Source organism: Ovis canadensis, chromosome 6, assembly GCF_042477335.2.
Source record: "Ovis canadensis isolate MfBH-ARS-UI-01 breed Bighorn chromosome 6, ARS-UI_OviCan_v2, whole genome shotgun sequence".
Classification (NCBI taxonomy): Eukaryota; Metazoa; Chordata; class Mammalia; order Artiodactyla; family Bovidae; genus Ovis; species Ovis canadensis.
In genome coordinates, this window is record NC_091250.1 from 31594050 (window position 1) to 31831192 (window position 237143).

The 237143-nt window shown below is 41.8% G+C and overlaps 5 protein-coding genes across 12 annotated transcripts; 3 read left to right on the forward strand and 2 right to left on the reverse strand.

Moving 5' to 3' along the window:
- Positions 1-374: 374 nt before the first annotated feature.
- Positions 375-79730, reverse strand: GAR1 (GAR1 ribonucleoprotein). 6 transcript variants are annotated; one of them, XM_069593533.1, is made up of 8 exons: positions 79543-79730; positions 54942-55045; positions 7248-7458; positions 5628-5782; positions 5107-5166; positions 4748-4886; positions 1055-1120; positions 375-696 (listed from the first exon to the last, which is right to left on the reverse strand). In XM_069593533.1, the coding sequence occupies exons 3-8, from the start codon at positions 7444-7446 to the stop codon at positions 683-685; spliced, it is 633 nt and encodes a 210-aa protein (XP_069449634.1). In that variant the 5' UTR covers positions 7447-7458; positions 54942-55045; positions 79543-79730; the 3' UTR covers positions 375-682. The 6 variants fall into 6 exon arrangements, with proteins under 6 accessions (XP_069449634.1, XP_069449630.1, XP_069449632.1 ...); XM_069593529.1 differs by lacking the exons at positions 54942-55045; positions 79543-79730 and adding an exon at positions 7776-8102; XM_069593531.1 differs by lacking the exons at positions 54942-55045; positions 79543-79730 and adding an exon at positions 7772-8085 and having other exon boundaries at positions 7248-7454.
- Positions 22882-67064, forward strand: CFI (complement factor I). The gene is made up of 15 exons (XM_069593528.1): positions 22882-23532; positions 31452-31499; positions 37576-37635; positions 40503-40782; positions 42613-42766; positions 45610-45773; positions 46604-46717; positions 46859-46969; positions 52761-52784; positions 55416-55451; positions 57276-57379; positions 57552-57655; positions 61118-61395; positions 64402-64506; positions 66648-67064. The coding sequence occupies exons 1-15, from the start codon at positions 23476-23478 to the stop codon at positions 66863-66865; spliced, it is 1857 nt and encodes a 618-aa protein (XP_069449629.1). The 5' UTR covers positions 22882-23475; the 3' UTR covers positions 66866-67064.
- On the forward strand, positions 79633-92902 carry PLA2G12A (phospholipase A2 group XIIA). Of its 2 annotated transcripts, XR_011257646.1 has the most exons (5): positions 79640-80063; positions 86119-86195; positions 87361-87526; positions 89779-90219; positions 91810-92902. XR_011257646.1 is itself a non-coding variant. In XM_069593536.1 (4 exons), exons 1-4 carry the CDS (start codon positions 79868-79870, stop codon positions 89895-89897), a joined length of 558 nt encoding a protein of 185 aa, XP_069449637.1. In that variant the 5' UTR covers positions 79633-79867; the 3' UTR covers positions 89898-92902. The 2 variants fall into 2 exon arrangements, 1 of the variants encoding a protein (XP_069449637.1); XM_069593536.1 differs by having other exon boundaries at positions 79633-80063; positions 89779-92902.
- A 5695-nt stretch (positions 92903-98597) lies between these two features.
- Positions 98598-118857, forward strand: CASP6 (caspase 6). The gene is made up of 7 exons (XM_069593540.1): positions 98598-99091; positions 110777-110819; positions 111353-111499; positions 111914-111990; positions 114013-114188; positions 117432-117591; positions 118295-118857. The coding sequence occupies exons 1-7, from the start codon at positions 99034-99036 to the stop codon at positions 118531-118533; spliced, it is 900 nt and encodes a 299-aa protein (XP_069449641.1). The 5' UTR covers positions 98598-99033; the 3' UTR covers positions 118534-118857.
- A 3638-nt stretch (positions 118858-122495) lies between these two features.
- MCUB (mitochondrial calcium uniporter dominant negative subunit beta) lies at positions 122496-223225 on the reverse strand. Of its 2 annotated transcripts, XM_069593538.1 has the most exons (8): positions 222439-223225; positions 137660-137735; positions 136967-137137; positions 133002-133106; positions 127266-127426; positions 124757-124960; positions 124107-124223; positions 122496-122709 (listed from the first exon to the last, which is right to left on the reverse strand). In XM_069593538.1, the coding sequence occupies exons 1-8, from the start codon at positions 222532-222534 to the stop codon at positions 122632-122634; spliced, it is 1008 nt and encodes a 335-aa protein (XP_069449639.1). In that variant the 5' UTR covers positions 222535-223225; the 3' UTR covers positions 122496-122631. The 2 variants fall into 2 exon arrangements, with proteins under 2 accessions (XP_069449639.1, XP_069449640.1); XM_069593539.1 differs by lacking the exon at positions 133002-133106 and having other exon boundaries at positions 222439-222872.
- Positions 223226-237143: the final 13918 nt, after the last annotated feature.

Genomic DNA, 237143 nt, shown 5'->3' on the forward strand with positions numbered 1-237143 from the left:
AATGAAAAAGTTAAATATTTCTTCAGAAATGTCTTGAATTTCTAGTTCTCAACCTGAACAGAGTTCTTCCAACTTTAATAGATTCATAATTAACACTAAAATTTTCTAATCATTTGTAAGTTAAAATTAAAGAAGTTGTTTTACTTTGTGTCCTAACACACAAAAGGGAAAAAATGTGATAAAGGGTGCTGATGTTCTCATTTACAAAAGGCGAACATTTTAAAGGGAGTGTTAATTTATAAATAATGTGAAATACTGCTCTATTAGCTCTGTTTTTCTTTAAAGCTCAGTTAGATATGTAAACATCCTCTTTTTCTATCTTAAATCTAGTGGGCTGTCCCTTTAAACTCTGGTTTAATAAACACAGCTCTGAATTACTTAAAGAAATAAAACACTTTATTTACAAAATTCAAATATGCTCCAATTAAAAGCTGTCCCTTTATTAAACACCCACAAAGTTCCAAACATTGTACAAAATGTTAAAACACTTATTCATACTCTTTTGAAGCAAAGTTGCCTGTTCTGCCGCACTCATTTTTGCGTGACGTTGACATTTTAGCTCCACTGTCCTAAAAAGACCAGTTCTTCAAAATTTGCTCAAGAAACAAGTTTCTGATCCACTGAAGTAGATTATGAGGTTAATGCAGAAGTCAACTGGTGAAGTTTCTGTCAACTGTTACACTTAATGTCCTCTTCCTAATTAAGAGAAAATGAAAATATTAAAAATATAGAAAAGTGAACTTTAAGTAACACTATTAGCCAAAACTCAAGTTTAAAATCAACATTAATTCTGGTAAAGTTAACAAACATACTTTACCAAATTTAACTATTATTTATATTACCACCTTTTTGCTTTTCAAATTAATAATATAGCAAAGTAAAGCAGAAGCAGATGAAAAAATTCAAAGGTAAAAGTGATATAAAATGAAACTGTATAGGCTAAAAAAAGGAATACCATGGTGTTCTACATACTTGCTGGCAAAAAGAAATAAAAGTTAGGAGACAGTACTATTTCCAGAAATTCAGTTATTTCAAGTTTTTTTCCCCCACTCACCTCTGAAACCACCACCCCCTCTTCCTCCTCTGAAACCTCCTCCTCCTCTTCCACCTCTAAAACCACCTAAAAATAAAGGAAATATTCATTAAACAACTGTAATCTGTCATATTTTGATAAGCCTATAAACATCAATATATTTCTTACAATTATAAAGAACAGCATTAGGTTGTTACAAAAGTCACTGCAGTTTCAGACCCTGAATTTTAAATTATAACTAGGCTCAAGCACTTCCTAATTAATCAAAATAGGAACCATTACAACCAACACGCTTTTTCCAAGAGAAATAAGTTTGTTTATTCCTGTAACATAAAAACCCATGCTATGGGATTCAACGAACTCTTGGAGAGCATTTTCTGTATCCTGCTGGTTGTGGAAGATTCTTCCCTGCAAAAAGTAGTCAAGATGCTTGAAGAAGTTGTAGTCATTTGCCAAGAGATCAGATGAATAAGGCGAGAGGTCAGGTGAATTCAGCAATTGAGGCAAAACTTCACAGTCCAGTTTGTTCAAGTTTTGAAGTGCTAGCTGTTCGACATTAGGTCAAGTGTCACGGAAAAGAATAGGGCCCATTCTATTGATCTGGCTGCAGGCACTGCAGTTTTCGGTGCATCTCATCAATTTGCTGAGGATACTTCTCAGATGTAATGGTTTCACCAGGATTCAGAAAGCTGTGGTGGATCAGAAGACTGGCAGCAGACCACCAAATGGTGACCATGACCCTTTTTTTGGTGCAAGTTTGGCTTAGGGGAAGTATTTTAGAGCCTCTTCTCAATCCAACCACTGAGCTGGTCATCACTGGCATCATATAAAATCCACTTTTTGTTGCACGTCACAATTCAATCAAGAAATGCCTCACTGTTGTTACACAGAATAAGAGAGGATGACACACTGAAATGATTTTTTTTTTATTTGCAGTCAGCTCATGAGGCACCCTCTTGCCAAGCTTTTTCACCTTTCCAATTTGCTTCAAATGTCAAACCACCAAAGAACGGTCAATAAGTTCTTAGGCAACTTCTCGTGTAGTTTTAAGAGGATCGGCTTTAATGTGGCTCTCAATGGCTCGGAGTCACTTTCCAGCGGCCAGCCTCTGCACTCCTCATCAAGGCTCTCCTTTCCTTTGCAAAACTTCTTGAACCACCACTGCAATGTACATTTGTTAGTTACTGGGCCAAATGAGATCTTGATGTTCCAAGTTATCTCCACTGCTTTATGACCCATTTTTGAACTCAAGAAAACTGCTAGATTTTGCTTTTTATCTAACATCATTTCCATAGTCTAAAATACATATAAAATAAACAGCAAGTAATATGTCATTGTTGTTGTTCAATCACTACATCGTGTCTGACTCTTTCTGACCCCATGAACTGCATGCAGCACGCCAGGCTTCCCTGTCCTTCACCATCATGTTGATTTTGCTCAAACAGTCCACTGAATCAGTGATGCTATCCAACCATTTCATCCTCTGTGGCCCTTTCTCCTCCTGCCTTCAATCATTCCCAGCATCAGGGTCTTTTCCAGTGAGCCGGCTCTTCACATCAGGGGCCAAAATACTGGACCTTCAACTTCAGCACCAGTCCTTCCAATGAATATTCTGGACTGATTTCCTTTAGAATTGACTGATCTGATCTCTTTGCAGTTCAAGACACCCTCAAGTCTTCTCCAGCACCGCAATTTGAAAGCACCAGTTCTTTGACACTCAGCTTTCTTTATTGTCCAACTCTCACATTCATACACGACTAATGGAAAAACCATAGCTTTGACTAGACGGACTTTTGTCGGCAAAGTAACGTCTCTGCTTTTTAAAACGCTGTCTAGGTTTGTCACAGCTTTCCTTCCATGGAGCAAGCATCTTTTAATTTTGTGGCTGCAATCACCGCCTGCAGTGATTTTGGAGCCCAAGAAAATGAAATCTGACACTGTTTCCACATTTTCCCCACCTATTTGTCATGAAGTAATAGGACCAGATGCCATGATCTTTGTATTTTTACTGTTAATGTCATTAGCAAAAAATATAAAGCAAGAAATGTACATTAAAATGAGGTATAATATAATCATATTTATTTAAGAATGTATTCTAATATCAAAGGGCAAAATTCAACAATGCAAAATTGCAATTATTTCTGCACCAAGCTAACATATATTCACATATTTTATCTCGCAGAACTTTTTAAAAGATAAAAATGGAGAAACAGTAGTAGTTTCTCAATCCAGTGGAAAGAAAAAATCCTAGGTTACAACTTTCTAAACAAGTTTTGTTTTAATACATTAGAAAAGCTTGTTAAAGTTCAATTTAGCCCTATTGTTAAATGTATTTGTACCTCAACTTTTGCTTATGGGATACACTTTTTAAACTGCACTAAGGCTTCTTAATTCTAAGAACAAAAAGTAGCAAACATGGGTGGTTTGGTTCTGGGAGTACTACCATGCCTGCTAAATTGCTTCAGTCTCGTCCAACTCTGTGACCCGATAGACTGTAGCCCACCAGGCCCCTGTCTATCGGATTCTCCAGGCAAGAATACTGGAATGGGTTGGCATGCCCTACTCCAAGGAATCTTCCCAACCCAGGGATCGAACTCTTGTCCCTTACGTCTCCTATATTGGCAGGTAGATTCTTTACCACTAGCGCCACCTGGGAAGTACCATGGATACAACATTTAAGGTTAACTGAGCTGGAAACAGACACACTGATGTTCATATGCTGACAAGCTTTGAAATTTTAAAATTTTAAATTATTTTCTTCTATTATCCAATACATTTGGCTTCCTACTACAGTCCCTACTTTTACTTATTTTGGGGGACAGTTTTGTAAAAGAATGATGAAACATAAAAAGAGAAATTATAAAGAAACAAGCACATATATCTAAAATACAATGTAAAGATTAAGATTTCAAGAAAATAGAGTTGTGAATTTTTTAAACTATTTTATATAAGACTGAATATAGAATGGGAATGAGGGGATCTCCACTCAAATTTTCAAAGGGATACTTCCAAAGAAATAAATATATACATATCTCTTAAGAGATTATCTCCAAGTTATCTGGATCCCAAAAAGGCACATTTACAGAGTGAAACGTTCATTAAATTGAGAGGCAAAAGTGAAAATGAAATTCTCTTTTCTGATACAGTAACCCACTTGGCAGCTCCTCTTCCTTACCACTTTGACTCTGTCCATCATCCTGTCACCCACCTAGCACATCATTCCCAGATGCTGCATCCCAGCTTATCCCCAGCCTTACTTATCACCTGGCTGCCTACACAATAAATGTACCAAAGCTGTGGGGAAATACATAATATCAACATACTGAAATCAAAGCAATGAATTTATTGGTAATAATAGTCTTTGACATGACATCAGAAGACACTGGTTTTATTTCTGAGCCGCCAATTGTTTGATTAGGACAAATTAACATTTCTAAGTTTCCATTTCCTCATTCATAAAAATAAAGATATCACCCACCTTCATAAAGTTTTGCTAAATACTAATTAAAAAATTAAAATTCAATTAAGATAATCCTATATGTTATAGAAACTAAGCATTATTACTATGGTAAACTGCCAAGATTTGAAAGAGCCTAACTAAAAGAAATAAATAACCATAAGAGAGGTTGATTTATATTCAAAATTAAATTGTACTCTTTAAATAGGCTGTGACTTTGAAATCTCATTAGAAGTTTTCCTCCATGGGGAACTTACCACCTCTACCACCTCTGCCACCTCTGCCTCTTCCTCCTCCTTGACCTCCCCTGCCACCACCTCTCGGAGGTCCCTTTTCACCAGGAGGTCGAGGTAGAAACCTCTGCAACGGCAGCAGCTTATATGGGTCTATATAAAACTGGAAGTAAAATAGAAACAATTAGTGTGAGGAGCTGGGGGGTAATACAATATAATAATTAAGAACCGACACACTAAACTCAAAACTGCCTGGGTCAAATCCCAACCCTCTAACTTCACTAGTGATACACTGAGGAAGTCTCAAGTGCTTTTAAGTAAAACTGTCCTAAGGTAGGTCATTCATTTATAAAACCAAGGATCTAGGTGTTAGCTCGACTCACCTTCTGTAATTTTTTAAAGGAAGATGCTTTCATGTTCTCTGATAATTTAACTGAAAAATACTATTAATTTTATTAAGGAATAAGCAATTATAATAAAAGATAATCTTCTGAATTCACATGTCATTTTTAAAATAACAAGGTTAGAATATACAGAAATATTCACGAAAAGTAAGAAATGAGTTTCCAAACAGAAGTGAAGTTTTTGTTTTAAAACTTCCAGGTCCACCATACTATTGCAGTAGCATCATCATTATCGAAGCAAAGTAACTCAAATGGCACTGATCCAAATGATAATCATTTCTAAAAGCTTTCAAAAAGGAAGGCACACTTAAGAGGCCTATCTTTTCAATTTACGTGGAAATATATTCCCCTATCTTGATTCTCCTTTATGGTCCAATCTTAGCAATACTGCATCCACTTCGGTGAAGCACCAAGTTCAGTTTAATCAATACTTATCTCCAGAAAAAAACAAATCATGACCTTTCAACAGGATTGCTACATCTTCCAATTAAAAAGGATACAAAATCTCTAAGCTGTCCAAATATTTCATCCACTTTTCCAATTTGTTCTTTGTTTTCTAAATAAACTGGAGCATTGAAATAAGGTACTTTATTTTCATCTGTGGTACATTTACACACTATGTCATCTTCACAAGGGTGCAGGAACTCTCCTAATACTAAAATAGGACATAAAATTGTTAAAATATAAAACAGTTTCAAATGATATTGACCAACCTCTTCTAGAAGCTTTCCTCTTGGCTGCCTGGGATTTCACCAGCAAAAAAGCCTTCCTGGTTTAGTACCAACTCCACAAAATACTAGCTATGTGAGTAATACTAGATTACTAGACCCTGGGGTAAGGGTCTCACCTTTTCTATTCTTCAGTGTCTTCATCTTTAATATAGGGCTAACAACAAAACCCTCGGCTAACACCTAGTACTGTGAGGATTAAGCACAACAATGTGTCAAGTGCTTAGAAAGTGCCTGGCATATTGAGACCACTCAACCTGTAAGTCATTTTGTTATAGTTACTATTATTATTTGATTAAATGCTATGCTTCATTCTATTGTCTCTTCTTCCTTCTCCCCATCCATAACTCTAAGATAGTCTGTTGTTCTCCTGCCTTTCCCCCCCCCCCCTTCCCCTTTTAAAACTTCCCACTACCACCTTTTCACTGACTCTTCAATCCTTACCAAGAAAGTCTGGAATTTCATATAACTACCTTTATATCTAACTTATATCCACCCCAAACTAAAATACTCACCATATTCCTATAAAACTAACTCTCAATTCCCATCACCCAAGTTCAAAATCAAGAATCTTTTATTTCTAGTATTAGTCAAGTTCTAAGTTTGTTTCCACTGAGATTTCTCTCCCATCTAACCCTTCCTTTTTTCTTCACTTTCGCAATGCTCTCAATGTGTCATGCATGGACTGTTACGGGACAGGACGTTTGATTCTAGCCACTGACCTCTACACCATTTTGCATACGATCCAACTTTCTCTTCATATATTAGGCTCTATTTATCCTGTCTCTTCTTTAATGCAGGCTTCTACTGTCAAATTTCTGTCTCACTTTCTAAAACTTCCACCCTATCTCTTTGATAATTACCCCAAAACTGCTCTAATTAGGTCTTTATTATTTTTTTTACTCCTCTCTGCAGTTTCCCTTCTCAGCAAGTTGTGGGGTTTGTTTTTTTTTTAAACTCACTTCACTTACTTAAGAGTGGCAATTAAGAGTCAGGAAACTTGGCTTTGTATCTCAAATATATCCCTTACTGATCACTCATCACTATGACCCTAGCAAATAAACTTAACTCTGAATCAGTTTTCTTATCTGTAAAATGGGAACAGTACGGGTAAGGACATAACATACCTATTTATATCTCCCTTTCAGCCAAAACGCTAGTTCTATATCCATGATGCATTTTAGCTGTCCTTCAGCTTTCTTACTTTCTACAGCACGATTTGAAGGCAGCTTACCGCCTCTCCGTAGGCCTGATTCCACAACTAAGAACCAACCCCCTGAGAAAGACAGCTGCTGCATCTGCCTTTCAGCACCAGACTCCTAGTCAAACTTACTAATAACACAGACCTACAACCTCCGCCCCCAAGCAGGCCAAGCTCTGAAGCCTACATACAAACTACTTGTTCTGGAGGTCCTTGGTCTTGGCCTTTGTTAAAGCCTCCGCGGCCGCCCCCTCGTCCGAATCCTCCTCTGCCGCCGCCGCCTCTGAAATTACCGCCGCCTCCACCTCGGAAGTGGTTGTTGCTGCCGCCGCCGCGACCGAAGCCGCCACCTCGATTAAATCCTCCGCGACCTCCGCCCCGAAAAGACATGTTCGCTCCTACCTGGTAAGAAAAACAGTGCGTGCCGTTCAGTCACTGGGGCCTCTGGGCCTCAATCAGAAACCATAAACGCGGATAACGATGATAACAGCAACTCTGCCACTTCAACCGTGGCCATAGGGCCAGCGACTCGCGCGAAACGTGAGTGTGACCTGCCGACAGCCCTGTGAGCGCCGACCGACCACTCACGAGCCCCGTCGCCCCGGGTGACTACCTCCTCCCCCAGCAGGCAGGAAGGGCCTCAGCCGCATTCCCTCCCTCCCTCCGCGGGGTTCCACGTCCAACATTCTCAGACTGCCTGGCCTCCTCCCGCTACTCACCGGCGCCACGTGCACCTCAGGCCCGGGTGCTCACACCCACTCGCCCGGTACTTCCGCCTCACACGAGCCTCTTCGGCCACCGTACCGGGACAAAACTGAAGAGGGGAGGGAATCACCTAGAAACTCGAATAACTGGTTTAGAAAAAAAAGCCAGGCACCTGCGGAAGCAGGTAGGCTGTCGCCTGTCCGAAAGAGCCTTCAATGCTAGAAGAGTATCAGTAATATCTCAACATCAACCGTTACTTTACGACAATCAGCTTCACTTGCCTACTGCCAGCAGAGGAAGTGACATACAATATCAGCGTCCTTTGAAGCATGACGTTGCAGGAAGTTCCGCTCTGCGGCGTTGCCCTTGGAGATAACTGGCGTCAGGGCCCGCCCCTCTCCCCGCGGCCCGGCAAGTTCCGGTTGAGAGCTGAGTGGAGGTGTGTACTGTGTTGTTAGACTGCGCTGCGGTCATCTTGTTCGACAGTTGGTTGCGGCTCCACCAGTTGTCTATTGAGGAGATTTGAGCCGCGCTCTGCCCGGAAGGTGGATCTGTCCGCATCCGAACCCAGTGAAAGGGCTTGTCGGAGTTCTTTCGAGTCGTTTGTTTCTTCCGGATCCTTTGAAGTACGCACGATTGTGGGCAGTACTGTGTCCGTCGTTTTATCCTATGGTTTCGCTAAGTTCAGTTCAGTTCATTCGCTCAGTCATGTCCGACTCTGCGACTCCATGGACTGTGCAGCGCGCCAGACCTCCCTGTCCATCACCAACTCCTGTAGTTTACTCAAACTCATGTCCATTGAATGGATGATGTCAACCAAACATCTCATCCTCTGTCGTCCCCTTCTCCCGCCTTCAATCTTTCCCAGCATCAGGGTCTTTCAGATGAGTCACCTCTTCACATCAGGTGGCCAAAGTATTGGAGTATCAGCTTCAGTATCAGTCCTTCCAATGAATATTCGGGACTGATTTCCTTTAGGATGGATTGGTTGGATCTCCTTGCACTCCAAGGGACTCTCAAGAGTCTTCTCCAACACCGCAGTTCAAAAGCATCAATTCTTCAGCGCTCAGCTTTCTTGATAGTCCAACTCTCACATCCATACATGACCACCGGAAAAACTATAGCCTTGACTAGACGGACCTTTGTCAATGTTTCTACTTTTTAATATGCTTTGTTGGTCATAACTTTTCTTCCAAGGAGTAAGCATCTTTTAATTTCATGGCTGTAATCACCATCTGCAGTGATTTTGGAGCCCCCCAAAATAAAGTCTTGTCACTGTTTCCATTGTTTTCCCATCTATTTGCCATGAAGTAATGGGACCAGATACCATGATCTTAGTTTTCTGAATCTTGGGTTTTAAGCCAACTTTTTCACTCTCCTCTTTCACTTTCATCAAGAGGCTCTTTAGTTCTTTGCTTTCTGCCATAAGTGTAGTGCCATCTGCATATCTGAAATTATTGATGTTTCTCCTTGTGCTTCATCCAGCCCAGCGTTTCTCATGATGTACTCTGCATGTAAGTTAAATAAGCAGGGTGACAATATACAGCCTTGATGTACTCCTTTCCCAATTTGGAACCAGTCTGTTGTTCCATGTCCAGTTCTAACTGTTGCTTCCTGACCTGCATACAGATTTCTTAGGAGACAGGTCAGGTAGTCTGGTATTCCCATCTCTCGAAGAATATCCACAGTTTGTTGTGATCCACACAGTGAAAGGCTTTGGCATCATCAATAAAGCAGAAGTAGATGTTTTTCTGGAACTCTCTTGCTTTTTTGATGATACAATGGATGTTGGCAATTTGGTTTCACTAAAGCAAGGGGGGAAAAAAGTTTGTGTGTGTGCTCTTAAAGGAACTGTTGTCTGAAGGAAAGCCAGACCATATTTTTATCTTTTGTGCCATATAGTTTGTTCCTCTGCAAGTACATTTTGAGCGCAGACAGGAGGCAATGGCGACCCACTCCAATACTCTTGCCTGGAAAATCCCATGGGTGGAGGAGCCTGATAGGCTGCAGACCATGGGGTCGCTAAGAGTCGACACGACTGAGCGACTTCACTTTCACTCTTCACTTTCATGCATTGGAGAAGGAAATGGCAACCCACTCCAGTGTTCTTGCCTGGAGAATCCCAGGGACGGAGGAGCTTGGTGAGCTGCCGTCTATGGGATCACATAGAGTTGGACACAACTGAAGTGACTTAGCAGCAGCAGCAGCAGCAGCAGGACAGTCTCTACTAAAAGCCTTTCTCCACTCCTGCTTTTAAGTCCTGGATATTTGACTTCAGCTTCCACTAAAACTTATCTCCCAAAGAAGGCTAGCGACCCTCCATTTGCTAAATTTGAATTATCTTTTTTCACTTGGATCTTCTGAGGCCTTACCTTGATGTTTACCTTTTTGAAAGAAGGTAGGGATTGGTATCTTTTTTTAGGGAGTTCTTTACATTGGAAGAACTTTGTAGACTTTAACTATGGATATTAGAAATCACAATATGTCACCTACACTAAAGTACAAGCTTCTTGAGAAAGCACCTAGCAATCATCAGATTAGATAAATGTACTTTAAATTCTATGCATCATACAGAGGCAGAATTATTCATAACAGCCCTACTCTATTTTGCTCTGTTTACATTCAGTGTTTTATCTCCAGTTCAGTTCAGTTCAGTCACTCAGTAGTGTCCGACTCTTTGCGACCCCATGGACTGCAGCACGCCAGGCTTCCCTGTCCATCACCAACTCCTGGAGCTTGCTCAGACTCATGAGATGCCATTCAACCATCTCATCCATCTCATCCTCTGTCATTCCCTTCTCTTCCTGCCTTCACTCTTTCCCAGCATCAGGGTCTTTTTCAAGGAGTCAGTTCTTTGAATCAGGTGACCAAACTATTGGAGTTTCAGCTTCAGCATCAATCCTTCCAATGAATATTCGGGACAGATTTCCTTTAGGATGGACTGGTTGGATCTCCTTGCAGTCCAAGGGACTCTCAACAGTCTTGGTGTCTGTTATCTCCAACTCAATGTGTTGAAACCATTGAACTCCTATGGAACCTTCAAGATTACATGATACCCCTTTATTTTCCATGTAAGAAACTGACAGAAGGGCAGAAACTTCCCCAACTAATTAGAGGGACAAAGTGAAACCATGGATTCTCACACCCCCTCAATCCTTTGCTGTATCACTACCTCTAGGCTCCCTCCTTCCTCTTTTCAAGTTTTTCATCATTCCAATTCCCTGTTTGTCTTCATGGTAGCATCATACTCTTGGTTTCTGAATCTTTGGACTCCAACATCTGAGCACTCTCCTGTCATGATCCCCACCCAACCTCGGTGGTAGTCTCTTTATTCAAAGCTATCTATTTCTATTCACTCCATCTAAAGTAGATTTGTACTGTAAATACAGGCCTCCTGTTGCCGCTACCACAGTCTCCTCTGTTATTTCTATCTTAAATCACCAATATAATCTACAACAACTCAAAAGTCAAGAAATAATTGCAGTGAACTACAACATCCTCACATTCTGAGCATCTTTGGTGTCTTGAAATAAATGCCTCCACCCTTTTCCTCCTTCCATCTGTAATGCATGTGATGACATACTGAGCTTAATAAGAGTTTCCTCATACCATAGCCATCTTCATGACCCCAAACAGTTTCCCATTTCCTTTAGTAACAACTCTAAAGTAAAATTTCTCCATTGACTAGGCCTTCTGTATAATTAATTTTGTTTCCCTCCAGTGCTCTACACCATTTTTCTGCCCCATCAGACCAGCATCATTGCCTTGCTTCTCTTTCTCTGCCACTGGCAATCACCTCCTTCTTGGAAGAGCTCCATTTCCCATCCATTAGAACAGCCTTTTTCTAGCCTTTGTACTCTGAAAGAATGATTGAATTAATTTTTATGTCTCAGAAAACCCTGCATAAAAATTTTATATACCCAGGTGACACAATGATGAAGAATCTGCCTACCAATGCAGGAGACACAAGAGGTGTGGGTTCAACCCCTGGGTTGGGAAGATCCCCTAGAGAAGTAAATGACAACCCACTCCAGTATTCTTGTCTGGTCTGGGAAATCCCATGGACAGAGGATCCTGGCAGGCCAGACTCCATCGGGTCACAAAGAGTTGGACAAAACTGAGCACACAGCACAAGTCTCCATCCCAGTGCATTAACATGATCAGCAGCTTATAGACATGTAGACATAAGAATCCAATAATAATTATCAATGCTCTTTTTTCCAACTATAGTAAAATATGCATAAACTGTACCACATTAATCATTTTGAAGTGCATAGTTAACATGGTTCACACTGTGCAACTCAGTGCTGTTTAAAGAACGGTATTTTTCTATGAATCTGTTTATTTTTGTCCAAGACTAAAACTTATTGGCCTACTCTGTGTCATTTCCTCCTCCTTACAAAGGATCTCAATTTTTTAAAAAAATTTTTTTATCAAATTAAAGTTACTGTATTAGAAGTTTTGGACACAGCAATCAGAGCAGAAAAAGAAATAAAAGGAATCCAAATTGGAAAAGAAGAACTAAAACTCTCACTGTTTGTAGATGACATGATCCTCTACATAGAAAACCCTAAAGACTCCACCAGAAAAGTACTAGAGCTAATCAATGAATATAGTAAAGTTTCAGGATATAAAATCAACACACAGAAATTCCTTGCATTCCTATACACTAATAATGAGAAAGTAGAAAAAGAAATTAAGGAAACAATCCCATTCACCATTGCAACGAAAAGAATAAAATACTTAGGAATATACCTACCTAAAGAAACTAAAGACCTATATATAGAGAATTATAAAACACTGATGAAAGAAATCAAAGAGGACACTAATAGATGGAGAAATATACCATGTTCATGGATTGGAAGAATTAATATAGTGAAAATGAGTATACTACCCAAAGCAATCTACAGATTCAATGTAATCCCTATCAAGCTACCAGCAGTATTTTTCACAGAGCTAGAACAAAAAATTTCACAGTTTGTATGGAAATACAGAAAACCTCAAATAGCCAAAGCAATCTTGAGAAAGAAGAATGGAACTGGAGGAATCAAGCTACCTGACTTCAGGCTCTACTACAAAGCCATAGTCATCAAGACAGTATGGTACTAGCACAAAGACAGAAATATAGATCAATGGAACAAAATAGAAAGCCCAGAGATAAATCCACACACCTATGGACACCTTATCTTCGACAAAGGAGGCAAGAATATACAATGGATTAAAGACAATCTCTTTAACAAGTGGTGCTGGGAAAACTGGTCAACCACTTGTAAAACAATGAAACTAAAACACTTTCTAACACCATACACAAAAATAAACTCAAGATTAAAGATCTAAACATAACACCAGAAACTATAAAACTCCTAGAGGAGAACATAGGCAAAACACTCTCTGACAAAAATCACAGCAGGATCCTATATGATCCACCTCCCAGAATACTGGAAATAAAAGCAAAAATAAACAAATGGGACCTAATTAAACTTAAAAGCTTCTGCACAACAAAGGAAACTATAACCAAGGTGAAGACAGCCTTCTGAATGGGAGAAAATAATAGCAAATGAAGCAACTGACAAAAAACTAATCTCAAAAATATACAAGCAACTTATGCAGCTCAAGTTCAGAAAAATAAATGACCCAATCAAAAAATGGGCCAAAGAACTAAATAGACATTTCTCCAAAGAAGACATACAGATGGCTAACAAACACATGAAAAGATGCTCAACATCACTCATTATCAGAGAAATGCAAATCAAAACCACAATGAGGTACCATTTCACGCCACTCAGAATGGCAGCAATCCAAAAGTCCACAAGCAATAAATGCTGGAGAGGGTATGGAGAAAAGGGAACCCTCTTACACTGTTGGTGGGAATGCAAACTGGTACAGCCACTATGGAGAACAGTGTGGAGATTCCTTAAAAAACTGGAAGTAGAACTGACTTATGACCCAGCAATCCCACTGCTGAGCATACACACCGAGGAAACCAGAATTGAAAGAGACACGTGTACCCCAATGTTCATCACAGCACTGTTTATAATAGCTAGGACATGGAAACTACCTAGATGTCCATCAGCAGATGAATGGATAAGAAAGCTGTGGTACATATACACAATGGAGTACTACTCAGCCATTAAAAAGAATACATTTGAATCAGTTCTAATGAGGTGGATGAAACTGAAGTCGATTATACAGAGTGAAGTAAGCCGGAAAGAAAAACAGCAATACAGTATACTAACACATATATATGGAATTTAGAAAGATGGTAATGATAACCCTCTATGCGAGACAGCAAAAGAGACACAGATGTATAGAACGGACTTTTGGACTCTGTGGGAGAGGGAGAGGGTGGGATGATTTGGGAGAATGGCATTGAAACATGTATACTATCAGGTAAGAAACGAATCACCAGTCTATGTTCAATACAGGATACAGGATGCTTGGGGCTGGTGCACCGGGATGATCCAGAGAGATGATATGGGATGGGAGGTGGGAGGTGGGAGGGGGGTTCAGGATTGGGAAATCATGTACACCCGTGGCAGATTTATGTCAATGTATGGCAAAACCAATACAGTATTGTAAAGCAAAATAAAGTAAAAATAAAAATTTTTTAAAAGAAGAAGAAAGTAAAAAACAAAAACAAAGGGAGATGGGAGGGAAGTCTGGGAGGGAGGGAACATGGGTGTATCTATAGCTGATTCTTATTGATGTATGACAGAAAACCACAAAATTATGTAAATCAATTATCCTTCAATTAAAAAATTAAAAAAATAAAGTTACTGTATAATATTAATGTTATCATTGTACAGTAGTTATCCATAATTTTTAAGTTTAATACTTGATTTATAGTTATTTTTAAATAGGATATCAATTCTCATGCAAATTGAGTAGGAGAGGAAACTTCAGTTATTTAATTTAGCAGAGTGCAAGTTGATTTTAATAAATATTAATCTTTTTATAGGCCTGCTGCTGCTGCTGCTAAGTCACTTCAGTCGTGTCTGACTCTGTGCGACCCCATAGACGGCAGCCCACCAGGTTCCCCCGTCCCTGAGATTCCCCAGGCAAGAACACTGGAGTGGTTGCCATTGCCTTCTCCAATGCATGAAAGTGAAAAGTGAAAGTGAAGTCGCTCAGTCATGTCCGACTCTTCGCCGCCCCATGGACTGCAGCCCACCAGGCTCCTCCACCCATGGGATTTTCCAGGCAAGAGTACTGGAGTGGGGTGCCATTGCCTTCATGTATGTAAAAGTTATTTAATGCATAAATTGTTTCATCTTTGGCATGTGAGAGTACTTTCAAGTTTGGTCCTATGTCTTACCAGTCACTAGCTTCTGATGGCTTCCTCACTCTCTGACACTGGATGTCTCTGTCTGACATACACTTTTCCTGCCTTACCCCTTTCTTTAAGAAGCCCAAAGAACACAATCTGGCACTAAGGGGTGGTCCTTGCTTCTGAATTATCATGAATTCTGTGTCTTATCATTGGACAGAGACAGAAGGTACATATTTTTAGAAAGAAAAAAAAAAAAGGTTGAACTGCTATGTCCAATTTAAATGTGAAATTCTCCTACCCTGAAATTAAGACATTTAACATAAATATTTTATTTACTTGAGCCTATATACATATTTATGTGTGTGTGCAGAAAACGTTGTCAAGTAAGTGTTAATGTTGTTATTAACAGACTGCTGAATCCTATTTAAGATTTTGTATCAGTTGATTGGTATTTTGTTTAGGATTTTTGCAGCTATAGTGATAAATGAGATTGGTCTTTCTTTTTCTGTTTATTGTGCTGTACATACTGGCTGTCTTAATTCTGACTACAGAGGACTGTGTGGATGACTGTGTAGAAGAAGGTGGGGTGGAATGTGAGGTCTCGGGAGTTACCTATAGCTGACTTTTTCAAGTGCAGAGAGTCCCTGAACACCAGGAAGTTGTGTGTACCAGGAATGGTTCTCTGCTTCTCCCGCCCCAGTGCTTACTCCAGGGACACTCGGTTAGAATATGCGCCACAGAGAATCTTTGTAGGCTTTATCCTGGAGGAAATGTTGAGGTGAGTTTCCGAAGAATGGGGTACTGGCTCAACTGTTTTGCTCTTTATTTAATTGATCACCTATCTATCACTTCTCTTGGATTCCACCATCTCTACTTTGTGGTCTCCCTTATTCTGGATACAGTTGTCACCCACATCAGTTCAGTTCAGTTCAGTCGCTCAGTTGTGTCCAACTCTTTGCAACCCCATGAACTGCAGCACCCTCGTCTCCCTGTCCATCACCAACTCCTGGAGTCCACCCAAACTCATGTCCATTGAGTCAGTGATGCCATCCAACCATCTCATCCTCTGTCTTCCCCTTCTCTTCCTGCCTTCAGTCTTTCCCAGCATCAGGGTCTTTTCAAATGAGTCAGCTCTTCGCATCAGGTGGCCAAAGTATTGGAGTTTCAGCTTCAACATCAGCCCCTCCAATGAACACCCAGGACTGATCTCCTTTAGGGTGGAGTGGTTGGATCTCCTTGCAGTCCAAAGGACTCCCAAGAGTCTTCTCCAACACCACACTTCAAAAGCGTCAATTCTTTGGCACTCAGCTTTTTTTACAGTCCAACTCTCACATCCATACATGACCACTGGAAAAACCATAGCCTTGACTAGATGGACCTTCATTGGCAAAGTAATGTCTCTGCTTTTTAATATGCTGTCTAGGTTGGTCACAACTTTCCTTCCAAGGAGCGAGCGTCTTTTAATTTCATGGCTGCAGTCACCATCAGCAATGATTTTGGAGCTACATCAGTTTGCAGTTAATCTCTTCCTCTCAACTGTATGTCTTCTAGTAAATCCTCACTGTGTCCTCTTGATGGATTCCCTTTTCATTTTTCAGTGGTGTAATGGAATTATTTTTATATTTATTTTCACTGAGCTGTTGGGAGGTAAGCGATATAAACTATAGAGAATGTCAGTCATTGTGAGCTATTTATTGCATTTTCTCTTTGTTAACTGCTGACAAATAGGAAATTCATTTTCTTACCTTGACTTCATATCCAGTTGTTCTAACAAACTTTGACTTTAGATCTAATAATTTTCAATTAATTTTATCTAAGTAGACAATCATTTCAACTACAAATAATGGCAATTTTGTCTCTTTCATGCCAATATTTATAAATTTTTCATATTTATTGCCTCTAATTATAACAACAGTATTGAAATATAGCATCCTTGATTTTATTCCAGACTCTGAGTTTGGCTCCAGTGTTTCACTAGTGTATGTTGTTGGTTTCTACATTTTATCAGGTTAATGATATTTGTTCTTTTCCTAGATTACTCACTTTTTAAAAATTAAAAATTGGTGTTAAACTCATATCATATACCTTTTCCATATCTTGTGGTATAATAATACAGATTCTCTCATTTAATCTATTATTTTAATTAAAGATTTTAGTATACTGAATTACACTCAGGAGAAATAACAACCTCAGATAGGCAGATAATACCATCCTACTGCAAGGAGATCCGACCAGTCCATTCTGACGAAGATCAACCCTGGAATTTCTTTGGAAGGAATGATGCTAAAGCTGAAACTCCAGTATTTTGGCCACCTCATGCGAAGAGTTGAATCATTGGAAAAGACTCTGATGCTGGGAGGGATTGGGGGCAGGAAGAGAAGGGGACGACAGAGGATGAGATGGCTGGATGGCATCACTGGCTCAATGGACATGAGTCTGAGTGAACTCCGGGAGTTGGTGATGGATGGGGAGGCCTGGCATGCTGCGATTCATGGGATTGCAAAGAGTCGTACATGACTGAGCAACTGAACTGAACTGAATGGCAAAAAGCAAAGATAAACTAAAGAGCCTCTTGATGAAGGTAAAAGAGAGTGAAAAAACTGGCTTAAAACTCAACATTCAAAAAATGAAGATCATGGTATTTGATCCCATGACTTCATGGCAAATAGATGGGGAAGAAATGGAAACAGTGGCAGATTTTATTTCCTTGCTCTCCAAAATCACTGCAGATGGTGACCACAGCCATGAAATTTAAAAATTCATGCTCCTTGGAAGAAAAGCTATGACAAACCTAGATAACATATTAAAAAGACAGAGATATCATTTTGCCAACAAAGGCCCATATAATCAAACCTATGATTTTTCCAGTAGTCATGTATGGATATGAGAGTTGGACCATAAAGAAGGCTGAGCACCAAGAATTGATGCTTTTGAACTGTGGTGCTGTAGAAGACTCTTGAGAGTCCTGTGAACTGCAAGGAGATCAAACCAGTCAATCCTAAAGGAAATCAGACCTAAATATTCATTGGAAGGACTGATGCTGAAGCTGAGGCTCCAATAATTTGGCCACCTGAATCAAAAAGCCAACTCATTGGAAAAGACCTTGGGGCTGGGAAAGATTGAAGGCAGGAGGAAAAGGGGGGCAACAGAGGATTAAATGGTTGGATGGCATCACTGACTCAATGGACATGAGTTTGAGCAAACTCCAGGAGATACTGAAGGATATGAAATCCTGGCATGCTGCAGTTCATAGGGTTGCAAAGAATCTGACCCGACACAGTAACTGAACAACAACACTAATAGATATCCTAATGTTGAACACCCCCATATTTCTGAAATGGTCCACACTTGGTCATGATATCTTACTCTTTTGCTATATTGTGGTTTATGGTATATGGTTTGCTAACATTTTATTTAGGATCATTGCATGTATATTAATAATTAAGATTAGCTTATAGATTTCTTTCAAAGGCTTATCTTACCCAGTTTTGGATAAGTATGTCAGAGTATTGCTAGTAAGTCAGAGAGCTTTTTATCTTTTTTCATGTTCTGAAAAAGTTTAAATAACAGGAGAATGACTTTTCTTAAAAAAGTTGGTAAAACTTAGTATCTTTGGGAGTTTAAAATCTTTAATATTTCCATTTCATCTTAGCTATTAATTTATTTGAATTTTCTATCTCATCCCAAGTCAATTCTGATAATTCTATTTTCCTTGACTTTTTTTTTTTTTTTGGATCTTCAGATTATTTGATAAATTGCACATGATTTTATCACTTAAATTTCTAAGTGACAAGGCACCAAGCCAATACTGGCTAACTTTAGTAAAAGAAAATTCAGTAAAAAATAACAGGATGTTCGCAAGTACTGACAGGTGGCTAAGAAACTAGGCTTAAGAATTAAAGATACTTAATAAGGCCTAAAGGAATCCAAGGACGCTTATCTGTAGCTGAAACAGTCTGACCAGTATGCTGCTTCTTCTGCTGCAATAAATAATTCACAACTGTTTCTTTTGTTCTCTTATCACTTAACTCAAGACCCAAACACCAGAGAGGTAGAGACTCTTTGATCAGTCCCTGGGCTATAAAAAGGAATGGAAGGAGGCTGGATATGGATTTCTCAACTTCCATTTGGAAAGCAGGTGCCTGGAATTACTCTCCTACCAAAAACAACTCATAATAGAAGAATGATAATTCCACACAGAAAATTGGGGCCCTATTATGAAGCACAACGGATGTTGGCAGCCCCCTAGAAATGACCACTTCAATAGCTAAATTTTCCTCTGAAATTGTCTTACTCTTTTTAAAAATTATTTCTCTTAATGACTCATGTTACTTATCAAGTCTGCTAGTTTTTTACTTTCTGGTTTATTTACTATTGTTTATGTCTTTATTTGGAGAAGGCAATGGCACCCCACTCCAGTACTCTTGCCTGGAAAATCCCATGGATGGAGGAGCCTGGTGGGCTGCCGTCTATGGGGTCACACAAAGTCAGACATGACTGAAGTGACGCAGCAGCAGCAGCAGCAGCAGCAGCAGCATGTCTTTATTAGTTCCTTTGTACCATTTTGATTCTTTTTCATTATTTTTTAAATAGTATCCTGAGTTATATGCTTAGTTCACTTTTCAGTACTTATTTGTTATAAAATGTTTGATATAATTTGGATATATAAATGTCTTTTTATTTTCTTCTATTCTTTCTAAGACTAGAAATTCCACCCCTGCTAGGGTTTAATATTTGTTTCAATCAAATTTCTTTTAGCGATAAGAGCCTTGATTCTAGTTTCAACAATATTATAAAGTATATCAATAAGAATGTTTTCAGGAAAACTGAAACCACTGTAAGTATTTTAAGCAGAAAAGAATATCAGAAACAGTTTGCATTCACATGGGATGAACAACAGTATACATTTATAATTTTCTCATAAGTCTTATCTTCCATCTTCTGCCATAAGAAAGTCTGAAGAGATCTGGGTATCATTGAGATTTCTTATAGAACATTAAATTGTTTTATTACACAGATGGCATTACCTTAATCAGAGCAGATAAGCAAGAGGTGGCCAGCGTGCTGAATGCCTTGATAAGACATACATGTTCCAGAGAGCAGGTGACAAGTGGCACATGAGTAAAATTATGAGAAAACAGAGCTCAGATTTCTTCCAAGACATCTTATGTAAAGTAAAAGACAAATTATTTTGTCTTGTATTTCATTTCACAAAGAAGGAAGCATAAAATTTAGTCAGTCTTTTTGGAGATATTCCTTTTGGGGAATATTTGATTTGGGGGCAAATATTTCACACTGAAGAAGAACGCTTTGGTTCCCAGAGCAGGAAAGAGTTCTGCAGTAATCCAGAAGACCCTGTGGTATTGGAGGTATCACAGGTGGGAAAAAACATTACAGAGTGTTTGAGGAAGACCCAGTGGAAGCACAGCACCCTCAAGCTCTGCAGCAAGGCCATGCCATCTGCAGCAGAGAATTATATTCTTTTTGAGAAACAACCTATGCACTACTGAACACTGGCAAATGTGAAATGACTGATATGTCGCTGTGTGAGAAATACACACTACGAGCTGGGTCCTAGCAGACCCTGAAGTACAAGGTTGAACAGGCCTAGCAAAAACATGAGATGAACCTGTCACATCTAGAACAAACAGCACAGAGAAGCAAAGGGAACAAGCAAGGTACTTGAGCAGGTGGCCCAGATTTCTCTCTTTTCCCCCAAATCCAAGCTTGTACCCGTGTCCCTCAGCTCACACCTGTGACTCTATGGGAACCCTGGTATGAGCAGCTGAAGGAGAAGAGAAACGTTTGAGTTTGCTTCACAGATGGGTTGGCTCTGTACGTAGGTACAACCTGAAAGTGGCAGCTGAACAACAGCCATGCTTGGTAAGTGTCTGAAAGACAGTGGTGGAAGAAAGTCCTCCCAGTGGGCAGAGCTTCAGCCTGTACACATGGCTGTCCACTTTGTGTGGGAAAAAAAGAGGCCTAAGGTTAGGCTATATATGGAATCACAGGCAGTAGTAATTGCCTGATGGTCTTTTTCCCTATAATGAAAGATATTCAAAGATTAAGAACAAGAAGGTCTGAGTAGAAACTTGTGGACATACCTACAGGAGTGGGAATGAAGTATAAAAATCTTTGTAATGCATGTTAACACCAGCAGAGAACATCCACTAGAGAAAAGTAATCAATAATCAACAAAATGACTCAGCTAATTGATATCCACCAATCTCAGTCATCAACCACCTCAGTACTAGCACAGCAGGCACAAGGATAAAATGGCTATGGTGCCAGAGATGGCCAGTAACAGCACAGGCCCTGAAGGTTTCTTGGGCTACTGCCATCAACAAATGTCCAATCTGACAGCCACAGAGACCAATGCTGAGCCCCCAAGATGGCACAGCTCATCAAGGATACCAGCTAGCCACTCGGTGGTAAATTGCTCATTCAGTTGTTTCACTCTTAAAAAGGCCAGAGATACATCCTCACAGGAATAGACAGAAATAAACATAGAGTCAGTTACCTTTCCTACCTGCAGGGCCACATGGTCATGAGTCAAAGGATTACAGAGTACTTAATCCTCCAACAAGGGATCCCATGTAATCTCCTGCTAGATAGGGGAACCCACTTTATAGCAAAGGAGATGTGAGCTTGGAGCTCTGGCCATGCAATTCACTGGTCATACCATATAACTGCACCGCTGTGAAGCTGACAGCCTTATGGAGCATTGGCGTAGCCTGCTGAAGGCCGAACTGAGGTGCCACTTAAGACAACACTCTGAGGACTGGGTGCTGTCCTCCAAGAAGCAGTATATGCATTGACTTGAAGGACTGTCATGCCGCGCTGTGTCTGCAACAGAGAGAAGACACAGGTCTGCGACCCAAGAAGCAGAAGCAGGAATGGCCACACTTGCCATCACTTCTGACGACCAACGGAGGCCGTGTGCTTCCTGTCCCCACACTTTGCACTCTGAGGTCTGTTTCTCAAAGGAAACACACTGTTGCCCTGGGGCACAACAAGAATCCCAGTGAACTGTATGCTCTGCCTTCTGCCTGGCGCACACTGAGCTGCCTGGAGAGAGGAGGAGTCACCATCTTGACAGGAGTAACCTATCACTTCAGAGGAAGGAAGTCTGCTGTTACACAGCCAGGGTAGGGAGAAATGTGTGGGGAACCATATGAGCTACTCAGGTATCTCTTGCGACAATAAAGGGGTAGGAAGAGCAGCCATGGTCTGAGAAGGGAATGGTATTCAGGGGCTCAGGCCACTCCGGGAAAAGGTTGAGGGTCATGCTACCAGGTAAGCCACTGAGGCCAGCAGAGGGGGAGACTCAGGGTGAAGGGAATCTAGAATGGACAGGAAGGAGGCAGAGGCTGAGGATAACTGCAGCCCCAAGATCAACCGCAAGGGCAGGGGCTACAGTTCCTTCCCCCACCCCGACCCCCAGCAACTTCCCTCTCCTAAATTATCTCTCAGGAAGAGAGGCCCACTGCAATTTTGACGGAGCCACCCTTGAAACATACATGGAAAGTAGACCTCAAAGGTGCAAATGGTAGACTCTGAAAGACCAGGAGATGAGTTTCCCGGATCCTCCTTTCAAGGAAGGTCTGGCTGTCTGGCTGTGAAGAGTGGTCAGCGGACACTTCTTTCTGACAGCAACTGAAGACCTGCCTCACCCAAGGGCGTGCATTTCCTGGGCAAATATCACCGGGTCACGTCACTGAGCAAGGCAGGCAGGACCCAGCCATTTCTGCATGACCCAGGGCCCCTGTGACTGGCCACTGTCACTCCAGAGCCCCCCCAAGCTGGCCGAGGCTTTGTTGAACCCACATTGCAGTCTGCTTTCTCTTTCTGTTCATTCCTGCTTCTCTTCCCTTCCTTTTCCAGGAGCTGATTCCTGACAAGCATCCCCCGCCCCAAACTCTGTCTCACATCTGCTTCAGGAGAATCAAACTGTGACAGCATTTCTGCTGAGAGAAAAAGAATTTATCACAGGACAACCCATGACTGATAAAGGAACCATTTTGGTGAGGATTTTTAGTGTTCAGCATAGCATTCAATACGATGGACTTTTTACTCCTTACCATTTCCTAGTCTTCGTCCTTAAGGAAAAATATGATTCTGTTTTTACCAAAGCATAAGAAATTTCTTTCAGTGGTTTCTGCCTACTGTAGCAAACAGAGTAAGGCATTGTTCAGTATCAAGGTGGGGCATCAGTTTTCTCTGCGGGAAACAGTCCCTCAGCTATTTGCTGAGGTCTTTTTTGGTTTCATTTACGGTAAAACTCTGGATTTTTGCCAAATTCTCCACAAGTTCAAAAGTACAAAGCTCTTTAGGAGGCCTGCTCTTTTTAAATATTTTTTCAGAGGTTAAAAATTAAATTTCAAAAGAATACCTGGGGTGCAGAGGCGTCCACAGTAGAGACACAGACCCTGATTGTCTCCAACATGAAGCTTGGTCATGTCATTCTCTTACTTTTGTGCTTCTACTTAAGTTTTTGTGAGGTAAGCAATTCAATATTTATGTAAACTTTTAAGTAGATATTTCAAATATTGTAAAAATACAGAAAAAAGTCTCAAAGATATTATTTTGACTTGAAGATTACATAGTTCACTTGCCAACGATGACAGTATTTAGTCAGTAACCAAGATTTTATGTTATATCTTGATGAAAGAGCTTGAAGAAATTGCTTTTTTCATATGCTATTATCTGTGCATAGAGATTGGACTGAATGAAAATTTTACTAATACAGCTATGATTTTTAGTAATTATTAAATCAGTAAACATTTATCAAGCCCTATCTATGTGCAAGGTATAGAGATGGGCAAGACTGATCCTTCCTTCAATAGCCTTTTGTACAGTTGTAGAAAGATGATACAAATATACCAATGAGGAAATAATAAGCATAATTTGAAAAATATTTGAAACCATGAGAAGGAACTGTTATAAGACATATATTTAATTGCCCCAAAATGGCACAAATATCATCATCTGCCAAGGGAATTTAATGAGAGGAAAAATCCCTTCCTGCTCGGAGATTGGGAAGGGTTTATGGGCCAAATGGGATTTGAGCTAGACCTATAATTCTGAATAAGATCTGATCAGTGGAGAGAAAGAGGAAGTGATTTTCAGCCTGAAAAACAGCAAGTGGTATGGCCAGAAAGACAGCAAAACACTGGGCTCCTCTCCATGAGTAAACGCACTTGATCAGAGTAGAGACTTTGTAGGCCACTCAAGGAGTTAAAGCCAAAACAACAGATTGTAGCCAGTCTGGAAGGTAGCCTGTTAAGGTTAGAAATGTTTAAGACATTTTAGAGACTTGCTGATGATTGCCTACTTTTGTGATCAAAGAGTTTTGAAACAATTCCAAAAATTGTTTTGTTTTAAAGTCTGTTTATAGCAGCAAATGTTTAAAGAGAACTACCTAAGATATCAGAATTAAATACTTAAGTTTCTTATAAGTTCTAAACTATATATGCAATGTTTATAGTATAAACCAAATGGAAATAAAGTAAGTGCTATTGATTAAAATAGATTAAATTATTGTACATCCAGAAATAACTATCACATTAAAATGGTGTTTTATATTTATTGAAATAAAAAAATGCCTCACTGAAATCTTATTTTTGTTAAGAAAAATACATATACACATAAATACACAAATATATTAATAAATGCTTATATAAATGGCAGTTTTAAAGGTCATGAGGGGTGTATATTAAACAGATAACAGTTAGTATCTCTAAGTAATGGGATTACTCATGATTTTTATGTTTTATATGTTTATGAATTTTCAGAGTTCAAAAATTTTGTCTTATTCATTTGTCATTTTTCTTTTTTAAATACCAGGTAAATGTGTGTTGCATTATAACAAGAAAAATTTGTTTTCAGAAAAAAGGATATTTCAGCCATATTTTGGGTTCTTGGAACAAAAACAGAACAAAAAAGAAAACTGAAAATAGTTTTCACTTACACAAAGGAAAAGAGCCTCTTTCTTTTACTGAACAATCATCCAATCATAAAACTGTCTTCATTCCTTTAAGAAACAGCATTTTGAAACCACAACTTCATAAAATACTATTATTATTTCCTTATAAAAGGAAATGGAATGATTTTTTATGCCACCTGCTGAGAAATAATCATTTTTAAATGGAGCTTACCATAGAGATAGGGGCTTCCCTGGTGGCTCAGCAGTAAAGAATCCACCTGCCAATGCAGGAGACCTGGGTTCTTCCCTGGGTTGGGAAGATCCCCTGGAAAAGGCAATGGCAACCCACTCCAGTATTCTTGCCTGGAGAATCCCATGGACAGAGGAGCCTGGTGGGCTACAGTCCATGGGGTCGCAAAGAGTCAGACCTGATTTGGTGGCTGAAGAGCAACAACCACAGAGACAACATAAATATGTTCTAAGTTTTAAAATGTATCTACATTTTCAACATGAAATAAAATATGTACAGCTGGGAGAAACTTGTATTTTAAAAGCTGGGAGCAGATTTCCTTCTAGGGGATAAAAAGCCCCACTCCCTTTTTATATCAAAATATTTCAATGGACTGATTTGAAAGTGGATTATGTCAATGATGGGGTGGGCTGGCAATGAAGTTGTTCTGAACAGTGAGATGAGAATCCTGGTTTTACTGAACCTACTCAAAGAGGTAAGGGGATTTAGGAAAGGGTGGGAAAGAAACTCAGAGTGGCTGCTGTGTCAATAACAAAGGGGTATTAAGGAACAGGGATCTTGGTCCTCGGAATTCTCCAGGCAAAAATTCTGGAGTACGTAGCCATTCCCTTAGCCATAGGATCTTCCCAACCTAAGGATCAAACCATCTCCTGCATTGCAGGCAGTTTCTTTACCATCAGAGCCACCAGGGAAGTCCCAGTAATGGAATAGGGAAGCCAAATATTTTAGTCAATATGGTTAAACACTGTGATATACTTGACTGTGACATAATCCCTCACCAAAACCTTTAATTTTTTTTAAACCCTAAAAGCATATTATAAACTTTGGTTTATATGGGTAGTATTTTGGAAGGAAAGAACTGGGGTGATGGTCAACAGAGTGATGAGATCTGGAAAGAGAATATGCACAGGAGCAATACGCAGTGCAGAGAGTGATGTCAGCTAGCAAGGCAGAGTAGGCAAATCCAAACACTTGTCCCTCCACCAAAAAAACTAGAAAAGTCAAGCAGACGTTCAAAACCAACTTTGTCAGAACTCCAGTTATCAAAGTCCTACAGTACCCAAGTGAATGCTGCATGAAGGAAAAAGGCAACTTAAAAGTGGTAGGAAAACTGCAGTATTTCTACTTGCCCTTACCCCACCCAGATACCAACTCAGTGGCAGTCTTGAAGGTAGCAATCTAGATTCCCAGTGTGGAACTCTAGTTCCCAGTTCTAAATGGAGCAGAGCAGATTTTATTTAAAAAGAAATTGTGTTTGTCTGTTCTAACCTATTCAGGGGCTACTTAAAGACTGAAACAAAAAATTTGTCTCTGTTTCATCTAACTTGGAACTCAGTGGAAAGGCAGCAGGCATTCCTCAAAAACATTATCAGTTCAGTTCAGTTCAGTTCAATCACTCAGTCATGTCCAACTCTTTGCAACCCCATGAATCACAGCACGCCAGGCCTCCCTGTCCATCACCAACTCCCAGAGTTCACTCAGACTCATATCCATTGAGTCAGTGATGCCATCCAGCCATCTCATCCTCGGTCGTCCCCTTCTCCTCCTGCCCCCAATCCTTCCCAGCATCAAAGTCTTTTCCAATGAGTCAACTCTTCTCATGAGGTGGCTGAAGTACTGGAGTTTCAGCTTTAGCATCATTCCTTCCAAAGAACACCCAGGGCTGATCTCCTTCAGAATGGACTGGTTGGATCTCCTTGCAGTCCAAGGGACTCTAAAGAGTCTTCTCCAACTGCACAGTTCAGTTCTTCGGCGCTCAGCCTTCTTCACAGTCCAACTCTCACATCCATACATGACCACAGGAAAAACCATAGCCTTGACTAGACGGACCTTAGTCGGCAAAGTAATGTCTCTGCTTTTGAATATGCTAAGGCAAGCAAATAAACAATCTACCGCCACCTGAGACAAAAGACAGCAGTTGAGGCCTACAATAGAGTGAGGAAGCTTGGAAGGAAAAGTTAGAGTTTCAGCTGAAAATTAGGGCATTCAAAAGCCCCTGTGTATCCTGGGGAATTTAGAAAGCAATACACATGCCCAGGGCAAGATGAAGTCCAGAAAACACCTAAGAAGACCCTAAGCCTACAGCTCCAGGGTCAGTGCAAATGTGAAGTAAAAGCTAAGACAGAATTGTAAACACTCTGGTTAAGTACTGAGCCCTGAAGTGGCCCAGCACAGAGCCAATTTGCAAACTCAGAAGAGGTTTTTTTGTTGTTCTCAATTTCAAGGATTCCTTATTCTTTTCTTTCTTTCTTTCTTTTATTTCCTTCTTCCTTCCTTTCTCTTTTTTCCCCTCCCTGTCCCTTTCCCTTTCTCTTCCTCTCTTTCTGGTTCCTTATGGTGAAGGAAATCTTTGTCTAAATCCTAGCTAAATGCAAGGTAAAGGAACCAAGACTTCAGAAACCACACATGACAAAAAAAAAAAAAAAAACCTTTCTAAAAACAGTTTTGAAAAATTAGTAAATAGCTATAGTCTATAGGAATCAAGGAAAGCAAACCCTGAGAAGAAAGAATTTGATTTCAAGAATTACAACATTATAATATTCAAAATATTCAGTCTCCAACAAAGAATATGAAGCATGCAATGAAACGAAAATATGGCCCATTCACAGAAGAAATTATTTCTGAGGAAGAACAGACTTTGAACTCACCAGACAAAGACTTTAAGTTAAACATCTTAAATAGATTCAAATAGCCAAAACAAGCAAGGAGGATGTAGGAACATATAGAGAATACCCATGAAAAGATAGAAATTATAAAAGGAATTAGACTGAAAAGTATCACAAAGAATTCACCAGAGGGTTTTAATAGCAGATTTGAGCAGACAGAGGAGTAAGTGAAGCTGAAGATTGGTCAATTAAATTATCTGAGGAGCAGAAAGAAAAAAGAATAAAAAGAGAAACCATCAGTATATACACAATTGGAATCTCAGACGGAGAAGAGAGAGTCAGAGAATATTTGAAGAAGTAGTAACCAAACACTTCTTAAATTTGATAAAAGACAATGAATCTAGAATGTCCCTGGTGATCCAGCGGCTAAGAATCCGCCTGCCAATGCAGGGGACACGGGTTCCATCCCTGGTCTGGGAGGATTCCACATGCCGTGGGGCAGCTAAGCCTGTGCACCATGACTGCTGGGCGCATGCACTCTGGAGCCTGTGCTTCGCAACATGCAAAGTTACCGCAGTGGAAGCACCACAACTAGGGAGGAGGCTCCACCTGCAGCGCCGAGAGAGGGCCTGTATGCAGCAGTGAAGGCCAGGGCGGCCACAAATGAGTTCATTTAAAAAAAGGAAAGAAAGGCGTTCAACCTCAGTCACTGGGGGGGAAGTTCAGATAAAACTATTCTCTGATGACATTTTTGTATACCTAATTGGCAAAGATAAAAATGTTTAATGTTTTCTGTTCTGTGGTCAAGAAGATGGAAAATAGGCCCTTTCATATACTGATGACCCCTGGAGAAGGGATAGGCTACCCACTCCAATATTCTGTATAATCCATGGGGTTGGAGAAATATCAATAACCACACATATGCACATAACACCACCCTTATGACAGAAAGCGAAGAAGAACTAAAGAGCCTCTTGATGAAAGTGAAAGAGGAGAGTGAAAACGTTGCTTAAAACTCAACATTCAGAAAGCTAGGATCATGGCATCCAGTCCCATCACTTCATGGTAAGTAGATGGGGAAACAATGAAAACAGTGACAGACTTTATTTTCTTGGGCTCCAAAATCACTGCAGATGGTGACTGCAGCCATGAAATTAAAAGACACTTGCTCCTTGGAAGAAAAGCTATGACCAACCTAGATAGTATAATAGAAAGCAGAGACATGACTTTGCTGACAAAGGTCCATCTAGTCAAAGCTGTGGTTTTTCCAGTAGTCATATATGGATGTGAGAGTTGGACTGTGAAGAAAGCTGAGCGCTGAAGAATTGATGCTTTTGAACTGTGTGTTGGAGAAGACTCCTGAGAGTCCCTTGGACTGCAAGGAAATCAAACCAATCAATCCTAAAAGAAATCAGTCCTGAATATTTGTTAGAAAGACTGATGCTGAAGCTGAAACTGTTTCAACAAACCTGAAACTCAAATACTTGGTCACTTGATGCAAAGAGATGACTCATTGGAAAAGATCCTTTTGCTGGAAAAGACTGAAGGCAGGAGGAGAAGGGGACATCAGAGGATGAGATGATTGGATGTCATCACCAACTCGATGTACATGAGTTTGAGCAATCTCCGGAAGTTGGTGAGGACAGGGAAGCCTCACCTGCTGCAGTTCATGAGGTTGCAAAGAGTTGGACATGACTGAGCGACTGAACTGAACTGATACGTTGTTGTTAAGAGTTCAAATTTGAGCAACTTCTAGAGAGAGAAGGGCTTCTCAGTGGCTCATTGGTAAAGAATCCACCTGCCAATGCAGGAGACCCAGGTTCATTCCTGGGTGGAAAAGATCTCCTGTGGTAGGAAATGACAACTCACTCCAGTATTCTTGCCTGGAAAATTTCATGAACAGAGGAGCTTGGCAGGCTACAGTCCATGGGGTCATAAGAGTTTGCAACTGAGCATGCACACTGCTGCTGCTGCTGCTGCTGCTAAGTTGCTTCAATCGTGTCCACACTAGAGTGAGAAATTAGCCAATGTCTTTCAAAACTACAACTGCTAATTTCTTTGATTCAGCGATGTTACTCCCAGGTAAGTACTGACAAACGTACTTAGCGTACAGGGGAAATGATGTGTATTATATGAGGAGATTTATCACAGCACTGTTTATAATAACAGAACATTGGAAACAATCTAAATGTCCTTTGTTGGCTACTGGTTGTAAATTATACTGCTGTTGGGGGTGCAGAATTAGAGAGTAAAGTATGGGTTCACATATACAGTGATGATCTCTGGAAAGGTTCACTAGGAACTATTAAGTGGTTGACTTTGGGGTAGTGCTTGCGTGTGTTGAATGGATAACAGAAGGAGAGAAATATAATTTTTACAGGCACCCTTTTGAGCATGTTTGTAATATTTCTATGCATTTTCTATTTTAAAAAATATCAATTAAAAATGAAAAAAAATTTTCATCCATTTTACATTCATTATAAAAAAACAAAACCAAGAAACTACACCATTGTTTTGTCTCATTTTGCACTCTCTGAGGCAAAAGTGATGGAAATAACCCTGAAATAAAATTGGAGGAAAAAATTGCTGGTGAAGACCACGATGAGAAGGAACTGAGGCCATATAGGGCCTAAAACTCTTTCAAAGGAAATGTTTCTGATATGATTGTTAACTTTCAGGATATGAACACTTTATTCACTTCTGGAAGAAAGACAAAAGTTTATATTGCTTACTCTTTTTGAAACTTTTCCATCTCATTCCTCAGTGTTTTCCAGGGAAATCATGATTGTACCTGTTGGCCATCATGATGCAATCATCACAAAATCTAAGTGGCATATATCTTGATTTAGTTTAGAGGTTAAAGCGTCTCCCTGCAATGTGGGAGACCTGCGTTCGATCCCTGGGTCGGGAAGATCCCCTGGAGAAGGAAATGGCAGCCCACTCCAGTATTCTTGCCTGGAGAATCCCATGGACGGAGGAGCTTGGTGGTCTACAGTCCACGGGTCGCAAAGAGTCGGACATGACTGAGCGACTTCACTTCACTTCACTTCCTACAGGTTAGCTGGAGATCGTCTCATCTAAGCTGGGCTCAGCTGGAGTGATTCTTCATTGCTGGCCTGATCGTCTTCTTCCCATAGCTGTGGCAGAGAAGCAGAAGGACAAACCCAGTTGCAAAAGTACACTCCAGGCATCTCTTATGTCACATATGCTGACTTCCTGTTGTCCAAAGCAAGTCACTGGCCAGGCTCAGAATCCAGAAGTAGGAAAATATACCTCCCCTCTCCGGAGGAAGAGATAACAGCAAAGGACAGGATGAAAAGTCGTAGAACTGGGGCCATAAGCAGTCTACCTCAGTCAGCATCACAGGAGCGTTTGTATAGGCTCTTGAGTGTTTATTTGTGCCGTCCCATGTATTTTGCACTTGCTGTTTGCAACAGCTCTGTGAGGATATTATTTTTATTTTCCACATTCCACAGAAGAAGAAACAACCATAAAGGTAAAGTCATTTACCAAAAATCACACAACTAGTTAGCAGTAGAAGGGAAATTTTCGACTTTTTTACAGCAAACAGTAGGAGGGAAAATGGTGGACTTTTGCTCTATTTGGTCATAATTGATCATTTTTTTCTTTTGTTTATAGGATAATTTTAGAAAACAAGGACAGTCAAAGGCAGTGAAGAAATCACAGGTAAAGCTATATGGCTGTATACCAGGGTGGGATAGTAGATTGTTGTTTTTTTTTTTCTTGTTTGTTGTCTAATAACCAACCATCCATCTAAAATGGCTTCAACTTTCACCATGCTTCACTGCCAAGGGTGCAAGATCAATCCCTGGTCGAGGAACTAAGATCCCACAATCCATGTGCCATGGCTAACAAAACGGCTAACCTGTACTCCTGCCTAGAATAAAAAGATAAAGTTCACAACAGGATAATTATTACAGCATCACAAATACCAAAGAAATGATCCCTCCTAAAAAAAAAAAAAAGAAACAGCAGCTAAGGGAATTGAGTCATGGTTTAGAGATAACTAAGCTATAGTAGTAATCACTAAAAATTTTTGTGCATGTGCCCCCAGTATATGTGAATATATTTATTTATAAATAATATATACTCTACTATATAAATATACTTTAAAAAAGAAAATTTTAAAAACAAGTATTTTAATAATAATCTTACTGCTAATCTTTAATGAAGTAATACCATCAAATACACTATTTTTAAATTTTTTCATTTGATTTTAATATCATATTAGTTGGAAAAGATATCTTACAAAGAGCTGCTGCTGCTGCTGCTAAGTCAACATACACAATAAACACAGGGAAAATTTCAATAATGATGTTTGATGGAAACCTGTATTTCAATTAGTCTCTTTAATATTATTGATTGGGGGAGGGTTGGCTTCTTTTCATATCTGATTAGCTTTCTATTGTCTTGAACCCCATGGTGTGGCTAATGAATAGCTTCTACTGTAGCTGAAAGTGTAGACTCTGCTATTTTTTTGTTTATTGATGTTGTATTTTGGCATTATTGTCAATCTGGTGTCATTTCACTACATGAATCTGTAAATCACTTGTCCATCTGCAAAGATTATTTCAGCTAAAACTAGATGATATAATCTATAATGTCCCACAATCAAGCACATGAATATGATTCTCCATCCTAAACCAGAAACCTTCTCTTGACCCCATGTTGTTGTTTAGTCACTCAGTCATGTCCGGCTCTTTGCAACCCCATGGACTGCAGCACGCCAGACTTCCCTAACCTTCACCATCTCCTGGAGCTTGCTCAAACTCACGTCCATTGAGTTGATGATGCCATCCAACCATCTCATCCTCTGTGGTCCCCTTCTCTTCCTGCCTTCAATCTTTCCCAGCATCAAGGTCTTTTCCAATGAGTCAGCTCTTCACATCAGGTGGTCAAAATATTGGAGCTTCAGCTTCAACATCAGTCCTTCCAATGAATATTTGGGACTGATTTCCTTTAGGATTGACTGGTTTGATCTCCTTGCAGTCGAAGGGACTCTCAAGAGTCTTCTCCAACACCACAGTTCAAAATCAACAATTCTTCGATGCTCAGCCTTCCAACTCTCACATCCATGCATGACTACTGGAAAAACTATAGCTTTGACGAGACGGACTTTTGTTGGCATAGTAATGTCTCTACTTTTTAATATGCTGTCTAGATTTATCATAGGTTTTCTTCCAAGGAGCATGTCTCCTTTAATTTCATTGTTGCAGTTACCATCTGCAGTGATTTTGGAGCCCAAGAAAATAGTCTGTTACTGTTTCCATTGTTTCCCCATCTATTTGCCATAAAGTGATGGGATCAGATGCCATGATCTTAGTTTTCTGAATGTTGACTTTTAAGCCAGCTTTTTCACTCTCCTCGTTTACCTTCATCAAGAGACTCTTTAGTTCCTCTTCACTTTCTGCCATAGGGTGGTGTCATCTGCATATCTGAGGTTATTGATATTTCTCCTGGTGATCTTGATTCCAGCTTGTGCTTCATCCAGACTGGCATTTCACATGATGTACTCTGCATATAAGTTAAATAAGCAAGGTGACAATATACAGCCTTGACATACTCCTTTCCCAATTTTGAACTGGTCCGTTGTTCCATGTCCAGTTCTAACTGTTGCTACTTGACCTGCACACAGGTTTCACAGGAGTCAGGTAAGGTGGTCTGGTGTTCCCACCTCTTTAAGAATTTTCCAGTTTGCTGTGATCCACAGAGTCAAAGGCATCAGTGTAGTCAATAATGCCCTCCAATTATTACCCCATTTCTCTGTGCTTCTTGACATCTAATCTTCAGAAAAGTTGCTATACTTAATTTCTCTTTCTATTATTTCTTGGGGCTTCCCAACTCAGTCTGGCTTGCGTTCCCACATTCCACCAAAATAACCTTTGTCAAGATCCCTATCTTACTGGAGGAGTATCACACAACTGCTAATCATCCCTTCCTTCTCTCTGCCTCTGTGCCACCATTTTCTGTTTATTTGTCTTTTACTTCACTGGCCACCTCTTCTTATCTCCTTTACCAATTCTTCATTATCTGCCTACCCTCTCAACATCATTTGCTCACATCCTCCAGTGGATAAGCCAAAGTCTTTTCAGTAGCCAACAAGGTCCTATGTGATCAATCACACATCCTTCCAATTCTCTGGCCTCATCTCCTCCTGTTCTCCCTTTGGCCATTCACAGCCCTCCAGCCACACCAGCGTCCTGGTCCAAAATCACATCACATATACTTCTACCCCTCAACTTTTGCTCTGGCTGTTTCCTCTGACTATGACACTTCACCCCTAGATATCTGCATGGCTTACGCACTCACCTTCAGGCATCTGCTCCAAGGTAAACTTTTCCTCAAAGTCTTCCCTGACAACCCTATATGCAAAAATAGCAATCCTTCCCCTCACTCTCCACAATCTCTCTCTCTCTCTCTTACTGTGTCTTTGTATTTATCACCTTATGTCATACTACATATTTATTCTTTTTTTAAAAAAAAAAATTTATTTATTTGTCTGCACTGGGTCTTATTTGGAATCTTTAATTGTGACATGTGGGATGTCACGCATGTCCTGGGATTGAACCTGGGCCCCCTGCATTGGAAACACAAAGTCTTAGCCACTGGATCACCAGGGAAGTCCCTATGTTTATTCTTTATTTACTTTTGCACTTGTGTCCCCAGGACCCAGAACAGTGCCCAGCATATAGTAGGCTCTCAATAAATAGTGACTGAATATGCTGTGAAGAGCCAATCCATATTCAAATATTAGAAAAGGTTCATTTCTGTCTTTCTACTTTTTCAATAAAACATACAAAGTTATTTTACCCTCTGGATTATCTTCACATCCCCAGGGTTTATGTAATCCACTTTGAAAATTATGGCACAATAGGAGTGGCTCTCCACCCTTGGGGAGTATAAGAATCTTTATGGAGCTTCTTTACAGTACAGATTCCAAGATCTTCCCTCAGAAATTCTGATTCAGGAGGTCTACTGCTTGGGTCCAAGAATCTGCATTTGCAAGATTATACACCTCATGAGTGATGCAGACAGTCCCAGGCTACAACTGGGAGTACTTTTCATGTATTTGGCACTCTTCTTTTTCAGCCTTTAATTCCAGGCTCAATAAAAATAGGGAAAAGGCTTCTTTAGCATACTCTATAAGCTCACACATAGCTTACACACAGATAGATTCAGTTTGTCCCAATCTCCCTAGACAAGTGGTTCTCAAGGTTTTGGATTATAAAGACTATATATAGGTGGCTATCTGTATCAGTCAGTTTTGGCTACACTGCAATAAGAACCAATCCCCAAATTTTAGTGGCTTGACATAAGAAAAGTTAATTTTTTCTCGTGCAAAGACTGTGGGTCTGGGTAACTCTCCAGTGAACACGTCCTCCATGTGTTGGCCCAATCTTCTGAGCTGGTTTGATTCTATGGTGCCTCTGAAACACATGTTCCCCTGATCACCATAGCAGAGCAGAAGTAAGTAGCATTGTTGAGCACTGGAAATTAAATGTTTCTACCTGAAACCAATACATGTTACTTCAGCTCACATTTCTGTGGACAAAGCAAGTCACCAGCACATCCAGCCACAAGAAGGAAATGCAATCTCACCATTTGCTTGGAAGTAAGAGTTACATAAGATTTTAGTAAATAGTATTACGTTTACCACAAAAACAAATCCTAAGAAAATACTTAGATCCACCACTCTACATTTCACCATCAACTATAGGCAGAATAGTAGCTGTAATTTTAGTATCCATTATTGTAGGAAGGAAGTTACACAATCAATATAACTTCAGTGATGATTTAAATAATTTTGCTTCTTATTATTTTTAACAGCTTCTGCACACATTGGAAAGATAAATACACATGAATGTATGAGGAATAGTTTATATTCTGTCTACAGCAAACACTGGTGTAAAAATGCATGGACAAACCCCTTTAATAATGTCTTCTAAGATCATCAGCCTGCTCTAGACGTTGAGGATCCTGAACAACTGAGACTTGCCCAGTCCCTTTAGAGCTAAAACTTTTTGCCATCAGATTTTACACAGTGAATAAGAAAGCCTTACTTTTACTGTTTTCTGCCATCACAATAATTTTCTAACTTCCCTTTGATTATTGCCATTGTCAGCAGCCACAGTGTTGGTATTTGCCATTACCATCAACCTTAAATTTTAAATGGTAATATTATCATAAAATTGATTCCACTTACAATAAGAAATTATAGAAATAGAAAACTGCTTAATTTCAAAGGCAATCTTCTTCCCCAGGCTCTGGTTACACCTTCTCCCATCCCATCCTCAACCTTATTCTAACAATTTTGCTCTTTCTCTCTTAAAGCTTCCATCTTTCCCATTCCGTTGGATTACTGACCTTACCCTTTACTCATGATGAAATCTCACCTAACAACAAAAATCTCTCTTTACTGTGTCCCTTTATGATACTCTCTTTCCATTTTTTTTCCCTTCAAAGCCTAACCTTAATGTTTTCGATACTGAAAGCTTGATGACCTTCTTTTTCATTTAGCTGTTTTTTACTAAATTAATTCTATATGCAATTACAAAGGCAAATAATACCACATGGCTTAAAATCATGGTGATATTAAAATATTTAATAACTTATTTAACAATTGGTTGGGCTTAGATGGACTTCCCTGGTGGCTCAGATGGTAAAGAATCTGCCTGCAATGCAGGAGACCCAGGTTCAATCCCTGGGTCAGGAAGATCCTCTGGAGAAAGGAATAACAACCCACTCCAGTATTCTTGCCTGGAGAATCCCATGGACAGAGGAGCCTGGAGGGCTACAGTCCTTGGGGTCACAAAGGGTCAGACACAACCGAGCGACTAACACAGACACACATAATGTAAAACATCTCTATCACACACACCTCCTCACCCTTGATTCTCTCTAACTAGAGACAACTTTCAAATATTTATTGTTTCTTCTGCTGTTTTATGAGATTCTTGAAAACATATTCATACAGCCATTCTTTTAACTAATCCTTTGGTTCTTTTAGCCACTCCATCTTCTTCAGAAGTAGTAGGTGCCTCAGTTGCTAAGCTTTTCTGGGGTTCTCCGGGGGTTAATTTGCTTTATTCTTATGGACTTCCCTCATTAGGTTTGGGTTTCATTTCTCTGTCGTTTGCTAAACCTATTACCACCTGCCCATCTGCTTTCCGGCTTCCAACCTTTCAGTAATATCCCAAGTCTATAATCCTCTTCCCCATTCTCCTTGGCCTTATTGATTATGCCTTTTTAAAAAATTCTATTACTCTCGTTTTAATGAAACTTGGAGAGGAGGCAGAAGTTTCTGTAAAGTCTGTGTTCAGTCTCCCATGTCCGAGTACAGGACCAATCAACAGAGTTAACCCATGCTTCTGTTTCCATTTGTTCACTGCCCATTCTGGCCTCAGCTCACCAAGGTCTGGTTTCTGCCTCTGACATTCAGTTAAAACTTCTGCCTCAAGGATCCCAGTCACCTTTGTTCATCAAATTCAGCTGCCTTTTTTTCAGCTTCCTCTTCTGAAGCTCTCTGCAAAATTAGACGCATGAGCAACATCTCTCTGGCTGAAAAGCAAAATATCTTCTGCTTATTCCACATCTTCAGCTGCTAAAGAGTAAAATTCTCCTCAGTGTTCTTTGTGTGTGGTTTTTGTTTTGTTTTGTTTTGGTTTGGTTTGGTTTGTTTTTTTGGGGGTCTTCTTGGTTGTTTGTGTGTTTTGTTTTTCACCATCCATTCAATGCGTTCCAGGCTCACCATGCCCCTGAAGCAAGTCTGAGCAAGGAGACAGAAGCTTCATCTGAAGTGAAGGTCAGAGTCTATATAATTACTTGCTGTTATATTGTTGTAGCCACGCGTTCCGGGGAAACAAACTCACTCAGAAGGACAATGCAGATAAGTGGAGTGCATTTTACCACACCGGCAGGCCCAAGGCAGAGTCTCCCCTTAGCCAAAGGCCCCGACCAGTTTTTGTGAAAACCTTATATACCCTGAGTGTATGTGCCCAAACCCAAAGATACAATTAAAGTTAACCCGTAATTCATATGCCTTAAGCCTAGGTAGTTAAGAGTGGACAATTATCAATAGGCCTGTGGTCATACTCCAATAAGCATAATAGAATTTATGATTCTATTCAGTTACACAGATAATTAGGGTATTCTTTTAGAGAGTCTAGCTACAAGCCCTGGGGCTCTTCCATGGGGTGGGGGATGGGTGCGGGGGTGGGGGTGGGGGGAGCGGGTCTGGTTTTCCAGTTGGTATGTGGCTTCCATAGATACTGGGCATAAATAACTCAAAGTCCACAGTCCAGCCCAAGATTGAGTCCTGCTTTCAAGATGGAGCCTATTCTGTCTGTTTCCTCTTTCAATATGTGACTCTTCATGGGACCAAGTGTCTTTTAATTTTTTGTTTTTACTCTAAAAATGACTGAAAAGTCGATGACACTTGTCCAAGTTTCAGTCTAAAACTCAGGGGAAAATGACACCTCAGAAAAGGATAAATTTGGGAAAAAAAATAAAATTTTTCACCCAATTAAAATATTGATTTTTCAATAAAAAAGTGATTCTCCCTAAAAGGGTGACTGTCCTAGCTGTCACGGCACTTAACTTTTATCAGTGGAAGGTACAGGAGCTAAATAATTACAAAGTTCAACTCTAATACGTGCTACCAAAAAAGGCACATGGAACCATGGAAAGCATTAAGTACAGATTTTATTCTAGACCAGTGTATCAAAATTGGTGTATTTAATGATAAATTCGTCAAATTTCCTGGTTACTTGATAAGGTTTACTAAAAATCACATCAGATAGAATGACTTTCACAGCTTTTGCAAAGTTTTATGTGGTCTTTAAGTGACTGATTTTTTTTCTTCATCACAGCCCTTAAAGATTGTTTAACTTGTTTCTGCCCACTGAGCAAGAGTAGGGGTTGGGGAGGGGTGGGGACTCTTATGGCCCAAGGCTGGGGAGACCAGATAAAAGGATGCCCATCCTTCAAAGGGATACCTGGAGCACACACAGAGAGAGAGCATTAACGTTCCACAACTGACTTTTGACCCAACTGAACTATTTCCAGCCTTCAGTGTATTTCCTCTGGGTTCCTGCAGGTCTTTTTTCTTTTCTTTTTTTCTTTCTTTTTTTTTTTTTTAGCAGCACTGATCACATGTGGGATCTTAGTTTCCCAACCAGGGATGGAACAGGGGCCCCTGCAATGGAAGTGTGGAGTCTTAACCACTGGACTGCCAGAGAATTCCCCCACAGGTCTAATTGGCCTCCTGCCTAGCTGTCTGCTCTGACCTCCAGAAAGATCTTCCTCCAGTGCAAATATAAGGAAATTCAAAAAAAAGTCTCCCAGGGGCTCCCTCAGGACCTGCTGCCTTATCCCCTACCACCCTCTTACTCTATCCCTCAGCCTGAAATGTGCTGTTTTTACTGTCAGGGGTTCACAGTTCTGCTTGAAGTGTGTACCCACTCCACCCTGCCAGTAGACTCCTCCTGAGCGCTCTCAGAACTCAATCCAGACATCAGCTCTTCTTGGAGATGTTCCCAAGCCTCCTGGTCAGGCCAAGGACCCAGAACACAGTCCTGATGGCATCTTTGGCCCATGTCTACTAGGGAGCTTGAGCATGTCTACCCTGACTCAGGTCTACCAGAGATGGGCTTGCCTGTCTCTCATCTGGTTGGGATACTCCTTAGCCAGGGTTTCCTAACCAATGGCCATCCCAGCTGAAGCACACACAAACCTAGAGCCCATCAGGTGGGACCGCTCATGATGTGCACCACCCTTCCTGTGTTTTGCTGGCACCAACCCTCTGCTAACACCTGACTTTCCTCCCTTTGCTTAGTTGCTCCATGAGGCCTTTTAAAATGCACCTGGAGGGACTTCCCTGGTGGTTCAGAGGTTAAGATTCTGCGTTTCCACTGCAAGGGTCGAGAGTCTAATCCCTAGTTGGGAAACTAAGATCCCTGATGCCCCATGGAGTGGCCAAAAAAAAAAAAAAAAAAACCAACCAGCCCCTGGAAAGATGTAGTCTCTCCCACTCTGGATCTCCAAGAGTACTGCCTCCTGTTTGTATGACTGTTACATCACTTACCCTAGTTATTATGTTTCATCTAGATGTCAAACCCTTGAAAGACAGAGCCAATGTCACGTTCATTTTACCAGGATTTTGCACAAAGTAGGAGTTTGGCAAATGGCTTTGCATTTATTAGTAGAATTAATCAATTTCATCCATCAGTTCATTCCATGAGACTACAATCAGCACCAAATTTGCTACTCCTTAAGGTGACTGGTGAGATACATTGATTTCTTCAAAGGCAGAATTTTATGTTGGCTTTTGAATAATTACAGCTCCCACCGATTTCATGCCTAGTACTTGCCAACTATTATACACATCTTATTTCTAAACCTGGCAATAACCTTGCAAAATAGAAGATAATATCCCCATTTTACAGATGAGGAAGCTCATGTTTCATGAGGGTAGGTAACTTGCTCAAGACCATTTTAACTGTTAGAGCCCAAGTTGGGACTAGAAGCCTGGGTTGTTTGAGTCTAAAAACCACAAGACCACATCACCCTCATCTATGCTGTGGAGTAGGTGAGTCTGTTTTATTTCTTTCCTTCAGGTTTTCATTTTTAAAAAGATTGTTGCTAAGTTAATGTTTATTTTGTGCTTTATAGCTCACTTCAACATCAGACACATCTCAAAAAGATTTCGTGGATAAAAAGTGCTTAACTGAAAAACACACACATCTCTCCTGCAATAAAGTCTTCTGCCAACCATGGCAGAGATGCATCGATAGGACCTGTCTTTGTAAACTTCCTTATCAGTGCCCGAAGAATGGTACCAGGGTGTGTTCAACTAATGGGAAAAGCTACTCAACTTACTGTCAGCAGAAGAGTTTTGAATGTGTTCGTCCTGAGGCAAAGTTTTTAAAAAGTGGAGCATGCACAGGTGAAGGTAGGAAAAGCCTAGATTATTATATTAAGAAGAAAATTGTCTACTATATTTTCTATTAGAAAATACTTTTCCTTTGGAATGTTATAATGACAACACAAAATTCTTCTCTAGACCCTCAGTAGTAGTTGGGGTGATAATAAAGAAATTAGGAATCATCAGAACACAGCCACCCGTCGAATCTAGAGCATGTGACCCTGAGGCTGGTCCTTCCCACTCCCAGCGCCTATGCCACTCTCTGCTGCCCAGCCCGTCAGAACCATCCCTACTCTCACTTCTACGTGGCTTAAGGGATTGTTCCCAGAGCTGTTGAGTTGCTTTAGAACCCAGGGGGAAATGCTTTACATGAGATTGGGACTGAAATAGAACCTCTTTGGACCCCCAACCCCAGTCATTTCTTCCAGTTTCCATCCCACCAACCCCTACCCCTCTCCCTAGCCCCAGCCTCATCAGCTCTGATCCGAGGTTTAACTCAGGCCACCGCTGGCCAAGGACATACTCCACCCTAGCAAATGACACATCAGATCGGAGAGCTTGTCAAGACTTCATCCAGGTGCCTAACGTAGCGAGGAGGCTGGGACCCTGATACGTGAATTAGTGGAGTGATTAAGATCAAAAGACTCTTGGGCTGCCCTGGTGGCTCAGTGGTAAAGAATCAGCCTGCCAGTGCAGGAGACATGGGTTCAATCCCTGGTCCAGGAAGATCCCACATTCCTTGGAGCAACTAAGCCCCTGCACCACAATTACCAAGCCTGCGCTCTAGAGCCCAGGAGCCACAACTACTGAAGCCCATGCTCCTTAGAGCCTGTGTACCTCGGCAAGAGAAGCCCCCGCAATGAGAAGCCCGCGTGGGGCAATGAAGACCCAGCGCAACCAAAAATAAATAAGAAGACTGAGGGTCTCACTGTCAGTCAGATTTAGTTGCAAGCCCCTCCAAGCACCCCCTGCACTATTGACAAGCTGTGCAGCCTCTCTGGACGGCAGTTTCCGCATCTGTAAAATGTAGCAGCAGTTCCTAACCCACAAGATTCTTGGGAAACTTAAACCATGTACATAAAGCTCTGTGAAGAGTGAACAAGAAGCGCTCACGAAATCTGAACTATGACAGCAAGTTTCAAGCTTGTCGTCTTTGGATATAAATTATCACAGACATTTCATGAATTTACAGAAGAATGCTTGAAACATTCTTTTTAAAGATACCATGATGTGCACCAGAACTCACTAGCCTAAATATTTTTGTGTTGCTGAGTTAAGATGCTGAGGTACTGTGGACAGGAGGAAGGAAGATCCCTGAGTCCAGCTCTCTTACCTGTTGGAGAGGAGGAAAGCAATAGTGGAGATTATTCTGCCAGTGTCAGACTTCCGTTCTCTTCAGGCATGCAGTGCCTTAAGTATGTGAGAATACGTAAATCCTTCTTACATATTCTTTACTTGTTTGGCTTACTTTTAAGAGCACGGCTTTTGTAGTCAGATCAATATAGCAAGTACAGATTCCTGGCTTCACACCTTGAGCAAGCAACTTAATCTCATATATAAAACTGGATAAATGCAGGTTCCTGGTGTGTAAAAATGGAAATAAATATCACCCTCATTTTCATAAAATTGACATGAGGATTTTATGATTTTTTTTTTACAACTGGGTAGTTCAGCCACTGATACATGATAAACTCATAAAATAATTGTTTACCATTATTTGTTAACATCTTCATAGTTTTCAAAGTTAATTAAAAATTATGCATTTTATTTCTTTAGAGGCTTTTAATCAAGAGGAGAAAAAATGAATGCCTGACTATTGCTAATTCCTTAAAAAATTTTTCTTTTTTTAAATTTTAGGGCAATTTAGTGTTTCCTTGTCAAATGGAAAACAAGATTCAGAAGGACTTGTTGCAGTACAACTTGCAGACCAAGATAGAAAAATGTTTGTGTGTGGAGACAGCTGGAGCATTACTCAGGCCAACGTGGCCTGCCTTGACCTTGGATTTCAACTGTGAGTGCTTGCTCACTGAATTTTCCCAGGGCTGATTTTATTCTTCCAACTCTTCGTCTTTTGATTACCCTGTCTTTCCATGCCTCAACTTCCTCAAATATAACCTGAGAATACTAACTACCTGCCTCACAGTGTAGCCATGAGGATGAAACGTGTTTATGCTTGACTAGTACTTAGAACACTGCTGAGCACAGACTGTAGGTTTGCTCAGGTCTCTGGATGCAAATCCTTTGCTGATCCGTAGAGGTGCCTACTCTACATTTGCATCCGTGCAGGTGCATGCATAACTCTCTATTCATCTATGATTATGTCCATTCTTTCAGACCTAACGTTGTTTGTATACTCTTTCTTTCTCATTTTTTCTCATCAACCTTGCAAAGATTTGTCCATTGGATTAATGTCTTTCGCCTTTATATTTGTAAATTTTCTTTTGTTTCTTTGTTTTCATTCATGTTTGCTGTTATCTTTGGCTCGCTCTCTCTCTGCTTTTCCCTATTGTACTTTTTCTAATTCTGTGAGTTAAATCCTTAGCTTGTCAGCTTTCAGTTTTTCTTACTTTCTAATATAAGCATTTAAGGTACAAATTTCCCTCTAGTTAATGCTTCATCTGCATGCCTTTACAAGTGAGTATTCTATTTATTGTTCAGTTCAAAATATTTCTAATTTTCAGTATAATTCCCCCTTGATTCAAACATAATTTAGAAGTTTCTTTTTTTACTTTCCTAATGAATATATTAGTTTGTTTTTGGTTAACTTTTTGTTATAAATTTCCTATTTAATTGTATTGTGGAGAGAGAATTTCTCCACATGAGGACAATTGTTTAAATATTTTTTTGAGACTTCCTTTGTACTGAGTATATTTCAAATGCTTCATATGCAGGGTTCTACCTAATAGATGTGTTAGAATAAAAATTTTTATTCCATTAGAATAAAAAAACATGTCAATGGCTTTATTCAAGTATTTTCCCATTTATTTATTTCTAAGTTTTCAAGGTCTTTATCTTTTGAGTGTGTCCCTTATAAACAGCATATCTCTCTCTTTTTTTAAAAATACAATATGATGATAGCTGAAGAGTTTAGTCCATTTACATTATTGTGATTATTTACTTGTTGATTACCCTGTCTTATTTGGGGCTTACTATTTACCCTTTTCATATCCTCTTGTTTCTTCCTTTTAAAAATTCTGTTGAGTTAATAAAGCTATTGTTTTCTTAATCTTTTTCTTCCTCTACTTGGTTTGAAAATTATATACACACTATTTCTATTCCATTAATGATTATCTTCACGCTTATACCATGAATCCTTAAATTATGAAGTTCTTGCCCTCTTCAGAAATAATACAAAGAATGTCGTTTCCATGTCAACTGTTCAGTATCTTGTTCCACCTTATTTGTGTATATTCCTGAAGTTAATTGCTACCATCACGTAATAAGCGGTTATCAGTACTGTTGTTCAGTCCGCAGTTATTCAGATGGACTTCATGTTTGCCAACTTCTTGGTTTGCTGTTGCTTCTTGCACCTCACTTCTGCATTTTTCATTCAATTTTCTTCCTCCCAAACCACATCTGCTAGTAGTTCATTAGTGAGAGTCTCTTATCGTTAAATTGAGTCATGAGATAGTTCTTATTTATGACACTTTGTGACCTACAACCTATGAGTCAACCTAATGGCAAACTCTCTCACTCTTTGACCTCCCAGTATTTTGCTCTTATCATACTTTGTATAAGCTCATGAACAGACTTCTCTGATTTAGCCAGTGGGTATTTCCTTTAATTCCTTAAGACTCATTGAGGGCATCTATCTAGTACTTTCAGATAGTCATAATTTGAGAGATTGCTCAGCTTATTCACCTGTCAGACTGCCCCAAATGACTTCCATTTGTTCTCACATTTCGACTCAGTTTGGCACAGTTTCATGACTACTATATCTTCATTATGGATCTTTGTTCCCTTTAATTGCTCTCTTTTTCCCTCTCATTGTAATTTATCGGACATTTACATTGCCATTACTGCTTAATTTTTTGCTTACATTTGCCTCCTGCATCTTTGCTGAACCTTTTATTTTTAACCCATTTCCCCCATTAACTTCTAGAGAAAAGCAGAGAGCAGTTGAATATTCTGGAAGCTCACTGTAACCCACCATCTCTAGGACACTGGGTCATTGAGGTAGCCTCTTAGCTACACAAATTCTGAACAAACTGAGAAGTCCAAGCAACAGCATATAGATGTCAAATACCACTTAACACTGTCAAGACTGAATTGAGGCCATAGCTTAGCATAAAAGTAGAGAATTAAGCCAACTGTTAGAATTAAACTAACTCAACCTCTCTGATCCCAGGTAACCATGGGGCCAACCAGGTAAGACTCAGCATGGGGCAGGGGGAGAATGGAAGAGCAGGGTTGACCTGGCCTGCTTTTTATTACCAAGATTTCCTGATCAAATTAATCGTCTCCCTTTTCTGGAGAAAAGAGGAGTTAACCGGTAGAGAGGCCAAGGATGATACATCTCAGGTTGGAAAGAAATCAGGAATGTTTGATCAAAGAGGCATTTCTTCTTAACAAGAAACAGAGGAGGAGAAACCAATACTTTTGGTTGCTTGTCATATTTTGAACTTTTCCAGTCAGTTTAAATTGATTGTTTCTGTTTATCTTTACAAAACTCAGTGAGGGAGTTATATTCCTTGTTACTGGGGAAGATATGGAAGCTCAGAGAATGTAAGCATCTTGCCTAACCTATCACCCATACATAGAAAATAATAGAAAATTAGTCCCTCACCTCCAGTAGAATTATAAACACAAAGCACTAATTATTCTACTTCAACGTTTCATTTGTTTGATTTGCAGAGGGGCTCTTGATACTCATAGAAGAGATCCTGATCTAAATTCCGCGGAATGTCTGCATGTGCGCTGTCGAGGATTAGAGACCAGTTTGGCTGAATGTACTTTCACTAAAGGAGTACACAGTTCGGAGGGGTTGGGTGCCATGGTGTGTTACACAGAGGAGGCAGGTTAGTGGAGTGCTTGCCCAATATTTTCCCTTCCTTAGAAATTGTTTATTTCACACCAAGTCTGTAGTAAACAAACAAATTACAGATATCCTGTTGCCAGTCACACACAATGACAAAATCACATTTTGGGTTTTAGAGCCCAAATCGGTGCTTTTCCCCTATTGTACCTTTTTCCCATTCAAATACCCTTCTATCCTTTACTTTCTACATGGGAAGTAAAGTTGTTTGATTCCCCTTTGATTCTTTGAACATATGGATTAAAATTGATGAAGCAAACACAAGTAAATATTAGAAGAAACTCAGCATCTCATTTGAGGAGTCCAGCTGATTACATATTCCTTTAAAATGGTTAAATCACTGCCGCTTTTCTCCTTCATCCTGACGTTGGAATATTTTAGCTATATATGTAGTGTTAAAGATCATATCCTTTTTGGTGCTAAAAAAAAAAAAAAAAAGAGCCATCAAAATGTAAATGGCACTACCCAAGTCAGCCTCGGGGTGGGGCTGGGTCAGCATGAAAGGAGTGGGTGAGCACCAGGGTTTGCCAGTGTCAGCAAGGGCTCCGGATTCCCGGGTCCCCTCCCCCAGTCTCAGGAGAAGCCTCCACAGTAAATGCTGGCTTACAGAGATTAGCAAAGGACCTCCTTAAACCAGCTTTGGCGTTTATTTTCCCTGTTAATATATTATGGTAATGCTACCACTTGTGCATTTTATATCACTTTTTATCAGTGCCTGACTTTATCTTCATGCCCCCATTATTCCAAACATGTGGTAAAGATGTCATCCACAACTTCATAAATAAATTTCACACAGACAATTCTACTTTACAGCTCCTCCAAAAAAGGACTCCTTTCAATGTGTGAATGGGAAACGCATTCCTCAGAAGAAGGCCTGTGATGGTGTCAATGATTGTGTAGACAACAGTGATGAGCTGTGCTGTAAAGGTAGAAATGACCCCAGCCTTTAAACTCCCAAGTGCTTTCTTCTAAGAAAACAGAAGCAACTTTCCCACTGACTTAAGATCCCAACTTATTGCATTTTAAGAATGAAAAAAACCCTCCCCTCTTCTATTTGTGTTTGCACAGACTGCCGAGGTGAAGGTTTTCTCTGTAAATCGGGTGTTTGTATTCCAAAGCAGTATAAGTGCAATGGTGAGCTGGACTGTATCACGGGAGAAGATGAAGTTGGTTGTGAAGGTAATTTAAAGTTTTGTGGTTATGTTTTATTATTATTCTTTGACCCAGGGCTTTTAGCAGACTTTGTAATTATTGCCTAGATCCAATTTGTCAATAGGGCCTGTAAAATGGCAATTTCTTTTTCTAAAGTTTTTACTGAAGTATAGTCAACTTACAATATTGTGTTAGTTTTAGGTGTGGGCTTCCCTGGTAGCTCCAGTGATAAAGAATTGAAACTGCAATGTTTGATCCCTGGGTTGGGAAGATCCACTGGAGAAGGGAACAGCTACCCACTCCAGTATTCTGGCCTGGAGAATTCCATGGACAGAGGAGCCTGGCAGGCTATAATCTATGGGGTCGCAAAGAACTGGACATGACTGAGGGACTAACACTTCACTTCACTTCATAGTGATATCCTATATATATATGTTCTCTTCCAGATTCTTTTCCCTTAGAGGTTATTACAATATATTGAATATATTTCCCTGTGCTATACAGTAGATCTTTGTTGGTTATCCATTGTGTGTTGGGGTGTGTGTGTCTGTGTCTGTGTTTATTAATCCCAAACTCCTAATTTATCCTTCTTCTCTTCTTTTAAAAAATGGCAATTTCTAATTCAACATTCCTTCTGCATTTATTAACTGGAATCTTGTAGAGAAGAACTATTTTGTTTCCATGAAATGCAGTTCATTATTGAAAGGCAAAGTGTTATTTAATTCCTTCCTTTTGCTTACTAAATTTCAAAGCAGTGAGCAGGTGCTCTTTGTTTTTTAGTGCTCATTGGAAAACCTCCAAAGGTGGGGAATATTTACTAGGTACCTAATGCATGCTGGGTCACAAAGAGTTGGACATGACTGAGCGGCTGAACTGAACTGAACTGAACTGAACTGAAACCTCCAAAGGTGGGGAATATTTACTAGGTACCTAATGCATCCATGGGGTCACAAAGAGTTGGACATGACTGAGCGACTGAACTGAACTGAACTGAACTGAACTGAAACCTCCAAAGGTGGGGAATATTTACTAGGTACCTAATGCATCCATGGGGTTGCAAAGAGTTGGACATGACTGAGCGACTGAACTGAACTGAACCTAATGTATCCCACCCAGACTGACTTCATGCTCCCATTTAGGCATTCTGGAGGAAAAATCTTCCTAAGTTAATATATTTATTCATCTACTCAATGGATATTTATTGAGCTCTTACTGTGTGTGCTGGATCCTATTCTAAGACACTGGGGTAACCACTATGAGTAACATTTCAAAATACCTGCACCTTCATAGATCTTATATTTTAGTGTAGGAAGAGAAACAATAAAGAAAAATAAGTAAAAATATCTAGTAAAATAATAAGTACTTAAAAAAAAAAGCAGGAAAGGAAGATATAAAAGGGGGATAAATTCTGGAAGTGTAGATAAGGTGGCTTGGGAAGGCTCGCTCACTTTTGTTTTTAGGTAAAGAACTGAAGGAAATGATGATCCAGCCAGCAGAAGTCTGTGGAAGAGTGTTCTAGGCAGAGGCAACAAGCAATGTGGCTCTGCTAAGATAGGAGCATTCCAGTATGTTTGAGGGACAGTCAGCAAGGAGGCTCATGTGGCAGGAGTTCCACCTGTGCATAGTGAGAGATTAGAGACAAGCAGGAGGGGACTTCCCTGGGGGTCCAGTGGCGAAGACTCCACGGTCCCAATGCAAGTGTCCCAGGTTCAATTCCTGGCCAGGGAACTAGACCCCACATGCCCCAGCTAAGAGTTCACATGCCACAACTAAAAGTTCCCTTGTGCTGCAACTGAGACTCAGGGCAGCCAAATACATAAATTAAAAAAAAAAAAAAAAAAAAAAAACAGGCAATAGGAGAGGTTGGAGAGGTGCTTGGTTGGGGTGATCAGGGCAGATCTAGGGACGTCTGTTAAGGAATGAAATGGGCACTCTAAGCAGAGGAACAGCATGATCTGAGTTACATTTTTGAATCAAGATTACTCTGGTTGCTGCGTGGGGAATAGGCTGCATAAGGGTGAGGGGAGAAGCAGGGAAACCCGTGATGAAGCTACTGAGTAATCCAGGGAAGATGACAGTGACTAGGATAACCTGGCAGGAATGGGAATGATGAGAAGCAGTCAGATTCTGGATATATTTTGAAACTAGAGCCAGAATGATTTGCTTATAGATTGGATGGGGGTGTGAGGACAAATGAGCAGTCAAGGATGACTCCGGGGATTTTGACCTGAGAACGGAAAAGATGGAGCTCCTTTCCTCAAAGACAGGGAAGGCTGCTGGAGGAGTGTGTGCGGGTCCTTGCATCCACCTTACTTACATGGAGCGAATCTGGTGGTGTGCTGGTAAACGTTTAACAGCGGGCTTTGAAGAGGGAGAGGGACTCCCTAATTTGTAGCTTTTGCTAATTTCTGTGGTGTATATTATTCCCACCATGGATGATTTTAAGCCATTGACGTGATGTCACAAAACACAAGCTGGGAAGTGACACAACAGCCTCTTGTGTAGTGGTTGTGTCTGTGTCAGGACACCACTGCCTTACTGTTAATGGTTTATTGTAGTGTTTTGTACTTGCCTTTCCTTCCCTTTTCAACAGTACATGCCTTTAAAACAGAGGCTATTTTTACATTCCACATGCCCCCGGTAAAGTGCCTTCTTTAAAGTGCATAGGAACCTGGATGTTAGGTCCGTGAATCAGGGCAAATTGGAAGTGGTCAAACAGGAGATGACAAGAGTGAACATTGACATTCTAGGAATCAGCGAACTAAGATGGACTGGAATGGGTGAATTTAACTCAGATGACCATGATATCTACTACTGTGGGCAGGAATCCCTTAGAAGAAATGGAGTAGCCATCATGGTCAACAAAAGAATCTAAAATGCAGTACCTGGATGCAATTTCAAAAACGACAGAATGATCTCTGTTCGTTTCCAAGGCAAACAATTCAATATCACGGTAATCCAAGTCTATGCCCCAACCAGTAATGCTGAAGAAGCTGAAGTTGAACAGTTCTATGAAGACCTATAAGACCTTCTAGAATAATACCCCCAAAAGATGTCCTTTTCATTCTAGGGGACTGGAATGCAAAAGTAGGAAGTCAAGAAACACCTGGAGTAACAGGCAAATTTGGCCTTGGAGTACAGAACGAAGCAGGGCAAAGGCTAATAGAGTTCTGCCAAGAGAACACACTGGTTATGGCAAACACCCTCTTCCAACAACACAAAAGAAGACTCTACACATGGACATCACCAGATGGTTGACACCGAAATCAGATTGATTATATTCTTTGCAGCCAAAGATGGAGAAGCTCTATACAGTCAACAAAAACAAGACTGGGAGCTGACTGTGGCTTGGATCATGAACTCCTTATTGCCAAATTCAGACTGAAACTGAAGAAAGTGGAGAAAACCACTAGACCATTCAGGTATGACCTAAATCAAATCCCTTATGACTATACAGTGGAAGTGAGAAATAGATTTAAGGGACTAGATCTGATAGACAGAGTGCCCAATGAACTATGGATGGAGGTTCGTGACATTGTACAGGAGACAGGAATCAAGACCATCCCCAAGAAAAAGAAATTCAAAAAAGCAAAATGGCTGTCTGAGGAGGCCTTACAAATAGCTGAGAAAAGAAGGGAAGGGAAAAGCAAAGGAGAAAAGGAAAGATACACCCATTTGAATGCAGAGTTCCAAAGAATAGCAAGGAGAGATAAGAAAGCCTTCCTCAGTGATCAATCAAAGAAATAGAGGGAAACAGCAGAATGGGAAAGACTAGAGATCTCTTCAAGAAAATTAGAGATACCAAGGGAACATTTCATGCAAAGATGGGCTCGATAAAGGACAGAAATGGTATGGACCTAGCAGAAGCAGAAGATATTAAGAAGAGGTGGCAAGAATACACAGAAAAACTGTACAAAAAAGATCTTCACGACCCAGATAATGACGATGGTGTGATCACTCACCTAGAGCCAGACATCCTGGAATGTGAAGTCAAGTGAGCCTTGGAAAGCATCACTATGAACAAAGCTAGTGGAGGTGATGGAATTCCAGTTGAGCTATTTCAAATCCTGGAAGCTGACGCTGTGAAAGTGCTGCACTCAATATGCCAGCAAATTTGGAAAACTCAGCAGTGGCCACAGGACTGGAAAAAGTCAGTTTTCATTCCAATCCCAAAGAAAGGCAATGCCAAAGAATGCTCAAGTTCAGTTCAGTTCAGTCGCTCAGTCGTGTCTGACTCTTTGCGACCCCATGAACCACAACACGCCAGGCCTCCCTGTCCATCACCAACTCCTGGAGTCCACCCTAACCCATATCCATCGACTCAATAATGCCATACAACCATCTCATCCTCTGTTGTCCCCTTCTCCTCATGCCCTCAATCTTTCCCAGCATCAGGATCTTTTCAAATAAGTCAGCTCTTCGCATTAGGTGGATGAGTTTCCAGCTTCAACATCAGTCCTTCCAATGAACACCCAGGACTGATCTCCTTTAGGATGGACTGGTTGGATCTCCTTGAAGTCCAAGGGACTCTCAAGAGTCTACTCCAACACCACAGTTCAAAAGCATCAATTCTTCAGCACTCAGCTTTCCTCACAGTCCAACTCTCACATCCATACATGACCACTGGAAAAACCATAGCCTTGACTAGACGGACCTTAGTCAGCAAAGCAATGTCTCTGCTTTTGAATATGCTGTCTAGGTTGGTCATAACTTTTCTTCCAAGGAGTAAGTGTCTTTTAATAATCATGGCTGTAGTCACCATCTGCAGTGCTTTTGAAGCCCAGAAAAATAAAGTCAGCCACTGTTTCCCCTGTTTCCCCATCTATCTGCCATGAAGTGATGGGACCAGATGCCATGATCTTAGTTTTCTGAATGTTGAGCTTTAAGCCAACTTTTTCATTCTCTTCTTTCACTTTCGTCAAGAGGCTTTTGAGTTCCTCTTTACTTTCTGCCATGAGGGTGGTGTCATCTGCATATCTGAGGTTATTGATATTTCTCCTGGCAATCTTGATTCCAGCTTGTACTTCTTCCAGCCCAGCCTTTCTCATGATGTGCTCTGCATATAAGTTAAATAAGCAGGGTGACAATATACAGCCTTGACGTACTCCTTTTCCTATTTGGAACCAGTCTGTTGTTCCATGTCCAGTTCTAACTGTTGTTTCCTGATCTGCATACAGGTTCCTCAAAGGCAGGTCAGGTGGTCTGGTATTCCCATCTCTCTCAGAATTTTCCACAGTTTCTTGTGATCCACGTAGTCAAAGGCTTTGGCATAGTCAATAAAGCAGAGATAGATGTTTTTCTGGAACTCTCTTGCTTTTTCCATGATCTAGTGGATGTTGGCAATTTGATCTCTGGTTCCTCTGCCTTTTCTAAAACCAGCTTGAACATCTGGAATGCTCAAACTACCACAAAATTGCACTCATCTCACATGCTAGTAAAGTAATGCTTAAAATTGTCCAAGCCAGTCTTCAGCAATATGTGAACTGTGAACTTCCAGACAATTTTTTGTCTAACTATATAATAGTTATAGTTAGGTATGTATTCAAATATATCTAACACATGAATCTCTTTTAAACTCAAGTGAAAATGATTTCCTTGCTGTGGTAAAGTTGGTGTGTGTTTAAATATAAGAGGAAACATTTGTTAGGCACTATTAAAAATCAAAGTATTTGCTACAAAAAGTGTCATACTGTGGGCCCCTTTTATCTTTTTATAAATGTTAAGTTGTTATTCTATACTGAAAATTGATGATTAGTGTACATTTAATTCAAGTGAAAATGATCTCTTTGCTACAGTGAGTTTTTTCTTTTGTTTTTAGGAACTGGACATCCTGAAATTAAAGGTAAATATACTTTTATCATAGAAAATTTATATTATAGAATTGAAAAGAAGAATAAAGAGTCCTAGCTTGAAATGGTGTGTATTTTTTTTTTCATGTAAAAATGATGCTTTCCTGTGGTAAATTTTTTTTTCATGCCCTTTACTTGTAGCTCAAAGTAAAAAATTTATTAAAGTCTTGGGATGTTGCAGAATTGAAACAAAACACAAGCACAGCTTTTATGTTATACTGTTATATTTGAAGGTAACCATTAACCGAGGATGATATATATGACCAGTTTCACCATTTGCTTCGACACAGAGGCCTTGTTCCTCAGTGGGGTAAACTCCTTCTCACACTCCCCGCTCCCAGCCTGCCAAGCGCCTTCTCTGCACATTGCACCTCTGCCAAATAGCCTTCTCTTCCTTTCCTTTCTCCTCAAAACCAAGGCAACTGCTAAAGAAAGTCACTAGAGGAAAGAAAACATCTTTTCACCTTAGATATTTTTTTATTTACTTTTGTAACAGACATCCCCAAATCTTCCAGCTCTTTAGAGTCATCCTTTTCTTCGTTATTCATCTAAAATGACCGCCAGAAGCTTTTGGTCCTCCTCAGGGTTTCTCAGGATTCCTGAGTGACTTTTATATAGTCAAGATCACCCCTGTTCTAAATGGCTAATTTCCACTGTTTCTTTGTATTCCCTCCTTCTTGTCATTTTGCCCTCCAAGGCTGCTGCTGTCCTTTTTGTTTCATTTTGGTATTTGTTTGTTTCCTCTTCTTAATTCCTTTCCCCCTTCCCTCCCTCTTGCCCTTCCTCCCTTTCTAGTTTCAGACTTCAGGTGCAAAGTGATGAGTTAGTGACACTCCTCAGCCCAGTGACAACTCGCCAGAGATGACCAGCACACAGTCATCACTGGTTCAGGCAAGGCCCCTCTCTTGCTTCACCGATTCTCCATTACTCCAGTACCTTAGACTCGCTCATTCCCCATAGCAACCACTGTAATGTGATTTAACATGTGTGTCTTTTTGTTCGTGTACATTCTTATCCAGTGTCAGTTGTTATCTTGTGAGGGTACATTTATAATTCACAGGGTATGGTGTTGTGTATCCTCTATTTCCTTTTTATCTTTTCACAAAGCATTGCATTTTTAAGACCCGTCAATGTTGTGATGTTTCTGTCTAATCTGTTGCTTCTAATTGCCACACAATAAAACACTACGTGGTGTTCACCTTTCACAAGTTACTCTCTACCTGCTCAGTACTGGACTCTCAGCCCACACTCACATGCAGTGACGAATATCCTCTCCTTAAGGATGTGTGGGAGATTGCTCTGAGGCATCGAGCTGGGCCAGAAATTGTTAGAGTCATTTGACAAACTGGTGCCTACATGTTCTGTGGCAAAGCTGCTCACCTCCACCAATACCACCTGCCGAGGGCTCGCCTCCACTCCACTAACATTTAGCACTATCCAGCTTTCTAATTTTCCTGGTCTAATACTCTCAAGTGATAGGGCATTGTTTGTTTATTTGAACTTTTGTCATAACCAATGATTCTGGGTTTCTTTTCACATGCATACTAGCCTTTTGAGTTTCCTCTTCCTTTTCGTCTTTCCTTTTGCCAATTTCCATCTTTTGCCTCATTTCATATTGGGGCCGCAGTCTTCTTTCTTCTAGCATTCTAGATATTAATCCATTTTCAGTTTTAGACATGTAAATACCTTCTTCCATTCTGTCACCCACCTATTAACTTTGGCCATAGTGAGCTTTGTTGAGTAGAAGTCTTTAATCTTTATTTTTATTTTATTTTTTTAGAAGTCTTTAATCTTTAAATTTTAAAATCTTTATTTAATCAAAGTCATTGATTGTTTTTCTTATGATCTGTGCTTTGGAGCTTTCTGCTCGTCTTGTAATATCCAGTATATCTCAGCTCTACTGGACTTTGCCCATCGCCCTTTGTTGAGCATTTGATATGAAGTCTTCTCTTTGGTTTATGTTACTGCTTTTGTGAAAGCTCTGAGCAGAAAATAACCTAGGTGTGTAGTGTAACAGATACATGTAAGTCTTCCCTTCCCAAAAATGCGGGAAATACAGTAATAATGCACCAGACTGCTGCAGCAAAGTAACATGGCCTCTCTGCACAGCAACCTCATCCAAGACAGAGCAACCCTTTGTGGGAATTCACCTTTAGATGCTCAGGTCGAAGAAACCATGATTCTGTTCACAATTGAAATGTTTCAGGACAGCAGAGTGAAGATGCAATCATCCTGTATAACTTCAAGCCGAAGTCTAAGAAAGAAAAAGAAGAGCAAATCTGTTCTTGTTTCTGTTTAACTTCTGACTTCTGCATCCCAGATGACTAATAATAACCCTGCTGGATACTGAAACTGATGAATTATTGCATGACCCCTGTTAAGAGATACCTTATTATATACAAAATGCAAAGACCCTTTTTAATGTCAGCTCAGGACTCTTGGTCACTGTCTTGAGCCTTCACAATTACCTACCTACAGAAAGGAAATAAGATGATTTCATGTTGTCCTTTTTAAAGGTAGGACAGAGTTTAGACAGAAAATTATTATCAAAGTTTAAATGATTTTAATGATTTAATTTTTACTATAAACATAACTTAAACATTAGAACTTTTGTTTGATTATAGAAGCAGCAGAAGTGTTGACTGCTGATATGGATGCAGGTAAGGTAACATTATTCTTTTTCACTAGTGCTTCACTGGTCAAATTTGCATTTTAATGTCATGCGCATGTATGTGAGTATATATGCATATATGCAATATAATTGATTCAAGTTCTCATTTCCTTTGATTTCAATTTAAATAGAAAAACCATTACTACTTTTCTTATCATTTTTAAGAAAAACAAGCTTAAATGCTTCTTGAGAACTACTTTTAAAATAGGTTAATATATATGGCTTATTTTGAAATGGAAAAAACAGTCTAGTTTTACATACAGCTTTTCTGTTTGCTATGAGCTTTGTCAGATCAGTTTTGTCAAAGCCAACCAGATTTGTGACCCAGGACATACATTTTAAGTACAAAAATAATAGATTCTTCTGCAATATTTTAAGCCATGATAACGGGAAATCTGTGAAGAGCTGTTTTTTGGCCAAGTCTACACTGAGAGCCAAATTTAAACAAAGTAGTAAGTTCCTGGGAAGACAGTAACTGATAGGAATTTTTGATTCAAACTGACATGTTAATTCCTGACTTAGTTATTTGTTAGCTGTGTGACCTTAGGTTAGTAACAAGCTCAAATACAAATTGGGAGTGAAATATCTCCCTAATTTAGGAGGATTGAAAACTGAAGCTCATGTAAGACTCCCTTCTGATTGCCAGGCCCCAGAGTTCATCAGCAATTTTTAAAAAATCAGGCAATGAGTGGAAGATTTAGATCTCAAAGCTGCAGATATCAGTCAGAGGGATTTCCAACAAAGGCCCTTTATTTTCTACTCAGGGTAATAAATTAATTTTCAAGTTCAATCCAAGCTGACTTGACAGTCCTCAATAGATGGGGGTCTCCCTTCTGAAAGGTACAAGCAGAAATTTAAAATTTATCATCACATTCTTCCCTTAACCCAGTTCTTAGGCTGGATGGGACTCCCCCAAAATCTTTTATCCACATCCGTTCACAACTTCTCTCCCTTCAAAGTAATTGACAGTGATATTAATTTTCCTTTCTCATTTGGGACTAAGAATCAAGTTTACAAAAATTTTCATGACATGATAAAATAGAGCAAGATAATAAGAAGAGCATCTTATACTTTTACTTTCTTCCTTTGTCATGAATTCCCTTGCAAATTCATGTCTTAAGCCTGACTCTAGCATGCCTCCCAGTGACAAGTGTGCCATGTCTGAGTGCTCACTGAGAAAGGAAACACCATCACATGTTAAGTGGCTAAAAACACAGCCCCCTCCCAGCCCACTGATCCTGGATTGTCCAGGGGTTCCTGGCATGTTACCTGTCATTGTTAATATGATGAATAAGTGATACAAACTATATACAAAGTATTTAGTATGGGATTTGACACATAGAAAGAACTCAACATTAACATCATTAATGTTAATATTAATATCACTGAAGAGTCCCACATAAACAGTCTCTGGAAAGTAAGAACTAAGAAAGCAGACTGCGGAGTTCTGCTTGTGAGCCTCATCCAGAGGTGTCACCCATCTTGAGCTGTCACAGTAGTAATGTCTGGGCGCGTGGCTTCTCTTATCTGCCAGAGGCTGGTCAGTGTGTAACCCCTCAGGCAAACTCCTTCGGCCACGAGTCCACCTTTAGGTAGAACTTCAGAGAATCAAGCCAATTTTAAGCTTAATTTTTAATATGAAGCCAGAATTTTTAAGCAAGGTGAATAGCATCCAAAATAACTTACTAATGAATCTGGGCTGCTTCATATTAGTTGTCACTCTGCTGTTTTTGCGGCATAGATAATCAAGAAGTTTGCCCAGAAGGTAATGGTTTCAAAAATCATAATGATACAATCTCTTCTTTTCTTAAAGAAAGAAAATTTATAAAGTCATTTTTGCCTAAACTATCCTGCGGAGTTAAAAACAACATGCACATTCGAAGGAAACGAGTCGTAGGAGGCAAGCCAGCAAAAATGGTAAACCGGCACAAAAAGTTATAATGTCATTTCCCTGGAGCTGCCCAAGTTTGGGGGAAAAAAAAAAGTGAGGGGGAGGGATGGTAATTATTAGAGAGTAAGAACCTTGCGATGGAAATCTTCAAGCCACCTGTCTGGCAGGATGGCAGTGACCACATGAATGTCTTTACAGGGAGACTTCCCATGGCAGATTGCAATCAAGGAAAGCGACAAAATCCACTGTGGAGGAACTTATATCGGTGGCTGTTGGATTCTGACTGCTGCACATTGTGTCAGGTAAAAAAACAAAAAACAAACCCTCTCCAGTAGATTCCTGATTTCTGAAACAATGAAATTAGGTCATAGAGGTTGTGATAAAGTCAAATGATAAATAAAAATCTATGTAAGAAAAATCACTAAGTTCCACTCTGTTGTCTGCTAAACACCCTCTCTGATGTTCACAATCTGGAGTCCAGAGGCCAGTTCCTCAGAACCCAGTATGTTCCCCACAGACCAAGTTGTTGACCTCAGCTGGCAAGGGCAGATCGAGCCTGTAGGGACCGAGTTGTTTCACTTGGCTCATTTGCATGGGTCAAGGACAGAGTTCAGAATTCTGACTTCAGTTCTGACCTTTAGAATGAATGAAACACCATGTATGGAGTACCTCTTACAGACCCGATACTGTGCCCAGAGCTTTCATAGATGTTATTTTTGTTTTAACATTCTTAACATTCTCAAGAGGCAAATATTATTCCTCCCATTTTCTAGATAGACAGACTGGAACTAGAAGTTGCATAACTTGGCTGAAACAGCACTACAGGTCTGCAGCAGTGCTTGCGTGTATGCTAAGTTGCTTCAGTCCTGTCCAGCTCTCTTCAACACCATAACTGTAGCTACCTGACTGTAGCCCACCAGGCTCCTCCGACCATGGGGTTCTCCAGGCAAGAATACTGGAGTGGGTTACCATTTCCTACTCTATGGGATCTTCCTGGCTCAGGGATCCAACCCGTGGGTCTTGTTTCTCCTGCGTTGGCAGGCAGATTCTTCTCCACAGCACCACCTGGGAAGCCCAGTCTGTAGCAGAGCCAGGGTAAAACCAAGGTCAGCATACATGACAGTAACTTGGATGAAGGCCTGTTTAGAAAATCTGCAGGTGACCCAAACTTTAGAGGGATAGGAAATCTGTTGAATGACACCCATAAAAATCCTCATGGATTGGAGCAAAGCACCAAATCTTGTTTCTTCCTTCTGAACGACCCTTTTCCCTTCGCTTCTGTAACACAACACTTCTGGTTTTCTACCCACCTCTCTGGCCACACCTTCTTGGCCTTCTTTGCAGCTTCCTCTTCCAGTGACTGAGCATTATGGCTCAAGTGAAATACTGAAGTTCCTCGATGTGTATCCTGGCTTCCTCTTCTCTTCTTACTTCTTCTTTCTAAAGTTATCTGCACTTTAAAATACCGCCGTATGCTGACACAGTGATAGCTCCAGTCTAGACTTCTCCAACCCGGACCCTACAGTACACTATCTTGGCTGTACAGAAGTATTAGTACATCAAATTCAAAATGTCTAAGACTGAGCTCCAAGACTTCCCTAGTGATCCAGTGGCTAAGACTCTGTACTTCCAATGCAGGGGGACCAGTTTGATCCCCGGTCGGGGAACTAAGATCCCACCTGCCCCACACTGTGGCCAAGAAATTAAATATAAAAAATAAGACTGAACTCATGATTTGCTCCTTCCCCCAAATATTGTCCTGACCTACAGTTCCCTATCTCAGCAGATGGCAACACCATTCATCCAGCTATACAAGGCAGAAATCTAGAAATGATCGCATTTCATTCCCTCAACCCTACCACACAGCTCAGCTATATATCACCAACTCCAGATGTCATTTAAAATCTTTTTTTAAATTTTTAATTGGAGGATAATTGCTTCACAATGTTATGTTGGTTTCTGCCGTACATCAACATGAGTCAACTGTAGGAACACAAACGTCCCCTCCCTCTCAAGCTTCCCTCCCACCCCATCCCACCCTTCTAGGTGGTCACAGGGCACCGGGACGAGTTCCTTGCACTATATTGCAGCTCCCCACTGGCTCCCTCTTTCACACATGCTAGCGTATATATTTCAATGCTACTCTTTTAATTCATCCCACCCTCTCCTTCCCTCATTGTGTCTGTGAGTCTGTTCTCTATGTCTGAGTCTCCATTCCTGCCCTGCAGATAAGTTCATCAATACCATTTTTCTAGATTCCATATATATGTGTTCATATACGATATTTGTTTTTCTCTTTCTGACTTACTTCACTCTGTATAACAGGCTCTAGGTTCGTCCACCTCACTAGAACTGACTCAAATGTGTTTCTTTTTATGGCTAAGTAACATTCCATTGTATATATGTACTACAATTTCTTCCAGATGGCGTTTTTAATTGCCAGTTATTTAATCCTCAAAGTTTCTTCTTATCTCCACTATTACCATGCTCCTACCTCTCTCCTGGATTATACCATCTGCTTCCTAATTGGCTTACCCACATTCACTCGGCACACTAAATATTTATTAAGTAAATGGAATGGATGAACAGTTAACCTTTGAACAATATTCAGGACCTCTGATCCTGAAATATAACCAAATTAATATGAAGCAAAGCATTCTTAGAACACTGAGTGTAAATAAAAATATCCTAAACACCTCATTAGCTCCTAGGACACCACTGTTTAACAGTAAGGTGTTTCCCTGAGAAAGTGATGTAAGCTGTGCTGTGCTTAGCTGTTCCGTCATGTCTGACTCTTTGAGACCCCATGGACTGTGGCCCACCAGGCTCCTCTGTCCATAGGGATTCTCTGGGCAAGAATACTACAGTGGCCATGCCCTCCTCTGGGGCTCTTCCCAACCCAGGAATCAAACCCTGGTCTCCCGTATTGTAGGTGGATTCTTTACTGTCTGAGCCACCAGGGAACCCCAAGAATACTGCAGTGTGCAGCCTATCCGTTCTCCAGGCGAACTTCCCGACAGGAATCGAACCAGGGTCTCCAGTGTAGCAGGCAGATTCTTTACCAACTGAGCTACCTGGGAAGCCCAAGAAAGTGATAGTAGATGCCAAATTTGCTGGAAACCACAGATGAAAATTGGTAAGAAAATGGAGTGAGGCATGAGGACAGGCAATATTTAACCCATTCACCATTTCAACCAAAGTTTGAAACAGCTACTGTGTTCCAGATACGATACTCAACACAGGTATCTGTCTGTAGATGAATAAGACCCAGTAAAGGTTCTTGAGCAAATAATACAACGCAAAGTTAGGATGAAGTCAGTTTTAAAGGTTACAATGATGATTCCCAAGTCTTCACCCCGGGAACCTCTGGGACCCTGTGCTCTGACTCCCAACTTCCTCAAGCACATTCCTGGCTAGATGCTCTCTGGTTTCTGCTTAAATACCCTCAATACCCACACTCTTACTTCAGAGGCAGCCAACTCATTCTACTGTTGGCATCTCTGCTAAGTAGTGAGACCTTTATGTCCCTAATATTTAGCAGGTAGATGAACTATTCCTTTCTACATTTATCCACTGACTTTAATTCTGTCCTAAGAAAATTTCATTGCAATGCTTCATGGCAGCAAGGATTATAAAAATCTGGGAAAATGAAAAAACTCCTTAAAAGGGGAGAATTTAAAGATGAAGCATCAGAAGTCCAATTTATACTTGCTTCCCCCCTCGCCCCAACTCAATATATTTTCCGCCTTTCCTATCTGTTACAGAATCAGCAGAATGCATCGTTACCAATTATGGACATCATTTACAGACTGGATAAGACCTGGCTTTCAGACAGTTGTTCACTCGGTGAATCGAATTATTATCCATGAAAACTACAATGGAACTACCTACCAAAATGACATAGCTTTGATTGAAATGAAAAAACGCCCAAGTGAAAAACAGTGTGTGTTGAGTAACTCCGTCCCTGCCTGTGTCCCCTGGTCTCCGTACCTATTTCAACCTAATGATAAGTGCATCATTTCAGGCTGGGGTCGAGAAAAAGGTATGTTTTAGTTTGTTCATCAGAATGCAGGGGTTGAGAAATGAATAGGAAGAGAAATGCATAGGAGCTAATCTCCCAGGGTTCAGAGAGAAATAGTGCATAAAATCCAGAAAAGTGAGTGTCCAGCCAGGGCCACCTCACAGGCAGAGGACCTGTGTGGAGGCCCAGCACCCCAAGCTGGGGTGTGTGCTTGCTGTACTACTCTGCTGTCACCATCATGAAATTCTCAGTCATTTTTGCAGTGGCCTCACCTCACATTTTTTAATTTTTAAAATTAAATTTAATTTGGCTCTGTGAATTATGTAACTGATCCTGACCCAGAGTTTCAAGGATACCTATACTCTGCAATATTGAAACATCCATTGAGGGGTAACCATTCACCAAGAAAAAAAGCAGAGTGACAGGGGGATACATAGCATGGACTTTTGGGATTGGTTGGAATGATATGAATGAAAGACAAAATGTTTTTCAAAGGTATAGTCACAGTATGTGCCGAGTCAGTGATCCCACAGCCTTCCCCTCTCTCCTCTGCTCTCCCCCGTTCTCCATGCCTCACACCCCAACATCCCACAAAGAGAAAGATAACATAAAGAATTTATCCTTTGAGCTTCTAAGATGACTTGAGGTGAACATTCATATGAATAAGAGATGTACTTTGCTTAGGGGCAATTATTAGAAGAGACTTCCCTGGTGGCTCAGAAAGTAAAGCATCTGCCTACAATGCAGGAGACCTGGGTTCGGTCCCTGGGTCGGGAAGATCCTCTGGAGACAGAAATGGCAACCCACTCCAGTACTCTTGCTTGGAAAATCCCACAGATGGAAGAGCCTGGTAGGCTACAGTCTGTGGGGTCGCAAAGAGTTGGACACGACTGAGGGACTTCACCTTATTAGAAAGACCTCCTAAATTAGAGACAGATTAGAATTAATTTAAACAGTACTTGTCCCCTCATCTTGAAGTCAGCCTAGAAATATAGCTTCCTTTCGATCTCTTAAACTTTCTTTGTCAATAGCTTCACTGCATTTGCCTAACAGATTCCTATTGCAACACACGCTTTATAACTGCCATATTGAGAAGTATCAAGTGAAAGTTACTCAGTTGTGTTCGACTCTTTCTGACCGCACGGACTACTCAGTCCATGGAATTCTCCAGGCCAGAATACTGGAGTGGGTAGCCGTTCCCTTCTCCAGGGGATCTTCCCAACCCAGGGATTGAACCCAGGTCTCCCACATTGCGGGCAGATTTTTTACCAGCTGGGCCCATGAGAAAAGTATAAAATATGCATACAAATGAACCTGAACTTGTAGTATGTTTGAATACCCAAGACTTACAAAACGCTGAAATTTTATTAGTAATTAATTTATCCAGAGAGTATTATGTTCTTTTATTTGTTCTTTTTAAAAATACCAACACTTTATTTTATTTTGGCTAAACTGCATGACTTACCAGATCTTAGTGTCCCGAACAGGGGTTGAATCTGGGCCCTCAGCAGTGAGAGTCCAGACTCCTCTGTCCATGGGATTTCCCAGGCAAGAATACTGGAATGGGTTGCCATTTCCTTCTCCAGAAGATCTTCCAAACCCGGGGTTCAAACCCAGGTCTCCTGCACTACAGGTAGATTCTTTACCACTGAACCACCAGGGAGGCCCAGCCAAATAAATAAATAAAAAGAAATATTAAAAAGTAAAAAAAAAGACTAATGTGAAGTATGACTTCAAGGAGAAAAAAGAAACTCTTTCCTGATTTGCCATATTTGTTGGAGGAATGTGTTAGAAAGCATTCGTTTCTTCCTCTGTTTCCCAGAAGAGAATATTAGCCTGTAACACCCTGGGTGGGATCTGTGGGGGTGTCCTTTCAGGGTAAACCAGAGGTCTCTGTCCCCAGGTAGAGACAGAGATTTGTAGATTAATTGAGGAGCCAAGTCATTTGGCATAAAATGTTTATTGTATAATGGAATTACTGAGTTCATGCATTAATTACATAAATATTTATTACGTAAATACTTGGTACTAGCATGAGGCTAGGTGCAGCAGTGGATGAATCAGGCCCAGCCCCTGCCCTCCTGGAGCACATACAGATTGCTGTAGGGTGGGAAAAAGGAAGAGGGGAGATGGGACAAAAATTCACTCCTTCTACCTGAGGTATATGAACCTGTGTTCTTAGGTCTTTCTCATCTTCCCTGGACTGTCAATCAGCAACAGCTCCTGGTCCTTCTCTTTCCTTGGACCAAGTGCAAGTCCCAAATCTGTGACTTAAAGGGAAATCCTAAATCCTCTTTCAGTCACTTTCAAATCATTTAGGAGATGGAGTTCCTCACAGACACAAAAACTCGTAGATACCAATTGCTTCATGTATATTGTCATTTTAAGTTTTTGTATTTAAAAGTTGTTTTCACTCTAACAAGGACTTTCAAGCAAATAAGGGACTATAAGAAGACTGGAACTATTTATGTGAGAAGACCCTGATCACAGATTTCTAGCCACCCTCCACCCCCACCCCACCTCACCACTAGACTCGGTGATCAGAAGGAGTCTATCCCATTCATTTCACAGTGTACTGTGTCTTAGTCTCTCAGCCATGTCCAACTCTTTGTGACCCCACGGACCATATAGCCCTCCAAACTCCTCTGTCCATGGGATTCTCCAGGCAAGAATACTGGAGTGGGTTGCCATTTCCTTCTCCAGGGAATCTTCCCAACTCAGGGATTGAACCCTGGTCTCCTGCACTGCAGGCAGATTCTCTACTGACGGAGCCACCAGGGAGGCCCATCTCACAGTACTCAGGCCAAATATTCAATAAGGCTTCTTGACTCTTTTTAGAAAGACAATTATAGAAATGGGATACGAGCAGTGTATGACTAAATTTGCTAGTGAGTTCTCCTCAAAAGTTTACATATGTATTAAAGTATATACATTCTTATATGTTCCTAGTGGTTTACTAAATTATGAAATACTTAGATTCCTCATTTGTAACTTCTAAATGCCTCTTTGTTTTTTTACTTTGTTTAGGTAACCAAAAAGTATATTCACTTAAGTGGGGTGAAGTTCATATAATAAACAACTGCTCAGCATTCTACCCAGGTCGCTACTTTGAAAAAGAAATGGAGTGTGCAGGTAAGCACAAAGCGGCTTCTGGGAGATGTCTCCATGGTCCCAACCAAACACCTTTGTCCTCCCCACTGAGTCACCGCCTTGTTCTGAGCCTCCAAGCTTTCCCTTTGGCCTCTGGATGTAAAGATCCCCTGGAGAAGGAAATGGCAACTCAGTCCAGCATTCTTGCCTGGAAAATTCCTTGGACAGAGGAGCCTGGCAGGCTACAGTCCATGGGGTCTCCAAGAGTCGGACACCGCTTAGCAACTAAACCACCACTGGCTGTTGCATTATCAGCCCCTTTCCCTTAGCTAAAGTTCCCGCAATCTAATACCCAGAGGAAAAATCTTCCTTAAGCCATTATACAGCAGTCTAACAAGGTGATTAAGAGCACAGACTCTGGAACTAGACTGCCTGGGTTTACATTCCAGTTCTTACCAATTACTACTTTGTGACCTTGAGCAAGTTTCCTCACCTGCAACATTGGTGATCTTAAGAGATGAGAAAAGTGATATGCAGAGCAGTTAAGCAAGTTGCCCCAAGTCTTACAGGGGCTTCCCAGGTGGCTCAGTGGTAAAGAATCCACCTGCAATGCAGGAGGCACGGGAGATGCGCGTTTGATCCCTGGGTCAGGAAGGTCCCCTAGAGAAGGAAATGACAACCTATTCCAGGATCCTTGCTTGGGAAATCCCAAGCACAGAGAAGCCTGGCGGGCTACAGTCTGTGGGAGGGGTCACAAAGAGTCAGACACAACTTAGCGACTAAACAACACCACAACAAAGTCTTACAGACAAGCAATGGTATATTCAGGATCGAAGCCTAGACTTCTAAGCAAAAATCCAAAGGATCTCATTTCAGATGCTTTCAGTTGGAAGTCAGCTCTCCCCTCTTAGAAATCCCTTTGGCTTCTCAGGACCCCTGCCCCTCCCTCCTTCAGTATCACAGGGATGCTACTGCCACCACCTAACATAACTACATCAGTTCCTCTTCTGGTGGCGACCTGAAGGCAGGGTGCCAGCCAGGGCAGGGCATTTAGGACACTTTATTGAAATCACTTACAAACAGTGGGTTATAGAAAAAGGCAGAGTTATTGACATCCTGTAACTTCCTGGATGTGTGTGTGTGCTCAGTCACATCCAACTCTTTGTGACATTTTGGACCATAGCCTGCCAGGCTCCGCTGTCCATGGAATTCTCCAGACAGGAATACTGGAGTTGGTTGCCATGCCCTCCTCCAGCGGAATCTTCCCAACCCAGGAATCAAGCCTGAGTCTCCTGCACTGCAAGCAGATTCTTTATTGCTGAGCCATCAGGGAAGCCCCAACTTCTTGGATACAGCGATTTAAAATCTTGGAAAGTCACAAGAGTGAGAAGAAAGTAAACAGACTATTCCCTGTGCCTCCCCCCACCCCACCATCTTAAAATGGAGCTAAGGATTTCAGAGTACGAAAGGGGAGAACAGCACACAATCTACCCAGGCACGACTGCACAGTTAAGAGGCTAAGCTCTGAAGTCTGGCTACCTGGGTTCAAGTTCAGGCTCTGCCACTTATTAGCTGTCTGACCCTAGACAGGTTCACTAATGTCTCTGGGCCCTTATCTCATCTTAAAATAGGTATAGTAATGATCTTTCCCTCATAGGGTTGTGATGAGGATTAAAACAGTGAACAATTAATAAATATTAAGCACTCAGTGAGTACTAGGTACTCCTATTATTTTTCCACTCAGCTGTTGATGCTACTGTGAGATTGCCATCTCATTGTGAAATATGCTTCCGTAAAGTAGAGGAAGGAGGAGAGTACTTGCTAAACTTGGAGAATGAGTATTAATAAAAGACACAGTATTTTCCAACCTGCATTTCCACAACTCTTTGGGCCTGCTCTGTAAGGGAGCCCATTGTTATTGCCTGTTAGGAAAGTGTAGGAAAGTCAGTGTTTGGACTTTGCTGGAGGTCCAAGTATTAAGACTGCATGCTTCCAATGCAGGGGGTGGGAGTTCAATCCCTGGTCAGGGAACTAAGATCCCACATGCCACACAGCACGCTCAAAAAATACAAACAAAAACCTTGAAAAAAATAAAAAGAAAGCCCGTTTCAGTACAGGCACGGGCGGAAGAACAGCCTTGACAATGGAAGTAAATGTGGGATTTTGTCCCTTGTCTTCCTCAGGTACAGATGACGGTTCTATTGATGCCTGTAAAGGGGACTCTGGAGGCCCCTTAGTCTGCCAGGATGTCAACAACGTGACTTACGTTTGGGGTATTGTGAGTTGGGGTGAAAACTGTGGAAAATCAGGGTTCCCAGGTGTTTACACCAAAGTGGCCAATTATTTTGACTGGATTAGTCATCATGTAGGAAGGTCTCTTATTTCTCAGCACAATGTATAAAACTATGACCTCTCTCTTCTCGCTACTCTTTTTCTCTCAGGAGCTCCATTTTAATTGAAATGATACTGAATAATTAGTACTTCTTCAAGGAAAAGAATAGAGGCAGTTTGATGGGACATTTTTTAAAGGTCTCTACAAAGTTTATGCCATTTTGGAATTTTGCTGTATAATTCTCAAATAAATATTTCAGTCAAGCATACATATTTTATTTTATTTATAAGAGACCTGGATAATCTGTTCATTCAGGAGTGCTGTATGTGTGGGTTTTTTTTAAGATTTATGTATTTATCTTTTGACTGTGGGTCTTTGTTGCTACACGTTTGCTTTCTCTAGTTGCCACGAGTGGGGGCTGCTCTTCATTGTGGTGCCTGGCTTCTCGTCACGGTAGCTTCTCATCCTGTTGTGGAGCACACGCTCTAGGCGCAAGGGCTCAGTAGTTGCAGCGCTGTGGGCTCAGCAGTTGCCACCCACAGGCTTAGTTGCTCTGAAGCATGTGGGATCTGCCTGGACTAGGGATTGAACCAATGTCCCTTGCATTGCAAGGAGGATTCTTAACCCCTGGACACCAGGGAAGCCTGGGAGTGCTGTATTGACTGTACTAAGGTTTAGCAAGTGGAAGGACATTGGATTCCCATAAGCCCGGTTTAAACCCCAACTCTACCACCTGCTCATGGCTTGGCCCTGGGCAACTTACTATCTTTTTTGTGCCTCATTTCCCACTTTTAAAAAGGAAACTGGAATTTTGAGAAAATGAAGCTACATATTACAGTAAAACCATTGCCATAATACTTGTCACAGGAAAATAATGGACCTCACAGCTCTTGTCCCATTTTTCTGGTTAAGTATTCAAAGTTCCTGAAAACTTAGTTCCTTATTTTACAAGGCCTCCTTAAATCCCACCATAGTCCAGCACCACACAAACCCGTATCTCCAGCCCTGACCTTTCCTAGAAGTCCAGACTGTGCATCTCACTGAGCACTTAACATGTCTCCTGGATGCCTGATAGCATTTTCAAAGAAAGGCCAACCCCAAACTCTACCCCTATTCTTCAACCTGTTCTTCCCACCTCAGCAAATCCCCTATGGCCTCAATGTACACTGGGCATGCAGTTGCTCTCCATCACATGAGCCTCCTTTAATCTCACCATAGCACTTGTCATCACCCAACACATTCTGTTTTCACTTGTCTACCCTACTCCAAAACACCCACCACCCCACAGCCCCCACTACACTGCAAGACACAGGAGACTTTGTCTTCTTCTTATCAACATCCCTAGCACTTTGTTCATAAACAGTGCTCGCTGCTTTTACTTTTTTTTTTTTTTTTAAGGGCAGCTATCAACATCCTTCTTGGGTGGCCCCAGAGGGCATGGCTTAGTTTCACTGAGTTAGACAAGGCTGTGGTCCCAGTGTGATTAGATTGACTAGTTTTCTGTGATTATGGTTTCAGTGTGTCTGCCGTCTGCTGCCCTCTTGCAACACCTACCGTCTTACTTGGGTTTCTCTTACCTTGGACGTGGGGTATCTCTTCACGGCTGCTCCAGCAAAGCGCAGCTGCTGTTCCTTACCTTGGACAAGGGGTATCTCCTCACCGCCACCCCTCTTGACCTTGAACGTGAAATAGCTCCTTTAGGCCCTCCTGCGCCTGTGCAGCCACTGCTCCTTAGACGTGGGGTTGCTCCTCCTGGCCGCTGCCCCTGGCCTTGGGCGGGGGATAGCTCCTCCCAGCCATTCCCCAGACCTCGAACGCAGGGTAGCTCCTCTCGGCTGCTCCTGCGCTGTCACAGCCTGGCACTTTCGGTCGCCGCCCCTGACCTCGGACGCGGGGTAGCTCCTCCTGGCCACCGCCCCTGACCAAGATAATCACGATGGAGTGATCACCCACCTAGAGCCAGACATCCTGGAATGTGAAGTCAAGTGGGCCTTAGAAAGCATCACTAAGAACAAAGCTAGTGGAGGTGATGGAATTCCAGTTGAGCTATTTCAAATCCTGAAAGATGATGCTATGAAACTGCTGTACTCAATATGCCAGCAAATTTGGAAAGCTCAGCAGTGGCCACAGGACTGGAAAAGGTCAGTTTTCATTCCAATCCCAAAGAAAGGCAATTGCGAAGAATGCTCAAATTACCACACAATTGCACTCATCTCACACGCTGGTAAAGTAATGCTCAAAATTCTCCAAGCCAGGCTTTAGCAATACATGAACTGTGAACTTCCTGATGTTCAAGCTGGTTTTAGAAAAGGCAGAGGAACCAGAGATCAAATTGCCAACATCTGCTGGATCATCGAAAAAGCAAGAGAGTTCCAGAAAAAACATCTATTTTTGCTTTATTGACTATGCCAAAGCCTTTGACTATGTGGATCACAACAAACGTGGAAAATTCTGAAAGTGATGGGAGTACCAGACCACCTGACCTGCCTCTTGAGAAACCTATATGCAGGTCAGGAAGCAACAGTTAGAACTGGACATGGAACAGCAGACTGGTTCCAAATAGGAAAAGGAGTATGTCAAGGCTGTATATTGTCACCCTGCTTATTTAACTTCTATGCAGAGTACATCATGAGAAACGCTGGGCTGGAAGAAGCACAAGCTGGAATCCAAGATTGCCGGGAGAAATATCAATATCCTCAGATATGCAGATGACACCACCTTTATGGCAGAAAGTGAAGAGGAACTAAAAAGCCTCTTGATGAAAGTGAAAGTGGAGAGTGAAAAAGTTGGCTTAAAGCTCAACATTCAGAAAACTAAGATCATGGCATCTGGTCCCATCACTTCATGGGAAATGGATGGGCAAACAGTGGAAACCATGTCAGACTTTATTTTTGGGGGCTCCAAAATCACTGCAGATGGTGACTGCAGCCATGAAATTAAAAGACGCTTACTCCTTGGAAGAAAAGTTATGACCAACTTAGATAGCATATTCAAAAGCAGAGACATTACTTTGCCTGCTAAGGTCCGTCTAGTCAAGGCTATGGTTTTTCCAGTGGTCATGTATGGATGTGAGAGTTGGACTGTGAAGAAGGCTGAGCGCCTAAGAATTGATGCTTTTGAACTGTGGTGTTGGAGAAGACTCTTGAGAGTCCCTTGGACTGCAAGGAGATCCAACCAGTCCATTCTGAAGGAGATCAGCCCTGGGATTTCTTTGGAAGGAATGATGCTAAAGCTGAAACTCCAGTACTTTGGCCACCTCATGCGAAGAGTTGACTCATTGGAAAAGACTCTGATGCTGGGAGGGATTGGGGGCAGGAGGAGAAGGGGACGACCGAGGATGAGATGGCTGGATGGCATCACTGACTCGATGGACGTGAGTCTGAATGAACTCCGGGAGATGCTGATGAACAGGGAGGCCTGGCGTGCTGCGATTCATGGAGTCACAGAGTCGGACATGACTGAGCGACTGAACTGAACTGACTGAACTGATCAACATCCTAAAGACAGAGGTTTATTTTTTCACATAAATATTACCTTTAGAACCTGAGAGCTAGAACCAGTTCTGGATAGATTCCAGTTGTATTAATAATATGAATGTCCATTTCTACATTTATTCCAAAATCATTTATTGCCCAGATTTTTCTTCCTTTTAAAAATTTTAGTAAAATAAACATAAAGGTTGTTTCTTTGCTTTTACCATTTTAACCTGTGCAGTTCAGTGGCATTAAGCATATTCACATTTTTTATGCAGCCATCTCCAGGAATCTTCTGTCTTCCCAAACTGAAACTGCCCCGTGAAGCAGTAATTCCTGCTTCCCTCCCACGCTGCCCATTTTTAAATTTCTTTTGTCATTGCATGCAAGAGAGCATCTGGTTACTTACACCTGTGAAAGAAAGGCCCCCAAAGCAGTGATTACCTAAAAATTGTTTATGATTTTGCTCCTGCATCCGGGAATTGACTGGACTGGCTAGGTAGCTCCTCCATCCTCTCATACAGCTGCCATCACACGGGGCTGGGACAAGGATACTCTCGAAGCCTTCTTCACTCATGGCTGGTGTCTGGTGGCTGGGCTGGGAGACTCAGCAGCTGGGGTTCTCAGGCATCTCTCTGTATGTGGTCTTTCCACATGAGCTCTCAACCAGGTGACTTGGGGTCACCAGACTTCTTACATAGCAGTTGACAAGTGTCTCAAGAGAACCTTCAGAACCTGCACTGGCTTTCTACACCTAGCCTGGAAAGCTTAGCTTAGCTTAGCTTCCATCACAAAGACCGGACCAGGTCAAGGGGAAGAAACATAACTCATTTCTTGACAGGAGGGGTGTCAAAGAATTTGTGGCGTGTTTTAAAACCACCATTTTGTGGATTAGAAGGTGAAGCCCTCACGCACATACCATTCCATATATCAGTCAATAGTGCATATCCCAACAGGAAGAGGCTACTTTGCATTTCCGGCAGGAAGGGACACCAGTACTTTACTACCACCAGCAGAAGGAAGAAAGATTTTCTCCCTGTCTGACAACAGCTCAGCCAACTTGAAGCACATGCCCTTTTAGCAGGTATCTGTTTATGAGCAAAAAGAGAAGAGTACTAAGGGCTACAGGCTGGGAAACTCCACATATGGGCACCCTCAGCTGACCCAGGAAGGAGCAGCACCGTGGCAACTCGAGGGACTAGTCTGAACAGCGACCGGAGACCGCACAGAAGAGTGGACCCTAGTGGGGCATGGAGAGGAGCAGCTTCTCCATAGTGACCCCATGTGGTAGAGACTGGGAACAGCAGGAGTGGGACGACCTGATTTGAGGGCTCTCCCAGCTTGGAGGTTCTTGCCTGGAGAATCCCAGGGACCGGGGTGCCTGGTGGGCTGCCGTCTATGCGGTCGCACAGAGTCGGACACAACTGAAGCGACTTAGCAGCAGCAGGAGCAGCAGCCAGTTTGGAGGTTTGTGTGAGGGCTCCTGGTTGCACACCACAGAAGCCAATTCAGTTCAGTTCAGTTCAGTCACTCAGTCGTGTCCGACTCTTTGCGACCCCATGAATTGCAGCACTCCAGGCCTCCCTGTTCATCACCAACTCCCGGAGTTCATTCAGACTCACATCCATCGAGTCCGTGATGCCATCCAGCCATCTCATCCTCTGTCGACCCCTTCTCCTCCTGCCCCCAGTCCCTCCCAGCATCAGAGTCTTTTCCAATGAGTCAACTCTTCACATGAGGTGGCCAAAGTACTGGAGTTTCAGCTTTAGCATCATCCCTTCCAAAGAAATCCCAGGGCTGATCTCCTTCAGAATGGACTGGTTGGATCTCCTTGCAGTCCAAGGGACTCGCAAGAGTCTTCTCCACCACCACAGTTCAAAAGCATCAATTCTTAGGTGCTCAGCCTTCTTCACAGTCCAAGTCTCACATCCATACATGACTACTGGAAAAACCATAGCCTTGACTAGTCCACAGAAGCCAACAGTATTGCTTAAATGAAAAAAAAGAAAAAGATTTATTCAAATACATTGCGCAGTTCACAGAGTCTCCAAAAAAGCCAGAAAGTTGATTCCCACTGCCACTAGCTTGCGTCCCCCGCTCTATGCCTAATCCTACTGCAGAGGCTGGGTGCTGGACACTACTGATTGACCCTTTGCCATTACTGCTTCTGTGAGTTAGCGTGATCTTCCCTGAAGGTGGTCAACAAACAGAGGTCACTAGATGTGGAACTCTGCTATCACCACATTTAACCCGAGGAGCCTGGAGGGCTGCCGTCTATGGGGTCGCACAGAGGACACGACTGCAGTGACTTAGCAGCAGCAGAACTCACCAGCTTATAAGGCAGATGGGAAAATAAATTACAAAGCTGCACTTGACTGGTACAATGGTAAGAAACCTCATCGGAGAATCATAAATCAGCTTTAAGAGTCCAAGAAGACTTCCCCAGAGATGAGCTTAATCTGAATTATGGAAGAACTTTCCAGGCAGATACGAACACAAAAGCCCTGTGACTTGAGGAACCAAACTCAACACCAACGGGATGGAGAGCAGTTCAGCATGACTGGAGCCCAGGGTGCAGCTGAGGAGCTAGAGATGAAGAAAAGGTCACATCAGGGAGGGCCTTGTGTCAGAGTTGGCACCAATGAAAGACTTAGGAAAGTTCATGCTGGATGCATCATGAAAGATTTTTGGAGGGAGTGAGAAGAGGTAGGGAAGAGAGTTAAGAAATAATTGGAATCCAAATGAAAAATGATTAATGGAGAAACCAAAGCAGGGCCCCTATAAAGAGAATGGAACTAATTCTAGATATGTTAAGGAGCAAAACAGATGATATCTGGGGACACATGACATATGGCACTAGGGAGAGGGATAGGAGTCTAGGGTAATTCCCAGGTCTTCTCTTGGATAATGAGGTGATCAGTGTTGACACTGACTGCAGAAATAAAGGGAAGAGAGGAATGGAAGTAGGTTTGGTCAGGAATATTTTGCTGTCTATGGGAGTCTGGCAAAGATAAATAGTAGGAAAATATAAAGTAGGAAATAAAAAATTCGAAGTCAATCAGAGGTTTGAAAGTAGTCAGAAACCCAACTGAGCGAAATCACACACCTGAATTTATCCTGATGGTCTAAAACCTGCAATTTCACTTAAGTGGATTTCTTTCCATCTTCTCCGGTGCTTCGTCTTTGTGTGCCAAGTAATCTTACATTCTAGCCACAAAGGTCACTTGAAAATCTCTCTCCCTGATTACTATGGTCTGAAAATCTGTGCTCCACTGTGAAAATTAATAAAGGGAAACCTCACTAAAATGCAGTTGGGTGATCAGAAAGGGAAGCTCTCACGCATATGCCCTCTATATATCAATCAATGGCACAGATCCCAACAGGAAGAAACTACTTTGTGTTTCCAGCAGGAAGTGACACTACTTTACTGCCACCAGCAAAAGGAAAAAAGATTTTCTTCTTGTCTGGTAACAGCTCAGCCAATGAGAGAGTGTCACAAATTGGCCAGTGAAAAGCCAGTATACATCAAGCTCAGAGTTTTCTCCAATGGCCTTTTCATTTAAAACAGGCCCCTCCCAACTTTCCAATATCCTCTATAAAAGACTTTCCTTTCCTTTGTTTGCACGTAGACTTCGATGTGGTTCAGGACAATTGCATGTCTTGAATTGTAATTCTTTGCTGCTCCAGAATAAACCTGTTTTACTGGGAAAATAACTGGCTGTTTTATTGTTTTACATTGACCCTCCATACTTATATTTTGAAATTCTAATACCCAGTGTGATGGTATCAGTTCAGTTCAGTTCAGTTGCTCACTCATTTCTGACTCTTTGCGACTGCATGAACCACAGCACGCCAGGCCTCCCTGTCCATCACCAATTCCCAGAGTCTACCCAAACTCATCTCCATTGAGTCGGTGATGCCATCCAACCATCTCATCCTCTGTTGTCCCCTTCTCCTCATGCCCTCAATCTTTCCCAGCATCAGGGTCTTTTCAAATGAGTCAGTTCCTCGCATCAGGTGGCCAAAGTATTGGAGTTTCAGCTTTAGCATCAGTACTTCCAATGAACACTCAGGACTGATCTCCTTTAGGATGGACTGGTTGGATCTCCTTGCAGTCCAAGGGACTCTCAGTCCAAGGAACACTACAGTTCAAAAGCATCAATTCTTCAGTGCTCAGCTTTCTTTATAGTCCAACTCTCACATCCATACTGGAAAAACTACTGGAAAAACTACTGGAAAAACCATAGCCTTGACTAGACGGACCTTTGTTGACAAAGTAATGTCTCTGCTTTTGAATATGCTATCTAGTTTGGTCATAACTTTCCTTCCAAGGAGTAAACGTCTTTTAATTTCCTGGCTGCAGTCACCATCTGTAGTGATTTTGGAGCCCAGAAAAATAAAGTCAGCCACTGTTTCCACTGTTTTCCCATCTGTTTGCCATGAAGTGATGGGACTGGATGCCATGATCTTCGTTTTCTGAATGTTGAGCTTTAAGCCAACTTTTTCACTCTCCTCTTTCACTTTCATCAAGAGCTCTTTAGTTCTTCTTCACTTTCTGCCATAAGGGTGGTGTCATCTGCATCTCTGAGGTTATTGACATTTCTCCTGGCAATCTTGATTCTGGCTTGTGCTTCCTCCAGCCCAGAGTTTCTCATTATGTACTCTGCATATAAGGTAAATAGTGGTATCAGGATGTGGGATCTTTCAGAGGTGTCTAGGTCATGAGGTTGGAACCCTCTCGAATGAGATTAATATCCTTATAAAAGAGACCCCAGAGGTCCCATACCTCTTCCACCATTTGAGGACATGGTGGAAAGTCAGCAGTCCATAACCCTGAAAAGGACTTTCTCCAGAACCCCACCATTCTGGCACCCTGATCTTGAACTTCCAGCCTCCACAACTATGAGAAATAAACTATTGTTGTTTGTAAGTCACCCAGTCTATGGTATTTTGGTACAGAAGCCCAAAGTTCTGATGGTAGACCTCTCCAAGCAAAGTGCCGTTACCTTCAACATATTAATATTATGTAAGCAGACCTTGTTCACAGATCTGATGCAGCCATTTCTTGTCCTTCACTTCGTTTCCAGCTTGAAAACTATCAAACCATTAATTTTTTTAAGGCAGAGTCTAGAACCTAGCACTTGAAAGAGAAAGTGTTAGTCGCTGTCGTGTCCAATTCTTTGCAACCCCATTGACTATAGCCCTCCAGGCTCCTCTGTCCATGGAATTCTCCAGGCAAGAGTACTGCAGTGGGTTGCCATTCCTTTCTCCAGGGGATCTTCCTGACCGAGGGATCAAACCCAGGTCTTTCGCATTGCGGGCAGATTCTTTACCATCTAAGCCATCAGGGAAGCCCCACCTAGCACTTATTCCCCCTTAATTTCAGCCTCTTTTAGACACTAACCTTCCAGCCTTTGCATTGGGTCAAAATTGATGTTTATAGCTGGAATTTTTTCACTACATGGCATTTATTTTTATCATGATAACACTGCTGAGGCCATTTAATGAGACACTGGGAAAGACTAAAAACAGAAACTTCCCATGATTATCAGCATTTTGTTAATTTCATTTCACACAAGACAAAGGATTACATACTATTCTAGTTTCCAAGCATTCTGAGTTAATATGTTACATTAAACCCAATACATTTTGCATTCTTACTTCATTAATACCATCATGTACCATGATGTCCATGTCCAGTGAAGAGACCATAAGGGGTTTTTAGAAGATCTGATTGATCTTACTTATAATTGTACTGGGAAGCTCTCTATAAAAAATGATGTAGTTGCAGCTGCCCAGAAGTTCCCATTCCAAGGCATTTAATCATTCAGACAAGAATCAGCACAAAAATAGAATATTTTATATTTTCAGAATTAGCTTTGATAGTTTCACCATAATTAGTTTCCCTAGTTCCTCTTCCTATTTTTTCTTCCTTGGACTACAACTGTGTTTTGACCCTAGTACCCCACAGAGGTGCTTATAAAATTCACCAATAACTTCCATGTTATTAAATCCCATGATCAGTATTCTGTCTTCATCTTCCTCCACGCCAGTTGAATGGATGCCTCTGTCTCTTTTAGATACACTGGATTGTAGCACTCTCCTGCTGCACTTGGCTGTTTCTTCCAGGTCTCTTCTACTGATTCTTAGTTACTTGATCTCCAGCATCTTAGGCCCTGTTCTGCTTCTCTTTATGTATTTACTTTTTAGAGGATCTCATCTAGTTCCATGGCTTTAAAAGCCACTTCTATGCTGACATTTTCCAAATTTACTTCCAGCTCCTACCCCATTCTGAACTGTGAATTCAGAATACTCTTCTCAAACATGGTATGTCTGAAAATAATTTTCTAATTTTTCCCTGAAATCTTTACTTCTAGGATCCTCCCCATTTTAGTTAGTAAGAACTCTCTATCCTTCCAATTGTTTAAGTCAAAACTTTATTGTCATCCTTGAGTTTTCTCTTTCCCTTTTTACTATAGTCACTCCATCAATAAATCCTATTGGCTCTACCATCAAATTATGTCTAGAATGTGACCACTTTTCATACTTCCACTTCTTCCTCTTTGGGCCAAGCCATAATAATATCTTACCTAGTTTATTATGTCTTAACTGGCTTCCTGGCTTCAGCTCCTGCCCAATCCACAAGCAAAGTGTATATAGATAAAACTAGCCATTTGCTAGCAGGAAACAGCTGGAAGCCATGGGTTTGCAACCAATAGTATATGTCACAATAAATACAGGCTTTCCTGATTAGATGAAAGTGTCCTGTAAAGGAGGCTCTTTTCAAACATTCTAAGCTAACTAGGGGGTCACAATGAGTCGGACACAACTGAGCGACTGAACTGAACTGAAGCTAACTAGTTAGAAGAAAAGATGGAGGTGGGTCATCTAGGAGTTATATGATATTATCAATCAGGCCTGGCTTCATGAGCAAGCATCCTGTGCATTTGCACAAGACCCTGGACTCAGAAGGGTTTCAGACTATATCTCCCATTAACACCCTGAAATTCTTAATAATTTTTGAACAAGGAGACCTGGATTTTCACTTTGTGCTGAGCCCTGTATGATCAGCCCTGATTATGTGGCTGATCGGGTGATCAATGCTGTACCGTGGTATCTGACAGCAGGAATTGAGAGGAAAAAGCAAATCTTGGAATCACTACAGCAGAACAAGTATCTAATGACTGACTATGAAGAGAAAGTGAAAATAAAACTTAAAATCTTATTTTCTGAGAAGATGGCAGCGATTTCCATGAAGAACATACTATAAAAGATCTGTTAGAGAAAAAAAGAGATCTCTATCAGCCAGAGGAAATGGAGTTTCAGGATTTAACCCCTAAGGAAAGCTGAGACAAAGAGGACAAAATCTGAATTTGCAGAGCTGGGACTATATTTGTTGTTGTTTAGTTGCCAAGTCGTGTCTTTTGCAACCTCATGGACTGTAGCCCACCAGGTTTCTCTGTCCATGGGATTTCCCAGGCAAGAATACCTTGCCATTTCCTTCTCCAAGGGATCTTCCCAACCCAGGGAACGAACCCATGTCTCCTGCATTCCTAGGTGAATTCTTTACCGCTGAGCACCCTGGGAAACCTGAGGCTGCATTTAGAGTATAAGAAATTAGGTAAGATTACCAGGAATACATATACAGAAAAGGTATAAAGGAGAGACTTGGGGCATCTATAACAGGGCTTTGTTATATTTTGTCTTTTCTTTTTGAAGACTTATTCCTATACCACCAAGTTTCTCTGAAAGAACCAAGCCTGGTCAAGGGAGCCAGGTGGGACCTCAGAGGTACTGTAGGACAACACCCACACTTTAGAGATGAGAAACCCAAAGCTTCAGAAAGCAGACCAAAAAAGAACTCTGTGTTTCCTTTTCCCAGCTCTTGAAATCAGTGCTGTCCAAAAATTAATTTAAAAAAAAATCTTTGACATCTTGTACGGCAGAAAGAGGTCTTGGGTATTTGCTGGCGGTCCGGTGGTTAGGACTCTGCTCTCATTCCGCAACTGGTGTGAAAGAGGCCTTGATTTGACTGGATCCTATCACATGACTTCTCTGTAGGCACTTCAACTCCCCTACTGTAAAAAGGTTAATACCCCTCAAGCACGTTTCTCCTCTTCCTCCACTGTGGTTCGAGTTGATCACAGCCCTGAGGTTCCTGGCTGACCGAGCATCTGAAGGCAGACTTAAGCCTGGCTGCTCCCAGTAACCTAGCCTTGGGGTAGGCTCACAGATCAGCCGGGGAGGGACGCCCTTTTCTGGTTCTAATTTGTCCAAAGGCTGTATTCCTGAAAAGTGTTGAGTGTAAGACAGCGAGTCTGTAAAGTGCCTGGCACAGAGTAAGCTCTAAATATAGACACATACAATTCTTATGAACTCTGCATTGCACATTTATTATAAACTCATGAAGCTTAACAAACACAAAACGCCAAGCTAGAATTATTGGTGTAATTCTTATAAAGGTCACATCCATTCTCAACACTTGCAGTATTACCCTGGATCTTATTGTAAAATTCTTGGAAATTGCCAGGATACTAAAATAACTAGGTATTTATAGCTCTGCTAAAAACTACTGCAATTGTTATTTCAGGATGCTGCACTGCGCTGGGATTAAAAATACAGGGAAACGTCACTGGAGCCATGAAGCTACACCATATCTTCAGTAGGAAAATTGTGGGTTTTTGTTTTTAATGCTTTCAAGTTTATAGCATGGCTTCTTCCCTATTACGGAAGAAAACTCGTGGTTTTTATTGTCAAACCATTTTCTTCTAAAATTTCTCAACCAGCATCTACATTGTCAGCCAGGCACCCCAGGGCCTGGGTTAACATGTTCCAGTCCCCACCCCCGAACTGCGGCCACCGCAGTCCAAGAAGACCGGTGAGGGCCCAAGACCCGGAGACTACCAATCTGAACTCTCATCCCATGTATCACACAGAATCACGGTTTCAAACCCCAGATTCAGCTGGTTCCCTCGCAACGCTCTCTGCAAGGGCCTACTGGGGCTTGTTTCTCCGACGCTGTCTACACCCTGACTAGCTTGTCGCTCGGCTCGGGATGGCTGGGCCGCACACCCCCAAGTCAGAGGAGGTCACGGGGGTTCACCACCTCGCTACACCCTTCAATTACCCGAAGAGCTTTCAAAATATAACAATGCCCACTGACTCCGGGATGAACTTAATCAGCCTGTCTGGGATATGGGGCCCGGCATGGTATTTAGTTAGTACAACCGACCCCTAAGGTAGTACTAACGAGCACCAGGTGGTACCGCCTACCTGGCCACTCGGGAGAACCTCGCCAGCTGGGAGGCAGCCGGGGTCACTCGCCTTCCCACCTGCCCCGCGCCCCTGACGCACCACGCTCCGCGCAGGCGCACAGCGCAGCGGCCGGCCCGGGTCCGCGCGTGCGCCTCGCCCGGCGTCTCCGCCGCGGCACGGTCTCCGGGCCGGAGAGCTCATTGCGCGCGGCGAGCCCCGCCTCCCAGCCGGGCGCGGGGCGTGGGCATGGAGCCCGCCCCTGCCTAGCCCCGGACCCGCGCCGCTGCCTGGGGCGCGCCGACGTCTCCGTGGGGTGGGCCGGGCGCGGCCTGGCGCTGCGCGGATGGCCCTGCTCGCCGTCCTCCTGGTCCTCTTCTTGACCGCCGCTGGGAGGTGCCAGGAGCAAGCCCAGACCACCGACTGGAGGGCCACCCTGAAGACCATCCGGAACGGCGTTCACAAGATTGACATGTACCTGAACGCCGCCCTGGACCTGCTGGGAGGCGAGGACGGGCTCTGCCAGTATAAGTGCAGTGACGGTGAGGGGGACCCCAGGCCCTGCGGGGCCCATGCGTTCGGGGCTATTGGGAGGACTGGGGTCGTGGAGGTGTGAGATGTCCGGCGAACCTTGTCGGTGACTTTCTGGCCCTGGATTAGAAAAACGTAAGCACTGCTAGGATCTTGCCGTTCTTGTGATTGAGCAACCTGCTGATAAATTCACACCATTGCTTTTAGAATGTGAGAGGTCGCCTGAGAGTACTCGGCATTCTGTTTCATTGCATCTGAATTACGTTTTTGTTTTTTTTGTTGTTTTTTGTTTTTTTTTGCAATTGCCTGATGACAATTGCCTAAGAACTTAGTGACATACACTTCATGGGGATGGAGTGAACCAGACTGATTTTAGAGCCTTTAAATTAGCTGACTATGCAAAACATAGGGAGAATTTTCAAGTCATGCTGTTTTATGATAACTTTTTCAAGAATTGGTTTAAGTTTTAAAGCTACAGAAAATAAATTGCGACCTTTGTACAGGCTTTGGTGTACTTTATTGTTGAGAAAGAGTTCCAATTGACTCTTCTAGAACGATTCTATCAATACTTGATGGGAATTTTCTTTAGATGTCAGTGACCTGCTTTCTCATTGTTGGTTGCTATTAATATTATTCTTTTGATTTTTTCATATTTTTAAACTCGAATTCTGTTTGAATCTGAGAACTTGTTTGGTGTCATTGTTGGTGATAACTTGGTATTTCAGGCAGAGATCTTTCTTTTGAAGCCCTTGACTTTTTTGAATGCCTAAATGCTATAATTGTTCAGATGAGGTACTTGGGCTCCTTTTTTGAAATTCAGAATGCTAAGAGTAATTGGGAGACCATGTTTCCCATATAAGTGGACAAGTGTGGGGCCTAGTTAATTTCATGTTTGGTAGCTTAAAGTAAAAGGCAACTGGGTGACTTTAGTGGTAAAACTGAACTATACATAGGTGAATTTAAAGGGACTCTGTCATGTGAAAGCATGATGTAACATGCAGTCATAATTTCTGCTTTTCTGTTAATGGAGGTAAAGAATGAATTGTATGTTGTATGCTATGCACTGCTAAATATCATTCCTTCTTAAATGTATGCCTGAATGCTACTACCAGTATTCAATCAGGAAAGGTGTTTTTGTCCTTTTAGAGCTTGTTAGGAGGAGTAAGAGAGTAGCTTGAAGATTAAATGGTTGCTTTTCTGGAGACAGACGTCACCGTTTTACTTAGTCATCCCCGTTCATTAAACAAATATTTGAGTGCCTGGTTTATGTCAGGTGTGCTACCAACTGGAGATTTGGCAGTGAACAAAACCGACAGAAAAATGAGGGGAAGATGTGAAATAAAGCTGACAGAATCCGTGTCCATGGCATTAAATTCTGGTGCAGAGAGACAGTAAACTAAAGACTAAGTAAAATGAGCCAGGTCTGCAGTGTGTGGAGGTCTGAAGTGTGCCAGCACTTCCAGAATAGTGCAGCAAGGAGCCAGCGGTGGTGGTGCTGGGAGGCGGTTCGTTTACTCTTTTAAACAGGTTCAGGGACGGCCTCACTGATGAGATACTACTTTAGAAGAAGTCTGAAATGGTGAAGGTGACACTGTGATGAGCTAGGGAAAGAACAGTCCAGGCAGAGGGGACAACAAGCGTAAAGCACCAGAATTGAAGGGCCGGGCAAGGATGCCTCTGTAGGTTTTGGCCTGAGCCAAAGGAAGGCTGTAGCTGCCATTTACTGAGAGAGGAAAAGTTGGAAGGATCAGTCTTCATAAATTGATTATGAGCCAAGGGTTCTAGAGTTTATTACGTTTAAAATGTCTCTGAAGTTAAATGCATGCTGTTCTTTTTATTTTAACTTGTTGTATATTGGAGTATAGCTGATTAACAATGTTGCTGTAGATTCAGATGGACAGTAAAGGGACTCAGCCATACATGTACATGTATCCATTCTCCCCCAAACTCCCCTCCCATCCTGGCTGCCACATAACATTGAGCAGAGTTCCCTATGCTGTACAGTAGGACCTTGTTGGTTAGACATTTTAAACATAGCAGTGTGTATATGACCATCCCAAACTCCCTAACTATTCCTTCACCCTGCCCTTTCCCCCAGCAACCATATATAGTTCTCTAAGTCTGTGGATCTGTTTCTGTTTTGTAAATAAGTTCATCTGTATAATTTCTTTCTAGATTTCACGTATAAGGGGTGTCTAATTCTTCTTATCTGTCTGACTTCACTCAGTGTGACGATCTCTAGGATCCACGGATACTATTCTTATTAAAAATATTGTTTTAATCTTCCCTTTTACTTAAACCTCTTCCACATCCTCAATAAATTTACTGTTTAGAGCCAAGTTTCCAGCATAAAAAACACAAATGAACTTGAGAATTTAGGAAATGGTATGTTTCAGTGAAAATCTTTTTGTGTCTTAGTAAGTACTGTCTGCTCAGGACTCATAGGCTCCAAATCACCAAATTAATAATTCTGACTTGATGAAAATTGTTCTTTAATTGCTGTTACTCAAGAAGTCTCCCTGGAACAGTGTTTCAACCTTTCCTATATTTTGAAATGTGAGTGATCTTATCAGAACCAAATAGAAACAGACAAATCTCAAAACTAGAGGAGCATGGTAATTAAGGGATATAACAATAAAAGACATGGCAACCCACTCCAGGATTCTTGCCTGGAGAGTCCCGTGGATGGAGGAGCCTGGAGGGCTGCTGTCCATGGGGTAGCACAGAGTTGGACACGACTGAAGCTACTTAGCATGCATGCATGCATTGGAGAAGGAAATGGCAACCCACTCCAGTATTCTTGCCTGGAGGGTCCCAGGGACAGAGGAGCCTGGTGGGCTGCCATCTGTGGGGTCGCACAGAGTCGGACACGACTGAAGTCACATAGCAGCAGCAGCAATAAAGAAGTCAAGGGAGCCTTTAAAACAAAACAAAAAAAGACTTAATGGCAGAAGAGGTGTTGAATTAAAAGGCACAGATTTGTTGCATTCATTTATCTTTGCTCTGTGGAAAGAACTCTGAGGAGTGAGTTCTAGTACATAAATAGATTGGCCAGGAGCAGTGATGGCATTTCTCTGTTAATTGCAACAAAGGTGTAGTATACGTGCACAGATACTGCTTGGGGTAATGTGCAAGTTCTCTTCTCATTCCTTGCTTTTCTCAGTGAAGAAGGAATAGAAGTAATCTGCTGAGTGAGAAGGTGGGAATGAAAATATTGGTTATTGTTGTTTAGTTGGTCAGTGATGTCTGATTTCTTTTTCAACCCCATGGACTGTAGGCCACCAGGCTCCTCTGTCCATAGGATTTTCCTAGGAAGAATACTGCGGTGGGTTGCCATTTCCCCAGGAAGTACTGGAGGTTGAAGAAAATAGGAGGGTGAGTGTACTAGGGGGGAAAAGTGGCATTAGGGCTTTTTGGAGATTAATAATCAGAAATTTAAATTCTCAAGTGTTTGAGAAAACAGGTTGGAGTTCTGTACTGTGCTTCCTACAAAAGGCAGTAGTAAGCTTTCTGAGACCCAACAGCCTTCCCCTTAAGCCTCGCATCTGTTTCAGTGTCTTTCAGGTGAAAGGCATTGGTCTGTTATTAAACCAAATTAAGAAAAATATGTAGAAAAGAACTATCATTGTCTTAGTCCAGATGGATCTTTAGATTTCAACTGCCCATACAGATGATAAAATGTAAAGCATCAAGATCAGAGCAGTTGTTGAGTTAAAAAATGAGATCAGTGAATAGTAGTTGTGTGTAGTTGTGTGAAGTGGGTTTGATTTGTTTTTAAAACTCTTATTCGTAGCCCATTTTCCCGTTAGCTTTCTGTACAAAAATGCTGAGAAATTATCATTTGTAATTTCTGCTTATGTATTTTAGGAGACAGTGACCGCAGTGCATTATGGATTTGGGTTTGACTCATGTTGTTTCCTCTGCTGTTGAGTTTTTACTTGCACTGTGTATTAGTCAGCTCAGGTTGATATAATGAAATACCACAGACTGGGTGATGTAAACAACAGGAGATTATTTCTTACAGTTCTGAAGGCTAAAAAGTCCGAGATAAGGGTTGAGCCAACCCTTCTCTATGGTGAGGAGAGGTCTTGGCTTGCAGACCTCGGCCTTCTTGCATGGTGGGGGTGGGGAGTGCAAGGAAAGCAAGTTCTCTGGGCCTCTTCTTAAAAGGGTACCAATCCCATCGTGAGGCCCCTACCCTTGTGACCTCGTCTAAACATAATTACCTCCCAAAGTACCTGTCACCAAATGCATTGGTAGTTAGGGCTGCAGCATATAAATTTGGGTGCGGGGAAACACAGTTTAATTCATGGCACTTAGTAAGAACTGGCACCCAGTAGAAATGCTAAGTACTTTTAATGTTCAGCAGCTTATAATACCATTTATAACAACATTTAAATAGTATTAATACAGTTGTAATCTTGGTATCCATATCAAATTAACCTTTTTTTCTTTTTCTTCAACTCTTTTATTTAAAAATTTTTACATTTTATATTTGAGTATAGTTGCTTTACAGTGTTGTGTTAGGTATATAGCAGAGCTATTTAGTTATTGTCATTGTTCAGTCACTAAGTTGTGTCTGGCTCTTGGCGACCCCATGAACTGCAGTATGAGGCTTCTTTGTCCATCACTGTCTCCCTGAGTTTCCTCGAACTCACGTGCATTGAGTCAGTGATGCCATCCAGCCATTTCATCCTCTGTTGTCCCCTTCTCCTCTCGCCCTCAGTTTTTCCCAGCATCAGGGTCTTTTCCAGTGAGTCAGCTCTTTGCATCAGGTGACCAAAGTATTGAAGCTTCAGCTTCAGCACCAGTCCTTCCAATGAATATTCAGGGTTGATTTCCTTTAGGATTGACTGGTTGGATCTCCTTGCAGATCCAAGTCTCAAGAATTCTCTAGCATCACAGTTTGAAAGTGTCAGTTCTTCGGTGCTCAGCCTTCTTTATGGTCCAGCTCTCACATTCCATGTTTGGTTATATAGGTTCATATATCTATTCTTTTTCAGATTCTTTTCCCATATAGATTATTGCACAGTATTGAGTGGAGTTCCCTGTGTTGTTCCATAGGTGTGGGTTGATTATTTTACGAATAGTAGTATGTGTATGTTGATCCCAACCACCTAGTGTATCCCTCCTCCCACACCTTTTCCATTTGTATAAGTTTGTTTTCTAAGTCTGTAAGTATTTCTGTTTTGTGAATAGATTGATTTGTACCATTCTTTTAGATTTCAGATATAAGTGATATGTCTTTCTCTGTCTTACTTCATTTAGTATGGTAGTCTCTAGGGCCATCCATGTGGCTGCAAATGGCATTATTTCATCCTTTTTTATGGCTGAGGAATATGCCATTGTATTTACGCACCATATCTTTATCCATTCATCTGTTGATAGACATTCAGGTTGTTTCTCAATGGTAAAGAATCGGCCTGCAATTTAGGAGATGCCAGTTCTGTCCCTGGGTTGGGAAGATACCCTGGAGGAGGAACTGGCAACCCACTCCAGTATTCTTGCCTGGGAAATTCCATGGACAGGGGAGCCTGACAGACTACAGTCTATAGGGTCACAAAGAGTCCCAGACGACTGAGCAGCTAACACACACACAGTAGTTATGGAGGTTTGTGTGCAATGGAACAGTGAACAGTGACTGAGGTTGCTAAGATACAGTGCTGTCCCTGTAGATTTTAACCTAAAAATATAAGCATTAGAACGTGCAGGAAAATAGGTTGGATTTATGTGTCATACATATGGACCCAGTCTGGCCTGTAAGCTCTGAGATAGAAGTCCAGAATAAGGATTTATTTGTGCGTATGATGTAGAATTACAAATAAACTGTGAGAACACTTTATGAACTGCCATCTATGTGTACATCTATACATTTGTACATATTTTGCTTGAAAAGTAAAAATAATTTGGTAGACAAATCAGCATTTTTAATGCTCATCCAATTTAACACATATTCACTTATGTCAGCATCAAACAGTAAATATTTCCAAGCCTAGTCCAGCATATTGTAAACTGTGTATTTTCTAACATTTGAAAATTAATTTTTATAATATTTGTATTTTATAGGATCTAAGCCTTTCCCGCGTTATGGATATAAACCCTCCCCACCGAATGGATGTGGCTCCCCACTGTTTGGTGTTCATGTAAATATTATTTTTTATTTGTAAGTTTTTATGATTGGTAGTCTTTGTAATACTTGATAAACCATCAGTGTGTTCTCAGGTTCAGAAATAAATTTGTTTGTTACAATAGTGATCTTTTATAACTATAACACAATAAGTTCTAATGAAACTAAATAATGTAAAAGTCATTTTTTTTCTAATCCTGTAGATGTTAATACCATTTAAATATTTCCTTTATGTCACAAATATGATTGAAAAGTTTGGAGTGTAGAAGTAACACTACTTAGGATGAAAAAGTATAGGAAAGCATAGTATTGTATGTGTTGAAACTAGACTGAGTGGAATAGCTGTGTGTTTGTTATAAAGGAGGCTGAATCTGAACGAATATTGTGGGAAGAAAATGTTTTATGAAAGTGATTCCTGGACACAAAGGTTTTGCATATAAAATTATTTAAAATAGTTGAAGATAACTGTGAATTCAAAGGAATAATAATATCTTTAGGGAATTGGTGAACACTTAAAGACTAAACATAAAAACAAAAAAAAATTCAGTTGTAGGAGCTTAGACATTGTCAGTGACATTTCATAAAAAGGACATTGTATTGAGAATCTGCCTGCAATGCAGAAGACCCAGGTTCCATCTCTGGGTCAGAAGATCCCCTGGAGGAGTGCATGGCTACCCACTCCAGTATTCTTGCCTGGAGACTCTCATGGACAGTGGAGCCTGACAGGCTACAGTCCATGGGGTCGCAGAGTCGGATACAACTGAGTGAGTAACACTAACATTGTATTGAGGGAGGAGGCACAAAATACTTTGGAATGGCCAAAAATCATACTTGTGTAGCCCCTGCAAAAATCTTCTAAAGTTCTTATCTTTATCTTTTTGTTTTTAAAACTATGTTTTATGTCTTGGAAATTGTGTTTGCTATCAGCAGATGACTGCAAATACTCTAAGATGGCAAAATAGGGAGCTTTGGGGCACGGTTTCGAGGGAGAGGACGCAGTAACGTGGGGGGTGCAAGTGAGAGTAATGGAGAGAGATTTAACCTGAAAAACATTTGGAGGCAGAAACAAATTTTGAAAATTAGCTGTACAACAGTCTTTGATTTCTAAGTCTCTTTGAATGTACTACTTCAGAGAAAGGTTGAATTTCATCAGCAATGATCCATCCAAATATCGCTTTCAGCTTAACATCGGCATCCCTTCCCTGACAAAGTGCTGCAACCAACATGACCGGTGCTATGAGACCTGCGGCAAAAGCAAAAACGACTGTGACGAGGCGTTTCAGTCTTGCCTGTCGAAGATTTGCAGAGATGTGCAGAAAACACTGGGGCTGGCTCAGCACGTGCAGGGTAAGGCTGATTTCATGCGATGGGGGTGAGTGTGTGTTAGTATCAGATTTGCTGACAGAAATCTCTCACTCTGTATTACCTTATCTGTTGTGACATAGTCCTGTCAATTTCCTGAGATGATTTTGTCATCTAAAATGATTTACAGTCACAGAAGCAAAAAGTGGTAGGAAACCTTGGGAGGAGGGTGTGTGAGGCAGAGAAGAATTCATCCAAGATCTTGTGCCCTATAGTATAGTCCTAATTATCCAGAGCCTGAAGTTTGAAACTCTGGATCCAGTGAAGATTCCAGTATGGCACAGTGGATTTGGAGTAGGAAGTTCTGAAGATTTGCATCTTAACTCTGTCTCTGTGTTGGGAAGGTCCTCAAAACCCACCCCCAGGCTCAGTGATTTGCTAAGTGGATTCACGGGGCTCAGCATGTAGTCCTGTTCATGGTGATGGTTATTGCAGAGTCAGCAAAGATGACTGGGTGTTTCAGTATCCTCATTTATAAAATGAAAATGATAATACCCATCTTGAGTTGTCATAAGGGTAAAATGAGCTATTTGTAGAAATCCACATTGCTGTACAAATACCAGTAGTTAACAAGATTTTTTTTTTCCACTGACAAGCCAAAGAATATACCATACACTGAAATAACAAGAGGAAGGGCAATAAGAAGAGGCAGGAAAGGAAATTGCCATTTTTAAGCACTTTCCATAAGATACCGTGCTAGATACTTGAGACATGGTTTCATTGATGTTCACAGAAACCCAAAGTACTAGTTGGCATTATGCCCCTTTCTAAAGGAAAGAAACTGAGGTTCAGAAAGAAGTAACTTGTCCCAAGTTACATACATCTGTCTACTCCAGTATTCCCCAAGTCTCAGAGGTGTCTTGGATTTTGAAATCCTATTATTAGTAATAACTAGGAAGTAATAAGAAGGAGGAAATCTCTGTTCGAAGTGAAGCTTGAACTCACTCTCTCTGAATCCCTTTAAATGCTTTTGGCTAAGGTAAACTAGTTGTCCAGCTGAAGCACAGATACATGCCATTTCTGCTTTCTGACCAAAGGTTATACTAATGTTAAATGATGAAACCAGTTTCCTTGCAATCTCCTATTTAATAATCATAACCTTTACACTTCTGCAGTTAGTTATATTCCTGAATGGAATACAGTCTTTTGGAAACTTTGAAAATACCAAGAATTTGTAATGAAAAGTTTCTTTCTTAACCTGAATGTTGGAAACTAGAAGTATTTGAATAACTAAAAATCACTCTGTGCCATGTCTCTGTAAGTATATTAAGGTAATCGTGGACTTCCCAGGTGGTGCGGTGGATAAGAGTCCGCCTGCCAATGCTGGGGACACAGGTTCGGGCCCTGGTCTGGGAAGATCCCACATGCCACAGCTAGCGCCTGTGCTCTAGAGCCCGCGAGCCACAGCTACTGAATACCGCTTGCCCTAGAGCCCATTCTGGGCTCCGGGAGAAGTCACTGCAGCGAGAAAGCCCATGCAGCGCCACAAAGCACAGCCCCCACTCCTTGAGGCTCAGGAAAGCCGGTGCGCAAAAACGAAGACCCAGCGCAGCCAAGACAGGTTTTTTTTTTTAATGTTAAAAAATAGATCATCTTACCTGGGTGTTCTAGGTTTCTTAGAATAAGAAAAGTTAAATCTATTGTCTTTTCTTACAGTCTTTCAAAAAATTAAGAATTCCCACCAGAGGAAAAACACCTTCGATTCCTGTGTTTCCCCTCCCTAGCCACATTTGGATATTGGTCAGAGAGTGAGATTGAGGTCTATTTACTTTAAGCATCTTAAATGTGTGACCATTAAAAGCTATTGGCTTATAATTGAGTGTTTTGAGGTGTCTGCATTTTTAACCTTCATTTTTTTCTGCACCTAAAAGTCGCTCCTTAAAGTGCAAACTGAAAAGTGTTATCAGGCTTCTCTGTTAAGGGTATTTTTCAGATACAAGGGAAATTAACAGTGATGAGCTGATCAGTGCTACTGAGAGAGATTCATTGTCTCGTACAAAAAGTTGACTTGAATAGTTGCATGCAAAGAAAACATACAGGTGAAGAGGCTGAAGTGAAAAGTCTTTGTATGTATGTCTATGTGACTAGTTTGCGAGAGCTTGGGAAGACGTTCACCTAAATAGGTTTAAGTGTCCACCAAGGCTGTGCCTGGCACTGGGCTGAAACATGTAATATATGTGAAGAGCGAGTGATGCTTCGCAGCTGCCCAACAGTGACGGCACTTTCTTACTTTGCAGCCTGTGAAACCACCGTGGAACTCTTGTTTGACAGCGTTATACACTTAGGCTGTAAGCCGTACTTGGACAGCCAACGAGCCGCGTGTAGGTGTCGCTACGAAGAGAAAACCGATCTTTGAAGAAGATGCTGCCAAGTGGTGACGACAGATGAGCTCAGAAGAAGATAACCTTTGACAAAGAGCTAACGTTTTTACAGCCTAAAGTTGCCTTATTTTCATGAAAGGATTATTTTAAGACCTTACTTTGACATTAAAACTTCAAACTAAAGAAACCAATGCAGGTTATCTTCCCAGACGTTGCTGCCTTAGTGTGCCGCATTGTCTTGACCGGTCACAGAAAGCGGTGCATGTTAAGGGGAGAATTTTTTAAAGAAAGAGTATGACTCGATTTTCACAACTGTATTTACCAAAAAATAAGGTCAAACGTGAAATTCATGATAAGGTATGTTCAACATTATCTTATTTGGAAATATGGTGAAGTCTTCACTTAGAAGTATGTTTGTTTTCCGTAAACTTTAAAATATACACATATGCCCAGGAGCTGACTCTTATTTTTGCTCTTTTAATTAACACATACTGTACAGTTTTTCCATAACCCACTGAAACACAATGAATAAGCCACATTTCTATGACTGATGGGACTAGTCACAAGGACAAGGGTATGTCTGTTTCTCTTGTAAAACTGGAACCATCTGCTGGGACCTCTTAGGAAGCAAAACTAGCATATCTAGGTATTAATGTAATGTGCCTATAAGATGACATGAACAAAATTCAGAAGCGTAGCCATTCCCATTTTATGAACCACTCATGGCAAATGCCATATGTTGCTATAACCTTTGCCTATTGGAGAAAAGATAGATTCAGTAAGACAGAATGACGAGTTGTTTAACACACATCAGAGCAATATAATCTATTATGCTTTGGTATTTACTCCTTAGTACTTGGTCTTCATAATAGATTTGGGGATATTTTAAAAAGACCATAAACCTTTTACTAATAGCGGCCTTAACAAAATTGTTCTTGATATTGTTCAGTTTTTTTTTTTTAAGTCTTTAACTGTGGAATCAAAAGAGATGGGAAAACAAGATAGAAAAAACTGTCTTTTATAGAGCTCAGTTTATGCTGAAAATTATTAACGCATATTTAAGAGCAAATTCCAGAACTTTAGCTGCCTCTGAAAATCTCTTCAGCCCCTTGGAAAGCTCAGCTGTGTCCCTCTAACATTTTTTGCTTACCACTGGCTGTTGACTTTCCCTAGCCCGAGCTGTGTATGTCTTCTGGGTAACCTATGGCCAAAGTTATTAAGATAAACCACTTGGAAAGTCAGAGAAAGATAATACCAGGGGATATGGTTCTTTTTAAATCATTGAGAACTAAAATATGTTTTGGAAAAAGACCACATTTCCTAACTTGGAATATATGTCATTGCTAAGAACTTGATAGCTTCCCCAACTGAGATGATGGCTCTCTTCTGCTAACAGATGTCCTCAGTTAAACAAAGCAAGTGTGTCCCTCAGGGCTAAGTAAGCAAACTAGACTCCAGTCAGCAATATTTGACCAGGTAGCTTTAAACTTACAATAGATTCATGGATTTTCTTGGCAACCTTGGTTTTCTCAAGAGGACAAAGTCAGAATGTCTTTGTAAAATATTTAATTCATTATCATAAATGTACAGATATCAGTAGAAGCAGCTTTTATGTTCAGATTTTTAAAAACTTGTCTAGGAATTATTTTAGATTTACCAAAAAGTTGCCAAGATAGTATAGAGGCTTCTCATATACACTTTATCCCTAATGTTAACTAAGGAGCCAACATTGATTGGTTCTATTAATGCAACTCTAGACTTTATTTTGGAGAAGGAAATGGCAACCCACTCCAGTGTTCTTGCCTGGAGAATCCCAGGGATGGGGGAGCCTGGTGGGCTGCCGTCTATGGGGTCGCACAGAGTCAGACATGACTAAAGCAACTTAGCAGCAGCAGACTTTATTTGACTTGCACTAGTTTTTCCACTAATGGCATTTTTCTTTTCCAGGATCCACTCTAGGATACCATGCTGCAGTTAGTCATCATGTCTAATTAGCCTCTAGTCCGTGATGGTTCCTCTGTCTTTCCTTGTTTTTCATAACCTTGACAGTTTTGAGAAGTACCAGTCAGGTATCCTGTAGAATGTCCCTCAATTTGGGTTAGTCTTTCCTTGTGTTTGGACTAGGGTTATAGATTTTTACGAAGAAAACCAAGAGTTGACCAGTTCTTCTCATCAAATCATATTGGTAGTTGATTGTTACCAGCTCGTTAGGTTAACTCTAGACATTTGGTTAAGGTAGTAATCGTTAGTTTTCTCCACTCTAAAGTTACTATTTTTTCCCTTCCTATGCTTCTGTTCTGTGGAAACCAGTCACCAAGTCCTGGTTGTGGTAGGTGGGGGATGGGCAAGATTACATTCCACATTTTGATAAGGGATTTTATCTAGATAGACTACTTGAAATTCCTGTTAATCTCCCCCTCACCCACTTATTATTCAGTTATTTGTATTAGTATGGATTCATGCTTATTTCTTTTGTACTCTGGGTAATATATACAAATCCTTCCAGCTTGGCTGTTGGGAATCAGGTCAGGTTGACTCTGTATGTCTTTGACCTGCACCTTCCTTTTAACTTTTGAGCATCTCCATATTTTCTTGCCAGAAAGTAGGAGAGTTGCTTCAGGCTCATCTTCTATATTCCCCGCCCCAGCACTAGAATCAGCATCTTTTCAAAGGTTACTTTGATTGAAGAATGGTTTCCAATGGCACTTAGAAACCAAGATCTGGACAGTGGATAGCTTGTTTCTACTGGGGTGTCACTGCTTCGAGACCCTTCCACCAAACAGAGCTAGGAAATATATGTATACTAATCCATGTACATGTACATATTTGTAATTACTTATGTGTATATATATGTATTAAGCTGTCTTCACTTGAATTCTGTACAACAGGGCATATATTTAAGTTTTAAGGATGGTATTTTCCTTATCTACAGAATACATTAATGAAAAAACAAAATCACATGCCAAAAAACTAGCTTTTAGCAGCTCTTTGCAAGACATATATTGATATTTTAAAATAATAAAACTATATTGCCTTCAAACGATGCCTGTCTTTTTAAAGTCTTTTGACTCGCCTCTTCCAGGGACAGATATGGCTGTACTCATTTCATAGGTGGAGAAACCGAGGTACAAAGACATTGCAATGAAGACAATTAAAATACGAGGGCAAAAGCAAACCCAGCTTTTTGAGCAGGCTTTCTTCAGTGACCCCCCAGAATAGTCTAGACTAGTAGTACTAATTAAAAGGTTGTTTTGTTAGCTTATAACTACTCCCCAAAGTGAAAATGTGCTGTTTCTGTCAGTATGGACAGAAGTGCAAGATTGTCAGGTCGAAATGATCATTATTTTATGTGCAAAACAGGAATAACATCTAACAAAGTGAAGATAATGGAGTCTTTCTGTAAAAACAACTCTTTTTAGTAGACGGGCTTTATTAACTTTTGGGAGTAGAATGAAACCGATCAGGTAAGGACCCTTCCACACAGGTAACGCTGCACTGGCCACAGTTCACCAACACTACCTGCTGTGTATTCAAGTCTTGTAGAACGCCTGGCTCTAGTGTTTGAAAGGGCCCCCTTACTTTGCTGTTTTTCCTCCGAGTATTGGTTCAACCAGTATATGAAAAAGAGCTAAATGAAGAGTTACCAGTCAAAATAACTAAAACTAGACCAACGGTATCATCTTTGCATTCAGGCTGCAGTGATGTTATGCTTTGGTTTGGTCTCAGGCTTAATTTGGTTTCCAAAACATCCTTCGGTCTCCTTGCTGACTACTTAACAATATTTGTCTTTGTTGGCTCTCAAATGTAGGAATCAGAATTATAAAAATTCAGTATTTCTATGATTTTATAGGAAAAAACAAGGTTTAGTGGGAGTAAACACTGAAAAAAGAAAGGCCACATTTTATAAGTTTTAGAATTTCCTCTGAATTTAACTTTAGCCCATATATTTCATTCCTTGGATAGGTAACAGTTGACTAAGAGCTTCAGTTTCAGTACATTCTGTACAAGTGACTGTTTATAATGGCAAGAATCAAGCCATCCTGTCAGGTAACTTTTGGTCTTTAGTCTATCTTAATTATTTTAATAATATGGATTTACTATCAGTTCTTGTTTTTCCTTCTTTGAGAAGGACGAGATTACTCGGTAGAATTCTAATCCATCTGTGTCTCAAATGAGAGCATGCTGCAGAGTCACTGGAGGGCTTGTTAAAATATACTCCTGGGCCCCACCTGCAGTTTCTCATCCATAATGTCTGACTGTATAGGTCCCAAGAGTTTGCATTTCTAGTACATTCCCAGATGATGTGGATACTGCTGGTTCAGAGGCCACAGTTTAAGAACTGTCTAGATAATCTTCAGTAGCTAAAAATAACACTGACCAAAAGCTCACTGTAGGCTGGGTACTATTCTAGGAGTTTGGCAGTTTCTGTCTCAACTATTGAATTAATTCGGTCCCCATTTTAAAGAGAAGAATCTGAAGCTGGGAGTGGTTAAACTGCCTTAATTGTCCAAAGCCTCACGGCAAATAAAATGATGGAGCAAGGATTACAACCTTGGCAGCCTATTTCCCAATCACAGACACCCTTTTTCATGGGGTCAGGGTGAGGGGATAGCTATTGCTTTAAAAGGCTAAAATTTAGCACTTATAATTTTGAAATGGCTATCCTAATACTTTATACTTACATAGCCTAAGGTAAACAAATCTTTAAAATATATCACCCCATATGCTATAAAGGCAATATAATATTCTGAGATAACAAACATCTGGGGGGATTTAATTCCTTTCATCTGTTCCTTTCAGGTAAATGGAAGGTTAGCCAATGGGAGTTCCTTTGGGGCTCAAGTAGAAGAGACCATGAAAAGTAGGCTGAAGAACAGGAAGCTCTGGTGGTCAGATAACTCATTCAAACTGGGTAAAGTCCAGAGCACAAGTGCTGGAATAACGAATCTCATTCAATGGGTAAATATTTGTTGAGTACCTCCTACATCCTAAGCAACTTCCTGGTAATGGTCAAACCAAAAGAAGGCGAAGTCTGCTTTCAATGTGCTTAAGATGGTGCCAATAAAAATTTACTGAGCTTTTCACAAGCCAGGCACTGTTCTGAATACAGTAATTTAACTCAATTGTCTCAACCAGCTTATGAGGGAGATACTGATATTCCATGTCTTCACTGCACTAGGAACAAAGTGATTTCAGAAATATTTTATGCCTACAATAAAACGAACAGTAAAGGAAGGAAAGCGAACGAACAGCATGGAAGGAAAGTTATGAGCAACCTAGACAGGATATTCAAAAGCAGAGACATTACTTTGCCAACAAAGGTCTGTCTAGTTAAGGCTATGGTTTTTCCAGCGATCATGTATGGCTGTGACAGTTGGACTGTGAAGAAGGCTGAGCACCGAAGAATTGATGCTTTTGAACTGTGGTGTTGGAGAAGACTCTCGAGAGTCCCTTGGACTGCAAGGAGATCCACCCAGTCCATCCTAAAGGAGATCAGTCTTGGATATTCACTGGAAGGACTGATGTTGAAGCTGAAACTCCAGTACTTTGGCCACCTGATGCAAAGAGTTGACTCATTGGAAAAGACCCTGATGCTGGGAAAGATTGAGGGCAGGAGGAGAAGGGGACGACAGAGGATGAGATGGTTGGATGGCATCACTGACTCGATGGACATGGGTTTGGGTGGACTCCGGGAGTTGGTGATGGACAGGGAGGCCTGACGTGCTTCGGTTCATGGGGTCGCAAAGAGACACAACTGAGCAACTGAACTAAACTGAAATGGCATGGGGTGAGTAAAATCCTTTGATTTCATATTCTATGTGCTTTTTTGAACCACAGCATATGTAGGAAGTTAGATTTTATTTTTCTCTCATATAAAAGGGTGATATTTATAGAAGCGTGAATGCTAAGTTGCTTCAGTCATGTCTGACTTTTTGGGACCCTATGAACCGTAGCCTGCCAGGCTCCTCTGGCCATGGGATTCTCCAGGCAGGAATGCTGGAGTGGGTTGCCATGCCCTCCTCCAGGGGATCTTCCGGACCCAGGGATTGAGCCTTGTCTCTGGCATCTCCAGCACTGGCAGGCCAGTTCTTTACCACTAGCGCCCCCTGTGGTGATGGTTTAGTCACCTAGTCACGTCGGACTCTTGCGAGCCCGTGGACTGTAGCCTGCCAAGCTCCTCTGTCCATGGGATTTTCCAGGCAAGAACACTAAAGTGGGTTGCCATTTCCTTCTCCAGGGATTCTTCCCGACCCAGGGATCAAACCCAGGTTTCCTGCATTGCAGGCAGATTCTTTACCAACTGAGCGCCACCTGGGAAATCCCATTTATAGAAATTGGATCTCTTAGGCTAATATATTGGAAGTCGTGGCTTACACATTTCCCTCCGTCTGCCACTGGTTACTTTTTAAATGACGAGACCATGAGAAGTTGGAAAAGATGAGGCCACGTTTTCTTCCAGTCTCAGGAGTTACTCGTTGAAGCAAATTTACACAATAACCAGCCACCCGAAGAGGAGCTCAGTTAAATGCAGCAAACATGCTCTAGCTCAGTAAAAGTCATAATCTACAGAGCCCAATATCAGGTCTCCGAATTTCTGCATGATTCCTTTCCAAAATTAACACTACATATGAAAGTCAGACTTGAAAATTCTGGAGTTGCCTCTAGTTTACTTTGTCCCGAATCTGCTATACAAAGAGCATTTTAAAATCTCTTATGATTACACAGTGGAAGTGAGAAATAGATTTAAGGGACTAATCTGATAGATAGAGTGCCTGATGAACTATGACGGAGGTTCATGACATTGTACAGGAGACAGGGATCAAGACCATCCCCATGGAAAAAAAATTCAAAAAAGCAAAATGGCTGTCTGGGGAGGCCTTACAAATAGCTGTAAAAAGAAGAGAAGCAAAAAGCAAAGGAGAAAAGGAAAGATATAAGCATCTGAATGCAGAGTTCCAAAGAATAGCAAGGAGAGATGAGAAAGCCTTCCGCAGCGATCATTCAAAGAAATAGAGGAAAACAACAGAATGGGAAAGACTAGAGATCTCTTCAAGAAAATCAGAGATACCAAGGGAACATTTCATGCAAAGATGGGCTCAATAAAGGACAGAAATGGCATGGACCTAACAGAAGCAGAAGCTATTAAGAAGAGGTGGCAAGAATACACAGAAGAACTGTACAAAAAAGATCTTCACGACCCAGACAATCACGATTATGTGATCACTCACCTAGAGCCAGACATCCTGGAATGTGAAGTCAAGTGGGCCTTAGAAAGCATCACTAAGAACAAAGCTAGTGGAGGTGATGGAATTCCAGTTGAGCTCTTTCAGATCCTGAAAGATGATGCTGTGAAAGTGCTGCACTCAATATGCCAGCAAATTTGGAAAACTCAGCAGTGTCCACAGGACTGGAAAAGGTCAGTTTTCATTCCAATCCCAAAGAAAGGCAATGCCAAAGAATGCTCAAACTACTGCACAATTGCACTCATCTCACATGCTAGTAAAGTAATGCTCAAAATTCTCCAAGCCAGGCTTCAGCAATACGTGAACCGTGAACTTCCAGATATTCAAGCTGGTTTTAGAAAAGGCAGAAGAACCAGAGATCAAAATGCCAACATCTGCTGGATCATGGAAAAAGCAAGAGTTCCAGAAAAACATCTATTTCTGCTTTATTGACTATGCCAAAGCCTTTGACTGTGTGGATCACAAGAAACTGTGGAAAATTCTGAGAGAGATGGGAATACCAGACCACCTGACCTGCCTCTTGAGAAACCTACATGCAGGTCAGGAAGCAGCAGTTAGAACTGGACATGGAACAACAGACTGGTTCCAAATAGGAAAAGGAGTACGTCAAGGCTGTATATTGTCACCCTGCTTATTTAACTTCTATGCAGAGTACATCATGAAAAATGCTGGGCTGGAAGAAACACAAGCTGGAATCAAGATTGCCAGGAGAAATATCAATAACCTCAGATATGCAGATGACACCACCCTTATGGCAGAAAGTGAAGAGGAACTCAAAAGCCTCTTGATGAAAGTGAAAGAGGAGAGTGAAAAAGTTGGCTTAAAGCTCACCATTCAGAAAACAAAGATCATGGCATCCGGTCCCATCACTCCATGGGAAATAGATGGGGAAACAGTGGAAACAGTGTCAGACTTTATTTTGGGGGGCTCCAAAATCACTGCAGATGGTGACTGCAGCCATGAAATTAAAAGACGCTTACTCCTTGGGAGAAAAGTTATGACCAACCTAGTCAGCATATTCAAAAACAGAGACATTACTTTGCTGACAAAGGTCCGTCTGGTCAAGGCTATGGTTTTTCCAGTAGTCATGTATGGATGTGAGACTTGGACTGTGAAGAAAGCTGAGTGCCGAAGAATTGATGCTTTTGAAGTGTGATGTTGGAGAAGACTCTTGAGAGTCCCTTGGACTGCAAGGAGATCCAACCAGTCCATTCTGAAGGAGATCAGCCCTAGGATTTCTTTGGAAGGAATGATGCTTAAGCTGAAATTCCAGTACTTTGGCCACCTCATGGGAAGAGTTGACTCGTTGGAAAAGACTTTGATGGTGGGAGGGATTGGGGGCAGGAGGAGAAGGGGACGACAGAGGATGAGATGGCTGGATGGCATCACTGACTCGATGAACGTGAATCTGAGTGCACTCCGGGAGCTGGTGATGGACAGGGAGGCCTAGCGTGCTGCGATTCATGGGGTCACAAAGAGTCGGACACGACTGAGCAACGGAACTGAACAAGTCCCCGCACTCGGAAAAGGGGAAAACAGGGCAGCGCACACCTTGAGGCTCGGGAGAAGCAGAGACTGGGGTGGAGCTCGAGCGATCCGGGGCTCGCCGCAGGTGATCTGTAATCGCTTGCAGCTTCCCACCCCAGGACCGCGGGTTGTCTTCGGAATTGTTGCTGAGGTCTTCCGAGGGCCGGCTTCAGCTCCCCGGGCGCCAGGCGGGTGAGACCGCGTCCTCTGCCTTGCCCGGGCGCTCCGGCAGCGGCGAACTCCGCGCGAAGGAAAGGGCAGCAGCAGACCCCCCAAACCCCGCCTCCACCGCTGGAAGGCAGGCAGCCGGGGCGGCGGGGGCGGAGGAAGGGGCGGGGGCAGCGGCCGGGCTTCAGGAAGCGGAGGCCGCCCGGGCGTCGGCGCTACGCTCTCGGCTGCGATGAGCTCGGACGCTGCGATGAGCTCGGACGCTGCACTTCGCCGGGCTCGCGGTCCAGGTAGGTGGCGGGTGCCGAGCGGGGCGCGCGGGCGCGAGTGGGAACGCGGGTTACCCCGGCTTTGCTCGGTGGCCGGGAGAAGTTGAGGGTCTTGGAGGGAAGCGCTCGGGTCGGGTGGGCGCAGCTGAGCCTCTGGGCTCAGGAAAAACAGCTCGGGGACCTCGCCGCCGCCTCCTTGCGGTCCCTGGTGGCGGCGCCTGGCGCTGGGGAGTGCCCCGGCCGCTTTTGTCCTCCGGGCGCTGATCTCTTCCTAGCTGTCGTGGCTATTTGCACTTTAACTGCGCTTGGTCATAAGAAAAGTTAACTTTTGGGTCTTGTTGGGCCTTATTTTTTTCACTTCTACGTAAAAATAAGTGGTTGCCTTGTAGTAACAGTGGAGCGTGAGCAGCCCGCAGGGGCGCCCGGGCAGAGAGAAACCCCCAGGCTTGCCCGCACGGAAACTGGAGATCAGAGTCAGGCCTTGGGAGCTGCACAGCCCCCATGGTCCTCCTGCATCCGGGAAACCTGCGGTTATTTGTGAATTTAACTTAAGGCCACGGTAACTTTTCTCTGGGGGTATGGCTTCCCTGGTGGCTCAGATGGTAAAGAATCCGCCTGCTAAAGCAGGAGACTTGAGTCGGATCCCTGGGTCGAGCAGATCCCCTGGAGGAGGGCATAGCAACGCACCCCAGTATTCTTGCCTGGAGAATCCCACAGACAGAGGAGCCCGGTCGGACACAGCGACTAAAACAACAAACAACAAATACCTTTTCTCTACAAAATAATCAGCTTCTAAACACATGCTTTAGGACGTTCTTCCCTGTATAACTATATTACTGATAAAGTTTAGAAGCTCTGAGCCTGGCCACAGTTTTTTAAAAGGGCGGGGCAGGGCGGGGTAGGGGGCGCGGAAGGTGGAGAGTGGTTTGACTCGCCGGCGGTCAATCCACATAGAGTGCCTTTATTTCAGAGCTTTCTGTTCTTTGCTACAGAAAACAAGCCTTGTCCCAGAGGCAGGTTGTAAAAGTCACCACGGTTGTTCAGGAAGTGTGGTTACCCTGATGGGACAGTGCGAGGTCCAGCAACCATTTCCCTTTTGGAATCCAGGGGGAGGGCTGGGAAGGAGGGCAGGATGCTTGCTTGAGGTACCGCTAGTCACTGCACATCCCCCGCCATTCTTGTAATGGTTTCCTTCCTTTTCCTACTTGCTCCCCTTTCTTTGTCCACAATACTCCTTTTCCTGTGTATTCCAGGCCTGACATGAGCCAGTCCTTGGCTTCCCTGGTGGCTCAGAGGTTAAAGCTTCTTCCTGCAATGTGGGAGACTTGGGTTCGATCCCTGGGTGGGAAAGATCCCCTGTAGAAGGAAATGGCAACCCACTCCAGTAGTCTTGCCTGGAGAATCCCATGGGCGGAGGAGCCTGGTGGGCTACAGTCCATGGGGTCGCAAAGTGTCGGACCTGACTGAGTGACTTAACTAACTTTGATAAGGAATATGGGTAGATTGTCACAGATACTGCAGTGAATGAAGATGACGACAGTAGATACTGAAGAAGTTTAGAGAAGTGAGCAAAGGTTTAGAAAGGTTTCTGTTCTCTCCCTGGTGGGAGTGGTTTTACCATGTTAACAGCTAGTACATGGACTTTGGAATCTGCAGGCAGAACTGGGCCTTTCAGTACCAATTCCAAGGCACCAACCTCAGATAAGCCCCTTGCACTTTCTCTGTCTCAAAGGGCCTATGGAGTAGAGTGAGATAAAGTTATCTCATATGCCAAGCCATCAACAAATGGTGAAGTGAAGTGAAGTGAAGTCACTCAGTCGTGTCCAACTCTTTGCGACCCCATGGACTGTAGCCTACCAGGCTCCTCTGTCCATGGGATTTTCCAGGCAATAGTACTGGAGTGGATTGCCATTTCCTTCTCCAGGGGATCTTCCCCACCCAGGGATCGAACCCGGGTCTCCCCCATTGTAGACAGATGCTTTACTGTCTGAGCCACCAGACAAGTCCAGCAAAAAGTCCAACAAATGGTAGCTGGAGGCATTCTCAGGTTAAGGTGTGGAGGAAAAAGAATGATTGATTAGTTTTGTAAAAAGTGGGTTTGAGCAAAGAGGTGGTTACATTTTTGGAGAGGAAAATTGCATAAATCAGAGACAAGGAGAAGGGAGGAGAGGTCAAGAGTCTGGTTGACCCATTTCTGAGAATAATTGCAGATGAAAAGGAATTTATAAATCTTATATAGAGTATCTCCCTCACTAAGATTGATTTTCTCCATGTCAACAAATCCAGTTTATTTGTATTCATGCAGTGTGTCATTCAGTCACTAAGTGTGTCCTGCGCTTTGCGGCCCCATGGACTGCAGCACGCCAGGCTTCCCTGTCCTTCACCATCTCCTGGAGCTTGCTCAAACTCATGTCCATTGAGTCAGTGATGCCATCCAACCATCTCATCCTCTGTCTCCTCCTTCTCCAGCCCTCCGTCTTTCCCAGCATCAGGGTCTTTTCCAATGAGTCAGCTTTTCGCATTATGCAGTATAGTGATACTGTGCACCCTTCCCGAAAGCTGGCCTGTTGGGCATGTACAGTTTAAAATGACTGACAGAATCATAATGATCTCGAAGTGGCAGCAGTGAGCTGTGGCACAAAGCGAGACTGTAATTCACTACTCAGGAATTGAATCTGGGTAACCTCGATGAAAACTACGAATCCCAGCTTGCAGACCAGTAAGGGCTAGAGGCTAGAACCTGTTTTCCCCTGACTCTTGGCCCCAGTGAAAAATGCATTTTTCATGGAGGCAAAAACTGTAAATGTAGGTACAAAGTTTATGATTAGAGACATAGCACAGTGACAAATGGGAGCGAACACAGAGAGACTGTTAAGATAGACGCAAGCCAGAGATGCACACCTGCAGAGAAAGGGTGCCGGGCGTGTCCTCTCTAATGAGGAACACAGGAAAAAGAACGTTCAGTCAGTCTCTCAGTCGTGGCCGACTCTTTGTGAAATGGTTAATTCATTTATATAGGACAGTGCTGGTGGCTAAGACGGTAAAGAAGCTGCCTGCAATGAGGCTTTGATCCCTGGGTCGGGAAGATCCCCTGGACAAGGGCATGGCAACCCACTCCAGTATTGTTGCCTGGAGAATCCTATGGACAGAGGAGCCTGGTGGGCTTCAGTCCATGGGGTCTCAAAGAGTCAGACACGACTAAGTGACTCCTGGTCTTTGTTTACCTTTGGCCAGTTGTCTTGTTTTGACACCCCTATATCCCCCTACTCTCCACCCCCCAGTCAGTTTGTCTCAGGACCCTCCCCTGGGTGTGTATGCACCCTTCAGTCAAGATGGATTTCATCGCAGAGGCATATGGTGGGGGGAACAGCAAGACTTACTGTGGTCTGACATTCCCTGCCATTTTTGACCCCTTGAAGCCTTTTGCACATGTGTAGCGTCTCCTTTGCCCTACGAATGGGAAATATATGACCTCTTGATCTTCTAACAGAGTTTAGTCCCTCTCTGTTCCTGCCATAAGGTACCCAGTGGATAACCCATAAGGTCTGGTTATCCACTGAATTCCTGTTTTTTTATCTAAGAGCAGATCTTGAAATGTAGACAGCAGTCTGGTCATAAATAGCCCAAAGCCCATCTGTCTCTTGCCTCAGGAAGTGTAAGCAGAGGGCTGGTAGTGTCTGGCCTGGAGCCTTTTTCTCTCCCCAGGAATTATGATCAGAGGGCCAGTTGTAAATGTCTGTTCTAGAGCCCAGCTGTCTCCTGCCTCAATAATGTCTGTTCTCTGAAGCTGGGTAAAACTGATCAGCTCCGAGGAAGTTTTGGAACTTCTGTTCTAATGTCTGTCTCCATAGCTTTCTATTCCAATTCAGCAAACTGCTAGAACAGACTGGCAGCTGGACCAGGTCAGTGTTGATATTGTAGGTTACAGGGCACCTGTTTATAGCAGAGTGAAGGTTAGAGCCTGTGAGGTTCAGAATTAAGTTTTCAGTGCCCAGTTTCTTTCTATGTCTATTGTGTCAACAGTGACAACAGCAACAAAAAAAAACTTTAAAAAATGCCTCAATGAGACTGTCCTGTTAACCTTGAAACTGAATGTCATTTTAAACAAATTAATCTTGAACTACTTAATACTAGCTGTCTTCCCTAAATCTGTAAGCTGATGGCAATATTTGAGATGACTCAAACGCACAGCTTAGATTACATCAGCCCAGGAGAACTGCGGCGCTCCTTCCTGAGACTATGAAAAAGAAGCCTTAGAGACCCAATAGCGTGTACATCTCCAGTGCTTTCACTCTCAAGGACTTGAGTTAGTTTGGTGACCAGCCACTTGGCATACCCTCTGCTGGGGACACTTCAGGCTGCCTTAGGCTCACTACCAACAAGGTGCAGAAGCTGGGGGAGGGGAGCTGCTGGGTCTGCTGCTCCTCTGGGGTTCTCAGAAGAGACTCGGCGCTTTGCACCCATGCAGATTCTTGGAGGGAGAAGGAACTGATTGACTTTCAGATACAGATTTTTTTTTTTTAATTGGAGTGTAATTCTTTTACAATGTGTTTTAGTTTCTGCTGTTCAAAGATGTGAATGTATACATGTATACACATAGACCCTCCCTCACGGGCCTCCTTCCCACCGCCCGCCTCTCTTTGCCATCCATCTGGGTCATTACAAAGCCCCGAGCTGAGTTCTCTGTGCTCTAACGGCAGGTTCCCACTACGCTATCATTCTACGTGTGGTAGTGTATACATGTCAATCATGATTTTCCAGTTCGTCCGACCCTCGCCTTCTCCCACTGTGTCCAGATGCCCATTCTGTACAGCTGCCTCTCTTTCCTCTCCTGGAACTAGGTTCATTTACCATTTTTCTAGATTTCCACATACATCCATTAATAAACGATATTTGTTTTTCTCTTTCTGACTGACTTGACTGTAGGAAAGACTATGGGTCCACCCAAATCGCTACCAAGACTCTGGGTCCACCCAATCTCACCCAGTCTCTCTAATGACCTCATTTTGTTCCTTTTAATGTCTGAGTAGTATGCCCTCACTGTATGTTTGTGCTACATCGTCTGTGTCCATTCATCTGTCAGTGGACGCTTAGGTTGTTTCCATGTCCTGTCTTTTGTAAATAGCCCTGCAGTGAGCATTGGGGCCCATGTGTCTTTTTCGATTCTGGTTTCCTCAGGGTATATGCCCACTAGTGGGAGCTGCTGGATCATGTGGTAGTTTTATTCCTACTTTTTTAAAGGAATCTTCACACCCTTCTCCATAATGGCTGTAGCAGTTTACATTCCCAACCATGCAAGAGGGTTCCCTTTTCTCCACATCCTCTCCAACATTTATTGTATGTAGATTTTTTGATGATGTCCATTCTGACTGGTGTGCGGTGATACCTCGTTGTGGTTTTAATTTGCCTTTCTATAATAATTAGCAGTGTCGAGCATCTTTTCATGGGGTTGTTGGCCATCTGTATGTCTTTTTTAGAAAAATGTCTATTTAGGTCTTCCTCCCATTTTTTGATTGGGTTGTTTGCATTTTTTAACATTTATTTATTTGTTTGGCTGGGCTGGGTCTTAGTTGAAGCACAGGGGATCTTTGATCTGTGTTGCAGCATGTAGGATCTTTAGCTGTGCACTCGAACTTTTAGTTGTGGCTTGTGGGATCTAGTTCCTTAACCAGGGGTTATACCCGGGCCTCCTGCATTGGGAGCCTGGAGTCGTAGCCACTGGACCATCAGCAAAGTCCCTGTTTTTTATTTTTTATGTTGAGCTGCATGAGCTGTTTGTATATTTTGGAGATGAAGCCTTTATCCATTGCTTCATTTGCAGTCATTTTCTCCCATTCTGAGAGTTGTTTCTTCATCTTGTTTATGGTTTCCTTTGCTGTGCAAAAGCTTTTGAGTTTAATTAGGTCCCATTTGTTTATTTTTGTTTTTCATTACTCTTAAGAAGTGGGTCAAAAGATCTTGCTGTGTTTTATGTCAATGAATATTTTTCTTATGTTTTCCTCTAGGAGTTTTATAGTGTCCTGTCTTAAATTAGGTCTTTGATTCATTTTTAGTTTATTTTTTTGTACGGTGTTAAGTACTGTTCTAATTTCATTCTTTGCCATGTAGCTGTCCAGTTTTCCCAGCACCACTTCTTGAAAAGCCTTTTTCTCCATTGTATATTCTTGCCTCCTTTATCATAGATTAGGTGACCATAGGTGAGTGAATTTATCTCTGGGCTTTCTGATCCTTATTTCTGTTTTTATGTCAATACCATACTGTTTTGATTACTTTGCAGTATAGTCTGAAGTTGAGGAGCCTGATTCCTCCAGCTTCATTTTTCCTGCTCACAATTGCTTCGACTATTTGCTTTCAGCAGTTTGACAGTTGCTTTCAGGATCTTTTGTATTTCCATACAAATTGTAAAATTTTTTGTTTTCATTCTGTGAGAAATGTCATTGATAATTTGATAGAGATTACACTGAATCTGTAGATTGCTTTGGGTAATATAGTTATCCAGGAATATGGTGTATTTCTCCACCTGTTTGTGTCATCTTTCTGTCTTTGATTAGTGTTTTATAGTTTTCTGAGTACAGGTCTTTTGCCTCTTTAGGTAGGTTAATTCCTAGGTGTTTTATTGTTTTGGTTATGATAGTGAACGGGATTGTTTCCTTGATTTCTCTTTCTGATCTTTCATTGTAAACGTATAGGAAGGCAGTAGACTTCTGTGCATTAATTTTATACTGTGCAACTTTACCAAATTCATTGATGAGCTCCAGTGTTCTGGTGGCATCTTTAGGGTTTTCTATGTATAGTATCATGTCATCTGCAAACGGTGACGGCTTTACTTGTGCCTTTACAATTATATTCCTTTTATTTCTTTTTCTTCTCTGATTGCCATGGCTAGGACTTCCGAGTGAAAGTGTTAATCACTTAGTCATGTCCAACTCTTTGCAACCCTGTGGACTGTATAATTGTCCATGGAATTCTCCAGGCAAGAATACTGGAGTGGGTAGCCAGTCCCTTCTCCAGGAGAATCTTCCCAACCCAGGGATTGAATTCGGGTCTCCTGCATGGCAGGCAGATTCTTTACCATCTGAGCCACCAACTTCCAAAGCCATGCTGAGCCATCTTTGTCTCATTCCTGATCTTAGAGGAATGCTTTCAGGTTTTCACCATTAAGAATGATGTTTGCTGTGGGCCTGTTGTCTATGGCCATTATTATATTGAGGTAGATGCCCTCTATGCCCACTTTCTGAAGAGTTTTTTTAATCATACAGGGGTGTTAAATTTTGTCAAAAACATTTTCTGCATCTATTGAGATGATCATATAGTTTTTATTTAATACGGTATATCACATTTATTTGAGTATATTGAAGAATCCTTACACCCCTGGGATAAATCCCACTTTATCACGGTATATGAGTCTTTTAATGTGTTGCTGGACTCTGTTTGCTAGTATTTTGTTGAGGATTTTGTGTCTTTGTTCATCAGTGGTATTGATCTGTAATTTTTTTTTTTTTTTGGTAATTTATTTGTCTGATTTTGGTATCAGGGTGATGGTGGCCTTGTAGAATGTAGGGAGTGTTCCTTCCTCTGCAAATTTTGGGAAGAGTTTGAGAAAGATAGGTGTTATCTCTTCTCTAAATGTTTGACAGAATTTGCCTGTGAAGCCATCTGGTCCTGGCCTTTTGTTGAAAGATTTTTAATTACAATTTCATTTCCTTACTTGTGATTGGTCTGTTTATATTTTCTAATTCTTCTTGAAAAGTTGTACCCTTTGAAGAATTTTTCCATTTCTTCCAGGTTGTCTATTTTATTATCATATAGTTGCTTATAATAGTCTCTTATGATGCTTTGTATTTCTGCAGTATCAGTTGTTAATTTCTCCTTTTTCGTTTCTAAATTTGTTGATTTGAATCCTCTCCTTCATTTCTTAATGATTCTGGCTAAAGGCCCATCAATTTGTTTATCTTCTCAAAGAACCAACTTTTAGTTTATTGATTTTTGCTATTGTTTTCCCCATTTCTATTTCATTTATTTCTGCTCTCATCTTTATCATTCATTCCTTCTACTAAACTTTGGTGGCCGCGGTGGTGGTGTTGTTATTGATGTTCTTTCTCTAGTTGCTTTAGGTGTAAGGTCAGATTGAGATTTTTGTTGTTTCTTGAGGTGAGATTGAGTTTTAGATATCGATTTAATATGTTTAGTTTGAGTGATTCTGTTTCTTTTTTATGTGATTGTTTTAATGATAAGGAGGTAAGGGTATTAAAAGGAGGTGGGAAAAAAAAGTGGATCATGGAATGCTTTTGAAAATGGAAGGAGAGGAAACCCTGCATATTGCTTAGTAGAGTGGTGTGGGGAGCAGGAAGGAACCCCAGTAGACAGGGTGTGGAATAAGAGGTCTTCTGGGAGGGCAATCTGGGGGGTAGGAGGAACCCCAGTTAGAACAGTGTGTGGCTAGGAAGTAGCCCCAGCAGAGCACTGTGTGGAGTGGGAAGTGTCCCGGGGAGCAGTGTGTGGACAAGAAAGTATCCTCCTCTATCTTTGTGTTGTAGGAAGTACTCTCGGTGGAGGAGTTTACGGGCTCAGAGGGATTTGGGGTAGCTCAGTACGTAGAGTGGGAAGTCAGCCTAGGAAAGCTGTGTGTTCAGAAGGGCAGCATCCCTGAGCAGAGGGGAGTCTTGGTAGGAAATACGCCCCGTGGAGCAGTGTGCAGCAGGAAGTTCTCCCTGGTACGGCAGTGTGTGCAGCAGGATGTATTCTGGGTGTGGCGGTGTGTGGCGTGGGGAGAGCAGGACGTACATTCAGTGGGGCAGTGTCTGGGGTAGGGAGTATCCTCCGCGAGCGCTGAGCGCAGCAGGGAAGGGTCCCTTGTATAGCGCTGTTGAGGAGCAGATCTCCAGGTAAAGCGGCCTGAATGAACAGTGAAGAACTACCCTTGGTGGAGCACCGTGGTAGTAGGGCGCATATCACACAGGGCTGTGTGTGGAGTAGGTAACCACCCAGAACACTGTGGAGTAGGAAGGTCCCAGGTGTAGAGCAGAGCGTGGGGTAGGAGACGCCCCTTGTAGAGCGGTGTGCAGAGTCGGACATTTCTGGCAGCTTGTGGCATAAGAAGGGAGGATGTCTCCTCAGGTGAGCGCTGAGTGGAGTGGGAAGTCACTGGTGCAAAGTGTGCAGAGAAGGAAATAACCGTCCACAGAGCAGTGTGTGGAGCAGGGAGGATTCTGGGCAAAGTATTTGTAGAGGAAGGAGAGGCTGTATCCAGAGTACAGCAGTGTGATGGGACGTACCCTGGCAAAGTAGCGTGAGGGGTAGGCTGCGTCCCGGATACAGCAGGGTACAGGTGGTACCGGGTGACCTTGGTAGGTCAGTGTGTGGAGGACGAAGTCCCCAGGGTAGACCGTGTGTGGATTCAGAGTTCCTGTAGTAGAGCAGGGTGTGGCGCTGGCTGCGTTCCCTTCAGCATTGTGTGAGCTGGGAAGTATCGTCGTGTGGACTAGAAGTATTCCGGGTACAGCAGATGGTAAGTGTCCCGGGGAGAACAGCGTGTGGTGTCGGAAGTAATCCTGGTAGAGCAGGGCGTGTAGGAGGAGGTGTGCTGCGCCCAGCACAGGGTGGAACCGGAAGTGCCCCCTAGAGCTGTGTGTTCGCTGGGTCAGCATCCCGAGTGGAGTGTGTCTCGTTAGGAAGCATCGGCTGTTCAGCAGTGTGTGGAGCAGGGAGCGTCCTGGCAGGGGAGCAGTGTGTGGTGGAGGAAGTATTCTGGATAGAGGAGTTTGGGAGGAGGAAGTGTCCCCAGTATCCAGTGCACAGGGCCGGAAGAGTTCTAGTAGAAAAGCGTGTGGAATGCCTCTGGTGGGACAGTGTCCAGCAGGAAGCATTAATAATCCCCAGGGTCAGAGTGTGGAGTAGAAGTCTGCTGGTGGGACAGGGTACGAGGTACCACGTGACCTTAGTAGAGCAGTGAGTGGAGTGGGCGGGACCCCTTCTAGAACATTGTGCGGGGTAGGGAGAGTCTTCAGTAGAGCATTGTGTGAAATAGGAGATCCTCCAGTAAGCAGCTGCATGGTAGGGAGGTCCCCTGATGGAGGAGAGCTTGGCAGGAAGTGTCTGCAGTACAACAAGGTGTAGAGTTCACAGGATCCGCCTTAGAGCAAGATGAGAGTAGCATGGAAGCCTCAGGAGAGTGGGGAGGATGCATTAGAGAGGCTGCTTCTGACTCCTAATCTTTGGTGCAGTAACAATCACCTTGGCACATCTCCCAGGATTCTGATTATGTAAATCTGGGTTAGGGACCAGGAACCTGCATTTTATCACCCAGGCCGGGGATTGATGTGGAAGGTTAAGGAAAACTGATTGGGGCCTATTGGACAGGGGAAGGGTGATGCCTCTCTGGGGTCTTGGCTGGTTTGAATACTGGATGCAGTCCAGGAGAAACAGGCTGAGAGTGACTGGTAAAGGGCCCTGGAGTTGAATTCTCCCTCTCCTCATCCTCTCTCCCTAGGTGGATCTTTGTCAGTGAGGACACATGAGGTTAGAACCATCAGGCGTGAGGAAGAGACTCCAAGGAGTGAGGGGAACACCACCCTCTTGGCTGGGAGATGATGGGTAGGGGTTTACCCTTAGGGTCCATCTGCCTTCCTTCCAAGACCTCAACTGACAGGGGCATCTTGCTACATTATTAGTACTTGTGTGGTCGTCACCTTCTGTCCCCTCTCAAGCTGCTTATCAGGTAAAAGCAGATTCATGAGCATATGGACTCTTCTGGTAGAAGATGTTAGACTCACTATTGCTGTCCGGTAGAGAAGCCACTGGCCACGTGTTATGTAAATTTCAATTAGTTGAAGTTAATTAAAAAATTGAGTTCCTCAGTTACACTAGCCAAAGTTCAAGGGCTCAAAAGCACATGTGGCCATTGGCTGCTGCCAGAGACAGCTCAGGTATAGGGCATTCTGTCACTGCAGAAGGCTCTGTTGCACAGCACTGTTCCTGGGAGGAGAGGAATTCAGTGAGAGCTTGTCTTGTGGGTGGGGAAGTCTGATCTTGGGCTGAGAGAAGAGGGTCCCCATTATAGGATCATAACAACCACATGTGTCATGCAGGAGATCAGAATCTGAGTCTTTGCCCTTCCCTTCCTCCACCAAAACGTCTGCCGCTTCCAGGCAGTAGGATAATCCAGTGTCATCCACACTGTGTTCAGTTCTCTTGCTTGACTTCACTCTCTCTCTGTGTCAGAGAACATTTGCTAAAAACATTTGCTGCAAAATAAAGCAATTTCATGTTTCATTTGAGCTTCATAACCACAGAGCTACATTTGTTACTTTTGGCATAGTGTGCAGCGAATGAATGTGAGTAGTATTTTTCCGTTTCTGTTTATGATCTTTTTTTATTTTGCATGTAAGAGTTGGAGGTGAGAAAGAACTGAGCTGTGCGTTTACGGTTTGTTTATTTATTTTGGCTGCGCTGGGTCTTCCTTGAAGCGCGTGGGCTTTCTGTAGTTGTGGTGTGCAGGCTTCTCTCGTTGTGGCATGTGCAGTTCGTTTATTATTAATAGCACTTTCCCTTCCTTCTCCCTTACCCCTTCTCACATCCTTTGACTTTTAAACCAACCAAGACAGAAGGAGCCTAGCAGATAGGAATCAAGGCAGCTGGGAGCTCCTAATGTGTTTTATGACCATAAATCAAAAAGTATATTAACAAAACCCTACTTTCTTTTAATAGGTGAAGAACAAAACATGACCGAAATAGACGCCTTCCCTAGGAGGTAATAATTTTCTGTTTACTCATTAAGGTCTTTTCCTTTAGTGGCCATCATTAGCCTACAGAAGTCAAAGTAAGACAGGGACATGGCGCTGAAAAGCAGAGTAGAGAATGTCAGGTTCAGCATCTGGAGGGCTGCCTTGTAGGTGTGCGGGTTGGTTGCTGCCCCTGGTTCTGAAGGGACCAAGACTGAGGCTCAAGATATTGAACAATTGGGATGGCCTTGGCCTGGGCCAGACCATTGTCTTTGGTCCCTGGTCCCTGGAGCCCTGGGGGAAAGACACCCAAGCAGAGGAATTGGGGGATGGGAGGGGTTTGCTCAGGATGGCTGCTGTTTACTAGTTGGTACAGAGATGTTTCAGGACTTTCCCAACCAGTGTGGCTGCGAGGCCTGCCCAGGGCACAGCAGTGGCCTGCCGGCCTGGTGGAGGAGGAAGCAGCAGGCCTCTGTCTGTTCTGTGCATTGACCTTGGGCTTGGAGGAGCTTATTATTTAAGAAGACCTAGACTGATTGTTTTTTAAACTTTTCCTAAACAGAGAAATATTTGATCCAACTGAAAAGTACAAAATGGACCACAAGAGGAGAGGAATTGCGTTAATCTTCAATCATGAGAGGTTCTTCTGGCACTTAACCCTGCCAAACAGGCCGGGCACCAATGCCGACAGAGACAATCTTAGGCGCAGGTAGTACTGTTTTATTTAACATCCAGGTGGTCAGATATTTAAGCGATAACTACTTATCCACACTGTACACATAACAGAGCAAGAGTATTTGGGGATGAACCTCACTTGGGCTCAGCCTCCCCTAAGAACTTGCCTGAATTTCCCCCCTAATCCTGTTCTATTAAATATTAACAGTCTTTGCATTCTTATAAATATATCTGCATAGTAGACGGCAGTATTCTAACAAATCAGTTACCATGAATAAATCCCTTCCTGCCATGGATAATTGAGGAAAACCATCATTGTCATATTTTTCTTTCTCCCTAAAGAAAAGTCAATTTATATGTCATAAAAACGAGTATAGATTCCTCAAACAATTAGGAGTATATGACAGTTTTGAATAGCTCATAAGCTAGTATCCAATTTAATCTCCAGGTTTTCAGATCTAGGATTTGAAGTAAAATGTTTTGATGATCTTAGAGCAGAAGAACTATTGCTCAAAATTCATGAGGGTAAGTAGTTTTCCTATTCATCTTCCTTTGATGGGACTGAGTAGTTTTTAATTATCCTTGTATGGAGATAGGTCCAAGTAGTTAACTTGTAAAAAAGGCATGTCAATTAATTTAGCATGGGTTATAGGTTTTGGTTGTGCCTCTCTGATTATACATTACTCAGCAGATTTAGAGACCTTTGCATATAATGCCTACCAAGTTATAGTTTATATACCACTGATTACAGTCTGTTACTCTGGAAATGAATGCAATGATCTTTTCATTTGGCAATTAAAAGCCCAAGATGCAAATACTACAGATGCTGGGCAGTCATTTTTTAACTGACTCCTTCCACACCCAAGTTTTCTACTGACTTCAAAATACTGCTGATTTACATACATTATCTCATAATTTCTACATCACTGTGCAGTAGGTTGGAGAAGGAAATGGCACCCCACTCCAGTGTTCTTGCTTAGAGAATCCCATGGACAGAGGAGCCTGGAGGGCTGCTGTCCATAGGGTCACACAGAGTTGGACACAGCTGAAGCGACTTAGCATGCAAGCACGCATTGGAGAAGGAAATGGCAACCCACTCCAGTGTTCTTGCCTGGAGAATCCCAGGGACGGGGGAGCCTGATGGGCTGCCATCTATGGGGTCGCACAGAGTTGGATGCGACTGAAGCGACTTGGCAGCAGCAGCAGCATGCAGTAGGTAAATTAACAACTTAATGTGTATAGTAATCACTACAAGTCATGGGTTTTTAAGTAACTTGTCAATGGACTATTAGAACAACTGCATCATTAAACTTTCTTCAGAACTTTTTTTTAAAAATTGAGGTATAATTGACATACAGAGGAGCCTGGTATGCTGCAGGCCATGGGGTCGCATTTGTGTACATTGGGGAACGATCGCCACCATTAAGTCTAGTTACCGTCTGTCACCATTCGTAGTTACAGACTCTTTTCTAGTGACTTTTAAGATTTATTCTCTTAGCAACTTTCAAATATGCTAACTGTAGTCATCATGCTGTACATTAACATCCCCAGGACTTATGTATTTTGTAACTGCAAGTTCATACCTTTTGGCCCCTTCACCATTTCGCCTCACACTTCTCCTTTCCCCTGCCCCAGCTGCCACGAGTCTGCTCTCTGCAGCTTTGAACTTGGTTTTGCTTGCTGGGTTTTTAGTTCCCACATATAGTGACCTGATCGCGTCCTTCTCTGACTTGAGTCACTTAACGTAATGCCCTCAGGGTTCATCTGTGTTGTTGCAAATTGCACATTTTCCCTTTTTTAATGACTGAATGCTCACCCATTGTACATGTACAGACCACACTTCCATTAGCCGTTCATCTATTAGTGGACATTCAGGCTGTTTCTGTATCTTGGCTGTTGCAGTAATGCTGCAGAGGATACAAGGGCTCATATATCTTCACAAGTTAGCTTTTTTATCGTTTTTGGATATATACCCAGAAGTGGAAGTGTAGGATATGGTAGCTCTGTTTTTAATTTTTTGAGGACCCTCATACCAGGGTTCCTCTTTAATCTGTAAATAATTTCCCCTGGCTGCTCCCCACCTTTCCTACTTTGCTCGCTCCTCAGCTGTGGAGGGCATCCGCCTCGTGTCTTAACACTCTTTGGGAAGCTCCAAGCGCTGTAGACAGAATAGTGCCAGCGCTGCCTCCCTTCGAGGTGCAGCGACACAGAGGGAAGTGTTAGGGGTAGTTCCTGTGTCTGCCCTAAGAAGGTCTCTGCCGATTCAAAGAAACTTCTTAGGCGTTCCCCATAATAATCCCTTTAGGTTTTCCATGTCATTATTCTGTGTTTTAAAAAAGCTAACAAAAACCTGTTCAAACTCTTATTTCTTTGAACTGTAATAATTTGGATGTTTAAATTGTATTGTATAATTGTATAAATTCTTGCTTAATTTAAATAAGTTGTTTCATTAGACATTTTATAATAAAATTTTCCCTCAATTATCTGAAACTTTAGATACTAAGTACCTTATTTTCATTTCTAAATAACTTTTGGGGTCCTTTTTAGCATCAACTGCTAGCCACGTAGATGCAGATTGCTTTTTGTGTGTTTTCCTGAGTCACGGTGAAGGCAACCACATCTACGCATATGATGCCAAAATTGAAATTCAGACGTTAACAGGCTTGTTCAAAGGAGACAAGTGTCAGAGCCTGGTTGGAAAACCCAAGATATTTATCATTCAGGTAAGACTGATTACGTTATAATCCTAATTATAAAGGCCATAGTTCTATACATGTGATTAGAAAGAACTAAAGCTGATTTTGGAAGTTAACTTTCTCCAGCAATTGGAAAAGGCCCTTTTTGAATCCTAGCCAATCAGAGTTGCAGCTTCAGCTGTTAGTGGTAGTTCTTTAACATAAAGATGCTCAGAATCTTTATTACTTGGAACTGACTCAAAATAATGAACATTACTTGGCAATGACTCCCTGGCCCAGCCCAGTGTCAAGGTAGGGCCTCTGGATAAGGTGTCTACTGATGGACCATTGCAGTGGGGCACTGCCTGTTCAGACCAGGTTTGGTCTGGTGGCTGGAGAACATGCCAGCCAGTGAGGAGAAGGTGGGCATGAAGACTTCTAGTTCCATCTAGACTTCTAGTCCTTTCACATTTTCCCTTAGGCCAAGATGGGTCTAGCCGCTGCCCAACTTGTAGTAAGAATAAAAATATTTTGGGGGGCCTGAATAACATCCCCTTTGTTACCTCAGTAGGGATTTCTGGGGAAAAATGAGAATTCCTGATGTTGCCGGGCTGCATGAAGGACCCGGGCACCTTTCACACCCCGCCATTCCTTGAGAGAGGGAGTAGGGGGCTACTTAAAAAGTCAAGGATGACTCCCTCCCTGGTTTCTTGTTTAGACTGCGGCACTGGGGCATCTGTGAGATGTGTTGGAAATACAGGTCGAAATTGAGACAGGCGGCCTAGGCTAGAGAAGTTAGTTGGGAGCAACGAGGGGGTGGATGGTAATGGAGACAGGCGGCCCGGCTTAGAGAAGTACGCTGGGGCAGTGATGAGCGGATAGAGGGTTCTGGGAGGCATGGGAGTGGATGAGCTCCTCCGTGTCAAGGATCCCCTGAAGAAGGCGTGTAGAGGGAATTCCTTTGGGCCCATTGACAGCACTCAGTGCCATCGAGGCCAGGGCTCCGGCTTCAGTCCCTGTTGGAAAACTAAGACCGCACGAGCTGTGTGGTGCCACCAAAAACAAGTGGAGAACAGAACTGAGGGATGCTGATGAGGAATGGGCAGAGGGAAGACAATGAGGAGGACGCCTCAGAAGAACAGGAGAAAAATCACAAGAATGATGGGTGATTGTTCATGAAAAAGGGAGTAGCCAGCACCATCAGGCACCAAAGCAAGGAAAATGTTTTGCCAAGTTATTTGATTTCTCTATGCCTCAGATTCTTCACAGCAGGCACACTGCCTCATAGGGTGACTGAGAGGATAAGATGACGTGGCCTAAGATGAAAAACGCTTTGAACAGTGCTGAGGAAGTGGCCCACCCCCAGCCAGTAAAGGCCGGCTCTTACGCTTACTGCCGTTGATTTGGCAAGTGATGGCATTGAGTTCCACGTGCTCTACATTCCATGCAGGAAGACAGTAGAAAAGGTCTGAAAATAAGCCTGATAGTACAAAATAAGATTAAAATCTCCCTGTAAAAATAGGGTATTAGGAATCTTGTTTATCTGGTAACTCTGAAATCCATCAGAATGTTTCTTTTAAAGCTTATAATTCTTCAGCCATTTCAGAATTGATGGACACATTTATAATATTACAGCAGAATCTTGTTAGAGCACTGTGCTAAGTTTACGAGGGCTGCCAGAACAGAGTACAGGCATACCTCGCTTTATTGTACTTTGCGTATTTTTACACTTTCGCTTTTTAAAAACTGAAGGTCTGTGGCAACCCTGCGTTGATGCCATTTTTCCAACAGCATTTGCTCACTTTGTGTCTCTGTGTCCCATTTGGGCAACGTTATATTTCACACTTTTAAAATATTATTTGTCATGATGATCTGTGATTTTTGACATTACTATTGTAAGAAGATTATGGCTAGCTGAAGATTCAGGTGATGGTCAGCATTTTTTAGCAATAGAGTATTTAATTAAGGTCTGTCCTTTTTTTTTTAGAATTAATGCTACTGCACACTTTAATAGATTACAGTATAGTATAAACATAACTTTTATATAGTATAGTATAAACATAACTTTTATATAGTATAGTATAAACATAACTTTTACTGCTGCTGCTAAGTCACTTCAGTCGTGTCCGACTCTGGACGGCAGCCCATCAGCCTCCCCTGTCCCTGGGATTCTCCAGGCAAGAGTACTGGAGTGGGGTGCCATATGCACTGGGAAACAAAAAAATTCACGTGACTCGCTCTGTAGCAATATTAGCCCTGTTGTAGTGGTCTGGAACTGAAGCTGCAGTATCTCTGAGGTCTGCCTGCACACAGACTGAGTGGCTTAGACAACGGAAGTTTATTTTCTTGCAGTTAGAAGCCCGAGATCAAGGTGTCAGCAGGGTTGATTTCTGAGGCCGCTCTCCTTGGATGGGAGGTGGATTCTCATCTCTTTTGTCTTCACATGGGCTTTTCCCTGTGCTCTCTGTGCCCTGGCCTCTTTGTATAAGGACACCAGTCATAGGGGGTTAGGGCCCACCAATAGTCCTCATTTTACCTTAACTACCTCTTTAAAGACCGTATCACCATATGCAGTTACCTTTGAAATATTGGAGGCTATATGTTTTATTTTGAAGCCCTCAGTATATAAATGGGGGTGGGACCTATTGACTGAAAGAAGACCAAACTCCCAGGGAGAAGGACCCTGCCAAAAAATAAATAAATAAACGGAGTGGGGACAAAAAGCCCGTAATAGTCATTTAATGTTAGCCTTTGTATGAGTCAGAATTAGTAAGAATTTGAGCCCTCACTTTAAAGTGGGAGCAGAAGGAAGGAGGCACATTGATAATGACTCTCAGGTCAGGTGGTGTCATTTTGACCCTTAAAAGCAGCTTGGCAAGGAAAACCCAAGCTGGGAATATATTACCTGATTACATAGAAACACTTAGGCACGTACTGTAATTTTCTAAAAGAAGGGGTGGCTCTTGGTGCTGTGGTGTGCGTAATGCTTAAGAAACTTTAAAACCACAGATGTTTTCTCCTCTACAGTATACCTTTTGATCAACATAATTTGGTGTCTAGTTGAGGATGCCAGTTTTTTAAATCATCAACTAGGAGAAAACGTAAGTAGGAAAAAACAGAACTGTCGGCTTTGGCCTGCTCTAAACCTGAATGCATTGTTTCTGAAATGCCTATAAAGTGGATTCTGTTGATGCTGCTGTAAAGGCGTACTGAACTACACATTCACTGTGAACGTGAAGCACGGGGAAGAACAGGTAACTAAAGGAGGGGATTTCCCTCCTTGTCCCGTAGGCGTGTCGGGGCAGCCAGCACGACGTGCCGGTTATCCCTCTGGATGCAGTTGATCATGGGACAGACATGCTGGGTGCCAACGTGACCCAGGTGGACGCAGCCTCGGTTTATACACTTCCTGCTGGAGCCGACTTCCTCATGTGCTACTCCGTGGCAGAAGGTGTGTGGGTGTTTAATACAAATGTATAATTGGCTTTCTTTGCTAAGTTTCTGTATGTTTCATCCCGGCTTGATTTAGGTGAGGTCTTTCTAATGGGACATGAGATCTGGTCGTGAAGCTCACAAGCTTAATGGACATCTTAGGCCATGTGATCAGAGTGACATTTAAAACTATAAAGTACCTTATAGAAAAGTCCTTCCTGAAAACTACTATATGTTAAATAAAGCTCTAACCCTAATTATATTGAATATCTTAGCAGCAGAATGTGTCAGTGATGGTGATACCATTTTTTATAGTTAACACTTGTGGAAAACATTGTTGAAAAAAATTTTTTTAAGTGTGGCCTCTAAACCAGGGAAGTCCCTGAAAAATATTTTGATGACAGTTGTTCTCTATTGTAGTAAATAATTTTATGTTTTTCTTTTTTCTAATCACTGGTCTCAAAAATCATTGCCTAGTTTACTACTAGCTTGGGAATTTTTAGGAAGTGGAGAAAATTACATAGCATCAGCACCATTTTTATAGAACTGTGTGGAATTAATCTTTTTTTCCACATGAGAAGAGTCAGCAGAGAAAAAATTTTAAACTGTATCATGGACACATCTTAGTCTCGCCCAATGATTTTTGAGAACTTGGACTTGAAAAGTGATTTTCTGTCAGTCGGTAACCAGGAAACTTCAGTGGCTTCTCCTGTCTTTTTCAGGTTATTATTCTCATCGGGAAACTGTGAATGGTTCATGGTATATTCAAGATTTGTGTGAGATGCTGGGGAAATTCGGCTCCTCTTTGGAGTTCACAGAACTCCTCACTCTGGTGAACAGGAAGGTTTCTCAGCGCCGAGTAGACTTTTGCAAAGACCCAAGTGCTATTGGAAAGAAGCAGGTTCCCTGCTTTGCCTCAATGCTAACTAAAAAGCTGCACTTCTCTCCAAAATCTAAATGATAAGTGCTATTTTGTTTTATGTATTCAAAATAGATTTTCTCTTTTCATATAGAGGAGTATCACTTGGTTGAAGCAATTTAAATGGTACAGCAATTTTAAATGTTTTAAGCTTTAATAACTTAAAATAGTTCATATTGGACATGGTGAAGGGGTTTTGATATATGGAGAAATGAAATCCTCAGGGAATTCCTACAGATAAAAATCCACAAGCATTTGTAATACTAGACTTTTGTAGTAAATTGCAAGTTTACTTAATCTCTGGCTGATTTAACTTGTATTTTGTGACTTTTTTTTAAAATAAAACTTCGTAATGTTTTTAAGGGCTTTTGAAATCTAAGAACTTGTTTTCCTTTAATATTTGAAATTTTTTCATTAAATTTTTCTAATTTCCATTCTAACTTGAATAATTTATAGATGGCTTGGTTTTACTTGGTCATAAAAATTAATCTACATATGAATTACCACTTTTTTGTATAAGACTAAATGTGTTTAAAAAAGCCTTCAAGAACTATTATGTGGCATTTTGAAGAAGAAATATAAATCAGTTAATTCTTAGTAGAGGCCACAAACCTGCAAAGTTTGATTCTGTCAGTGTCTTGAATGGTAAATTATTGTACACTGTCTGGTAGTCCCACTCACAGACCATCATCATATTTATGGAATAATAGCTGTTGCTTTTTTTTTTTTTGGTAGTGCTGTACAGCATGTGGGATCTTAGTTCCCAGATGAGGGACTGAACCCATGCCCCCTGCAGTGGAAGCACAGAGTCTTAACTACTGGACTGCCTGGGGAGCCCCAGATGGTATTTTTAAGATTCAGCTCTTACTGAATATGATATGTAAAATTTGAGTAATATGCTTTGTTAGTAATCTGCCAGAGGCTGAAGATGGGTAACAGTCTGGGTTTTGATAACAAACCTGGGACCTGCCAGTTCAGCAGTGGTTTGTGCTATTTCAGGACTTCCCTCGTGGCTCAGACGGTAAAGCGTCTGTCTGCAATGCGGGAGACCCGAGCTCAATCCCTGGGTCAGGAAGATCCCCTGGAGAAGGAAATGGCAATCCACTCCAGTACTATGCCTGGAAAATCCCATGGACAGAGGAGCCTGGTAGGCTACAGTCCATGGGGTCGCAGAGTCGGACATGACTGAGCGACTTCACTTCACTTTGTGCTATTTCAGGTACAGTTCAGAACATGTGCCAACTATATGCCAAGGTCAGTGGGGCATTCATCCCTTTTCCTGTGGTCATGGCGGGGGTTCCACTGTCAGTTGAACAGTTTACCTTTAGCTTCTGACCCTCAGGTGCTGCTGTCTCCATAGCTCTCCTTGCAAGGGTGAATGACTATAGAAACTCCTCAGCTCATCCAGTGAGCACAGGCCCAGCCCTCTAGGCAAATATTATATAGCTCTGCTTACCTAAGTTAGCTGATGTTATTAAAAAGCTCAACCCCTGCCACCCACCACATGCATACACACATTTTTTTTTCCTCAGTGATCAGTCAGAGGGTTTATTTGAAAAAAATCCTCTTGTCCAGATGCAGTGGCACTGGTACCAATGTATCTGGGTACCAAAGTGCCATCAAATCTGAGCTGTGGAAACAATAGGGACACAGCTGAATTTTGTTTATAACAGTTGTCTCAGGATAAGACAACCCTTTCGTAATAAAATTAACATGCGATTTCTTTGGAATCCTTTAGTTTTGGTTTCAATCTGTTTAACTTGGAACTTGAGTAGAAAGATCATACTCTGTGTGTTAATAAATGATCTCTCTAATCAATAACGTTTTAACATATATGACATCTCCCATTTGAGCAACTACAGTTTAAGTACTAAAAAAGGTCAGAATTTCCTGCCCCTGATCACTGAGCTGTCATCCCCGGTGCTCAGAAATCAGTTTCACCTGTCACAAAAAAAGTACAACGTGACCTATGCGCAGCTCCTTCTCTGAAGAATTCAACTCTATTTTAAAAGACTATTTTACTTTGTAAAGTGGGATGACACTAATCAAAGGGAGCTGTCTTTACTAAGAATTCATTGACAAATTTTCTGAAGCTCTAAAGACACAGAAGTATTCTTTGATAATTGTCTTTCACATCCTTTTTCAGAGGTCAGTAAAATTTTTCTGTACAGAGCCAGAGATGAACTGTGTTGGGCTTTGCAGGCCACACTGCTGCAATCAAACCTTGATTCTGTATTGTGAGAACAGCCATAGACGGTGCATCAGTGTTCATACTTTACTAAACTAAAATTGTATTTACAAAAACAAGCATAGGTATTAGTTTGCCAACCCCTGCTCTAGTCTACCCCTCTTCCCAGGGTTTCCTTTAGACTGCTTGAGAATCCAGAAGCCATCCTTTCTCTTGCCTATTCCCAGCTTTCTCCTAGCTCTATACCTGAAAATGCCATAGATACCTGTCTCTCTCAGGTGTGTCATAGGGGCCAGGCATTCTTCTTGATGCTGGGGATGGAAGCAGCAGTGAACTCAGTACAGCAAACGGCACTCCCAAGAGGTAAGGCCCACCTTGCCCAACTGGTTTCTCTTAACTTTCATTGTATTGATGGTCTTGTCCCTTCCTGGGAACAGGGTTCCTCAAAGGCAGAACATGTCCTAAGTGCTTGTCATAAGTGCATATTCTTAGCTTGTTAATAAAACACTTAACATACTGCTAATCCAGACTCTCTGGGTTTCAGAGATACTGATACAGACTAGCACCTGGATCACTGGGTGTTGCTCTAATTAAGGTGTTTGAAGTTTGAATCTGATTTGACTGAAAGGTATACCCTTAAAACAGTGTTTTCTCTTAAAGCAAATCTCAGTATCAGGGTGTCATCATTACTCTTCCTGTCCCGTAGTCAGTCACTGAAAAGGTGACATCCTAGGTAATGGATTAAACACCATGAATGAGTTGTACATTTATAAAGATGTATGATCTACTCTGAGTAGGTGCTTAAATCTTTTCTAGCTATGTACACCTGGGCAAATTAACCATGATAAAGTTTAGTTTCCTTATTGGGATTAAAAACAGCAACCTCATAGGATTATAGGATTACAAATAAGTATTATGTAAAGCACCTAGAATAATACTTGACAACAAATGATCCTTGGAAGAAAAGTTATGGCCAACCTAGATAGTATATTGAAAACCAGAGATGTTACTCTGCCAACAAAGGTCCATCTAGTCAAGGCTATGGTTTTTCCAGTGGTCATGTATGGATGTGAGACTTGGACTGTGAAGAAAGCTGAGCGTCAAAGAATTGATGCTTTTGAACTGTGGTGTTGGAGAAGACTCTTGAGAGTCCCTTGGACTGCAAGGAGATCCAACCAGTCCATTCTGAAGGAGATCAGCCCTGGGATTTCTTTGGAAGGAATGATGCTGAAGCTGAAACTCCAGTACTTTGGCCACCTCATGCGAAGAGTTGACTCATTGGAAAAGACTCTGATGCTGGGAGGGATTGAGGGCAGGGGGAGAAGGGGACGACAGAGGATGAGATGGCTGGATGGCATCACTGACTCGATGGACGTGAGTCTGAGTGAACTCTGGGAGTTGGTGATGGACAGGGAGGCCTGGCGTGCTGCGATTCATGAGGTCGCAGAGTCGGACACGACTGAGCAACTGAACTGACTGAACTTAAGTAAATATTAAGATGAAACATTTCAAGTGACATTTTATAGTTTAACTCTATCGAATGATAAAAACCTTCCAACTACTGTGAATTTAAAAAGAAATTAATGACCAGATGATTTTAAATGAAGCCTAAGAAAGAGCATCCAAGCACACTGACCGTTTCATGTCTGCATGGGAAGGAACACGGGACAGGCTGACAAAGCTTCTTAAATGATGAACTGTAACAGCAGCAGCTTTGATTTTGATGGATGCAGCCCAGATCCTTCCAGCAGTAAACCTCAACAAGCCGTGAAAATCCACAAACCGAAAATCTCAAATGAGAACATCAAAGAATACCTGTGTTTTGCAAGCATTTTTTTTTTTTATTAACAAGAGATTGAAACAGTCAAATGCAATGAACTGTGGGATTCAAAAAGTTCCAGTTGCAAAATAAACACATCATGGAAAAATTCACTGACGTTAAAAATGTACGATCACTTCTTTTCATCGAGTTCCTCTACTTGCATCCGCAAATAGAGAGAGCGGCGCACGTGTCTCAGGGCTTCAGTGGCCTGTCCAAGGGAAGAGGAGGGGGCACTGATCAGAGAGGACCGTGAGCACATCGGATTGCTGTTCCAAGGAAGTTCATAACTCTAACGTCTCCTGAGGCCGACACAGAGATCTAAACGACAAGTGGCAACTGCCCACAATGTTTCAATTTATGTGGATTCTTTTGTAAAAGAGTTCTATAGTATGAGTTTATAGCATATGGTTTATATACTATATACATATATACACTATATGTATATAGTATATAAACTATGAGTTTATAGTACTTCCTTATACTTATTATTATGTTTGTTTTCCCTTTTACAAAGGGGTTTTTCTAGCTCATGAAAAACAATAGCAACAGCAACAACAAAAATTCCATTAATCTGACCTATTAGCTTCCCCTTTTTCCCAACTTTATAACCTTAAAAATCTAAATCTTCAATGCCCAGTGCTGGAAACTACTTAGGAGAACATTCTTTAGCCTTCTTGGATTGGATCATTTAAATATAAGTACCCCAAAAAGCATCATTACATTTTTCCTAAGTAATGATTATATGGAATGTAAATATATTTTTAAAGCCTCTTTATCTCCAATTTTTGGGCCGTAAATTCCTGTTATATCTTTCCTTTTTTTAAAAATTTGAGGGATGGGTAGTTTAGAAGATACAGGTAACAAAAGACATGATTGATCACTGGCTATTAAATGATCATGTATTGAACAGTAGAAGACTTTTTTTTCCTAAAACTTTGTTATAAAATTGCTAAGAAAAATTTATAAAGCTAATGGGTCTGCTGAGAGGCCAGAGGTAACAGCTGCCTAGGAATCAGATTATATGGAAGTGCTCCAGAGTACGGCTCCAGAGCCAAACTTTTGGCTTCATACCCTAGTTTCCCCACTTTCCAACAGGGTATACACCTCTGTTTTCTCATCTGAAAGAAGGAAAAGATGAAAGGAGGAATGCCATATGGATTCTGTTTTTAAGAAGAAGAAACCTGGAAAGTATTTAGACAGTTTAAAATTGTTTTATCAGAGTGCTCACCTTCCTAAGTCTTATGTTCTTAATGGGTTCAAAATTTCCAATTGAGCTTGATATTGGACTTCTTTCTTTAAAAACACATCTTCACTTAAAAATAGATTTCTATTGAAAACTATTATTTTATTATCTCAGAGTCATTTAAGACCTTTCCTATTTACATTTAAAGCTATCCCCATGTAGAATACAGATGACAAGAAAAAAACTGTAGGAAATTAGTATCAGGACATGTCAGCTGTTTAACTGAACAAACCAAAATACAGAGAAGCCTATGCAGGACCAAGATTTAACCTGTGTGAGTGAGCCACCGAGTATGCGTCCCTGATCCTAAATTCTGGCTCCCAAGTAAGACCGGCTGTAAGATGTCATTTGCAATGAGGTACCTTAGCAAGGTCATCTTTTAGCTTGTTGTACTGTACCACATCAAAATGCTGTTGCTTTGATCTCTTATGGAAGAAGTGAAGAAACTGCCTACTCTTTACAGCTGAGTAAGTATAATCCTAAAAAAAAGCAAAGCAAAACAGAACATGCTTTAAATGAACATGAGACCTCGGCAAGAAAGACACTTGTCTTAGCAACAAAACAGAGGAAGGCACATCAGTAAAATATTTGCCATCATATTTGTAGCCATCAGAGCCAGCATAAGGCAACGCAAGTGAAACATTTAGTCTCACTCGAGATCAGCTGTTCCTTTCAAAAGCAAGCAAGCAGGGAAGAGAAATCACACAGGCAGGGATAGAAAAGAGGAAGTGGAAAATGGACATTTTTGGCAAACGGCACAGAGTACACAAATTTGATGTGTGTATCTCAAAGGAGGAGTTTAAGTTGCACTATATTTCTCTACAGAGGTTATACACACTTTCTCTGTGCTAATATAAATCTCCATCCTCTGGAAAAACAACAAAATTTAACAGCTGAAAAGAACCCAGGTAGCAGTAATTCAGTAAGTAAGAAGGGTTTTTTTGCTCATTACTTGAGTGAGGAATTATTTACAAAAGACGTTATAACTTAACCATTTTCTAAACAAACTTACCTGTCGAGTGACTATAAAGTACGCGAAAAAGACCATGGAATTTGCAAATGTGATGAAGTATGTAACTGGTTCCATGATATCCCAGGAGTACACCCACCAGGTGAGCCAGGCCATTGCTCCACCCTGAACAGACAGCATCGCTAATCCAGCCCACAGGAGTCCACTGATCTTGGCTTCTGAGCGAGCTTCGATCCTAGCTTTCGTCTGAGGAGAAACCAAATGACTGTCAGTTGTTTACAGGGCACCAACTTAAAAAAAAAAAAGCAAAGGAATTAAAGTAATACACATCTGCATTAAAGAGGTGAGACTTGTGAGAAATCAGAATTTATACAACATGTACGTTCATGAGTGATCACTTATTTCCAAATCAATTCATTAGTCAACCATTTTTAAAATTATAACGGTAATACCTGGTCATGGAAAAAATAAACAGAAGGGTATACAATGAAAAGCTCAGAAGTCACCTTCTAAAACCAAGCTAAAATTATGTCTACTTTCTTTGACCCAGCAATTTCACTTCTGTGTATCCTACAGGTAATACCTGCACACACATGATTCATTATGGGTTCATTCTTAAGGGTAAAAAACCAAAAACTATCAATTTTTCATGAAGCTATCATGCAGCTTTAGTGAGAAGGCTCTCTAGGTATAATATGGAGATCTTTGCTGGATATACCGTCAGTGAAAAAAGGTGAGACTAGTGTACAACAACATACATACTCTTTACTGGAAAAGGGAACAAAATCATGTATTTGCATTTGTACACAGATAAAGTCTGAAATGATTCACAGTTCAGGGATATGGTACTGGGAGGACAGTAGGAGGAAAACTTTCCATTAGCCATTTTCTTAGATTTTTTAAATCTTAACACAAGTGAAATGTATTACCAACTTTAAGAAAAAATGAAAATGTGGGTGTCCTGTGTTGCTCACTTGTGTCCGACTCTGCGACCCCATGGACTGTAGCCTGCCAGCTCCTCTGTCCATGGGGATTCTCCAGGCAAGAATACTGGAGTAGGCTGCCATACCCTCTCCTCCAGGATATCTTCCTAACCCAGGGATCAAACCCAGGTATCCCACATTGCAGGCAGATTCTTTTCCATCTGAGCTTCCAGGGAAGCATGAAAATGTGGGTACACAATCCAAAAACAAAGTCCCTCTCTCTGGCATCCCCTAAGTATCCTTAGAGCTAATTACTATCAAAAGTTTCTTTCAACAAGGCACTACTGTATAGAACAGGGGACTATATTCAATATCCTGTGAAAGTCTCTCCATCATGTCTGACTCTCTGTAACCCCACGGACTATACAGTCCATGGAATTCTCCAGCCCAGAATACTGGAGTAGGTAGCCTTTCCCTTCTCCAGGGGATCTTCCCAACCCAGGGACTGAACCCAGGTCTCCTGCATTGCAGGCGGATTCTTTACCAGCTGAGCCACAAGGAAAGCCCAAGAATACTGGAGTGGGTAGCCTACCCCTTCATAGCTCTATGTCCTGTGACAAGCTATAAGAGAAAAGAATATAAAAAAGAATCTGTGAATCACTTTGCTGTACAAGAGAACACAGTACTGTAAATCAACTATACTTCATTAAAACATTTTTTCTGTCTCCAGAAACTCTTTATTCATAAACAAAGATATACTTACCCATTTAAAAAAAATCACAAATAGGAACAGAGGTTTTAAAAAATGCATTTTTCCCTTAAAACAGACTCCTGCCCCTCCTCCCTAGAAAAGTTTGTGGTTTTGTTTTCCTTCCACCACTGATTAACTTCAGATGTTAGGAAGCCATTGCTAACTTTCCAGTTGCAATTCAGTTGAGCAGAGTGGGAGTGGAGGGCCTATTGTCTTTAAAAAAAAAAAATGGTGATGCTCCAGCTAGCGCATTGCAGTTAATCTTACACTCGGTCACTGAGACACTGGCCCATCCACAGACAACGCACAGCACGGAGTTGGAGATGGCAGCCTGGAGTCAGACTGCCAGCGCTCAAGTTCTCTTCCACATAGTAGCTATGTACCTTTGCTGTCTTGGTTTCCTCATGCAAAGAATGAGGCTGATAATACCGAACTCACAGGTTCACTGCGAGGATTAAAGGAGAAAATAAACCTATGTGAAGCATTCAGAAAAACGCTCACATGGAGCAGTTATACCAATGAGTGAGTGACTGAAGTCGCTCAGTCGTGTCCGACTCTTTGAGACCCTATGGACCGTAGCCCACCAGGCTCCTCCGTCCATGGGATTTTCCAGGCAAGAATACTGGAGTGGGTTGCCATTTCCTTCTCCAGGAGATCTTCCCGACCCAGGGATTGAACCCGGGTCTCCCGCATTGTAGGCAGATGCTTTACCGTCAGCCACCAGGGAAGATTCAGTTATACCAATATTGGGTATTAAAATCTTATGGGCAGAGAAGCCTGGTGGGCTGCAGTCCATTGGGTTGCTAAAGAGTCAGACATGACTTTGTGACTAAACAATGATTATTTACAAACAGACTCAACTGAGACGCTTCCAAACCTGTTCGAGGGGCTGCAGCTGTCCCTTCAGGTGGTCAATTTCCTCCAGCAGATGGTGCTCTCTCTTCTTCTGAAACTCTTCTAAATGCAAGGCGGTGAACAGTCTGTAAACCAACGATTTCATGTTTTCCATCTCAGTAGCCTGCTCGCTGCTCAGTTTTTCTGAGAAAAGAAGACAAAGGAAACATAAGGCAGTCACCACACCTTTTCCTCAGGGAACCAAATCTGCGCCCCCATGGCTGGCTGGCTGGGCGCTCCCCACTCCTTGGGGGGGCATTTGATATTGGCCTTTATTCCCATCTCAGGTGATTCCTCTTTCTGGAATAATAATAACCAGACAGTAGGTTTAAAATTCATTATGTTTTTTTCTTTTTTTCTTTTGTAATATGACCAGCACTGTTTCTTTTTCTTTTTTTTTTTAAGGAAGAGTAATACAGGAGAAAGGAGTATCCATCTACCTGAATCCAGGTAAATACCTCACCTGAGTTTGTAACACATCAGTTTATGGGTTCACTTTTATACCTGAGTTAACCTAAGATCCTTCTTAACCCTCAACTCTCTACCCAAAATCAATTTAGGGTCCACTGGGGAGGGAAGCTGGTGTACAAACGTGTAAACAACAGTACAATATACATTTGAAAAGCAACTTAAGTATAAGTTATTTTCAATAAGATATAGAGCTGAGGGGAATCACATTTCCGAGTTTTAAAATTATTTAAGTTTTTCTTTTTTTAAATTTTTAGACATATTTTTCTTGGAGGTATCTTCAGAGAAAAGGCTGGTATCGGTGCTGGAGTATAAGATCAGCCTGAATCATCTAGTTACATGAGAAAGAAAGAAAATAAAAAGGGGCAGGCAAGTCACAAGCATGGGAGCCAATGATGTTCAAATTGTACCAGATATGGTTAGTGGGAGACCCTCCAGCTGGCTCCTGTGTCCTTATGGCTTACTCCCATTTTTGTTAGCATTTCCTTTTTTTTTCTTTTTAACCGACATATATATAGTTGACATAATATTAGCTTCAGGTGTACAGCATAGTGATTCTGTATTTTTACATATTATACTCCATTAAAAGTTATTAGAAAATAATGGCTATAACCTTCTGTGCTATATTCTTGCTTATTTTATACATAGTAGTTTGTATTTCTTAATCCCCTACCCCTATCTTGCCTCTGCCCCTTTCTTTCTCCCCACTGGTTCCCACTAGTTTGTTTTTCATATTTGTGAGTCTGCTTCTGTTTCGCCATATACATTAATTGCTTTATTTTTTAGATTTCACATATAAACGATATCATATAGTATGTGTCTTTGTCTGACTAAGCATAATACTCTCTAGGTCCATTCATGTTGCAGCAGATGGCAGAATTTCATTCATTTTTTTTTTTTAATGTCTGAGCAATATTCCTTTTTAATGGCTGAGCAATATTCATTCTTTTTTATGGCTGAGTAGACATTCCAAAATGTCTACTGAGGTCTGAGTATATACAGCAGTATTCCAGTATACACACATACATCTGTTGGTGGACACTTGGGATGCTTCCATATCTTGGCTATTGTAACCAGTACTGCTACGAACACTGGGGCGCATGTATCTTTTCCAGTTAGTGCTTTCATTTTTCTCCATATATATACCCGGCATGGAATCGCTGGGCCATATGCTAGTGCTAGTCCTATTTTTTGCTTTTTGAGGGACCTCCACACTGTTTTCCAATTGCCTGCACTGACTTATATTCCTACCAACAGTGCACAAGGGTTCCCTTTCTCTGCATCCTTGCCAACATGTGTTATTTGTAGACTGTTTGGTGACAGTCACTCTTAACAGGTGTGAAGTGATACTGCATTGTCTGGATCTGCATCACTCTGATAATTAGTGATGCTGAGCATCTGTTCATGTGCCTGCTGGCCATCTGTATGTCTTCTTTGGAAAAATGTCTACTGAGGTCTTTCACTCATTTTCCATTTGCGTGAAACATCTTTTTCCATCCCTTACTTGCAGTCTGTATGTCTTTAGCTCTCAAGTAAGTCTCTTGTAGGCCACATATAAAAGGTTCTTGTCTTTTTTAATCCAATCAGCTGCCCTATGTCTTTTGACTGGAGCAGTCAGTCCATTGACATTTAAAGTAATTACTGATAAGTATGTATTTATCGCCATTTTATTACTTGTTTTCCAATTGTTTCTGTAGTTCTTCACTGTTTTTTATTTTATCTAAACCACCTCCTCCCACCCCTCTTCACCCCCTTGGCATTCTTGCCTGAATTTGGCTGCAATATAATGGTTTTTCCACTACAGCAGCCCTCCCATATTCACCAGTCAGAACCTGGCATTCTAATTATAAACACGGGCCCTCCCTTACATGTTGATTTACTTGGCTCATCATCTGTTTATTAAGGCATAGACTCACTATTCACCCTACCCTCAGCAGTCCACAATCACAGTTTACCTGAGAGCAGAATCCTCTGGAGCCAGTAGAGGTAGGAACACTAAACTACAACTTTTGAAATGCTGGAGGCTCAGTGCTGACTAGTTTGAGAAATAAACACACTCACATGAGTTTTATCTCCAGCAGTCCCATCAGGTTCTGACAGTGAAGGTCAGAGACCTGCTTCCAGCAGAGACAGCAGAAAATTAACTATTCTCAAATAGCCCTGAGCATTACTTTCTCTATACCTAGGAAATAACCAGTTGACCCTCAAATAACGTGGGGGTTAGGAGCACTGACTCCCCACACAGTCAAAAATCCACATATAACTTCATAGCTGGCCTCTGTGTCCATGATTCTATGGACTCAACCAACTGTGGACCAAGCAGTACTGCAGTGCTCACTGAAACAGACCTGCATGTCAGTGGACCCACACAGTTCTCACCTGTGCTGTTCAAGGATGCACTGTGCTATGCTGCTGCTGCTGCTAAGTCGCTTCAGTCGTGTCTAACTCTGTGCGACCCCATTGACGGCAGCCCACCAGGCTCCCCCGTCCCCGGGATTCTCCAGGCAAGAACACTGGAGTGGGTTGCCATTTCCTTCTCCAATGAATGAAAGGGAAAAGTGAAAGTGAAGTCGCTCAGTCGTGTCTGACTCTTTGCGACCCCATTGACTGCAGCCCACCAGGCTCCTCCGTCCATGTGATTTTCCAGGCAAGAGTACTGGAATGGGGGGCCATTGCCTTCTCCATCACTGTGCTCTACCAGAGCCTAATTTGGCCTGGAGGAGGGGCAATTAGCCAACTCCAGGCCCCTCTAACCTTCCTGTCTCATATTGGAAAGAGAAAAAAAAGATAAACTCTTCTGAAGGTCACAGCACAGTAATCCTGGCCCAGTAAAAACCCTGAGATTTAATCATAAGATTATACACTGCTTCTCCACCCCAATACCTGAACATTACATCAACAGGACTCCAGTTCTGTGCAGACTCTATTCAAGTAAGAATTTCTGGAGAAACTTGAACATAACAGGGGAGAGAAAAACAGGGACCCTAGAAGAAACTGAAGCCTCTGATACCTACAGCTATAGCAAACAGCTGAACTCCTGGTCAGACTCACGTAGTACCTCGCAATAGAGACCTACTTGCTTCAGCTTCTATTTTCAATAACATCATGTCGAGCTTTCAACAAAAAATTACAAAGCAGGTAAAAGGCAAGAAAAAACCATCTAAAGAATCTATAAGGCAAACATCAGAATCTGATATGGTAGGGATTTTGGAATGATCAGACCAGGAAATTAAGACAGATGTGATTAATATGGTAAGGCCTGTGATGGGAAAAGTAGGCAACATGTAAGAACAGGTTTGGTGATGACTTTTAGATACAACACCCAAAGCACAGTCCACATAAGAGATAACTGATAAACTCAGCTTCATTAAAACAAAACCTCTCCTCTGCAAAAGACAATGACAACCAAATGAAAAACAGTGGGAGAAACACCTGCACAATAGAGATCTGACAATGAACTGCTACCCAGAATATACAAAGAAACCTTAAAAATTAACAACATGCTTAAAAAGCGGGTCAAAGGCTTGAAGAGACACCACACCAAACAAGACACATAGATGCTAAGTAAGCGTGTGAAATATGTTACCAGGCAAGTGCAGACTGAAGCAGTGAACTGCTGCTACTTCACAGCTTTAAGAAAGGCCAAAATCCAAGGCACTGGCAACACTACATGCAGGCCAGGATGGGGAGCAACAGCAGCTCTCATTCACCGCTGATGGGAATGCAAAATGGTGCAACTTGTTAGGAAGAAAGTCTACCAGTTTCCTACACAGCGAAATATATGCATTATATGGGCAGTCATGCTCCTTCGCATTTACCCAAACAAATGGAAAAATCACGTTCACATAAAAACCTGCATACACATTTATAGGCATTTTATTTGTAATGGTCAAGACTTGGAAAAGTCCAAGATGTCCCTCAGTAGGTGAACAGATACATAACCTATGATACATCCAGGCAATGGAATAATAGTGCTCACAAGAAATGAACTGCAGAGCCATGAAAAGATAAGAAAACTTACATGCATACTACTCAGTGAAAGAAGCCAGTCTGTAAAAAAGTTATGCGTTGTACCATTTCAACCATACAACATTCTGGAAAGGCTAAACTATGGAGACACTAAAAAGATTAGTGGCTGCCAGAGGTTAGGGGTTAGGTAAAGATGAAGGAGGAGAGCACAGAGGATTTGGGGGCAGTGGAGCTATTCTGTGTGAAACGACAATGGAAAGGTGAATCCATGTCATACATTTATCAAAACCCATAAAACAAGAGGGAGATAAACTGGAAATCTGGAATTGACATATACATACTACTACATACAAAATAAACACTATCTGCCAGAATTTGCTCAAACTTATGTCCACTGAGTCAGTGATGCCATCCAGCCATCTCATCCTATCTGTGAGATAGTGAAGGTTTAGGGAAGCCTGGCATGCTGCAGTTCATGGTGTCTCAAAGAGCTGGACACAACTTAGGGACTGAAAAACAACAATAAAACAAACAGCAAGTACTGTATAGCACAGGGAACTACATTCAATAACTTGTAATAATCTATAATGGAAAAGAAACTCATTCATACACACACACACACACACACACACACGTATATAACTGAATCACTCTGTGGTACTCTGAAACAATGTAAATCAACTATAGTTCAGTAATAAAATATAGCCTTAAAACCCCCATAAAGTATAAAACACCAAGAGCAAACCATAATGTAAAGTACGGACTTGGAGTGATAATGATGTTTCAATGTAGGTTCATGATTAAAAAGAAATGCTCCATTCTGGTGTTTACAGTAGGGGAGTCTGTGGGGAATGGGTACATTAGTATACAGGACCTCTGTACTATCTACTCAATCTTGCTATGAACTTGAAGCTGCCCTTTAAAAAAATAAAGTAAAGCCTACTTAGGAAAAAAAAAAGAGCTAAAAACTGTGCAACAGTATACACTTGAGTTCATGATTTTCAGGTCCACTTCTTCTTAACCCAATAATGTCAGATTAAGCATTCAAGATCCTAGAACAAAGTCTTAAAAGTCTAAAAAGAGTATGTGAGGCTACATGAAGCCCTGACACCCAACTTCTACCGATCATTTCTACCCTTGCTAGAAAAGCTTAACTACTGGTTCTCCAAAGCCTTCTTGGTCATTTGGTTAATTAAAAAGATTCTCAGGATAAGCCTGCTCCCTGAAAAAAGGCATACAGCAACAGGGAAATGTTAAGATAGTTCACAGCTGTGCTTCTTACCTTTCTTAGGGCACTGTACATCATATGTTATTTTATCAATAACAAGTTTAAAATCATTCATTAGCAAAATTTCCATCAAGGTTGAAGCTGCAATTTCAGTGCCATCTGAAAATGCAAAAATATGTCCTTGTTTTAGAATAATAATAATCATTTTTCAACAAATGGAAAAATACTAATCCAGGTCTTTATAATACAGTAGTGGACATTTGCCTTTTGGGGCGGGCAGAAGCTCCCCAATACCCAATACTGTTCCCACTGGGAGTAATCCTCCCAATACTGCCCGTTACACTGGACCAAGACGAACACGCAGACACCCCATCACCCACTCTCTGTCAGCAGGGCTGGGGTCCAGACTGATGCTCCTGGTGAGACTGTTCCTACAGAGAGTCATGTACAGATTCCGGGCTGGGAGGCAGGGATGCATCGCAACAAGGCCAGTGGAGGCAGAGGCTGGGGGAGCGGGTGCCAGCAGCGGAGCCCGTCAACCATTCCTAGGCTAGCTTCTTCACCCACGTCCTTCTGCAGCTCCTGCCCTCTTCTGAGCCTGGTTTTCTGTCAGTTCCAATCAGAAAGCCTACTGACACACTCCTCAGTTCAGCCAGTGTCCATCTCTGTGGGTTATGGCCAAACCCCTGACTTCGTGGTGGAGGAACGCAGGTGGTAACATTTTAAAAGAGCCCACCTTTCTCTTATTTTTTTTGAACTTCCTTTGTGGCTCAGCTGGTAAAGAATCCACCTGCAATGTGGAAGACCTGGGCTCGATCCCTGGGTTGGAAAGACCCCCGGGAGAAGGGAAAGGCTACCCACTCCAGTATTCTGGCCTGGAGAATTCAACGGACTATATAGTCCATGGAGTCACAAAGAGTGAAGACATGACTGAACAACTTTCACTTTCCCTGGTGGCTTAGACAGTAAAGAATCTGGCTGCAGTGAGGGAGACCCAGGTTCAATTCCTGGGTTGGGAAGATCACCTGGAGAAGGAAATGCAACCCATTCCAGTATTCTTGCCTGGAGAATGCCATGGACGGAGGAGCCTGGCGGGCTACAGTCCACGGGGTCGCACAGAGTCAGATGCGACCGAGTGACTAGCACTTTTAATTACTAAAGGTGAGTGGTTTGTATTGTTTAAACCACTTCAAACCACCACCACACAGGGCTGCCTCCCTTTCTAGCTTAGGAAAGATGAAAAGAGGCAAAATTGTGACAGGAGTAAACATGCACTCGTGTGGCATGTTTAAAGAGGTGGAGAGAGGCAGGAGAGATTCCAATAGTGATTTCAAATATCCTAGGAACATTTCAGAAAAAAAAAAAATCTCTAGGAAAATTGCAAAGTCAGTGTGCTTTGCACAGCTTCCTATCTAACCTAGCTATTGTTATATTTCTGAAGTTTAATGTAACCCAGGGGTCAAGATTCAAACTCATTGAATAATAAGCAAAAAAAAAAAAAAAAAGTGCTGGGAGGGGTTTCTCTATCATTATTCTTTCAGAATAGTCTGCACATAATTACCTGATATAAAGTCCAAGACGTATACTTTCGCCTGGCCTGGCATGTGCTTGGCTGCATTCAACCAGAGAGGTTTCAGCTACACTAATACGCACGGTGAGAGTAACGCTGCTAGTAAAATCAGGAAGAACCCGGATGCCTGCCTCCTGTCTGCTTCTCAGCAGTTCTTTTGTTCCAGAAGGCGGCAAGTCAAGTCTGCACCTGGGTCTGTTCCTAGAATTTGGCTGTTTGGGTTCCTGTTCATCAGCTGGGGTGAGATCATCTTCCCAGGAATTGCCAAATAACTCCACCCACGTTATGGGCAAAACTGTGACAAGCTTAGAACACTCTTTTCAAGCCCAAATTAAATGCCGGCAAATTCCACCCACAGAGCCTCTTAAAAAAAAAAAAAAAAAAGATCAGCAACACACCAAATCCGCTTTATCTGATTTGCAAGTGTCATTTAAAATTTACATTTAAATGACTTCAAACCCACTCCTTAAAATAGTATAATAAAAAGAAATCAGCTGAGAATGTATCTCCTTTATACTAATACAGGATCAGCTAGAGACGGATATGAAACACTTTTGAGGAGTTCATGATACAGTGATGAATTTTTCACCTATTCTTGGGCAAGTACTGACATGAACCCCAAGAAAGTGTGTTCACTCAATCCAAAGAGCACCTGCACTCTAAGAATTCTGGCGTTTTTCTGGCGCACACTCCAGGCGGGCACTGTGTTTGGTGCCCTTCTGAATTCTGCCTCTTCTGAGGAAGGCAGGCCTTGCCCCATAGGGAAGGCCCTGGGGATTCGGTGTTCCTGCGACTGGCAGGAATATGCCAAGGATGAAGTATTAGGCCATGTGGCCACAGGGCTAAATCCTCATTTCTCTGACCTTGGTTTTACCAGGAAGAAACTCCCCTTCCAGTTGAATCCAAAGTCCTTCCAACAGCCTACATGGAGGCTTTCCCTGGTCTGCCCTACCCCTCCTACCTGAATCCAGCTCCCTCCCTTTATGGCTGAGGGTGGAGTTAGCTCCCACCTGAGGGTCTCTGTCTGGAAAGCTCTTCTCCCATCCCTGTCATATCTCTTCCAGGTCTTCACTCAAATGTGACCTTAGTGAGTACCTCCCCCAAACACACACACTCCCACCTCCCCACCACTCTGCTTTTTCACTGTAACACTTACTATCTAATATATAAATTTAAAATGTATATAATTTATAAATTAAATATTTAATTTATTTTGTTTCTTTCTCCTTGTAAAATGTTAGTTCCATAAGAACAGGAGTTTAATCTCTATTGTTCTTTGCTGTCTGTAGCATCTAGAACAAGGCCTGGCATATAGGATTAATACACAGGAACCTCAATTAAATAGTCTGGAGACCAGAAGGGGGAGCTCTCACATCCTGTAAGGGCGCCACAGCCCGGCACGAAGACGAGTGCCTCTTCTTTCCCAAGGACCCAGCCAATGAAACGTCAGGGACCCCCTGTTCGCTACTGTTCTCCCCTCTTCCTTTCCTTCTACAGAAGCAGCCTCCTTTCCTTGTCTCGCAAGTCCTCACACATGGCTCTTGTGAGCGGCTGCAGACAATCAACCGCAGTTCTCCACTCTCTGCACTAAACCCATCTTTGCTGGAGAAATATCTGGCAATCTATTTGTTTCAGGTCAACTTCTGTAAGCTGCTCAATGTTTGTTAAGTAAATAAACTGTTAATCTCTACTCTTCCAACTTTTATATCTATCCCTTAATTGGTTCTGAACTTGGACAGGGAAGAAGAACGTTAATTTCCTTTCCAAAACTGTAATAGTCATCATTAACTTTTAAATAAGCTTATTCTAAGAATGTAATACTACAATAAAATAACAGTGTAAATTTATTCATTTGTTTATATTTATAGTAGCCTGGTATATTGGGCTGGGGTAAAGAATTCTTTATTCTCTTTTAGGGGCAGTAGGGCCTGCTTTTATGTCCTTAGATCATACAAATATAAAAGCTATATCCTAGATTTATTTAAAAGTCTTATCTAATTAACTACCTCTGCTGGTTTCAAACTAGTTTCCTGAGAATTAGTTCTGTCAAAAAACACTCGAAACCATAACTGCTTTATAGCAAAGATCAATGAACTATTTGTGTGTTATTCACTGTCTATTTCATGAATCATGGAGCCTGCATTTCATTTTCTAATTATTCACATTTCTTATAGACAACTAGATGCTAATTACTATGTCACTAAAATTTTCTCAGAGAAAAATTTGGGGGCTAAGTTTATGAAATTAATAACCAAAACATGAATTAAACTTATTCCATTTCTTTTTTCTCCATTAGAGTTCATTTTTTTATACAACTCATGTTCAAAAATGAAGGACTCAGTAAAGACCAACCATTTATTATATAGTAACTTTCTAGAAAGTAAAGAAACAAAACAAAGGTTCAAAAGAAGAGAAAAAGACAAAGTTGGAAATATATATATATATATACCTGCTGTGAAGATGGCAGCTGTTCTGATACCTTTATCTTCATTTTGTAGGTCCTGAAGGAATGAACCAACTGTTGATAACATTGGCTTGACTACAAATTGACAGCGCTCTTTTCTGGACGGCAAAGTAAGTGTTATCAAGGGAAGGCCATGTTTATAATTAATTGTGATTTCTGTTACGAAAAAAAAAGTTGATAGTAGAGGATGGATAAAATTTACTTTAAAAAATAACTTTAAAATTATTATTAAACATTATGAACAACAAAATTCTAAAAGGAATACCTAAATATGGAATTCATAACCCTCTGAATTCCTGTAATAATTTGTATCGCTCTCATAGTACCTTCATTATACTAGTTAACATATTCCCCCCACCATTTTATTAACATCTTATTAAGTGTGTGCCACACTTTGTTATAATTATCTGCTTAGAGTCTTCCCAGGTAAAAATTTACTGAGGGCAGAAACTACTTCCAAGTCATCTCTAACTCCTTTGATGACTGGGATGGGAGTTTGCCAAAAGACATCAGAGATCTTACGGGAGCAGAGAAAGCAGAAACTGAACTCTGATTGGGGGAAGAGTGGAAGGGGCAACACAAGAAAAGTCTGTTTTGCTCAAAACTCACATTTCTCACTTAATTTAGAAAGATGAAAAATTAGCCTAGGGAAATCAAAGAAGTGATAAGAAAGCTTACCGTCAGATGGCACCAGCGTACTATAAAGATTTGATTGATAGAATTTCAGGTTTCCACACAGTTTCACACACAAAACCTGTAATGATATAAGTGATTATCCATGTATAAGAGTATAATATAAAAAGTAGGGGAAGGTAGCAACTACCCTCCTATAAAATGTTTTTTAAATGTAAGTGGTAAAAGTTAAAGCCCCTCCCTTTACTTTTTCACAGTTCCCCAACTTTCCCCAAAGATAACCACAATAGAGGTGACAAAGACTCGCTCCTGGACCAAACTTTAGTTGGGATCCTCTGAGCCTGACTAAATCCCAACCTGTGCATGTCCTCTAGGAGTTAAGCAAGGATATTGTCAAGTTAGCTTAGCCACCCCCTCCCCCCACACACACACAGCCCTCAGTATCTGATCAAATTCCTCATCCTTCACCATTCCCCGGGTATTATCTGATCACCCCCATCTGTCTTCAACAAGAATCCTGCCAGGTCAGTTAGCAAAAAATTACCCTATCCTCTTAGTAATTTCCCATCCACCGCCTCACCCCAACGCGTGCCCAACTTTGCTCCTTGGACACAAATCCCCACTTTTCCCTGCTGTATTCAGAGGTGAGCCCAATCTCTCCCCCCTACATCAAAACCCCACCATGGCAGCCCCCTGAATAAAGTCTACCTCATATTCCTTAACAAGTGTCATGAATAATTTCTTCTCTCACAGTGGTTTGGTGTATAGCCTCCCAAGTGTTTTTCCATATACTGCACGTGCAAGTTAAATTGTATGCTAGAGTTAAATTTAATGCTAAAGACAGTTTATAAGTCAGGTTCCTAGACGCCAATGATGATACATTGCTCATAAAGCACTTATTGTTTAATGTGCTGATGAAGTTTCTGTACCACTATTGAAGAAATCATTTTAGAGGCAGTCATTAGACAACCAGGAAATGCTGAAAGCAGGTAAAGTGCCCAGGGGAAAATATCAAAGCTTTCTCAAGCTTCTGCATACCTAATAATTATCATCTGGACACCATAATATTGTCCATTGCTAAATAAACAGGGCTTGTTAAAAGCACAGCTTCCTGGACTCCACTCCCAGAGATTTTTGATCTAGTAAGTCTGAGGTAGGGGTATGAGATTTTGCATTTTTTAATATAAATTTAATTGGAGACTAATTACTTTACAATATTGTGTTGGTTTTGCCATACATTGACATGAATCTGCCATGGGTTCCCCATCCTGAACCCCCCTCCCACCTCCCTCCCCATCCCATCCCTCTGGGTCATCCCAGTGCACCAGCCCTGAGTACCCTGTCTCATCTAACCTGGACTGGCGATCCATTTCACATATATTTTACATGTTTCAGTGCCATTCTCCCGTATCATCCCGCCCTCACCCTCTCCCACAGAGTCCAAAAGACTGTTCTATACATCTGTGTCTCTTTTGCTGTCTCGCATACAGGGTTATCGTTACCATCTTTCTAAATTCAATATATATGTGTTAGTATACTGTATTGGGACTTCCCTGGTGGCTCAGACGGTAAAGCGTATTCCTACAATGCGGGAGACCTGGGTTCAAGCCCTGGGTCGGGAAGATCTCCTGGGGAAGGAAATGGCAACCCACTCTAGTATTCTTGCCTGGAAAATTCCATGGACAGAGAAGCCTGGTAGTCTACAGTCCATGGGGTTGCAAAGAGTCGGACACAACTGAGCAACTTCATACTACATTGGTGTTTTTCTTTCTGGCTTACTTCACTCTGTACAATAGGCTCCAGTCTCATCCACCTCATTAGAACTGATTCAAATGTATTCTTTTTAATGGCTGAGTAATATTCCACTGTGTATATGTACCACAGCTTTTTTTTTTTTTACTTTTGTCATTTTATTATTTTTTTTAATTTTTATTTTTACTTTATTTTACTTTACAATACTGTATTGGTTTTGCCATACATTGACATGAATCCACCATGGGTGTACATGCGATCCCAAACATGAACCCCCCTCCCATCTCCCTCCCCACAACATCCCTCTGGGTCATCCCCATGCACCAGCCCCAAGCATGCTGTATCCTGCATCGGACATAGACTGGCGATTCGATTCTTACATGATAGTATACATGTTCCAATGCCATTCTCCCAAATCATCCCACCCTCTCCCTCTCCCTCTGAGTCCAAAAGTCCACTATACACATCTGTGTCTTTTTTGCTTATCCATTGGTCTGCTGATGGACCTCTAGGTTGCTTCCATGTCCTAGCTATTATAAACAGGAAATTTTACCTGTGCTGTGATGAACATTGGGGTACACATGTCTCTTTCAATTCTGGTTTCCTTGGTGTATATACCCAGCAGTGGGATTGCTGGGTCATAAGGCAGTTCTATTTCCAGGTTTTTAAAGAATCTCCACACTGTTCTCCATAGTGGCTGTACCAGTTCACATTCCCACCAACAGTGTAAGAGGGTTCCCTTTTCTCCACACCCTCTCCAGCATTTATTGCTTGTAGACTTTTGGATAGCAGCCATTCTGACTGGCTTGAAATGGTACCTCATTGTGGTTTTGAATTGCATTTCTCTGATAATGAGTGATGTTGAGCATCTTTTCATGTGTTTGTTAGCCATCTGTATGTCTTCTTTGGAGAAATGTCTGTTTAGTTCTTTGGCCCATTTTTTGACTGGGTTGTTTATTTTTCTGGAATTGAGCTACAGGAGGTGCTTGTATATTTTTGAGATTAATTCTTTGTCAATTGCTTCGTTTGTTATTATTTTCTCCCATTCTGAAGGCTGTCTTTTCACCTTGCTTATAGTTTCCTTTGTTGTGCAGAAGCTTTTAAGTTTAATTAGGTCCCATTTGTTTATTTTTGCTTTTATTTCCAATATTCTGGGAGGTGGGTCATAGAGGATCCTGCTGTGATGTATGTCTGAGTGTTTTGCCTATGTTTCCTCTAGGAGTTTTATAGTTTCTGGTCTTACGTTTAGATCTTTAATCCACCTCGAGTTTATTTTTGTGTGTGGTGTTAGACGGTGATCTACTTTCATTCTTTTACAAGTGGTTGACCAGTTTTCCCAGCACCATTTGTTAAAGAGATTGTCTTTTCTCCATTGTATATCTTGCCTCCTTTGTCGAAGATAAGGTGTCCATAGGCGCGTGGATGAGAATTTGCATTTTTAATAAGCCCCGGGGTTATACTCAAGTTATAGGTATGAAGACCATACTTCAGAGTAGCTGGGTTCTAGAAGACCCTCTGTGGCTTTCGGGTCACTACTTCTAAATTTCAGCATAGAATCATTCTGAAATCCCAATTTTAATGCTGGACAAGGGCTACTGCCTTCAAATGATATTCAGTATCAGGTCAAAAGACGACTCAGGCTTCTCTTTCATCGCATCTTTCTCCTAAATACAATTCTAACCACTTCACTTAAAACCCTGAAGACTTCAGTAGCTTATATAAAGTACTGATAGAAAGCACAGTGACCCCATAGTTGAAAAGACTGGTATTCTATGATGGCAGGAGATCACAGATAAGTCATAGGACTGTGCTTTTGTTCTCGGAAGCCTTAGGTGGGGATACCCATATCTTGTGGGTCTTGTGGAGTCAATATAAGGATTAAACAACACAAAGTATCAAGCAAGCGTCAGGTACAGTCTGTGAGCCTCACCTGAGCAGTACAGGCCCCCTCCTCCCTACAGCTCCATCACTTATTATTCTCCTTCAGTAGGGACCTGGGCCCCAGCCAGATGAGCTGCGTGTCACTGACGTACTAAAATGCCTTCTTCATTCCCTTCTGCCTAACAGACCCTGTCTTTCCCTCTGTGCCCAGCTCTAAGCCCTTCTGCAGGGTCAGGATGGATAAGTGTGATGGCTCTGCCATCAGAACCAAGTTGGAATCCCAGCTTCAAGACACACTAACTGCCATGATCTCTGACATGTAGAGGAAGTTTCAGGAAGAAACGGGTTCTAAGAGAAACAAAAGGGCAAGTTTTCTAGTAGAAAAAAAGAAAAGAAAAAGAGCCAGGGGTTTAGTAAGAAAAGGAAAACATGAGAAAGATCTGTTTGAGTTTCAAAGTAAAAGGGAGGCAGGTGTTAGTGGAAAGGAAATGTATTATGATCATATGTTGGGCCAATTAACAAGATTAGATTGCTTTGAGAGTTTTAACATATTTTAGATTATGTATCTTTATTATTAAGTAAAACAAGATGTAATTCCCACTCAAGACAGTATAAATTAATACTTAAGCAACACTTCTGCTCCATGTTCAAAAAGAATACACGTTCCCCTTGTAGCAACACCAAGAGCAAAACAATGTGATAAGCAAGACTCAAGCAAGTAGGGAGTCCACTAAGGTTCTCTATTCTGCAGGAAAAGGGTTTCAGTGGAAAATGATGCACTGTGTATACCACACTTTCCTTGGGGAGGGAAGTATTAATGATTTTATTTTTATTTCTTTTTCAATCAATATATTTTTACTGAAGTGCAGTTGACTTACAATGTGTTAATTTCTCCTGTACAAAAGTGAATCAGTTATATATATATATATGTACATCAGTTCAGTTCATTTCAGTCGCTCAGTCTTGTCTGACTCTTTGCGACCCCATGAATCGCAGCACGCCAGGCCTCCCTGTCCATCACCATCTCCCGGAGTTCACCGAGACCCACGTCCATCGAGTCCGTGATGCCATCCAGCCATCTCATCCTGGGTCGTCCCCTTCTCCTCCTGCCCCCAACTCCTCCCAGCATCAGAGTCTTTTCCAATGAGTCAACTCTTCGCATGAGGTGGCCAAAGTACTGGAGCTTCAGCTTTAGCATCATTCCTTCCAAAGAACACCCAGGGTTGATCTCCTTCAGAATGGACTGGTTGGATCTCCTTGCAGTCCAAGGGACTCTCAAGAGTCTTCTCCAACACCACAGTTCAAACACATCAATTCTTCGGCGCTCAGCCTTCTTCACAGTCCAACTCTCACATCCATACATGACCACAGGAAAAACCATGGCCTTGACTAGATGGACCTTAGTAGGCAAAGTAATGTCTCTGCTTTTGAATATACTATCTAGGTTGGTCATAATTTTTCTTCCAAGGAGTAAGCATCTTTTAATTTCATGGCTGCAGTCACCATCTGCAGTGATTTTGGAGCCCCCCAAAATAAAGTCTGACACTGTTTCTACTGTTTCCCCATCTATTTCCCATGAAGTGATGGGACCAGATGCCATGATCTTCGTTTTCTGAATGTTGAGCTTTAAGCCAACTTTTTCACTCTCCTCTTTCACTTTCCTCAAGAGGCTTTTGAGTTCCTCTTCACTTTCTGCCATAAGGGTGGTGTCATCTGCATATCTGAGGTGATTGATATTTCTCCCAGCAATCTTGATTCCAGCTTGTGTTTCTTCCAGCCCAGCGTTTCTCATGATGTACTCTGCATAGAAGTTAAATAAGCAGGGTGACAATATACAGCCTTGATGTTCTCCTTTTCCTATTTGGAACCAGTCTGTTGTTCCATGTTCAGTTCTAACTGTTGCTTCCTGACCTGCATACAGATTTCTCAAGAGGCAGGTCAGGTGGTCTGGTATTCCCATCACTTTCAGACTTTTCCACAGTTGATTGTGATCCACACCGTCAAAGGCTTTGGCATAGTCAAGAAAGCAGAAATAGATGTTTTTCTGGAACTCTCTTGCTTTTTCAATGATCCAGTGGATGTTGGTAATTTGATCTCTGGTTCCTCTGCCTTTTCTAAAACCAGCTTGAACATCAGGAAGTTCTTCCATAACAGAGTTCCTCAGATTTTAAACAACAGACTCATTTTCTCAGGATTCTGAAAGCCAGGATTCCAGGGTAAAAGTGTCCACAGAGTTGGTTTCTTCTGAGGCTTTTCTCCTTGGCTTGCAAACGGCCACCTTCTGTCCGTGTCCCCACAGGGTCTTCCTCCGTGTGTGCGTGTCGGTGTCCAGAGCTCTCCTTGCAAAGACACCAGTGATGCTGGATCAGGGTCCACACTTATGACCTTATTTTAACTTAATTACCTCTTTCAAATACAGTCACATTCTGAGGTCCTGGGGGTTAAGATGTCAACATATGAGTTTGGTGGGGAAGGGAGGACACATTTCAGCCCATAACTGTATTCTCCTGGCTGGGTTTAGTTCCCTTCTCTCTAGGAAGTTCTTTAGCAAAGATGTGTGGGAAAGAGACTATGTGCATCTCTGTACATCTGAAAATCTCTTCACTTCCTTCAACCTTAAGTAACATTCCTAAAGATGATGTTTTAGGTTGATTGTTATTTTCCCTTAGCACCATAAGAATCTTTATACATCCATTTATCATGTATTTATTGAGTCCCTATACTGTGTCAGGTGCTGTACTATTCCAGGGGCTGGGAATACACCAGTCAACCAGGGAGTATTCAACTCTAGAGGGAGGAAAAAGCATTTGTGCAGTTGTGTGAAGATAAGTTTTCATTTCTCTTGGGTAAACTGCTAGGAGTGGGAATGCCTGGGTCACATGGAAGTGTGTGTTTAATCTTATAAGAAACTGCTGAAGTTTTCCAGAATGGTTGTACCGAAGGGGATGACAGAGGATGAGATGGTTGGATGGCATCACCGACTCAATGGACATGAGTTTGAGTAAACTCTAGGAGTTGGTGATGGATAGGGAAGCCTGGCGTGATACAGTCCATAGGGTCGCAAAGAGTTGGACATGACTAAGCAATTGAACTGAACTGTACCATTTTATGTTCAATGTATGAGACTGATTGCTTTTTAAAGTTTTAAAGTTTCTATATCATTCTGTTTTATACCTGGGTGAAGTATTGTCTAATTCACTAATTCTCTTTTCTGTTGACTTTATCTAGTCTAGAATTTATCTAGTTCATTAAACTGGGTTTGTTACATGTATATAGATTCTTTTCCATTTCTAGAAATCTTAGTTGATCCAACTTACTAATATTTGTTTTATTTCTACAAGTTTAATATTGTAATTTCTTATTAGTTTTCTGGAAGCTAATTCTCCTGTTTATCTCTTTGAAGACTCTATAATTTGTGTTAAAGTCAGTTTCAGATGACTCTCTTTACTTTCCCTAAATGGAATTAATCTTCTTAATAAACTTGGTTCCTTCTTAGCATTTAATTTCTCATATAGTAAAATTCTGGGTTACAGACTCTAAGTACGAGTTTATTTTTCATTCTGTCCTCACTGCTTTCTGACTAGTAATTTTATATTCCTTCCAACTAGGCTTTTGTAGCCAGAGCTCAGAAATGGTTCTTAAGTTGCCATCTAAAGGTCCCTGACCAGGTTGCAGTGATATTGGATGTATCACAGATTAGGTCATCAGATCACTGGGAATCTTGACTCAATCTTGTCATGGGCTACTTTAGTCTTTCCTACCCCCAAAGAGTCAAACTCTCAGTTACTTCTGTTCTGGACAGAAGACAATTTGGGGGAAAAAATAAAAATATGACTCTCATACAGTTATAAGAATGAATATGCATTAAAAATATATTCTACTCTTACGATATGAAGGAGCCAGGCACATGTTTTATCCAGTTAAAAGGAAAAGTCAAAACATCACAAATTTATATGGAGGAAAGAATGTTAAGATGAACTGCCGGTAGAGATAAAACTGGTGTTTGGGATGAGGTGGGGAACTCAGATTACTATCAGACTGGACAAAATTTGTATACCTACCAATTACCTACAGTTTACAAATAGTTCCAAGTTTCCTCTTGAGGAAAGTGAAAGAGGAAAGTGAAAAAGTTGGCTTAAAGCTCAACATTCAGAAAACGAAGATCATGGCATCCAGTCCCATCACTTCATGGCAAATAGATGTGGGAACAGTGGAAACATTGGCAGACTTTATTTTTTGGGGCTCCAAAATCACTGCAGATGGTGACTGCAGCCATGAAATTAAAAGACACTTACTCCTTGGAAAAAAAGTTATGACCAACCTAGACAGCATATTCAAAAGCAGAGATATTACTTTGCCGACTAAGGTCCGTCTAGTCAAGGCTATGGTTTTTCCAGTAGTCATGTGTGGATGTGAGAGTTGGACTGTGAAGAAGGCTGAGCACCAAAGAATTGATGCGTTTGAACTGTGGTGTTGGAGAAGACTCTTGAGAGTCCCCTGGACTGCAAGGAGATCCAACCAGTCAATGCTGACGGAGATCAGCCCTGGGATTTCTTCAGAAAGAATGATGCTAAAGCTGAAGCTCCAGTACTTTGGCCACCTCATGCGAAGAGTTGACTCATTGGAAAAGACTCTGATGCTGGGAGAGATTGGGGGCAGGAGGAGAAGGGGACGACAGAGGACGAGATGGCTGGATGGCGTCACTGACTCGATGGACGTTAGGCTGAGTGAACTCTGGGAGTTGGTGATGGACAGGGAGGCCTGGCGTGCTGCGATTCATGGGGTCGCAAAGAGTCGGACACGACTGAGTGACTGAACTGAAGAAACTAATACAGAACCAAAGCTGTAAAATATGTTAATAAACTACTTATAGTAAGAAATTTTAAACCATTTTTTCTGTGTTAAAATGAGTGGAAAGCTAAATAAGATGTGGCATGCTATCTTTGGTGGATTCTTAGAACATGTGAAGATCCTCATCACATCAGAAGAAGGGCAAAAATAGTGAGAAACCAAGACTTTCTTAGGAAAGTTATAACTGAGTATGTTAAACCCTTAAAGGAAACCATTCATACACAATCTGTAGTTTCTACAGTGGTAGAAAAGGAAAAAATAACACACTTTTTCAAGAAAAGTAGAATAAAGAAGCAAAAAGCCCTACAGAAACCAGAAAAATTAAAAAAAAAAAAAGATGAAAAGAAATATAATAAAATCACAGTGGAAACTTGGCAATAGAGAAAATGAGCATCCACAATCCCACCACCCCTAGCCTATGCCAGCCTTTCCAGAGATATATATCCTCATATAATCATAGAGCTGATCATTAGTGTTTTATAAGTATTTTCTTCATTAAAAACTTTTCATAAACAAAATAAATAGCTCTATAACCACATATCCTACAGGTATAGCAGAATTTACTATTTACCTATTGTTGGACATTTTATACATTTCTACAAATTTTTTTCCATGTCAGAGAGTATAATGCACGCTCATTTTAGAAAATCTATAAATCACAGACTTTCAAAAAGAAGAAAATAAAAATCACCAATAAGGTCATTATCTAGAGTCTCACTTCTCAGGTGGTGCTAGTGATAAAGAACCTGCTTGCCAATCCAGGAGACATAAGTGACGTAGGTTCGATTCCTGTGTCAGGAAGATCCCCTGGAGAAGGGCATGGCGACCCACTCCAGTATTCTTGCCTGGAGAATCCCATGGACAGAGGAGCCTGGTGAGCTTCAGTCCATAAGGTCACAAAGTGTCAGACACGACTGAAGCAACTTAGCACGCACACACCATAGTTATATACCTTCTAGTTTATTTCCTATGTATACTGCATTTTGTTTTCACCACTACAACTAAACTGATTCAAAATATCTTTGCAGGTAAATCTTTGTTAGGATTTTTTCCTTTAGGGTAGACTGCAGAATGTCTGAATCATAAAGTAGTAATAGTTTTAGGATCCTGATATCATATTACCAAACTTTGGGAGTAATATTTTATTTTTTTCATGTTGTTTTACTCAGAATAACCATGAAATTATTAATCTGAATCCAAACAAGAAAACTTGCATAAAGTTCAGAATCAAACAGTAACAGACCCAGGTGGGCATCCCTGGAACGAGAAGTTTCCCTCTGGAGGCGCATCCCCAGACAGGCTCACCAGACATATTCACCAAGACAGCCCACAGGTACCACAAGCTCAGCAGCTCCTCAACTGAGCTTTCTTCTTCGTCCATGGACCTGATCTTCTCCTTGATGGACTCTCACCACTAATTACCAGTCATTAGAACCAGAGGCCTGAGTGTTACCTCAAACAGTTACTATTCCATAAAGTCACCTGGTAGACCAGTAGTTATAACTGAATGGTCACTAAGGCCTGCTGGTTCTACTTCTTCATAGCACCCCCAGATCCATCCTCCCCTCTCCATCCCCACTTCCACTGCCCTAGTTCAGATCCTCACCGTCTCCCCCAGATCACTGTAATGGCTTCCTAACCAGTCTCTCCACCAATCCATTCCAGGTTAAGATCTCTACTTTTCTAAAATTACATAAAGTCAAACTAGGTCAAGATTTTAAAACCTTTATTTGTTCTCTGTTGCAAAGGGAAATCATTCCAAAGTACACTTTCCATGAGCTGATTCTCAGCAGCTTCTCCCACCTCCCCTTACCAACACCAGCACTGCCCACCTCCCAACCCTCTATTTCAGATATGCCAAGGGTGTTTCTCAAGTAAGGAACACTGTTCATGCCTCCTTGTCTTCGCACTGTATTCCCATCCTGCCTAGGAAGCCCTGCCTGGTGTACCCGCCTTGCATGTCAGCTCTTACTCTGAACACGCTCATGTTCCCTCTGTAAAGCCTACAGAACTTCATCTGAGCCCACCATTGCACCCTCCCCCCCTACTGCAGTCAAGGGATCATCCCTTAGAAAGGCCAGTCCCTCCTCAGATACTCTCCACCTTACACATCGCAAAGCTTTTTCTAACTCCCCCTTAATCACTGCCTCTCACACTCACTCCTCCCTAACCCCTGGCCACCAAAGATCCTTGTACTGTCTCCACAGTTTTGCCTTTTTCAGAATGTCATACAGTTGGAATTATATAGTAGGTAGCCTTTTCCGATTGGCTTCTTTCACTTTGTCATACATATTTAAGATGGTTCAATGTCCTTTCTTTGTTTTTTTAATTTTTTATTGAAATATGTTTCACATATAACATTCTGTAAATTTAAGGTGTTCAGATATTGATTTGATGCATTTATATATTATAACTGCCACTGTAGCAACAGTTAGCAGCTCTATCATATCTCATAATTATTTCTTTTTTGTGGTAGGACTAATTAAGATCTAGTTTCTTATAATCATTGAACTTGCTAACACAATACTACTGTCTACATTGCTCATTTCCTTTTAGTGCTTTAATATCCCTTTGTCTGGATGTATCACAGTTTATCTATTGATTAACTTAGTTGAATGCTTCAAGTTTTGGCAATTATGAATAAGGCTGCTAAAAATATCCATGTGCAGTTACTTCTCAGATTTTAATTATCAGAGTATTGGAACACAAGGAGATTAAGTGATCTGTCTGAAGTCACACAGCTAATGAGCGAGCACGGTAAAGCTATCAGGAACCCCCCACCCACCCACCCACTCACCCCCCGCTACTTTTGAAATTGTTTCACTGCACTGTCATCCTGTGAGAAAATGGATCCTGGCTCAGGTTATCACCTGCTGTGCCCACATCTGTGCGGAGCAGTTGGTTCTGTTTTCAGATGAAGAGTAAAGAAGGGGTCCTGGGAAGACAGAAACAACTGTTAATACCAGCTCCACACTATTGAAACTCATGTACAGAAGGCTCCCAGGTGTAAGTGAACTGAACCAGAGAAATAAAATAGTTGCTACTTCTATTACAAACCTTAATTGCATTCACACAATAATGTTGAAACCAATTTATTAATTGTATTTTTCCGCCAATATATTCTAATGTTTCGATATGTTTTGCAACAGACTAGAGTAGGACAAGCAAATTAGTCTAGTATTTCTTCTCTCTTGGTTCTAATCCTTCTTTAGAATTTTGCTCTCAAAAGCCATTTCCTTGTTAAAGGAAGAAAGAGGAGAGAAGGAGAGGAAGGAAAGGAGAAGGGAAGCAGGGTGAGAGGAACAAATACACATAAAGACACACACACACAAATATAATTTCAGGGGTCCTGCTGAGGTCAGTCCAGGGAACAAAGGATGACTGGCTTAAATGCCAAGTGTTTCAGTTCAGTTCAGTCGCTCAGTCGTGTCTGACTCTTTGTGACCCCATGAATTGCAGCACACCAGGCCTCCCTGTCCATCACCAACTCCTGGAGTTTACTCAGATTCATGTCCATTGAGTCGGTGATGCCATCCAACCATTTCATCCTCTGTCGTCCCCTTCTCCTCCTGCCCCCAATTCCTCCCAGCATCAGGGTCTTTTCCAATGAGTCAACTCTTCGCATGAGGTAGCCAAAAGTACTGGAGTTTCAGCTTTAGCATCATTCCCTCCAAAGAAATCCCAGGGCTGATCTCCTTCAGAATGGACTGGTTGGATCTCCTTGCAGTCCAAGGGACTCTCAAGAGTCTTCTCCAGCACCACAATTCAAAAGCATCAATTCTTCGGCACTCAGCCTTCTTCACAGTCCAACTCTCACATCCATACATGACCACAGGAAAAACCATAGCCTTGACTAGACGGTTTACAGGGATATAAATGGGGCCTGGCTGAGACTCTGCAGTCAATAGGGGAAAGTTATTATTGGTTATGAATAAAGTGCTGTATGCATTACTCCCGTATCTTTTCTGTTTCAGTCTTGCTATGTATTAACTACTCTTCTTAGTCTGCCCAGATCAAAAAGAAAAATTTATTTTAACAGTGATTATTCATGTAGCATATGAAAGAGACTGGAACATTAAGATAAATGCCTAGTGTGTGCAACAAAATGCAATTTTTGTTGGGCAGATTTAAAATATAAATCTAGAGACAAGTCAGAAGAGTTCATCAAAAGAAAGATGCTATACAGCAGTTTGATTTTTGCTTTTGTCCAGGGAAGCAAAGAAGAAATCATGAAAGCCTAGAACTCAGCGTGAGGTTCTGCAGAAAATCATGATGCACCACAGGTAGAAAACTAATGAACCCGAGGATGAGCTTCAAAGCAAAAGAGTTATGTAACCAAGGAGTTCATCTGCTTGCTTCACACATTCCACAAAACTGCCCCGTAGGTGGTACGTAAAATACGGTTTAAAATTATTGAGTTCCATTCTTTTCTATGCTTGTCTTTTACCCGTTTCCTTGTTCCTTTCATGTTAAATTTTGCTCACTAGAGCTTTGCTCAGTGCTTTCACTGAGAGCCTATGTAGAGTAGTAAACCCATCGTTTATGTTATACATTCAATTTCTGTCATTTTCCTGTTGAATTTAATCTGTTTATATTTGTTGCTATATCAGGTAAATTTGGATATCTGTCATCTTATTTTGTGCTTTCTGCTCATAGTGATTGTCTTTTGCTTCCTTCTTTTTTCTTATCTTCTAATAATCTAACTGTTCCTTTAGACTCTGTTATCTTTCTCTGTTAGTTTGGAAGTAGTTGGGTTTTTTTTCTCTGTGTCCTTTTAGTGTTTGCCCTTTACATTCTGAGATATGCTTACTTGGCTTAGAGTGTAAATTTTCTATCCTATGGCTGAACAACAAGATCTTAGTACCAATCACAATTAATAACAAATTATTTTGACCTTATTTTTTAGAACCCTCCCCCAAATAGACCTGGGTTCAATCCCTGGGTTGGGACGATCCCCTGAAGAAGGGAAAGGCTACCCATCCCAGTATTCTGGCCTAGAGAACTCCATGGACTGTATAGTCCATGGGGTCGCAGAGAGTCGGACACGACTCTCTTTCACTGACTAAAAAGGCCTCTTATGTTGTTTTACACAGTGGCTGCTTCTTGGAGTCACCTGTAAGTTATCCAACTGTTTTGCTCTCCATTTCTTCTTACATCCTGTTCACCTATGTGTTCAATTGCATGCTTCCTGAGAACTTTCAATAAGAATCTTTTAATCTCTGAAACTTAATGCTGTTGAAAAGTTCAGTTTACTGGATATAAAATTCCAGATGTTTACTTCCTCTCAGAACTTTGAAGATAAATTCCTTTGCCTTCTGACCTCTATAAACATATCTTCTATAAATTTAAGATTTTCTGAAAGATTTTCTTTCATCTTTCTGCTTCTGGGATTCCACAGTTTCCTCAAAGTGTGTCAGACAGAGGTCTAATTTCATTTTAATGCTTGGGACTCCTTTAAAGATTATTTCTGAGAAGGGTTCCCATGGGGAGAGGAGGGGCCCAAGGTTGGGAGTCTGAATCCAAGTGTGGCTGGAGGGCATCCACACAGAGGGGCAGTTGGCATGGGGGTATTGGAGCCTAAGCATGGTGAGGAGGGTGTCCACACGGTTAAAAGGGGGTTAGTGTGGGGTAGCAGAGCCTAAATGGGGTGACGAGGGCATCTGCACGGGAAGCAGGCTCAGAACAAGATGTTAGAGCCCAAATCGGGTGAGGAAGGTGAGAGAGTCATTTCCTAGGCAGGTTGATAAGAAGTCTAGGGGTCCCCAAGGAGAGAGGGGTCTGGAATTCTCAAGGAGGAAGAAAGGACAAACTTTTTTCTTCTCTACATTCCTTAGGATTATATAACAACAATGGATTATGCCTGAGGACAGTCTCTGGATTAAACCTTCTGGCTAATTCTGTAAATTATGGGAGTAGACCTGCTCTTTACAAGGATTATACAACAACAATGTATTATGTATTCTGCCTGAGGACAGTCTCTGGATTAAACTTTCTGGCTAATTCTGTTATCTTAAAATGTAAATTAGGGGAGTAGGTCTGGTGAGGTCTTTACAATATCCAGACATTCTTTGGATTTACTGCAGAGTATGCTAACTTCATTGCTAACACTAACAAGCGGGTACTCTTTCTACCCCCTTCTGATGCCTATGTCAGAAGCTTTCTCTATCTCCTTTATACTTTAATAAAACTTTATTACACAAAAGCTCTGAGTGATCAAGCCTCGTCTCTGGCCCTGGATTGAATTCTCCTCCTCCGGGGGCCAAGAATCCTGGTGTTGTGATTCAACAACCACCTTTCAAAGGCATCCATGCAGGGAAAGGCTGTCACATACCAGAAAATTGACCAAATGAGGAAATATATTAATATCAAGAATAACGGAAGTCAGATTTATTCTGTCAAAGAAGGGAGCTACACCACGGAAAGGGAGAAAATTGGAATAAACCCTGTAGTACTGGAATGAATTTGGAAGTATTGGTATGAATTCGTGGTTTCTAACATCTAAAAATATAAATAAAACCAACAAAATACATATAAAACTTCAAAAAAGACTGAATGTGCATGTACCTATACATGTAAAAGATTTAAGTTTTATATATTTTTCTATAAATAAATATATATACAATATTTTTTTGAAAGGGACAGTACCACTCTCAATAATGAAAACATGGCATCAAGATCTTGGCTTCTAAATACCATTCTTATCCAAAAGGAACCAGAGCTCCTTGGAAAAATGTCTAATTCCAGGGCTGAGGCATGAAAAGGACAAGATGAGCTTGGAAAGCAAGGAACTGCTCAATGAATGATGGGAGATATATTAAAAGGATGCATCAGTTCAGTCACTCAGTTGTGTCCGAGTCTTTGCGACCCATGAATCACAGCATGCCAGGCCTCCTGTCCATCACCATCTCCCGGAGTTCACTCAAACTCACGTCCATCGAGTCAGTGATGTCATCCAGCCATCTCATCCTCGGTCGTCCCCTTCTCCTCCTGCCCCCAATCCTTCCCAGCACCAGAGTCTTTTCCAATGAGTCAACTCTTCGCATGAGGTGGTCAAATTACTGGAGTTTCAGCTTTAGCATCATCCCCTCCAAAGAAATCCCAGGGCTAATCTCCTTCAGAATGGACTGGTTGGATCTCCTTGCAGTCCAACGGACTCTCATGAGTCTTCTCCAACACCACAATTCAAAAGCATCAATTCTTCGGCGCTCAGCCTTCTTCACAGTCCAACTCTCACATCCATACATAACCACAGGAAAAACCATAGCCTTGACTAGATGGACCTTTGTTAGCAAAGTAATGTCTCTGCTTTTCAATATGCTATCTAGGTTGGTCATAACTTTTCTTCCAAGGAGTAAGCGTCTTTTAATTTCATGGCTGCAGTCACCATCTGCAGTGATTTTGGAGCCCCAAAAAATAAAGTCTGACACTGTTTCCACTGTTTCCCCATCTATTTCCCATGAAGTGATGGGATTGGATGCCATGATCTTCGTTTTCTGAATGTTGAATTTTAAGCCAACTTCTTCACTCTCCTCTTTCACTTTCCTCAAGAGGCTTTTTAGTTCCTCTTCACTTTCTACCATCAGGGTGGTGTCATCTGCATATCTGAGGTTATTGATATTTCTCCCGGCAATCTTGATTCCACCTTCTGTTTCTTCCAGCCCAGCATTTCTCATGATGTACTCTGCATAGAAGTTAAATAAGCAGGGTGACAATATACAGCCTTGATGTACTCCTTTTCCTGTTTGGAACCAGTCTGTTGTTCCATGGCCAGTTCTAACTGTTGCTTCCTGGCCTGCATACAGATTTCTCAAGAGGCAGATCAGGTGGTCTGGTATTCCCATCACTTTCAGAATTTTCCACAGTTTATTGTGATCCACACCGTCAAAGGCTTTGGCATAGTCAATAAAGCAGAAATAGATGTTTTTCTGGAACTCTCTTGCTTTTTCCATGATCCAGCGGATGTTGGCAATTTGATCTCTGGTTCCTCTGCCTTTTCTAAAACCAGCTTGAACATCTGGAAGTTCACAGTTCACGTACTGCTGAAGCCTCCTGGCTTGGAGAATTTTGAGCATTACTTTACTAGCATGTGAGATGTGTGCAATTGTGCAGTAGTTTGAGCATTCTTTGGCATTGCCCTTCTTTGGGATTGGAATGAAAACTGACCTTTTCCAGTCCTGTGGCCACTGCTGAGTTTTCCAAATTTGCTGGCATATTGAGTGCAGCACTTTCACAGCATCATCTTTCAGGATTTGAAACAGCTCAACTGGAATTCCATTACCTCTACTAGCTTTGTTCTTAGTGATGCTTTCTAAGGCCCACTTGACTTCACATCCCAGGATGTCTGGCTCTAGGTGAGTGATCACATCATCATAATTATCTTGGTAGTGAAGATCTTTTTTGTATAGTTCTTCTGTGTATTCTTGCCACCTCTTCTTAATATCTTCTGCTTCTGTTAGGTCCATACCATTTCTGTCCTTTATTGAGCCCATCTTTGCATGAAATATTCCCTTGGTAACTCTAATTTTCTTGAAGAGATCTCTAGTCTTTCCCATTCTGTTGTTTTTCTCTATTTCTTTGCATTGATCACTGAGGAAGGCTTTCTTATCTCTTTTTGCTATTCTTTGGAACTCTGCATTCAGATGCTTATATCTGTCCTTTTCTCCTTTGCTTTTTGCTTCTCTTCTTTTCACGGCTATTTGTAAGGCCTCCCCAGACAGCCATTTCGGTTTTTTGCATTTCTTTTCCATGGGGATGGTCTTGATCCCTGTCTCCTGTACAATGTCAAGAACCTCAGTCCATAGTTCATCAGGCACTCTATCTATCAGATCTAGGCCCTTAAATCTATTTCTCACTTCCACTGTATAATCATAAGGGATTTTATTTAGGTCATACCTGAATGGTCTAGTGGTTTTCCCTACTTTCTTCACATCAGTCAGCTTAAAAGGAGTCTCAATGATCAAATCTGGAATGATCTGGGCATTAAACGATAGTAAGAGATTATAATCCATTGAATAGGAAACTATGAGCCCACTCTGATATAATGAAGTAAACAAATGATAAAGAACAAGATATTAATATAGTTTTAATATGCCTCCAAACAAAGGCATTAATACCAAAGGGAAAATAGTGACTGCAAAGAAGAGAAGTCTGACCTCAATTAAGCGATCAAAATGTACATTATAAGTCATGGGGCAAACTGATGTCATGCACTGAGAGAAAACACATGTAATACTTCTGTGATATTCCTGACAAAGATGTATAATCTGAGTCAAACAGGGAGGAAACAACAGACATGCCCAAAGAGAGACACTCTACAGAACAACTGTGATCTTCAAAAGAGTCAAAACCATCACGAGTCAAGGGAAAAAATGTGATACTATTTCAGACTGGAGATAACTAAACTCAACTGTGATTCTGAACTTTCACAACAGAAAACATTACTGGGAAAACTGGCAAAATTTCCATGGGGTTTAAGAATTAGACAGTGCTTCCGTCTATGGGGTCGCACAGAGTCAGACACAACTGAAGCAATTTAGCAGCAGCAGCAGCAAGGTTAATTTTCTGATTTTGATGGTCATTTATCGTTAAGTTGGAGAATGTTCTTGAGTTTGAGAGGAAATGGCATTATGTCAACAACTTATTCTCAATTAGTTCAGATACAAAGTGTTTGTACAACTTTTCTACAGTTGGCGATTGTTTCAAAGTAAAACAATGCCAGAAGTAATAGGCTTAGTCAAACACCAAGATTGCCATTTATATAGAGAAGTGACCTATTAACAAGAAGTCAAACGTTAAAAAAAAAAACTTTTTTTGTACACCACTGGGAAGCTATGGTTACTTAAGGAATTAAAATTTTTTTAATTACAAAATTTTTTTCAAAAAGCACAAAAACTTGTACTCTTTACAAGTTCTTACTTTGGAACTCGAAGACTACCGTTATCCTTCTGACATATGTCAGTAAAGCTTAAAAGAGAAACTATCATATTTATCGTATGACAACCGTTTCTTAGCAGGATATTATTTAAGATCATTCTGAAAATCTTACACAAGCCCACCACACACACAGAGTTTAATTATTTGAAGATTGATTCACACAAAATCAGCTGCTTCTTTCAATTTAAATCCCATCTATGACCCATCTTGAGGAGTCTGTCAGTTACTAACCAGTCAGGGCCTCACGTTTCCAGGACAGCATCAGCTATTTGTAAAATAAACTGACCTATACAGTCAAATTTGAATACTATTGCTTTTCTTGGATGTTAACAAATGGCCAAGTATTTTCAGTATTAAAGTCTAGTAGAGAGTATATCACAATAACTCTACTACACGCCATTTCACTAAAAGTAAGTCAGGGAGTGTGACTGAAGGAAAAAAAATTAGGTGTAAAAAAAATTCACTGTTTTCATCCCTTTAAAGTAGCAGTAGCAGCTTTTTGTGCTCCAACCTTATATTAAGAAAATGACAAGTATCAAGAAAGTAGAAAATATGGCCTCAAAAGAAGTCTAGCTCATTTGAAAAGGAAACAACTTTTCCACGTGAGGTGAAGAAGAGATACTGATGTATAATGGTCAGTAGCAGGAACTAGCCTGATTTGTGTAACGAATATAAATCAAAGAGCAGCAGTTTATTTAAATTTCTTAGCTGAAAGGCAACAGTGATACATTGATAGAGAAAAAATAAAATCAGAGTACTTTCAAATAGAAGCCTTTTTAGGAGGACTTTAATTACTCTGCTACAGAAGCACTCCATGTGACATTAGTCTCAGTCGCAGGCTTCCAACATCAATGTGGTCCTACCTTCGCCCTTCCCACATCCACAAGTGTAAACTCCATTATTACTGCTTCTTTCAGAGACTGCCTGATTGTATCCCATAGATATCATTAGATCATGTAATCTACTGTAAAAAGATTTAAGACAGAAGCTGGATAAGAAAAAGCAACAGACTTGGTTCCTAACATTTGGCTGTTCAAAACTATCAAGTGGTGAGTTCTTAGCTCCTTTACAAGATATTCAAAATAACATGGCTCAGGGTCAAAAAACAACTCCAAAAATGCAGTCATAATATTTTACCAAGTCAATGTAATTATTATGTAATTTTCCCAAACTAAAGATATTTCTTTAGATAGTGTTTGGTCTGGTCTAGTATGCGTTATACATATATTTATATATTTATGTACATTTACATATATTTATTGGAGAAGGAAATGGCAATCCACTCCAGTGTTCTTGCCTGGAAAATCCCAGGGATGGAGGAGCCTGGTAGGCTGCAGTCCATGGGGTCGCAAAGAGTCGGACACGACTGGGCGACTTCACTTTCACTTTTCACTTTCATGCACTGGAGAAGGAAATGGCAACCCACTCCAGTGTTCTTGCCTGGAGAATCCCAGGGACGGGGGAGCCTGGTGGGCTGCCATCAATGGGGTCACACAGAGTTGGACACGACTGAAGCGACTCAGCAGCAGCAGCAGCATGCATATTTACATATGAATACATATAATATTAGAATGAATATATACAGACGTATTTATTTAAATCAGTGCATATGCTTCTAGTCACAACTCTTTGTATTGGAGAAGTCCTTGAAGATCACTGCATGACAAAGCAGGTAGTTCCATAATGGGAAACACATGGTGCTATATAAAGGAAACATATCTAGATTTCTTTAGCAAGCACAGAATTCCAAGCTATGATACACTCTGCTGTGGGGATGTGGAAGTGACTGTTCCCTGAGTGACAGAAACTAAGAAGATCTCTGTCACCAGAGATCTGGGTATGTTGGGAACTGATAAATGAAACTGCAGCATATAATGCCTGAAAATACGAAGTCTTATTCAACAATTAGGTCAACAAATGTTTACCAAGCATCTGCTATGTGCTGAGTGACTCTTTCAAACTTCTGTACCAATCCAGCCATCCTTCCCCACTTTCTTACTGTCACAGAGATGAAGTCCTTTTCTGTTCCCCCTAAGGCTAACACATTTCCCCTGAGCTCAGGATCCCGTCCCTTCCTGCTACACCAGAGACCTCCCTTTTCTGAGTGTTTTCCCAATCAGATCTTTCCATCAGCAAGTAAGCTCGCTCCAGCATCTCCTACCTTCTGGCTATCTTCCTTCCATCTCCACCCTGCTCACAGTTAACTGACTTCAAAGGCTGGGTCACATTTGCTGTCTTGCTTCCTTCAGTTCAGTTCAGTTGCTCAGTCCTGTCTGACTCTTTGCGACCCCATGGACCACAGCACGCCAGGCTTCCCTGTCCATCACCAACTCCCGGAACTTGCTCAAACTCACGTCCATCGAGTCGGTGATGCCATCCAACCATCTCATCCTCTGTTGTCCTCTTCTCCTCCTGCCTTCAATCCTTCCCAGCATCAGAATCTTTTCCAATGAGTCAATTCTTCGCATCAGGTAGCCAAAATATTGGAGTTTCAGCCATCAGTCCTTCCAATGAATATTTAGGGCTGATTTCCTTTAGGATGGACTGGTTGGATCTCCTTGCAGTCCAAAGGACTCTCAAGAGTCTTCTCCAACACCACAGTTCAAAAGCATCAATTCTTTGGCACTCAGCTTTTTTTATAGTCCTACTCTCACATCCATACATGACTACTGGAAAAATTATAGCTTTTACTAGATGGATCTTTGTTGGCAAAGTAATGTCTCTGCTTTTTAATATGCTGTCGAGGTTTGTCCTTATTCCCTTAGCTTTCCCTCATTCTTTACCTATTGCAATCTGGCTTCTGTTCTATCATTTCACTGAAATTACTTTCAGAAGGCCACTGCTCTCCTTATCTCTAAAACAAATGAAAACTTTTTAGTCACTGACTTCAAAGGAGCAATCATCATACTTGATCACTTGATACTCGATCACTCTTGATTACCCTTGTCCTTGAAACATTCTCTCTTCCGGCTTCCATGATATCATGTTCCCTTGGATATCTGATCACATCTTCTCAGTCGGCCTTCTCTAGAGATTCCTCACCTTGTCATCCTTTAAATGTTACTGTTTCCCAGAGTTCTACTATATGCCAGTGGAACTAGCCACTAGTGTCACCTAGACACATGGGTTCAATTACATTATTTTTCTGACTCAAAGCTGAATGTATTCCCAGTTCAGAGCCTCTCTTTGTGCATCTAATTTGTATACATGATAAAACGTTTCAGGCTATCTACCTAGATCATACAATTTTCCATTTTCTAAAAACTGCCCCTAGTTCCACTTCAAATGTAGTAATGATGGATGCCCCCAAATGAGGTCTGTATTATATGAGCCCCAGTCCCTTCATCACAATGGAACAGACATCTGTTCCAAGCTGGGTTGATCAGATTCCCAAGCCAGGAATCTGAGACTAAATCTGTGTTCAAACTGGAATTCTCAAACACTGCTGGTTGATTGTGTAATCTACAACTTTGAAAACTGGCAGTATCTTCAAATACATACATACTTAATGACCCATCAATCTACTCCTAGATATAAAACAAGAGAAATAACTGCATATGTGCTCAAAAGACAAATATAAGAACATTCACAGAAGCACTCTCTATAATAAGCAAACACTGGAGACTACAGAAATATTCATTGGTATTATGAAAAAAGGAGGTATTCATCAGATGGAATATTGTAGCAATCAACATGAATGAATCTCACACATATGCTAAGCAAAATGGCACAAAAGACTACATGCTCTCAGATTCCATTTTTATAAATTTCAAAAACAGGCACATGCTTCAGGTTTTAGGCAGTGACTAAAAGGGAGTATAAGGGACTTCTAGGATGTTGATAATATTCTGTTTATTTATCTGGGTTTTAATAACATAGGTATGTTCACTCTGAAAATGCATTAAACTTAGGCACAGTGCATTTTCTATATGCATGTTGTTCTTCAAGATTATCAGCTAAATCTGAATTAGACTCTTGAAATGACATTTTTAATTCTTTACAATAATAGATTTAATACAGGGATAATGAGAGGAGGTATAATGGAGAGAACAAATAAAGTATAATAGAGCCCAGAGAAAGAAATCATTTAGGAAGAAAAAATTTCTATGGGAGGTGCCTTTCAGATAAGAACATTTACCAATTGTTTGCTCCTTATCTAAGCTAATTATTATCCAGAATTATCTCAAAGTAAGAGAATCAAGATATGAAATGCCTAACCAGATGGAGCTAATCAAGTTCTCTTCCTGGCTTTGATGCCTGGATGTCTGGGATGATAGAAGGCTGAGGGCCCCCGGGGGTAGCGCAGTTAGCAACTCCACTCAAGTTCTGCAAACTAACACACAAAACGCTTTCAGTCTATCCCACTGCAGGCATACTTACAGGTTTTTTAAAAAAATTTCTTGTAAAATATCATGTTCTGTTTTAATAAAAGCAAAACAAAAGACGTCAGCTTAAAACCAGGATGCCTTAAACTTTAAAAGGTATGTCTTTGAGTCTGTCATTTCTAATGTTATGAATCTCTGTAATTATATATCTCATTTTGGATTCCTTCCCCAAACACAATGGATATATTTCTATCTTCTGTCTGCCTCTTAAAGCTCGACTACTTTCTAACCTCACATCTTACTGCCTCCATCACAGTCTCACAGTCATCAGTTTGTAGTCTCAGCCTCAGGGCCTGACATTCACTTGGCCACCACACCCTGACACCTATCAAGACGGTGCTGAAACAGAAATTGGCAATGACAGAAGACTCAAAGGGAATAAAAAATAAAAACCAACTAAAAATATCATCACCACGCAGTAAGTCACCCCTGGAAATAACTATATGGCAGAACAAATCTAATGGCAAGATGCTCTTTGAGGTCTACTGGCATCCAGTAATTTATTTTAGGAAAGAAAACTGAAAGGAAACTGACACAAAGGTCAAATTAAATATAGCTCAGTTCAGTTCAGTCACTCAGTCGTGTCCGACTCTTTGTGACCCCATGGACCGCACCACGCCAGGCCTCCCTGTCTATCACCAACTCCCAGAGTTTACCCAAACTCATCTCCATTGAGTCAGTGATGCCATCCATGATGGTGATGCCAACCATCTCATCCTCTGTCGTTCCCTTCTCCTCCTGCCTTCAATCTTTCCCAGCATCAGGGTCTTTCCAAATGAGTCAGTTCTTCACATGAGGTGGGCAAAGTATTGGAGTTTCAGCTTCAGCATCAGTCCTTCCAGTGAACACCCAGGACTGATCTCCTTTAGGATGGACTGGTTGGATCTCCTTGCAGTCCAAGGGACTCTCAAGAGTCTTCTCCAACACCACAGTTCAAAAGCATCAATTCTTCGGCGCTCAGCTTTCCTCACAGTCCAACTCTCACATCCATACTTGACTACTGGAAAAACCATAGCCTTGACTAGATGGACCTTTGTCAGCAAAGTAAGGTCTCTGCTTTTGAATATGCTGTCTAGGTTGGTCGTAACTTTTCTTCCAAGGAGTAAGTGTCTTTTAATTTCATGGCTGCAGTGACCATCTGCAGTGATTTTGGAGCCCTCCAAAATAAAGACAGCCATTGTTTCCACTGTTTCCCCATTATTTGCCATGAAGTAATAGGACCAGATGCCATGATCTTAGTTTTCTGAATGTTGAATTTTAAGCCAACTTTTTCACTCTCCTCTTTCACTTTCATCAACAGGTTCTTTAGTTCTTCACTTTCTGCCATGAGGGTGGTGTCATCTGCGTATCTGAGGTTTCTGATATTTCTCCCGGCAATCTTGATTCCAGCTTGTGCTTCTTCCAGCCCAGCGTTTCTCATGATGTACTCTGCATATAAGTTAAATAAGCAGGGTGACAATATATAGCCTTGACATACTCCTTTTCCTATTTAGAACCAGTCTGTTCCTCCATGTCTAGTTCTAACTGTTGCTTCCTGACCTGCATACAGATTTCTCAAGAGGCAGGTCAGGTGGTCTGGTATTCCCATCTCTTTCAGAATTTTCCAGTTTCTTGTGATCCACATAGTCAAAGGCTTTGGCATAGTCAATAAGGCAGAAATAGATGTTTTTCTGGAACTCTCTTGCATTTTCCATGATCCAGCAGATGTTGGCAATTTGATCTCTGGTTCCTCTGCCTTTTCTAAAACCAGCTTGAACATCTGGAAGTTCATGGTTCACGTATTGCTGAAGCCTGGCTTGGAGAATTTTGAGATTACTTTACTAGCGTGTGAGATGTGTGCAATTGTGCGGTAGTTTATGCATTCTTTGGCATTGCCTTTCTTTGGGATTGGAATGAAAACTGACTTTTTCCAGTCCTGTGGCCACTGCTGAGTTTTCCAAATTTGCTGGCATATTGAGTACAGCACTTTCAGAGCATCATCTTTTAGGATTTAGAATAGCTCAATTGGAATTCTATCACCTCACTGGAGAAGGGAATGGCAAACCACTTCAGTATTCTTGCCTTGAGAACCCCATGAATAGTATGAAAATGCAAAAAGAAAGGACACTGAAAGATGAACTCCCCAGGTCGGTAGGTGCCCAGTATACTACTGGAGATCAGTGGAGAAATAACTCTAGAAAGAATGAAGGGATGGAGCCAAAGCAAAAACAATACCCAGTTGTGGATGTGACTGGTGATAGAAGAAAGGTCTGATGCTGTAAAGAGCAATATTGCATAGGAACCTGGAATGTTAGGTCCACGAATCAAGGCAAATTGGAAGTGGTCAAATAGGACGTCAACATTTTAGGAAATCAGCAAACTGAAATGGACTGGAATGGGTGAATTTAACTCAGATGACCAATATATCTACTACAGTGGGCAAGAATCCTTCAGAAGAAATGGAGTAGCCATCATAGTCAACAAAAGAGTCTGAAACGCAGTACTTGGATGCAGTCTTAAAAATGACAGAATGATCTCTGTTCGCTTCCCAGGCAAACCTTCAATATCACAGTAATTCAAGTCTATGCCCCGACCTGTAACGCTGAAGAAGCTGAAGTTGAATGGTTCTATGAAGACCTACAAGACCTTTTAGAACTAACACCTGAAAAAGATCCTTTTTATTATAGGGGACTGGAATGCAAAAGTAGGAAGTCAAGAAACACCTGGAGTACCAGACAAATTTGCACTTGGGAGTACAGAATGAAGCAGGGCAAAGGCTAATAGAGTTTTACCAAGAGAACGCACTGGTCACAGCAAACACTGTCTTCCAACAACACAAGAGAAGACTCTACACATGGACATCACCAGATGGCCAACACCAAAGTCAGATTGATTATATTATTTGTAGCCAAAGATGGAGAAGCTCTATACAGTTAGCAAAAACAAGACCAGGAGGTGACGGTGGCTCAGATCATGAATTCCTTATTGCCAAATTCAGACTTAAATTGAAGAAAGTAGGGAAAACCACTTAGGTATGACCTAAATCAAATCCCTTATGATTATCCAGTGGAAGTAACAAATAGATTTATGGGACTAGATCTGATAGACAGAGTACCTGATGAACAATGGATGGAGGTTCATGACATTGTACTGGAGGCAGGGAGCAAGACCATCCCCAAGAAGAAGAAATGCAAAAAAGCAAAATGGCTGTCTGCAGAGGCCTTACAATTAAGTGTAAAAAGAAGAGAAGTGAAAAGCAAAGGAGAAAAGGAAAGATATATCAATTTGAATGCAGAGTTTCAAAGAATAGCAAGGAGAGGTAAGAAAGCCTTCCTCAGTGATCACTGCAAAGAAATAGAGGAAAACAACAGAATGGGAAAGACTAGAGATCTCCTCAAGAAAATTAGGGATACAGGGGGAACATTTCATGCAAAGATGGGCTCGATAAAGGACAGAAATGGTATGGACCTAACAGAAGCAGAAGATAATAAGAGGAGGTGGCAAGAATACACGGAAGAACTGTACAAAAAAGATCTTCACGACCCAGATAATCATGATGATGTGATCACTCACCAGAGCCAGACATCCTGGAATGTGAAGTCAAGTGGGCCTTAGGAAGCATCACTACCAACAGAGCTAGCGGAGGTGATGGAATTCCAGTTGAGCTCTTTCAAATTAAATATAGAAAAGATGCTTATTTTTAAGGTGATTCAGTTAGACCATTAGATGCAAACCAGTAGACAATTAGCCCAACACATAAGGACAGAATGTATATGAGTCTAGGACCACAGTAGGGACTGAACACTTTGCCTTCAAGCAAGCAGCCCTCTGGCTATGAAGACAAGGGAACCTCAGAAGGAAGAAAAAGCATGTCATTGGTTGCTAAGGGGCATGGGGAAGATTACAAGTGCAAGACAGGCAGATGTAAAGGAAGAAAGGCCTAGGGGAAAGTACTTAGTGGAGGGTCCGCAGAGCCAAGAGACGAGAAGCAGGCACTCGCACGGTGAGGAATGGAGAGCAGAGAACTGGTGGGTTTGATGCCAGAAAAGATGAAATAAAGTATTTAATACATAGAGTCCAGTTTAGTTTTGCTCTATGATAGGTCAAAACAGCATCTTTTTTAACAACAGCCAAGTTGTTATTTCAGTATAATAGTAAAAGCTCGTTAGACTTCTATTTCTTGAATTTTGAATTTAGCAAGAGGCACTTGGAGTTTATGTAGCATACAATATAAGGTTAAAAGACTTGTTAAGCAAAGAATGGAAAATAAAAAGAATTCTCTCAGAAATTAATCTATCAAGGAGACAGAGCATGGTGAAACAGGAAATTCATGTAGAGGCATCAGCTCCCTAGGGCTTTCTTCCTGTTGGTTCTCTCTCTGACTCACTCTACCTATGTTCCCTTGGGCAAACCCCACACTCCTTCTTCCAGGACCTGTTCAAGGGTATAATTAATAAGTGGCTAAGTCATTTCAAATATATTTTTTAAATTGTGAAACCCTTGTACGTCCAAATCTATTCCGACACAGGAGGAATGTATACAATAGACACATGAGGAAGAAGAGCACAGCCCAGGGGCTGGACCACCCTGGAGCTCTCCTGTAGGAGACAGCATTTTTACTGCGCTTCATTCCATCTAAATCAAGTATTTTAGAAGCTGCTATTTATATGTAATTGTGTGTTAATTACACATTATTTCATTAATTGAATTTCTAGATAAACAGCTGGGTTTGCAAGACTGTCTTCTTGTTAACACTTAACTTAGTAAGCATCACTGAGTACACTTAAAAACAATTACATGTAGAGAATTCCCTGGCTGTCCAGGGGTTAGGACTCTGCACTTCCACTGGCAGGGAACGGGCATCAGGTTGGCTCATCAGCTACCAGGGAAACTAGCAGTGGGGCACCCACCACCCCTTTGATAAGACGGGCCACTCCCTGGGGCCTGCAGCAAGTGTGCAAGAAGGGCAGTCATGCGAGCAGGGTGTAGGTGAGCAGGCACTGGTGGGGCATGAGATGCACAGAGAGCAAGAGGACAGCCATGCTGAGCGGCACGATCAGACAGCTAGCAGTGTCTCTCTAGTCCCTCTGCCGACAACGCACCAGCTGGCAAGAGGGCAAGGTTTACAGGTCCAATTCCAAGATCACACAGCAAAGAAGCAGAGGCTGGAAGCTGATGGATAATAAACTGTTAACTGCCACCAAGTGTCAGCAGCTTCTCAAACGGCTCAGTGGTGAAGAACCTGCCTGCCAATGCAGGAGACACAGGAGACGTAGGTTCCTCCTGGGTCAGGAAGATCCCCTGGAGGAGGCAATGGCAACCCACTCCAATATTTCTGCCTGGAGAATCCTATGGACAGACGAGCCTGGTGGGCTACAGTCCATGAGGTCACAGAGACGGAGCACGCACGCACAACTGCCACCGTACTTTCTCTTTTTTCTCATCCACTTTGCCCCACCCCCTTTTTTAAAGGAAAAGCATAAGCATATGTTGTGAGATTCAATATTTATCACTATATTTAGTAAACAAGCCAAAGGCTCTCAAGTTCATTCTATTATGAAACTTATTTTCAGAGTTAGAAAGACTTCAAGTGAATTGAAGGAGTATCACACTGCTAGCTAGCTATCCAGTGTTGGGAGAGCAGGGAGAGGAAGTGTGATAGCTGGAAAACAAATTCCTAAGTCCTAAAGCATAAGAGACTGAGTAATCCTCGTAAATGAGAAATCTGCTCTTTATCATCAGAAAGTCACAGGTCAACTGTCTGTGTATGGTGTGGTGGTAAATTCTGCACTAAACAGAATGACAGAGGCTGGATGTGGACTCAGTTGTTTCCTGAGCAGAAATTATTTATTGCTTGCTTCCTCTGAAACAATTTCCTGTATGGAAAATACGCTAGCTTGGTCATATCTGTGACGCCACCGACCTCACCCAGAGATTGAATATTTAGGCAGAGAAGATGAAGGGAGAGAGCAAACTACTGAATAAAGAGTTAAAAGGAATTCTAAATGCTCCAAAATCTGTGAAATGAATATACAAATAACAAGTTACCTCACATAACAGAAGAGTCCAAGGAAGGCAGTTCATATAATTCAGGGGGAAAAGAGGACAACTTTTATAGCTAAAAATAACCCTTCAGAAGAAAACCTTTAGAGGGTTCTTTTTTAATCCGATAAAAGAAAGAAAAAGAAAAAAAGAAGCCATGTTTCTCAGAGATTAAAGTGTCTGCCTGCAATGCAGGAGACCCTGGTTCTATCCTTGGGTCGGGAAGATCCCCTGGAGAAGGAAATGGCAACCCACTCCAGTATTCTTGCCTGGAGAATCCCATGGAGGAAGAAGCCTGGTAGGCTGTAGTCCACGGGGTGGCAAAGAGTCGGACACAACTGAGCTACTTCACTTTCCCAAATCAAATTTTGAGTAAACCATCCAGCCTGGACAAATACTCTAGCTTCAGGTCTTCAAGGTTCTCAAGAGGATGGACTAGATTTTAATTGAGGGAGATTAAGAAGGAAATTAGATCTAGGTTTCTCTGAGACCCTAACCAACCAGGATCCACGAAGAACTCTTCTCCAGTGACAAGTCCCAAATTGCCGCTCCAAGGCTTCACACTTTGTGGCCCACAGTTCCCTCTCCCTAAATGCCCTCCCCTCCTTGAATCTATCCTTAAAATTCTAGCCGTGAAGCCAAACAAGGGTGTGAAGAGAGGAGCAGGGCTGTTTGAATTCGACTCCTGGTCCTGTCCACAGGACTCAGGCTCGGGTCTTAACCTTCTAGTCCTCATCGTCTCCCTCAAGAAAACCCCAGTTTAGGAGAAGGGGATAAATGATTCTCTCTTCCACATCAGCCGCTGCTGACTCTTCCCATCTCAATAAATGCTACTACCATCTACTTAGCTATTCAAAATTCAAGAAGTCTTTCTTCACTGCCCTTTCTTTTCATACATAGAATCTCTCAGCAAGTGCTATCTGCTCTAGTTCCAAAACAAACTCCAAAATTGATCAAATTCTTCCCTTTTTCCACTGTTGTCAACCTTTTCCAAGCCACCAGCACATCTCTGTGGCTACTCTTGCCCTCTTCAATCTGTTCTCTATACAAGAGCCAAAATGATCTTCTAAAAGCATAAATTAAATCTTGTCACACTCTTGCTAAGAGCTCAGTAGCCCACCCACTGCACTTAGAATAAAATCTGAAGTCTTCCCCTGTCTGGCCTCTTGTCTCCCTCTCTGAACTCTCTTTGCTCTGGGCTCTCTAGGCCTACAGGCCTCCTCTCTGTTCCTGAAATTCATCCATTTCCTTCTTGCCCTGGGACTTTGCACACACCACTTCCTCTGCCTGGAACAGCCCTCCATCTAGTCTGTGCATCACTGACCCGCATCACTCAGCTCTCACTCAGACGCTGCCTCAAGTGGGCTTCCGATCACGCTGTTCAAGGCTATCCCTCCTGCAGGACTCCTTGGCTCTCATCTTTCCTTAATTTCTTCCCAGTTCTTCTCTTGACCTGCAATTAAATCAGTTACAGATTCACTTTTCACTGGCCTATCCCCACAGGGACCTTGACTCTTGTGTTCTCTTGTCAAGGAACCATATTTTGGGGTCATGCGTCCTGAACCTCATCAAAAGCTATTCACTTCCTAAATTACTTAATGGATTCCATTTGAGGAGGCAAAGCCTGAGCCCTTTGATTCTCCTAAATCATGCAGCACATCAACTTATATGCAAATAATTACTGAGATTAATTTAATTCTTCCTCAATACCTATAGACGTTTTTTGGTTACTCTACATATTTCAATGAAAAATTTAACTTCTTTTGTCATTTCTTCCAAAATGCTTCCAGATACATGCCAGTAAACATAGGTCATCTTCCAATGGTCACAGAAAAACTGGAAGGATTAAGATCTACTTGGGGATAAAATTAGAATCTTTTGAGGAAACTTTTTTAAATTTCAAAAACCTAACTTTAAAAATAATAATAATAATGGTCAGAAGAACTGAAAGCTGTGGTGCATCTTGAGCTATGTTAATTTTATTAGAAATTAAAACAACAACAACTGATATCCCTAGCAAAAGTGCATGATGGAATCATTTATCCATTACTCTCACATGTAATACTAGTGTTGTTTCTCACATATCTCTATGCTTCAACGTTTAACAAATATCCACAACTTGTTGTGTGATGGTTGAAAAAAGGAGCCTGTTTTAATCACAGTATGATAAAACACAGCAAATATACCTCAACTTATTCAGTTCAGTCCTGCAAGTATGACTGCTATCCAGGTGTCCTCAAAATAGAGTCTTCTTAGAAACACAAATAATTAACAGTGAATTCCTAACATTTCTGCCAGCTCCCATTTACCTTCATCTTAAAACCTAGCTGTAACTTCCAAAAGCTGTAGAAAACAGCATCCACCCTTTTAAAATTTTAGCTGTTTCCTTGAAACCCAAACCCTAGCCTACAAAATGAAACCAAATTAGGCAAAGCACTCAAACACTGCCTTGAGAGCATAATTAAGTCCAAATAGCTCAACTGGTAACTATGCATTTGATTGGTAAGTTACATAGGTGACTTATACATTACAGTCATGATTTCTTAAAGGAAATATCAGATATTAAGATCAAAGTTTTTACAAGTTAAAAAAAGGTGAACATTTAATGATAATAGGTAGGTATGCTGCTGCTGCTGCTAAGTCACTTCAGTTGTGTCCAACTCTGTGGGACCCCACAGACCGCAGCCCACCAGGCTCCTCCGTCCCTGGGATTCTCCAGGCAAGAACACTGGAGTGGGTTGCCATTTCCTTCTCCAATGCATGAAAGTGAAAATGAAAGTCAAGTTACTCAGTCGTGTCCGACTCTTAGCAACCCCATGGACTACAGCCCACCAGGCTCCTCCGTCCATGGGATTTGCCAGGCAAGAGTACTGGAGTGGGGTGCCATTGCCTTCTCCAATGTCTTAGGCTAGTCAGAAATAAATCCTTAGTCATTTGTTAAATCATGCACAGGGACTGGCACAGGGTAAGTACACACAAAAGTTTGTTAAATGAATAAATGAGTAGACAAATACGTACACAGTTTGGCTTCTTACCTCAAGAGCTTAAGTTTTATAAATTAAAATGGAAAAAATTCAAAAATACTTCAAATGTTACATAGGGGAGACACAGTTAGGCAGCTGTCCTGTCTAGAGTGACTCCCAGTGGCCAGACTCTTTCTGGCCTTCTTGGCTGAGCAGGGCTGTAAGACCTGAGTCGGGCCTCCACCTTCTCCTGGGAATGTGAAAATCTGAATAGGCAGGAAGTGACTGAGGTGGCTGAGGCATCTTATGGGGGATCCTTTGACTCCCTGCTGCAAAGTTCACGGACTTGCTCTGGTTCCCCGCCCTCCAGAAGACAGGTATCTATCCAGCTATCCTTCCAGAAGGTACTAAAATGTTCTTTCAATAGATTTCTTTCACAAAGTCAGAGTTGGATTCTGTTTTTGCCACCAAGATTAATCATGATTAATACAGAAAAGGTATGGAACAATACAAATATGCTGTACTCTAACATTACTGTTGAGAAAGGAGCTACCATGTGCTGAAAATCTACATATTAATAGCAGCACTTGTCTGTGTTAACATGATTCAATATTCAACTAAATCTCATAAGGTAGATGTTCTTCCTATTTCCCTAATAGGACTCCAAGGATTAAGTAGCTTGCAGGGCCCAAATCATAAGGTCCAAGTTCATTCAAATGCAGGCTCGTCTGACTTCAAGGTCACCAGGCCATAGTGTCTTTAATATTATTACTTTCAAAACTTGCTGGATTTAAAAGGACTTATCATATATCTGAGTATTCAGAATTATAATTATTCATGTGGCAACTGATACGATATCACTTATGTACTAGAGCCATGATTCTGAATATTAAATTTTTGAATGTAAACTAAATATCTTCTTTAAAAAGCCTTTGTACTCTTCTTCAACATAGCTTCTTTTTAAAGGGATAAGAAAACTGTGATAAAAATTTTTGCTTGTAAATTTTCTCTGCTAGAAAAATCTTCAAGTTTTATATATTTCCTGTAAGAAATTTCTAGAAGGCATTTGGGATAGGGGAGAATTGTAGAATTAATGAAGTAGGAAGGATCAGTGCTAAGAGTAATCAGGGCTGATGAGGCAGTACTGGCAGAGTCTCAGACACCTATGCATACCACATTTGGGGTGCTACCTCAGAAGGCAGGACACGGGCTAACATGAACCCTAATCTGGGACACCCATTTGTAATTGAAATGACAACAGAAGAGATAAAGACTCAATCCCTTCTGAGCTGTAACACCGAGGGCCAATGCATTCTGAAAAGACCACGAAGGAAATGACTAGGGCAGATAATCTAGTGAAGCTATTTCTGACTACTCCCACCGGGAAAACTGTATTCTATTCAGAATGACGCATTCTATTCAGAATGACGAGGCGCTTTTATCCTGCATCCTCCTTCCCCTTCATCCCAAACCATTTAATGAGTGATTATATTTGCTATATAAGGTTTACCAGACCCTGGAAATACACTGGGAAGCAAAATATAATCCTTACACTGTGAGACAGATGAGTAAATGAACAGTTGTAATGCTGTGTGATAAAGTCTGTGATGGGTTAGAGTGCTCTGAGTTCATCCAAATAGACACATACCTGGCAAAATCTTGAAGTAATTAGAGCATGCTTTAACAAAATGAAATAATTGGTTTTTAAAATGCCTCAGATGGTCCTCACTCTTAAATCATACTGACATTTCTGTTAAAAATAAAACAGCCCTGAAGTCACACAATTACTTTCTAGAATCCTAAAGTTCCTTTAAGATCTTTCCTAGTAGGTTTTAACTTTTTTAGTTTCCATCCATTCAAATCTTTTTGCCAATAAATAACTTCATTATTTTACACATTTCACGCCAAGTTTCAGAAACACTAGCTTTTATATTCCCTATCCCATCTTAAAATAAACAAACATTTATTATTACATGTTGCCACTGGGTGTGGGAAGGAAAAGGGAACATGGAGAATGATTTTTTAAGTTGTTTACAATAAGCACAGATTCCCTTTGTAATTCAGAAACATATACGTCTATTAATAGTGCCACAAAATCCACACACTATGTTCATATTTTCTATGGATCAATTACAGAGATGCAAGTACACCAAAATCATTTCACTGTGATTTAATTATTGTTGGGTAATAATTCTGGTGGTGATATTGTAATTTTGTGACTTGGCATTAAGCAGAAACAAGTGTAAAATGATACTGCTCTATTTTATGTACTCTGTCCCTCATTTTATTAGAGTATTTTCTATAAAATCTTGATGGATAAAATTCACTTCATTTATTCTGTGTGCAGCTGCAGAATGTTGTGCTCCTTTCTCTCAGAGTATTATAATTCAATACTCAGAATAACATACTTTGTCTTCTCAGCATTTCACAGTGTTAAGACAGCCTTCACTTCATCTCTGGTGCAACATTTCTGCAGGGCATGTTAGAAATAACTGGAATAATCACTAACTTCTCTCAAACATGTAGGATAAAGAAGCAGCAGTATACAATCTCTTTGTACCACCCAGACTCTGAGCCTTTGATCGTATAATTTAGAATCAACACTCTAGTCTCAATCTTTCCTCTTCAACCCATACTTTCTTTCCAACCAATCCAGTCTATTAATAGTTATGGAAAATCAAAGAAAAAATTCAACCAAACTGATGAGGTTTACTCTAGCTTTCAGCCAGAAGATGTCAACACTGTGGTTTCTTGGGCAAGTTATCTAGCCTCAGTCTCACCTGTAAGTGGGGATCAAGTTGTCTCTTTACCACCTGGAGGTGCTTAAAAGCACAGAGGAAGAGGGTCTGTGAATTCATCAAGCATCATAAATACATGTTATTAATATAATTGATGGTGTGATCACTCACACTAGAGCCAGACATCTGGAATGAGAAGTCAAGTGGGCCTTAGGAAGCATCACTACGAACAAAGCTAGTGAAGGTGTTGGAATTCCAGTTGAGCTATTTCAAATCCTAAAAGATGATGCTGTGAAAGTGCTGAACCCAATATGCCAGCAAATTTGGAAAACTCAGCAGTGGCCACAGGACTAGAAAAGGGCAGTTTTCATTCCAATCCCAAAGAAAGGCAATGCCAAAGAATGTTCAAACTATCGCACAATTGCACTCATCTCACACACTAGCAAAGTAATGCTCAAAATTCTCCAAGCAAGGCTCCAATAGTACGTGAACTGAGAACTTCCAGATATTCAAGCTGGATTTAGAAAAAGCAGAGGAATCAGAAATCATATGGCCAACATCCACTGGATCATCGAAAAAGCAAGAGAGTTCCAGAAAAACATCTACTTCTGCTTTACTGACTATGCCAAAACCTTTGACTGCAGAAAATTCTTAAAGAGATGGGAATATCAGACCACCTTACCTGCCTCCTGAGAAATCTGTATGCAGGTCAACAAGCAATAGTTAGAACCAGACATGGAACAACGAACAGGTTCCAAACTGGGAAAGCAGTATGTCAAGGTTGTATATTGTCATCCTGCTTATTTAACATATGCAGAGTACATCATGTGAAATGCTGGGTTGGATGAAGCACAAGCCGGAATCAAGACTGCTGGGAGAAATATCAATAACTCATATATGCAGATGGCACCACCCTTATGGCAGAAAGTGAAGGAGAACTAAAGAGCCTGTTGATGAAAGTGAAAGAGGAGAGTGAAAAAGCTGGCTTAAAACTTAACATTCAAAAAATGAAGATCATGGCATCTGGTCCCATCACTTCATAGCAAATAGATGGGGATACAATGGACAGTGACAGACTTTATTTTCTTGAGCTCCAAAATCACTGCAGATGGTGACCGCAGCCATGAAATTAAAAGACACTTGCTCCTTGAAAGAAAAGTTATGACCAACCTAGACAGCATATTAAAAAGCAGAAACATTACCTTGCTGACAAAGGTCTGTCTAGTCAAAGCTATGGTTTTTCCAATAGTCATGTATGGATGTGAGAGTTGGCCTATAAAAAGAGCTGAGCACCGAAGAATTGATGCTTTTGAACTGTGGTGTTGGAGAAGACTCTTGAGATTCCCTTGGACTGCAAGGAGATCAAACTAGTCAATCCTGAAGGAAATCAGTCCTGAGTGTTCATTGGAAGCACTGATGCTGAAGCTGAAACTCCAACACTTTGGCCACCTGATGTGAAGAACTGATTCACTGGAAAAAACCCTAATGCTCAGAAAAATTGAAGGCGGGAAGAGAAGAGGACAACAAAGGGTGAGATGGTTGGATGGCATCACCAACTTGATGGACATGAGTTTGAGAAACTCCAGGAGTTGGTGATGGACAGGGAGGCCTGCCATGCTGCAGTCCATGGGGTTGCAAAGAGTCGGAAACGACTGACCGACTGAACTGATTAATATAAGAAATGTTCTTTACTTTTTTTGTTTGTTTAAAAATATTTATTATGTCACCATACAATGTGAAGTATGGTATTCTGTTTATATGAAAAATATCCCATACTAAGGTAAAATTTTGAAACCACCTTTAAAAGCATATCTAGTTCAAACATGACCAAAAATACTCTAATGAACACTGTTATTACAATCAAATAGAAGAAATAAGCTAAACTTACTGTGCTATGCACCTGTCCAAAGGCCTGATTTTTGGTTAATTGCTCTTTATTCTTACTCAACTCCCTAACTCTTTATCAATAATAAACAGAAAAACACACAGGTATTGCCATCAAATCGCTGGTGCACAGAATCAGTTACGATAAAAACAGAACATTAATGTGAGCATGTGTGAGATTATAATACCTGGCATTTGAGGAAGCTCTCAACAACCATTCCTTTTTCTTAACCTCATTCTCTTTTACATCGAATAAGTTATTTGGAGTTTCTTCATAAGTAGCCCTTTAGGGCATGGGTACAATAAATCATATCAGTGAATAGGACCAACTAAAATTCCCCTATAATATAACCTTGAATAATAAGGTTAGAAGGAAGGTAATTGTGATGCAATAGCTTATAATTAAGTGACGAACTTTCAGTGATGAACTGTTTCCTGCCCACAATGTGTGGTAAGACAGAAATCAGTAAGAGAGAAGGGCAGGCCTCACTCCTATCCTGTCACTGAGGCTGGTGAGCCAGAAGGAGTCACTGTAAACCCCTGCTATGGCGTTCCAGAATTCAAGCTGACCTTAGGGTTAGAGCCTGTCACGGCATCTGTCTGGCATTTGCAGGGCCTGTACACAAAAAGTGGAGGAGGCGGTGCCTGTAACACTGTCCTCGGGGACATCATGCCAATTTCCAAAGGCCTCAGAAACTATCTGACGAGAAAGGATGACGCATTTAAAGGCAGAGCTAAGACAGGCAGACAGGGATGAGCATCTAACCTGTCACTCAGTAGCTCTGTGACCTGGGTGCATTAACTTCTCTGAATCTCAAGTGTGCCCACCTACACAATGGGGACCACAGTGCTACCTCTTGGGGTTGGCATAAGCATTAAAGCTGAGCAGGTATGTAAAGTACCTGAGCACTCAGGTACTCAGTCCAACATCATCACCATTACCCTGTTATTATGATTATTGTAAGCTCTCAGGCAGAAGCAACATGACCCCAAAACACAATTAAGGGCAAACTCCACTGATAACCTAAAACCCCCTGTTCATTTCAGGAAGAACAGCACACCACAGAAAGAGATTCAATAATGGACTTGAAACCAACTGGGATGGCTGGCATATCAGACACCAGTTTGGGGAGGGTAGTAAGCACATCCTTTAAGAGATTTATTCAATTGATAATTTTCTTTGCTGTATGCAAGTCATAAGCAAGAAAGAGCCCATGGAAAAAAATTAAGTACATTTTAGACAATGTAACTATTTCAAGACTAATGACATTTACTAGAAAAATCATACCCTCAGTCAGGCCATATGATTATTTTACTTCTACAGTTCCTACCTGACTTTGGCCTAGTGTTTCTGTATCTTTGCTAATTTTAATTTGTTGCTAGGCTGTTTCCTCACTTGCCATTTGGTTAAGTAAAAATGCAATAATTTAATAAGAAACATAGTAACCAAAAAAGTTAATTATTCTATGAGAATTTGTTTGGGTTTCTCTGAAGCAGAGCCTATGACAAGGATGTGGATGTATTCATTTATTTTGGAGGGGATCCTATAAAGCAGGAATGAGAGAGGGGAGGCATGAGACCGGGAAGAAAAGCTGAATCTATGAGCATTACTGAACTCACTGCTAGAAACAGCAGGGGATGGATTCTGCCAGGACCCATGAGAAGCATTTAAAATATCTCCCAGGATTCTCCATCTGGAACACAGGAGGCTGCAGCATTGACTTCAGTCTGGTTGAGGGTTGCCTTCCCCACCATAGCCTAAAGATAAGCTTTCTGGAATGACTATCCGTTGGAGTTCAACCAAAGAAGCAAACCACTGTGAGAAGTGAGTGAGTGAGTGAGTGAGTGAGTGTGTGTGTGTGTGTGTGTGTGTGTGACTGCACAAACCTTGTTATAGAGAGGTGGCCTTCTGCAATTGTGGGAGCTGGTTAAGCAGCTTCTATAAGGTTGTCAGGGCTTCCCTTGTGGCTCAGCTGGTAAAGAATCCGCCTGCAATGCGGGAGACCTGGGTTTGATCCCTGGGCTGGGAAGATATCCTGGAGAAGGGAAAGGCTACCCACTTCAGTATTAAGATCCACAGAGCAAGCAGGCAGTCAAGGAAGATGGAGGCAAGTTGGGGAGAGAAAAGCTAAAAAACCACAGCACAACCTGGAGCCTGTGAAATCTGTACCATTCTCAAAATCTGTATCATTTCCTGCTGCCTCTGACCTTGGTGACAAGGGTTCTCTGCAGAAGCCGGAGCCCTCCCTCAGAGGGGGAAACACACACGACTGGCCCGGGAGCCAGAGACACTGAGGAGGACCCAGGGGGAGATGGAGCAGGTCCAGGTGCAGCTGCTGCTCCACGCCAGCGAGGGGTCATCGGCTCAGCGACAAAAGCTGGGCCCAATGACCTATCTCTTTAGCTCCATGGGTCTGCAGAGGGAGAGGCACTGGGCTCACAGAGCTGCTCTTAAAGGCCTGGCCTGATGCGGACCACACGACCCTGGACTCTGAACTGATGCGGGATGGGATGGCACTTCTGGGGCCTTGGCTGGAGGTGAAGTTATGTTTGCACGCTGGAAGGACGTGAATCATCAGGTGGACAGTGGTGCACGGTTTCAATATGGCCCCCAACACAAGGAATCCCACCCTGCTGGGGAGAAGGTACAAACCTCCACGTGAAACAAAACTGCGCCAACCTGTATAGAACTAGACACACAAATGAGGACAAGGAGAACGGGGAAATGTGAGTAAGACTGCTACATTACATCATTGCTGAGATACAACAAGACTTGAGAGTCCCTTGGACTGCAAGGAGATCAAACCCGTCAATCCTAAAGGAAATCAGTCCTGAATATTCGTTGGAAGGAATGATGCTGAAGCTCCAATACTTTGGCCACCTGATGCAAAAAGCTGACTCATGGGAAAAAACCCTGATGCTGGGAAAGATTGAAGGCAGGAGGAGAAGGGGACAACAGAGGATGAGATGGTTGGATGGTATCACCGACTCAATGGGCATGAGTTTTAGCAAGTTCCGGGAGTTGGTGAAGGACAGGGAAGCCTGGCGTGCTGCAGTCCATGGGGTCACAAAGAATCGGACACAGACACGACTGAGCAACAATAACAACGTCCTGGCTGTGCTATTATACTACTTTTACAAAATGACACCTTCGGGGGGAAGGGGTGCAGTGCACACCAGATCTCTCTGTATGATTTCTTAACAACTGCCTGTGAATCTGCAAATATCTCAATAAATATTTCAATTAAAAAGACAAAGACAACCGTCTGAGATCCCATTCCTGGGCATCCCCCACCCTGCATATTCCCTTCCTCTTGAATGTGAGAGGGACCCAGTGATGTGCTTCTAATGAGTGCAACACAGCAAAAGTGGTGGTGCTTTAGTCACAAAGTCATGTTCAACTCTTGTGACCCCATGGACGGGGAACCTACCAGGCTCCTCCATCCATGGGATTCTCCAGGCAAGAAGACTGGAGTGGGTTGCCATTCCCTTCTCCAGGGGATCTTCCCGACCCAGGAATAAAACCCAGGTCTCCTGCATTGCAGGCAGATTCTTTACTGACTGAGCTAGTTACTTCTATGATTAGGTTTCAGAAGACTGTGACTCTGTCTGCGGCACAGCCCCTTAGCTTGCACACTTTGATGAAGGTCCCCACGAGAGGCCACAGGGCAAGGAACTGAGGGTGACCTCTGGCCAAGAGACAGCAAGACATGAAGCCTGCAGCCCATTCCCCCGTGAGGAACTAAACTCTGCCAACAGCCAGGGAGTGAGCTTGGAAGCCCCAAGGTGACTCAGCTCCAGCAGACACCCGACTTCACCCTGAGAGACCCTGAAATGTGCCTGGACTCCTGACGCGCAGAAAAAAAAGTGTGCTCCTTTAAGCCACTAACTTGACATATTTTGCTATACAATGACAGATAACTAATACAGCCTTCTTATTTTTTAAATCCCTTTTTCTGGCTCTAGTATTTTGTTGCTTCATTTTTTTATCCTTGTGGGTTTGTATCTCTTTTTTATTCCCATATTCTTCCTTTCTCAGGTACCGGGGTCCAGCCCCGGTGGATCCAGGGTGATTCGGAGATGGGGACGGAGTCGGCGTCTTTGGAAAAATACATATTTAATCACAGATAGAGAGAGATTAGAAACGGATAGTGTAGTAGGAAGATTAGTGGAGAAAAGGAGGCTGAATAACTTGGATTACGTGGAATAGCATCCATGCTCCAGATGGGAATTCAGCCAGAAAAACGGGAGCAAGAAAGAAGCGACATGGGGGAATCAGTCTTTCCGGAAACTGATCCGATCCTTTATTTTTGGGTTTGCTTATATACCTTTTGTTACACATAGGGATGAATACAGAGTCACGTGGGGGTCAGCAGTCCTGACCTTTATCAAAATCAGGTGCTTCACATAAATGTATAAAAAAAGGTCTTAGGGATATTACATCATCTTCTGGCCATGAGTGAGACCTGCTGACATTTTATGATCCTTTCTTTCTGATAACCAAAAAACTTATTTCTTCCAAAGGTGTTTTTTCTTAAACCAGGCACCACCCTCCAAATAAAGTTACATTCCTATAGGGTGAGGGTGTAGTGAGTTACAATCAAGAAAGGAATTTATTTAACCCAAGGTTAACATGATTAATCTTAAAGGTTAATACTTATTTCTCCTATATGCTTAAAGGTTAATACTTATTTCTCCTATATGTTAGTTATATTCATTATAAGGGTAGGGAACATGGAGATTTAGCAGCAAACATCAGCCCAACAAATGAAAATCCTTTCACCAATGCTCCTCTTAAGATCTATTTAGTCTTAAGATATGATAAAGTTACATTTTTATATAGCAAGGACACAGTGATACATAACAAAGTACAGTGATCTATTACAAAAGAGAAAATCCATTAACTCAAAAAGTCTAGTATCGCTAACATCAAAAACTACTATATTTCCCTTTGCTATATTCCAAATACATTGATTAATATATTCCCAGGTACCTAAGGATATAGAGGCCTGGCGGCGATCATTGACTCAACAAGAAGAAAAAGTCCTATGCTAATTAAGACTCTCAAAAATACTCCAAACTCTCTGTGCTGTTTATGGTTGAGAGGTAGTAAACAATCATGTGGCAGGAGTATGGATAATCCTGTCACACAAGCTAGTCTGTCAGCAGAGAGGTTTGACCTGAGACATCCTTGTCCCACCCAGAGCAGGGAATTAGCAGCAATTATTGACACAACAAATGAAGAGACCCTTCACCAATATAATTCCTAACCAACTATACTAATAATTTCTAACTCCCCAAAAGAATTTGCCTTTAGTAAGTCTAAAACATCTCGTGCCTCTCAGGTTGGGAGGCTGTAAGCAATCACATGTGGCCGGACAAACCTATACAAGTGGGCTAGATAACCTTCAGAGGAGTCCGTAAGCTGAAACACTCTTGTCACGACCAAGAGTTTTTATTGTCTTGGAGCTGCACGTTTACTCCTTCTCCGAGAGAAACGGTTATGGGGGAGAGCCCCCCGTAAAGTCAGAGGTGTAGGTGAGAGCGTAAAACAGACTCTGGTTTTGGGGTTAGATGCTCGGGAACAGGGGGTTTCCTGAGGCTTGATCACGCCTTTGCGTATGCCAAGCCTCCTTCCTCATGACCTTTGCCATGGGCGGAATTCCTCACGCTGGCCCCTGGCACTCAGGGTTACAGGAAGGAAACCATTATGTATTTGTTGAACCTGCCATTTTTTACTGCAAGTCACTCTCAAATCTTGTTATAAACTAATTGTGTTCCCCCGCCCCCAGATTCGTACGTTAAGGCCCTAACCCTAAAGGTGGTGGTACTTTGGGAAGTAATTAGGTTTAGATGATTCTCCCTGATGGCTCACATGGTAAAAGTGTCTGCCTACAATGCAGGAGACCTGGGTTCAATCCCTGGGTCAGGAAGATCCCCTGGAGAAGGAAATGGCAACCCACTCCAGTATTCTTGCCTGGAAAATCCCATGGACAGAGGAGCCTGGCAGGCTACAATCCATAGGGTCGCAAAGAGTCGGACACGACTGAGCGACTTCATTTTCTTTCTTTCTTTTCTTTCGGTTTAGATGAAATCTTGAGGGTGGAGCCCCCATGATGGGACCAGTGCCCTTAGAAGAGGAAGAGACACTAGAACTTTCTCTCTCTGCCATGTGAGAAGGCAGCCGTTAGCTAGCCAAGAAGAGGACTCTCACCCAGAACCAAATCTTTCAGCACCTTGATCTTGGACTTCCAGTCTCAAGGACTGTGAGAAATAAACGACTGTTGTTTAGACCGCCCAGTCAGTGGTATTTTGTTACGGCGGCCTGAAATGCTAAGATACCACGATACTGACAAAATTGAGACAAATTAACAAGCAGTCTCTTTTAAAAGACAGTCATTTTATTCTAAAATGTTCACATTGTAAGTCTAGTACGGAGATGAGAATTCTGTTACAAAATGAGTCTTTTCATTTTAATCATTTGATCAATGTAGCATAATCAGAAGGCTTTATGTCCTTATAGTTTTAGCTGGCAGTGGAATTTAAAATGCCCCAGTTTGCCATCTGCTTCATTTTCACCAGCAAGAGCAAAACCAATAAAAAGAAATAGTCTTCAAACACCCGCCCTTTTTTTCAGAGAAAAAGAAATACATGCCTAGACTATGGATTCTATTTGAATCACAGTGAGCTTTGGCCCTAATTTCCAGAAATCTCCACTCATATGATACAGAAGCAACTGGATTACTCCTTTTACTTCTCTTTTAAGTTACTATTTAAAAAGGAAAAAAGGAATGCCAGAATCATGTAAGCATCATCAGTGGATGTGGGGAATAAAATATCCCTGGATTTCTCAGTGCTCCTGTAAAAGGCCCCGGCTCCCTGAGACACAGAAATACACACAATATAAAGATAATGAACGCTTGCTCTCATCCTTAGAAACATTTTACTTTTCACATACCCTGAGGATTTGATCTATAGCGATCAGTCTAGTTAACCGCTCTCTTCTGAAAGGGATGATAAAACTTCTTTTATCTCCACAAGAAGCCAAATGGTGCCATTCCAGACTAGGCCCACTGGCTGAGCTCCCAAACTGCCAAGAAGACTGGAGAGCTATCTCCAGACAGCTATCCCTATCTCTCTAGGTTCTTACAGAAACCGAGGACTTCGAGATATCTCCTGGTCATGAGAATGTACAGACAGGAATGCTTAACCTCCCCTCACAAAGACGCATTTACCTTCTATTAATAGAAGTTTAGAGTCAGAACCCAGGACCCTTTCATCTATCTCAAAGGAGCAAAGGTTTTCCTCTCTCTTTTAGGGGGAGGAGGGGTAGGGAAGAACTGCTTCTAAATGAAGAAAATACAGTGTTCTCTGTCTCAAATCAGTGGGGTGAAACCTGTCACCTACTTAGAGAAATTTCACGAGCTCTCCTGTGCTGCCTGTGGGTCTAGTTATGGGGGATCAACAATGCAATGGTACTCTGATTCTGGGTCTGGTTGTGTCAACAAAGAACTCTTTTTCCTGACCCAGATGCCCCATCTTCCTACACACATACACACACCAGTCACATAACTACACCGGTAAGCTAGTGTCTCAAACCTTATACAGTTCTTAACAGTCCAGGTTAACAAACCGAAGAGTGAGCAAGCAAGTTAGAAAAGGAATATCCACTAGGAAGCAAAAGAGATTCCCTTAATATATTTTAGATTAAATCTCACAGAAAAAGCCTCCTCAGAGGTAAGAGTGTCATATAGGATCACAGAATTAAACGATATATTAAAAATATGTCTCAAACCCCAAGATTCCCCATGGAAGGGCCATGGATCTCAATTCTATCCCATTCCAAATAGACCCTGTTCTCCAAGCTAAGTTCAGGAACCAGGATTTTTCCAGCCCCGTCCCAGATCTACTCTAACCACTAGCTGGGAGGGCCCCAGGGAAGTCTAAGCGTCTAGTGCAATGTTTCAGACCCAAAGAGCTGATCGCTCTGAAGGCACTGTGGGCTTCCCCAAGCATCAGATGGATGACTGTGCTGGACTGATCTTTAAAACAGCTTTTAATCTATGAGTCAACCATTTTATTACCATAAGCAGCAAAAGAGCAGAAGGAGGGAAACGCAGGCTTCTCTTGGCATCTGGATGAGAGCTGGAATTTATTACAAGCATCAAGCTCTATAATAAAGCAAGGCAAATGCTGTGTCTGAACTGTGCAGGCTCGGACTCCAGGCCTCTGAATTCCATCCCTTCTTTTTCAGACGAGGGCATCAGGGCCCCAAAAGGTAACAGGACTGCTAAAATCATACAGGTGGGCTTCACTGGTGGCTCAGTGGTGAAGAACCCACCTGCCAAGGAAGAAGATGCAGGATTGATCCCTGGGTCAGAAGATCCCCTGAAATAGGAAATGGCAGATTACTCCAATATTCTTCCCTCGAGAGCCCATGGACAGAGGAGTCTGGCAGGTCACAAAGAGTCGGACACAACTGAGGATGCACATAGGCCCAAGGTCATAAAGGTGGTGGCAAAATTACAACTAGAACCCAGGTCTTTCTTCTTTTTTCCCCTTCAGCTAAGGCAGCAAAGAGAGGATTTATCATACATGTGCTACATACAGCTGCAAGTGAGAACTAGTCCAGAATGTCACAGGTCCAGGGCAAAGGACCAAACGGGACCATTTGGAGAGAGCAAGGTGGGTCTCTCAAAGGTGGCTGAGGTGGTCACAATGGCCACAGGTGTCCTAGATCCACTGAGACAAGTTCTAAACAGCAGGAATACAGTCCAACAATTTGTATCAGTGTCCCTGGCCTCTGGCTCCCCTTGTTTCTGCTCCTGTGGCTTCCGTGGGTGCACAAGTCTACTTGGGCCTCATCTTTCTTCTTTTGCTCCTCAGCTTGCACATTCACTTCTTTCTCCACTTCACTCTCAGAAGAGGAGTGCTAAGGAATTAAAAGACACAGAAGTGTCTAAGCAATTAAAAGAAACAGAAGTTTCTCAGAAGAGGAACCCAGGTCTCTTGAATCACAATAAAGTACATTTGCTATTTAATCATTAAAAATGCTCATTTCCTATAGTGGAAATGAATTGTTCATCACAACCTGGACAATACATCCCTTAACCTTTGTCCAAAGAGCAACCTCTTGATTGGCTGGCACCTACAAGGTACCTCAATACTACACTGTTGCACATTTGACATACAACATTTCTAATTCCCATGTTCCATGGCTTTAATAAGAGGTCAGTACAGCTCACTTCTTACTAGAACTGGACCAGCCCAGGGAACGGATAAAACCAAGGTTTTTGAAAACTTGAGGCCTCTCACAGGATCCTGCAGAGAAGAACATTCTAAGGCAAAGTCACCTCCAAGGACCTTCTAGACAGTCTTTGCTGAATTTGTTGTTCAGTCACTAAGTCATGTCTGACTCTTTGTGACACTACGGACTGCAGCATGCCAGGCTTCCCTGTCCTTCACTATTTCTCGGAGTTTGCTCAAACTCATATCCATTGAATTCGTGATGCCATCCAACCATCTTATCCTATTTTGCCCCCTTCTCCTCTTGCCCTCAATCCTTCCCAGCATGGGGGTCTTTTCCAAGGAGTTGGCTCTTCCCATCAGGTGGCCAAAATAGTGGAGTTTCAGCTTCAGCAACAGTCCTTCCAATGAATACTCAGGGTTGATTTCCTTTAGGATTCATTGGTTTGATTTCCTTGCAGTCCAAGGGACTCTGAAGAATCTTCTCCAACACCACAGTTCAAAAGCATGAATTCTTTGGCACTCAGTCTTCTTTATGGTTCAACTCGTACATCCATACATGACTACTGGCAAAACTATAGCTTTGACTGTATGAACCTTTGTTGGCAAAGCAAATGATGTCTCTGCTTTTAATACACTGTCTAGGTTTGCTATAGCTATTCTTCCAATGACCAAGTGTCTTTTAATTCCGTGGTTGCAGTCACCGTCTGCATTGATTTTGAAGCCCAAGGAAATGAAATCTGACACTGTTTCCACTTTTTCCCCATCTATTTGCCATGAAGTGATGGGACTGGATTCCATGATCTTTGGTTTTTCAATGCTGAGTTGTAAGCCAGCTTTTTCACTCTCCTCTTTCACCTTCATCAAAAGGCTCTTTAGTTCCTCTTCACTTTCAGCCATTAAAATGGTATCTATCATCTGCCTATCTGGGGTTGTTGATATTTCTCTAGCAATCTTGAATCCAGCTTGTGCTTCATCCAGCCCAGCATTGTGTATGATGTACTCCGCATATAAGTTAAACAAGCGGGGTGACAATATACAGCCTTAATGTATTCCTTTCCCAATTCTGAATCATTCCATTGTTCCATGTCCGGTTCTAACTGTTGTTTCTCGTCCTGCATACAGAGTTCTTGGGAGGCAGGTAAGGTGGTCTGGTATTCCCATCTCTTGAAGAATATCCCACAGTTTGTTGTGATCCACGCAGTCAAAGGCTTTAGCATAGTCAATGAAGCAGATGTTTCTCTGGAATTCCCTTGTTTTTTCCAATGATCCAGCATATGTTGGCAATTTGATCTCTGGTTCTTCTGCCTTTTTGAAATCCAGCTTGTACATCTGGAAGCTCCCAGTTCACATACTGCTGAAGCCTATCTTGAAGGATTTTGAGCATAATCTTACTAGCATATGACATGAGTACAACTGTACAGTAGTTTGAGCATTCTTTGGCATTGCCTTTCTTTGAAATTAGAATGAAAACTGACCTTTTCCAGTCCTGTGGCCCCTGCTGAGTTTTCCAAATTTGTTGGCATAATAAGCGCAACACATTAACAGCATCGCCTTTTAGGATTTGAAATAGCTCAGCTGGAATTCCATCACCTCCACTAGCTTTGCTGGTAGTAATGCGTCCTAAGGCCCATTTGACTTCACACTCCAGGATGTCTGGTTCGAGGTGAGTGACCCACCACTGTGGTTATCTGGGTCATTAAGAGCTTTTTTGTACAGTTCTGTGTATTCTTGCCACCTTTTCTTAACCTATTCTGCTTCTGTTAGGTCCTTGCCATTTTTGTCCTTTATTGTGCCTATCTTTGCATGGAATGTTCGTTCCCTTGTTATGTCAAATTTTCTTAAAAGAGATCTCTAGTCTTTTCCATTCTATTGTTTTCCTCCATTTTTTTGCATGATTCACTTAAGGCTTTCTTATCTCTCCTTGCTATTCTCTGTAACTCTGCATTCAGTTGGGTATCTTTCCCCTTCTCCTTTGCCTCAATAGTGCTGTACAATAAAGACTTCAGATACTCTAAACACAGACTTTGGGGCTAAAAATATTCAAGATCAAAAAAGGAGTAAAAACTGAAAAGTTGTTTCCAGTAGTTCTGGTGTTGGCCATAGCTTCTGAGACTTTCTCTCTCATACAAGATATACAGTGAGGTCCACGAGAATCACACAACTCTGGGAGGGGTGGAAGGGAGTCCTCAATGAGAATGACGTATGACAGGTTTCACGTGACTTGATATTCAATCCCAGCAAAGCTCAGCACTTAATTAAGTAAGGCTTCAAATTCCACTGTAAGCCATGATATCCAATTCTATTCTTGGACCACAGAGCTTGATTAGATATACAGCATTAGGAATACCTTCTACCTTTCCACTTTCACCTTTTTTTCTCCAAATGAAGTGACAGCTGATTGGATTTTTAAAAAATATATTAAATGTCATGGATATCCAATCCTTTTTATCCAAAAGTTAAAATTTAAGCACTGTTCAGAGATGATAAATGTCCACCCTATTTATTCTGACACATTTGGCTAACACAGAATAGCTGACTGACGATATTCTGAACAGCTGAACATAAACTGGTATATTGAAATACATTCACAATTTATTTCTTTTGATGCCAATTTAGAAAACAAAACAAAATTCACCATCTGACTATGGAAAGACAACTGCACATATGTACTTTGCTGCTGCTGCTGCTAAGTCGCTTCAGTCATGTCTGACTCTGTGCGAACCCATAGACGGCAGCTCACCAGGCTCCCCCGTCCCTGGGATTCTCCAGGCAAGAACACTGGAGTGGGTTGCCATTTCCTTCTCCAATGCAGGAAAGTGAAAAGTGAAAGTGAAGTTGCTCAGTCATGTCCGACTCTTAGCGACCCCATGGAAGGCAGCCCACCAGGCTTCTCTGTCCATGGGATTTTCCAGGCAAGAGTACTGGAGTGGGGTGCCATTGCCTTCTCCAATATGTACTTTAAAAGGAGTTAAATGACAGAAGTCTTAGCTTTAAGTTCTCAAATTCTTTTCTTTTTAATCAAGTCTCACTGCCAATATGAAAAATCAAGGCCCCAGACTGTAAGTAAAAGAGAAGCTGACCCAGTGTTCCTGAGGTTTAAGCTCACTCCAGAAGACCCTGGCTCATAGGTCCTCCCCAGTGTTTCTCTGTCCCAGCCTGGGACACTTCTGGTCACCCCCTTCCATCCGCACTGCAGGCTGAGCTGCCATGTCTTTGTAAAACATTCTCTCCAGGGACTAGCGAGACGGCTGCCTTTCCCTCCCTCTTTTTAATGCCAGAGTCTAGTAACCTGACAACATGCCCCATGGTGCCCCTCACAGTGCTCCTGGAAAGCTGAGAAATCTCAGGCAAATAGGCCGGCAGGTAAACTGCTCTGACATTCCTGAAGAACAGACACAAACTGATCCCCACTGTAACCCTCACAACAGAACCATACCTACTTAACCTGCAGAGAATCTATGAAGTGATTTTTAGGCAGATATTTACTGAGTGCCCAACATTCATGCAGGCTGCATGGCATGTTAGGTGCCCTGTTGCAGAAATTCTCAGCCATTTGCTGAATTTAGAAGTGGCAGCAGGTGTCAGCAAATGAAAATGGAAGAAGGCTACAACTCTTCCCTCAGGCTTTTCTCCTCCAGTGAGACAAGCAACACTTGGCCAGTAACTGCATCTGGGGATAAGCTGACAAGCACTTCCGGAGGGCTGACGTCACCCCTGCACTGACTACACCATTCAAAAGGCAGACAGGCAATGCCAGGGAAGATTAGGCAGACTTAAGTTCTGCCTCCCTAACTGCATCTCTCTAGTAAAATGCCAGGGAGTAACTGGACTAAATGATACGAAAATATATTTACCGAAGATGACAAATTACAGAAAAATTTAAAATGGCTAAAACTGCTACTGTGGTATCATTAGCTCACTTTATGACTAGACGCAAAGTAGGAGATTTAAGTGTATAGTACACTGACAATCTGAACCAAGTTCTCTCAATTACAGGGTCTGCTCACAATAAGCCTTTTCCATCATTCTGAATAAGAAGATTCACCTTGGTGTTCTAAATAAATTCTACTAAAAACTATCATTTCATACTTTGGATGCTTTACCTGATTATTATTACATGAGAACACAGAAAGCAATGGGATGCACTTCTCAGAAAGCCCAGTGAAAGTGAAGTCGCTCAGTCACGTCCGCCTCTTGGCAACCCCATGGACTGTACCTGCCAGGCTCCTCCATCCATGGGATTTTCCAGGCAAGCTTACTGGAGAGGGTTGCCATCAGAAGTGACCCTAGATAATCATTCAGCATCTGCCTTACATGTACTTGAAAGGCAAGAGGGCCACAGCAGATGACTCTTCAAGTTCCAACAGCTGCTTTACCCAACTTCATGAGAAAACTGGAAATTAAGAGAGTTTGGTACTTTTCTCAAGTCTTTTTCAACAAAAGGCTGGATTTGAGTGTGTCTTATCACTCTAGGGATTCCCTGCACACTGCCCTAATCTTTAGGGAAAGCACCTGTTTTTCTTAATTATGTAGGAAAATACTGATCAATATGAAATAAGATGTGCGTATTTACACTTGCACACACATACAGAGCCACATGCTCTGGCACTGAAGCGAGACTGACACTTTTTCAGCATTGAAGGAAACATTAGTCTGTTGCCTGCAAATAATAAAGCAAACATTAAATAATGAGTGGTCTCCCAAGTGAGTGTCTAAAACAGACTGAATTTATAACCCAGAACATACCTTAATGTTTTTTCTGGCTCTCTTACTTCCAGTATCTCCACGTGGACATTACTGCTTTTATATTCTTCTCATGACTAATGGAGGAAAAAGCCTAAGGGAACTTTCAGCTGTGACAAAAATATTCTCAGCTTTATAGAAGGACAGGTTACACAGATCTGTGCCCTGTCAAAACTCATAAGCTGTGCACAGAGGATGTGTGTATTTTACTGGATGTAAATTTTACCTAAAAAAGAACTATAAACAGATACTGCACTTTAGGGATTAGATTTGCTAAGCAGTGGCACAGAATGCTTCTTTTTTAGAATGCTTATTTTAAAACTTCTATTTTTATGTGCATTCAAGGCTTGAACAAATAAATAAACTGAAATGAGGCAGAAAGTTTCCTCACTGTTAAATATGTAACCTCTGGTGTTAGACTGCAATTGTTGGTATCAAATATGAACTTATGGTATATACATATATGCGTGTGTGTGTGTTGTTATATAAAATACACTTATAAAATATACAGGAATAATATACATACACTTACTTATTATTTTTCTTACTAGCTTTGTCTTCAATTGGCAGCAAGGAAGACACATAGCCACCAGATCTTGGTGTTTAAATTACCATTAGCCATCAAAAGACATGGAACAACAGACTGGTTCCAAATAGGAAAAGGAGTACGTCAAGGCTGTATATTGTCACCCTGCTTATTTAACTTAATATGCAGAGTACATCATGAGAAACGCTAGGCTGGAAGAAGCACAAGCTGGAATCAAGATTGCCGGGAGAAATATCAATAACCTCAAATATGCAGATGACACCACCCTCATGGCAGAAAGTGAAGAAGAACTAAAGAGCCTGTTGATGAAAGTGAAAGAAGAGAGTGAAAAAGTTGGTTTAAAGTTCAACGTTCAGAAAATTAAGATCATGGCATCTGGTCCCATCACTTCATGGGAAATAGATGGGGAAACAGTGGGCGAGTTTATTTTGGGGGGCTCCCAAATCACTGCAGATGGTGACTGCAGCCATGAAATTAAAAGACACTTGCTCCTTGGAAAGAAAGTTATGTCCAACCTAGACAGCATATTAAAAAGCAGAGACATTACTTTGCCAAGGCTATGGTTTTTCCAGTAGTCATGTATAGATGTAAGAGTTGGACTATAAGAAAGCTGAGTGCCAAAGAATTGATGCTTTTGAACTGCAGTGTTGGAGAAGACTCTTAAGAGTCCCTTGGACTGCAAGGAGATCCAGCTAGTCCATCCTAAAGCAGATCAGTCCTGAGTGTTCATTGGAAGGACTGATGTTGAAGCTGAAGCTCCAATACTTTGGCCACCTGATGCGAAGAGCTGACTCATTTAAAAAGACCCTGGTGCTGAGAAAGATTGAGGGCAGGAGGAGAAGGGGACAACAAAGAATGAGATGGTTGGATGGCATCACTGACTCAATGGACATGAGTTTGGGTAAACTCCAGGAGCTGCTGATGCACAGGGAGGCCTGGCATGCTGCAGTCCATAGAGTCGCAAAGAGAGACACAACTGAGTGACTGAACTGAACTGAACCAAAAGAAACCCGGATTCTTTGGAGAAAAAGCTAAGTCCAAGGTTATGGCAACAAAAATACAACCTAGAACAACCTAGAACATTTTTCTACACTACAAGTTGAAGCAGCACTCAGAATCTGCTGCTGCTGCTGCTGCTGCTGAGTCACTTCAGTCATGTCCGACTCTGTGTGACCCCATAAACGGCAGCCCACCAGGCTCCCCCATCCCTGGGATTCTCCAGGCAAGAATACTGGAGTGGGTTGCCATTTCCTTCTCCAGTGCATGAAAGTGAAAAGTGAAAGTGAAGTCACTCAGTCATGTCCAACTCAGCAACCCCGTGGACTGCAGCACACCAGGCTCCTCCATCCATGGGATTTTCCAGGCAAGGGTACTGGAGTGGGGTGCCATTGCCTTCTCCGATCAAAATCTGAGAAACTACCAATTAAAAAATTCCCTGAGCTCAAGGATACAATTTCCAGATTCAAAGGGCCTAAAACTTGATGCTTTTTAGAAAAGACTTTTTTTTTCTATTTTTTATTCTTTTTATTTTTATGCCTCCCAGCATGTGGGATCATAGTTCCCTGACCAGGGATCAAACCTACACCCCCTGCATTGGAAGCATAGAGTCTTAACCACTGGACCATCAGGGAAGTCCCCTGGAGAAGATTCTTGAGAGTCCCTTGGGCTGCAAGGAGATCAAATCAGTCAATTCTACAGGAAATCAGTCCTGAATATTCATTGGAAGGACTGATGCTGAAGCTCCAATACTCTGGCCACCTGATGGAAAGAAGTGACTCATTAGGAAAGATCCTAATGCTGGAAAAGATTGAAGGAAGGAGGAGAAGGGGACGACAGAGGATGAGATGGTTGGCTGGCATCACCAACTCGATGGACATGAGTCTGAGCAAACTCCCGGAGTTGGTGATGGACAAGGAAGTCTTGGGTGCTGCAGTCCATGGGATCGCAAAGAGTCGGACATGACTGAGCAGCTGAACTGAACAGTTGACAGCACAATGATGAAGCTATCCGTCACAGGCCCATCTTTATGAAATTTCTGAACGTGAAATTTCTTTTAGGGCAAAGAAAAGGCCACATAAGTTTCCAAAGATTAAAAAAAAAAAGATTGCATACTAAGAACCAAGAAGCAGAATGACACTGGATTTAAAACACCGGAAGCTAAAATACAATGGAGAAATGCCTCCAAAATTCCAAGGAAAGTGCTCTGGATTCAGAGTTTAACACACAGCCAATGCAAGCAAACTACTCAATGTAAAGTCTTTAAAACATTCATCATTCACACATGTACAAATCCACTGGAAGAGCTGCTCTACCAAATTGACTGAACAAACCAAGAAAGCTCTCCAACAAGCAAGAGGAAGACAGCAAGGGACGATCAGGAGGGCAGCTGCAGGCAGAAGCCTCAGAAAGAGCTCCGCAGGAAGGCACAACTGGAAGCATCTCTAATGAGCGTCCATGTACTGAGAGGAGATTCACCCAACCAAAGGGAGGTCTGAGACTGAATTACTGAGGAGTAGGCAGAGAATTCAGTGTAAGTGTGTGCACACACATGCATTTAGACCAGCAATTGCTAACTTCAGACAAGACAAATCTTGGACAGAAAAGGAAAAGTAAGCCCTGAACCCTGAGCCATGAGTATAACTGTACAGAAAGACCGGGAGACAGAAGCACAGGGTAGCAGAGAGGGCAGGTGAATTCTCGTCTTCCACAGAAGCCAAAAGAAAATGCCTCAAACTGAAATATCCAAGGAGAGCAATACAAGCATTTGCGAATGATTTCACAGCCATGATGGTAAATGAAACTTATCAGTTAAAAAAACTAAGTGTCTGCTTTTAGGAAGTAATGTTTTTCACAGCAACTTGTATAACTATCTGACTCCTAATGACTGCACATACAAACACAATAAAAATGAAAGCTAAGTTTTAAAAATTGTTTTTTTTTTGTTTACCCTTTTTTTTAAACAGCCTTCCCAAGAAATTCAATTTTAAAATCTCATAGAACATTTTGATGAGACCACATTAGATGTACTTTTCACTATTCTCATCAAACAATATTTAAAAACTAGATTAGAAAGGATGCAAACTATAAGCAAACAAAAGCGAAAGGAAGTCAGGTACAGACCAATGACAACACTGCAAGCACCTTACTGTTCACAAAATACTTGAAAACATACGTGTATTCATAGACATACCCAAAGATGGAGAAACTGGGGATCAGAAGGTTACTCACTCACGCTAAGAACTAAGAGAAAACAGACTTATGATATTACTCTTAGCATAGTTCTAGCAGCCTTCTAGTAGAAAAATATTTAAGAATGCTCCTTCCTCGAATCCTCCTACACTGTTGGTGGGAAGGTAAGTTGGTGCAGCCACTATGGAAACAGTACGGAGGTTCCGCAGGAAACTAAAAATAGAGCTACCATATGATCCAGCAATCCCACTCGTGGGAATACACCTGGACAGAACCGTAATTCAAAAATACACACACACCCTATGCTCACAGTAGCACTATTCACAGTAGCCAAGACATGGAGACAACCTAGATGTCCATCAGATGAATGCATGAAGCGGTGCATGCATACAATGGCATATTCCTCAGCCATAAGGAAGAATGAAGCAATGCCATCTGCAGCAAAACGGATGCAAACAGAGATCATACGAAGTGAAGTAAACCAGAAAGAGAAAGAAAATACCTTATGCCATCACTTTTACATGCAATCTAAAATATGGCACAAATGAACCTGTCTACAAAACAGAAACAGACCCACAAACACAGAGAATAGATTTGTGGTTGCCAAGGGGGATGTGGGGAGGGAGAGGGATGGACTGGGAATCTGGGGTTGGTAGGTGCAAATTATTACTACATTTAGAATGGATAAACAAAAAGGTCATTATGTATCGCACAGGGAACTACATTCAATATCCTATGATTAAACCATAATGGAAAAGAATATAAAAAATAATGTATATATGGGGACTGATGCTGAAGCTGAAACTCCAATACTTTGGCCACCTCATGAGAAGAGTTGACTCACTGGAAAAGACCCTGATGCTGGGAGGGATTGGGGGCAGGAGGAAAAGGGGACAACAGAGGATGAGATAGCTGGATGGCATCACCGACTCGACGTACATGAGTTTAGGTGAATTCCAGGAGTTGGTGATGGACAGGGAGGCCTGGCGTGCTGCAATTCATGGGGTCGCAAAGACTGAGACACGACTGAGGGACTGAACTGAGCTGAACTGACTCTATTTGCTGTATAGCAGAGACTGGCACAATACTGTAAATCAACTATGCTGCTGCTGCTAAGTCGCTTCAGTCGTGTCCGACTCTGTGCGACCCCATAGACGGCAGCCCACCAGGCTCCCCTGTCCCTGGGATTCTCCAGGCAAGAATGCTGGAGTGGGTTGCCATTTCCTTCTCCAATGCATGAAAGTGAAAAGTGAAAGTGAAGTTCCTCAGTCGTGTCTGACTCCTTCAATTTAAAAAACTGTTTTAAAAAAAGGATATTCCCTCCTTGCAAAATGACAAAAACCAAAAGATAACTGATAAGAATTTGTCTGTTGAGGTGAATGTCTTCCTACTTAAAAAAGAAATGAAAAGAAACAATGTAGGGAGCTTACCACCAGATACACTGTCAATGGTAATTTTTTTGTACCCCTATCAACTAGTGAAGAAACACAAAATATTCCTAACATTCTTATGATAGCACAGCTCTGTGTCTAAGAAATAGTAGGATTCCTACATGATCAGGCAGATAGACAAAAGTCAGACAGTAAAGTAACAAATATTGTTGCTGTTATTCAGTTGCTAAGTCATTTCTGACTCTGTGACCCCAAAGACTGCGGCTCAGCAGGCTCCTCTATCCTTCACTATCTCCCAGAGTTTGTTCAAATTCATGTCTATTGAGTCTGCGATGCTATCCAACCGTCTCTTCTTCTGCTGTCCCCTCTTTTGCCTTCAATCTTTCCCAGCCTTGCGCTTTTCCAATGAGTCAGCTCTTCACATTAGGTGGCCAAAGTATTGGAGTTTCAGCTTCAGCATCAGTCTTTTCAAGGAACATTCAGGGTTGATTCCCTTTAGTATTGACTAGTTTGTTCTCCTTGCAGTCCAAGGGACTCTCAAGAGTCTTCTCCAGCACCACAGCTTGAAAGCATCAATTCTTCAGCACTCAGCCTTCTTTATGGTCCAATTTTCACATCCATACATGACTACTGGAAAAACCATAGCCTTGACTATATGGACCTTTGTTGGCAAAGTGATGTCTCTGCTTTTTAACACACTGACTAGATTTGTCATAGCTTTCCTTCCAAGGGGCAAGCATCTTTTCATTTCATGGCTGCAGTCACTGTCCACAGTGGTTTTAGAGCCCAAGAAAAGAAAATCTGTCACTGCTTGCATGTTTTTCCCCTTCTATTTGCCATGAAATGATGGGACAAAATGACATAATTTTAGTTTTTCTGAATGTTGAGTTTCAAGCTAGCTTTTTCACTCTCATCAAGAGGGTCTTTAGTTCCTTTTCACTTTCAGCCATTAGAGTGGTATCATCTGTATATTTGAGGTTGTTGATATTTCTCCCAGCAATCTTGATTCCAGCTTGTGATCCACCCAGCCCAGGATTTCGCATGATGTTCTCTGCATAGAAGTTAAATAAGCAGGGTGACAATATACAGCCTTGTCATACTCCTTTCCCGATTTAGAACCAGTCAGTTGTTCCATGTCTGGTTCTAGCCGATGCTTCTTGACCCGCATACAGGTTTCTCAGGAGACAAGTAAGGTGGTCTCTTGAAGAACATTCCACAGTCTGTTGTGATCCACACAATCAAAGGCTTTACCATAGTCAATGAAGCAGAAGTAGATGTTTTTCTGAAATTTCCTTGCTTTCTCTACGATCCAACGAATGCTGGCAATTTGATCTCTAGTTCCTCTGCCTCTTTGAAACCCAGCTTGTACATCTGGAAGTTCTCAGTTCACATAATGCTGAAGCCTAGCTTGAAGGATTTTGAGCATAGCCTTGCCAGCATGTGAAATGAGTGCCAAGGGCCCTGCGCACCTGTAATGTGCTAGGTGCTACTCCAGGCCCTGGGGGTATGAAATGGACATGGTCCCTGATCAGCAGAACTGAAAGAAAGAAAAACACCATGAGAAATTAACATTCACCCAGGGATTAATCTTAAGACCACTGAAAAGACAATTCCATAAAAGAAAGTCTGTCTACATCTCAATTTCCATATCCCAGAATAGGAATGAAGGTGACCGAAAGGAAGGTTATTTGTATAACTTTGCCCAAGATGCCTAACTGAAGGGTTCTCTTTTCTGCTTTCAACTAAAGCAAGTGGGGGCGGGGGGAAGGGGGGTAAAACCTAAGGTATCCATATTTGCAGCAGGTAACCTAATGGCATCCATATTTGCAGCAGGAAGGAAAACACTTATTGAAGCTCCAGGTACTTGAAAGTTATTTCTATGCCTACGAGAAACAGGTGATATATTCTGCAAGATGTGTTCTTGCCAGTTCAGTAACAATTCTACCTGGCCCTTCAGCTGGGACATTAAGGTGAAAGTTGTGGTTTGGCTTCTATGAATATAAACTGAAGATTACTGATAAACTTAAAAAAAAAACAAAACTAACTTCTTACGTGAAAAACAAATGAACCTTTTAATATCCGCCCCTTAGGTACTGGATGTAGCTCTTTAAAGTTTCTGATTTTAGATCATATTATAGCTATTAACCATTTAGGATTTTGCTTCTAATTATTTCAAATATAGCAACTGAAATAGCTAACAAGTTTTCAATTCTACTGTGATAATTTTTCCAGTACAACAAAGGCAGCAAAATTACTACTTACAATGTCTGAGAAAATAAATAAATAGTTCTGAAATTAATTCATTTATAAAGCTTCCAGCATAGGCTTATATGTGTTATTTATATGTGCCCAGGTCTTAGAAAGGGGTTTCTCTGGTGGTTCAGTGGCAAACAATCTGACTGCAATGTAGGAGACTCGGGTTTGATTCCTGGCTTTGGAAGATCCCCTGGAGAAGGAAATGGCTACCCACTCCAATATTCTTGCCTAGGAAATCCCATGGACAGAGGATCCTTGAAGGCTATAGTCCTTGGGGTCAAAAAAGAGTAGGACACAACTTAATGACTAACCAACAATAACAAGGTCTTCAAAAAATGTTATGATCTCAATAATGATGGAACACTTAAAACATGGTTTTATAATTTAGTCATTTAGTCACTGTTTCTTATTAAAACCTAGAACTCTTTTAAGAGAATACTCTGAGTTCCATAAACTTTTGTTTCAAGCTTGTTGTAAAAGTAATTTTCAAAAGTTTTTTGTTCTGTTACAGGGATTTGGTTACTTCTCCTTCCATCTAATTGTCATTTTCAGTCAGACTTCAGATATTTTTGGTTTGACTCAACCTCTGGATGAATTTAAAATTGAATATAATACATAGAAAAGACCCTGACGCTGGCAAAGATTGAAGGCAGGAGGAGAAGGGGACGACAGAGGATGAGATGATTGGATGGCATCACCGACTCTATGGATGTGAGTTTGAGCTAGCTCCAGGAGATGGTGAAGGCCAGGGGAGCCTGGCGTGCTATAATCCGTGGGGTTGCAAAGAGTCGGGCATAACTGAGTGACTGAATAACAATAATACATAAATCTCTTCTATGTGGCAGTGGTGAGACGTTCTGCACTGACCCATAGTTACCTAAGAATTAATTTAAAACTCACTTCCCCTTCCTCAGATACATTTATGACCATTTATCAGAAAAGCATCGTAACTGACATCACAATGTCTATGATAAAATGTCACCACTCAGACGTGTTCCCTTGAATAATACAGAGCCTATACAACTCTACCTGGTAGCCCCACTTTTATTTAAAGGTGAGGTTTAATCAATCTAACAAATAAAATATGCTATTGAAGAGAACCAGAAATCAACCCCCACACTGTGAATTTCTCAGCACCTTAGTTGCTTTCTTAGACGATGAGTGGGGGGTAATCTGGGCACCATCCCACAGGACTTCGAGGAACGTCTGTGAGATAAGGCAGGGAGAGAGCCGACATCAGTGCCCTGCCCTGCCCTGAGCCAGCGTCACATACAGGATGCATCGAACAAAAGCAGTGCTGACTTCAGTTGCTACTCGTGTCAACGAGGGGAAACGATACCTAGAGGCTTGACTTAGAAGGAAAGTGTTAGTCACTCAGTCCTGTCTGACTCTTTGCGACCCCATGGACTTATAGATTGCCAGGCTCCTCTGTCCATGGAATTCTCCAGGCAAGAATACTAGAATGGGTTGCCATGCCCTTCTCCAGGGGATCTCCCCAATCCAGGGATCACAATGGGTCTCCTGCATCGCATCTTTACCACTTGAACCACCAGGAAAGCCAGCTTCTTCATTAAAAATGAGTTAATAAAACACAGTAAGTCTTAAGCTGGACCAGTAAGACTGAGAATTTTGCAATTTCAGCTTTAATGAATGTTAATACTTAAAGGTCCAATAAGAAGATAATTTCTGAGTGACCATCTGGCTGGGCCTTCAATTCAGGGCCACTACTCCCCTTGAGGTGGCCTTGGGTCCACCTCACCGCAACCTCCACCACTACCATCCCATGATTACTGCACCAGCCCTCGTGGTTCCCCTGTACCCCAAATGCTGTGAACAGCCCTCTGTGTATAAACCCTCCTCTAATTAGCCTTAGCTAACTGAGTCATCTGTTTCCTGTTGGGACTAAATTATACAATCACTTCACAGACTAACAGTACAGAAGAGTTCCTGCATCATGACATGTTTTACGCTTTGAGTATCTGTTTTTCTCTATTTGTTGTTTTTGTATTTTTTTACTATCATTTTTGGGCTTCTCTGGAAGCTTAAATGGTAAAGAATGTGCTTGCAACACAGGAGACCTGGGTTCAATCCCTGGGTCTCGAAAATACCCTGGAGAAGTGAATGGAAATCCACTTCAGTATTCTTGCCTTGAGAATTCCATGTACAGAGGAGCCTGGTGGGCTACAGTCTACGGGGTTCCAAAGAGTTGGACACGAGTGAGTGACTAACACTTCTACACTTACTATTTTTCATACATTTATTCAGTTCACTCACCCAGTCGTATCCGACTCTTTGCAACCCAATGAACCACAGCACACCAGGCTTCCCTGTCTAGCACCAACTCCCAGAAACTTGCTCAGACTCATGTCCACTGAGTCAGTAATGCAATCCAACCATCTCACCCTCTGTCGCCCCATTCTCCTCCTGCATCAGGGTCTTTTCCAATGAGTCAGTTCTTTCAGTCAGGGGGCCAAAGTATTGGAGTTTCAGCTTCAGCATTAGTCCTTCCAGTGAATATTCAGGACTGACTTCCTTTAGGATGGACTGGTTTGGTCTACTTGCAGTCCAAGGGACTTTCAAGAGTCTTCTCCAACACCACAGTTTAAAATCAACAATTCTTCGATACTCAGCCTTCTTTATGGTCCAACTCTCACATCCATGCATGACTACTGGAAATATGATAGCTTTGACTAGACAAACCTTTGCTGGCAAAGTAATGTCTCTGCTTTTTAGCATTCTGTCTAGGTTGGTCATAGCTTTTCTTCCAAGGAGCAAGCGTCTTTTAATTTCATGGCTGCAGTCTCTCACGTGGCCTAAATTAAGGATTCAGCTGAGCCTAGGGAATGGACTGGAACTAGGGACTGGACTGTCACACTGAGATTAGGAAGTCCTCTTGATCCATGTTTCATTCTTCCTTTTCTCTGCATGTCAGTGTCATTCTGGTTTATCACTACAAAATGATCTGCACTGCTTCCAGGTACACATGATAGAAAACGATCATTACTGAGCAGCTCCAAGTGTGTAACTCTACTATTCACAGGAGCAGCCAGCAGAGATGGCAACCCTGTACTCAATCCACTTTCCTCAGTCAGGTGACCAACTGAATGAAAGCCATGTTATAACCATGTGTTTAAAAGCAAGGAAATTTCCAGAGAAAGCAAGATGACTAGCTGAGACCACAAACATGGTTCCTAAAATTTCAAAACCAAGACCATTACTATGCTAAAATATAACACTGGTAGTTTTAACAATCACTGCTGTGCCTATGAAACCTTTTCTAAGATCTAATAGCTTTCAGTAAGCAGGATAATTACAAATAATAACATATTTCATCCTAATTCTGTTCCAAAGATACATTCAGGTGATATCATTACTCTGCAAGAGAGGTTACACTTGGATGTTTCCACATAACTGCAGGCATCAAAACACTGTTGATTACAAAGCTTAGTCACTGACACAAATTCAGACTTTGCTAATTAAATGGAGGCACAATCCCACTAAGTAGAATAACTAATTAAATGAAACTGCCTGGATTCATTATAAAGTGAATTTTGTATGTGAAAAAGTGTTATAGCCTGTTAGAAGAGCATCCCCGCTTAAAGCTTCAATGGACACCAGTTATGAACAGCACACCTGGGTCACTTCCAGCAAAACCTCACAGCGAACATTCTAAACCCAAGCCTTCGAGAAAGATTAATATCATTTACATAAAAAGTCAAAACACAAACCAACTCAGCTAAGTAGTTAATACACTATAAGCAATCCAAAGCTGCTTCTTGGTGGGGAAGGCAGATGGCAGGGGTGGTCAGCAAGGGATGTACAGCAGTGGGCCAATATTTAGCTAAATGTTTGGGTTTATCAACCCTCAGGCTACAGCAGTTTCTGACTCTGTGACAAATACCAGAGGCTGTGGACCTGAGAGACTCCACAGAACAACACATATGAAAGGAACCTCAGGAGTTCACCTCAGCTGGCTTCCCATTTAGACCTGGACCCCACTCAGGTTCTAACCACCTCCACTTCAGCCTACTTCTTGGTTTCTCCACCGTTCACCCCTTGCCGTCTTACCTACTCAGTCTAACTTCCCCCTGCACTTACACGGCTCATACTTTTTTTTTTTTAATCTCCCTCTGCCTTACCTGCTCCCATTTGGATCACACTCTCTCTTTCTAAAACAGTCAAGTGCCCTGATTCCTGGTCAAGGCGATCGCACTGTAATCAAAGCGACCACTGCTTCACCCGCGCCAAGCGCAGTCTGGCCTGTCTCCCAGCGCACCTTGGCCTGCCCACGAGTGCGGCTGCACTGCAAGCCCTGTTCAGGCGGTACCTCGCCCCGCCGGTGACAGCTAGACGCTCACGCCTATAAGCTCCAGATTCACCCTCTTTCACTGCTCTGTGAACAGGAACCCGAGTTCTTTCAGTGTTTTTCCTTTGATGGCTGGCCCTCAGGTCCTGTCAGTGGGAGGTGCTGAAAAGACGCTGTCGCAGGAAAAGGAGCGTTGCTTCCTATTCCAGGTGTTTGCACCAAGCAGGCTCCTGCAGCACCAGAGGCGTGTCCAGCGCTTCTCTAGCTTCTGCTCGAGGTTTGTCTGGTGCCAGGAGCCAGCATGGGAGACCCCACCCATGACAAGGTCATGCGGAGAGGCCTGACGGCAAGGTGAGTCAGGTCTCAAGGGGTCCTCTGCCTGAGCATCTACCCCCAAACCAAAATCTGTCTGTTTACTGTCTGCTATACTGTACTCTTCTGACATTACAGGGGGCTATCCCCGACCACCTTTCTCTGGAAAAAGTTAACTTAGAGCTCCAACTGGTCTCCTGCATATGAAAGGAGTGTCTCAGCTCAAATCCCTCTGATGGCTCTCTAACTTGCCTGACAGTTGGAGACTTTACAACTTATGTTTACGGCCCCCCAACCTCGAGAGGCACGAAGCTTAAAACATCTTAAAGATATAGAGCCTTCTTTAAAGAGCTAAGAATTATATTGGTGATGGGTTTCACTGTTGAGTCAATGACTGTTGCCAGACCTCCATATTCTTCATCTTTTAGGCACCTGGAGGATATTAATCCATGTAATTGGGATATAGAAAAAGGAATATAGTAGTTCTGATGTTAGCAACACTAGGCTTTTGAGTTAGTAAACTTTCTCTTTGTTATAAATCACTGTACTCCTCTTTCTTTGTTATAAATCATTGTGTCCTTGCTATGTAAGAATGTAACTTTATTTAGTGCTTTCTGAGTGGCACCAGACTTGGGAAGAACAACACTATTAAGGCAAATAAGTTTTCTGGTTGACAGACCCTTATCAGAAAAGAGCCAAAAAATGTTAATTGGCCTACTGGCCAGAAGATGATATAAATCACCTAAGACTTGTGTATACAGCTAGGTATACAGAGAGAAAGCCTGGTCTTGATAAGAGTCAGGGCTGCTGATGCTGCATAACTTTGTATTATCCATTGATCTCTATGCACAACCAAAAGTATAAAAGGCTTTCCCAAACAATAAAGGATGGGCCAGTCACTAGAAAGACTGGTTTCCCCCGTGTGGTCTTTTCTCCTCTTTTCTGGCTGAATTCCTATCTGGGGCGTGGAGGCTCACCATGTATACTTACTTGCCCTGGCTTCTAAGACCCACGTGAGAGGGAGCCCAAGGCGGGGCACCCTCCGCTATTCAAGCGGGCGCCGGTAGCCTACATAGATGGTGCAAACCTCTTGTCTCAAGGTTTTATTAGCTTTCTGCGTAAACCAAGATATTCAGCCTCTTTTCTCCACTAATTTTCCTACTACATTATTCTTTCCTGAAATGGCAACCCACTCCAGTATTCTTGCCTGGAGAATCCCAGGGATAGGGGAGCCCGGTGGGCTGCTGTCTATGGGGTCGCATAGAGTCGGACACGACTGAAGCGACTTAGCAGCAGCAGCAGTAGCAATCTCTCTTTATATTTCTAAATAAATAAGTTTTTCCTCGCCTACTCCATCTTTCCTTCGAATTACCCTGGATCCACCGGGGCTGGACCCCGGCAGTCTGGTAACCTAAGAGCCCTGTATTCAAGGAGCATCTACCCAGTCTCTTCAATAGGAGATGCTGAGCAAACAGGCACGCGTGAAACAATGAGATTAGAACATTTTCTCACTCCATAAACAAAAATAACCTCAACACGGATTAAAGGTCTAAGACCAGAAACCATAAAAACCCCAGAAGAAAACATACACAGTACATTCTTTGACAAAAGTACCAGCAATATTTTTTGACTTTGTCTCCTCAGGCAAGGAAAACAAAGACAAAAATGAACAAGTGGGATCTAATCAGACATCGCGCATCAACGGAAACAAAAAGACATCCTACTGTGAGAGAATATATTTGAAAATGATGTTTGATTAGGCACTAATATCCAAAATATACAAAGAGCTCCTACAACTCAATATTCAAAAACGCAATCTGATTTTAAAATGGACAGAAGACCCGAATGGACATTTTTCCAGGGAAGACACACAAATGGCCAACAGGCACATGAAAAGATGCTCAACATCACTAATCAGGGAAATGAAAATCAAAACCACAATGAGCTGTAACATCTTGCCCCTGTCAGAATGACTATTATCAAAAAGACAACAAAAATAAATGCAGGTGAGAATTTGGAAAAAGGGAACCCTAGTACACTGTTGGTAGAAATGTAAATTGGAATAGCCACTATGCGGAACAGCATGCAGGATCTCAAAAAAGTTAAAAGCAGAACTATCACATAATCTAGCAATTCCACTTCCTGGTATAAATCAGAAGAAAATGAAAACACTAGTTTGAAAATATATGCACTCCAATGTTCACAGCAGCATTATTTACAACTGCTAAGATATGGAAGCAACCTCAGTGTGTATCAACAGATGAATGGGTAAAAAAGATGTAGCACATAAATATATAATGGAATATTACTCAGCCGTAAAAAAGAATGAAAACTTTCCATTTGTAACAAAATGGATGGACCTGGAGAGTATTATGCTTAGTGAAGTGAGTCAGAGAAAAACAAACAGTCTTTTCACTTACATGTGGATTCTAAAAAATAAAACAATGAATGTAACAAAAACAGGCTCACAGATATAGAGAACAAACCAGTGGTTACCAGTGGGGAGAGGGGTGGGGGAGGGGCAAGGTAAGTGAAGGGGATTGAGAGGTATAAACTAATAGGTCTAAAATAAGATACAAACATGTAAAGTACAGTACAGGGAATATATTTTATATTCCCAACATTTTATAATAACTTTGAATGGAGTATATAAAAATATCAAATCATCTCAAATTAACATAAGATTGTAAGTCAACCATACTTCAATTAAAAGCAGTGTATGCACCGGTGAACAGGCAGAATATCTATGATTTCTTAAACCAAACTGAACGCTTCCCACCCTTTCTGCTCAATCTTAGGAGTGATTTCCTTGCTCTGGAGCAACACAGAACAACCAATCTTTCGCATACCTTCTCCGATGTTTGAAAACAAAGATTTTGCTTCTGCTCTGCCTTCTTTTCACCAGATTAAACACACCCAGTCCCTTTAATCATCTCTGATATAAATCCTTATCATCTTAACCACCTTCTGGATGCACCTCCTTCCATCAGCTTGGCAGCATCCCTTCCAAAGCCCTGCCCCAGTAACAAAACATAATTGCTCATATGGTCTGATCCTGGTGCAGTGTAACAGGACTATTGCTTGTGATTAACATTCTGCCTCTCCCTTCAGTGAGTTAGGAGCCTCACTAGCATTCTGGAAATTCAGTGTTCAAAGGTGGCTTGCGGGTCAACTGAAACGCCCAGATCTCTGCACACAACTATCTATCAAGCAGGATTTACTGATCTTATACTTCCTTCTCCCCCATCAAGAGAGACTGGTTTCTTCTAGCACTGATAAATTGGTTTTTTCCCCTACTATTCTTAAAGCAACGTGCTGTGTGCTGTGCTTAGTTGCTCAGTCATATCCTACTCTTTGCAACCCCATGGACTGTGGCCCACTAGGCTCCTCTGTCAATGGGATTCTCCAGCCCCATGGACTGTAACCCACTAGGCTCCTCTGTCAATGGGATTCTCCAGTGGGTTGCCATGTGCTCCTTCAGGGGCTCTTCCCAACTCAGAGATCAAAACCAAGTCTCCTGCATTGCAGGCAGGTTCTTTACCATCTGAGCCATCAGGGAAGCCTTCTTAAAGCAACAGCCTGGATTAAAAATACTGCTGCAGTATGGAATAAGAATAAGCCTCCAGTAAAAGATAATTCCACATAACCTAGGATGATCTATATGTTCAGATATGGCCAGACCAGGCCCAGCCACAGTTCATAATATAGTAAGTGTTCATTTTGGTGATATATTTCCAGTTTTATATATATATGTTACATATATTACCAAATATTTTTGTTGTTCAGTCGTGTCTGACTCTTTGCAACCCCATGGACTACAGCACATCAGGCTTCCCTGTCCATCACCATCTCCAAGAGCTTGCTCAAACTCATGTCCATTCAGTTGGCGATGTCATCCAACCATCTCATCCTCTGTCATCCCCTTCTCCTCCTGCCTTCAATCTTTCCTAGCATCAGGGTCTTTTCCAATGGTTGCCAAAGTACTGGAGCTTCAGCTCCGTCATCAGTCTTTCCGATGAAAATTCAGGGTTGACTTCCTTTAGGACTGACTGGTTTGATCTCCTTGCAGTCCAAGGGACTCTCTAGAGTCTTCTCCAATACCACAGTTCAAAGACATAAATTCTCTGGCTCCCAAAATAGCCCTTCGAACAACTCTTTCACTGAAGTCTCATTTACTGTTTCATGGACAATATATTGTCTAAGTTCAAGGAATGTATAGGAATCTATGAAAATCTAGCCCTTCATTATATAAAGCATTAACTGTGTTGAAATTCATGAAAAGCAATAAGAAAGGAAAACATTTCTAATATTCCAAAGTCACAGGTATGCATTTAAGGCTGATCAATAGTGCTATCGAGCTTCGCTGGTGCTCAGATGGTAAAGAAACTGCATGCCACTGCAGAAGACATAGGTTTGATCCCTAGGTCACGAAGATCCCCTAGAGAAGGAAATGTCAACCCATTCCAGCATTCTTGCCTGGAGAATTCCATCAACAAAGGAGTCCCAAGGGCTACAGTCCGTGGCGTTGCAAAGAGCCAGACACGACTAAGCGACTAACACTTTACTTTCCATAGTGGTATCCCTAAACCTGACAAATTAAAATTTAAAAGTCTGTGATTACAAAGATGTGATTAAGTAAATAATGTGGTGAGGAGACATTGTACACGGTCCTATGAATAAGTCTTTTTGAATATGTCCTGACCGATGGTAGGTTAGTCTCAGTATTATGTTATATTGTTGTTGTCGTTGTTTAGTCGCTAAGTTACGTCCAACTCTGTGACCCCATGGACTGCAGCCCCTCCAGGCTCCTCTGTCCCTAGGATTCTCCAGGCAATAATACTGGAGTGGGTTGCCATGCCCTCCTCTAGGGGATCTTCCTGATCCAGGGATCGAACCTCCATCTCCGACTTGGCAGGCCAATTCTTTACTACTGAGCCACCTGGGAAGCCATCTTAGTTATACACTAAGATACATTTTACTCTAAGACTCAGTTACCATCTTTCAACCATCCTAAGCATCTATTTCCCTGGTGCCTCAGTCAGTAAAGAGTCTGCCCGCAGTGCAGGAGACCCAGGTTCAATCCCTGGGTTGGGAAGATTCCCTGGAGAAGAAAATGGCAACCCACTCCAGTATTCTTGCCTGGAGAATTCCATGGACAGAGGAGCCTAGCAGGTTATAGTCCATGCAGTCGCAAAGAGTCGGAAAAGACTGATTAACTAACACACACACGCATCTACTTAAGACTTCCCTGTTTTAGACCATATTTATAATAGGTTAGCCTACAAAACTCCACTAAACTCAAATATTAGATATGCACGATACTTTCATAGCTTTCACTACACTTCCTTTATCTATTAATGACCATAAGTCCTCTACAGAAAGTCCTTCCCTGAGACTTACATTGTCAGCATCTTCACCTCTTCTCCTCATCAGGTGTCACTGCACAAACTTGGCTTCAAATCCTAATTGAATCATTACAGTTTACTTTTCTCTCTTCCTTAGTTTAACAAGCATAAGTGAGATCACACCCTTTCCTATTAAGTTGCAGCCCCGAGGGCAGTTTATACTGAAGCCGACCAGGTGTCAAACGTCCCTGCTCTAACCCAAATTAGAAATGCTCCATTTCCACCATTTCCTTTTCAAGTTTTCCAGGGGGAAATAAAGTTTCCCTGAAAATCTCTACTGCTGAGGAATACCATGCAAACAAGGCACAATAGAGCCTTGACAATTCAGTGCCCACAAAAAGCAAAAGTGTCCTGTTTCTGGCCAAGGGGGACTGCAGCCAAAACGCTAAATGTCCACTAAAATTTGATCTCCCTTTTCCCACGCTTTTCACGTGTTCACTGGAATGTGGCTCCCAGCTAGCACATCTCTCAGCCCCCCTGGCAGCTCAGGGTGGCATCTGACCCATTCAATGAAATATTCAATGGAACATGAGCACAAGCATTATGTGACATTGCCAGGCTCAGCCTGTAACGCCTTGAAAAACCCTTCCACGCTCTTTTGAGTTTGGAAGCCACGTTCTGAGGACAGCAGAGGGACTGGTCAGGTTAGTGTCCCTGAGCAACTACGTGGAGCAGAGTTACTGCTGGTCTGCAAAGGTTACCGCAGATGCATTTCCTGAGAGGGAAGAGTGACGTAAAGCATACAGAAGTTCATGGACTGTTCGGTCTTTTGTTTCAGCAGCACAGCTTAGGTAACAGAAAATTCTTTTTTTTTTTTTTTGTAATTTCTTTGCTGTTTTTTTATATAAATTTATTTATTTTAATTGAAGGGTAATTACTTTACAACATTGTACTGGTTTTGCCATACATCAACACGAATCCCCCACGGGTGTACACGTGTTCCCCATCCTGAACCCCCCTCCCACCCCCCTCCCTGTACCATCATTCTGGCTCATCCCAGTGAACCTACCCCGAGCATCCTGTATCATGCATCGAACATTCTGCAAAAGGAAAAGTGAGGAGAAACATACATAATGACTGCAAACTCTAACACCGGGTTCAGATGAAAGACAAATGGCATCCGTGGTTTAATAATCCCAAAGGGAAATAACCTACTGGAATAAACCCTGAGCCAGGGCACTGCCTCTTGAACATCAGTTCAGTTCAGTCGCTCAGTTGTGTCCAACTCTTCATGATCCCATGAATAGCAGCACGCCAGGCCTCCCTGTCCATCACCAACTCCCGGAGTTCACTCAGACTCACGTCCATCGAGTCAGTGATGCCATCCAGCCATCTCATCCTCGGTCGCCCCCTTCTCCTCCTGCCCTCAATCCCTCCCAGCATCAGAGTCTTTTCCAATGAGTCAACTCTTCTCATGAGGTGTCCAAAGTACTGGAGCTTCAGCTTTAGCATCATTCCTTCCAAAGAAATCCCAGGGCTGATCTCCTTCAGAATGGACTGGTTGGATCTCCTTGCAGTCCAAAGGACTCTCAAGAGTCTTCTCCAACACCACACTTCAAAAGCATCAATTCTTCGGTGCTCAGCCTTCCTCACAGTCCAACTCTCACATCCATACATGACCACAGGAGAAACCACAGCCTTAACTAGACGGACCTTAGTAGGCAAAGTAACGTCTCTGCTTTTGAATATACTATCTAGGTTGGTCATAACTTTTCTTCCAAGGTGTAAGCGTCTTTTAATTTCATGGCTGCAATCACCATCTGCAGTGATTTTGGAGCCAAAAAAATAAACTCTGACACTGTTTCCACTGTTTCCCCATCTATTATTTCCCATGAAGTGATGGGACAAGATGCCATGATCTTCGTTTTCTGAATGTTGAACTTTAAGCCAACTTTTTCACTCTCCTCTTTCACTTTCCTCAAGAGGCTTTGTAGCTCCTCTTCACTTTCTGCCATAAGGGTGGTGTCATCTGCATATCTGAGGTGATTGATATTTCTCCCGGCAATCTTGATTCCAGCTTGTGTTTCTTCCAGTCCAGTGTTTCTCATGATGTACTCTGCATAGAAGTTAAATAAGCAGGGTGACAATATACAGCCTTGATGTACTCCTTTTCCTATTTGGAACCAGTCTGTTGTTCCATGTCCAGTTCTAACTGTTGCTTCCTGACCTGCATGTAGGTTTCTCAATAGGCAGGTCAGGTGGTCTGGTATTCCCATCTCTTTTAGAATTTTCCACAGTTTACTGTGACCCACATAGTCAAAGGCTTTGGCATAGTCAATAAAGCAGAAATAGATGTTTCTCTGGAACTCTCTTGCTTTTTCCATGATCCAGCGGATGTTGGCAATTTGATCTCTGGTTCCTCTGCCTTTTCTAAAACCAGCTTGAACATCAGGGAGTTCACGGTTCACGTATTGCTGAAGCCTGGCTTGGAGAATTTTGAGCATTACTTTACTAGCATGTGAGATGAGTGCAATTGTGCAGTAGTTTGAGCATTCTTTGGCATTGCCTTTCTTTGGAATTGGAATGAAAACTGACCTTTTCCAGTCCTGTGGCCACTGCTGAGTCTTCCAAACTTGTTGGCATATTGAGTGCAGCACTTTCACAGCATCATCTTTCAGGAGTTGAAATAGCTCAACTGGAATTCCATCATCTCCACTAGCTTTGTTCGTAGTGATGCTTTCCAAGGCCCACTTGACTTCACATTCCAAGATGTCTGGCTCTAATCACACCATCATGATTATCTGGGTCGTGAAGATCTTTTTTGTACAGGTCTTCCGTGTACTCTTGCCGCCTCTTCTAATCACTCAGCCACATCTCCACCTTCTCACCCATCATGCCACATCTCCCACAGGAATGGGAACTCACCCCAGGACTCTGATTCTTCCTTTAACTTCAGATGGCAGCTCATCATCTTAGTCCCAGCCATGGATTCTATTCCTGCTCTGAAGTGCCAGACACCATGGCCTAATCACGGAACACTGCTGGAATTCCTACACATTTTCATATTCTTCCTCTTGTTTGTCCGTTCTACCAGTTCCTGTTATTTTAGCTCCATGTACAGTGACCAGGACTCTGTGGTTGTTCCTTACTAATGAAGTCACTGGTCTCATCCCATTATACATACACTGGGTTGCTAAATCCAGATTAATCTCCTAGAATAGCATCTCTATGACTACCACCAAAAATGGAGTCTACCGATTAGGGACTGGTAAATTATGGTCTATGGGCCAAATCTGGCCTATTGCCATTTTTGTAAATAAAGTTTATTGGAACATAGCCCTATGCCCTATTACATAGCAGCTTTTGTACTGCAATGGCAACACTGAGTAGCTGTGACATCATAGCCTGCAAAGACTAAAATACTGAGCATCTGGACCTTTACAAGTTTACCAACAGCTGGTATAGACCAACATCATTTCTCATGAAGACAATGGCAGTTATCTTCTTATACCTTATTCATTTAGCACCACTACAAGCACCCAGACTAGCAGAATAAGAAAACCAAAGATAAATAAACATATATATGTATATACATGGTACCAAGGATATAAAAAATATGCTACCTGAAAATGAATACTCATTGGGGGAGGCAGACATGCTGGTAAGATATATACACAAAAAGCCCTAATGAGTAGTAAAATGAGTCAACTTGGACTGCAAGGAGATCCAACCAGTCCATTCTGAACGAGATCAGCCCTGGGATTTCTTTGGAAGGAATGATGCTAAAGCTGAAACTCCAGTACTTTGGCCACTTCATGCCAAGAGTTGACTCATTGGAAAAGACTCTGGTGCTGGGAGGGATTGGGGGCAGGGGGAGAAGGGGACGACAGAGGAGGAGATGGCTGGATGGCATCACTGACTCGATGGATGCGACTCTGAGTGAACTCCAGGAGTTGGTGATGGACAGGGAGGCCTCGCGTGCTGTGATTCATGGGGTTGCAAAGAGTCGGACACAACTGAGCGACTGAATTGAACTGAACTGAGGCAGACACAGGAAGGAAAGATAGGGAAAAAAATGGGCAGAGGATCTGAATACACATTTTCCCAAAGAAGATATACAGATGGCTAATATGGACATGAAAAGGTGCTCAACATCACTAATCATTAGAGAAATGGAAATCAAAACTACAATGAAGAATCACCTCAAGCTTGGTGCCTGCATGCATGCATGCTCAATCATGTGCAACTCTTTGCACGCCCATGGACTGTAGCCCACCAGGCTCCTCTGTCCCTGGAATTTTTTAGGCAAGAATACTGAAATGGGTTGCCATTTCCTACACCAGAGGATCTTCCCGACCCAGGGATTGAACCTGGATCTCTTGAGTCCCCTGCATTGGCAGGGGGATTCTTTATCACTGTACCACCAGGGAAGCCCCACCTATTAGAATGGCTCCATTCAAAAAGACAAGAAATAAGTATTGGTGAGGATGTAAGGAAAAGGGAACCCTTGTGCACTGTCAGTGGGAACATAAATTGGTGCAGTCACTACGGAAAACAGTATGGTGGGCCCTCAAAAACTTAAAAACAGAACTACCATATGACCCAGCAATTTGAAAACACTATTTAGAAAAGATATCTACACCTCTATGCTCACTGCAGCATTATTTACAGTAGCCAAGACATGGAAATAAGCTTACTCTCCATCAATGGATGAATGGATAATGACAGTGCAATGGAATATTATTTGGCCACAAAAAGAAGGAAATACTGCTATTTGAGGGGTCGGTGAAATGAATGAAGGAGACCAAAAGGTACAAACTTCTAGCTATATTATAAATAAGTCCTGGGCAAGTAATGCAGAGCATGGTGACCACAGTTAATAATGCCGCACTGTATATTTGAAAGCTGTTAACTGTAAGTCCTAAAAATTCTCATCATGTGAAGAAAAACTTGTAACTATGCATCATGATGGATGTTAACTGGACGTACTGTGATGATCTTTTTGTAAAATATACAAATAGCATATTATGTTATACACCTAAAACCAATGTAATGTTATAGATCAAATAAATCTCAATTTCAAAAAAAGGAGGAACGGTGATTTCTATATAGTAATCAAGACAGGTTTTATGGAAATGATGAAGCCAAAGTAAGACCTTTAACCAGGAATGGAGCGGGTGCATAGTGGATAAAGGCAGCCAGGGTAACCTGTTACAGCCCATAAAACAAATTCCATCCATATATTGTTTTTCAGCTTCAGGTTTCAACCACTGGGAACGATGCTTTGGGCATCTGGAGTACTGCTTTCTGAGAGCCTCCAACAGCATCCGCCTCATAACGTCTCTGGCTCGTCTCCCCGTTTTTCTCGCTCTTCTGCTTTAATCTCTCCATTCACAGCCTTCCAGCCAGGCTGCTCTTTCACTGGACAAGATAAGGCACAAGCTAAGCTGTTGTAACAAAGAGACCAAAAGGCACATGGGGCTCCAGAACTGTTTCCTTTTCTGGTAGGTAGGCAGTGGAGGGTAAGGGGACATCAATGCCTTCCAGGGATCTAGGTTCCTGCTATCTAGTTGTTCCACCATCACCTAGAGGGTTATGTGCCTCCACAGGGTCGAGCCGGCCCATCCCTTCCACATCTTCATTCCAGCCCAAGGGAGGGAGAAAAACGTAGAAGACAGAACAGAAATCAGTTTCCTAATTAAGGATGTGGACCAGAAATTACACATTTATGCCATGTGGGCTATCCAGAACTTAGTCATGTGCTGGCTGCAAAGAAGGCTGAAGAACATAGCATTTCAGAATGGTCCAATACACTGAAGCCAGAGTGCCAAGACTAGTGATGCCAGAGGAAGCAGGCTAGGAACTCGGAGGATTTCATCCGTTTTTCCAACATACTCCATCCCCAATCCAAGTTTTTAGTGCAGTGTTCCCCAAATTGGGTCCTAAAGACCACTCTTCTGAGAGAAGCCATTAGGAACGCTGTGGAGTAACAGAGGGCTGTGATCAACTTCCTTCCCACTCTCAGATCATTCCGAAGCCCAACAGCAAAGGTGTGTAGTGAAGGAACACGTCTAACTTGGTCTTCATATGGCTTAGCCCAGAATTCTTCAGACTTAAAAGAGCAGGCAATTTGTTTCTTCTATATTATCTATTAACACCCTAGGAATCAATGTCCAACTACAGGATATCAATTTGTGATACAGCTTAATTTAGTAAACATAATTTCTACATGACATCTAAAACTCTAACCCAAGTCAAATCAAGGACCATGCTTCACAGAGAAAGCTCCCTGCCACCTGATCAGAGGGCCTACTAGACCCCCAGTTCCTCCGAGAGTCCAACTCTCTGTGCTTATACCCTTTCTTCCTACTCTAGATGTGTCTGCTAACCTCTTCCTCACCCCCTGCTCTCAGAGTTTAGTTGAAATCTCACCTCTTTTCATCTCTTCAATTTCTAATGCTGTTTCTTCTCTGAATTCTTCCAGTATTTATTGTCGCTATTTGACTCTTGTAAGCCAAATGGTGAATAAGCATGTATCTCTTTTATGTATAGGTACGTTGTCTTCCATATAATTTTCAAGGATCTTTTCTGCAAGCTTTCAGACCTAGCACGAACCACAACTCCCATTTTATAATGGATTTTAAGGGGATTATCATTTTAAATTACTGAAGTTTTAATGATTAAGTTTTTAGTGCTGATGTGTTCAGTTGTGGCTGACTCTTTGTGACCCCATGGACTGTAGCCCTCCAGGTTCCTCTGTCCATGGAATTTTCCAGGCAAGAATACTAGAGTGGGTTGCCATTTTCTTCTCCAAAGCTTTTAGTACCAACAATAATAATTTTGGGCAATCACAAAATAGCACATCACAAAACAAAAACCAATATGATTTAATGCGCTGAGAATTCCATTTATGAACATCTCATCAGTAGAGAAAAGCACTGCCTTCCCCAATGTAAGGGATCACCCAAAATCACCACCACGCTTACAGAACAGCCAAGAAAACACACGCCAGGCTATCCTGACAAAATTTATGTTTCGTTAAAGCCTGTTGACTTATGTCCTTTAAAAAGCCTGACATGAAAGCATATCTGAAAAAAACAATGAACCAAAATCTACTTGAAAACCACAGCTTTAATATAAATATGATATATGAAGATTATTTTGATTAACCTTAAAACAATCTTCAACATTCAAGGGTAAAATCACAAGAGGTAGATAAGAACACTTTAGGTTTCTCCCTGCCTGGAGTCAGTGGGGAAGAGGAAATTGAGAAGTTCAGATCTGAAGAGAATGCACCATGAAGGTAACCTATATAATATTTAGTTCTTTATCATTCAGCCCTTCATTCCTCTACCCAATAAGCATTTATTATGTACCTACTGTGACAGGGCAGAAGCCAGAGGTAAGGAGAAACAGTTCTGACCATAAAGGGCTGAGAGAATCCACACGAATCATACGAACCCAACTAATGCTAATACAGGTTAGAGTGAAGTCTCTTCATACTGTTCATGGGGTTCTCAAGGCAAGAACACTGAAGTGGTTTGCCACTCCCTTCTCCAGTACGGCAGGTACCGTGGGAGCGAAAAGAAAGTGTAATTAATTCTGCTGGCAGAGACCTACAGAGACTGCATAAAGACTGGGGTAGGGTGGGTGGGTACTGGAACTCAGCCTTGGAGGATGAGACTTCAAAAAGATGAAAGGGAGAGTGATCGGGGGCAACGTTGCCAGAGGAACGTCATAAAGGCCACAGGGACAAGCGACAAGAAGAGGTATGAGTCCCTTGTGGCTGATGTGGGCCTCGCAGAGCATGCAGTAGAAACCGGGACCGGAGAGATGAAACATGATTTCTGGGTCAACTGTAGCTTATGTACAAAGCTTGCTTACCTAACAAGCTAACAGCAAACCCACAAAAGCGTATTTACAAGGTCAAAATAAACCATACATTCGCCTGAAAAAATGAAAACTGCTACGTGGTGCATTCTCTGAAACAGTCCCAAAGCAGAGTTACAGAACTGAGTCATCAGACTATAAAACGCCACAACAAACATCCTCGAGCAAGGGCTTAGACAGCCAGCACTGCGCTGTTCTGTTTGCACACATTTTCTAAAACAAAATTTCAGGTTTATGGTCACATTACTGTCAGTCTCTCTAATAAAAACGCACACTCGTATTTCAGCTACATTACTGGCTGAAAAAGCAGTTTTTCATCGACAGCTTTTAAAAATCCCCTCTTCAAATATCCCATTCATCTACTAGTGTTCAAGCTGGATTTCAAAAAAGCAGAGGAGCCAGAGATCAAATTGCCAACATCCACCGGATTATTGAAAAAGCAAGAGAGTTCCAGAAAAACATTTACTTCTGCTTTATTGACTATGCCAAAGCCTTTGACTATGTGGATCAAAACAAACTATAGAAAATTCTTAAGGAGATGAGAATACCAGACCACCTTACTTGCCTCCTGAGAAACCTGTATGCAGGTCAGGAAGCAACAGTTAGAACTGGACATGGAACAACAGACTGGTTCCAAATCAGGAAAGGAGTACGTCAAGGCTGTATACTGTCACCCTGCTTGTGTAACTTATATGTAGAGCACATCATGAGAAATGCTGGGCTGAATGAAGCACAAGCTGGAATCAAGACTGCTGGGAAAAGTATCAATAACCTCAGATACACAGATGATTGCAGATTTTCTGCAGATTCCCTCAAGGCAGAAAGCGAAGAAGAACTAAAGAGCCTCTTGATGAAAGTGAAAGAGAGTGAAAAAGTTAGCTTAAAACTCAACATTCAGAAAACTAAGATCGTGGCATCTGGTCCCATCACTTCATGGGAAATAGATGAGGAAACAGTGAAAACAGGGGCTGTCTTTATTTTGGGGGGCTCCAAAATCACTGCAGATGGTGACTGCAGCCATGAAATTAAAAGACGCTTACTCCTTGGAAGAAAAGTTATGACCAACCTAGACAGCATATACAAAAGCAGAGACATTACTTTGCCAACAAAGTTCCATCTAATCAAAGCTATGGTTTTTCCAGTAGTCAAGTATGGATGTGAGAGTTGGACTATAAAGAAAGCTGAGTGCCAAAGAAGTGATGCTTTTGAACTGTGGTGCTGGAGAAGACTCATGAGAGTCCCTTGGACTACAAGGAGATACAACCAGTCCATCCCAAGGAAAATCAGTCCTGAATATTCACTGGAAGGACTGATGCTAAAGCTGAAACTCCAATACTTTGGCCATCTCATTTGAAGAGTTGACTCATTGGAAAAGACTCTGATGCTGGGAGGGATTCGGGGCAGGAGAAGGGGACGACAGAGGATGAGATGGTTGGATGGCATCACCGACTCAATGGACATGAATCTGAGTAAACTCCAGGAGTTGGTGATGGACAGGGAGGCCTGGCGTGTTGCAGTCCATAGGGCTGCAAAGAGTCAGACATGACTAAGCAACTGAACTGAGCTACTAGTGAAACTCATACCAAAACAAACAAAATATTTGACACAAAGAGACAGCCACACATGAACACACACACACACACAAATAAATACACAGTTAGAAAAATAACAAGGATTTGTCAAGAAAATTTGTAACTTCTTTCCTCCAATCAGGCTTAGGGCATTTACTTTTACTGTCATGCCTAAGGGCTTTAAGATTAGTGAATTCATCCTTCAGTCTCAGAAATGTAATTTAAGCAGCACATTCAGTATAAAAACACTCCTACAACAACAAAATAACTGAGAGTTCCCAGTGGAGTTAAATATACTAAAATTACCACCTGTGTACACAGCAGTTTTATAAACCAAATCATCTTACTCAATCAGGTAATAAGAACCTTGGGTAGAAGCCAGACTCATGGTGTGACCCTGGTCAATCTTGAAGACTTTTTCCACCCTTAAGTTTGCAACAATAAAACTGTGCATCTATCAGTTTCTTGGTATGAGGTTCAATGTTTCATGTCACTTCTTGATTCTGCACACAGGCTATCGCAATTTCAACTCTTGCTCCATTTCTTGCCTCTCTTTCCACTGTTCCCTATTTCCTGCCCTCACATCTATTCAGGGAAGTCTCTTCAATGGACTCTGTTGACAGTGCAGGTTTCACACATCACTTCTCATCAGCATCGAGCCGATGAATCCTAGATAGAGCTCTAACTGTCCCCCCAAAAGCGGCTGAACAAATGCCTGGACTGCACGCTTTCTGTTCCTGCAAACTAAGGTAAAAACGGTATAAAATCAAATGGCAACATTTATAAGTTAAATAGGAAACTCAGAATAAAGAGTTGACCCAAACTCTATTTTTCATCCAGGTGAGGCTAGTGGAGGTAAGGAGGAGCTAGGAAGATTTAGGACAGGTAAGGGTAGTAAGAAGCAAAAAGGTGAGACGAGCGTCAACAACCTCAGTACCATTGCCTTTAAGAGACAATCACACTTGTCAATTATATTTCAAAACAAAAAAGAGAACCATGGCATCGAAAGTAGATCCTTAAGGCAACTCAGTACAATACAATCCATATGTGCGGTGCACGTTCTATGGGTGAAGCACCAAGGGGACTGCACAGCAGACTGACCTGCCACGCTTCTGTCATAAACGTGCTGTGCTTAGTCGCTCAGTCAGGTGTGACTCTTTGCGACCCTTTGGACTGTAGCCCACCAGGCTTCTCTGTCCATGGGATCTCCCAGGCAAGAATACTGGAGTGGGTTGCCATTTTCTCCCCCAGGGGATCTTCCCATCCTAGGGATCAAACCTGTGGGATCAAATCCAGGGATTGTCTACGTCTCCTGCAATGCAGGTGGATTCTTTATCCACTGAGCCATTAGGAAAGCCTTTGAACATACTTGTTTAAAACACCAAAGAGCTGATTTTTTTAATTTGATAAAGCCTTCTTTATGTACCACTTTTCCCCCATTAAACTATAATTACAGAAAAATGGGTGAAGATATGAAAGGAGGGAAAAATGAAGGCAGAGATGATGAAACCTCTCCGAGTATAGTAAATGAGCATGGTAAATACATAAAAGGCACGTCATAAGATCTTTCCCATCTGTTAGAAGGTGGATTGAAAATCTGACTCAAGGCTTTCTGGCAGCCAAAGCATAGAGTGAACACCCCTGGCTGTATACTTCACTGTCTGCATAATAAACCCCAAATCAGCTCAAGGGAAACCCAATTCTAAGACTAAGACTAGACAGTAGTATCTTCCATAGGTCCTTGGAAAAGGCACCTCTTAACTGACCCCCACACTTTACAGTTCTGTTTCTTAAAAGGCATGCCAGTGAAGAAAGTTCAGTAAAACATCTGGGTGCTGGATCCCACACCATGCAGTCTAAACACATAGCTCAGAAAAAAAGAGCTGGCATTTGTTTTAAAAACCAGGAAAATTAATACCATGGCAAGTTAAATGGGATCAAAAATCAGATACTTCTCGAATACAGCTCAGATAATGCTATTTTATTATTAATATCTACTGGTTTATAGCCTGTAGGTTAGGCCAAGATGTCTATTATATAATGGTTTTAGGGTTCTAAAGCTAGATTGTCTTGAAAAACAACATTTCACAGATGAAATCACTAGCAATGACAATTAAGTATTAGAACACGACAAATCATAATTCCTAATACTATTATGCCATGCTCACCCCATGTCAAATAAATTCCAGTTTCTTTTTAAAGGGGAAAACAGTTATTAAAATCATTAGTTAAAACTGCCACTTTACTGACTGCCTAAGATCATAAAAGAGGATTTTCAACCACTACGACATTCTGACACTGACAATATTTTATTCAACAGTGTATTTACAACCCGTGGTAAAAATAATAAAATGGCAATTTGAGAGATGAAAAAGGCTTTTGAGACCACTCAGACAAATCTTGTTTTGAAAAGGGAGTGAAACAGGCTCAAGTAGGCTGAATGACTTGGCTAAGGTCAGGAGCTAAGTGGCAGCAGGGCCGGGTTGACCGTCAAACGTTCCAATTGCTTAACACCAACGAAATTAGCTGCTCATTTTTATTCTATGAAGTAAACACATTTCGTTGACACAGCTACTGATCAACCAATATTTAGCCTCTGGTTTTCTACTGCAGTTTCATAAGGACTGCATTCAACAAACATTGAATATTTATCTGTCAAGCTACAAATTGATTTTCCAACTTAGAACTTGCTGTAAAACAGAATCCTGTTAATTTGCAATAAATAGCAAAATACAAAAATTAAAAAAAAAAAACAGCACTAATACCTAAGTGCTGGGAAAGTAGCAATGTTTAACATTTAACAGACAAATTGGTCTAGAATTACTTTGAAACCAAAGCATCCATGTCTTTTCCACACTGTAAGTACAATCACCAGGAGACAGCTCTGAAATCAGGATTAAAGACTATAGCTTGCCAGTTACAAACACATGACAGAGAATCATAGGAAAGTATCAAACAAGAATGACATGTTTATTAAAGATGAAAACAACTTCTAAATTGACATTTGGTGGTGGCATTAAAGGCTTCCCTGGTGCCTCAGATGGTAAAGAATCTGCCCGCAGACCAGGGTTTGATCCCGGGATCGGGAAGATTCCCTGGAGAAGGGAATGGCTACCCACTCCAGTATTCTTGCCTTGAGAATTCCATGGACAGAGGAGCCTAGTAGGCTACAGTCCATGGGGTCTACAAAGAGCTGGACACAACTGAGTTGGAACGTGTTTATGCTTTGTTTCTAGGGGTTAGGGGAAAAAAAAAAAAAAAAAAAGCCCAGGCAATACTTGACTTCTCTGCAAAGTACACTTGATTTTTTAAAATTTTAAAACGTAGCTTCTGTAGAGACCCACATACAGTGCCAGTGGCTTGAAATCACATCAGGGACTCTCTTCAGCTAAGTAGCAGAAGACCCAAATTAAGGAAGGAACAATAAGCCAGGCGCTTTCTGTTCAGTGATTAATTCATCAGGCAGCATGATCGCTCGAAGCTGTGTCCTCCAGAACAGGAAGGCCAGCGGGAGCTGTGGACTGTCCCGACAACCACTCAGCCACAGCGCAGGAGACAAGCAGAGGTGTGGGAGCCCCTCCCACTCCCCCCAACCCCTGAACATGACTGCAGATGCTAGGCTATGCCCAGCCAAAGGCAACACAGCGTGCTCTGCTCTCATGCCTCAGACTAAATGTGTCCTTTAAAAAGCAATTCAGCTATACTAAACATACTCATGTTGACAAACTTTCTTTCTACCCGCCAAATACTCGCAATTACTCACCTACCATGTGAAACATATACACTGTCTATTTCTCAAAATCACCAAATGCTCCTGTAAGGCATTCATACTTTCAGAAAAGGCCAAATATAATCAGGAATGCTTACTTGAGATACTATTAATGACAAGTCCTTGCAAGCTAGGATTTTGTGAGCTGTCAGGTCACATACATCACTTTTTTTTTTTTCCTGCTGCTTTCAGAGGCTCTAGGGATCTGAATGTTTACAACAAGACATAAAGAGAAATAATGCTTGTCTTTAGTCACAGGACTTTTCATATCAAATGGGGCAATCACAAAACAGTGAGATCTTAGAATGGAAGATGTCCTTCACAATCAGTTAATTTGATTTACAGAAAATGGTTTAGTAGCCCTAACTAAAACTCCAAGGCAGCCAGGATATTTCTGTCAGTTCTTTTATGGTACAATTTCAAAGAGCATATAAAGAAGTACACTTGAAACTTCTCTTTAACTCTTTGGGGGTCTTGAATTAGACAAGTAAAACAATGGAAGAATTTCCACTTCTGAAGTTCAGCAAATTGACTCAACAGCACAGTGAAGACTTAAAAATCTGCAGATTAGAAACAGTCAAACATAAGGCTTCTTCAGATGATTACATAGAAGCAAAGTGCTAACCAGAGTTCTCCTATCATTAAGCCAAGTAAGTCCCACGGTATCATTTTCGACCTCTTTAAAAGGGCACATAATTCCTGCTGGGGCATGCAATGGCGCTCCTAGGATAGCATCAGCTGGGAAACAAGGAGAAAAACAGCTTAGAGTCGACAATCTGAGAAAGAGCAGCCAGTCTGAGGACCCATAAACTTTCTACTCAAAATGTTAAATGGATTTAACAGAAAACTGACTCAAGTCATTTAAATCTAAATGGTTTATAGTGAAGGGGGGCGGTCCTTGTATTGGGTTGCTTTACTATTTGGTACATTTTTTACTGTAAAGTACAACATTTATCAGTTCAGTTCAGTTGCTCAGTTGTGTCCAACTCTTTGTTATCCCATGAATCACAGCACACCAGGCCTCCCTGTCCATCACCAACTCCCAAAGTTCACTCAAACTCATATCCATCGAGTTGGTGATGCCATCCAGCCATCTCATCCTCTGTCGTCCCCTTCTCCTCCTGCCCCCAATCCCTCCCAGCATCAGAGTCTTTCCAGTGAGTCAACTCTTGGCATGAGGTGGCCAAAGTATTGGAGTTTCAGCTTCAGCATCAGTCCTTCCAATGAACACCAAGGACTGATCTTCTTTAGGATGGACTAGCTGGATCTCCTTGCAGTCCAAGGGACTCTCATGAGTCTTCTCCAACACCACACTTCAAAAGCATCACTGCTTTGGCACTCAGCTTTCTTTATCGTCCAGCTCTCACATCCATACTTGACTACTGGAAAAACCATAGCTTTGATTAGATGGAACTTTATTGGCAAAGTAATGTCTCTGCTTTTGTATATGCTGTCTAGGTTGATCATAACTTTTCTTCCAAGGAGTAAGTGTCTTTTAATTTCATGGCTGTAGCACCATCTGCAGTGATTTTGGAGCCCCCAAAAATAAAGTCTGACACTGTTTCCACTGTTTCCCCATCTATTTCCCATGGAGTGATGGGACCAGATGCCATGATCTTCGTTTTCTGAATGTTGAGCTTTAAGCCAACTTTTACACTCTCCTCTTTCACTTTCATCAAGAGGCTTTTGAGTTCCTCTTCACTTTCTACCATAAGGGTGGTGCCATCTGCATATCTGAGGTTATTGGTATTTCTCCCGGCAATCTTGATTCCAGCTTGTGCTTCTTCCAGCCCAGCGTTTCTCATGATGTATTCTGCATACAAGTTAAATAAGCAAGGTGACAATATACAGCCTTGACGTACTCCTTTTCCTATTTGGAACCAGTCTGTTGTTCCACAACATTTATCAGTTCAGTTTAGTTCAGTTGCTCAGTCGTGTCCGACTCTGTGACCCCATGAATCGCAGCAAGCCAGGCCTCCCTGTCTATCACCAACTCCCAGAGTTCACTCAGATTCAAGTCCATCGAGTCAGTGATGCCATCCAGCCATCTCATCCTCTGTCGTCCACTTCGCCTCCTGCCCCCAATCCCTCCTAGCATCAGAGTCTTTTCCAATGAGTCAACTCTTCGCATGAGGGGGCCAAAGTACTGGAGTTTCAGCCTCAGCATCATTCCTTCCAAAGAAATCCCAGGGCTGATCTCCTTCAGAATGGACTGGTTGGATCTCCTTGCAGTCCAAAGGACTCTCAAGAGTCTTCTCCAACACCACACTTCAAAAGCATCAATTCTTCGGTGCTCAGCCTTCCTCACAGTCCAACTCTCACATCCATACTTGACTACTGGAAAAACCATAGCCTTGACTAGACAGACATTAGTAGGCAAAGTAACGTCTCTGCTTTTCAATATGCTCTCTAGGTTGGTCATAACTTTTCTTCCAAGGAGTAAGCGTCTTTTAATTTCATGGCTGCAGTCACCATCTGCAGTGATTTTGGAGCCCAAAAAAATAAAGTCTGACACTGTTTCCACTGTTTCCCCATCTATTTCCCATGAAGTGATGGGACCAGATGCCATGATCTTTGTTTTCTGAATGTTGAGCTTTAAGCCACCTTTTTCATTCTCCTCTTTCACTTTCATCAAGAGGCTTGCAAACACAACATTTATACTAAGACACAAATTTCACAAAATGAAAAAAAAAAGCCTCTCTCCAATTAAGTCTACCATTTCACATCTTTGCCCCTTTCCTAGTTATAAGGAACAAAATGTCCTTCCTCATTCTGTTTCAAACTTTCAGGGAAGGTATTTAAAAATGCATTTAAAGATTTTTCCCCATCATTCCAAGCCCTGAGAGACTTGGAGAGGAAAAGAAAAAAGAAAAAACTGAACAGAAGTGAAAGTGACAAGAAAATGGTAACGACATCACTTTCCGCTTTTCTTTTACAGTGCACAACTGAAGCGGAAAAACACATCTTTTTCTCCTTAACAATCTGAAACTGATTTATGAGGTGGGGAGGCGGGGCTAGGAACTCAAACTCAAACCACGAGCTCCCCAACCGCACATACCTGGAAGGCTCGATTTAAAAACTGTCTTTCCTCATCAGGCTCGGAGTTCGGGCACCTGAGCTCCTGTCCGGCTCCGCGGCAATCCCAGTTACTACCAGCAACTGTCTCCCCGTCTTCCTTGCCTCTTTTAGGGCACGTCCACTCCCCCCTCCTCCTCCATGAGACGGTTCCACACAAACCACATACAGCCGTGTCAGGCCAACTGTTACTCACCAGCACACACTCATGATTCACCCGTCTCTCGAGTCTCGGAACAAAACGCGAGTTTTTCTTCCCTCTTCGAAAGGGAGGTGCTGCTGGTTTTCAGGATGGACATTTCGCTTTCCTACCACAGTGCTCTCTCGGGGCAGCACTCCAGCTCGCCTTACCGTTTCCTTAGCCCCCTTCGGCACCGATGATCGAGCCGACAGCAGAACGGCTCTGAAAACTTACTCCAGACAGCAGTCTGGACGCGGACAAACTGCCTCCCGGGGTACTTGTGCTGCCCCCAGCCCTGGGCCGCAGCCTCGCGGTCCCTGCACCCCAGCTTAACCGAGGTGATGCGCCGGCGCACGTCCCCGCCGCCCTGGGCTCCCGGGGGTGACCCCGGTGGCGGACTCCCGGCCCGCGTCCGCAGCCCGGGCGACCACTCGCCGGCGGGTCCACTCGCCGGCGGGTCCTCCCGCGCGCGGAGCTGGGCGAACGGGCCAGCGAAACGCAAGGCATGTCCCTCCGCCGGGCTTTCGCGCCCGCCGAAGTTGCCCCACGCAAAGTTTTCCGGTCGCCTCCCTCGCCCCGGGCTCGGGCTTACCTGGGGCATCGGCAGCCGCGGGTGCGCCCGGCCTTGGGTTCCGGGGGTCGGCAGCAGCCGCGCGCGCCAGGGCCAGGGGCCCCTCCGGAGCATCATCCCGCCGGGCGCTGCGCTCCCGCTCCAGTCAACCGGCCATCACCGGCGCCTCGCCGCTGGGAGCCGGCGTTCTCCGTCGGCGCAGCCTCGCCGAGCCCCCGCCTCCTGGCGCCGCGCAGCGCGGGGAGGGCTGACGGGAGGGTGTGTCCGTCTCCCCTCGGCTCGTCTTCGCGCGCACCCCGGCGCGAGGCTGTTTTCTCTCCTCCGACCAAAATTTGAAAAGCGGGTGAGGGCGGGGTGGAAATAAAGCGCGAGGGAGCCGCCCTCCGCATCTCGGGTTTCGAGGGGCAGCGCGGGTGCTCGGCCGGCCTCCTTGCCGCGGAAGACCTTTCTGGAATGAAGGCGGCCGGCCCCCTTGCACCTTGCGGGCTGATTTCAAAACTCGCGAGTAAATCTGGGTCCTCGGTGCCCTAGGGGCCGTCTGCTCCGTTGCAGCCCGCGGGGCGGGGAGGCATGGGGTGAGAGGAGAAGAGCCATGGCCATCTGGGGAGAGGCGGGGGCTCTCTGGAAGTTTCCCTCGTGGACTGAGCAGAGAGGAGGGAGAGAAGCGGGTCCACCGAGGCGCCACCTCTCAGTTGGCTTACGGCGTTGGGCTGTGGTCGTCCCAGGCCCCAGAGGTTTGCGGTTCACTAAAACGGTGACCCACCCAGAGCTCTTTGGGACAGTCTTTCCCATAGCCCAGGTGGCTTCTTCTTTGAAAAGCACGGGTTTAACTGAATGAGGTGAAAGTTCTTAGTCTTCCCCGTGATTGGCAGATTTCATGTTTGACTTGGAAACATTTTGTTTGTGAAAACAAACCCAAAGCATCTAAAAGGAGTCCAGTCCAACTTTCACATAGATTCCTTACAACGCAGTTGCTAGACAAAACACAGGATGCCCAGTTAAATATGATTCTCAGATAAACAACATAATTTTTTTTTAGTATAGTGAAATTCGCTCAGTGGTGTCCGACTCTCTGCGACCCCATGGACTATACACTCCATGCAATTCTCCACGCCAGTATAATGGACTGGGTAGCCTTTTCCTTCTCTAGGGGCTCTTCCAACCCAGGGGTCAAACCCAGGTCTCCTGCATTGCAGGCAGATTCTTTACCAGCTGAGCCACAGGGAAGCCCAGGAATACTGGAGTGGGTAGTCTATCCCTTCTCTAGCGGATCTTCCCGACCCAGGAATCAAATCCGGGTTTCCTGCATTGCAGGCGGATTCTTTACCAATGGAGCTATCAGGAAGCCCTTTAGTATAAGTATGGCCCAAATAGAAGGCGATGGCACCCCACTCCAGTACTCTTGCCTTGAAAATCCCATGGATGGAGGAGCCTGGTAGGCTGCAGTCCATGGGGTCGCGAAGAGTCGGACACGACTGAGCCACTTCACTTTCACTTTTCACTCTCATGCATTGGAGAAGGAAATGGCAACCCACTCGTGTTCTTGCCTGGAGAATCCCAGGGACAGGGAGCCTGGTGGGCTGCCGTCTATGGGCTCGCACAGAGTCAGACATGACTGAAGCGACTTAGCAGCAGCAGCATGGCCCAAATATTGCATGGGTCACACATTCTTTTTTCCAAGAATATTTGGGACATACTTATACTAAATTATTTATTACTTAACTGTAATTCAGATTTAACTGGGCATGCCTCATTTTTATTTGCTAAATCTGCAAGAGGCTTGAGTTAATGAATTAATTGGCAAACAATGCAACAAGTCGCAAATCTCACCTGATGACTATCTCCTTTCATTATTGAAAAAAATGTAAGTTTCTATGATAGCAAAAACTGTGTCATCAGTTAAGGTTTATTCATATGTGTTAATGAGCATCTGCATTTCAAAATACCATGCTTTTCACTGAGAGTGACACATTAAACAATAAGCCCGCATGGGAAGTAATTTACTTAGTACCTGAGTCCTAGAAGGAAATTTGCTAGTATTTGCTAGTACTCCCAATGAGACCAACCTAGATAGCATATTCAAAAGCAGAGACATTACTTTGCCGACTAAAGTCCGTCTAGTCGAGGCTATGGTTTTTCCTGTGGTCATGTATGGATGTGAGAGTTGAACTGTGAAGAAGGCTGAGCGCTGAAGAATTGATGCTTTTGAACTGTGGTGTTGTAGAAGACTCTTGCGAACCCCTTGGACTGCAAGGAGATCCAACCAGTCTATTCTAAAGGAGATCAGCCCTGGGATTTCTTTGGAAGGAATGATGCTAAGGCTGAAGCTCCAGTACTTTGGCCCCCTCATGCGAAGAGTTGACTCATTGGAAAAGACTGATGCTGGGAGGGATTGGGGGCAGGAGGAGAAGGGGACAACCGAGGATGAGATGGCTGGATGGCATCACTGACTCAAAGGACTTGAATCTGAGTGAACTCTGGGAGTTGGTGATGGACAGGGAGGCCTGGCATGCTGCGATTCATGGGGTCGCAAAGAGTCGGACACAACTGAGCGACTGAACTGAACTGAACTGTGAATAATGTTGTAATAAACAAGTAAGTGCAGATATGTTTTTGAGATACTTATTTCATTTCTTTTGGATATTTATCTACTAATGGGATTGCTGGATCTGTGGTAATTCTATTTTAATTTTTTGAGGAAACTCGTACTGATTTCTATAATGGCTGTACCAATTTACACTCCCACCAGCAGTGTACAAGGGTTCCCTTTTCTTCAGTAGCCTAGATATGGAAAGAATTCAAGGAGTCCAAGGGATGACCGGACAAAGAAAATTATATATAGATGACATACATATGTTCATAATGGGCTATTAGTCACCTATAAAATAGAAGGAAATTCTGCCATATGGACAATATAGATAAACAGAGAGAACATTATGCTAAATGAAATGTCAGAGACAAATACTATATGATCTCATTAATATACGGAATCTAAAAAGGTTTAATCCACAGAACCAGAGTAGAACAGTAGTTTCCAGGGACTGGGAGATGGGGAAAATGGGGAGATGTTGGTCAGGAGTTACTTTCAGTTATAATATGAATAAGTTCTGATCTAATGTACAGTGTGGTGACTATAGTTAGTAGTACTTGAAATTTTGCTAAGAGTAGTTCTTAACTGGACTAACCACACCAAAAAAAAGTAACTTTATGAAGTAATGAATGTGTTAATCAATTTGATTGTGGTTATTATTCACAATGTATACAGATATCAAATCTTTACTTTGTTCAAGTTAAATATATACACTTTTTATTTGTCAGTTAATTATACCTCAGTAGAGCTGGGGATGGGGAGGGAAAAAAAAGAATTTTATTGGGAGGGAAATGGAGAAGAGGAGAAAACGTTCATTTTGAGCACAGACTGCTCAAATCTCTGCTATATCACTGTAATACTCTTCTACAGGTTTTTGGGGGCTACATTCCCTTCAGTTGCCTTTTTATGGGACAACAATTTTGTAATATTCTCTCTGGAGCAAATAGAAAAGATAATTGTCTTCTTTCTAGCACATTAATTTGTTTTTACATATCATTAATAGTTTAGAAAAGTCTTGAAGTATTACAATTCACTATTGGTAGTGTCATGAAAATTGTTATGATTGTTCTTAAATTTGGAAAAGTTTCTATCCAGTGTTTTTCACACCTGAGCTGTTAACAGTTGGAAGCATAGTTCACAGACTAGCTTCTGAGTCCATTGATTCCAAGCATCATTTCTTTTTTACTAGCCACATACACTGGTCATTTGGCACTGCAGGGAACATTCATAATTCAATGCAATCTCTGGTCCTGCACTTTTGTCACAACAGTAGGGGATAGTATTCTTGGAAGTCATTCCTACAAAGGTGTGGCTAATGATATTTAATAATATTTGGAAATGATGGTGAGCCACATACAATTATCCCACTAAACCAAAACTAAATGTATTTTCAACTGTTTTCGTTGGATTTTGAAAATGGCCATGGCCACTCAGCTACCTGACACAAGGGAACATAAAACAGAAGGGTGATTGGATAGGAAAGTGACAGTGGTCTTAACTGATTCCAGTTAAAATATTTTAGATATTAAGAAACATATCACCAAGTGAATGCATCACTAGGGCTTGCCCCCCACAGGGGACTTGGGAAGGGATTATGCAAGTGAAGACCCCTGAAGTTTAAGCTAAATCAAGTTTGCTGACACCTAAAGTCCTCAAAAGGGGATCCCCTGGTGGCTCAGTGGCAAAGAAATCCACCTGCAATGCAGGAGACGCAAGGGACGTGGGTTCAATCCCTGGGTCAAGAAGATCCCCTGGAAAAGGCAATGGCTACCCACTCTAATATTCTTGCCTGGAGAATTCCATGGACAGAGGAGCTTGGCAGGCTACTGTCCGTGGGGTCGCAAAGAGTCGGACGTGACTGAGCGACTAACTTTTAAGTCCTCAAAACATGCTATTACTCCAAACCATTCCATAGCACTTAGCGCCTGTATATAACTATGAGTTAACTCTCCAGCTAGATTAGAAATGCCGGGGGCAGGTGCTGCGTCAGAGTGCCTAGCACAAGACCTGCTTTAAATTAGACAGTCAGGGAGGAACAGATGAAACTGCTAAAGGGCAGGAAGACAAATTGCAAGAACTTAAGACAGATGCCATGGGGGAAAGGTTTGGGTGCTATGGATAACAATATTCAGAGAGGGAGGTGCCCTGCGAGTGCTGGAGGGTAAGGACCAGAGAGCTCAGAACTAACGGAGGGTAAGACAGGTACAGGAAGGACCTTTAAAGGCACCAACGTGATTCTATCTATATAAAATGTCCAGGAAGGGAAAATTCTTGGAGATGGAAAGTAGATTCGTAGTTGCCTGGAGCTGAAGGTAGAATTGGGAGTGAGGCAAATAAATGAGCATGAGGAATATTTTGGGGGTGCTGGAAATGACCTAAGTTGGATTGTGGTTATTGTGTAAGTCTTTAAATTTGCTAATAATCATCTGTATACTTTTGAATGAAATTTATGATATGTAAATGACAACAATACAGCTGTTTAAGGTGTTTTTTTTTTTTTCTGAAAAGGGAAAACTAAGATTCAAATGCAAAGAGGTTGTAATAAGTCAGTAGTGTTAACGAACTAGCTGTGAGTAATTGTTCAGTCTCACCAAGATTCCCGCACGTGGTGGTGAAGTGTGTTGTGCACATGAGCCATTGTGTGGACAGGGCAGCCCTGGAACCTGTCTGTCTGCAGCGTCCAGAGCTTTCTCACTTTGCTGGCTCCCCAAGTTACTAGTTTCTGTGTGGCCAGTGAAAAGAAGCAACATGAGACATGAATGCCCAGACACCGGCCTGTGGAATATTCTTCAAATATTACAGCTCACATATGAAAAACACTTCAAGAATGGACATGACATTATCAGTGCTGAGTTATAAAGTTCGGAGACACGTTTCTAAACTAAAATGATGTGAGAGAAAACAACATGCTGATATCTTTTCTATGGGAGACAGACACTTTACCGTCTGAACCACCAGGGAAGTCACAGTGATGTGAGTGGCAACTAATTTTTAAAAAATTATTGTGGCGGGGGTTGTGCTCTTAAAAAGTTTGTTATATATTATTGATTTTCTCACTCTTAAGTACTCATTACCATGCCAACTTTGCATTGCTAATTTTTTAGTATTTTTCTTAAAGAATTTCTCCCAAATTATATAACCTCAGACTCAACAAAACTTGGATCTGCCCTTGTGGGTCAGGCATAAGCATTTTGTGCTATCTTGTTTAGTCATTATAAAAGCCTTATGGGATTCCTGTTATTAGATTCCCCATTACAGGCGAAGAAACCAGCTAATAGGTTAAGTAACTTATTTAAAGTCATACAGTCAGAATTCGGGCTTTCCTTGTGGCTCAGCTGGTAAAGAATCCGCCTGCAATGCAGGAGACCTGGGTTCGATCTCTGGTTTGGGGAAGATCCCCTGGAGAATGGCATGGCAACCCACTCCAGTATTCTTGCCTGGAGAATCCCCATGGACAGAGAAGCCTGGCGGGCTATAGTCCATACGGTCGCAGAGTCGGACACGACTGAGTAACTAAGCACACACACAGTCAGAATTCAAGCCTAGAACTGTATAGCTGACACCATGTTTTCCACTCCAAGATCCCAAGATAACCTTGACCTTACATTGCCTGTCTCTTCTGACATCACTTAACCACCGACCTTCTCATAGCTATAGCTGGGATCAGCGTGTGAGGTGAATCAATTGCAGAGTCAAATCCTTTAACATTTGATATTCTGTTCATGGATTTTTTCCATTAATTTTGATTTTAAAAATATTACATTAAAATGTTATCTCAATGGCTGAATTTTGTGATGTATTTGGTGCCCTGGACAAGTGCTTCAGTTGCCTCAGCCTACTTTTAGCCTGGTGTCCACACGCTAAATGAAGATGTGAACATCCACTTCATGCTTTAACATCTAATGAAGGCAGGACCCAAATTCATCCATTGACTTTCATACAATCTGTCTTTGCAGACATTATTCACTTACGTCCTCAAACTACCATTTGAGAACTCAGTTCACAGATAAGTTGGCCAATAATAATATTGGATTATCTATTGATGGGACCGCTTGCCAGCCACTGGCAAAGGAGTTAGCTTCAGTCAAGGTGGAAGGGAAGTTTATTTCCACAGAAAGTTTTGTATTTATGTCACCTGGTCTTGTAAAATCCTCTGAACGGAGCAACTTCCCCACTTCCTCTGCAGATGCCATTCCTCTGCAGATGCCAGCAGCACTGGCTTGCAGAGCAGACTGGGAGATCCTTGAGACTAGGTCCCCTCAAGTACGCTGGGAGGCCTCCACACTGACTGAATTCTAGTAGTGACCCGAGAAGAATACTCCTCTTCCCTATTCTGCCTCCAGGCCCAAGGCTTTGGCTTTCATTTTTAACAATTAGACTCACAAAGGACTTTGTACCCAATAAGAATACATATTATTTTCAAGCTCATATGGAAGATTCACAATGTAATGACCGTAACTGAGGCCTCAGAGGAAATCTCAAAAAAAATTTTTTTAACTTGCAAACATATAAGCTCTGTTTATGAAATTAGGAATTAACAGAAAGATAAAGCATCATTACCACTGGAATTTGAATAACAAACTTATAAATATTCATAGATTAAGTGGAAAATAAGGAGAAGTTGAGAACTATTTTTAAACTATATAGCAGTGAAAGCACTTGACTTAAAATCTTCACTATTCAGGGAAATGTGTAGTCTTAAATGCATTTATTAGAAAACAGGAAAGTCTGAAAGTAAGCTTACAATCTAAGAAGCTATGAAAACAGCAGCAAAAATAGACCTAGAGGATGTAGTGGGAAGAAAACGATAAAGGTAAAATCAGAAAACAATCAAACTTCCTGTCTGTTCTAAAGCAATCTCTCTCAGAACTAGTGAGTCAATAAAATCAAAAGTAGTTTCTTTTTTTTTAAAGGCACCAAGACTGACAAACCTGAAACAAGAATGATTAAGAGAAAGAAGGAATGCATAAACATAACAAAAAGGATATAAAAACTAGCCCCAAATAATTGCTTGTATCAATCAAGTTAAAACTATAAAAACTAAACTTGGCTCAACAAACAGAACCTGAAGAGATCAATGGTCACAGATTGTAACAGTGGTTAATAATATACCTGGAAAAATGCCCCAGGCCCAGAGATTACTGAGCAAGTTCAACCGAAAGTTCCAGAATAAATACCTATTTTACATACCTAGACTTTAGCTAACTTCTTTACAAATTGTTCCAAAACCTCAAAACAGATGGGAAGCTATCCAATTCAAACAAAACTAGCATAATGTGGGTATCAAAATTAAACAAGTACACAAGTACACACTGTAAAAGCACGTCACAGACCAGTCTTCTAAAGTAAATGAAAGATCCTAAATGAAGTGTTAGCAAATCGAACCCAGCAGTGTAATAAAAGAATGATCAAGTAAAAATTCATCCAAGCTGCCAAGGTCAATTCCCACATTTCACATTCTCTTAATCCAAACACACCCCATCTAAACCAGGCTTGGGGGCTGTTTGTTCAAAAGTCATTCACTGTGTCCACCCTTCCCCTCTTCCACCTCCTATGGTAGGCTGGCTAGATGTCACCTTTTGGGGTCAGATCACATCACCCCTCTGCATTGAAGGCTTTAAGCTTTGATCTTTCTTGCTTAAACGTTGAATTCTTTCATCTTTCTGTCTCCCTGTTATTCTTAACTCTAAAAATTACTTATCAGTTTCTGATAATAGGAGACAGTCTAGAGGTCCCTTTCATTCTAGTAAAATTACTCAGGTTTCAATAGGAAGCACCTACTAACAGGCCTTTCCTATTGTTACTATGCAAATCATAAAACATTAAGTCCCAAAGGAACAGAATTTGAAATTGAAATACAGAAAAAATTTCCATAAAATTTTCACTAAAATTTCCAAACTGGTACTTTCTAAACTGGTACCAGCTTTCCAAACTGGTACAATGTTTCACAGCTTTTCCGAGGGTCATTCTGAAATTCCTCCATTGTAAGAAAGGTTAATATGTGAGTTGGGAGTACTAAAAAGACTAAATAATACCCTGATTTAAAGTAAATTTCTATGTAATAAAAGAACTGAGAGAAATATAATTATTATTTATTTCTAAAGAGAACATGAGTTAATATTATAAAGTCATTGCCTACTACCTTTAAAAGAACCTAGTAATTATTTTGCACTTACCTTAATTCTATTTACAAATTACTTAAATTCATACATATGTACCAGCTACATCATCAGTAAAGTTTACAAGCAAGGCAGAAGTGCAGGTTACACATATTTCTGTTTTAACAATGACAGTATAATCATTTTATGTCTACCCAAAATGCATTTTAAAATCTAGTTTTAGAAAATTATAGTGTAAATCTAAGCAGATGCGTCACTACACACTAATCCAATAATCAACAAATTAGTTGGCTAATAAGCTAAAATAATATGTACCTGAAAAGCAAAAACAGCAGTAAAAACCATAAACATCTCTGAGCAGTGATGATGTAGTCATAAAAAACTGGCCTGACTTTAGGGTAATTTTTGTCAATCGTCTGACAGGCCATTGACCCAAAAGCTGGAAACTCTCACACCCACTCACTCCCCGTCCTTCCATCCTGCTTGCCTCCCCTACTGCCAGAAGCTGCTCTGAGGATCTAGCCTTGAAACAGAAGTGTGGTCTTGAGGACTGGATGCGTGACTACGGCCACCCAAGACAAGCCGTGTAAGTTCCTTTGTTTATGAAACCTGCCACCCACCCATCTGGAGCGGCAACCTCTTCCTTCAGCCTCTCCTTATCCTCTGCATGTGTGAGGGTGTGTTCTGGATTCTACCCAAGAAGCTTCTGAGGAGGTTGCAACCCAGAATCTGTGTATGTGCACTTTGGGGAGTTTTTGCAAAATGACAAACTTGCACAGGAACCAGGTTTCTTCGGAGTAATCTCTAATAAAAACTGGTTTTCACTTGACTACAAACTTAGCAATCTTCAGCAAACTCATTTGGTGGGTTGTTGGTAAGCAATCCTTTTCAGCCCCAAAATTGAAATGAAAATCTACAAAACTGTGCCTATTAACTAATGGGAACTAAAGAAAGGGCTTTCAATTTTGGCTCAAGATGCAGGAGAGGGCAATGGGTTAAGAGCCTCTCTGTGTCCCCTAATCATGGCTCACTTCTCTGCCTCTCAGAGGTATCCTAAGAAGGCAGAGGAGGAGGATGCCCAGTTTTCTGTTTGACAGATTTCATCTCTGAATTTAGAGATAAAAGATGAGTGATTCTTGAAGTATCTATCATTTTTATTTTTCAGGAGGTCTTTGTTTCATGTGCCAAAGATTTGTGTGTCTTTTTTAAATTTTAAACTGTCTTTAGTAATTAAAGATTCCACCTAAATACCTGCACTGCTGCTTTCAGTCTTGTTAATCTTCATCTTTTCTTGGCCTTTAAAAGTATTTTCAGTGTCTTCAAAAGTTACTTTGAACAGAGGAGTTCTGGTTTTCTTAACACTTTGCTATTAATAATATATGCATTTCATAGCCTCACAGGTTGACTACAACAGATTCCTGTCTATAAAGAGCTTTCAAATAGTTTTTAGCACACAAATATACACTAATGTTGGAGAAGGTAATGGCAACCCACTGCAGTACTCTTGCCTGGAAAATCTCTTGGACGGAGGAGCCTGGTAGGCAGCAGTCCATGGGGTCGCGAAGAGTCGGGACACGACTGAGCGACTTCACTTTCACACGTTGAAGGCAATGGCAACCCACTCCAGTCTTCTTGCCTGGAGAATCCCAGGAACGGGGGAGCCTGGTGGGCTGCCATCATTGGGGTCGCACAGAGTCGGACACGACCGAAGCGACTTAGCAGCAGCAGTAGCAGCAGCATACATTAATGTATAAATGAAAAATAAAATTCTTTGTCCATCAGTTCAGTTCAGTTGCTCAGTCGTGTCGACTCTTTGCGACCCCATGAATCGCAGCACGCCAGGCCTCCCTGTCCATCACCATCTCCCAGAGTTCACTCAGACTCACGTCCATCGAGTCCGTGATGCCATCCAGCCATCTCATCCTCGGTCATCCCCTTCTCCTTCTGCCCTCAATCCCTCCCAGCATCAGAGTCTTTCCAATGAGTCAGCTCTTTGCCTGAGGTGGCCAAAGTACTGGAGCTTCAGCTTTAGCATCATTCCTTCCAAAGAAATCCCAGGGTTGATCTCCTTCAGAATGGACTGGTTGGATCTCCTTGCAGTCCAAGGGACTCTCAAGAGTCTTCTCCAACACCACACTTCAAAAGCATCAATTCTTCGGCGCTCAGCCTTCTTCACAGTCCAATTCTCACATCCATACATGACCACAGCAAAAAAAAACTAGATGGACCTTAGTTGGCAAAGTAATGTCTCTGCTTTTGAATATACTATCTAGGTTGGTCATAACTTTTCTTCCAAGGAGTAAGCGTCTTTTAATTTCATGGCTGCAATCACCATCTGCAGTGATTTTGGAGCCCAAAAAAATAAAGTCTGACAGTGTTTCTACTGTTTCCCCATCTATTTCCCATAAAGTAATGGGAGCAGATGCCATGATCTTCATTTTCTGAATGTTGAGCTTTAAGCCAACTTTTTCACTCTCCTCTTTCACTTTCATCAAGAGGCTTTTTAGCTCCTCTTCACTTTCTGCCATAAGGGTGGTGTCATCTGCATATCTGAGGTTATTGATATTTCTCCTGGCAATCTTGATTCCAGCTTGTGTTTCTTCCAGTCCAGTGTTTCTCATTATGTACCCTGCATAGAAGTTAAATAAGCAGGGTGACAATATACAGCCTTGATGTATTCCTTTTCATATTTGGAACCAGTCTGTTGTTCCATGTCCAGTTCTAACTGTTGCTTCCTGACCTGCATACAGATTTCTCAAGAGGCAGGTCAGGTGGTCTGGTATTCCCATCTCTTTCAGCATTTTCCACAGTTTACTGTGATCCACATAGTCAAAGGCTTTGGCATAGTCAATAAAGCAGAAATAGATGTTTCTCTGGAACTCTCTTGCTTTTTCCATGATCCAGCGGATGTTAGCAATTTGATCTCTGGTTCCTCTGCCTTTTCTAAAACCAGCTTGAACATCAGGGAGTTCACGGTTCACGTATTGCTGAAGTCTGGCTTGGAGAATTTTGAGCATTACTTTACTAGCATGTGAGATGAGTGCAATTGTGTGGTAGTTTGAGCATTCTTTGGCATTGCCTTTCTTTGGAATTGGAATGAAAACTGACCTTTTCCAGTCCTGTGGACACTGCTGAGTTTTCCAAACTTGTTGGCATATTGAGTGCAGCACTTTCACAGCATCATCTTTCAGGAGTTGAAACAGCTCAACTGGAATTCCATCACCTCCACTAGCTTGGTTCATAGTGATGCTTTCCAAGGCCCACTTGACTTCACATTCCAAGATGTCTGGCTCTAGATTAGTGATCACATCATCATGACTATCTGGGTCATGAAGATCTTTTTTGTACAGTTCTTCCGTGTATTCTTGCCACCTCTTCTTAATATCTTCTGCTTCTGTTAGGTCCAGACCATTTCTGTCCTTTATTGAGCCCATCTTTGCATGACATGTTCCCTTGGTATCTCTAATTTTCTTGAAGAGATCTCTAGTCTTTCCCATTCTGTTCTTTTCCTCTATTTCTTTGCACTGATCGCTGAAGAAGGCTTTCTTATCTCTTCTTGCTATTCTTTGGAACTCTGCATTCAGATGCTTATAGCTTTCCTTTTCTTCTTTGCGTTTCGCCTCTCTTCTTTTCACAGCTATTTGTAAGGCCTCCCCAGAAAGCCATTTTGCTTTTTTGCATTTCTTTTCCATGGGGATGGTCCATAGTTCATCAGGCACTGTATCTATTAGATCTAGGCCATTAAATCTATTTTTCACTTCCACTGTATAATAACAAGGGATTTGATTTAGGTCATACCTGAATGGTCTAGCGGTTTTCCCTACTTACTTCAATTTCAGTCTGAATTTGGTAATAAGGAGTTCATGATCTGAGCCACGGTCAGCTCCTGGGTCTTGTTTTTGTTGACTGTATAGAGCTTCTCCATCTTTGGATGCAAAGAATATAATCAATCTGATTTCGGTGTTAAGCATCTGGTGACGTCCATGTGTAGAGTCTTCTCTTGTGTTGTTGGAAGAGGGTGTTTGCTATGACCAGTGCTTTTCTTGGCAAAACTCTATTAGTCTTTGCCCTGCTTCATTCTGCATTCCAAGGCCAAATTTGCCTGTTACTCCAGGTGTTTCTTGACTTCCTACTTTTGCATTCCAGTCCCCTAGAATGAAAAGGACATCTTTTTTGGGTGTTAGTTCTAAAAGGTCTTGTAGGTCTTCATAAAACCGTTCAACTTGTTTGTTCAGCATTACTGGTTGGGGCATAGACTGGGATAACTGTGATACTGAATGGTTTGCCTTGGAGATGAACAGAGATCATTCTGTCATTATTGAGATTGCATCCAAGTATTGCATTTCAGACTCTTTTGTTGACCATGATGGCTACTCCATTTCTTCTGAGGGATTCCTGCCCGCAGTAGTAGATGTAATGGTCATCTGAGTTAAATTCACCCATTCCAGTCCATTTTAGTTCTCTGATTCCTAGAATGTTGATGTTCACTCTTGTCATCTCCTGTTTGACCACTTCCAATTTGCCTTGATTCATGGACCTGACATTCCAGGTTCGTATGCAATATTGCTCTTTACAGCATCGGACCTTGCTTCTATCACCAGTCACATCCACAGCTGGGTATTGTTTTTGCTTTGGCTCCATCCCTTCCTTCTTTCTGGAGTTACTTCTCCACTGACATATTGGGCACCTAATGATGCCATCAATGCACTCGATTTCCATCAATGCACTCGATTTGTGCTAGGATATATTCCTTAAGGGTAGCGTGTCAACTATAAAATCAAATTGAATGTTCCTATCAAACAACGGTTCGAATAGCAGTTTGGCAGATGTTCACATCACCTGGGATACCCCAAAACTGTTAACTTTAATGACAGTTTCAGTTCTTTGAAAAGGGGCTCAGAGAACTCCTGGTGAGCATGCCCCTTTCTCTCATCACTCCCCACCTCAGAAAACAAATGGGCAGAGACTTGTCCCATAGAAGGGAGTGAGGAGGACAGATAATCTATCTACAGCCCATTAGGAGTCCTCCTCACACCTATGCTCCCCTTGATGTCAATCTCCATTCTCTAACTCAAGTCTGGCTGCCTTTAGAGGACAAGGCTTTTCAAGGTGGCTCTTTCTGATCTCAAACTCCAGGTAGGCATCTCTCCACACACTTGTAGACATCTAAACTTCACCAAATCTCAATTTCAAGCATCCCGTATCCTGACCACCACTTCCCGTCTTTCCAGTTCATCCCCTCTGGTCTCCACACTTGGACAGCTTTCTGACCTCAACAGGACCTTCACACTACTAAGCCCTTCTGTGTCTACTGCCACTACCGAGCTCATCTGTCTATCACTCGGTTTGCAGCCCTTTCACTTGAATGACAGAGGAGCTTCCTTGTATACATCCACAGTTCCCCTGCTCTTCTGTTCTAACTGAAATCCAACCTTCCACCAAGCAGTAAGTGTGGCTAGAAGGAAGAGGCATGCTAACTGGTTGAAGTTCATGCTGCCTGACAACCCTACCGCAAGCCGCTGGTCAGTCGATCTACGCGACTATTTCTTGGGATTCTAACACTCTTTACCCTTTCTCAACTGATAACTCCAAGTGCTTCTTTTATAGGGAAAACCACAGTGACCAAAGGCTAACTTCCACATTTAGCTACCATAAAGATTCACCCTCTGATGCCTCTCCTTCCAGACAGCCACATGGCTCTCCTCAACGGTCACCTTTTCAGAAGGGCCTCCCTAGTTACTGTCAAAACCAGCATTCTTGGTACTTTTCCTGCCTTATTTTTTCCCCACTGCATTTCCTACACCTGACATCCAAATGTGCTCTTTTCACCAGTCCTCCACACACTCTGGAGTGTAAGCACTGTGAAATCAGGATTTTCTATGTTTTGAGCCTAGACCAATATCTAGCAAGTATTAAGTGTTAATAAATACCTATTAAATGAGGAACAAACTATCCAAAGACAAAAAATTTAGAAGCACGATACTTCGTATTGTATAATTACAGTATATAGCTGCCCT

Coding starts and splice junctions, on each gene's coding strand:
- GAR1 (XM_069593533.1), bottom strand. CDS start 7,446: ATGTCTTTTCGGGGCGGAGGTCGCGGAGGATTTAATCGAGGTGGCGGC. Junction 5,167..5,627: donor TTGGACAGCTTAGAGATTTT/GTATCCTTTTTA, acceptor TAAAATTAATAG/TATTTTTCAGTTAAATTATC. Junction 1,121..4,747: donor TGGCAGAGGTGGTAGAGGTG/GTAAGTTCCCCA, acceptor CTTTATTTTTAG/GTGGTTTTAGAGGTGGAAGA.
- CFI (XM_069593528.1), top strand. CDS start 23,476: ATGAAGCTTGGTCATGTCATTCTCTTACTTTTGTGCTTCTACTTAAGT. Junction 45,774..46,603: donor GTGTTACACAGAGGAGGCAG/GTTAGTGGAGTG, acceptor TCTACTTTACAG/CTCCTCCAAAAAAGGACTCC. Junction 57,380..57,551: donor GAGGCAAGCCAGCAAAAATG/GTAAACCGGCAC, acceptor ATGTCTTTACAG/GGAGACTTCCCATGGCAGAT.
- PLA2G12A (XM_069593536.1), top strand. CDS start 79,868: ATGGCCCTGCTCGCCGTCCTCCTGGTCCTCTTCTTGACCGCCGCTGGG. Junction 86,196..87,360: donor CCCCACTGTTTGGTGTTCAT/GTAAATATTATT, acceptor TATCGCTTTCAG/CTTAACATCGGCATCCCTTC. Junction 87,527..89,778: donor GCTGGCTCAGCACGTGCAGG/GTAAGGCTGATT, acceptor CTTACTTTGCAG/CCTGTGAAACCACCGTGGAA.
- CASP6 (XM_069593540.1), top strand. CDS start 99,034: ATGAGCTCGGACGCTGCGATGAGCTCGGACGCTGCACTTCGCCGGGCT. Junction 99,092..110,776: donor TCGCCGGGCTCGCGGTCCAG/GTAGGTGGCGGG, acceptor TTCTTTTAATAG/GTGAAGAACAAAACATGACC. Junction 114,189..117,431: donor CCAAGATATTTATCATTCAG/GTAAGACTGATT, acceptor CTTGTCCCGTAG/GCGTGTCGGGGCAGCCAGCA.
- MCUB (XM_069593538.1), bottom strand. CDS start 222,534: ATGATGCTCCGGAGGGGCCCCTGGCCCTGGCGCGCGCGGCTGCTGCCG. Junction 137,736..222,438: donor CGCGGCTGCCGATGCCCCAG/GTAAGCCCGAGC, acceptor ATATCATTACAG/GTTTTGTGTGTGAAACTGTG. Junction 133,107..136,966: donor AGCTGCCATCTTCACAGCAG/GTATATATATAT, acceptor TTGCATTTTCAG/ATGGCACTGAAATTGCAGCT.